The sequence below is a fragment of the Cotesia typhae genome, unplaced genomic scaffold (assembly GCF_013202065.1).
Source record: "Cotesia typhae breed Kobodo isofemale line unplaced genomic scaffold, CoteBio_Ctyphae contig_59, whole genome shotgun sequence".
NCBI classification, from domain to species: Eukaryota; Metazoa; Arthropoda; class Insecta; order Hymenoptera; family Braconidae; genus Cotesia; species Cotesia typhae.
Window position 1 is genome coordinate 311,710 of NW_027423761.1, and position 288,358 is coordinate 600,067.

General features: G+C 32.6%; 23 protein-coding genes, 3 long non-coding RNA genes and 3 other non-coding genes across 46 annotated transcripts; 17 read left to right on the top strand and 12 right to left on the bottom strand.

The window, feature by feature from the left end:
- The first annotated feature begins 2,131 nt into the window (after nucleotides 1-2,131).
- LOC141532241 (uncharacterized) lies at nucleotides 2,132-2,856 on the top strand. Its single transcript, XR_012480062.1, has 2 exons — nucleotides 2,132-2,431; nucleotides 2,588-2,856. It is a non-coding gene; the product is annotated as an uncharacterized LOC141532241 (long non-coding RNA).
- A 769-nt stretch (nucleotides 2,857-3,625) lies between these two features.
- On the top strand, nucleotides 3,626-4,934 carry Surf6 (Surfeit locus protein 6). The gene is made up of 4 exons (XM_074250401.1): nucleotides 3,626-3,774; nucleotides 3,837-3,968; nucleotides 4,138-4,430; nucleotides 4,676-4,934. The coding sequence occupies exons 2-4, from the start codon at nucleotides 3,854-3,856 to the stop codon at nucleotides 4,895-4,897; spliced, it is 630 nt and encodes a 209-aa protein (XP_074106502.1). The 5' UTR covers nucleotides 3,626-3,774; nucleotides 3,837-3,853; the 3' UTR covers nucleotides 4,898-4,934.
- Nucleotides 4,935-9,042: 4,108 nt separating this feature from the next.
- LOC141532181 (nose resistant to fluoxetine protein 6) lies at nucleotides 9,043-30,448 on the bottom strand. The gene is made up of 14 exons (XM_074250406.1): nucleotides 29,568-30,448; nucleotides 28,359-28,573; nucleotides 27,571-27,779; nucleotides 25,584-25,846; nucleotides 25,043-25,213; nucleotides 24,785-24,878; nucleotides 24,582-24,701; nucleotides 24,203-24,368; nucleotides 23,210-23,385; nucleotides 22,587-22,716; nucleotides 22,204-22,521; nucleotides 21,432-21,547; nucleotides 10,191-10,278; nucleotides 9,043-9,180 (listed from the first exon to the last, which is right to left on the bottom strand). The coding sequence occupies exons 1-13, from the start codon at nucleotides 30,019-30,021 to the stop codon at nucleotides 10,257-10,259; spliced, it is 2,454 nt and encodes an 817-aa protein (XP_074106507.1). The 5' UTR covers nucleotides 30,022-30,448; the 3' UTR covers nucleotides 9,043-9,180; nucleotides 10,191-10,256.
- A 1,216-nt stretch (nucleotides 30,449-31,664) lies between these two features.
- On the top strand, nucleotides 31,665-31,747 carry Trnal-cag (transfer RNA leucine (anticodon CAG)). The gene has a single exon. It is a non-coding gene; the product is annotated as a tRNA-Leu (tRNA).
- Nucleotides 31,748-31,774: 27 nt separating this feature from the next.
- Nucleotides 31,775-56,182, bottom strand: LOC141532185 (uncharacterized). Of its 2 annotated transcripts, XR_012480054.1 has the most exons (5): nucleotides 55,934-56,182; nucleotides 48,763-48,845; nucleotides 32,846-33,047; nucleotides 32,481-32,673; nucleotides 31,775-32,183 (listed from the first exon to the last, which is right to left on the bottom strand). It is a non-coding gene; the product is annotated as an uncharacterized LOC141532185 (long non-coding RNA). The 2 variants fall into 2 exon arrangements; XR_012480055.1 differs by lacking the exons at nucleotides 48,763-48,845; nucleotides 55,934-56,182 and adding an exon at nucleotides 34,554-34,746.
- On the top strand, nucleotides 49,631-54,203 carry Tyn (trynity). The gene is made up of 9 exons (XM_074250478.1): nucleotides 49,631-49,791; nucleotides 49,879-50,151; nucleotides 51,073-51,786; nucleotides 51,867-52,042; nucleotides 52,210-52,483; nucleotides 52,560-52,641; nucleotides 52,716-52,860; nucleotides 52,935-53,115; nucleotides 53,684-54,203. Exons 1-9 carry the CDS (start codon nucleotides 49,650-49,652, stop codon nucleotides 53,833-53,835), a joined length of 2,139 nt encoding a protein of 712 aa, XP_074106579.1. The 5' UTR covers nucleotides 49,631-49,649; the 3' UTR covers nucleotides 53,836-54,203.
- Nucleotides 54,831-71,880, top strand: LOC141532183 (uncharacterized). 4 transcript variants are annotated; one of them, XM_074250408.1, is made up of 4 exons: nucleotides 54,831-55,117; nucleotides 66,664-66,786; nucleotides 66,864-67,014; nucleotides 67,273-71,880. In XM_074250408.1, the coding sequence occupies exons 2-4, from the start codon at nucleotides 66,691-66,693 to the stop codon at nucleotides 67,404-67,406; spliced, it is 381 nt and encodes a 126-aa protein (XP_074106509.1). In that variant the 5' UTR covers nucleotides 54,831-55,117; nucleotides 66,664-66,690; the 3' UTR covers nucleotides 67,407-71,880. The 4 variants fall into 4 exon arrangements, with proteins under 4 accessions (XP_074106509.1, XP_074106510.1, XP_074106511.1 ...); XM_074250409.1 differs by lacking the exon at nucleotides 54,831-55,117 and adding an exon at nucleotides 63,473-63,527; XM_074250410.1 differs by lacking the exon at nucleotides 54,831-55,117 and adding an exon at nucleotides 63,997-64,121.
- LOC141532182 (uncharacterized) lies at nucleotides 63,462-66,271 on the top strand. The gene has a single exon (XM_074250407.1). The coding sequence runs from the start codon at nucleotides 63,666-63,668 to the stop codon at nucleotides 65,328-65,330; it is 1,665 nt and encodes a 554-aa protein (XP_074106508.1). The 5' UTR covers nucleotides 63,462-63,665; the 3' UTR covers nucleotides 65,331-66,271.
- A 624-nt stretch (nucleotides 71,881-72,504) lies between the features above and the next one.
- On the top strand, nucleotides 72,505-74,101 carry Atg5 (autophagy protein 5). Its single transcript, XM_074250415.1, has 3 exons — nucleotides 72,505-72,759; nucleotides 72,832-73,034; nucleotides 73,441-74,101. Exons 1-3 carry the CDS (start codon nucleotides 72,604-72,606, stop codon nucleotides 73,874-73,876), a joined length of 795 nt encoding a protein of 264 aa, XP_074106516.1. The 5' UTR covers nucleotides 72,505-72,603; the 3' UTR covers nucleotides 73,877-74,101.
- Nucleotides 74,102-75,067: 966 nt separating this feature from the next.
- LOC141532384 (uncharacterized) lies at nucleotides 75,068-76,956 on the top strand. Its single transcript, XM_074250713.1, has 6 exons — nucleotides 75,068-75,175; nucleotides 75,235-75,562; nucleotides 75,616-75,864; nucleotides 75,941-76,186; nucleotides 76,246-76,491; nucleotides 76,549-76,956. Exons 1-6 carry the CDS (start codon nucleotides 75,068-75,070, stop codon nucleotides 76,827-76,829), a joined length of 1,458 nt encoding a protein of 485 aa, XP_074106814.1. The 3' UTR covers nucleotides 76,830-76,956.
- Nucleotides 76,841-79,507, top strand: LOC141532385 (uncharacterized; the record flags this gene model as incomplete). Its single annotated transcript, XM_074250714.1, has 5 exons — nucleotides 76,841-77,093; nucleotides 77,218-77,463; nucleotides 77,525-77,770; nucleotides 77,889-78,134; nucleotides 78,201-79,507. Coding segments are annotated over 5 exons (1,260 nt in total), but the record flags the coding sequence as incomplete, so codon positions are not given.
- Nucleotides 79,385-80,870, top strand: LOC141532351 (uncharacterized). Of its 2 annotated transcripts, XM_074250662.1 has the most exons (5): nucleotides 79,385-79,735; nucleotides 79,812-80,075; nucleotides 80,177-80,269; nucleotides 80,366-80,431; nucleotides 80,516-80,870. In XM_074250662.1, the coding sequence occupies exons 1-5, from the start codon at nucleotides 79,531-79,533 to the stop codon at nucleotides 80,767-80,769; spliced, it is 882 nt and encodes a 293-aa protein (XP_074106763.1). In that variant the 5' UTR covers nucleotides 79,385-79,530; the 3' UTR covers nucleotides 80,770-80,870. The 2 variants fall into 2 exon arrangements, with proteins under 2 accessions (XP_074106763.1, XP_074106762.1); XM_074250661.1 differs by having other exon boundaries at nucleotides 80,177-80,431.
- Nucleotides 80,857-82,871, bottom strand: LOC141532353 (uncharacterized). The gene is made up of 5 exons (XM_074250665.1): nucleotides 82,728-82,871; nucleotides 81,948-82,192; nucleotides 81,608-81,871; nucleotides 81,280-81,534; nucleotides 80,857-81,204 (listed from the first exon to the last, which is right to left on the bottom strand). The coding sequence occupies exons 2-5, from the start codon at nucleotides 82,159-82,161 to the stop codon at nucleotides 80,963-80,965; spliced, it is 975 nt and encodes a 324-aa protein (XP_074106766.1). The 5' UTR covers nucleotides 82,162-82,192; nucleotides 82,728-82,871; the 3' UTR covers nucleotides 80,857-80,962.
- A 158-nt stretch (nucleotides 82,872-83,029) lies between these two features.
- LOC141532352 (uncharacterized) lies at nucleotides 83,030-85,026 on the bottom strand. The gene is made up of 5 exons (XM_074250663.1): nucleotides 85,009-85,026; nucleotides 84,231-84,466; nucleotides 83,888-84,154; nucleotides 83,520-83,786; nucleotides 83,030-83,405 (listed from the first exon to the last, which is right to left on the bottom strand). The coding sequence occupies exons 2-5, from the start codon at nucleotides 84,433-84,435 to the stop codon at nucleotides 83,170-83,172; spliced, it is 975 nt and encodes a 324-aa protein (XP_074106764.1). The 5' UTR covers nucleotides 84,436-84,466; nucleotides 85,009-85,026; the 3' UTR covers nucleotides 83,030-83,169.
- Nucleotides 85,027-85,166: 140 nt separating this feature from the next.
- Dgo (ankyrin repeat domain containing protein 6 diego) lies at nucleotides 85,167-104,216 on the bottom strand. 3 transcript variants are annotated; one of them, XM_074250659.1, is made up of 7 exons: nucleotides 103,867-104,216; nucleotides 97,679-97,784; nucleotides 97,493-97,591; nucleotides 92,920-93,021; nucleotides 87,217-87,426; nucleotides 85,725-87,159; nucleotides 85,167-85,649 (listed from the first exon to the last, which is right to left on the bottom strand). In XM_074250659.1, the coding sequence occupies exons 2-7, from the start codon at nucleotides 97,769-97,771 to the stop codon at nucleotides 85,495-85,497; spliced, it is 2,094 nt and encodes a 697-aa protein (XP_074106760.1). In that variant the 5' UTR covers nucleotides 97,772-97,784; nucleotides 103,867-104,216; the 3' UTR covers nucleotides 85,167-85,494. The 3 variants fall into 3 exon arrangements, with proteins under 3 accessions (XP_074106760.1, XP_074106759.1, XP_074106761.1); XM_074250658.1 differs by lacking the exon at nucleotides 103,867-104,216 and adding an exon at nucleotides 99,493-99,584; XM_074250660.1 differs by lacking the exons at nucleotides 97,493-97,591; nucleotides 97,679-97,784; nucleotides 103,867-104,216 and adding an exon at nucleotides 94,560-94,634.
- LOC141532354 (CLIP domain-containing serine protease B9-like) lies at nucleotides 90,736-94,206 on the top strand. Of its 2 annotated transcripts, none has more exons than XM_074250667.1 (3): nucleotides 90,736-90,910; nucleotides 93,674-93,772; nucleotides 93,834-94,206. In XM_074250667.1, the coding sequence occupies exons 2-3, from the start codon at nucleotides 93,700-93,702 to the stop codon at nucleotides 94,031-94,033; spliced, it is 273 nt and encodes a 90-aa protein (XP_074106768.1). In that variant the 5' UTR covers nucleotides 90,736-90,910; nucleotides 93,674-93,699; the 3' UTR covers nucleotides 94,034-94,206. The 2 variants fall into 2 exon arrangements, with proteins under 2 accessions (XP_074106768.1, XP_074106767.1); XM_074250666.1 differs by having other exon boundaries at nucleotides 90,738-90,910; nucleotides 92,946-93,772; nucleotides 93,834-94,202.
- On the bottom strand, nucleotides 91,883-91,998 carry Trnal-caa (transfer RNA leucine (anticodon CAA)). Its single transcript has 2 exons — nucleotides 91,961-91,998; nucleotides 91,883-91,927 (listed from the first exon to the last, which is right to left on the bottom strand). It is a non-coding gene; the product is annotated as a tRNA-Leu (tRNA).
- On the top strand, nucleotides 95,153-98,939 carry LOC141532355 (uncharacterized). The gene is made up of 3 exons (XR_012480078.1): nucleotides 95,153-95,293; nucleotides 95,370-95,439; nucleotides 98,923-98,939. It is a non-coding gene; the product is annotated as an uncharacterized LOC141532355 (long non-coding RNA).
- Trnar-ucg (transfer RNA arginine (anticodon UCG)) lies at nucleotides 96,971-97,043 on the bottom strand. Its single transcript has one exon. It is a non-coding gene; the product is annotated as a tRNA-Arg (tRNA).
- A 734-nt stretch (nucleotides 104,217-104,950) lies between the features above and the next one.
- On the top strand, nucleotides 104,951-111,371 carry LOC141532369 (nucleolar pre-ribosomal-associated protein 1). The gene is made up of 5 exons (XM_074250688.1): nucleotides 104,951-105,045; nucleotides 105,105-105,334; nucleotides 106,005-106,333; nucleotides 106,410-110,964; nucleotides 111,048-111,371. The coding sequence occupies exons 2-5, from the start codon at nucleotides 105,119-105,121 to the stop codon at nucleotides 111,297-111,299; spliced, it is 5,352 nt and encodes a 1,783-aa protein (XP_074106789.1). The 5' UTR covers nucleotides 104,951-105,045; nucleotides 105,105-105,118; the 3' UTR covers nucleotides 111,300-111,371.
- Nucleotides 111,372-115,074: 3,703 nt separating this feature from the next.
- LOC141532386 (uncharacterized) lies at nucleotides 115,075-116,496 on the bottom strand. The gene is made up of 2 exons (XM_074250716.1): nucleotides 115,265-116,496; nucleotides 115,075-115,168 (listed from the first exon to the last, which is right to left on the bottom strand). The coding sequence occupies exons 1-2, from the start codon at nucleotides 116,494-116,496 to the stop codon at nucleotides 115,075-115,077; spliced, it is 1,326 nt and encodes a 441-aa protein (XP_074106817.1).
- A 146-nt stretch (nucleotides 116,497-116,642) lies between these two features.
- On the bottom strand, nucleotides 116,643-118,765 carry LOC141532429 (uncharacterized). The gene has a single exon (XM_074250768.1). The coding sequence runs from the start codon at nucleotides 118,757-118,759 to the stop codon at nucleotides 116,951-116,953; it is 1,809 nt and encodes a 602-aa protein (XP_074106869.1). The 5' UTR covers nucleotides 118,760-118,765; the 3' UTR covers nucleotides 116,643-116,950.
- Nucleotides 118,766-118,813: 48 nt separating this feature from the next.
- Nucleotides 118,814-120,674, top strand: LOC141532430 (uncharacterized). Its single transcript, XM_074250769.1, has one exon. The coding sequence runs from the start codon at nucleotides 118,863-118,865 to the stop codon at nucleotides 120,633-120,635; it is 1,773 nt and encodes a 590-aa protein (XP_074106870.1). The 5' UTR covers nucleotides 118,814-118,862; the 3' UTR covers nucleotides 120,636-120,674.
- Nucleotides 120,675-120,685: 11 nt separating this feature from the next.
- Nucleotides 120,686-122,479, top strand: LOC141532431 (uncharacterized). Its single transcript, XM_074250770.1, has one exon. The coding sequence runs from the start codon at nucleotides 120,701-120,703 to the stop codon at nucleotides 122,435-122,437; it is 1,737 nt and encodes a 578-aa protein (XP_074106871.1). The 5' UTR covers nucleotides 120,686-120,700; the 3' UTR covers nucleotides 122,438-122,479.
- On the top strand, nucleotides 122,461-124,377 carry LOC141532428 (uncharacterized). Its single transcript, XM_074250767.1, has one exon. The coding sequence runs from the start codon at nucleotides 122,461-122,463 to the stop codon at nucleotides 124,357-124,359; it is 1,899 nt and encodes a 632-aa protein (XP_074106868.1). The 3' UTR covers nucleotides 124,360-124,377.
- Nucleotides 124,378-124,433: 56 nt separating this feature from the next.
- On the bottom strand, nucleotides 124,434-126,335 carry LOC141532387 (uncharacterized). Its single transcript, XM_074250717.1, has one exon. It carries the CDS (start codon nucleotides 126,333-126,335, stop codon nucleotides 124,434-124,436), a length of 1,902 nt encoding a protein of 633 aa, XP_074106818.1.
- A 43-nt stretch (nucleotides 126,336-126,378) lies between these two features.
- On the bottom strand, nucleotides 126,379-128,122 carry LOC141532432 (uncharacterized). Its single transcript, XM_074250771.1, has one exon. The coding sequence runs from the start codon at nucleotides 127,974-127,976 to the stop codon at nucleotides 127,029-127,031; it is 948 nt and encodes a 315-aa protein (XP_074106872.1). The 5' UTR covers nucleotides 127,977-128,122; the 3' UTR covers nucleotides 126,379-127,028.
- Nucleotides 128,123-132,017: 3,895 nt separating this feature from the next.
- Cut (homeobox protein, cut) lies at nucleotides 132,018-194,411 on the bottom strand. 9 transcript variants are annotated; one of them, XM_074250698.1, is made up of 9 exons: nucleotides 194,317-194,411; nucleotides 188,922-190,101; nucleotides 163,885-164,070; nucleotides 140,484-140,799; nucleotides 138,603-139,340; nucleotides 134,918-135,269; nucleotides 134,172-134,826; nucleotides 133,837-134,110; nucleotides 132,018-133,764 (listed from the first exon to the last, which is right to left on the bottom strand). In XM_074250698.1, the coding sequence occupies exons 2-9, from the start codon at nucleotides 189,030-189,032 to the stop codon at nucleotides 132,158-132,160; spliced, it is 4,239 nt and encodes a 1,412-aa protein (XP_074106799.1). In that variant the 5' UTR covers nucleotides 189,033-190,101; nucleotides 194,317-194,411; the 3' UTR covers nucleotides 132,018-132,157. The 9 variants fall into 9 exon arrangements, with proteins under 9 accessions (XP_074106799.1, XP_074106794.1, XP_074106798.1 ...); XM_074250693.1 differs by having other exon boundaries at nucleotides 134,918-135,257; nucleotides 138,603-139,724; XM_074250697.1 differs by having other exon boundaries at nucleotides 133,852-134,110; nucleotides 134,184-134,802; nucleotides 138,603-139,724.
- Nucleotides 194,412-209,344: 14,933 nt separating this feature from the next.
- Nucleotides 209,345-218,129, top strand: LOC141532372 (protein max-like). Of its 2 annotated transcripts, XM_074250700.1 has the most exons (5): nucleotides 209,345-209,538; nucleotides 209,600-209,755; nucleotides 217,465-217,539; nucleotides 217,623-217,860; nucleotides 217,949-218,129. In XM_074250700.1, the coding sequence occupies exons 3-5, from the start codon at nucleotides 217,474-217,476 to the stop codon at nucleotides 218,062-218,064; spliced, it is 420 nt and encodes a 139-aa protein (XP_074106801.1). In that variant the 5' UTR covers nucleotides 209,345-209,538; nucleotides 209,600-209,755; nucleotides 217,465-217,473; the 3' UTR covers nucleotides 218,065-218,129. The 2 variants fall into 2 exon arrangements, with proteins under 2 accessions (XP_074106801.1, XP_074106800.1); XM_074250699.1 differs by lacking the exons at nucleotides 209,345-209,538; nucleotides 209,600-209,755 and adding an exon at nucleotides 216,337-216,983.
- Nucleotides 218,130-288,358: the final 70,229 nt, after the last annotated feature.

The following is a 288,358-nucleotide window of genomic DNA, read 5'->3' on the forward strand; positions in this document are numbered from 1 at the left end:
TAAATTGCATGTAAGGCCCAATTTTTACATAGGATTTTCCACATCAGTCACTATTATTTTAACAACACATACAAATTTATATAGGGCCCAAAACCCATAAGTCCCCAACTTAGGCCTAAAATGACAAATAAGGCCCAAAAATAAAAATAAAATTATTTTATGTTAATATGAAGTATTAAAAATAAAAAAATATATATTATTAAAAAATTGACCCCATAAAGCCCAACTTGAAGGTCCATAATTTTAATCTCAGTTTATTAAAAATATTTAAGTTAACTTGACGATTACTGTCCGAGTGTACTTGACTCGGAACACGCATATTCACAACTCGTATCCCCTAGAGCTAAAAATCATCATCATCCACATCCTCATCCTCATCCTTGTACATCTCAAGCTTAAGGATAAAAAAAAGGTAGCGGGGAATGGAGACGATTGGGTTTAAAAAGCATAGCACTGGCCAGCAGCCCGCCCTCAACTCATGGGAAATAACCTCCGGCTAGAACTGTACGCTGTATGGATTATAGTTTATTTATTATTACACAGGAATCCCAAATGCTCTTTCGTATCAAAATCTGTGAGCTAAAGCTAAACACCAGTGTGTAAGGCCCAATATATTTTACGATCGAGGAATGTTGATCGCTACTGATAAATTTTTACTATTATATCGTTTGCCTCTAGAAAGACTTAAAAAAAAAAAAATTGGGCCTTATTTTAAATTATACTAAAATTTTGGGCCTTACTAAAAATTCAAAATATTTCAAAATTCTAAAATCTTAAATTTCGTAAATAATTTTGGGTCTTACCCCCTCTCTACCCTTAAGTCCCAAATCATCGATTGCAAAACTCAAAGTAGCAGGGACTTGCCACTGAGGCCCAGGGCGAATTGAACTTCCGAGCGTGGGAAGCTGCCATTTTTCCTACCCCCTCTCTACCTTCAACATAATCACTAGACTCGACTACTTCCTTACCTAGTAATTTCTCAAGACACGAACACTCCGCAATTTTTACAGTAGTCCCAAAATAACCCCCCCCCCCCGCCCTTCCACTAAAATTCTAAGGCTCAATTTTTATTTATATTTTTATTTTTCTAAAGAATAAAAATTTTTTCACGTGACGCTGGCGTGTGTCCGCGGGGGCGTTCGTGTCTGATTGCGTGTTGAATTAGCAGGTGGATGCAAAGAAATAAGAACGAGGATGAGGAAGATGCCCCCGGCGAATCAAACGCTCAGATTCTGGGTTACGGAGTTTTAAATGTAGGCGTGATCGCGGTAGCGGCCTCGAGCTGTTTCTCACCCGCATACCAGACAACATTTCTTACCATAATCATACAATTTTTTTTATTTTATTTATTTACTTTTTTTTTTTTTAGAATTATCGGAGGTCCGTTTTTGGTGCAAAGGGTCGGTTTTTCGGACGTAGAGCATCAGAAAAAATTTTTAAGACAATTTTATTGTAGAGGATGAAATTTCATGAAGTTTAAGTACCCACAAGACCGAGTTAAAAAAATTTTTACCAGTTTTGCGAAATTCGCGTTTTTTCGCGGAAATTTCAAACTTTGATAATTTTTAATCATTTAACTATCGGCGTTAGAAAAAAATGTTTCAGACAAAAATTGTACCTACAAGTGTCCTCTGTAAAATGAAATTAGTCCAGTTGCTTCATTTAGATTAGGATAGAAGTTATGAATTTTTAAAGATGGAGGAATTTGTGAAATAGAAGAATTTTCGGGAAAAATGGGTTTTTTTTTTTTTTTGGGTTGGGGGCGCTGAAAACTTTGAGAAAAAATGGCGGAATTGGAAAAATTGGTAATGTATTTTAAAGCTGAGACTTTGAGGATTATAAAAATGCCGGCGAAGATATAAAATGATAAGTGTACTTTTAGTAATCTTCTAAGAAAGTGTTAAAAAATTTTTTTCTCAAAAATCTTGAATTTTTCTTAAAAAATTTTTTATTATTTATTTTAATTAAATTTTATTATTGTATCAGTAAAGTAAATAAAAATATTAGATAATTAATAAATAAAATTATTTATTTATTAAAAAAACAAATTATATTCTAAATAAATTTTTTTATAACTAAAAAACATAATTTTGAATTTTTCCCGCGGAACATTTGATTTCTTTCTTAGGGATTGAGAAAGATGACCTTGACGCCACCTGCCGGGAAAAATGTAAAGCAAAGTGGTGGCAAGTGCTATACAAAACAATAACAAATTTATTAAATAAATTTTTTTTTTAATCTAATTGAAATAAATTTTGATAATGTCTTCGTCAAAAGTTTCTTGCTGTATCCGTGGTTGTTCCAATATGCCATATAAAAACAAAAATCAAAATACAAGTGTTAAATTTTATCGTTTCCCTGCAAGTACTCTGAACTCAGCGTGGATAACCCTTAAACGTCAACAATGGATAAATGCAGTGAAAAACTATGTGTAAGTAAATTATTTTAATGAAAAAATTAAATTAATCACGATCAAATTTAAAAGGCCAAGTAATATGAAATAGAATATTAAATTATACAATGATTATTTTGTAAAGTAAATAAAAATGTACTAAGGAAAAATGAAATTTAAAATAATTTTTTTCAGGAAATATCCAAATGATTGGGAACCAACTCAAAATACTCGGATTTGTAGTGCTCATTTTGTTAATAATCAAAAGTCAGAACATCCTCGGCATCCTTCATACATACCAACAATTTTTCCTGGTAAAGTAAATATCAAAAAATCTACTCAAGCATTTGAACGTTTCGAACGATTGCGACAACGAAATTTACGAAGTGAAATGAATATCATTAATAATAAAATTAATAATACTAGTAATAATATTATAAGTAATAATATAAATAATCTGTCAAGTTTTTTTATTTCATTAAAAACTGGAATAAAATTTACTTCTATACTTCGAAACTTTTATGAAAATTAATTTAGCAGATATCTTATAATTTTAAGAATTTTGTGAATAAATAAATTAAATCAAAGAACATGAGAAAAAAATTGACGTTTAGAAAATTAAAAAAATAAAAAATCAAATTTTTTAGAAATAATTTTTGGAACAAATTTATTTATTAAAAAAATTAAAAAATGGTTAAGTGACTGCTAACTTTAATGTCATAAACTTTTTACTAGGTTTATATTTAATTATAAATTTTGTAAATTTATGAACATTAAAAATAATTTTAAATAAGCTTCGATGTAGCCAGATTTGTCATATTTTTAATATTGTATAAAATAATTGTTAGAATAATTAGTAACTAACATGAATTTTTATATTGTACACCTCGGAAACTTTGGTTTGAGCGACAACTGAGCAGGTTATGGTTGAGTGTTTATTTAAATCTTCTGTTTCCACAACGTTTAAAACGTGTCCTGACTCAAATAATTTTTTACCCTTGATGTCATTTTGACCCCTAATAAGGGTATTTTTGACCGGCAAGAACCCGAATTTAATTATTTTTTGCATTCTTAATGTCAACTAATACTGATTATTACATTGTGTACATCACTAAGCTTTATATTTATAACACCAGGGCGCTCCACTTTCAGCAGTAGTGCTGCCTCTACAGTTCTCTCTCAATCCCTTTACCAGACGCAAGTTTTATAAATGACAGCCAGCGCCTCTGTAGGTTAGAAATAGTAGAAATAAATAATTTCTACCAGTCGACAAAAAGGTAGAGGAAACTTGAAAAGAAAACGATACGGTCACCGCATGCTCGTGTATTGACTGAAATAAATAAGTCCTTAATTCTAACCTAAATTATTAAAAATATTAAGAGGTGAGTAAAAAATTTGTTATTGATATATATTTTATAATTAATTATTAATTAATTTTTTTAAGATATTTATTTTGACAAAATGAAGGAAGTAAAGAATAAAAATTTAGAAGGAAAATTAAAATCATCTATTAAAGAAGAGGACGAGTTTATTCAAAATATTTTTGATAAAATGCCCTTGACATCACAAAAACTCGGTAATTATTATTATTATATTTTTTATGGATTATTTTAAATTAATAATTTTTAGATTTTTTTTTTATAAAATAAATTACAGTTCCTGTTTAAAAATATTGATTGAAAAGAATTAAAAATGATGAAATTCGAATTATCATTTTAATTTAATTAATTCTAAAATTCTTCCAGCAACAAACGTAAAATCAGAACCTGAAAAAAAAATAATTTACTCAAAAATCAAGCCAGTATTTAACGCAGAAGGTCACATGATATTTTCAAAATTTGATTTCTCCGAAATTGGCACTAAGAAGCACCCAAAAAAATTCCTGGGCTCAAAGGACCCGAAGAAGCGCCTGGAAGAGCTCAAGGCCAAAAATCAAAAATTGAAGGAACTGAAGGCAGCTGGTGAGACGAAAAAAGCTAAACAACTCGAGCAGAAAGATTCCTGGCGCGCGATCCTGGCCCGAGCGGCCGGCGAGAGGGTGAGTTTCTTAATAAATCTTTTAATATCTCGAGAGTCGTTGGTGCGAGGACGACGGGAGTGGGCTCAGGGGAAAGGGGATTAAATTCCCCAGAGAATGAGTACCCACAACCTTAGGTGCTCCTGGAGGTAGTGCTGGAAAATCACCTGGAGAACCAGGGTGGAAAAAAAAATTTTTTTTTTTCTCATTTTCTTTCTTTTGAAGAGGAACAAAATTTATTATAATTTTTTTTTTTTTTTTTTCAGGTCCTGGATGACCCGGAGCTCCTGAAGAAGACGATCAAGCACAAGGAGAATTTGAAGAAGCACAGCGCGAAAAAATGGGAAGCCAGGACCACTAAAGTGCAGAAGGACATCGAGACCAGGCAGAAGAAGCGCCAGGAGAATATTTTGAAGCGCAAGAAGGATAAGAAGACTCATAAATTGAAGAGGGCGTCGAAGAAGGGGAGGATCATCCCTGGGTATTGATGTATTTTTTAATAAATAATGTTTTTATATAAGTTAATTAAGTTTTTTTATTATTATCAATATTAATTGATTAAAAATTAATTTTAAGTGATAACATTAAAATTACGATTTTTTGACTTTGACTATTTTTATTAAATAAACATTCAGTCCTAGAAAAAAATTTTTTAGTCAAAAGTTGTAGCCAAAAGTATATTCTTTAAAATAAAATTAGACCGGTTCCTTAATTTTAATTACAAACAAAGTTATGAATTTTTTTACGCATCAAATACATGATAAAATCTAAAAATATCGTGATTTTTGAAATGGGGGCGCTGAAAATTTTGACAAAAAATGGCGGAATTTAAAAAACTAATAGTGGATCTCAAAGCTAAGACTCTTATAAGGATTCTAAAAATGCCGACCAAAACATAAAAATAATTATTTACATATTTTTAATTTCATTGAAATTAAAAAATAATCTACTTGACAAAATTACATAATTAGTTGCATAAATAATAAAATAAAAAATATATCCGCGATATTTTTATTGGCTACAGTCATAAATGATGATGTTATTAATCTCAATAAATATGTTTTACGATTTATTTTGACACAGCACAATAATTAAATAATTGATAACGAATAACAAAAGCGCCGTATTGAAAAGTAAGTGGTATTAACCATTGAAATGAATCAGTTTTTTTATCAGCTTAAATAATTGATCAATTAAAATTGATTGATCGACTATAAATGTATGAAATCATTCAAATGATCGGCTTATTTCCTAACTGTCGTTATAGAAGTTCCTTTTTTTAATAATTATTTTAAAAATGTCAATCATCGAGTCAATTGGTGTTTTTATCATTTTTACGCAACTTCACTCAAGTTTGGTAAGATTATTATTTTTTTAAGATTAATTTTTATCAAAAAAAAAAAAAAAAAAAAAAAAAAAAAAACATTATTTTCCATTACTTAAACATTTTAAACATTTTCATCATTTGGATTTCATTTTCCATCATTTTGACATCATGATAGAAAAATCAAAAATTTTATATAAAATAGTGAATTTTTCCATCACATTTACATCACTTTTCCATCACGCTGACATCACTTTTCCATCACACTGACATCATTTTCATCACTTTGACATCATTAGAATTTTTTTTTTTTTTTGAGAATCATGCTGCTATACATACCAAACATTTATAATTAAAAACAGTGCCAGATCTACGTAGAGCCTACACAACACGAATGGTCAGAACCAATTAAGACATCACAATGCGATTGCAGCAATGCTCCCAAGGAAAAAGAATACGGTTACAATTTTAGTTTTGAAAATTGTCCCGGCGGACAATACACCCCCGGATGTCAACCAACAGTGACCAAAATCCCACTAAACCGACGTCAAAGTTTGAATCACAGAAACTCAAACGTCAATGTCAACACCAACACCTTCTTTGCGCGTCGATTCCTTGATGACGATGGAAGGGGCAATATTAACATAAACACCAATGGCGACGATGCCGACCTTGATGCCGCCATTTTGTTGAAGAAACTCGGATTTATTTTTCCGAGACCTGGCTTTAGACATCATCAGAATCACAAGAGAACTCACCGTGGGAATCATGCTGCTTCCAGCATTCACGGACAGAGGAATAGAAACGTCATTGTTCGGACCAACGGCCAGGATGTCGGAGTTTTTGGAGATGTTAATGATAATGATGATGATTTTGTGTATTTTATTGATGACGATGCAGTAAAGTCTCTAGATAATGATGCGGATATCGTTGCTCCTTCACGGAGAAGCCCGTTTCGATCCTCACAGTCATTATTAGAATCCAAATCTTGAAAATTTGATGATTTATTTAATAGGAGAGTCATTTTTTTTTTAAGAGTCAAGCTGCGAACTTTTTTTCAATTGGCAATTTCGTGGAAACTATAAGAGATAGAAAAAAATTTTTTCAAACATTTTTCGTAGGAAATTTTGTCCTCTACAACTTTGTAATAATACATTTTTCTTGTATTTTCATTATTTTAGCTGTTATCTTCCTGGAATCTCCTAAGCTCAAAAAAAATTTTGACACATCTTTTGTAGAAAGTTAAAATATTCAATTAAAAATAGAAAACTTATCATTTTTTTATATCTTCGCCGGTATTTTTATCATCCTTAAAGTCTAACCTTTAAAATCCACTAAAAAATTTTTTTGATTCCGACAATTTTTCTCAAAGTTTTCAGCGCCCCCAACCTAAAACTCCCGTTTTTTTTTTTTTTTTTTTGGCAATTTTCTATGATTTTTATATTTAAACCTCTATAACTTTTTTTCTAATTGAAATTTTGGAACCGGACAAAATTCATCCGAAAGAAGACACTTGAAGCTGCAACTTTTGTATGAAAAATTTTTTTCTAACCTCAATAGTTAATTTAATAAAAATTTTCAAAGTTAAAACTTGCGATAAATTGATAAAATAAATCAAAAAAGGGTTTAAAACAATTTTTTAATATATTTATTGACTTTTATTACAATTTTTACATTATTGACACGTATATACACTCCTAGAGACCTATATATATATTAGAATGGCGGCAGCTTTAAAGCTTTGATCAGTTAAAATCTTAAAATTATCTAGAGTGCTCTTACGAAAATTTACAAAAATTTAAATATATAAAGCGTCTGTGATTTTTATAAGTGATATGCCATCAAATGATCTTCTCAAGACTTCCTTATCAGTATCAGAGGGCTAGGGGGTGGGAGGAATCACCTGGACCTCCAAATCAGCCGTGTGTCAGTAAATTATCGGAAGTTCCAGGACGAGGACGCCGATAAAGCTTCCGGCGTCCTCGTTCGCCTCCTGCTAGGTGTCCTCGTTATCGACGCTGGTCATCGAGTTCCCGTGGGTAAGCGCTGTCCACAGCGGGCTTTGGTCCAACGCAGGTGGCGCTGCCAGAGTTTTTGAGCCCCGAGGTGACCTTGAAAAGGTAAGAAGTTTTTTAAAAATTTATAACTTGATTCTTAATTAAAATTAAGGAACCGGACAAATTTTGGATGAAAGAGAAGACTTATAGCTACAACTTTTGTATCAAAAAAATTTTTTTTTAGGACCAATTGGTTTTTTTATAAAAATTATCAAAGTTAAAAACTCAGAATTTTAGCGAAAAATTGGTTTTTTACCGTTAATAGAAGATTAAAAATAGACAACTTATTATTTTTGTCTTTGCCGGTATTTTTAGAATCCTTTAAGATTCACTACAATTTTTTGAAATTAAAAATTTTTCCGGCCACGTTTTCAGCGCCCCCAACTCAAAAAACTTGGTTTTTTTTTAAGAATTGGTTCATGTTTTTGGTACTTAAAAAATTCACAACTTGGTTTTTAATCAAAATTAAGGAACCGGACGAATTTTGACTTAAAGAAGAGACTTACAGCTACAACTTTTGTAGGAAAAATTTTTTTTTAGGAAAATTAGGTTTTTTTATAAAAATGATCAAAGTTAAAAAATGATTAAAATTTTTGAACTCACTTTGAAGCCACCGGGGCTAAATGTTAGTCGGGACTGCTGATCTCTACGGCAGAGGTCGTTGGCTCGGCATCTGACCGCTCCTCAAGGACGGTGTCGAGGTCCAGGTTCGGGATCGTCCTGATAGGTCGCTCGCTTTTTAAAGAAACCGCTCGCAGAGGCTTTTCCACTCCGACTGTAAAAATCAAAGAAATGAAAAGAAACTTTGTATTTATTTTTCGCTTTTTTCTGTTTTTTTATTTTCACATACTGCATACGTGGCCTGTATATTTTATTTCAAAGGCTTTCCAAGCGAATAAACATAAAAAAAAAAAAAAAAAAAAAAAGTAAAAAGAAAATTGTAGTTCGCGTTTTTCCGCGCCGTTTATCTGCGAGATTGAAAACTTTCTATTTATTTATTTATTTATTTATTTATTTATTTATTTATTTATTTTTTTTTTTTTCAAGCTGACGGCTTTAAAGATAGAGAAATAACAATCATTAATTCATGAAAATAATTTTAAAGATATTAAACTTCATTTTTTCCATCAATCGAACTTGATTTTCCATCAAAAAATTGTAATACTTGTCAGACAAAAAAATTTTTTATAAATTTAATACTAACCTAGCCTATGAATCGGACTAAATCGGACAAGATTAAGCGCTCCATGGTCCAGGTCGCAGTTTCTCCTTCTTGCCCGTTCGCGGGCCATTTTAGCGCGTTTTCTTAGGCAGCAGATTACCAAAAGAGCTAGCAAAGGAAATCCCAGGATGCATGACACTATTGGCACGATAATACTTTCAGGTGAGACTGAAAATAAAAATACAATAAATAATTTAGCATCGTCAAATAAATTTTTCAAAGGAAACAAAAAAAAAAAAAAAAATTGAAGGTGTCTAATGAGTAAAGAGTCATGAGTAGACTAGTGAGAGCACCAATGTTCCGGTGGATAAATTTATTACGAGTCAGATGAGTGGAAGTTTTAAGTGTAATGGAGAGCGGAAAGTAGAGCTTGGAGCTTTCACGTGAATAGATGTCGGATAAAGAGAAAATTTTGTACTTTACTACCCTTCTTATAAGAGTCATAAAGAGTCATACTGGCTATTTTAAATTTACTAGTGTATGTACCTAGTGAGTGTCTGCCTGAATAACTGGCTTTTTATATTTGCTTAATAAAATTCTAGACTTTTGATTCTATTATTTATTCAACAGTAATTGGGTCAACCAATTACCTTCTTTTTCAAGTATCTTGTATCTAGACGGTATTAAGAATCTAATTAAATAGCATCGGGGCTTAATTAATTTTATACCACAAGATTTTCAAGTGGTTTATCAATGACTAAAAAAAAAAAAAAGGGAATTTTCCATCAAATGAACGTTAATTACTATCAATTAGAACCTCATTTTGTAAATTTTGAATATTATTTTCCATCAAATAGACATCAAATTCCATCCAATGAAATTTTTTTTGCCATCAAATTTACATCAATTCCCATCACTTGGACATCAAATGCCATCATTTGGACATTAAATTTCATCCAATGAAATTTGTTAGTCATTAAATTGACATCAATTTCCATCACTTAGACATCAAATTCCATCATTTGGAAATCGAATTCCATCAAATCAAATTTATTATCCATCTTCTAGACTTTATTAATTATAAATCTTAATTTCCATCAAATGGACATCAATTTCCATCAAATAAACTTCATTATTGGATTATAAAACTTCAATTTCTAAGCTTTAAACGTCATTTTCCATCTAATTATTCTTACCTCCCCCCTCTCTATGTTAAAATGATAATAAAAAATTCTCACCTGGTGGATAAATAATGATTGGTCGTTTTGATTGTGAAATAGGTGGCCCAGTTGGACGTGAAGTTCTCACTTGAGACATTTTACACCCCTGAAAAATAAAGTAACATTATGAAAAAATATTACTGACTCCCTTGAGAGAACGAATTTTATTCCAAGAAACTTTTCGTACATCCGCGTTAAAACTTTAGTTTTAAATTTCTACAGATTTCAAGGAATAATAATAATAACAAAAATTACAGAGGGACATTAAAAATCAATAAATTCAAATTTATCTATCTCGAATTTCAATTCACAATATCAAATGAGACGATATTCAGGTCATCCACATTATTATTATTATTATTATTATTATTATTATAAGTATTATTATTATTATGTTCTGTTTGAATTAAATTTAAAAATATTATTTTTCAATCAAGTTCACCAATAAATTTAATCTCTCATCATAAAATTCCCTCCCGGTATCTTACCTTGAAAATTAAATTATATTTTTTTTTTTTCTGTCAAACTTTCATTAGAGACCATCGTACTAGTGCGCTAAAAGAGTCACGCGATTGTAATAACGGTAATTAAATGAAAGTAACGATTGAGACCGTGAACTCGACCTTTGCTTTTAATTTAGAATCAGAATTTTTAGCAAAAAAAAAAAAAAAAAAAAAAAAAAAAAAAAAGAAAAAAAAATAAATTTTACTAACGAGTGTAATTAAAGCGTGTATATAGTGTGTTAGGAGAATTGTTAATAGTAATGATCAAGGATTACCCTGAAAACGAGTATAAATCTAAATAAACTCCAATCAGATAAATTGCCGTTCATGACCTAGATTTGATAAGCTTGTACCCAGGGTTAATCATTTTTGATTGATGTAACTTTAAATTTATTTAAATGACGATTTAGAAAAAAATTTTTGTTCAAAATTAATTTTTTTTTCCATCAATCGAACTTTATTTTCAATCAACTAAAATCCATGATCAACCAACGTGAAATAACTCTCGTATTTTTACAGCAAACAAATGAAAGAAAAAAAAAAATCCAATATTTTCTCCATCAATTTATTCATATTTTATAAAGCGTTCCACATGCAAACATAAATAAACAAACATAATATTTTATTTATAGGTATTGATGAGACGATAGAATTAATAAGTTGAGGGAATATATTCAGGAATAGTATAGGAATTCACAAAGGGTGAGGAAGCTTTATAAGTGTCACTGAGTGATATATTTATACATATATACACATATATAAACAAAAAGATACTGTATGTTATATGTAATATGTATAGAGTTATGCTTACGAGTGAGTGAATAAAGGGATGGTGGAAGTGGAGTATATAAGGAGCTGGAAATTAATTGCTAAGGTGCCGAGAACAGCCGCGCACTTAGTAGAATGAGCTTGGAATCTTGGATGAGAAATGATGTTACATTATATACATTATATTATATATTATACTATCTTATATATTTGTCTGGATATGAATATATTGTAGATCATATTTCACTTTACATTATTACATTACGTCATATTAGTTGCTTTTTAGTTAATTTAATTGAAATAAAATGAATTACTTTATTGATTTTATGGATCATTACAGTGCAGACGAGAATGCAGGTTAGTTGATGGAAAATAAAAATGTTTTGATGGAAATTGAAGTTTTATGATTTTTTTTTTTTTTTTTTATTGAAAATGAAGTTCACTTGATGGAAAATGAAGATGGTTTGATGGAAAATCACAGTTTATTAATTGTAAAATTTTTTTTTAATTACAACAAAATAAACAAACTGTTTTATAAAATTTTAATCAATTTATTTTCATTCGCCACTTGACATCAACAAAATAAAACGATATAAAAAAAAATGGAAAAAAAAAAAAAAAAAAGAAAATAACACCCGAGAAGAAAATAAAGATTATTTATCACAACGAGAAAAACAAAGCCCTGTCATTTGACTTTGTATTTACACCCGCGGTTTCAATAAATAGAATTTCTTGTTTTACTCTGTTAAAAAACGAGCAAGAGTAAATAAACAGGGCAAAGGTAAATAATAAATACAAACCCTCGAAAAAAATATATATATATATATATATATATATATATATATATATATATATATATATATATATATATATATATATATATATATATATATATATATATATATATATATATATATATATATATATATATATATATATACAAATGAACAAAGGAGCACAGAGTGAATAATATATATTATTGGAATTCAAAATCAAAGAGCTTCTATTTTCGTAATCGATATCGAAACTCGAACAATAAAAATGTAAAAAATAAGTTGATTTTAAATCGACACCGATATCTTGTCTCACTTCTCAGTATTTAATTCAATTTTTTTATTTTTTTCAAAGCTATTTACATTTTTTCAGCTGTTTAAACATCTCGAAAAATAATATTGAAGGAAGCGCCTGATATTTATATATACATAGCTGCACCATCTTTATGACGCAAAGGGTGAATACCAATACAGGTAACGCAGTTAAATAAAACGGGGTCGAAAAATATCATATTAATCCTATAAATCTGCGGTAGATTAAATAACCCATTTTTGGGTTGCTTGTTTAAACTTTTATTTTTATTGCTGAAATTAATTATTATGAATAAACATAACCTTTTTATTAGATGGGGCTTTGAGTTCTTTAAATTTACATATTCAGATTTTACAAGGATTTGTTACGAGAATAATTTATTTTGTAGAAGAAAAATTAAAATATTTTATTAAAGTTTATTTTTAATACATTGATCTTCATTTTCCATCAATTTTCCATCATTTTACATCAAAAGATCTTTATTTTCCATCAAATTAAATTTTTCCGCCTAAAAATCTAATAAAATTTATTTTCCATCCCACAAACTTTATTTTCCATCACTCATAATTTATTTTCATAACATTAATTGCAATTTTCCATCACATAAACTTCACTTTCCATCACATGAACTTCATTTTCCATCAAATGAGCTTAATTTTGTAAATATAACTAAACTCAATTTTTTTTTTTTTTTTAAATAAACTTAATTTTTAATACATTAACGTCAAAAAAATATCCAAAAATTCATCCCCAATAAAATTAAAATAAAAAAAATTCTTATCATTAATAACAATTACTCTTAATACGCATATAATACCGAGATTTGTACCAAAAATAGCATTTTCCCCTAAACATTATCGTCTTCTGACGTCATTAGCAGCATTGAAGTAGAGTGTTGAAAACTCCTCAACTTTTATCTCCCCATCCTCGTGCCCTTCCCCAACCCTTATCCCAATAAATTTTACTTTCGCTCAGTCATCAAAAAAATAAACTAGATAAAATTTATCACCCGACTTTATTTCATTTATTAAATCTATCAATAAAATATATGTATTACGTCAACATATCGTGAATATACAGACTACATGTAACTTTTGATACTTTGAAGCTCGGTAAAAATAACAATAATAGTATTGCTGGAGGAAATAAAAAGTATGGAGATTCTTTTTTACTTTTCCGAGCGAGTTACACAACTAAACGTTTTTCCGAGCTATTTTCCCGGTCACTGCTACCGATTTTTAGTCATGACAAGGTTCCTCCTCCCTCCCACTCCTCCTTCCACTTATTGTTCCTCCCACTCAGTTGGCAATGGGCGACTTCATTCACCCTGACGTTAAAACACTTGTCTGTATATGTGTTTTGAATTTCAATTTGTTGGGTATTGTTGTCACGGCGCCTATCATTTTGCGATAACAAAACGGAAACTTTTCTTTTTATTCATTGTATCGATAAAATCACTGATGCATTCAATTTCACAGTGCGGTACAACAATAGGTGTTTTTTTTTAAGAAATTTGATAAAATGGTTGTGAGACTTGTTGAGCCAATGATGCACTTTTAAGGATGGAAAATAATGTTTTAATAATATTTAATGGAGAATGATTTTTAAATAAAATATCAAAAAAGATTGATAGAAGTTAAAGTTTATAAGATGGAAAATGATGTCTATGTGATGGAAATGATGTCAATATGATGGAAACTAAAATTCCAATTACTTTTTTTTTTATTAAATTAAGTTTGATGGAAAATAAAGTTAAATTGATGGAAAATGATGTCTAATTGGTGGAAAATGATGTCCATTTGATGGAAAATACGATTGATCACTTTTTTTTTAAAATTAAATTAAGTTTGATGGAACGTGATGTCTAATTGATGGAAATTGATGTCCATTTGATGGAAATGATGCCTAATTGATGGAAAGTGATGTCCATTTATTGGAAAATAATTAAAATTTATTTGATGGAAATTGAAATTTTTGTGATGGAAAATGATGTCAATTTGATGGAAAATTCTAAAAAATTTTATCCAATATTAAATTTTTTCCTTTAAAAATATTCTCTTAAACTTTCTTACAATAAAGATAAAAATATTAAATTCCTTGAATACATAATACAGATTTAAGGTCTGTAGACTATTTAAATGGTATTTGCAGTACCTGGAGGTTAAGGCTCCAACTACATCACGACGCTAGTACTTTAACGCCGACACGAATATTTGCTGCTAAGCTCGAGATAACCAAATGGAGAGGTCACACCGACAACTTCATACATTCATACATTCATACACACACCACATATATATAAATATATATATATATATATATATATATATATATATATATATATATATATATATATATATATATATATATATATATATATAGCACTACTTGCATTACGAATTTCATTATTGAGATGCATTGCCAACCGCACCATCAAGTTTGACCACTTTCACGTCTAACTTCTCGGCAAGGGAGAGGAAAATTGGGTTGGAGGGGGAGAGGGTGCTTAACGATAAGTTGTCTAGTCAAACAGCGGTTGAGTTCTGGAGCACCGGCAGTGACAAGCAAAGCCGAAAACCAGAGAGCATAACAATGTTGGATATCCTTGGGGATCCATAGGTTATCTTGTGAGCGTCTTTTGCGTTAATATTTCGATGATATCTTGGTATCTTACTTTCTTGTAACCATTTTCGAAGTTACCGAGAAACTCACTGACCATTTGTTACCTTACCTGACAAATTTATGTCGCACGGGCTTTTGCTCTCGAGAAAACATTTGGATCAAACCAACAATTTTATTACCTTTTTTTTTTTTTTCAGCCAACTACTTTTAACATTGAATTTTTTTATTGGAATACAAATAATTTAGGGTGACAGGTATATGGTACGTTAAATCATTTTTAACGATTGTAATAACCATTTAACTTATTATAGTCTTAGCTATCATCATTTCTCGAATATTTATATTTTTTTTTTTTTACTTTGTCTTGAAAAAAAAATTTTTTTTCATGTGTAGAAAATATTTTAGGACTCCTAGAATTATTTCTAGGACTCCTAAAATTTTTTAAGACTCCTAGAATTTTTTCTATGACTCCTAGAATTTTTTCTGTGGCTCTTAGAAATTTTATGACTCTACAATTTTGAAATTTTAATTACTGCTTCACCTCCATCCTATAAATTTTAGTTTTTTTACATTCATCTATTTTTCTTTATTTTCGTCAACTAGCCGTCTCTGCGCTTGCATTGTGGAAAAAGTAACAACAAAAAAACTCACGTAATTAATTTACACTCTTTTATCTCTGACAATAGAAGAGACAGTTGATACTCTGGTGCATTATTTACAAATTTAAAACACACTACCCACAATGAAAAAAAAAAAAAAAATCATTATTTATTGTTGTAAAAAAAGATTTAGATTTTCTCTTTGCGAGTTGATACAATAGACCGATATTTTTTTTATTTTTTAGTATAAAGGACCATTAGAAAAAACAAAAATGAAGTTTAATTGATGGAAAATGACATCCAAGTGATGGAAAAAAATTTTTTTTTCCCCAACAAACTTGACTTGATGGAAAAAACAACCTCATTTTTCTGTGATGTAAAAATTAATTGATGGAAAATGACATCCAGGTGATGGAAAAGAAAGTGAAATTTTTTTTTCCAACGAACTTAATTTGATGGAAAACCAACTTTATTTTTTTTACGATATAAAGTTTGATTGATGTAAAATGAGATCAAACAGTATCGATTGTGTAGTTTACGTAGTACCAAAAGGTAAAACTTAAATTCCACATATATGTGAGCGTGTTTTAAGTAAGAAAAAAAAAGCGGCGTCTGACGTGACGTTTACCTTTACCTTGACTCGTGGCTGTTTCACCGATTTCTCGAGTGTACTTGTAGTCGAGTATGAAGGTATAATGCTGACAGAGGGCTGAAAAGAAGTGAGAGAGGATAAGAAGGGAGGGGATAAGAAGGGCAGAAAATTCTTTAACATATTATTTATAATATATCTGGATCTGGTTGTGGTACTTGATATTCTAACTTACTAGTCACGTCAATTTTTAATGATACTTGATTCTAGTAGATTGTCCGCGTGAAACAGACTGATTTTATTTTTAGTTCTTATTATCTGGAGCAGGTGGATCGACTCTCAACTATTCAATTATTTTTAAATTCAATTTACTTTATTTATAGAAAAGAATAAGTGGAAGAGGCTGACGGTATCGGGGGATTTAAAGTTTCTTTTTCGACTAATAAGAATTTTATTTATTCATCGAGGCGTATTGCTTTAGCAATAAGTTGTTTTAGTTACTTTAAATTTAATTAAATTGAAAAAATTCATTAACTTCTAGACAATTCAGTTTTAAAAAGTTTGTTCAGATTAAAAAATTTTTTTTTGACTTCTAGAAAGTTTAATAAAAGTTCCAGAAAATTTTTTTAACTTCTAGAAAATTTAATTGGTCTTAGATTATTAATTCTAGAAAATTAAACTAGTTATAGAAAATTTTTTCAGTCCTATAAGTCCTAGAAAATAGCTAGAGGTTGTAGAAAATGTCTAGATGTTAAAGAAAAATTTTAGGAGTCCTAGAAATTTTCTAGAAGTCATAGAAAATTTTTAGGAGTCATAGAAAAATTTTTAAGAGTCTTAGAGAAATTTTTTAAGAGTTATAGAAATCTTCTAGGAGTCATAGGAAAATTTTAGAAGTCCTATAAACGTTCTAGGAGTCATAGAAAAATTTTGAGGAGTCCTAGAAACTTTATAGAAAATTTAATTGGTCGTAAATTATTAATTCTAGAAAATTAAACTACTTTTAAAAATTTTTCCAGTTTTAGAAAATTGACCTATTTCCTAAAAAAAAAAAAAAATACTCACCCTTTGTATTTAATCCTATTAATAAAAATTATCTGTACATAACACAAAAATCGACACACAGTCACTTGGTAAAATTAATTACTTAAAACTTCAATTAAACAACTAAATTCAATAGTCCAGATTTTCCAGCACGGCAAACTTGAAAAAGATGACGAAGAAGAATAAAAATAAAATTAAAAAAAAAAAAAAAAGAATCTAATAACTCACGTTCGGAAGTACTGAAAACATTTCAGCCGAAACAAGACGGATATGACCAAGAAAAAATTACATTCCGTGCACTATTGCATCCAATCTGGCGCGAAGCCAACAAATGTCACAAAACTTCCAGCTATATCTTTTTTATATTATCAATTTGTCAAATTTTTTCGGAAAATTAATAAAAGGAAAAAAAATTCATTTTTTTGTTTTTTTGGTTTAATTGAAAATTTAGGGAAACAAATTTTCCGAGTCACCGCATGTGAGATACTGCCGACAAAAGAAACGGTGGCGTGACGTTTGCCCTGGCGGCACTCGGCCGACTAAACTTCAGAAAATCTGATGAGACAAAGGAGCAATAGTCGCTGAAAATGCGCATACGCAGACTCCACCATAAGATCAGATGGTTTTTCTAAGGAAAAATCAGGTGAATTTTTTTTTCTAGTTGACCTTATGAAATTTTGGGAATTAGAAAAAAAAATTTTTTCCAGGACTCCTAGGAACTGTTCTAGGAGTCATAGAATTTTTTCTAGAAGTCCTAGAAACTTTTATGACTCCTAGAAACTTCTTAGAAGTCATAGAGACATTTTTAGGAGTTCTAGAAACTTTTTAGGAGCCATAGAAAAATTTTTAGGAGTCCTAGAAACTTTTTAAGAGTCGTAGGGTAATTTTTAAAAGTTCTAGGAACTTTCTAGGAGTCACAAAAAATTTTTAAAGTCCTAGAAAGTTGATAGGAGTTATAGAAACTTTGGTGTGACTCCTAAAAACTGCTTAGAAGTCATAGAGAAATTTTTAGGAGTTCTAGACATTTTCTAGGAATCATAGGGAAATTTTATGAGTCCTATAAACTTTCTAGGAGTCATAGAAAAATTTTAGGACTCATAGAAACTTCATTGCAGTCATAGAAACTTTTTTATGACTTCTAGAAACTACTCGGAAGGCATAAAAAATTTTTAGGTGCCCTAGAAACTTTCTAGGAGTCATAAAAATTATTTTATAAGTCCTAAAAACTATTCTAGGAATTCTAGGAATTGTTCTAGGAGTCCTAATAACAAGTCTGAAAATTTTTTTTAATAATTTTTGGAGTAAACAATTAATTAAATGGTTTTTTAAGTCATTTTGAGTCCTAGGAATTATTCTAGGACTCCTAGAAAATTTTTTCTTACATCATCACACACTACTAATTAAAGACACACCAAAAAACAACTCTAGCAATTAAATCATCATTAAAATTTAATTATCGCTGCATAATTACTTCAATAGAATATCAATCTAATTAAAAACCAATTGATAAAAAAAAAAAATTCACTAATTAAATCCCAAACTTCCGAACATTAATAGACTCCCCGAATAATTTGAATCAAAATATTAATTAAATAGCTAACAGATCAACGCATAATAATGTTTGCCTGAAAGGATACATCATTACACATATATGACTGAAATCAGCGACCAGATGGTAGCAAGTAACAATGTGCACCCCTTCCGCTTACTCTCTCACCCCACCACAACTAAATTACAGTGATGCTAATGCTACCACTGAACAATAGTGAAGCTAAATATTGCTCGTTTCTACAGAGACTGAGCTTACAGAGGGGGTGAATTTAAGGAGCGGAGGTGTAGACTTACGCTCGAATTAACAAACACCAAACATCCTCGTAATCCCATTGTAATTATTATCAATTATTTACGACTTCACCAAGCTTTGTTTGTGTTATTTTACATGTCAATTACTATTACTATTATTATTCTGTTTGTTATTTAATGATTAAAAATTTAAGTATAGCAAACAGTAACTTTGCTTTTGTAGTTTCTGAATTTTAAAGCTTCATAACTTTTGAACTAATTGAAATTTTGCGACCGGACTTAGTTGGTTCGCTCAATCAGACTCTGAGGTATCGATTTCATTCCTAATTTTTTGATCTAGGATCTATAGATCTCGAGATATGCGCGATAAATCACCAAAATCAATGATTTAGGTCAAATTTTTAGATTTTTGAGCTTTAAAGCCCTATAACTTTTAAACTAATCAAAATTTAGGAACCGGACCTACCTGGTTCGCTCAGTCAGACTCTGGCGTATAGATTTCATCCCCCATTCGTTGATCTACGATCTATAGATCATGAGATAATCGATTCAAAGCGGAGTAATTTAGTTTTTGGGACATGATTGCTGACAATCGACTTAAGAGGTGGCGAAAATCGATCAGGTTGTTGACACACTTTATTCAAATCCCTCGTCTGTAAATTGGCTAAAAAAGTAAGCTCTTATCGATCTGCACCTACCCTCACCCTTTACTCTGTCCTCGTGCTGACGTTGACCGTCTAGGATAAACTTTGCTAAGTGATGAAGCAAGTACGTCGGGAGTTTTTAAATTTTAATCTTCGCCAAAAAAAATATCCAATAGATATTAAAAGAGTCAATAGTGCAAGGGCGGGGGTAGGGGGTAGGGGGGGGGGAGGTCAAAGAGCTTAGTTTGTTAAAAAGAGGAAAAATTTCGAAAAGTTTGATAATATAAAGCGACAAAGTTCTGGTAGTAGCGTCAGTTTAATTTAGCGGTCAAAGGGATTTTAATTTTATTAATAACCTACGTAATTTTAATAGAGTATGGTACAGACAAGTTGCTATTTAATTTGGAGAATTTTGCTGGGATTTATTAAATTTCAATGGAATTTCGATTGTTGAGGTAAAGTTGTTGGAAAAACAGATTTTTTACGGATTTTTTGTACAGAACAAGGTTCTAGGAGTCCCAAGAACTTTCTAGGAGGGCTAGGAAATTTTCTAGAGTTCTAGAAGATAGCTATAAGTCATAGAAATTGTCTAAATATCCCAGAAAAATTTTTAGGAGTCATAGGACAATTTTAGGAGTCATAAGAAAAATTTTAGGAGTCCTAGAATCTTTCTAGGAGCCATAGATATTTTCTAGGAGTCATAGAAACTTGTATGACCCCCTAGAAACTGTCTAGAAGTTTTAGAAATATTTTTAGGAGTCCTAGAAATTTTTTGGGAGTCATAGAAACTTTCTAGGAGTTATAGATACTTTCTAAAAGTCATAGAAAATTTTATATGACTCGTAAAAATTGCCTAGGAGTTTTAGAAATTTTTTAGGAGTCCTAGAAACTTTTTCTGAGTCATAGAAAAATTTTTAGGAGTCCTAGAATCTTCCTAGGAGTCATAGAAAAATTAAAAGTGTCTTAGAAAATTTTTTTAGGACTATTTAAAAAATCTTTAGAGCTCCTAAACGATTTTTAGGAGTCAAAGAGAAATTTTAGGAGTCCTAGAATTTTCCTAGGAGTCCTAGACTCACTCTTTTCAACAAAAAAATATTTTAAAATTAAATTTTCATGTTCTTTAGATTAAAATTAATATTATCGAAACATTTTCACAAATTAAATTAAATTGACAAGACCTCATTATTGATCCATAGAATAAATACTTCCACAATAACAATAATAATAATTATTGTGATTATTATTATTATTATTATTATTATTATTATTATTATTATTATTATTATTATTATTATTATTATTATTATTACGGGCTATACAACTTTAATTTCCGGTAACTTAATATAAATTCATGTTTCATTTAATATCAAATATAGACAGAATGAGAAGAATAAAAAATACATAATAAATAAACCGAGTGTCCGGGTAAACAAATATTGACTCATATTGATTTTTTTATTTTTATTAAAAAATTTATTACAGGTACATAAATTGTATAAAATTAATAATATTAATAATAATAAAAATTAAATAAAAAATAAAAAAAAAAAAATTGTTATTTTTTGTAAAATTAATTTCTCACCGTATCTTATCGATTCACCGACCTTTTGTTTGAAGCGAACGCTATTTTTAGTAAATTTACAACCGGCGCTTCCAGGGCCAAGGATATGCAGAAGGACATCAGATAAGATGCCACTAAGTTACCGAAGTATACTGTCAGCTGAAACAAAACCGATTTCCGGAATTAGGAATCAAAATTTCATTTTTATCTCGATAATTATTGGGCCTAGAAAACATATTATCACATTTTTGGTTTTTTGAACTGGGTTTTTTTAATTGGGGGCGCTGAAAACTTTGTGAAAAAATAGCGGAATTGGAAAAATTAATAGTGAATTTTAAAGCGAAGACTGTGAGGATGATAAGAATGCCGGCGAAGACATAGAAATAATTTGTTGAATATTTTTAATCTAACCATGAAGATTTTTTAATTTTTTTTCCACGATAATTATGAGTTTCAAACTTTGATAATTTTTACTAAGAAAAAAATTGGTTCTATAAAAAAATGTTTCAAACAAAAGTTTTAGCTAAAAGTGTCTTCTTTAAGATAAAATTAGTCCGGTTACTTAATTTTGAATACAAAAAAAGTTATGATTTTTTTAAGTGTCAAAAATGTGATAAAATCTTAAAAAACTCGATTTTTTGGGTTGGGGGCGCTGAAAACTTTGAAAAAAAAAAAAAATGGCGGAATAAAAAAAATGAATAGGATATCTTAAAGGAAAGATTCTGAGGATTCTAAAAGTGCCGGCGAAGGCATAAAAATAATTAGACTAATTGCTTTAATCCAATGACAAACTTAAAAATAATAAAAAAACTTACAACAAGTCCATTGTGTATATGCAAAGGCCCGTCCATTTGCATGCTGGTAATCATCATGATAACAGGATGAACTAGATAAGCGCAGTAGGTGAGGCGTGACATTGGGTAAATAAGCCTTAATGACAAAAAACTGTTAACAATAGCTGCTGATCCGGTGCAACATTGGACGACGATGAATGAAACAGCGAGTGCCCATGCGGTGTGACCCAGCGCCGCGTAGAGGGAGCTCACGGCAACAGTCATGTTACCGGGGTAGAGACCGTAAACAACAGCGAGCATTATCCCGCTTGAAATTATCCACCCGATAATTTTCGCCCACTGTAATTAGATACGTTAATTATCTTGTAATCATCGCACCTGGTATTTATTTAGCGCGTACTCACCCCAGGGGTGTGGAGCTTGCAGTTTGTTTTGAATAACATCCACCCGGTCATCGTTCCGATAAAGTAGGGGCCTGCTCTTAGCCATGGCTTGTCGTATAATTCGTCGAACAGTGCAAAGGGTTCTTGTATCCTGGAAGGAGTTAAAAATAGAACAGCTCAGCCGGTAAGTTGGAATTATTATCAGCGGTCGGTAATTGCCGGCTGATGGTAAGATGATGATTAGTCCGAGATTTTACATGCCGAATTTGTAAAAATTGGTTGAGAAAAGTGTGGAAAAAAATTTAAAAATTTTTTTAGGAGTCCTAGTATTTTTCTAGGAGTCCTAAAATATCACTAGGAGTCCTAGAATTATTATAGGAAGTTTTAGGACCTGTTGAAAGTTCAAAAAGACTTGAAACTATTTTTTTTTTCGACTTTAGAAATTTTTTAGGCATCCTGGAATTTTTTTAGGAGTCCTAAAATATCTCTAGGAGTCCTAGAATCTTCCTAAGAGTCCTAGTAAGAGTTTAGGGATAACTAAGCCTTAGTATAAATTTAAATGCAATTTTCTTCTCATCTTTTTGGTTAATAATATTTTTTTTACAACTTTTAAAGTAATAAAAAAACCACAAAATAATCTTTACCTGGCAATATAGTCATTGGAGTAAGCGACACTAAAAGTAGTAAACCAAGACGAGACAATCAATAGCACAACCGCTACAGAGACAGCTTTGAAATATTTAACGCTCAGTAGCAGAAGCAGAATCCCGAGGACGTAAAATTGAGTGTCATTGGCCATGTACCAGCTCCAGAGCATGCACTGCAATTACCAATTACCAACAACATTTATTATTATTATTATTATTATTATTATTTTTATTGGTGTTGTTGTTTTATCAAAGTATAAACGTTGAAACGTGACCTTCAAATGCACTAACCGCTAATATTCGTAAGTGTGTGTGTGTGTGTGTGTGTGTGTGTGTGTGTGTGTGTGTGTGTGTGTGTGTGTGTGTGTGTGTGTGTGTCTTTTTACTAGAGTGATTCCTCATCGCTTACAATCTGCTGCAGTGGTTTCTGTATTCGCGTATACCTAGTCAGAATTAATTATTGTAAATCAATTTCTTGCTGTCGACTCTCTTTCTAAATAGATATATAAATGTATGAATATGTAGGTTTGTACTGGATATAAATTTTCGTTATGTCCAAACTTGTCATATTTTAGTATCAAGTAAAAAAAAATCAGATTTAAAATTGATTGGGTAGATAAAAAATAAATTTTAAGTATTTTTAGAAAATTAAAAAATTTTCTAGAAGAAGTCCTAGAATGATTATAGGAGTCCTAGAAACTATATGGAACTTTCTAGGAGTCATAAAATAATTTTAGGAGTCATTGAATATTGTATTAGGAGTTAAAATTTTTTTTTTTTTTTTTTTTTTCAATTAATAGAAGTATATAAGTATCGATTAGAGAAATTTAATTAAATTTTACCAATATATTTTATTTCCACCGACTGAGTAACAAGAAAGGGGAGTGCTTGAAAGTAACGAAGGATTCAGGGTGGAAATAAAGGGTAAATGTATAGTAATATAGTAATACTACTGAAAGTTAACTCCTAAAATTAGTAATTGATTCTTACCATTTCAGAGCGTGGAAAGAGGGAGTTGAGGTAGAGAGCATTGCGCCACCAGAATTTTTCGCAAGTCACTTGGTCTATTATCACTGGGGAGAATACTGTTGTTGCTTGAGCTTGTTTTATCGCCAGCTCGTTTATTCCCAATACAAATAAGTACGCTGGTGTTAACCTAATACATAAATTTATCGGCAAGTTATTTAGGATAGTCAAATCATTGAATTAAAAACCAATAATTCTTTAACATTTGACATCATTACATCATTTATTTCATCACTTGACATTATGATGTCAACTTTTCCATCACTTGACATCAGGATGTCAAAATTGTAATTACTGTAGTTTATTTGGTAGTTTTAAGATAAAAATACTAAAACATTATTACCTGACAAATCTGTAGAGTACCATGATAAGAAATTTTGTAGTACTTGATTGTAAAAAATTATTGCTATCACTCTTGATAGCCCCCATTGATCGGTAAAACAGAATTGTCACTAAAAGTCCACTGAAATAAAGTAAGAAAAATTTATTTAAGGTGAGTTTATTGTCAAAAATAGTTATTCACAAAGTTAAATAAAAATAAATTACCTAATAAAGAAAAAAGTGTCAACGGAAAAGGTAGCGTTGCTAATAGTCTGGAACATAAAATTCCTTTCAGTGACCGTGCGTAAGGTCTTGTTCTCTGAAATAACATGGTGAAAGGCGGAATTTAGACTTTCTAACGTTAAAACTCTGATAAATATTCTCATATATTATATCTTGGTTATTTTGATTTTGAGAATATGAAAATTACCGACTGATGGTATAAATAATTGAATGAATGAATTAATTAATTAATAAACTTACCGGCAATTGAGAATACTTGTAGGTAAGTATGGACCAGGATGACCCATCCTAGAGAAAGGACTCGTAGTCCGTGGAGACAAGTCAAATTGTCGCGGGCTGCGGGGTCAGTGGACAAAATTTTTGAACCATTTTCTATTGGGCTGAATGATAAGAGGCATTTCATCCAAAATCCTAAGAAATTATCAATATTAAGTTCATTTTTCCGAAAAAAATTCTATAATAATATCGTGTATGACATCATGACATCACGAAATTGCCCATATTATCGAATATTACGCAATGGTATGGAGAATGACATTATGATGTCATAATTTGCATCTTGACATCACACATAGATCCATGACATCACCTTCTCAATCAAACATTACATCATGATGTAAACTTTTCCATCAAATGTTCGATCATGATGTCAAAAATGACATCACGAGACATTGACATCATGATGTCAAAAAAATGACATCATTACACATTGACATCACGATGTCAAAAATGGCATCACATAATTTTTTTTAGTAAAAAAATTAAAATAAAATTAAATTACCTTTTGTTTTACGATTTTTCTTATTAATATTATCATCAAGATGAAAATCCTTATGATTTTTAATTTTCCCAATATAATTTCTATTATCCTGTATAACAGTAACTTGCTGTTCGTCTGAAAAGTTTTTGTTTACATATGTTGAAGCACGTTCATTATTATTACTCCCCGGAGCTGTTGATTCAATGTCTGGGTCTTCCGTTAGCCGACGATAATCATATACTGTTGCTATTAGCATTAGTAGTGCTATTACTCCGCCCACTCCTCTGAAAAGGACAAACAAACAATTACTATCAATAATTTTTATAATGGGATATCAATTTCTCTAAAATAATTTTTTTTTTTATCAAGTAATTTTTGGTTTTGCCGCTAGGTGGCGATTTGGTGTTTTTTTATTTTCTCGCTTGCAGAAACTTTGAATGAAAATTATGTAATAAAATTTAATTTTTTATAAAATGAGTTCTTACTTAATCGGCGATGTCGACTTCCCGATTTCGTGATTTTATAACATAATTTAATCGATTTTTTTGGGCATCAAATGAAAGTTAACACTAAAATAATAAATAATGCACTTATTGCATAACATATAGAAAAAATTCATCTGTAAAGACTCGTGCGCGTGAAAGTTCACTTATTGCATTCCACAATCCAAATAGTCGAAAAAAAAATTTGTAAAATTCCTCAATTGCATGCACTTTAATTAAAAAAAAAAAAAAAAAAGTTACTTTATAATTTTATTCAAGTTTATCCGTGCGTAAAAAATCGATTCATGATAACGCCTCGTGAATCTTTTTTTTTTCGGTGTTTACGCTAAAGGGTGGGAAACGAGACGGGGGATGGTGCGGGTGAATAGAGACGTATGACAAGTATCATCTACAAAATAGGGATTGAGACAGAAATTCAGTCAGATCCTATTATGAAGAATTGTTTCACTAAAATATTCTATCGTATTAACATAAAAAGGATATGAAATTTTTATAACAAAAAAATTTTTATAGTCAGGATAATTTTTTTCGCTGAAAGCTTGTGAAAATTTATTCTATCTGGATTTATTGTAAAAGCTCATGAAATATTCGTAACACTCAATTTTTTGAGTTTATCAAGTGTTTTTATTCATGAATAAAAAAAAAAAAAAAAAAAAAACAATTTTTTTCATTATATACAAGCTTCGACTCAAGCTTCTGCAGGCGAGAAAAAAATCTACTCTTCGCCACCTAGTGGTGAAACTAAGGACTATTTAATCATTAATCGCCAAAAAAAAGTTTCTTTTAATTAATACTAACATAAATAATAAAATACAACTTTTTAACATTTTTGGGCCTTATATTTGATTTTGGTCCTTATTTTCTATTTGGGCCTTATAATCGATTTTGGGTCTTATATTAAGTCGATTTTTTATTTTTTATTTATTTATTTTTTTTTTAAATAAGATTGACGACTAAAAAATGTAATAAAATTTTTTTTTGGGCCTTACGTCTTATTTTTAGGCTTTATGGGATAAATGGGCCTTAAACTGTCACATCTATTGCCCATTAACCCCTACTTCAATTTTCAAATAAATACATCCTGGTTCAAAGTCTCTGCTAGCGAGAAAAAAATCCCTCAAATCGCCACCTAGCGGTAAAACCAAGCACTAAATAATTAAATTATAAAATTACATCAGTACAACATTCAAACACTGAAAGAAGATTACTTAACCTCTCTGCGACTTCATAACAAATTAAATAACTCTTAAACTAATTAAACAAGTCCGACTTTCGTAATGAAATTAAAATTAAAATCATTTCCCCTTAACAAATTAAATTTACAGTGGGTATAATTTATTGCAACTAATTCATCTCCGTACAAAAAATTGCGCAATAAATATTGTCTCCACATGCAACAAAATTGCAACATACTCTTAAGAAATAAGTTAACTTGCACTTACTAGGTCATATTTCACATACAATCATTAATAAATAATAATTATTATTGCAAGTCAATCACTTACCCAAGAATATATAATTTCGAATCATTCCAGACTGAATAGTCGCTAGAGGGCACTGGTTTCACAGTAACAATTGTGATTTTTGGGCCATGGGGCCCGTGAGTCCCATTTCCAAGCCTTTCAACCCGTTCCACGCTTGTCCTTAACATCGAGCTTAAGGAAATTCGGTCGCAGGTTGCAGGTAAACATAGTCCTAAGAATATTTGACGAGTCTAAAAGTAACTGATGGTTAAATTTTTGATTTTGCGGAAGAGAATTTGAGTCAAAAATGGATTTTGGCAACGGTTGGGAATTTTGATATGGTCAAAAGGACCTTTTTTGTAGGAAATGTGATTTCCTATTAATTTTATTTGAAATTTTTTTTTTCTAAAATGCATACTTTACGAGATACAGCCATTTAAAAATGGTTTTTTTTCAACGAAAACCCCCATGAGGAAATTGCATATATATCGATATCTCATAAACGGTCCATTTTTTTGGTATGGTCATAAGGACCTTTTTTGTAGAGAATCAAAAATAAAATAGACAATACCTAAGACTTTTTTTTTTATAAAACCAATCGTTTACGACTTAAAACAATTAAAAAAATTTTTTTGCATTTTTTTAAGAATTCTATCATTAATATGATTATACATGTAATTATCTCTTAAACGATTCATTTTTTTTTGGTATGGTCATAAGGACTTTTTTTTTTTAAAGAAGATCAAATTTTCTAAAGATTTTATTTCAAAAGTTTTTTTTGTAAAACCAACCGTTGAGTCAAAAAATGTAAAAAAAAAGATATTTCTTACGGAAGGTTCAATATTGCGTGGAAATGACAACCCCATTCGTACAACATGAAACTTAATTAAATATGGCGGTAACTCGTCATTAGAAATAATTGGATTTATTGGACTGATACCATCCTCGTCAGTGGTATTTAATTCTTTGCAGAGGGAGCTGGAGCCGAGCCAGAATCCATTTCCAAAGTGAAATTGTGAATTGTATCGGCCGCTTGCATCTAACACTGGAAACAATAATTAATAATTAAATTCAGGTCAACATTTTAGAGGACGTTGATGAATAAAATATAATATGGAGACAATTCTTCAGGACAATTGTTAGACCGTTAATAACTTTTCGTAATAAGAGAAAATGCTGTTTCACTTGCTGGGCAACAATAATACTTATATATTGGCAATACACATCCGAGGATTTTAATAAATAACTAACGCTCGCGAATGTAACTCGACCACCGTGTCAGCCGGTGCATATATACACTTAGTATACACTTTCTACTTCGTTATGCACTTTACATAACTGGCAATGAACCTTCGATCGAACTCTCATCTTCCATTTCGCTTTTTTCACAATTTCTTTTTACTTTTACATGGTTATTACTTTGGGCCTTATCATTAAATATTCAATCTTTTGAGTAGGTAGTTGTTATTTCACCGTCTGGGTCAAGAGATTTCATTATGAGGAAAATTTTTATATCTTGGGCCTTATTGCGAAATTGGGACTTACTTCAATGATGGGCCTTATTTTTTCTTTTTTTTTAAACAAATTAGTTATATTTTTATTAAATACCGAGTATATCGAAATGGAGACTTAACTTAAAATTGGGCCCTATTAAAATGGGCCTTAATGAAAAATTCGGTCTCGTATTAAAGTTGGGACTTTTTTTTGTAATTTTCAAATAAAATCTACTTCGATTTTGGGCCTTATATAAAATTGGGCCTTATTTCAAAATTTGGGATTTATTTATAACTTTCAACTCAAAATTGGTAATTTTTTGTTTTGGGCCTTATATGAGGGAGTTTTTAATGTAAATTTTGATTTTAGTCTTTAAAATTGGGCCCTATAAAATTTTTCTCCCAGTTTCAATACAAATACCACATTAATGAAAACCTGATTACTAATTACTCTTACAAAACCTCCATCTGATTGAATACGCAATTAAAATGTCGCAATCTTACTTATCCCCACCACCGCAAAAAAATAAAAAAAATCTCACTAACTCTTAGCAGCCCAAAGTTTTCCATCCTTCAGCGAAGTGATGAACAATTCCATGTCTCTGAGACATTGGGGTGTCAATTTTCCGGGAATTCGGTGCCATCTCAACGGATCGTATATATCATTCAACCATTGAATACTGTTAGCGTTAAGCTCGAATTTGTCTTTAGAAAACTCAAGATCCAGATCACTGACACCATCAGTCTCATTTTTGTCATTGCCAATCTTCAAATAACTCTTCCAGTCGGACTCTGGATTATTTTTACTGAATGCCAGCAGCCGATCTCTCAGAACTTCAGTTTTTTCATTATCACTTTTATCATCAACCTTAAGATCACTTGTAGATTTAAGTGTCGTAGATTTGGGCCTGCTGAGCCTTAGAATATTCGACTTTGGATCGTCAGACCCGGAAAAATTAACGAAAATTAAAACTAACAGGAACTTCAGTTTATGGGCCATGGTCACGAAGAATTGAAATATTTCGGAAAAACACTTTTTGTACTCGCGAGTCACATTTTTTTTTTAAATTCTCGAGAGTTTAAGTTAACGGTTATTCACGCACTGAATCCAGCGAAACCGGCAAGATTTGTGGTGGTTACTCGTGAGTGGATATCCCTTTCTCCAAGTTATAAGTTACAAGTGAGTATAAATTGTTAATGCAATGGCATTTCCTTCTTGCAAGAGGCTAATGTCTGTTTAAATGGATTGTCGCAATAAGATTAACGAGTAGTTTATAAAATTATCATTTTTATTATAAGTTTCATAAGATTTTAATTATGATGTGTAAAAAAAAATTGTCTGATAAATTTTCGGCCATACGGTTGACATCATGACATCACTTTCTCCATCACATGAAATGAATATTTTTACCCAATTTACTTTGACATTACTAATATCATTTAATTTTTATTAACATCATTATTGCCATCATGACATCATTGTAATATCATATAACATCACTTATGATATCATGATGGCATATGATTTTACTTTTACATCATGATGTCATATGACATCACTTTGACATTATGATGTCATATGACATCACTTTTTTCCATCACATATCATGACATCACTAATGTCTTAATTTTATTTTTTATTGACATTATTAATGCCATCATGACATCATTGATATCATTGTGATGTCGTTTGACATCATGATGGCATATGACATCATTTGACATCACTTATTCCATCATTTCCATCTCTATAATAACATAAAAATAAAATTCTTTTCAGAACTCATCTATTTAAAACGATATGGAATATATGTCAGAGTATGTGTCGTGAGTACAGATAAGAGACATCATCAGATTATCCGACGCACCTCAACAATACATTTGATATATATTAAACCCATGACATCGGACACGTTGACGCAAGGTAATCTACTCGAGAGAAGAGAAGGACATCTAACCAGTAAACCACTTTAAACCGGTAAAAGCTTCTAGCTCCTTCATCCACTATCTGCTAAAAATGACATTCTTTATCCATCTATTCATATTTCTGTACCCAGTTTCCAATACAGCTAAAAAAAAACACACTCTTGCCGGTTGTTATTACGCAACAAAGCTTTCTATCCGCCACGGAAATCATTGATCTTGTAAATATATATTTTATATATAAACACGGAAGTAAACGATGTAATTAAAAAAAAAAAAAAAAAAAAAAAAGGCAAAAGTTCAAAAAATTTAATTTTTCCCAGACTTATTAATTTATTTATTTTTTAAATCACCGGAATGTTATGCTCGCTTTTATCACGGAAGGGAAAGTTGATTTATCGATGACCAACTTTTTGTACTTGTCTAATCACGTGTGTGCTAACCAAGTGGGAAATTTCTTACGTTTAATATATATATATTTAAACCTTTTTTTAGCGGGAGCACTACTAAATTTTCTTACCGACAGTCGAGTGATCGTTGACGGTCGGTAAAAATTGCAAAAATTTTAAGAAATATGGGGTATTTTGGAAAAGTTTTTGACGGTAAAGTGTATTTTGAGGTATCAGGAATGATTTTTTCCGAAAAAATCCGGAAATTGGGCAAATTTTGAGGAAAATTTACGTGGACTTGAAGTATGATTTTTCATTTTTTCATGAAAAAGTCAGGATGGCCGAGCGGTCTAAGGCGCTGCGTTCAGGTCGCAGTCCACGTTGTGGGCGTGGGTTCGAATCCCACTTCTGACAAGTTTATTTTTGAAAAAAAAAAAAAAATTATTTTGTATAAACATCGATATTTATTTTTTTTTTCCTTATAAGTACTAAATGACTTTTATGACTTAATTATTTTCCCTTTCTTTTATACATGTAATATTTTTGTCAACGCTTTTTCTCAAGAATATTTCTCAGAATCTTTTCCACTTATTTATAATTTTATAAAAGAAACATGCAAAACAATAAGACCTGTTGGATTTGATTGTCAACTAATTTAGAGAGTGTCTATATGGTGTAATATGCTCATCACATTTTAAATTGAAAATGAACCTAATTGCATTGTTCATTAGACTTTGTAATTTATAATCCAATTTTTTAGACGAATCAATCAGTGATAAAAAATTTTCTTGTTGGAAGAAATCCACTCTCTTCAAGAACCTTCAACTTCTGTTTTAGAGATTTTTTCACCCTAAAAAAAAAAAAAAAAGCGAATTAAAAATAGCTTTCTTTAGCATTGACTCGTTTTTCATAAATTGATTTATTATTCAAGCAAAAAAATTTTTTTTCGTTTCAAAATTAATTTTGCTGGCAGCTTAACAAAGCTGTTAAAAATTAGACAAAATAAAATTTGAATTATTTTAAATAATTGTGAATATATTAAGAAAATTTTTTAATTTTTTTACGATGACGTAATAAATCTACTGATTAAATTATTTTTATTAATAAAAATATATCACGTGCATTATTTTAAATATTATTTACTTACCTTTATAAAATAGTAAAAAAAAATTTTTCTTGGTAAAATTTATGAAAATTCTGAAATCATAAAAAAAAAAATTAATTATATTATTTAATAGATTATTAATGATAAAGATAATTATTTTTAATACTTATCTTGTAATTAAAAAAAATTGATCACTGCATTCAGGAATAATTAACCAATCTTAATTTTGTCCAACCTGAAAATTATAAAAATTAGTTAAGAATAATATAAAAAAAATTATTTAAATTACTTCTTAATTTTTTTTTTAATTAATTAAAAAAAAGTTATTTAATAACAAAAGTATAAAAATAATTTCAATAATTAATTATTAATTAATTTTGTTAATAAATAAAAGTGTTCATCAATACCTTGTAAATAACAGTTGACGCTTTATTTTCTTTAGTTTCTGCTTGTTGTGATGTGCGCTTTGACTGAATACCGCTAGAGACGCTTGCGTCTTGATTAAATTAAGTAGTTTAAATTCCCAGCACTAGTGGCGTCGAGGCGCGGTTTATTATTATTATTTCACTTTTCCGTTACCGCTTGACAACAGCTGACAAAAATGCGCGTCTAGCATTACGAAAAAATATATTTAATATTATTGAAAAATAAAATTGATGGAAAAGTATTTATTTTTGGTAATTAATGAAGAAATTGAATGAAAAAAAAAAAAAAAAATTATGAAATTTACAGCTGTTAGATAAAGGTAATAATTATTTATGAAGTAATAATTTAATTTTTTAATTAAAATAAGAAAATATTAAATTTGTTATTAAAATTAAAATATAAATTTTTTATAAAATATTTTTTATTTCAGTTAAAAAAAATTAATATTCTAAAACTCTCTTCAGTAGTATATAAATATATAAATTTCTAAATATATATCTATGTAGATGTGTGATTAGAAGGGAAGACCTAGATATAATATAATAATGTAAGCAATAACTAGGCACGCGAGAGTAGAATCACGCGTCTTCAAGCTCATAATAATATTAAGCGCACGAATTCAACTATAACAAGTAATTCACCATTACTTGAAGCTTTACTTACAGATAAGATATTAACTTTAACGTTAATGATAATATTAATATTGTTACTTGGATTTTTATTACAAGTACCAACGCAATTCGCAATCCATAATATGCATCGGTAATATTATGTTCATTCAATTATCCTTTTTTATTATTTTTTATTTTATAGAGTATCCTTTGCACTGTATATATTAAAGATTGTTAGTAAAAAATATTTATTATTTAATTGAGGATATTTCAAATAATTTCAACTAGGGAGAAATTTAATTATACTTGATAGATCACTTTTTTGCTTAAGGGAAAATTTTATTAAATTGAAAAATGATTAAACGGATGTATTTAATTTTTTTTTTTAACTATTTTGTTTGGATCATTAAATTTTACAATCAAATTTTTATTAAAAAAAAAATTATATTAATTAAAAAAAAAAAAAAAACAAGGTATGCTAACCATTACACTATATCGGAATTCACTCACTATTATTTAATTATGACAGTGAGTGGCTAATTAATAATTTTTAGTTCATTATTTCGCCGCTAGATGGCCCCCGTAATTTTTTTTCTCGCAAACTATCGGGTTCAGAGTAAATTTTTAGATTTTTGCCTATTAAAATTGACAAAATAAATTAATTTTCGTGTTTTTTTTTTTCTTTAGGCTACAAATTAAAAGTCCATAAAATTAAAACGACGGGAGAATCTTAATTTAAATTCTTAGAAAGGGAACTCGGGGCATAAATTCCCGTAATGTAAAAGTAATGACTGGATTCATGAGCACGTATCGGTTAAAATTGAATAAAAGATATTTTCATGGATCACAACAACAATAACAGCAAATAGAGACCCAGAGAGACACAACAATAAAAAGACAATTGACGTTACAAAGACCCAGTGGTTAGATTTGCGTTATGTGGGAGTAGACTTAGCGTATAAGTTTGCTGCATAACCTCATTTCGGGCCCAATTCAATTGAACTGAACGGTATTCCTCAACTGTTTAATGTATTTTATCATTTCTTACATCTTATAAATGCATTTCTTACGAACTTACTTCGAATGTATACCCTCAGGTAATTGCACTCTCTCCTATTGGAATATGCTGATGCTCGGGCATCACTCTATAAATTTACTGATAAATTATCTTGTGCATTACGTTTTAGTTTATAACTGACGGATGTATACTTATATTTATATGAGCGCATGTCAGTGTTAACTTGCTAGAGCCAAACGATAGTAATTCTACAGCCGCAATAATCATTGACTGTCATTTTATGGCAATCAAATGGAATTACTGATGAATAAATCTACGGTAGTGTGAATTGTTATTTCCAGAATTGGTTATTTTTGATAATTTTATGAGACTCGAGTTTATTGATTAATTTTTTTTATCACATTTTATAAATTTTTAGAATTTTATCAAATTTCAAGATATAATAAAAAAAAAGTTACTTTGGGCCTTATTTTTAAAATGGGCCTTATATGTCATTTTTGGCCTTGTTTTTAAAAATGGGCCTTATTTTTATTTTTTTTTTATCTTATGCTATCGATACGATTTATTGCAATTTTTTATAAAAAAATTTTTAATTCCTTTTTCTTATCAATGGGCCCTATAAAATTTTATTTCAGCATAAATCTATCAACTTATCAATGAATCGATATCCTAAACCGGAAAAATGGAGGCAGTAATACTAATAAACCGGAAGCAATAAAAAAGAGGTTAGTAGCGCTAACTGTACTAATTGCATCCATCCTCGAATAAATGATTTAATTAATGCAACTACAAATAGTAATAGTAACAAAGTTAATTATTTTATCGCAATAGCAAACGATTCGTGAACAAAAGTAACAAAAACATTAATAGTGTATGTTGATGTTTAAGATGATAAAGATGGCCAAGATGAAAATGGCGATGACGCAAAGACACGGAACCGTTCCACCGAATGACTATGATGAATGCCGTGTATGCTGTGTGTCGTTTTAGATTATGTCTATATCTTGTGTTCCGATAGAGGATATACGGTTTATTCTATTTTATCGGCAATAACACTCAACTTATTTAATTCACAGTATACCTGTTTAACTCCACTCTCCTAACCTACATACTTCAGTTCGATTTTATTTTTATTTACCGAGACCATTAAATTTATTGATTTATTGCGTTACGGCATTAATGGGTTACGTCATTATTTTTATGGGAATGATCGAGTCAGAGAGTAATAAAATTATTCAAATATTTTGCAATGTAATTTTTCATTTTAAAAAGAAAATTTTAACGGATTTTTATCGGTCCCAATAGCTAAGAAACATGAAATTATTCATAAGTTCCAAATAAATTATAAATAGTGAGTAATAAGTCCCATTCATGAAATTTAAGGCCCAAAGTTAATCATAAGGCCTAAAAATTTTAAAGTAAAATTTTTAACGATGCAAACCTTAAATAAATATAAAGCCCAATTATAACACACAAGGTTCAAAATAATTTATAAGGCCCACAATAGCCATAAAGCCCAAAATGCAAAAAATCAACTTTAAGAAATTCCAGTTACTCTTGATCACGAACAAATGTTATCTTAAACTAAAAAATAATGAAACTACCAGAGTAATTTAGTAATTTATCTTAACGATCTGTTATGTTAATTAAAAATGAAAAAATTTACCTTCTTTATATATATGTATATAGAAGTTTTAGAGCATAATAGTAATTATCTAAGTGATTCGAACTCTGACATAACAGTATGTGGAAAAGATTAAACAACAATATTATTATTCCATACCCGTGAGATTTTTTCTTGCAATTATTTATTTATAAATAAAGTCCTAAGGAATTTCTTTTCTTTATAAACAAATTAATTCGTCTTTAATCTCTCGATCGATTTTATTATATACAATAATTAATATTATTAAATTTATATATTAACTACCGACCGTAAAGGCCCATTGTTTACTGGGCATTTAATTAACCAATTAATTGAACAATAAAAATACCGTACTCTATATATTTAATTATTTTTATAAAAAGTTGTTGCTTTTTTCGAAAGAGATATAAATAATTTTGTTTATAATTGAATACGCGATGCCGTGTGAAAGACTTACAAATTATCCAAGTAATCTGACCTTCTGTTTTGCTATTGCAACAAATATGTTACCGTATGTTACGTTGTATAAACGTTAAGTTAACGAGTAACCAGTGTAAGTTGTACAGTTATTCTTCATCACTTTTAAATAGTCTCACGTCACTTTTAGAATTGTTTTTTTTTTTTTTTTTTTTTTTCTTTTCGTTGGATTTTACTTTACTCAGACTCTCAACTCCTGACTTACCATTTCTCAAAGATAAATTACTTTTGTTGAATAAATAAACCCGGTTGTTTTGTTAACATCTATACGTGTTAATAAACACGTGTAATTATAGTTATCATGATGTTTTTGTGATTAATGATGTGATTTTTTGTTAACGAGACTTGTTACATGTTTTGTTTGTTTAGAAATTAAAATGAGAGAAAAAATTTTTTTTGGGCCTTATTTTTCAAAATGGACCTTATTCTTCACAATGGGCCTCATTTTAAAAAAGGGGGCTTATTTTGTCATTTAATAATTTTTTAAAATTAATTAAAAAAATTCAAACAAATATTTTGGGCCTTACATTAATTTGTGGGTCTTATAATAATTCTGGGCCTTATATTACAATTTTTATTCCTTATGCAAAAAATTCTCTGTTGTATATTTGACCAAAGTTACATTTTAGGCCTTATAATAATTTTTGGGCCTTACATCCAATTTTATGGTCCTTATGTAAAAAAAATTTATTTTCTTATTTTCGGGTGCTTAATAAGATTGTGTTTTATATTTTGGGCCTTAGAAAAAATAAATTCCATTGCTATTGATAGTAAATGCAAACATCTAGCGGAAATAACTCGTTGGGTAGCTAATAATAAAATAAAACCTGAAAGGATAAGAAGAAGCATCTGTACAAGCCAACGCACTCTCAGTGGCAGTACTCAGTACTCAATACTCTCAATCCAGAGCTTAGGTCTACTCACTCAGAATTTACATACGCAGATAAATTACTAGTAAACCTTAACTGGAGCTCGTGATTGCTCCCTTACTTGTCTGGTCACTATTTTTAAAATCCTTAAGCGTGTTCTCGGTCATGTACTTGTACTTGTACTTGTACTTACTATATACACTTCTCATTCCATCCGCTCATGAACGTGACCAACGAGCAGCTATGCATAGTATACCGGGAGAAGAATCTACCTCTGTATATCCTCTCGACCGCAAAACCGGAGAAATATTCACTACACTACACTAGTAAAGTCTAAAGAATTAAAATAAAATTCCTATCCAATGGAAAGAAGGGGACAAGAGATGCTGCCGAGATTTTACCTCCATTGTTTCTTCTGTCATTGATTAAATTCATTATCATTATTTATTAGTATAGTGTACAACCTTTTTTGTTTTATTACAGAGGGTTCAACGGACCATACTACTTTTTTATTGGCCTCCTTACGTTTTTTGAGCAACGGTTTTTGTTTGTTGGGAAATACCATTACGGTTGATACGAACTAGGAACCATAATGCCTCAATTTTGGGCCTAAGTGTGACATAAGGCCCCGTAGTAATTAAATTCTTCATAAAAACACGCAAATTTTGATATTAATAGAAATTTTTTTTGGGGGCGTAGGAAATTTAGGAAAATTCTTAGGAGATTCGGAAAATTACCACGTAATTTCTTAGTTTGGAGTGTCTAGATGATAATCCTAGTGCTGAAGACATAAAAAATTAATTTTTTTTGGGCCTTAAACCTTTAAAAAACACTGTAAGGCTTAGGAGTGATTTTTGGAATTTTTTTAAAAAACCATAATTTAGGAACAAAATTTTTTTTTTTAGGGGTTTGATTAATGATTTTGATAAAAAATTTTCTCCTCTATAAAAAAGGTCTCTTACGATTTTTTGATAAATTTGATAGTTTTGAAGATAGAGAGGTTAAAGTTCAGTTTTAAGGAAATTTCGAATTTTTGACTGGGGGCGTAGGAATTTTAGGAAAATTCTTAGGAAATTTGGAAAAGCAGAACGTAGTTTTTTAGTTTAAGGTGTCTTGATGATAATCCCAGTGGCGAAGACATAAAAAGTTCGGGGTAAGACGGTCAGCAGAAAGTGTAAAAAAAGGAAAAAATTGAGATATCGAGATTGAAAGCCGTGATCTGAGAAAAAATTCGTATAAGTGTATATATTTTATTCATATATATATATATATATATATATATATATATATATATATATATATATATATATATAATAATAATAACGAGGAATAATAAAATAATAAAAATAGGCAAGTAGCCGGGAATAAACACAAAAAGCAGGAGTATTGTATGCCCAAGCGAAACGGATCGAGAATGAAGATAGAAGAAGAATAATCGGTATGAATTTACCGTGAAAATTTCTACAGCCACTAACTCTCGATCCTTCTTTTTTCTTATATTTTACCTTTATACTTTGTATTTTATATTACTTTTATTTAACTCGCCCGGCCTTTTCATTCTCTTTGATACTTGATAAAAAAAAAAAAAAACTAACTGAGAAAACAAAACAGTTTCATCTTGGCTGTTTACTTTTTTTTCTGTAAATAATCTCGGTAAAATATTTATTCTGTCCTTGGTAATAATAAATGATAAATTTATTATTTCAAGGGTAATATTAATAAATTTTTATTCTCATGTTACATTCTTTTTTTCTTACCTATGAGGGAAAATTATTTTATAAGGCCCAAAAATTTTTAACTGATTAACTTGAAATAATTTTGACGTAAAGTTAAAAATAAAAACTTTTTTCTACAAGGCTAAAATTTATTTTTAAGGCCCAAAATAATTTTATTTCTAAAAAAATTTATAAATTTCTTCTACCGAAGATCGTTCCCATCTAAATTAAACCCTGGAATTTTATAATTAATAATTACAATAGTAATTATTTTTTCTCCGTGAGCTCTTTTAATATCTAATTACACGAGCAAATAAATTTGCATTGTGCGTGTTTATTCATTTGAGTACCACCTACGATTGCGTGCTCCTATATATTTATAGATATTATTTAAATATAAACTCTCATTCTCATTCTCATTCTTATTCTCAATTCTAATTATCGCGATCGTACCCATCTTATTTTTTTTCCCCTTTAAATTCTTCAATTTTCATTACCATCTTATCGAGTTAATACACACTTATTATTATTATTTCTATTCAAACACGAGATTTATTTATTTATTTTTTTTTTTCAAAGGTAATTTAACCGACAAATTTTCTTTTGATAAAATATATTTTATTAACTCTGACACGAGTAAATTAACACCCCGCGTATCACCGTATCCATTTCATCTCTCATCGCTCAAGTTCATCGTCCCGAGGTGATAAAATTCTTCGAGGAAAACCTTTTATTTATTGTATGGATAAGAATATGACTGATGAGTAAAAGTATTTTGTAACTCCGCCTGATAACTAGAGAAATTTATTATTATCATCGCTATCGCCTCTTAGAATTTTTAATTAAAAAATCAATTACTTTTAACTGATCGACTCTGTCAAAATTTGTCTATAATAGTTTTCTATTTCCCGTACAGTCGATAATATTATGATTTTTATTGGGACAGTAAGCCAGATAAATTTTATTAGGTATATAAAAAAATGAATTATAATTTTTTTTTTTTTTTTCAGAAATAAATTATTTTTGATAAATAAATAAATAAATAAATTTTTGACCATTTTGCCCCGAACTTTTTATGTCTTCGCCACTGGGATTATCATCTAGACACCTTAAACTAAAAAACTACGTGGTAATTTTCCGAATCTCCTAAGAATTTTCCTAAATTTTCTACGCCCCCAGTGAAAAAAGTCCTATTTGAAACTCTCAATACAAATAGTTCGGAATTTTGTCAGTCAAGGACGGGCAAGGTCTCTGTAATTAAAGTTCAACGACCGAGAGTACTCTAAGTGTGTGCTAGCAAACAGGTCTCAGCCATATGTCGATCAGAATCTCGTATATTAAGACTTGTCCATGCTAATAATAAACGATGATTCTAGTTGACCGTTCACGCATCACAGCACTCGCTTAGATTACACCGCGCATTAAAAAACTACGGAATCCGGTCTCTGGTCTCTACTCCGGCCTCGCTACACTAGATCGATCAACAAAATGGCGGGCTGTGATTAAATTTTTATTTTGGCGCGACAGCGCCATCTATTGGCAAAAAAAAATTTAACCCGAAAAATAGCCGAGAAATTACGGAATAAAAAACGGTTTTGCAATTAAACCTCTATACGGAAGCGTATTAAGGTTCTGAAGATTAAAAGCAATAATATAAAAAGTCTAGGTGGAATAGAAGTTAATCAGAGGACACTGGTCACGCTTCATGCCAATTTAACTCTGCACGCGCGGGCAACTCGGCTCTTTTTATTTAACTTCCGAGTCGATGAGAAAAAAATATAATAATAAGAAATTAGTCACCGTATTAATATACATGTTATATTACGGTACTGCTACTTCTGAGTTTAACGGATTTTAATTCGAGTATTTAAAAGTTTTTGTGGGGGCGTAGGAATTTTAGGAAAATTCTCAGGAGATTTGGCAAAGAAGCTTATAGTTTTTTAGTTTGAGGTGTCGAGATGATATTCCCAGTGCCCAAGACATAAAAAGTTAATTTTAATTAATTTTTTTTTTTGGCCTCAAACCTCAAAAATAGCTATGAGGCTTGAAAGTAATTTTTGGAATTTTTTGAAAAGCCATAATTTAGGAACAAAATATTTTTTTCGAGGTTTGATTAATGATTTTGATAAGAAATTTTCTCCTCTATAAAAAAGGTCTCTTACAATTTTTTGATAAGGAAATTTTGAGTTTTTGACTGGGGGCGTAGGAATTTTAGGCAAATTCTTAGGAGATTTGCAAAAGTAGCACGTAGTTTTTTAGTTTACAGTATCCAGATAATAATCCCAGTGCCGAAGACATAAAAAGTTAATTATAATTAATTTTTTTTGGGCCTTAAACCTTAAAAAAAGCTCCAAGGTTTAAAAGTATAATTAAAATTTTGTTTGTTTATTTTTGATATTATTTTTTATTATAATATTTTCAGTTGAAGAATTTTAGGACTAATTGAATAAAAATAAACGAAACCAGGGGGTTTATTTACAGAATACAAAAACAATCATTATTTTCTTTGTCCGTGGTTATTTCAAGCGTTACGTCGTAAATTATTTTATTTCGTAGCTTCTCATAAAAAATAACGACACGAATTTTCCATTTCCGTCTGCTCAACGCTGTAAAGACATTGTTATTTTTTTATAAGTTGTTATTATGTATTATGCCACTAGTAATAGTAATATCTGTAATCAGAAGTCAGAGAAGTTGCCGTAGAGTTGCGTGCCGACACCAATCAACTGGAGAATCACGAGCGCTCTTTAAGTTCACGGTCGGTCAAGGACTCAACAGTTTTAAAGATTTTTAAATCTAGCCCGTTATCTAAGATCGAAAAATTTCGTTGATTTTTGAGCTTTTCAAAATTTGAAACCTTTTTTTTTTATTGCATGGAGAAAAATCAAAAAAATTCGCCCTGTTAAGCACAGACATTGAAAATTATCAATAATGACAGAAGGAGAGTCCTCCTTTCCCCCGCTCCTGCAGTTCATCCAACTTGGATTCTCAATCACAAAACCCTCGTTTCCTCCAGAACCTCATTGGATAAAGAAATCAGCTTAGCGACCGTGGATAGTTGGGTAATTTGCGATAATTATTGTTATTACCCGTCTGGAGCGATCATCTGGTGCAATGACACGATCGAGTGTCCTTGAAGCCGCATCAATCTTATATTCGCGGGAAATATATTTCCCACACGATATTAAAGGAGCTTACACTTAACCCGCGTAGAGGTCACTTGAAACCGTTTAATTTGTCCGATCGTTGGGGAAGGGTCTTGGACTTAACTGTGGTTTATTAAAAACGGAGATAAAGATTGCCGTTACGGCATATGTGCCCCTTGCGCCGGAGAACAAAGGTACCTAACCTAAGCCAATGTCTCCATAGGCTCCAGAGCGTGTCGTAATTTTTATCCCGTTGTCAAAAACTCCTCTCTCTGGCGATGTGGACCTCATCTTCTGCTTCCGCATTCCGATGGCGCCAAATTTGACCTTGATCGATCGGAAAACCTCGGAAATCACCCCGAAACTCGACAAGTCGTTGCTCTCAAGTCGTGCCTTGGTAAATTGAAAATTACGTATATTGTTAACGTGCCTCGGTGTGTTAACCCTAGCTTAACGTCACCCATTATATTATTTTTATCACAAGCTACTCGATCATTAGTGGCGAGTTCTTTGTCTGCCTCCAGGCAAACAACTCTTATTCCTCTTTTTTTGCTTTTCCATTACCATCATAGATTTTTTATAACTTTTTAATCCTTTTAAACAGCGACTCAGTGACCTTGGAAGGTTGCCAACGCACACTTTCATACACATACCCACTGATAACTATCTGAGCGTTATTACTCAGAATCATCACGGTAGCGTCACGGTATTTAAACAAATTGCATCATATTCTCGTGGAACTATATGCACTCCTTGGTGATCCTAATCACCTTTTTTTTGAGGCCAATATCTCTTTTTGGCGCCAGGTCTCATTAGCTCTAATAGCTCCGTAGTTTGGAAAATTAGGGTCTGGTTTGCCAACCAAAAATTTTACCAACAGCAGGTTGTCTTCCGGTTAGAATGACAACTATCAAATTTATTAAGAAATCTTGAGACCTTTTTTACAGAGGAGGTAATTTCCTATTAAAATCATTAATCAAACCTTTAAAAAAAATATTTTGTTCCTAAATTATGGTTTTTCAAAAAAATTCCAAAAATCACTTCTAAGCTTTATAAGCTATTTTTGAGGTTTAAAGCCAAAAAAAAAAAAAAAAAAAATAATTACAATTAACTTTTTATGTCTTCGGCACTGGGATTATCGTCTAGATACTGTAAACTAAAAAACTACCAGCTACTTTTCAAAATCTCCTAAGAATTTTCATAAAATTCCTACGCCCCCAGTCAAAAACTCGAAATTTCCTTAAAACTAAACTTTAACTTCTCCATCTTCAAAATTATCAAATTTATCAAAAAATCGTAAGGAACCTTTTTTATAGAGGAGGAAATTTCCTATCAAAATCATTAATCAAACTTTTAAAAAAAAAATTTTGTTCCCAAATTATGGCTTTTCAAATAATTCCAAAAATTACTTCTAAGCCTTATAGCTATTTTTGAGGTTTAAGGACCAAAAAAAATTAATTAAGGGTCTGTTTTGCGAACCAAAAATTATACCAACAGCAGACTGTCTTCCGGTTAGAATGACACCTAGATCAACTTCTTGGGGTAATCAAAACCAGAATTATGAATTTTAAAGAAAAATTCCTTGAACTAGTTCTTCAATTCTAAAATATTGTTTTATAACGGCACTTATCGATATCACGATTTTCGGATTCTAGGTTACCGATATCCCACATAAAGAGGTTTTATATTAAAATGCTCTAGAAAGGCCCCCACCCCTACGGAGATCAGAGCTAGCTCACGATTTTATTTACTATTCAATAATCTAACAACAGCAATTGCAGTCCAGGCTGAGGCTAAACTCGTTGTCGGCGTAGGATGATCAGAGAGCAGGCTCGGTGGTTTAAATCCTAAGGGTTTTAGTGCAAGGCGAGGGTCTTAAGGCCCAACGGACAGTGTTGTTATTATGGGCATCATCCCAGCGCCTCTTTTGTCCTGACCAACGAGTACGTGCCTCACGGTCTATTACATCAAGTTAGCCAATCACGTATCTTGTTGTTTGCCGATCCTCTGACCTAGGTGTAATTAAGCCGGGTTTTGATTATTGATAACTTAGAGTGAGGCTTGAACAGAATTGAACAAGTTTCTGCAGAAATATTGGAAATTAAAGGTGAAAACGGAAACACTTTTTTCCTGATCAAAATTTTGGAGCCGGACTAATTTTTTTTTGGCTTTTATTGGTACTTAGGAGCCTAATTGTTCCAAATTGAACTTTCAAAAAATTTTCCAACCCCGATAATTTCCTCTTTTCTCAAACTTTTCCCTGAAGAACGCTCAGAAAAACTTTCTTAGAGCAACTTTCTTGATCCTTAAGATTCCTAGATAATAGCATTGGAATTAATAAAATAGTTACCAGCTATTAGACGCTGTTTGAGTCCTCGGCTGAAGAAGCCTCCGCTGGGGATTAACCAGAGCAACAAGAGGGAGAGAGACATAGAATAAACAAGTACCGCTATGTTGCCCGTCCAATGACTGGTTCTTCCATAAGAATCAACGAATCCCTAGTATTCTTTAGGTTAAAACACCTCCTGCCTCGCGGACACCTGGTTTATAAATTCAACCCACAATCTCGGGATCTACAGAGCCGTCCCGACCGCCGTCCACGTTGGAGGACACCATCTAGTTGCTTCGATAATTATTTCTGGTTTTATTTGGGTCCTTTGAGGCCCCAGTGTGAATTTATTTATTTATAACAAGTTTTTGTGTTGTGTCACTGTGAGCAAGGTACGTGCTGTGTTTTTATATATTTTGAATTTTTTTTTTTTTACAAATTTTGGGGTGTTTTGGGCCCTATAAAATTCACCCGGTAAAGATATTTCAATTTGGGCCCGAGTTATGAGGTTTTGAAATTGGGCCAGTTTACACCCCCCGCAAAGGTCGGTTCAAAATTTATTTTTCACGGGAAAGATATTGGTTTTTTTGAAAAATTTTTCGAATAAAAGTTGTAGTGAAATGTCTCTAAAATCTGAAAAAAAATATTCGGGGCCTGAATTTTTTATAGGGCCCAAATTATGCAACCTTAAAATCGATCTAGTCTAAAATCTCGATGAGGTTGGTTAAAAATAATTTTTTTTGGAAAATTTTTGGGACGAAAGTTTGAGTGTAAAGTCTTTAGAATTTAGAAAAAAATATTTGGGACTTAAATTTTTTATAGGGCCCAAGTTATGCAACTTTTAAATTGGACTAGTGTAAAATCTTGATGGAGCTGGTTCAAATTAATTTTTTTTGGAAAAAGTATTAATTTTTTTGAAAATTTTTTGGAATAAAATTTGTAGAATAAAGTCACAAGAATCTAAAAAAAATTAATTGGCTCCTTAATTTTCCATAGGGCCCAAGTTATGTAACTATTAAATTGGACTAGTGTAAAATCTTGATGGAGCTGGTTCAAATTAATTTTTTTTTGGAAAAAGTATCAATATTTTTGAAAAGTTTTTCCAATAATATTTGTAGAGTAAAGTCACAAGAATCTAAAAAAAATTAATTGGGCCGTTAATTTTCCATAGGGCCCAAGTTATGAATTTAAAAAATTAGCCCAAAAAAATTTCTATAAGCCAATTTTCTTTACATACAAAGGCAACATATAAAACTGCCCGACCTGCCTTAAAGTATCAGGTTGCAAAAGGATCTTAGGCGCCATTAGGCCGTTGAACCCTTCCCCCACCGTTGACATCTTACCCGTAACCCCCCTCCCTCGAGATCATCTCACACTCTTCCCACTCCGTAAGTCCCAAGTTCTTAGCTTCCCCCCCCCCACTCTCTACAAATATTCTACTGGACATCACCGACATCGGACCCTGACCGAGAACTTGTAGTGGATTGAGTAACGTATTATATTATATTAAGGCATTTAATTCAAATATCTCACGGTGAACAATATAGCTGGGATGTGAATTTTCACAGGGTTCTTTAAATACAGGAAGTTTTAGATAATCTAGAGGTTTTATAGCCTTTAAACTCGATTATCTCTCTGATGGTGGATGGTTAATGGGCAATGTTTGCATTAAACCTCCTGAGGTTTAATGGGCCCCTATGCGCTGGCAAATTACGTGGATATTTTATTGCTACTGGATATATATATTTTTATTAGTCATTTATTTTTTACGGGGTGGAATAAAATTATAGACTCAAAAATGAATCTTTTGGTCAAAAATTGCCATGGTTTATTTTTGGAAACTTTTTATCTTAAAAATTATTGACTTTAAAAAAAATTTTTTGAAACAAAAATTGTAGCTACAAGTTTCTTCTTTTTAAAAAAAATTATTTGCTTTCTTAATTTTTGGTAATTTAAAAGGTATGAATTTTTTAAAATAGAAAGAATTTTTAAAATTGGATAACAACCGGCTGTTTAAAAATCGTAAACATTTAAGTGAAAACTACAACCGAGATAAAAGTTTGTAAATACACGGGTAATTGAAATGCGGAAGTTGTTACAGTGTGTAATATTTAGTCATTTATCGTTAACCACCGTTATAGTAAATTTAAAATTTAAAATTTAAAATAAATCGATAATATATTACGAATTCATTATTGAAATATTTATACAAATAAATGATGTGTAAAGTTAATGTAATGTTAAGGTATTCCGTTTTACGGTATTTAATAATAATAAACGTTGTGTGAGATGATGATTTGCTATTTCAGCGATGACACAAAAACCAACGGTTTAGTGGTTAAACTTACCTCGTAGTGGGTTCCGGTTTAAACAAGAAAAGAGTTATACACTAGTATATGACACCGTTACGCAGAAAAACACATTGTCTTCACATAATAACAATATTTACCCGCAAATACCATAACCACCGTCCCAGCCTACCTCCATTTTATCGGTCCATTTTACCCCTTGACTAACGCCATCTGTCTTATAAGGCTTTTAAAATCACTTTGAATGATTTTTGCATCTCAATTTGCCGAGAAGATATCTTAAAAAAAGGTACTCTATTTTTAACTAATCGTAACTTGGGTTTGCGCATGCGCAAAAAATAAAATTAGGGGTGTAAATTGTAGCTTGAAAACCGTCTTAACGAATGAAGTTAGACCCGAGTGTCTAAAAAATTTATCTTTGGAGATACAGCGTTCTCCGAAGAGGACTCTCCAATTCGTTCGAATGGAAAATTTGGAAAATTCCGATTTATATTGAAAATAATCGATTGTTTCAAAATCGGCCAAATAGGCTGCTAAACTACCCCTCAAGAGGTTTTGCGATCCGTATTGCAATTGATTTTGCGATAATTAGAAAATTAGTTCCAACGCATTTCAAAATTGTAACCTTGACAACTCTGGTCTAGATTTTGATCGCTGATATCTAAGGTTTTGATTAGCGTAAAAAATAAACTAAGGAGTGTAAATTGTAGCCAAAACTCTGCTCTTTAAAAAAAAAAAAAAAATGCCGTAATATTTATTATTTAAATGATTAAATATGAACTATTTCATAAAAGATAGATCTGGTCATAAGTGTAACGGTGTTGGAACGCAATATCCAGTTACCGTTGCGCGGTCCACAAACTCTCTGATACACAGAGTAGAGAAATCTTTCTCTTTACTATAACCATTCTATCTTGAACCTATTCGTCCATTAAAAATCCTGCTCTGGATACCTACAGAGTTAAAAAACATTAAAAATATAACTAATGTAATAAAATATTTTAAAAGCAAGCTTGCATTCTTCTCACGTATCTTTTTATGCTTCATTGTTACGCTAACACATAATGACTGGCATTTATACACGATAAAAAACAATTGTATATTATGTTAACCGTTAAAATTTGATTTCATTGTTTCATTTTTAGAGGCCAAATTCATCAACTGGTCACCGGGTCACTAAATTCCGTTAAAAAAAAAAATAGTTTTTTTCAAGACAAAAATTGAAAGATTAAAAAATAATTTTTTTTCAACTTGCTATAGCTTCGAAACTATTTATTTGATTTATGACTTTAGGTAGTGTTTTGGATCGGAAATCAGCTGGGCTAGAAGATAAGCTTGTTTAAAAAAAAAAATTTTTTTTTGTTTTTAGTATTGATGCAAAAAATTTTTTTTGAACTCTCTGTAGCTCCAAAACTAATTATCCGATTTGACGTTTTGAGTAGTGTTTTGGAATGGAAATCGGCTGGGCTATAAGATAAACCAATAATAATTTCGATAAAAAATTTTTTATAGGGGTAAAATGGACAGAGTAATAATTCACACCTTTGAATAAAATATCCCATAAAAATGAGTGTATTATTATTCCCGATAAGAATTCACGTTCATAACTCGGAAAATCGTTTGAGAATTCTTTGAGTGAATATAAATAAATAGAGGTTATTTTCCATTTTTATTATGTAAAATGTATTATGTTATGTTATATTACTCTTACGAGGAACGAAATTATTTCGAACGATTGAGATAGAGGTGAAGGTACAGTACCTGCTAGGGGCCACTTACCTCTTGGCCTTGAAACGATCCAGTCACTGTACCCCTAGCGCCACCCCATGGTGAAAGTGCCACGTAACACTTAAACACTGAAACTAAAGCAAAAAAAAATAATATTAATTAATTTTAAAACTCTAAAACAAATTTACGGTCTTTTATTTTTGTAAGCTTTGGGAAATTCTCGAGCCGAAACCCCCCCGAGATTGTTTTTCCTTAATTAGGAGCTGAGCTACCGTGAGATAGTGAGATTGTTAGGAGACAAAAAGAGGCGAAACAAGGAAATGACGAGACTGTTAAGTTAAAAATGTCTCAAGAATGTTGTATTTGCATGAGTGAGTTCTCTTCCTGTGGATTCAAGGGCCCGGGTCATTGAACCCTAGGCTAGTACCTGCTCAGTAAGAAGTAATCATTAATTACTTAGATTTATGACTGACTCAACGTGGCTCGATTTATATTATAATTTATTTATTATGATAAAAAATTTTTCTTTTTTTATATAAAAAAGGTCATATGAGCTTTATAGGGGACCGTTAGGTATCCAATCGCTAGATCCGGGAGATGATGAGCTCCAACGGGATCGTAATTGCTCACTGGATCGTAAAAATATTAATACAAGTATAGATTTATATAAGTGCTTTAATTATGGTTCTTAAAGTTTTCTTTCCTACCATAACCATTCATATTTTTTTGCGAGATTTTGTGGAAAAGGGGACCTGTGTTATCGGTAGTGGGTATATAGACTGCCAGAGGTAACAGCTGATCGTCGGTAACATAGTTAGAGTAGATAGTAAGGGAATTTTCAATATATTTTTTTCCGTTTTTCGTATTTCCGATTTTAAAGTACCATAACTTTTTTACTAATTAAAATTTTTGAACCAGTCAAATTTTTTTGGATTTGTATGGTGAAATCCTACAAATTTTATTTAAAAAATTTTCCTCTCAGATCAAAAATTTTAAAAATAATTTTTTTTTTTTTTCAGATGGACCGATTGAGCGTAATTTCATTCCTAGCCCTCTTCAGTTTGGCAATAGCAGGCCCAGGTAAGAAATTATAATCATTATTATTAATTTTAATAAAAAAAAAAAAAAAAAAAAGGGAATTTTTAATAAATATTGTTATTATTTCAGCCGTAAAAACGACGTTCGAGAAATCAACGAACTACGACTATCGAGGGACAACATTCTACACTGCGCGTAACTTATCTCTGTACGAATGTCAGGAGCGATGCAGAAATCGTGTAGATTGCCAGGCAGTTGCATTTTCCTTTGTTGTGAACCCTCTGGCGCCGATCCAGAACACGATGTGCGAACTTCACAATGAGACTTCGGCGACCAATCCAGAAGCTCAGCCTCAACGAGCTGTTAATAAATATTACATGACTAAGCTTCAACTGAGATCTGGTGAGTAAATTTTCTCTAAAATATTTAAAAAATAGTCAAAAATTTCCGGGAAAAAAATTCTATCATTTTCAAACATTCCGTTGGTCCGTAAAAAATAATCGTTGAATTTTTTACCACCCTGTGAGGGCTCAAGGGTTTGAGGAGGGTAAAATTTTCATCGGAAGTAGAGAATAGGGAGTGAATTACGAATGAGAAGTCAGGCACCAGCAAAGCTGTCACAACCTGTTTCAAAATTATCTACGCGGCTAGAAAAGGGACTCACTTAACGCCTTTAAAAAGGCCCACGTAGGGTCTGCCTTTCGAATTCTCAGAGCCCGGACCTGCAGGTACCAGTCGTCTTTTGTTTGCCCTTCCGAGATTTCTATCAATAGACCAGAAGATTTAAATTACTACCTAAAAAAATCTTTGAAAATATTTAACTATTATATTTTATTCTTTCTTTTTTTTTTTTTTTTACCTCTGTTAATTTTTCTATAAAATTCTTCGATTTGCAAATTAGTGACTTTCAAAAATTATTTTTTCATATCCGATGAATTTTCTAAATATTAATATTTTCCAAATTTTAGCTCAAGAACAACTAAAAAAATTTTTTTTGTTTTTTATTATGAGCTCATCTTATAGCCCAATCAATTTCCGTTCCAAAATACTACTCAAAGTCGTAAATCGGATCAGAAGTTTTGAAGCTACAGCGAGTTGAAAAAAATTTTTTTGATTTTATACGAAAAACCAAAAAAAATTTTTTTTTTAATTTTGAGCTCATTTTATAGCCCAGCCCATTTCCGTTCCAAAACACTACTCAAAGTCATAAATCTGATTATTAGTTTCGGAGCTACAGCGAGTTGAAAAAAATTTTTTTGCATCACAAAAAAAAATTTTTTTTTTTTTTAATTTTTATTCAACCTGCTTTTTTTTTTTTTTTAGACAACGTCTGCCGACGATTATGGTCGTTCGAGCGAGTGCCAAACAAGATGATCCGAGGCCTGGACAACACAGTGATCTACTCATCATCAAAGGACGCATGTCTTGCCTCGTGCTTAAGCGAAAGAAGGTTCACCTGCAGATCAGTAGAGTACAACTACATGTCCCTCCAGTGCGCGATGTCAGACGCAGACCGTCGGTCTACTGGGCAGTTCGTACAGTTCGTGGATGCTCAGGGCGTGGATTACTTCGAGAACCTGTGCCTGAAGCCAAAGGACGCTTGCAAATCTTTAAAGATCTACCAGCTTCCGAGAATCGGGGTCGCAGACGACAAGATCGCCCAATATGTTGGACTCCAGTACTATGTCGACAAGGACTTAGCGGTCCCTACTGAGGCTTCCTGCAAGCTCGCCTGCGAGAACGAGTCCAGTTTCCTCTGCAGGTCCTTCCTCTACCGCGGGCCTCCGACAGGTGACAGTAACAACTGCCAGTTGTTCCACTTGGACCACTACTCTCTTCCAGATGGACCTTCGACTTACTTGAACTACGAGCGGCCTCTGATTGATAACGGAGAGAGAATTGGAGCTTACTATGAGAATTTCTGCGAAAAAGGCACTGATCTTCCGCTTTATGTTGAAGCTACTGAGGATCCGATATCTTATTCTCTCAGAAATGGGTCCAATGCCAATTGTGATAAGACTGGAACCTGCTACAACGGTAAGTTAAATGGTCCAAGTTTCCAATCGCTCAATTTAGCAAATCCGTGGCAGGATTTGATGAATTTATGTCAATTTCAGTGACCGTGGACTGCAAGGACACCAAGATTGCTGTTCAAGTAAGGACCAACAAGCCCTTCAATGGAAGAATCTACGCTCTGGGAAGGTCAGAGACTTGTAACATTGATGTTGCCAACAGCGACCTCTTCAGACTGGATTTGACAATGTCAGGGCAGGATTGTAATACTCAGAGTGTTGTAAGTTGATAATTTAGTTGGTTCTTTTTTTGGAACAATTGAGAAAAAAATTTTGGCTTACAACCGTGTTAATATTTACATTGATATTAAGTAAATATATATATATGTAAATACTGTAATTAACGAGGAATTGTTTCATGTATGAAATAAAGCGTGACGGATTTCAGACCGGTGTCTACTCCAATACCGTGGTCCTCCAACACCACTCGGTGGTAATGACCAAAGCCGACAAAATTTACCGGGTGAAGTGCACCTACGATATGTCTTCCAAGAACATTACATTCGGGATGATGCCGATCAAGGACCCAGATATGATCAGCATCACCAGCGCTCCTGAGGCCCCGGCGCCGAAGATCAGAATTCTGGACTCGAGGGCCCGAGAGGTCGAGACTGTCAGGATTGGAGACAAGTTGACCTTCCGTATTGAAATTCCGGAAGACAGTAAGTTTTCCGAAATATTCTATGAGGCCCAAAAAATCTTCATAAGGCCCAAAATTAATTTTTATTTTCCTTCCAGCGCCTTACGGAATTTTCGCGAGGAGTTGTGTAGCCATGGCCAAGGACTCAAAAAGTACTTTCCAAATAATCGACGACGAAGGGTAAGGCCCAAAATAATTTTTTTTAGATATTTTCTCAAATTTCAATTGGATGCTCACTAGAATTTTCCCTGCAGATGTCCTGTAGACACTTCAATTTTCCCCGCATTCACCTCCGACCGCAATGCCCTCCAGTCAGTATACGAGGCCTTCAGGTTCACCGAGTCCTACGGAGTCATTTTCCAGTGCAACGTCAAGTACTGTCTGGGACCTTGTGAGCCTGTAAGTTTTTTTTTTTCCGAGAAAATCTGTAAGGCCAAGGTTAGACGGAATTTTATAAAAGTTTGATTTTCCAGGCAATTTGCGAATGGGACCACGAATCCTTGGAGTCCTGGGGCAAGAGAAAGAGGAGGAGTGTCTCTAATTCTACTGAAGAGGACATGACTTTATCGCAGGAAATTTTGGTCCTTGATTTCGGGGATGAAAAACAGTCCGAGTTCCTCAGGAGTGACGCCAGTGTTGATTTCAATGATGCTGGTAAGTATTTTTATTTAAAAAATTGGTAAGGTCTCAATTAGACAATTGGTATCATCTCAATGGGGTCTAATTGGGGTTTATAGAAGGTCCAAATGTCTGGATTAAGGTCTTTAAGACCATTTAACGTCAATTGTAACCAATTAGACGTTAAAATTGTTCAAATCAACATAGAAATTGGCCAATTTGACAGTAAAAGGTCCGAATTGTCCAATTGGAAGGTCAAACGGTCAATTTGAGCTCATTAAAAAGGTCAATTTTATATTAAATTTGATTATTTAAAGGTTCCAATTGGCCAATTTTACAGTATAAGGTTCCAATTTTCCAATTGGAAAGTCAAAAGGCCAATTTGAACTCGTAAAATACCTTTGAAGGTCAATTTTGATCAATTTTTTCATCGAATTTGATTATTTAAAGGTTCCAATTGTTCAATATAAGGTCAATTGGATAGTACAAGCTTCCAATTGTCCAATTTGAATGTCAAAAAATTGTCTTGACCTTAAAATCAAGCTAAAATTTTCAATTTTTTTGCTAAATCACCCCAAAAATGACGATTTATCAACCGTTTCAGATAAAACCGTGACAATAATTGAGCCATGCCCCACAAAGACATCGGTCCTAGCCTTGGGAGTGACTTGCGCCCTTTTGGTCCTCCTCTACATTTCGACGGTCTTCTGCTACTACATGAAAAAGTGGTTGTCACCGCGCAAGATGATGCATTAGATATTAAGTCCAATTTTTCCCCCACCCTCCCGTGATCTTCATCCCTATTTTCTGCCCTTGTGCCCCCACCCTTATTTCAAGAAAATCAATAAACTAATGACTGAGCCGCTACTTCTGATTGGGTTGCAATGCCTCGATTAATTTTAGAAATTTATTTTTTTTTAACAAAAAAAATGACCTTTTAAAATTAATTATTTTTTTTTTTTTATACAATTGTAACCCGTATCAAGACTAGCGTCCAATTTATAATTATAATTTTAATTAATTAATTATTTAAATAATAATCATTATCATGCTTTACTAACTATTTTTTTTTTTTTTTTAATATTAGACTCATATAAGATTTTTCATTAGTCGAAAAAATTAAAATAAATTAAAAATGTTTTTTTTTTTTTTTAATTTTTTTAGACACTTCATTCTTTTTTTAATGTAATAATTTTAAGCGATTTTTTATTTAAGATTTATTATAATAATTATGATGCAATGACACATTTTTAAACAATAAAATGGTGGTAATATAGAAAATTTTTATTTTCATTCCTAATAAAATTTCCTAAAATTCACAAAATTTATAAGAATTTGAAAATTCCTAAAATTTCCTATGAAATTCTTGAAATTTCCTATAAAAAAAAATTTTTATGCAATCCCTCAAAAATTTTTTAAATTTCGAATTCTTTATAAGTTTTTTAATTCCTATAAAATTCCTAAAATTCTATGTGAAATTCCTAAAATTCCCTATAAAAAAATAAAATTCTGAAAATTCCTAAAAAATTCTAAAATTTTTCTAATAGTTTTCTTAATTCTCCGTGAAATTCCCCGAAATTCTCGCTAAAAAAAATGTCCTATTAAAAATTGAAAAAAATTTGAATTTCCCGCGGAAAAGGGGTTGAGTTATCAACCGCGGCTTTATTGATCCCTCTAATTTCGTTCATAAGTTTTATATTCACGTAAAATAATCTATATCCCGTACAATAGTAACAGAATAATACCCTAACCCTAATCTTAACCCTCAACTACGCATACATAAAAAAATTCCTATTTATCGAAGTAAAATTTCTTAACAAAATTTTCTTATAGTAAAATTTAAAAATTCCCGCGGTTTATTTAAATTTAAATTTAAATTAAAAGGTCAATTAAAAATAAATAATGTATACTTGTGATTCGTAACAATAGAGTTAACCGAAAAACAAGTCACAAGGTAAAAATAAAATTAATTCTTACTGAGAAGAATATGTAAGCGGAAAACAAAGAGTGCGTCAGTTATTAGTCGATAAGATAAAAGGTGAGTAAATATTATTTTTTTTATTATTATTATTATTAATATTGTTATTCGTATATCATCTGATTGTTCGTCATCAAACGCGTAACAATTGATATTAAATTTTAACTTGTCTATATTATTATTCTTATCGTGTAAGCTTTTCTTATTGTTAGAAAAGAGGGCTAGGAGGTGTTAGGGAGGAGGAGGAGGAAGAAGAGGAAAAATTGGCTAGGCTGGCCATGAAAGTTGGAATTTAGCCAGGGTTTTAAATAAATTACTTGTTTGCGCGGCATTATTTTCAATTAGGAGCTTTTAAATATAAGCGACAAGATTTTTAATTTGTTTTTTGTTGATGAAAATTTTATGGGGCATTTTAAAATTTCAAAAATTTTTGTGGGGCATTTTATCAAATAATTCTGTACATTTTGAGGTAGAAATAATTTTTTGAGTAAAAAAAAAAATTATTATGGGGCATTTTAAGACTTTATTTGGATTATTTTGAGAATTTTTATGGGTCATTTTGAGAATTTAAAAGTAATAACAATTAGTTGAGTTGAAATAAATTTTATAAAGCATGTTTTAAAATTCTTATGAGTCATTTTGAAATTTTTATGGGGCATTTTAAGACTTTATTCGGATAATTTTGTAATTATGGATTATTTTGAGGAATTTTATGGGCCATTTTAAAAGAATTCTCATGACTTGAGCTGAAAATTGTAATTTTAAAAATTTCCTAAAACATTATGTTGCTCCTAAAAAATTTTCTAAAATTCCCCAGGCACACGTTCCCCCTCCCAGGGCCCTAAAACCTCAAAACCTCGACAAAGAAGAACATACCTGACAATATGGGCGCCAACAAGTCTGCTATTCCATTTACCAACACTAAAAAGGTTCGGTTACTAGCACACAGGCGCCTACGTCCGGGTGCCCCTTCCCCCCTCGCCGCCACTCCACACACACAATACACCCTCGAACGACATTCCAGAGTAGGCTGATATCACACACATATACACACTCGCCTTCAATGTAGGTCTCTCTCTCGCCCCTGAGTTACATTCACTTGCCCCCACTCTCACTCACACTGGCTCCTCATTTGTATTCAACATAACACAATCCGCACCATGTGTTTATTTCCCCTCCTCTTTATCCCCCTCCCCCCGCGGAGCTGAACGCAAGTTGCCAGCTCTTGCTTGGCGACACCCTGTCTGGCAAAACCGGCTCTCTCTCTCTCTCTCTCTCTCTCTCGCTCTCGCTCTTATGAGCAAACGGAACTCGCCAGTCACCAGTCGCGATATGTGCGAGAGGGGAAAGTGGGGGAGGGCAGGCGCCGTTGCCAGATCGAGTGTAATATCACGGCAACTATGTGAGTGTGATAGCCTACCTTCGGTCCAAGGACAAATCTCGGAACGCTAGCCACTAAGGCGACGGATTTTATACAAACACGCACGCACACACGCACACACACGCACACACACGTGCGTGTGTGTGTGTGTGTGTGTGTGTGTGTGTGTGTGTGTTTTGCGGGTCATTTAGATGGAAGAAAATTTTTTTTCAAGTATTTCAGATCAGAGGTTAATGATAATTATTGTTATTTTTTGTTATGTAATAAACGGACAATTGTTTAATTGACATTTGTTTATTTAGACCTTTGGGGATTATGTTGTCGAACAAGATTATTTGACCCGGTTCGTTTTTTATCTGGAAAATGATAAGATTATTTGCTCAGAGGGATTTTGGGGATCGTGGAGAGAAAAGTTAATTATAATAATTAGTATTTTTGGTAGCTTATAGAAGTTTTACGTAATTTTTAATTAACTATGATCTTTAAGGAATTTTAATAATTTTTCTGAATTGTGAATATTTTTTTAATTATGAGTTACTTTGCTAAACTATAAAGAATTTTTATGAACTAAGCTGTAGGAAAATTTTTTATAAAATATGATTTATTTTTTTGACTTACCAGAAATTTTTATGATCAATTTTTATCAACTACGAGCTATTTCTATGAACTATGAACTATGAGTTATTTTTTTGATTTACTAAAAATTTTTATGACCAATTTCGATCAACTATGAGCTATTTTTTATGATCTATGAACTATGAGTATTTTTCTGAACTTTAATTTATATTTATAAACTATGATTTATTTTTATGAACTATGAACTATGAACTATGATTTGATTTTCTGAACTATGAAATATTTTTTATGAGCTATGATTTATTTTTACAAACTATTAAAATTAATTTAAAAAATTCCCAACATAAAATTCCAAGAGGGATATCTATAAATAGAAATAAAATTACAAATTAAAATTCGATTATAATTATAATTATTTAGTAGTATGGCCAGGAATATTAAAATTGTTTATAGATTAGGCGCTAATATTACGGATATATACATATATATTTAAGCGAATAGAAGTTGATACTTTATAAAACAGAATAAATAATATTGTGTATAGTAGAACGTAAGAGAATATTAAAACTCTAGTCTTAGACAGAGAGCCAAAAATAAAGATAGAGATAGAACGAGTGTGGGTATATCGTGTCTATTTTTACGAGTATGTGTGCGAGTAAGTGTTGGCTGTTGGCAAGAGAAAAAACATGACGCAAGATACTACGCATCGTTTTTAGTTCGAGATACCCTGTATCCGCTAGATATTTTTTTCTTACTTTAATATTAGTAACATCTTTTATCTAAAAATATATATATATATATATATATATATATATATATATATATATATATTAGGGTGGGTCAAAAAAATCGAATAATTTATTTTTGACTTTATACTCTGAAAAATAGGTTCGTAGACACCTAAAAAGAATTCTCTCCAAGTATAAGCTCTTAATTATAACGGGAAGGTCCTCCGCTTTGCGGGTTTCTAATTTTTCGAATAATCAGATAAAAAATTTATATCTCGCTTCCAACTGCTTGGAAAAATATTCCGTGGCATAGATTTTGTGAGAAATTGAATGCTTTACAAAAAAGGTCTCTTATGACTTTTTCAAAAACTCAACCGATTAAAAGATATTCATAGTTGAAGTTTGGCTATTTTAAGGAAAATATTCGTTTTTATTATGAATTTTATAAGTCGATGAAAAAAATTATTTCGGATTGCGGAACTCATGATTTTGTAGGAAATTTACTGCTCTACAAAAATGGTCTCTTATGATTTTTGATTAAGTGAAGCCGTTACGAGATATTCATCGTCAAACATTAACGAATATCAATATTTCCAGTTTTTGATCAATAATTCGATAAATTTTAATTTAAACTATGAGTTTCAGGAAAATTTACATAAATTTGAGTTTCGATCGATAAAGAAATGTTATAAACAATTTTTTTAATATTGTTTTCAGTCTTGAGCTTGTTTGATTGCATTAAAACAAGAAATTAGAGCATTTTTTCGACATATAGCCAATGATTAGTTTAATTTGAAGTGAATGACATATTTCTTTGTCAAATTTAATATGAAAAGTATTGAATCAAGTAAGAAACAACCAGTATTTAACTTTTTTATAGATAAATTTTTTATTGAATTATCAATTGCAATATAATTGTCTATATTTTTAACATAACAGTACGCTATTACTATAAATAATTTCTTTTATTACAATTTGGGAATGTTTTTGATGTTCTTTGACAACTTGCAATAAGTACTGGAATTGTCCTTCATTTTTGTCAAGCATTGATTATATTCACTGACTAATGCAACAGCTCGCTCTGCTGAATCATTGACAACTTTTAGTTGTTGAAAGTATTCTTTATTTTCGAGATAACTCTCATTAGTAGGCCATAATTCAACATCGACATCAAGAAAGTCATACGGTAGATCGAAGATTTTGAAAAGATTTAATGACTTTTTAGACACAAAGTCACTCAGAGTTCTCTGCGCCAATGAATTCAAATCTTTTTAGCAATTACAAATCATTTAGCTTTAGAATCTGTACCTTCACGAGTATTAACAGCTTCAACAATACTTTTTTACTTCTAATGGAACGCCATCGTCAAACAGTGATAAAATGGCAAGTTCATCGCTCAAATACCATAAGTGCGAAATCATTTTTTCACACGTAGCTGAAGAAATCAAAGGATTAATATGTTTGTACTCCAATAAATTTTTCATAAACTGCAAGTCATGATAAGCAGCAGTTGTTGCAGAAGTTGATGAAAACCAAGCTTTTAAATACAATGTGACTATAAAAATACAGAAATGACGAAGACCATGCAATTCTTTCTGAGAGAGTTTGAATTCATCTCTGAATAGATACATTTTCAAACTATAAATGGCCTTAGCCATCCATCTAGCATGATGAACAGCACCAGGACGTTTGAAAGAAATCTTTTCTTGAGGCATTTCTCCAAGGAAAATCAATGATAATTCCAATAATTCTTTATCTAACTTATTATAACATTTCTTTATCGATCGAAACTCAAATTTATGTAAATTTTCCTGAAACTCATAGTTTAAATTAAAATTTATCGAATTATTGATCAAAAACTGGAAATATTGATATTCGTTAATGTTTGACGATGAATATCTCGTAACGGCTTCACTTAATCAAAAAATCATAAGAGACCATTTTTGTAGAGCAGTAAATTTCCTACAAAATCATGAGTTCCGCAATCCGAAATAATTTTTTTCATCGACTTATAAAATTCATAATAAAAACGAATATTTTCCTTAAAATAGCCAAACTTCAACTATGAATATCTTTTAATCGGTTGAGTTTTTGAAAAAGTCATAAGAGACCTTTTTTGTAAAGCATTCAATTTATCACAAAATCTATGCCACGGAATATTTTTCCAAGCAGTTGGAAGCGAGATATAAATTTTTTTATCTGATTATTCGAAAAAAATAGAAACCCGCAAAGCGGAGGACCTTCCCGTTATAATTAAGAGCTTATACTTGGAGAGAATTCTTTTTAGGTGTCTACGAACCTATTTTTCAGAGTATAAAATCAAAAATATATTATTCGATTTTTTTGACCCACCCTAATATATATATATATATTATTATTCTCTCTCAGTATCTAATCACTGATTATGGTTAATAATTTTTAAAACTTGTTTTTTATTCGCTATAAAATTGGGCAATTTTATCGTTATCACAAGATAGCATTTTTAATTCGAAGAAAAATTATTTTTATTATTATAAATAAATTTAAAAACTATTTTATTCATTTTAAATTTTAAATAAAAATTACAGATCAAATATTAAAGATACGGAAAAATTGTAAAAATTTTTTCTAAGAATTTAATGTATATATTGTATTTTCGTAGTAAAATCAATTTAAAAAAAAAAAAAAAAAAAAAAATAAAATAAAATAAAAAAACATTTCTCTGGAAAAGTATAACTAAACAGTGACATGTCATGGATAGTTGTATTAGCTATGAAATAGTCTTATAAAATCTTGAAATTCGACACAGGAAATCCGTTGAAGAATTCTTCGAAATATTTATTAAAAGTATTTTGTTTTTTTCTTAATAAATAGAATTTGATTGTTACTTTTTAAATTTAGTTAATTTTGTATGGCTTAAAAGAATAAAACTGTTGTATTATTTGTAACAGATATCGTGAAGAGGGAAAAATAAATTTGTGAAACGTTGCGTAAAATAATAATGAATATTAAATGGGTACATTATCAGCTGATCGAGTTATATCAGCCATATTCTTCAAAATATGATGAATAATTTATATTTATAGATAGTTGTTCTGTGATAGAAAAATAATTCAGAGTTAAATTAAATTTTCTATAATTAATAAATAATTCTAACTTGTTAATTATCCTCAAAACAATTCAGCAAATCATAAAGAAAATTCTAAACATTAATAAAATATATATAAAGTGTTCATTTTATTGATATCTTGAAGAATTGTAGTCACTTTTAAAACATTACCACGTGTTTTTATTTCCTAAGTTAAATGCCCATTTGTAGTCACTTTTAAAATACTTGTATATTTACAGTGGATCGATTAAAAATCTTGCTAATGTTTAAACTCCAAGATCAGATAAAATTCATTTACTCAAAAAATGAATGAACTCATCAACAGTTCATTAACTAATTGGAAATTTTTATCATAAGTACTTGTAAAATAGCAATCTCATCACCAGGAAACCTTCCGCCGATCGTCAATTTGACAACCTTGCACCGGCCGCCTGCATAGGCCCAATTTAGCACCGGAAAAACAACCTGACGTTTTATCCTCTACACGGGGCCCATCCTATTTGAATGATAAAGGATCCAAACTGTTGCCCATCGTACCCCTCAGAATCTTTTGCGATCCTCAGAAAAATATTCGGCGTTCGCCAACCCCTGTTGTAAGTCCCAAAACTTAAAATCCGGATTTGGGATGCTGGTACCATAAACTTTGGATTATTATTTACGATTTGGAATTAAAAATTAGAAATTCAAATTTTGACTTACAAAAGTAAACCTGCAGCCATTGGATCTGTCAGTGGGCCGGAAAAATTGCTGATTTTTTTCCGGGCCTTAACCTTTCAGGCGAATAATAACGATTTATTTCTAATTTTCCATCCTCAAGCAGTTTATGGTGCCTCTTTTTTAAAGTAAGCTTCTGATATTGTTTGGGCATTACCTGGTAACTATTTATGTGTACTTACCGGTTTCAATTCTATTAGAAGGAGCAATGGCTACCTCACCAGTCCACCTCCTAGGGTAATGCGGGTCTATTTTCTGTTTTGAGTATCCTAAATCCTAAATAGCAATAAAGGACTTTACATTTTATTTTTACAAGCCAAGTTATTGTATTAAACAATCCCTTTTATAGGACTTAGTTTGGTGGGAAATTTTTTTTCTCTGGGAATTTTTCTACTGGTTTTTAATTGCGAGCTTTGTTTTTGGATAATCAGTAATTATTTGTTTTGTTTGGCGAGGTTTATTGGGTCAAGGTCGGCTTGTAAGAACAGAAGACGTTTATCGGAGATATTGTTGTGTATTTAGAGACTTTGGCTGAAGATAATATTTTTTTGGGGACATTTGTGGAGTCATTTAGACTATTGAGATACTGATTTAAGAGTAATGGAAAATTTTTTTATAATTTATTATTATGTTGGATTTAATTAATTTAATTTTTCAATAATATTATCTGGTTAAATTATTATTGATAAGATTTAGTTTGTTTTTAATAATTGTTATTAATTTCGAAATGATATGATGTTAAATAAATACTTACTTATTGGCGATTAATATATACGGACAAAAAATAAGAATAAAATTTAAGACATAAAAAAAGTTATCACAATAATTGCTTAATTAATTTATTAAATACACACGTGTATTTATAAAGAATTATTTTATCAATCAATAAAAATTAATTATTATAAAAATATTTATTTTTAAATTTATCGTTAATCTTCGTCGCATTCGTCTTTGGGAAGAGTTGCCAGAGGATCTAGTCAAAGCGCCTAGTATTGATATTTTCAAGAATAAGATCTTTCATTATCTCTTCGAATTTGATATTTAAAAAATTGTCTGTTAAATTCAGTTAAATCATCAAACAAAAATGTTACTTAATTTTAAGTTATCATTTAATCTGTATTGTTAAATTATACTCTTCTTTTACTCTGTCAAAACATACTTTAAGTTAAGTATTTAGTAAGTTATTAAATATTGTTAAATTAAGCATCAAATTTGTAAAATATATTAATTTAATGTAAATTTTTCTTTTGCCATCTGGCCAGTAGTTAATTTTATGGAAAAATATACCCAGTAAAATTGAAATAAAATAAATAATAACGAATTAATAATAAATACCATTTAAAATATTTAAAATAGTAAAATTATTTATCAAAATTCTCTATAAAAATTGTAATTTAAAATCCGGTAAAATTACAAGTAATTAGAAAATTTTTTGTCCAAAATAAACTGTAATTTAAAAAAATTCTCCATAAAATGATTTATCAAAATGCTCAATAATTTTTTAATTTTTTTTAAAACTTAAAATTCTATAAAAATTCTTCCCCCCCCCCCCCCCCCCCTCCCCTCCCCTTCCCACCACTCAAAACTAAACAAAATAAAATCCCCCAGCAACTGTGACTACAGAACGACATAAAAAAATCCGGCTCCAAGCAGTCTCGAGTTATCCGTTGGAAATATTCTCCCAGACACAGCGTCGCCCCTTAATTCCCAGTAAAAAACACGCTCGCGATTCAAGATGGCCACTGGCGTTAGTTTCCCCACTACTAATCGCGCGTCAGTTGATTCGCGGAGAGGGAGAGCGCCTACCAGTCTGGCATCTTTTAGTCATGCGCTCAGACCCTCTTTAGCTGTAGTAGGGAATGTACGTAGTCAAGTTTGTGCGAGTCTCATTCAACTGTTCGAGGTGGGGGGGGGGGGGGAGGGTAATTATTTTGTTAAAAGTTCAGTTACGGCATCTAAAAGGAACTCAGTGCAATGTTACGTGTTAGTATCGGCTTGAATAATATTTTGTTCCATTAAAAATTTTTTTCTTAATTCCGTTATTTAAAAAATTCTGAAAAAAAAAAATTTCTTTTTCTAATTCCATTAAAATTCTTTTAAAATTCTATAAGCGGCTTAAAAATGGCGCACGGTGTAATAAAAAGTGCAACAATTCAAAATTCTCAACCCGAAAAAGTGGTACAAAAAAAAACAGTAGTAACCGGTAGTAGAAGAATATTCCCGGCAGCATTTAAAATAAAAGTATTAGATTCATATCGGCACGACAAAGATTGTCTCGGTAATCAACGAGCTACGGCACGAAAATACGGAATTCATCGACGGCAAATCCAAAAATGGTTGCAGTGCGAACAAGATTTACGCAACAGTTGTGCTAACTCCAATACTAACTCTAATTCCAATACTAATGGGAGTATTAATGTCAATAAAAGTGGAAATAAATCTGGAATTGATCTAACGGTAAGAATCCAAGAAATTCCAAGAATTCTTCCTCAAATTGACGAACAAAAGTATTGGAATTGCGAAATCTATCGGAGTGAACTGAGTATATACAACGGATACTCTGGAGACAATGAGAGGGTAAGTTCAGATTCTACTAGTCCTATTGCATCTGAAAGAGAAGATTGTAGTTTCAGTGAGTGCAAAAAAAATGCAACGGATAATATTTTTGGGTCTATAAGAATTCTGATCGGATCGGATGATAGCAATGAAAACAGTGGAATTTTACCCAAACCTGTGGATTGTTTCCTTAGAAGTAAATCCAATGGAAGTTCTGGATATCATACAGATAATTCGAGGAGTCCAGTAAAATCTAATGAAAGTTCTGGATATTATACAGATAATTCGAGGAGTCCAGTGAAGTCTAATGAAAGTTCCAATGAATCAAATAATGGAAGTGGAAGTGAATTTGAATCGAGAATTTTTACAAAATCTAATGATTATTCAATTGGATCGATTGATAATAGAATATCCATGAATGGATTTGGATTGAGCCAAGAATATCCAATGATTCAATCAGAAACTGTAATCAGAAATCCTTTAATTTTTAATAGAATTGGACCAATAAATAATGGACTAATTACACACGGAATGACTCCAAATTATTACAGATTTCCAACAAGCTTACCAGATTATAATTACAATATACTCAGACCAGAAGTAACTCCAATGATTTCTAATTCCGTTCAAAAAATTATAGACCTAGATTCGAGTCTAACCGGTAAAATAGGATCAGAATCGGATTCCAATTCAGACTCAGGTACGCAAAGTCTATCAGACAGCGACGATCAAATGGACTCCTCATTGGAAGCTCCAAGCAATGATGTCACAAGACGAAGATCCTTTCCTCTAGCATTCAAGCTGCAGGTCCTGGACAGTTTTCACAAGAACGAAGAGAACCAGAGGGCGACTGCGAGGAAGTTCAGGATAAACAGGAGGCAGGTTCAGAAGTGGCTGGCGCAGGAGAGGGAGCTCAGGCAAGAGGTGGAACTACGTCGGGGAGAATCAAGACAGAGATTGACTTCTGTGGAACCGAGTCCTGGACCGGTTGATCTGAGGACTTTCGGGCTCGCTTACCAAGATCGGCCGCTTTGTCTGGTTATGCCGAAGAACTGCCCGAAGCCTAAAAAGGACTACATTACCTTTAAGCCTTATCTGGACAATCCCGTTGTCAAGCCTGACGAGCAACGGAACCACAACACCTGCTGCTGCGTTCAAGTTCCTCCATGGCAGCTCTACCGGCCGGATCCCAATGCCTTTATTAGTAGCTACTCGGTGCCCAATTTTTAAGTTAAATAGAAAATTCTTTAGTGCTGTAAGTTTTTTTCGACGAAAGAGTGGGATAGTTGAGTCAGAAATTCCGAGAGCTTTCCAACGAGTACCCACAAGGTGGTATTTCGGGTGTAAGAGGCCATATATGTGATCATAACTGGCTGTATGCGATCATTTGTGATGCGGGGTGTCATATGTGTCATATGTATGAACAGATATGATCACATATGGCCTCTTACGCCCGAAATACCACTTGTGGGTACTCGTTTTAAAGCTCTTGAAATTTCTGAGTAAGCTAGATACTTTGTAAAGCCATAACGCCAATAGAGCGAATTTTATTCAGAAAATAATTACAAAGTGATTTAATTTCCTTTGCTCTTTTCAAATTAACTTGTTTTGTAATTATTTTTTGCTACTCAAATTCTGCTTCCATTAACGTTAGAATTTTAATGTACATGTTGTAAATGTTTTGTTAATTTATATTATTATTTTAATGTGCCTTTATTGGTAATTACATACTAATTGACAACAGCTGATAAACAATGCCTCAGGACACAAAATAGATAAAATGAAAAAAAAAAAAAATATATATTCGTGCCTTTTAAGCGTCAAAAGACATTTTTGTATTACATTGTTATTTATTAAAATTCGTTCTTACTTGTGGTCATTGATCCCAAATGAATTTTTTTTTTAACAATGTTGACGTTGTTAGAGTTTTTCAAACATTTTGAATAAAATTTTTTTTCTTTGGAAAAATTGGCTGGCTTTCCAATTTTTTGAGAAAAATTTTTTATGAACAAAAAAGAACAAATTTTACCATTTAGAGTCTAATTCGGTTATATGTATTTTATAAATTTATATTGAATTATAATAACAATCATTACGCGTGCCTTAAAATATATATAATTATAAACTTATAAACTATATCAAGAAAATAAATTATAATTATTATTAATATTAAATATTTACATATGTATTATGCATCTATATAGAAAGTATATATTTTATGATGTAAAAAGAAAAAAATAATTTCTTATTAAATTTTTGAAAAAAATTTATCCAAGTTTTTTTCTTTCAGTATAATTAATTTATTTATTAATTTATAAGATATCAAAATTGTAATGAAGGTGAGTAATTTTTTAATTAATTTTTTGTGGGATTATTAATTATAGATTTTTTTTTTTTTTATTAGAAAATTTTTTCAGGATTTTTGGTAAAAAAAAATTTTTATTTTTTTAATAAAAAATATTTAATTTTAATTTTTATTTATTTTTTTGATTGAAAATTTTTATTAAAAAAATTTTTGCACTTCAAGATAAATAAAAAAAAAAAATTAATTTTTATGTTTCAGACTAAAAATAATAAAAATTAAAAATAAATGCAACAAAATTACCTTCCTCCGGATCACGATGATTTTTTGACAACTGAGCAAATTAAATTGCGGTATCAAGATACTTCATTAATTATTTTTAAAGTAAGTATAATAAAATAAAATTCAACGATAAATTTTTTAAATTATTTAAAAAAAATTTTTTTTTTTTCATGTTTCAGGAACAGAAGAACAGGAGCAATAATTTTCTCAGTTTTGGTACCAGTCGCCGGACGATTGAGTACAGTAATTTTGGAAATGATCCTGTAATTATCAAGCCAAAGATAATTAATACAGAAAAAGATGATAATTTACGGAATCGAACGAAACAAAGTAATATTTGTTCGATTAATTAATTATTTTGCAATTATTTTGTAAATATTAAATATAAAAATGAATTATTAATATTAATTTTAATTATATAAAATTTTAAAATTCAAATTGCGCGCGCATGCGCGCGCTTCAATTCTGGACCGATAAGATTTTAAAAGAGCTGGTTAGAGCGCATGCTTACTCACTCTGTTTTTGACGCGGCAATTCAAAAGTTTCGGGCAATCTTAATAATCACACTCACATATACACTGTTTACAGATATAAAAAGTGCTAAAAAAAGATGGAGGATATTGAAAAATGCGCACAAAAAATTTTCAACTATTAAAAGTGGTAAAAAAAAATTAAGGGTCTCTTTTTCGGTAAATATCGATATAATTTTGATACTAAACTGAGTCATGAATTTTATATTGTAAGATTAGTAATTTTTTAATATTTAATTTTATATAATAATTAATTTAAAAATTTGTATTGAATAAAAGATAAAATTTAAGTTTGTTAAAAAAAAAAAAAATCTGCAAGCGAGAAGAAAAAGTGCCACTGCGCCACCTGGCGGTAACTTTATAAAGTTAGTAAAAATTAATTTTTTTAATTCTTGGTAGAGATAATAATAATAATAATAATAATAATAATAATAATAATAATAATAATAATAATAATAATAATAATAATAATAATAATAATATAATAATAATATTTATTTAGCCCTTGGCTATCTTACAACATTTACAATATTTACATTCAATTCTGTTTACAATTCTTAGTTATAATTTTATAAGTCAATTTCATCCTTTACATATTCTTTTAATGCTATTCTAAAATATTTTATCCTATTTTCGTTTCTTATAAAATCTGGCAAGTTATTGTACCAGTTATAACCAATATAAGTAATACATTTCTCAGCAGTGTAAGTCTTGGTTTTTTTTATATATTTATTTTTGAGCTAGATCTATTGTAATAATTGTGAGTATTTTCCATTCTTGTAATTTTTTCGGCTATTATTTTCGGTTTCTCATTTAAAACCAATTTATGTATAAAAATAGAGGTATTAAATAGCAACCTTTGCGTTATGCTCATCCATCCTAATGTTTCTAACATGTCGCTTATTCTAGTGTATTTACTAACTCCTAAAGCTAGTCTCATAGCTCTATTTTGAGTTTTTTGGCGCTTGTCCAGATCTCCCGCCGAGTAATTTATAATAACAGTACTACAATAATCAACATAAGGAGCAATTAATGTTTTATATATTAAATTTTTTGAATAACTACTAACAGAATTACCAAGACGATACATAATATTAATTTTTTTTGCCCTTTTATTTATCATTTCTGTTGCATTATCCTTAAAGGTTAAATTGTCATCAATATAATAATACTTAAGTACTTCGTTTTTTTAACTTCCGTGATTATATGATTTTTTAATTTAATATTACAGCTACCTCTAACATAGTTTTTCTTATTATCATATATTAACATATATACAGTTTTTTTAACATTAATTTTCATTTTGTTTTTTAATAACCAATCACATAATACAGATAAACTTAAATTCAGTTTGGTTTCAATTTCCTCCAAATTTTTATTTGTAAAATAAATTTTCGTATCGTCTGCAAAAAGGCGACATGTGACACTTAAAGGTGTTCCTTTCTAATTAAAGGAATTATGTCATTTACATATATCAGAAAGAGAATGGGGCCGAGTTTAAAACCCTGTGGCACACACCATTTTCATTTCTGATTTCGTCAGAAAATATATTATCTAATTAAACTCTTTGTTCAGAGTTAAATTAAACATTAAACGTGATTTATGTTTATTTTTATCAATTTTATTTTCATAGAATTTTTTTTTTTTTTTTTATTTATTCTAATGCTGTTAACTATTTTATTTCTTAGTTTTCTGTAATTTTCTAAGTCATCTATACACTTGGAATTTTTAGCTCTATAATAAGCTTGATCTCGATTTTTTATTTTTTTAATTATATCATTACTTATCCATGGTCTACTATTCCAATTAGGCTTTATTGTTTTCTCAATTTTAGGTGCAGTTATTTCTATTGAGTCGTAAACAGCTAAGTTTATATTTCTAACATAAGTATCAAAATTATAATCCTCAGTTTTACTCTCATTATTCATTAAAAATTTAATTTTATCTATTAAAATATTTTGAAAAATATAACTATCAAAGTTTTCGTAATCTCTACTTATAATTTTTTGAGGTTTCAATTGATTATTATTCTTTGATTTCATATGTATAATAATGTTATTATGATCTGAAATTTTTGGCGTATTTAAAACTTCAGATTCACATTTGATCTAATTGGTAATTTAATTTTTTACTTAAGACCTAACGATGCAAGATTGTTTAACAATTTTATGCCATAATAATTTAATTTAGAAATATCAAAATATTAAAGTCTCCGACAATCATTAACTTATTTTTATTTTTATCTAATATATTATTTACAAAACTTATAATATTTACACAAAATTCATTAACTCTACTGTTTGGAGAACGATATATATTACAAATTGTAATTTTCTCCTTTATTTTTATTTAAAAAACATGTAACCAAGTATTTTCATTAATCAGTTCATTATTCACTATAACATCGAATTGCATAGATTTTTTAATATAACTTATAACACCTCCGGTTCGATTATTGCATGTATTAGTTCTAATTATATTATAATTTTTAATTAAAATTTCATGGTCTTGTATATCGTCCTTAACATGAGTTTCATTTAAAGAAATAATATCTGGTTTTATATTTTCAATCCATTTAATTAAAATATCCTTCTTATTTATTAGTCCATTTATATTAAGCGAAACTATTTTTAACTGTTAATTTTCACAATTTATTATTTTTTTTGATTCATTATTTAAAACTTTCAAATAAAACTTACAGTTTAGATCCGTGGCTTCATGATTTATATATCACAATCTGTTGCGTTAAATTTATTTGACTAATTTACACAGTTTGCGCATTTTCTTTCATTATTTTTACAATCTACCTCTTTATGTTGTCCTGCACATTTACGGCAAACCACAGGCCTTTTACATCTATTTGCCTTATGATTATAGCCCCAACAATTAAAGCAACGATTTATATCGATAAAATTGTAAATCTTATAGCTCATTCAACCTATTTTTATTCTATCATTCTTTAGTAACAATTTATGAATATCAGGATACAACTCCAATATCATCGTACCAGAATCTTGGTTTTTCAAATATTTTTTAATAATTTTAATTTCATTTCCATCTTGTAGATTAATCAATTTATTTTGCTTAACAATATTATCAGTAAGGACTTTATCGTTCGTTTCAATTATATCCTTATATATAGGAATAGTTACCTTTACCGAATTTTCCCATCTTCTCAGTTATTTCATTAGCCAAGACTGACATTGTCGATTTCTTTATCCAATTCAACAATTACGTTTCCATTCGATCCATTTCTAATTTTATTTATTCCAATACCAAGATTCCCAACATTGATATTTCTTTTAATATTTTTCACTGTTTATTTTTCGGCATGATGACAATGCATTCTTTTGACTTATCCATAGGTTGTTGACATTGTTGAATTTTCTGAGAAGATTTATTATTATTATTATCATCAGATTTTTCAATGTTACTACTTCTAATCACTAATTTATTACTTGTCATTAATTCCTTTTTAAGTATGTTTATCTCTTCTTTGACCATTTCATGTAATTTACTCATTTCCTGTTCAATAATGTCCTTCACAACAAGTTTTGCAATGTCATTAATACTTTGAGTTATTTCATTGTGTATGACTTCTTGTATTTGGCTTATAAGCCCCTCCAATTTGCTAACCATGTTTGCTTTCCGTGTCATCTTTAACTGTTCCAGTAGATCTTCTTGCAAGCATTCCTGGACTGTTATTATTTTTATTTTTATTAGCGATTTGTAAATTTATTTTCTCAAATGGTCCTTTACATGATATGCTTTTGTTATTTTCATCAAAACTCTTATGAAATTTTATACAGCATGGATGGAAATCCAAATTACATGATAAACATCTTTCAACTGTAAATTTTAAAACGGTATTACATCGTCCACATGAATACTTTTTATTTTCATTCATCTTGTCTGAATATTTTATAAATATTTTCTTTATTTAAAAAAAAAAAAAAAATTATTCCACTTAAATATGCTTGACACTTATTAGAAAATGTGCACAACACTTCACTTTACAAACAAATTTCTATATTTATATACTTTTAATTTCAACTTTTTAGTATTTTTTTTTTTTAAATAATGAGTTTCATTTATAATAAATGAATCTCACAAATAAAAAAATCATTTTATTAATTTTAAAATCAATTTATGATCAATGATATCAAACGTATACAAGTCACGAGGCGTACGTGTCGGAGGCGACACGCAATAATAATAATAATAATAATAATAATAATAATAATAATAATAATAATAGAAAAAATCAATTAAAATTAAAAATATTAACTTTATTAATAAAAATAATAAAATTAAAAATTTTAACTCTATTAATAAAAACAATAAAATTAAAAATAAAAACTCATTAAACTCTTACTTAAATAAATTTCTAATGAATAAATTGGGAAATTTTCAATCTTAAATTTAATGAACTAAAATAAATTTTTAAATACCCGAGGAATTCATCAAGAAAAATTTATAAATATAAATTCTATTGTTCCGGTTAGTCTCGACATATGAAATTAAGACTCATTATTTTTCTTAGTATCAGTTTCCTGTTGAAAGATCATAAATCATAAATAACAATACTAATTAATATAGAACAGATTAGGCAGAATTTATAACTTTTAATGTCATCACTTGTTTCACATAAAGGCACTTAAGAAGCTTATCGTCCGAGAGTTCCTCTGTCAAGTAAGGAAGTATTCCTGACTAATAAGGGTCAATTATTGCAGGCGTTTAAATTATTCCTTACTACTTCTTGAAATTTTTTCCTAAATGAATCGAAAAAATTTAAACAAAAATTTTTTACTTTATTTTATTGAAATTAATTTTTTTTTTATTTAATTTAATTAATATAAATCAAATTCAATGTAAAATAAAATAATTACATTTTTTTCTAGGCTCATAAATTTAATTCAAAAAACAAAAATTTCTTAATTACTTTTTTTTTTTTTTTTTTTTTTTTTAGATACTGGAAAAATTGTCGGTAAAAATTCAAAATCCGAAAAATTAAAGTTTGAAATAAAAATTTTAATTTAAGTATAATTATTTTACAATATAATAATTAAAAAATTAAATAAATTAATTTATTTAAGCTAAAACTGTACGCGCAAGCGTGAAAATTTTATAAACAAGAGTTTAGAGCCGCCATCTTGATTCTAACTCGCGAACTGCCATTTTGTCGGAGTAGAGAGTGAGCTTACCAGCGGCTGTAACTTGAAAGTATATAAAAATAATTTATTTGAAAGCACTTGAATCGATACTAACCAACTATGGCAGCGCTAGATGAGCTGTAGTATTAACCCCGAGTAAAAATAAACAAAAATAATTAAAAGTGAAGAGCAAAAATTCAAAAAAAAAAAAAAAAAAAAAAAAAAAAAAAAAAAAAATGGCGGACGACCGGGAAGTGTTGAAGGAAATTTGGAAAGGAAAAATTCCGGTGTGTTTCCAATTGGACCGTGAAGAAGTTTGCGAACTTCAAGCTCCTGACCCATTTTACCTCATGGTGCCTAGATTGAGTTATTTTCCACTGTGCACTGACAAAGTTAGTAATTTTATTATTTTTTTTTGGTTAGAATTTTTATTTTTGTGTTATCGGATTAATTTTGGGTTTCAGGTTAGGAAGCACTTTATAAAACACATCCAGGAGGACCACCAGGAAAATGAAATGTGGCTGGAGTTTAACGGCACTCCGCTTAAATGGCACTTTCCAATTGGCGTGTTATTGGATATTTATTCGAATGATATCGAGCTGCCTTGGAATATTGTCGTACATTTTGATAAGTTTCCTGAAAATGATATTATGCATTGTCCTAATAAGTAAGTTTAATTTTTTTTTTTTTTTTTTTTTTTTTAGTGTATAGCTTGCTGGAGTTTGCCAGCTAGGAGAGGAGAAAATGAAGAAGAGCTTCCGGAGGAAGCTCATAGATGGCGGGAGTTGTTAAAAATTAGCGGGAGATTTTAATTTTAAATTTTAGCGGAAAATTTTTTAAATTTAAAATTATGAAAAAATTTATCTTTTTAAAATTAAAAATTAATTAACCATTTTCCGATAAATTATTAATTTTTTGAAAAATTGATAAGTTAAAAAAATTTTAAATGGTATTTATTATAAATCAATTATTTTTTTTTTTTTTTATTTTCATATTTTTTCTTAAAATTTTGATTGTCTTAATTTTATTAAATTTGAATATTATTAATAAAATTAATTTTATAATAATTTCAGAGAAGTCGTAGAAGCTTACTTCTTGTCTTGCATAAAAGAAGCGGACGTATTGAAGCACCGAGGAACAGTAGTGTCGTCAATGCAAAAAAAGGACCACAATCAATTGTGGTTAGGATTGCTCAACGACAAGTTCGACCAATTCTGGGCAGTGAACCGTCGGCTGATGGAGACCTCCAGCGAGGAGGGCTTCAAGTTCATCCCGTTCCGCTGCTACATCTCGGAAGAAAAGTACGTCCAGAAGCTTGTCAAGCCAGTGACTGAAGATGGCGTCCGGAAGACGCTCCGCCATCTTCTCGAGGAGCTTTTTTCGGAAGACGCCAAAGAAGAGAGGACAGTCCGCACTCACGGGATCGCCCCGCCCTTGGACACTCCTCTCCAGTGGCTCTCTGAGCACATGAGCTACCCCGACAACTTCCTCCACCTCTCTCTCACCTAAATATTTTATTTCAAAAAATCAAAATAGAAGTCCACTCGGATTAATTGTGATTTAACTTTAATGTTTTTATTTTTATACGCTTTTCCGTTCCGTCTATTTATTTAAGGTTTCTATTTTTAAGATATATTGTTATTTTTTTTCTTTCTAAGAGTCCTTTTAAGTTACACTGATTATGTATTTAATGTGTAAATATTAACAATAAATTATCACTTTAATTAATTACAACTTTGATCGCTGGTCAAGTTTATTTAACTAAATATTTTTATGTCTTCGCCAGCATTTTTAGAATCTTCAGTGTCTCAGCTTCAAGGCTTACTATAAGTTTTTTTTAAAAAAAAATTTTTTTTCGCAAAGTTTTCAGCACCCCCTAACTCAAAAAACTCGGATTTTTAGAAATTTGCCACGTTTTTCGGATTTAAAAAATTCATAACTCCTTTTAAAATAAAAATTAAGAAATCGGTTGAAGTTTATCGTAAAGAAGAGATTCAAAGCTACAAAATTTTGTCTGAAACTTTTTATTCTAGCACCAACCAATCATTTGATAATAATTGTCATAGTTCAAAAACCGCAAATTTTCGGATAAATGACATTTTTTTTTTTTTTTTTTTTTGGAAAAATGGAAAATTTATTGACTTTTCTTTTGAAAATTCAGAAAATTAACATCAGATCTGATAGAAAATTTCCTGGGCTACAATTTTGGTCCTGAGATTAATCATCGTAGGACCCATAGTTTCTGAGAAACAGCCGGATTAATCACGATCGGGTAAAATTCATACTTTTTTTGATTAATCACCGATATCTCTGAAACTAATAGAGCTATAAAAATTTTTAGCGATAGCAAAAATGTTCCTCGGAAAAATTCCTGCCAGATTCAGCCAAAATTTGTACGAGTATCGTCTAAATTATCATCAAAAAAGTAAAACCCGGTTAAAAAAAAATTTTTCTCAAAAAATTTTTGAAAAATTAAAAAAAAAAAAAAGTTTTAAATAAACATAAGTGGCATTAATTTTATTTATAACTTTTTTTATGACTGACAACAAAAAAAGCTATAAAAATGTTATTTTTACCCGAGGTTAGTGACAGTAGTAATATTTATTTAAAAGCATTTAATTATAGCTTCTTCTAAAATTTTGAATTAGTTATCTTACATACTGCTTCAACTAAAGATCCAGGTAACATTTTATTCAAAAAATGCCACGTCAGTTTACTGTCATCGTCTTAGCAGGGGTCGCATTGATTTTGGGCGCCAATGCAGCGCAAGCCAATCTACCAACGGCCTGCGTAGAATTAGGCGGAACGGTAAGTATAACTTACCGTAAGTATCACTTTGATCGTCAAAGCGCTGATTTATTTTTCAGTGTGACCAGCATCGTCGCTGCTGCGGTGAAAACCTCAAGTGCGACCTATCGATAACGTTAGGCGAATACGAGTGCAAAGAAAAAGCAAAACTGGGCGACCCGTGCCGAGAAGTAATCCACTGCATTGACATTGTGCACTCCGTATGTTCGAAAAATAAGTGCGTATGTCGTCAAAGCAACGTCCGAGTTAGCGACTACGCCTGCGCGCCAATTTTGAACGGCTATTGTTGGAAAAACGAGACCTGCATGACGGAGAATTCACTGTGCATTGATAACGAGTGTCAATGCACCGACGGATTTTTAGCGGAGGACAACAAGTGTCTGCCAGGTGAGTCATACTTAACTTTGCGAGGCACTGGAGTCATTAATCTGTCCTTGCAGTTGTAATTGGGTCGAAATGCAGTGACGATGCAGCGTGCGCAAGTGTACAATTCGCAGAGTGCTCTTCAAACAAAGTTTGTGTCTGCTCAAATAACACGATTAGAATCAATGGAAGGTTGTGCTTGGTACGCTTGGGAGAAACTTGTCATTTTGACAAAGACTGCGCCGTCGCTAATTCTTGGTGCGTCGACAATAAATGTCAATGCAAAGCTCAATATTTTGTCTACTCTGAGGTGGAATGCAGACTCGGTGAGTTTGCCAGCTTCATTGACCTTGAGAGACAATTCAGTGCGACAATTATTGCTTATGGCTTTTTCTTCCGCAGTTTTTGTAGGAATGCCTTGCAATTACACAACGAACTGCCAAATCCATATCGACAACTCATACTGCTTTGACAGAATCTGTCAATGTAAACAAAATTTCTTGACGAGGAACGGAAATGTTTGCGAACCAGTAATAATCTCGTATTGTGCGACAAACAAAGATTGCTTGGACCTTGAATCTACCTGCATCAACAATCGGTGTCAATGCAATACCAACTATGTGATGCGGGAGTCAAAATGTCTGCCAAGTAAGAACTTTAAGACTATTTTCAAAATGTTATAAAATTTTAAAACATTGTCAATGCAGAACTGTTACTGGGACGATGCACTGAACATTCAGATTGCTCCGAAATCAAGTTTACGATGTGTTTAAATGGACAATGCCACTGTATTGATAAATTCTTCCCTGTCAATGCAACAGCTTGCAAAAGAGGTATTGGTGGAAGCTGCAGTACCGACAAAGATTGTACTGTCGAATTCTCTATGTGTTTTGAAAAAACCTGTCGATGCAATCGAGGCTACATACAATATTCCGAGAGTCAATGCGTATCACGTGAGTAACAATTATTTTATCTGATTAACAAGATTATAAGCTTTAGAATAATTTTAGTGGAACTAGGGACGGCTTGTATTAACAACAGCTATTGCAATCTGATAAAAAACTCGCATTGCTTTGACAGTCAATGCATTTGCAAGGACGACCATGTTGAATTAGATGCGTACACATGCGCACCGTTGCTCAACGCAATCTGCTCCGATGACCTGAAGTGCGCTCCCCGGAACTCGGTCTGCGTTGATCATAGATGTCAATGCGAGTACACTTACTCCCCGAAGTCTAACTTCGAGTGTGTCTTAAGTAAGTCTCAGCCGTCAGTTGAGATTTTTTTCTAATTTGGTTGGTTTTAGCGTACCTGCAACGGCGATGCAGAATTGACAAGGATTGCATTGACTTGCCCTTCGCAAAGTGTTCTGACGCTAGAAAATGCATCTGCCATCAGAACTTTGTGCCAACTGGCCCAACAACTTGTTCGCCAACTTTGGGAGGTTTCTGCACAAGCAACAGTAACTGCATCACTGTCAATTCAGAGTGTTCCAGGAACCGATGTCACTGTACCGCAGAATACATACAGCGCTCTGATGACCTCTGCTTACCCGGTAAGTTCCTGAGAGTGTTGTGTGCACATCAAGGTTGTGCATTGATATTTGAAGCACCAGCTGCATTGACTTTGAATGACGATGTAGTAGAATTCTCGTTTGGAACTTGATAATTTCCTTGCAGTGTTCTTGGGCCAAGTGTGCGTCACGAACGACGATTGTAATAAAATATCACACGCTGAGTGTTTCAACCAAAGGTGTCAATGCAGGGGAGGGTACACTAAGTTCGACCACCAGAAGTGCTTGCCCCTGATTGGTACAAACTGCATGGAACACAAAGAGTGCGCTGTCTATAATTCTAACTGTCTTGATAATAAGTGTCAATGCTTGGAGACTTATGTTCCGCATACTCAGTCCAAGTGTATGTCGAGTAAGTACTCAAACTTGTCAGCTACATTTACTGCATCGTCACTTTATATTTAAATTTTCAGCTAGTGTTAACGTCGTTTGCTACAGCGACGATGACTGTAATATTCCTAATACACACTGTTCAAGGTTTCAATTTTGCGTTTGTAATAAAAATTTCATCACCACGGACAATAAAGGATGTGTTAATATCCTCGGAGCGTATTGCAATATAGACGCAACCTGCAGCACGGAAAATTCCGGCTGCATTGACAATAAATGTCAATGCAGAGAAGGTTTTTCCCTGGGGTCGTACAATGACTGCATATCAAGTAAGAATAAGATTAACTCCGACAATTTTAGGTCAACTGTCAATTTTATTTGCATTGACACTCCTTGTCAATGCAGTCTCATTTTTAGTCGCAGTACTCCTAAAAATTGTGTTTTCAGTCACGTTAGGCGGTGCCTGTGTCATAAACTTTGATTGTAGGAACATACCAAATGCAATTTGCATTGACAAGAAATGCGCGTGCAAACCCGACACATTTGCATTGACCCCGACAGCCTGTACCCAATTGTTGAACACCACTTGTTCGTCGTCCGCCGATTGCGGCATCGAAGCGTCTCACTGCGTACAAAATAAGTGTCAATGCAGGCCTCATTGGGTGGAAATGACTGATATCTTGTGTGCAAGACGTAAGTACAGGATATTTTAATTCTGTGAAATATTTGTGAAAAAGGCTTCATAAAATCGTTCTGCAGGTTCTTTGTTGTATCATTGTGATAATGCACTTGATTGTGGCGAGCCCTGGAATTCTAAGTGTTTCAAGAACAGATGTGTCTGCAAGAAAAATCATGCGGCTGTCAATCAACTGACTTGCTTGCCAACTTTGGGCGGATCTTGCTGGAGAGATCATCAATGTATGACAGATAACTCACACTGCCTTGACTTTCAATGTCAATGCAAGCCCAATTTTGTTTCTGTGGCTGTAAATATGTGTGTTGAGAAAATGGTTTTGGATATTAATTAATTTATTTAAAATTGCAAAATATTTTTTTTTTTTAATTTTATGCTTGACTGAATAAAAAAATATAACAAGTAGATTGTAAAATTTTTAAATTGAAAGCCTGAAAATAATTTTTTTTTAATAAATAATGTTTAAGATAAAATTAGCCCGGTTCCTTTTAATTCTAATGCTTGGATTATCAGTAGCCACAGCGACGTTTATGAATTCTCTTATCTGCAAAGGATTTTGGTTTTTTCCAGGTGATAGAATAGAAATCAATTGCCCACGAAGCAATGATAATTCTAAGAAATATAAAAGTAGTTATTTTTATGCAAACATATTTGAATTGATTTCTGAAATACGTGCGTCACAATAAGTGACATTGAGAGATAGTGCAAGCGCACCCGTGCCTGGTACCTATTATTACAGCTTCCTAGTTCTTTAGAAAATTTTTTCTATATAAACAATCAATTTTTAACCTTATTTATCCAGTATTTTGAGGAAAATCATCCAGGTAAGTTGATAAAAATTATTTACAATAAAAACATATTTTTTTTTTTTTACGAGAAAAAAATTCCTTGAAATACTGAATGATTTTATTTTTTATTTGAGAAAGTTTATTGATTGTAAGGCTAAGAAAAGTTTTTAATTTTGAGCAATAAATATTGAAAAAAGGAGATTTTTATTTTACAACGCTAAAACGCGGTAAATTCTTGGGAAAAAAAAAAAAAAAAAAAAGGATTTTTTTACTTGGGGACGCTGAAAAGTTTATTAAAAAACGTCGAAATAAAAAAAAATCACAGTAAATTTTAAAGCTGAGACTTTAAGGATTATAAAAATCCCGGCGAAGACATGAAAATAATTAGTTGTCTAATTTTAATCCACCGGTGAAGTTTTTAAGTCATTATTTTCACATAAATTCAAACTTAATAACTCTGTCAATAAAATTAATCTTGAAAAAAATGTACGGGACAATTAACAAGTTATTCTTATCTTCAATCAGCAGAGAAATTATCTTTATACTAAATTAAATTAAAAACTTTATTTTTTCCAGTTAATTATCTCACCGTCCACTCAATAGAACCATGTACACTTACGTATTAATTTTACAACTTGTAGCGGTCTTTTCAGTTCTAGCGGTTGAGCGTGCAATATCTACAACCTATCTCTTGGGATATCCTTGCCTTATACATTCAGATTGTCCTGATCACGCTGGATGTTATTCATCACAATGCTCCTGCTATTCTGGTTACCGGGCTGACAACGGTCTCTGTGTGAAATACGCTACAAGTAATAACCCGTTTACCAATTAGACGAATTGTCCGTTTTGAAAAGTTGATAAAATAAACACTTTTTCGTGTTTCAGAAGTCGGAGATTCTTGTTCCGAATCATTTCTCGTGTGTAAAGGCGTCCAGAATACTTATTGCTCTGATAATATATGTAAGTGCCGTTGGGGATACACAAAAGTCGGCGACAACTGTCGTCCGACCTTAAACGGTACCTGTGTGTTCAACAGTCATGTTACAGACCAACAGTGTTACGGAGACGGTGTAACATGTTCGAAATCCAACAAGTGCATTTGTCAACCCGATTATGTTCAGCACATACGTGAATGCGTGAAAAGAGTAGGTAATGTATTCGCACCTAAAATTACCCTCGTTAAAAAATAATTTTGATAAATCAGGAAATTACCTCCAGCTAAATGAATTTATTAATTTATTTTTTTTTAGCCCTCGACGCACCTTGCTCTTCAGACCTTCAATGTACGTTGATCTCAAATACTTTTTGTCATTCGACATGTCAGTGTAGACCGACTTATACTCGTAGGTATATTGGTATTGGATATGAATGTGTGAAGAGCTTAGATGCTCCGTGCAACGTTAAAACTGATTGTGGAATTAATTACTTGGATTGCATAGATGGTAGTTGTCAATGCGATTCCGTTCACTACGAATACAATAATGATTGCAGTGTTAAACAATCTAGTAAGATGATTATTTATAAAATCAGTCTTATTACTCAGGAAAAAATTTATTCCGTCTCCTGATGATCATTTTTTTTTATTTCAGGTCTGAATCTGCCCTGTAATCATTACAATGCTTGTAGAGTTTCAAATTCGATTTGTTACGATAGGAAATGTCAGTGTGACTGGAATTACTTTGAGAAAGATGGAAGTTGCCTTAAGGGTTTACATTCCCCTTGCGAGTCCCAAGATGAATGTAAAAGAGAAAAGTCAGATTGTATTGATAAGAAATGTGCATGCAAGCCAAATTTCAAAGAGTACTTAGGCGAATGCAGGAGTGTAACTTCCGTCGAAGAATAAATATGCCGTGGATTTGCTTTAATGAAAAATATTTTTTTTTTTTACGACTTTGTAGGTAAGATTCAAAAGAATTATAGACAATAAAACTTTTTAATTGACAATATTGATTTATTTAATCAATCACTTATGAAAAATAAAATAATTATTTCTACAGAAATAAATGAAAACTCCTGACGGCGTATTTATTTTCAGATTAGATTTTCCTCATGCATACGCCTGAGTACTCTTCGAATTTTGACTTGCACGTGCATTTTTTATTAATACAATATGAATGTCTCTTTCGACATTCACTTTTCAACGTGCAAGGGGCATGTAAGCCCTTGATACAATTTCCATCTTTTTCAAAATAATTCCAGTCACACTGACATTTGTTATTGTTACAAATCGAATTTTGTGGCCAACAAGCTTTGTAATGATCACAGGGCTTAGTAAGGGCTGAAATCAAATTACAATTAGTGCATTAGTATTTTTTCCGAGCTATGGAACTAATTAAATAAGCGTTCATCTTACAGGTAGTTTTAACGTTGCAAATATTATTGTTTTCATAGTAATGTTCATGACATTGGCATGTTCCACCTAAGCATTTCATATTAGCAAGTCCGCAATCTTCATCTTTTTTGCACGGAGCATCGAAGCTCTTCACGCATTTACGTTGACCTTTATCAACCATCATAGTATAAGTCGGTTCGCACTGACATGTCGAGTTACAAAAAGAGTTTGGGATCCACGCACATTGAATGTCTGAAGAGCAAACTTCGCTAAAGTCTTAAAAAAATAAATTAATAAATTTATCAAAATTATTTTTTAGCGAGGGTAATTTTAGGTGCGAATAAATTACCTGCTTGTTTCTCGCATTTACGCATATACTGAACATAATCGTCTTTACAAATGCACTTGTTGTCTTTTGAACATGTTAAACCGTCTCCGTAACACTGTTCGTCTGTGACACGACTGTTGAACACACAGGTACCGTCTAAGGTCGGACGACACTTGCCGCCGACTTCTGTGTATCTCCAACGGCACTGACATTTATTATCAGAGCAATAAGAATTTTTAACGCTTTTACACACGAGGAATGATGAGGCACAAAAGTCTCCGGCTTCTGAAACACGAAAAAGTGTTTATTTTATCAACTTTTCAAAACGGACAATTCGTCTAATTGGTAAACGGATTATTACGTGTAGCGTATTTCACACAGAGACCGTTGTCAGCCAGGTAATTTTCATTGCATTCGCATTGGTGTGAAATGGGAGAACATGCAGCGTTTTCAACATCACAAGGTAACATTTCTGAGCAAGGATATCCTAAGTTTCTAGTTGTAGAGACTGTATCTCGAACTGCTAGAACTGAAGGGATAGCCACAAGTTGCAAAATTAATACGTAAGCGTACATGGTTCTATTGAGTGGAAGGTGAGATAATCAACTGGAAAAAATAAAGTTTTTAATTTAATTCAGTATAAAGATAATTTATCTGCTGATTGATGATAAGAATAACTTGTTAATTGTCCCGTACATTTTTTTCAAGATTAATTTTATTGACAGAGTTATCAAGTTTGAATTTACGTAAAAATAATGGCTTAAAAACTTCACCGGTGGATTAAAATTAGACAACTAATTATTTTCATGTCTTTGCCGGGATTTTTATAATCCTTAAAGTCTCAGCTTTAAAATTTACTGTGATTTTTTTTTTATTTCGACGTTTTTTAATAAACTTTTCAGCGTCCCCATATAAAAAAATCATTTTTTTTTTTTTTTCCCAAGAATTTACCGCGTTTTAGCGTTGTAAAATAAAAATCTCCTTTTTTCAATATTTATTGCTCAAAATTAAAAACTTTTCTTAGCCTTACAATCAATAAACTTTCTCAAATAAAAAATAAAATCATTCAGTATTTCAAGGAATTTTTTTCTCGTAAATAAAAAAAATATGTTTTTATTGTAAATAATTTTTATCAACTTACCTGGATAATTTTCCTCAAAATACTGGATAAATAAGGTTAAAAATTGATTGTTTATATAGAAAAAATTTTTTAACGACGTAAGAAGCTACAATAATAGGTACTAGGCACTGTTGCGCTTGCGCTATCTCTCAATATCACTTATTGTGACGCACGCTTTTCAGAAGATAACTCAAAAACGTTTGCATAAAAATGATTACTTTAATATTTTTTAGAATTATCATTGCTTCGTGGGCAATTGATTTCTATTCTATCACCCGGAAAAAAAAACAAAAGCTTTTGCAGTTAAGAGAATCCATAAATGTCGCTGTAGGTACTGATAATCTAAGCATCAGATAATTTATAAAAAAAATATCAACCAAATCGAAAATTTTTTTAAAATTAATTTTCGTAAAATCTTTAAATTTTATTAATTAATTTTTTTAATATTAAAATATCTCAGTAATTAATTTCTGCATTCGCCAGCAAGCTCTTCAAAATTTTCCATGCATGCACATTTCCCATTAATACAATTTGAATTGTCTTTTTTACATTCATCTTGCGACCTGCAAGGGGCATGTAAATTCTTGAGACAACTTCCATCTTTCTCAAAGTAATTCCAGTCACACCGACATTTGCCATTGTAACAACTTGAATGTGATGGCAAACAAGCATTGTAATGATTACAGTCTTCATTCAGCCCTGAAATAAAATGAAATAATAATTAGAAGACGGAATAAAGTAATCTTAAGAAATAATATATATCAATTAATTTTTTCCAAGCTATAAAACTAATTTAATAAATATTTATTTTACTAAATATTTTTATGTAGCAAGTATTTTCGGTTTCGTAGTAGTACTCATGACATTGGCATATACTATTCAAGCATGTCAAATTATTAAATACGCAATCTTGATTTTGTTTGCACGAAGCACCTAAGCTCTTCACACATTCATGTCGATCATTTCTACCATTAATTAGTTTAGGTGCATAAGTCAGCTTGCAAATACATATCGATCTACATTCGGAATTTGGCAAGTGCTCACATTGAATGTCTGATGAACAGAATCCATTAAAGAGGCCTGAAGAAAAAAAAAATAAATGAATTTTATCCAGAGGTAAGTTACTTATTTATAAAAATTATTTTTTTTTTAGAGAGTAATTTTGGGTGCAAATACATTACCTTCAGCTTTCTTCCAGCATTGACGCATATACCGAACATAATCGTCTTTACAAATGCACTTGTTGTCTTTTGAACATGTTAAACCGTCTCCGTAACACTGTTCGGCTGTGACACGACTGTTGAACACACAGGTACCGTCTAAGGTCGGACGACACTTGCCGCTGACTTCTGTGTATCCCCAACGGCACTTACATGTATAATAAGAGCAATAAGAATTCTTGACGCCTCTACACATGAGAAATGATTCGGAACAAGAATCTCCGACTTCTGAAACACGAAAAAGTGTTTATTTTATCAACTTTTCAAAACGGACAATTCGTCTCATTGGTAAACGGGTTATTACTTGTAGCGTATTTCACACAGAGACCGTTGTCAGCCCGGTAACCAGAATAGCAGGAGCATTGTGATGAATAACATCCAGCGTGATCAGGACAATCTGAATGTATAAGGCAAGGATATCCCAAGAGATAGGTTGTAGATATTGCACGCTCAACCGCTAGAACTGAAAAGACCGCCACAAGTTGCAAAATTAATACGTAAGTGTACATGGTTCTATTGAGTGGACGTTGAGATAATCAACTGGAAAAAATAAAGTTTTTAATTTAATTTAGTATAAAGATAATTTATCTGCTGATTGATGATAAGAATAACTTGTTAATTGTCCCGTACATTTTTTTCAAGATTAATTTTATTGACAGAGTTATTAAGTTTGAATTTACGTGAAAATAATGGCTTAAAAACTTCACTGGTGGATTAAAATTAGACAACTAATTATTTTCATGTCTTCGCCGGGATTTTTATAATCCTTAAAGTCTCAGCTTTAAAATTTACTGTGATTTTTTTTTATTTCGACGTTTTTTAATAAACTTTTCAGCGTCCCCAAGTAAAAAAATCCTTTTTTTTTTTTTTTTTTTTTTTTCCCAAGAATTTACCGCGTTTTAGCGTTGTAAAATAAAAATCTCCTTTTTTCAATATTTATTGCTCAAAATTAAAAACTTTTCTTAGCCTTACAATCAATAAACTTTCTCAAATAAAAAATAAAATCATTCAGTATTTCAAGTAATTTTTTTTTCGTAAAAAAAAAAATATGTTTTTATTGTAAATAATTTTTATCAACTTACCTGGATAATTTTCCTCAAAATACTGGATAAATAAGGTTAAAAATTTATTGTTTATATAGAAAAAATTTTCTAAAGAACTAGGAAGCCGTAATAATAGGTACTAGGCACTGGTGCGCTTGCACTATCTCTCAATGTCACTTATTGTGACGCACGTATTTCAGAAGATAACTCAAAAACGTTTGCATAAAAATAATTACTTTTATATTTCTTAGAATTATCATTGCTTCGTGGACAATTGATTTCTGTTCTATCACCCGGAAACAAAACAAAAATCTTTGCAGATAAGAGAATTCATAAACGTCGCTGTGGCTACTGACAATCTAAGCAACAGACAATTCATAACAAAATATAAACCAAATGGAAAAATTTTTTTTTAAGTTTGCCCCCCTCCCTCTAAAATTTTTTCAAAATCATTAAATTTATTTTCAACTATACAAATTTATTTATAAATTTATAAATCATCTTACAAAATAAATTACAAAAAACCTAAACAAGACTAGCAGCGCCGATATTCACAACCATATCCGCACTACGTTCAAACCCGGTGATGTCATGGCTTCCCCCACTCCTCGGCTGCTCTATCAACGCAGCGAGGTGTTCTCTGCTGGAGAACCTAGCCTGAAGGTCACAGTCCAATTGTCCTGAAAAAATTCCTTAAATTACTCCGACTCGTCCTCTATTCCCCTTCCCTTCCCTCTCCCCTCATTTAGCCTTACCTGATAAAGAAGGTGAGGCCCCCTTGCTGGAGCCGTACATCCTGGTGCTGTACCCAGAGTCATTATGGGCATCATGCTGCCCCTGAAAGGGCGTGGGGCTGTAAACAGCACTCCGGCTCCTGTAGGGCATGCGCGCAATGCTTTCATAGTTCCCCCTCCCTAATCCATTGGTAGCCGCACACTTATCCTGCTCCTCCTCGCTGCTCTCGCTCCTGTTTTTCCTCGGGACTTGCTGGAACCTCTTGATCATCTCATGGACACTCCTGCGGCTGAGTTCTTGATCATCCTCTCCAGGGTTAACCTCCTCGGGCCTGTTCCTGCCTATGACCCCATCAAAGGTCTCATTTAACCTTGGAGCGACTTCCAGGACCCTTAGAACAGTCTCATTGGGCAGCTCCTTTAAGCTCTTGCTCAGCCTGGGAATCGCAGGAATGTCCAGGTTGTCCAGGCTGCCCAGCCGCTGCCCGGAGGTTTCTCCAGGGATTTCAAAGCTGCGGTCATTCTGGCGGTCATCCAGCAGATCTTCAACTGACTTAGCCCTGATAATTCCCTCTGGGCCTTTGGAAACTGGCCCAGGCCGCTCGGAGTGTCTTCCAGCGGCGTTCCGGGTCAGCCACCTGGTATGGGCATGCTTTTCTTCGCACCTGTGCTTCTCCAGGACAAAGTGCCTGGTCAACTCAGAAATCTGGCCCCTGGTTTTCTTCTCAAGGTGCGCGACCTTGAGGTCCAGTCGCTCGTGGGCCTGATCAATGTGGGCCTTCAGCTCGGCCTTGTCCCGCTTCATCTTGGCCTCCATGTGCCTGAAGAACGGGGCGCAGTAGCAGGTGTAGCCGACCCCTACGGGCCCTTTCCTGATGTTCCCTGCCAGGTCCAGGTAGTACTGCTCCCCGCGAGCCAGAGGGTCAGCGGGCAGAGAATCCAGCTTGGGACTAGGAAAAGATTCAGGGTCTGGGTAGTAGTGGCAGCCATAGGGTGACCATTTCCTCTGCGGCTCAAAGTGGACCTTTGCCTTGTCCTTGGGCTTGTCCTTGGTCTTGTCCTTGAGACTGGACTTGGACTTTTCCTGATCCTTGACCTGGTCCTTGGTCTTCCTTTTCGAACTGGGACTAGGAGCCTTGGCGTCAACGTCATCCAGGGTCTTGGATCGAGACCTGGGCCTGCTCTTGGCCTTGTTGATGATCTCCAGAATCTCTGCCAGGTTCTTCCTCCTGGCGATGTCCTTGGCAGTTTCTCCCTGCTTATTTCTCAGGTGACGGTCGCAGTTCGCCTCCAGCAGGATTCGGGTTAGCTTCCGTCTGCCCATTGCTGAAGCAATGTGTAGGGCTGTGTCTCCATTCTTGTTTTGGTCAGAGACCCGGCAGAGCGCTGAGATCAGAATCCGGGTGACTCCTGCGTGCCCATAGCGCGCTGCTGTGTGCAAAGCGGTGTCTCCACACTGAATACAGAGGAAGATCAGCACGTTGATGATTTAGGGGATTTGCTGAATACTTACGTTGTTTTGAAGGTCAGGGTTGCAGCCTGCGAGCAGAAGCTCTCGGCAGCTTTGGTTGTGCCCGTTTTGGCACGCCAGGTGCAGAGGAGCGAAGCCCGAGAAGTTCCGGGTGTGCAGGGGCCCTCTAGATGTCCCCAACGCCTTTGATAGGGTTGACACTGTTCGGCTGTAGCCACGCCAGCACGTTTCGTGCAATGCTGAGTTTCCGTGCTGGAAAATTTGAAAAAGTCAGAATTAGGGGCGGTTAAATTTTGCGTTAATATTGAAATAAAAAAATATATTAGGGGTGTTTTGGAAATCTTAGAGTTCAAGGAACAAGGATCTGCAGCTAAATATGAAGAAAAAAAATTCCTTAAGCTTCATTTGCGGTTCAGAAAATGAAAAATCTAACATTTTTTAGCTCAATCGAAAAAATAGGATTATTATCAAAGTTTCTGGAGTTTTAGAATAAAATTTAAGTGTGACTAATTTCTTAGAATTAATTTAAATAGTTTTGAATTTTTAGAATGTATTTATAGTAGAAATAAAATAATAAAATAAAGTAATTAAATAAATGACAACTTTAATGGTTTTATGTCTTTACTGGAGACTGCTAATAAAACTTTAAATTTATTATTTTATTTAGAATTGCGCACGGTTAAATGTGACTTTAACAACTTGGTTATATATACAGATATAAAACAACCGATCTAAATGATGTATATCACGCGATGTCTCCTCTTATTGCGATAATAAACGCTCAAGAAAATTGATATTTAATTTAAATAAATGAGCAAAAAATTTTTCACTTTCAAGGCCTTGACTAATCAAGGAAGTTTAATCATTCTTATCTCTTTGCCGGTATTTCTACATGCTTCAGAGTCTTGGGTTTAAAATTTAATGGTCAAATTTTTTATTTTTAAGATTTTTAACCAAGTTTTCAGCGCCTCCATTTTTAAAATTTATTGAGCATTGCTTCGAGGTCGGATATCTTCCGATCCGTTAAATTTATTGAAAAATCGTAAGAGACCATTTTTGTAGAGCGGAAAATTTTTTATCGATATAATTCCAAGGTTATTTTGAAAAAAAATTATTTTACGACTTAGAGCGCTTTGAAAATGACCCCTAGACTCTAAAGCTACTTTTTGAGTTTTGGAACTCCAAAAAAATATTTAAGACTCAACTTTGTATGTCTTCGGCATTGAAATTATTATTTAGGGACTATAAACTAAAGATTCAAGAGCTATTTTCTCAAATCTTCTGAGAATTTTCCTAAATTTCCTACAATAAAAAACCCCCGCGAAAAACTTACGATTTTCCCAAAAATCAACTTTGACCTCGGATATCTTTTGAACGGTTAATTTTATCAAAAAATCATAAGAAACCTTTTTTGTAGAGGGGTAAATTTCCTATCAATCTAGTAATTTAAAATTAAAAAAAAAATTCAGCTGACGAGTTACAGTAAAAAATTCAAAATTTACAGTTGATTTTTTTTTGCGCTAAAAAAATAAAAAGAAATTAAAGATAACTCGCGAATTGCTCGACCGCAGACTAACTGCAGGTAAAGGCGTGGCCTCCTACTGCGTGCGGTTTCTTGTAGTAAGCATTTTTTGCACACAACACATCATTTAACCGCTTGGAGCATTCGAAGCTGTTTTTTTTTTTGCTGAAAAATCTTAATGCTTGAGGGCACTGAAAACTACCAAAAAAAATATCAGAATTGCAAAAACTTAAAGTGTATTTCAAAGCTAAGACTCTGAGGATTCCAAAAATACCGGCGAAGAGATAAAAATAATTAATTGTCTATTTTTAATCGGCTGTTGAAAAAAAAAAAAAATGTTTTAATGGCAGGAGTAAATTACACAGCAGGTAGATGTCATTATTATTAATCATTGTCTCGGTTATAATCATTAATAATGTTTTACGAAAATGAAATTATTAAGAAATAATTATTGCCTTTAATGGTGGAATATAGCCGATGCTGTGTTTGAGGTAATTGGAGATATTCACTCGAGAATTAAACAAAAACTACTTAAGTATGCGAGTGAGCAACAATCGCCATTTTGATAAGGTGGTTTTATGTATATAAACACTTACGTAAATGTACTATGCATGACTAAGAGTAAGGATAAAGAAAAGGGGGATAGGTACGTTTGTCCATGTTTATCTGGTGATCCCATAAACGCAACTTGGAATAAATTTATAAATCTTATTGTGGAGTTGGGAAGTTTTTTGTCAGAAATTGATTTGTAATTTTTTGCATTGGGATGATTTAAATGCAAGATTTAAAAGTTTTAAGAAAAATTCCTTAGATTAATTTTACTAGAAAAATTATTCTTATTAAAAATTTATAGAAAAAAAATTACTTGAGAAATTCTTTGTTGGATTCTCTGAGCAAAAATAAATTTTAGTAACAAACTTTTAGTTTTATATTTTAGATATTTGGTTCTTAGAAATATTTATTTTAGAAAAATAATGTATTTTTCTTTTATTCGTTTTTAAATGTGAAAAACACATTTAAAGGCACATTTGTGCAGCTAGAATAGGAAAGCCTGTATAGACTTGATTTTACGACCTTATGTACTTGAGTTGTACAAAGAACTCTCTATTTTACACTGTAAAGTACAACCAAATATTACGGTCTTAGTTAAGAAGGAAAACATGTGTTTTACTAAGGACAATACAGAGGGTTAGACCTCACAATAAAATAGTTTTTAACAATATAGTAAGTCTGCGATTAAACTCTGTTAAGTAACGACACTTCTCTCGATATGATTCTTTTCTTTAAAAATAAAGATTCTATTTGAATCACTCTATGTGGATAATAATATTGTTTTTTTTTTACTTTATTTATTATTAATTCTATCCATAATTTCCAAAATTCTTTTTATAAATCACTAGACAAAAATCACTCGAAAAATTCCCTAGACGAAAATAACTAAAAGTCACTAGAAAAATTCCCTAGATAATAATCATTAGAAAAAACTAGGGACAAAAGTTACTAGAAAAATTTTTCAAAGTAAAAAGTCACCAGAAAAATCTCTAGATTTAAAAATTCACTAGAAATGTCCTAAAACAAAAGTCACTAGAAAAATTTCTAAAAAAAATATTTTTTTCTAACATCTAAAATTAAAAATTTTATATTTTTATTATTAATACGTGTACTTTATTTTACTATTTTTCTTGTATACTGTTGGAATAATTCAAGACACACGTTCTTAATTTATTTAAATATTGATTTTGTTTAGTTGTTTAAAAATTTCAATTAAATAATAAATAACTAAATAAATTTAAACATTAATCTGGTGCATGAAAATTTCTTAAAAACATTTCGAGGAAGTATTTTAGATCCACCGGCTACGAAACATGACACCAGTTCTCAGTAACATAAACAAACTAAACTCACAATAGCTTCCTTTCTTTTACTCTCTATTCCATCCTTCGTATCCCTTCCACTCAAATTCTCCCTAGCCCCTCTCCCTCACCGCTACCTTGCGCAGTACCTTCTCTCGTTTGTTACATTATTTACGCCTGACAATTTCGACAAAAAATTCAAGTTCAGTTAGCTTGATATTATTTTAACAACCAGAATCGGACGAATTTAGTGTCATTTAGTGTTTCTTAACCTCTCAACCGTATCTCATATGTGTGTTAATGGTTTTATAACGAGACAAAAAATTTTTATATATTATAAAATCTATTAGCGAATAAAAATGTAATGATCATTTTTTTATTTTTATTTTAGAAGATTAAAAACTCATCAATAATTTTTTTTTTTTTTTTTTTTTTTAAGACAAGTTAATCGAGATGTTAGATTATTATATATATATATATATATATATATATATATATATATATATATATATATTTTGTGAATTTTATTATTATGAGATAAAGTAGCTTGTTAATAAAACCGTCAGCACGTGTGAAGGATAAAATAAAATTACAGATGAAACAGGAATTAAAAAAAAAAATAGTAAATAAAATATGCTGAGAATTTAATTTTAAATATGTTATAGTGACGCGGATTATTTTATTACACCTACGCTGTATGCTAATTTATTTTCGAAGATATTGTTGAATTTTCTTAACAAAAATCAATCTAATTTTTTTTTTTTTTTGACAAGCGTTGGTTTGTGACCCATTTATCTCTGTTCTTGCGTGACGTCAGAGCTAGCAGTTCGAATGTTTTTTTTTATATCTAACTATTCGTGATTAAATTTAAACAAATTTTTCAAATTATTATTGTTGATAATTAATTAACTAATAATTTTATCCCGAGGATTTAAATGGTTTGATAAATTAGACAAGGATATAGTTAATGAAAGCCGGACAAAAATTTCAAAAATCAAACTTAAAGTTTTGAAATGTGAAAAACACATTTAAAACACATTTGTGCAGCTAGAATAAGAAAACTTGAATAGATTTGGTTTTATGACCTCAGGTACTTGAGTTGTACAAAGGACTCTTTATTTTACTATGCACAGTACAACCAAATGTTACGGTCTTAGTTGAGAAGAAAAACATGTGTTTTACTAAGGACAATAGAGGGTTAGATCTCACAATAAAATAGTTTTAACATTATAGTCAGTCTGCGACTAAACTCTGTCAAATAAAACGACACTTTAGATATCTTTCAGTGTGTTTCAATAATATACTATCAATTGAAGATCGAGAAAAAAAAATTTGTCAGAAGTGGGATTTGAACCCACGCCCTCATAGAGGACCAGAAGCCTCAGCTCCACCTAGTGGAGAAGGTTTGAACCTTGAGTCTGGCGCCTTAGACCGCTCGGCCATCCTGACATTAAAAATTTTTCAGTTAGATTACATTATTCAACTTACGGACAGCCTTTTCTTGCTTTTCTGCGATTTTTGCATGGCAAAATTCAACTTTAAAAGGATTTTGACCATAAATTTGATTCTCTACAAGTTTGCTGTCTCTAAAGTTTTGCATAGGGCGCTTAGTTTTAGAGATAATCGCAGTTTTTAGATTATTCGATGCTCTAAATTGTCGAATTGGAATCATATCAATGGAAAATGATCCATATCTTCTGAACAATGCGATTTATCGCGATGATTTTAAGGACTTTTGTAGGAAATTTGATTTTTGACAGAATTTGACGAAAAAGATTTTATGTAATTTGGATTGTTGAGAGAATATAGAGCATTTTAGAAATTAATGGTCGTAAAAAAGTATAAAATGTTTTATTGATAAGCCACCCTAGAGAAAATAAATCATAAAATAATAAATATTTAAAATAAACCGAGGATACGACCACCGGTGAGTGTAATTTATATAAGGTGTGTTATAACGATAAATATACTTGACGACGTGTGTTTGCTCGGAAATCGCACCTTTAACAACTTTAACACACTCAAGCGGCTAAAGGGAGAGAACTTGCATGAGAAAAGTTGAACTATATAACAAAATTATCATAAAAACAAGTGGTTAAATGTAATTTTATATATTATTATATTAATTATATTATATATCGCGTGTATTTGTTTAATGCGACACGCGATGCGACCATTCATGTTGGACTACTCGGGTCTTATTCGTAATAACAGTCTCTGAAATAATTCTCTACTTGTTAATTTTTTAATAAAATTATCTTGTAGTTTAATGATCTAGAAAATTATTTCTGGTAATTTTTTGTTGAGGAAATTTTTTTAGTATTTTTTCTAGTGACTTTTTGATCTAGGAAAAAATTTCCAAATACTTACAACATTATCCTGCTTTGAAATATCAGCTCCATGCTTCAGCAGAAGCTCAACGACTTCAAGATATCCTTCAGTGGCGGCTTTTTGCAAGGGAGTAACTCCAGTCTGTAAAATAAGGAATGAGAATAATATAATGAAAAAAGCAGTGATCGACTTTTCCTACTTAATTAAAAGGGATTTATTTAGTTGCTGGGAACTGGGATAGCTATTAATTAGGGCTTGTAGCTTCAATAAATAAGGAATTATTTGATAAAAGAAACCGAACTTAAGACATTTATTACGAGTGTAAATCGAGTTTTGTTTGTCGTTTGTTTATATAGTGGACACGTGGCCTTAAATGGTACTTGCGACAACGATTGTACTGACATCATTATCTGCGACGTTTCGTTGCAATTAAATGATAAATTAACAGTGAAGCAGTGACTCAAATAGTTAATTTCACGATTTCACTATGATCATATCTATGTTGATTAAATTTAAAATTTTCAGCATCAGAACAATATTGTAAACACTTAATAAAAACTTGTTTGAATTTACAGATAATTAATTCACGTGGATTTTAAAATTCAATTTACTAGACCCAGTCGTCATAATAACATTAATAATATTACACATTTAACCTTGGGAATCTCCAGCTTCTTTTCTCTTAAAATTCCGTATATTTTTTGCGACAATTTTAAATAATATTATTATTATTATTATTATTATTATTATTATAATTATCACTCACTATTTATTTTGTCGCTGTCACGGGAAGTCCTCAGTTTTTAGTAAGCTGCCGTCATGGACAGATTAAAATTGCCAATTATAATTACTCTCACAATAATTATAGTTACTAGTGTTACAATTTTTGCACGTAAGTAAATTATAATAATTTTAATTAAGCAGGTATTTTTATAATTATTTTCGAATTATAGAAAACGAGAGAAATTTTGACTGTACAAGTCCGACTGGACTTCAAGGACTATGCATAAATATTGCAGATTGCCCGCCGTTGCTGAGATTAATTAAAATGGTGCCACTTTATCAAAAGGATGTCGCTTATCTTCGTGGCTCACAGTGTGGTATAACTTTTGATAATATGCCGAAAGTTTGTTGTGTACCAGATGATTTTTAATAAAGAAATTATTGAGACTAGAAAAAAATGTTTCAGACAAAACTTGTAGCTGTGAGTCTCTTTGCACCCGAACTATTATTTCTAATTAATTAATAACCCCCAGGAAAACCAGATAATAATAATAAAAAATTTATAATCCCAGATAAAAATATATAATCTCGAGTGTCCGGTAAGTGTCCTGGTGATAAATGTCCACCATATCCTGGTAACAAAAAAAAATAAAAATAAAGCTCCCCAAGCAATTGTCTAAAATAAAAGTTTAAGAGGGGGGTGATTTAGTTTCCAGCCCGGGGGTAAATTTATTTAAATTAACGGGTGATAATAAAAATAGCCGTCGGTCAAAGTCTTGAGCTTGATTTTTAAAATAACGGGATCGGTCAAATAAACCGGCAATTAATATTTTAACTGCGAAAAATTATTGATTATAAACGCGCTGAAAATTAAGTTCCATAATCAAGGCTACCTTTGGGAACTGTTTAAACTTCTGTGAAAAATTACACAGAGGCCATGATATAATAATACTTACAAGGAAACATAAAACGCACATGGAAATACCCGATGTATGCTTCTCTACCGCTCTCCCCATTCCTTCACTCTTCCGAGCTACTCCCTCCCTACCGCTGTTTACTCACGAATATACTGCAGAGTGTATTATATTCCACGCAAGGTTGTATATGTTGTTGTCTGTATGCGTATCGTTTACTGAACTGTTGTGACTCCCAGCTCTTAAACTCTTCTCTTTTAACAGACTACAACGTTTCTACACTATACAATACCGCTACACTAGCCAGATAAAGATGGAGGCTACCAGTCAAACTGGTATCATTGTTCCGAGCACGTATGCGTTTTCAGTCTCGTACAATCGATGTCGAAAGTCAATCCGTTGATTCAACAAATCTTATTTTATTCTTCAAGTTCTTCAGACACTTGAGATAAAAAAAAATTATTTTATTTTATTCATATATTTTTTAAATTAATTTATTGATCGGAAAAAATTTTTTCTACCCCTTTTCTATCCAGGACCAAATTAAAAAAAAATATATATAATTTTTTTAGCAAATAAGCTTGTAGCGAATTTAATTATCATTATTATTTACTATCATAAGCCGAATAATTGAAGGTGAGTGGACGATGATAGCCTAGAATTTATTTAGCTAAATAACGATGGAGGTTGGATCGAGATTCTAGTAATTACGACAAATTACACGTGTCCAATTGATAGTGGAGAGTAGGAGAATTATAAGAGATCCTGCAAAAAAGGTTGTTATTTATTGGCTAGGTGTAAATTAATTGTGGGCTACTCTGTAAAAGGCACGTGGGCAATTTTTTTTTTCAGCAAAAGCTGTATTTAATTGACTCCCAGCGAGATTTCGAAGAGAGAATGCAGGGGATACTTTATATTAAAGGTAATTATGGAGAGGATCAGAGCAAAAAGTTTATTAAAATCTATTTTAATAACTTTTTTAAACTTTGCCGAAGGATTATAATAATTAGCCGAAGGATTTTTATGTCTTTGCTGGGATTTTTAGAATATTTAAAGTCTCAGCTTCAAAACCTACTATGACTTTTTCCGATTACGACAGTTTTTCGTGATGTTTTCAACGCCTCCGCGTTGAAAAACCGATTTTTTTCGTAAATTTATCGTGTTTTGTTACTTAAAAAATCCATAACTTTCATCCTAATCATAATTACTGAACCGGACGAATTTTACATCAAAGAGGACACTTAGAGGTACAATTTTCATTGTTATAGTACCCAGTTCCGACAATTAGTTTCTAAGATATTTAATTTAGAAGGTAAGTGTCCTTGAACTTGGGCGCGATTTGTAGCTCGGAGGGTCAATTTTAAAAATTCGTAACTTTTTTTCTAATTATAATTAAGGAACCAGGCAAATTTTGTTGCAAAGAGGCTTCCAGTATCTATAATTTCTGTCCCAAAAATTTTCTTCCAAACTCATTAAGTTCCAAGATATTAATTATTGAAAATTTCCAACGAGTCACTAATTCAACCTTCTGGTTCATTATTAAATCACTCATAACTTTTTTCCTAATGAAAATTTTTTTATCGGCTAAGTCTCAATAGTTTCTTTATTAAAAATCTTCAAATTTAAAAACTTACATTAAATCTCGAATTCTTGAATTATCAACTCGCACAAAGTTATAAATAATAATTGCATCGAAGAAGTATCTCGGGAACGGAAATGGGCGACAGGTGCTTTTGCAGATGTTTCCTCAATTATTCTCATGGTTTTCGCAAAAAGCAAGTTAAGACCGTTAGTACAGGATTTATCCTAATCAATAGATGAATTATTTTCACTTGTCAAGAAGTCAAGAGTTATTATTATTAATTATATTAGTACTATTGATTTATAATTATATATATATATATATATATATATATATTATATTTAAGTGGTTAATGGAAAACATTTTTATCGGATCAGCAAAGGCATTGCCGCAAAAACTGGAACTTCTTTTTCAGACTCGTCTCTAAGACGAGGATCAACCTCAGGTTATGGAGAGTATAAATAACGAGGACAAGTATCATACGACCACTTTTAAAATGATAGACTAGTTTTTCAATTTAGTATCTTTTTTTCATAAAATCCGTTCACTTCTCCGATTATTTTTATTTTTCTTCGAATTTATCTCCAGTTTTATTTTTAATAATTCACTGCCCTAAATCTATGAATACATGCATGGAATGTGATGCCAGACAATAAGCATGGGTGTTTCTCTCCCATGAAATCGCCGGTTTATGGTGTCGGAATAAAATCCCCGACCGTGACCCTTTATTTGCGCTCCTACGCTCAAGCATTTTAATAAATTAATAATAATAATAAAATTTAAATGAAGAGTGTGGAAGAAAATTAATATCGAAAGTGAGGTGAGTTAAGAATTTAAGAAAATTCTAAAAAAAAAAAAAATAATTTGTGGCCGACCGTGACAGGATTCGAACCTGCAATCTTCGGATCCGAAGTCCGACGCCTTATCCGTTAGGCCACACGGCCTTGTTGGGGCAGGAGCTATCCCTCAGGCTGATAGCTGCTGCAGAGGGTTGCTATTGATTATTTTATATACTAATTTTTTACTTTTGTTTATTTTCTTTAACTACAAAAAAAAAAAAAAGAAATTCTATCTCAACCATCCAATAAATCTTTCTCTGTAAATTCCCCCCACTCCTTCAACTCACCTTCAATATCTCAAATTTCAAGCCTCGTGCCTCAAATAAAAAATTGCTATTTATAGCAATAAATATTCATATAAAATTACCATAAATAAATTAGTAGTTTTTTTATATTAATCACCGAGATTAGAATCTCAATAAATTTAATCGCTCGGTTATTTATTGACTCAAGCTTTATTAAGATTAACCCGTAATCAATTAGCAGGATTATCATAGCTCATTTTTAAATCACAATTCAGAATTTTTAATATTAAATAATAAATGTTTACTTACGTTGTCCGGAGTATTGACATCTTGACCATGTTTTATGAGAATTTCGCAGGCTGGAACCTGCCCAGAGGCCGCGGCAATGAAGAGCGCCGATCGACCATGCTAAAAAAAAATGAATTTTAGATTAGAATTTTGAATAATAAACTAGCAACCTTTAAATCAAATTTTGGATTGTTTTCGAATGCTTACCTCGTCGGGTAATGGCTTGATACCATCATCTAGGAGTCTTGTAAGCCGTAAAATTTCTCCGCGTGCAGCCGCCTCTCGTATTTTTTCTGCCATTCCTACGATGCATCTAAAAAAAAAATTTTTTTATGAAGCTTAATAAAAAAAACTGCAAACAAAGAATGAATTGCTAACAACCGATTTACGCACTATTATACATCTATATCGAACAGGAGTTCCGCCTGGTTGGCAGTCCTCCCTCCATTATATAAATAAATATATATATATATATATATATATATATATATATATATATATATATATATATATATATATATATATATATATATATATATATATAGCGGTTCAGTTTCTTCAACGCAACAACTTGTCCGTAGAATTGACTTTACAACCATCCAACCGTACTAATAATAAGATCGGATATATTGCTGCACAACAATATCCCTACAAAGTAACAACAGTTGCATTACCGTTAAATAAACACTAATTTAATGGATCATTAAATTTTTACAATTAATTATCTTCCTCTTTTTCTTATCCCGCATGCTTGCGTCCGAAATTAACCACTAATTAATTAAAATTTTAATAATTAAAATTATTGACAAAATTTAAAAGTTAAAATTTTTGTGAAAATTAATTTTTTAAACTTCATTAGTGAATTAAAAATAGACAGATAATTATTTTTGTCTTCGCCAGCATTTTTGTAATCCTTCAGGTCTCTTATTTAAGATACACTATTAATTTTTTTAATTCTGACATTTTTTAATAAAGTTTTCAGCGCCCCCAACTTAAAAAACTGTGTTTTACTGATTTTTCCTCGTTTTTTATACTTTAAAAATTGATAATTTTTTTTCTAATCAAAATTAAGGAACCAACTAAATTTTTTTTTAAAAAGGACCCTTACAGCTACAATTTTTGTTCCAAAAATTTTGCTCTAAAGTCCATAATTAATTTAATATAAATTATCAAAGTTCAAAACTTATTATTTTCTAAAAAAAAAAAAAATTGATGAGCCTTAATGATTTAATTAAAAATAATAAATTAATTATTTTTATATCTTCGTCGGCATTTTTATAATCCTCAGAGTCTTAGCTTTGCAACCCACTATAATTTAGTCCTTAAAAAAATTTTTTTCTCAAACTTTTCAGCGCCCTCTTGTCACAAAACTGTAATTCAAAGAAAAGCTCGAAATTATTTTTAAATTTAAGACGGTTCAGGCAATTATTTATCCTCCAGATTTTTTCCAGAGATCCTGGTGGTCTAGTCGGACTGGAACTTAATATTTCTCTTCTTCTCAAAGCAAAGCATTGAGTTTAGCAGCCACCAAGAGAAGAAAAAGAATAAAACAGTGACGTTTAATGCATTGGCACCGTACAACAAGGAACTGCTATGAGTTGAGAGCATTGCAGGTGCATATAAGTCTGTAAGTATATATAAGCATCCTCGGGGTATATGTACAAGTCTACTGGTGAGTGTTGGAGATATGTTGCCTTCCATTACAACACACACGTTTGTTGTAAATGTGTTGAGCGCCAAAACGAGAAAAATAAGCGTACAAAGCCAGTAAAGGATCGCTTATATGTACTGTAGGATGGTGTAGAGTATACAGTAACGCTGGTAATAAGACCCGAGGGTTAGTTACATCGAACACGATGTCTGAGAGTAAATGAAGATTATCGTCCAGTCAATCGTGTTCAATAAATACCTCTATTAATTATTTTTATCCGAAATATTATTTTCCTTCCTGGGAGCTTTCAGGTATTATAATTTGTGTGGGGAATATAGATGTACTGAGATGGGGAATTTAATATACTTACAAGAGGTAAGAGTATGTTATGCCATTATCTTCGTCACCGTACATGTCTAATAACACTTCGGAACGTGGTACCGGCATTTTTTTTTTTGTTTTTTTTTTTGGAGAATTAGGTGGCGAAGCTCTGAGAAAAAAAAATTTTCTTAGGGGAAATTTTCGGGAGGAATTTTAGGAAAGTTGGAGGTTGTAGGAATTTTTGGAGGGATTGTTAGGAAATATAGAAAAACTGGAGGTAGATGAAAATTTTTGAAAGGAATTTTAGAAACAAAAAAATTTCAGAATTTTTGGGAGGGAATTCAGGAAAATTAGAGAAATTTTTTATATTGAAAAAATTTTGTAGAAATTTTCCTTTAAAAGTGAATTTTTCCCGCACTGATCAATATTGTATGTAATAACTATAATCAACATTTGAAAAGGAAATTAAACTTGAGTAATCCCACCGTTTTGTTTTATTTTTTCAACAATTTCCCGCGAAAACCGATTATGACTTTATTTTACCTTAAAAAAATTCACTTAATAGCATAAAAACAAGAATAAGGCCAAAGAAAAAGGTAAAACTGTTAAATAAGCTAAATAATAAGGCCGTAAAGGCGTCTAAAGTACGACCGAGGACTGAAGACAAACCCGTGGCGATCTGTAATATATAAAAGATAGACGCACCCGATATCCGGTAGTTATACGATGCATAAACCATGGGTATATCAACAACGTCCATACTTATATATATATGAGCACTCGGGCACGACTATTAGATTACACGGGAAATGGGATACAGTTTGCATACTCCTCTACATTCAATAAAAAAATAACCGCAGTTTGCAACGTGTCATTTGTCGAAGTAAAGATTGCTGCTCTCTTCTCCTCTATTTCAATATTTTTTTCCTTTTTGAGGCTTGTATTATTACCGGGTTTATTTGCAGATAGAAATTCAATGAGCAAATGTGAAAATTTATTACCTTGCTTTAATGACGAGGCAATTGATATGTACGGGCAAAAAATTTTTAATCACTCATGGAGATTAAAATCTCGACTAGTAAATTATTATAAGAGTGATATGTTGGATCGTTTTCATGTTTTTATGGGTTGAAAGGGAAAGGGCTGGAATTTTTGGGGAGAATTTTATATGGGTGAAAAGAAAATTTTATGGGCTAAAAAAAAAGATTTGATAGGTTTTTTTCGTAAACTGAACGGGGAAGAAGTTATCGAGCTTTGAAGATTGAAAAATTGTAAACTTTGGGACATGGTCTGAAAAAAACATGGGTCAAAATTGAGAATTGTGGAAAAAATCTCGAAATTTGGGACATGGTCCGAAATGGGACACATTTAATAATGGCCAAAATTGGGACGGATTTCAAAGGCCCGAAATTAAAAGGAAACCAATAGTTGATGATTCATGGCTGATGACTGATGATAAATCAATTAGAACCTTGATAGTAAACATTGATTACAAGTTTATCACCAATTAATATCGTTGAATGTAACTGGGCAGTCGTTAAGATAATCCGAAGGCTTTTAATGTTTTAATTACCGACACAACAGAGGATATAATACCAGATGGTTAAGATGTACACCAACACATTTATATATTTAATCACACACGCACACACAAGAGGATAATGATAAAAGACGCCGGGGTATCGTCTGGGCAGTCTTTATGGTATATAACATTCTGAATGAGGTAAATCACGAATGAGGTAGCTAAACGTTAATCGTATAACAGCCGAGAAGAGAACCACGTAAATTCACATTTGCTGAACTTTTCTTATCTTCATTCGTTCCGTATTAACAATCCTCGTTAATAACCTTCAACTATTACAGCATTACCGTCACCTCTTTAACCCATTCATATTATTTTTATTGTTATTATTGCAAATGTTCATTTCAGATCATGTCCCAAATTTTAATAATTATTTATCTGTCTCAATTTTGGACCATGTCCCAATTTTTTATACTGTCCCAATTTCAGATTCTATTCCAATCAATAAATCTATACAAATTTTTTTATTTAACTATCCATGTCTTATTTTTGGGACATGTCCCAATTTTAGGCCATTTTCCAAATTTTGAAAATTTTTATAATCGCGTTAATTTTGGTCCATGTTAGAAAACGACTAAAATTTTCAACTGTCCCAATTTTGGACCACGTCCCAAATTTTGAAAAATTTTTAAACAATTCCCAATTTCGACCACGGTCTTCTGAATTTAATCCGGAAAAAAAATTTTCTCAAAATTCCCAAAAATATCAACATCCAGTAAATAAAAATTGAGGACATTTTATTACATACTCGACTTTGAATAATTTATAGCATCCGGATCAAAGGCCCGAGTGGCTAGTTGCAGAACGGTTGAAATACCCAACAATTATCGACTCATCCCTTCTTAACCTCTCTCTCGCCATCTTCGCGATCTCCATCTTACTCTCCCCTTCTCTCTCCATCTCCCTCTTATCACTCCAAACTCTTTCTCGTTCTAGCACATTCCTTCACATTCCCGACGTCGTCGCCATATGCCGGGCTGTCCATTCCCATAATGGTCAACACATTTTTGTTATTTACTTTTATTTATTTTATACATACATTTTTTCTTTTATTATTGATCGTTATTAACATTTTTTTATCCACTAGCAACACTTACGAGTCTATAAATTGTCACGGCTAATTTTTAGTGTCTAAAAATCACGAACAGAATCTCGTATCGTCCATCGTAAATATTCACCCACCTACGCTTTTTTTATTCAATTTTAAATTGTAGATAAATCTAACTTTCATCTTTAAAAAATAGCTCAAAGTATTATTATATAATGGCATCTGTGTAATTTTTCATAGAAGTTTAAACAGTTCCCAAAGGTAGCCCTGATTATGGAACTTAATTTTCAGCGCGTTTATAATCAATAATTTTTCGCAGTTAAAATATTAATTGCCGGTTTATTTGACCGATCCCGTTATTTTAAAAATCAAGCTCAAGACTTTGACCGACGACTATTTTTATTATCACCCGTTAATTTAAGTAAATTTATCCCCGGGCTGGAAACTAAATCACCCCCCTCTTAAACTTTTATTTTAGACAATTGCTTATCTAAAGACTCGAATAAATAAAATGAGGGGAAATGATAATAAGTCGGTTTATTTGTTGATAAATAAATTAGTGTTGATGAGGGAGCTTTATTTTTATTTTTTTTGCTACCAGGATATGGTGGACATTTATCACCAGGACACGTACCGGACACTCGAGATTATATATTTTTATCTGGGATTATAAATTTTTTATTATTATTATCTGGTTTTCCTGGGGGTTATCAATTAATTATACTGACAAATTTTAATAACTTTTCTAAACTTTGCCGAAGAATTATAATAATTAGCCGAAGGATTTTTATATCTTTGCCAGGATTTTTAGAATCTTTAAAGTCTCAGCTTCAAAACCCACTATGACTTTTTCCGATTACGATAGTTTTTCGTGAAGTTTTCAACGCCCCCGCGTTGAGAAACCGATTTTTTTCGTAAATTTATCGTGTTTTGTTACTTAAAAAATCCATAACTTTCATCCTAATTATAATTACTGAACCGGACGAATTTTACCTCAAAGAGGACACTTAAAGGTACAATTTTTATCTTTATAGTACCCAGTTCCGACAATTAGTTTCTGAGGTATTTAATTTAGAAGGTAAGTGTCCTTGAACTTGGGCGCGATTTGCAGCTCGGAGGGTCAATTTTAAAAATTTGTAACTTTTTTCCTAATTATAATTAAGAAACCGGGCAAATTTTGTTGCAAAGAAGCCACCAGTATCTAAAATTTCTATCTTAAAAATTTTTTTCCAAACTCATTAAGTTCCAAGATATTAATTATTGAAAATTTGTAACGAGTCACTAATTCAAACTTCTAGCTCATTACTAAATCACTCATAACTTTTTTCCTAATTAAAATTTTTTTACCGGCTAAAATTTTTCTTATAGAAGGGAATCCTAGCTACAATTTTTATCTGAAACATTTTTTTCTATTCTCAATAGTTTCTTTATTAAAAATCTTCAAATTTAAAGTTAATCAAAAATTCGAGAAATTAAGACGGTTTTTTTTTTCCGGGCCATTAAATATCTTATTGAGTCATCAAACTCATCAGGACAATAATTGCCGCTAATTACAACATTCTCCTCCAATTAACAAAAAAAAAAAAAAAAGCGTGATTTTTTACAAAAATGGGCCTTAGTATTTTTTATCCACCTGAACGGTTGCAAAAAAAGACCGTTTGGTCACACAGGGCGCGACGAGGAGCCAAGCTGAGTTCCCTTACCCGTCTGGGCTCTTTCCGGGTCCAGACACCAAAAAAGCGGTTTAAGAATTAATTTTGAAAGTTTTCCAAGGAAAATTTCGTTTAACCTACCGATCAATGTCTAAATCCGGGGTCCAGCGTTCACAAATTAAAGAGACACCAAACCAGCACCACAAATCACTAAAAATTCTCGGCTTATCAGAACATGATCTCTTCGTCAGACACTCATACTGAACATATCAATTAAAAACAATTTTATCCCAGGCTTGAGTTCCGATATTAAGGCCCATTTTTCCACTTTTTTGATACACTTTGCACGGCACTGAGGAATTTTTGACTTATGGACTTCAAGGTATTACCAAGTAGGTCGATTTCCAATGCATCGGCGTCTAGTTCTCAGAATTAATTATTTTTGTTTTGTTTTGGTCGGTTTTAGGTTCGTGGAAAGGCTGCGAGCGAGCGGTGAAAGTTCTCGATGCCGAGGATACACTGAAGTTGACTCTAAGGCCCCGCTGATCGATCCTCTTTCTATTTACCCCCACTACTGTTGGGCCTTTCACTCCCACTTGCACTCCCACTGGGATTTATATAATTTTGGGACTTATAATTTTGAATTGAATTTTATATTGAATTTATAAAATATAATTTCGAGAGTGTAATAAAAAATAATATAATTTTACATTGTTTTTTATAATTTTATACAAATATTTAGATAATTGTAACTTTAGATAATTAGTATTTTATATATAATTATATACAAAAATAAATTTATTGTATAAAATTATATAGAATAAGATAGCGCAGGAAAAAATTTTATTTTTATTTATAATTCTTTAATTTTTTTTATTAATTTTACATTTTTTCATATAATTTTATACTGAAGTATTTAATTCGACATATTAATAAAAAATTATATTATAAATGTATTATTGTTGACAAATTTTAGTTTTATATTATTTTAAAAAATATAAAAAAAAATTTTTAGCTATTAAATTAATAATAATGTTAATCACACTTTATTTTATTAATTCAAAAACTTTTGAATTTGAATGAATTTCCCGCGAAAATTTAAAAAAGCGCGCGCATTGAATTTTAATACAGCGTTTAACCAGTTACCGGTAAGATAACATCCGTTATTACTCTTATCATTCTAATTATCGACCTTATTATAATAATTCTAACCAATAAATAAAATAAAAAATCTCACGTGGAAAGTGTTTACATTTTGTGCATCTTTGGCCGACTTTTAGATTGAATTTTTTAAAATTATTTTTTTATATAAATATTAAGGTAATTATTCAATTTTTTTTCATGGAAATAAATTTAATAACATAATTGTTTTTTTACAGATAGAAAATACAAGATGACAAAGATTGTAGAGGAGAATAAAGTAAATAAATCGCAGGAGAAAACTTTTGATAATCAAGATGATTGTGATAAAAAAAGGAAAAAATTGAAGAATAAGAAAAATGAAGGGAGTAAGAAAAAAAAGAGAAAATTGGAAAATGGGGAAAATGAGGATAATTTTGAAAATCAACCGGAGGTTAAAAAATTGAAGGAAAATTTCGAGGTTAACCACGTGAGTTATCAAACTAATAATAATAACTTTTTATTTAATAATAATTATTTATATTTAAATAATTTTAATTGTTTTTCTTTAAAAAATAATAATAAGAATTTTAATTTGATAATAATAATAAATTTTAATTAAAATTAAGAAAGACAGTATTTAAAAATTTTTAGAATTTTTTCAACTCTAAAAATTGTTACAAAAATTAAAAAAAAACCTTTTTTATAATAAAAACTTGAGAAATTGTAAGTGCAATTTTAAAAAAATATTTTAAGTTCTAATTTAATTGAAAAAATATTATTTTTTATATTTTTATCGCTAATTAAGAAATAAAAACAAAATTTTAATGTTTTTTAATACTTTTTAATTTAAAAAAAAAAAAAAAAATTAATTATAATAAAAAAAAAAATTCAATAAAATCGTTGATTATAATTTAGAATTTTTTCGGCAGTTATTTAAAAAAAAAAAATACTAATTTAAAATATTTTTTTTTAATTTAAAAAAAAATTTTATTAATTCTACTTTTTTATCATTTTCATATTTAATCTTTATAAAAAAAAAAAATTTATTTCATTTTATTGTTACAAAAAAAAAAAATTAAATAATTATTGTGTCAAAATCAAACTCAAAAAATTTTTTTAAATTTATTTAAAAAAAAATTTTATTAATTTATAACCAGGAAACCTCCGAGCCAAGTCCTTTAAAGGACCCTACTACCTCAGAAGTCCTCAGCGAGCCAGAAGACCAGGAAGAAACCTTAGCAATAACTTCCGAAGACCAGCAGCTAACAGTAAAATACTTCCGGAATAGTTTCACAAGCACGAATGCCTTCGGCGCCCTTCGAAAGTTCGTAGCGCTCGGCTCAATTTCCCCGGGACAAATCCTAGCCGACTACCTGGACTCCGGAGGGAATGTGATGGAGATCCTGCGGCTGCTGGACGGACTGGACAAGAAGCGGCTGAACGACGTAGCGCTGGTCTTCAACGCCGCAGCTTTGGTCATTATGCGGTAAGTGACTTTATCCTTAAACCTGTAAGCTTCTCCAAGTTATACAAAATGATCTAGAACCGTCTGCCTTCCTCAGCACGATAGCAACCCACCCGCAACAGCAGCCCTCAACGATCCAAGCCTGCCGGTTCATACTAAACACCCACATTTCCCTGCTGCGCTCGCTGATGTCCAAGTCAGTCTTCCCTCGCCAGCGAAAATCCGCCCTGAAGCTTCTGACGTCAATGGTGATGTTAGGGGACTCGCTCCCGCGTGACATTCTGACCCACTTAACCTTCGACCGCGAAACAACCACCCTGCTAGCCAAGCAAACGAAGCCCTCAGACCCCGAAAGCGTGCGCGTGTGCTTCATAAACTTCCTCCTTGCGTTCCTGATAGACACCGAACCCTGGACAGTCCGCTGCTTGATCGACAAGCCCGAGCTGCTGGTCTCAATCTTCCCGGAACTGACGTTCGACCGCGCGAACCTGGTCCACCTGGTCCTGAACGTCCTGAAGAAGTACGTGCTGGAGAACCCCGCGGTATCCAAGACCCAGAAGCACCACCTGTTCGGGGTCCAGGTCATCGAATCAATCGTCCAGCTCTACAACTACCGCGGCCCCAGGTCCTGGTCTGACTCCCGCCGCAAGAACCAAGGCCCCACCGACCCTCCGGTTGAGGATAAAGAGACAGTAGTCTCAGCAACCCACGAGTTCCTGATCACGCTCTTGACCTCCGCGAAGCACGGGATCATCTTCCGTGACCAGAACCTTGGAACTCGCAAGGATCACAACTCTCGTGTGGCCAGGGTCATTCAGAACCTGGACAAGCCTTGGAACCACCCCCGGCCGCGCGAACTGGTTACCCGGATCCTCGGTTCCTGCCCTGACCTGATAAAACTGATCCTCGGAACCTGCGAGCCCTTCTTCGAACCTAGACCCAACAGGAACTGGATCAACCTTGTGTCCTTCTACCGCGACGTCCTGGGTCTTAGCTTGGACTCTATCCAAAACACTTTGATAACCTTGAGCGTCCCGCAGTGCATTAATGTAACTCTGACCCTTGCTGCGCCGGCCAGTGTCTTGAGGGCGATTGGGCCTTCGGTTACGTCAGAACACCTGGTGGTTAGGTTCCAAGGGCTCCTGACCCTCGGGGCGATGTTGACGAAGGTCAGGAAATTCTTCGCGGTCATAGATGATCATTTCTCTGAGCAGAATGCTGAAAGTTACAGGGTGTCTATCCAGAACTACCTTGCCAAACATCTTCCTAAGGTAGCGGACGTCCTCCGGGCCTGGAACGAGCTCAGAGACTCTGTTGGCGAGTCGCAGGATCAAGAGTTCCTGCCTGAAGAACCTAGTCAGTACTTGGACGCGGTTCTGACCTTGTTGGAGAACTACCGCGAATGTAATCAGGAACCTGGGGGGCGCGTTGACTTTGACTTTGATGGAGTTGAGCTTGGAGTCAAGGTCAGGGTCATTGAAGTAAACTACTGGCTGGATCCGAAAGCTTACGAGGTAAAGGAGAAACTATTCAGCAACTCTTTGACGTTCTTGGTTAAATCCTTGGGAGAGGGTTCAGAACACTTGGTTGGAACCTTGAAGACAGTTCTGGGGCCCTTGAAGCCGTTTCAAGAATGTAGGGAGCATCTGGACATCTGGATCCAAGCGCTTGAGTGGTTCTCTAAGGACCAGAGAGCTGGACTAGCCAAGTGGGTGGTGAATCTTTTGCGCAAGATGTCCAAGTGTCCGGAGAAGTTTGCGAATGTTCTCAAGGACACGGAGAAGGCTTTGAAGAAGCAGGAGAAGGATTTGGAGCTTGGCTTGGTTCCGATGGTTTTTATAGCGGCTGTAAGCTCCCTCAAGGAGAGCTTTGATGAAACTGTCAATGTATTCTTGGGCTACGTGACGATTCTAACCCTGCATTCGTTGAGGGATCCGAGAATCTTGGTAAAGCTGGTGGAGAACACGGATTTGATGACGAAGTACCTCAAAGGGTGGCTGGATGGTGAGGTGCAGAAGCTTAAGGAATTTCCATGTGAGTTGATGAGCAGCGTTAGCAAGTATCTGCTGTCCAAGAAGGATATTAACCTGGAAACTTTGGAGAGCTTGGAAGTCAGCACGGAAATTGAAAAGGAGAATCTGTTCCGTATGATTCTGTTCTACTTTACTAACTTGGTAAAGGCGAACCAGGAAACTAGAGCTAGGAAGTGTAAGATAGCGCTGCTTTGGATCCTCAAGTTGATGAAGAGCTCTGAGGAGCTTCCTGAAAACAGCACTAGGGTTCAAAATAGGTTCCGAGAATTTGCCAAGCTTTTCGCGGAGCACCCAGTAGTCTTGAAGAACTTTTCGTTTATTGCTACGAAAAACTTTGGCGAGACTTTTATCAGCAAGGAATGCTTTGATATCTTCGCGCTGATTCCAGTCCTTGATGCTTACAAGAACAAAATGTTGAGTGACTTGTCAAGAGCAATTGACAGCAAATTCAATGACGAGATTATTGATAAGATAGAGTACTTTGATATCTTTGAGTTCTCTGCCTCAGAAATTCGCGAGTTACTTTTAAGAATCCTGGAATTGAAGAGCAACAAGTTTTATCAAAAAGAACTGACGACTCTAGGAAGACTGGTGAGCAAGCTGCTGGAGATTCTGGCTAGCAAGTCGCTAGGTTCTGAGTGCGCTGACCTTGTGATGAAATTCTGGCGGCATCTTGGAAAGCTCAAGGCCAGGAAAATCAACACCAGCGCCTGGGAATCAGCGATCTTGATGTTCCTGGGCAAGAACCACGTGGACCTTGATAAACAACAGTTCAAGGCAGTCCTGACGGACCTTAGAAACCCTACAATTGCTCTGATCAATCTTCTGGTGAAGCAGAATCACGCTTTGGTAGCACCACTGTCCCAATTCTTGCTAACCGAGCTTAAAAAACCTGAGATCTTGTTCCCGCTGATGGAACCCAACCTGGAAAAGTTGAAGCCTCAATTACTGACGATTATTTTTGAAAACTACGCACCTGAAATCTTAGCGTACTTTGACGAAGTTGCGACTCCTTGGATTGACCAGTTCCCCTCCGCGGCCCAGTTCCTGATCAGTAAGAAGTTCACTAAAGAACAGTGTCAGCAGGTTGCAGACAAGTTGCTGGAGAGTCGAGAGAAGCTGGAAAGGATCAACAGCAGTTACTTCGCGTTAGTGAGCGTAGTTTGGGAAAAGCGTGCGGAATTTGAATCCCCAATTGACACAGAAGAGGAGTACTTGCAGATCTTGTTACCGATTGCAGTCAGCGCCTTGAAAAAAGCTAAGAAAGATGTCGAGAGATTGGACGCTGTCACTCGCTGCATGTCAAAGGCCTTGGACAAACTGGAAAGGTTGAAAGCTGAGGATTACTTGTTTCAGAAGATCGTTAGGAACAATGCATTCAAGCAGCTGGTCAACTATTCTCTGAAACATGGTTTGAAAGTTGAGGTTTCCATGCCTAAAGAAAAACCGATGCCTGCTGGTCCGTTGTACTCTCTGAACATCCTGCTGAATCTGGATGAAGAGGAGGACACTCCAGTGGTTTCGATAATAGATGTTCTGAGCAAGCTTTTCAGTGTAGCGTATTCCGATAGCACCAGCGACAACTACGCGGAGCAAACCTACGATATGATGCGCACGAATTCTAACTTCGAAGAAGTGCTTTTGAGCAAATCAACGACTAAAGTTTCCCTCCTGCGACTGTTTTTGACGATGACTCGCAAGGTTCCTGGTAAAATCCAATCAGAAGACTTGAAACTGCTGATGAGAGCGTATGAAGCAACCCTAAACACCGCGGACCAGTTGATCCTGATGATCCTCCAGTTCTACGAATCCCGCGGGTTGTACCTAGAAACTGGGCTTCTTTGGGGCCGGGGGGCGACGAACCACACGGGTGGTGACGTAGACACTAACCTCTGGCGTCAGGTGCCTGCGAGCCAGACTTTAGAGCTTCTGGATTCAGAAATCGTCGCCCGAACTGTAAAATTCTATCCAATAGATCGCGGACTAAGGGCTACTGAAGTTCTGGAATTTGAAAACGAAATTTACGACCCAGCGTTCTACCTACCGTTGATGGTGACCTTGTCAACCGCTGACAAGCTTCTGCCTACTAACAAGTTGGTGAAGAGCGGAGCAATGGCTCTGGTGCTGAGCTCCTGCGCTAGCAACCACTCAGACATTAGACTCGCGGCGTTCACCGCGCTGAGCCAGTTCTACTACCACTTTGATGCCGCTAAAAACAAGGACAAGATGATCTGGCTCCGATGCATTGACGCGTTACGTAACGGAGTCGCGCAATTAATGGGCCCAGAAGCTAAATTAGAGACCCTGAGACTCAGTAGCCTTATCACTACCTTCCTTGCGCGTACCTCCCTCATTTCCGCCAAAGATGGCAACGTCATGTTCGCGCCCATCCAAGGGTACTTTATGGCCAAGCAGGCGCTGGATCTTAAAGTTGTCCCCGAGTTCCTGACCCTGTTTCACAACTCGGATATCAACCACAAGAGCTACCGCCATTGGATGCTGGAGTGCGTTAGGGATGGAATCAAGAGTTACCATGACGTTAAACTGGCTTTCAAGATGAGCATCTACAAGATGATCATGGATTTCTATGGATCTGTGCTAGCTGACAACGACACCAAGGTAAGTTTAGGTTCCAGTCATCAGGTCCGGCTGGATTCTGTCCAAACCTGATGACCATAACTGAATCATTTACTCTGTTCCAGACTCTCATCCTCCAGATCATTGAAGCAACAGTGAAGATTCCCAGGGCCAACATCATCCTGATCAAGGAGTACAGTCTGTTCAACTGGCTGCATGAGCTAGCACCCAAGATTGATCAGCGGACGTACCAAGTTGTTAACACTCTTTCCAATATTCTTAAGCACTTATCTAGATCTATGTTAGGAACCAGCGACAAACCTCTGAAAGATCACGCAGAATTTATGATTTGTATGATTCTAAAAGCTAGCAATTAAGAAACTTGTAAATTTATACTTTATTAAATACAATGTAAAATAAACAATTTATAATAAAAACTTAGTCTCAAACTTTTGGGTAAAAACTGTGAATAAACACTTCATATTCCGGGTCCTGGTAATGCTCAGCATGGTGCTGGAGCACGAGGACCAGGTCCTTGATGTCCTTGATGGGTCCAGCGACTCCGTCAGCGAAGTCAGCAGCCTGGGGAAGGTCGCCGTCGACCACGGAAGCTGGGACGTTGATGGCGACTCGGGTGCAGCCGGCGTTAAGCGCCATCATGGCGTGCTTGGCAGCATTCGTATTGAGAACAAGATTAGCAGCGTGGTTCTGGTCCTCGACGCTGAGGAAACCTGCCTTCACATCGCTGATGGAGTAGTTCTCGACGCTCTCCCTCATCCCTTTAGCTTTGGGGTTCGACGCGTGGCCTCTGGGGTGTCCTGGTAAATAAGAAGGATGTCCTTTCCCGTACTGAGATGCGTGTAGGAGGCGACCAGCGTCTTCAGGAGTTTTTCCTTCGTATTTTGCGCCGCCTACCATTAGGACAATCCTATTGCAGGACTCTTGACGCGCTAGGTCCTGAATCCTGCGTGCCACGCTCCGGATGTTGGTTTTCATGCGCGCTACGGTCGCTTCCCTCAATTCTGTGGGTCTCAGACCAGTCTGGGCTGCTATGGCGTTGAAAAGGCAGTCGTTGAGACCGCTAGAAGCTTCTTGAGGATCCAAATTTCCCAGGAGACTCCAGTGGCCCACTATATCCTCAGGCTGGGAATAGAATTGAACGTTGAGCGGCGCTCCGGGTCTTGAGGCGCCAACCTCATGCCTCAGCGACATTCCAGAGGACCAAACGCAGATCTTACGATTTATTTCTCGGCTCAGAGCACTCACCGAAGTCAGATCCGCGGGGCCAGAAGCTTCCAGCTGAGCGACCTGCTCTTCTGCGGCCTTCAACGCCGTCGATGAAGCTGACGAGTCATTTCTTGACCCAATGGACGCTATAGAGGCTTCATCCTGGGACTTTTTAGTGAATAGCTTAGACCAAAAGCTCCTCTTAGGTGATACCGAGTTGCTTTCGACAATCTGATGTGCCGACAAGCTAGAGCTCGACTCCTGGATTATTGTCTCCAGCAAATCGGTTGCTGGGTCTTCAGTTGCTGATGCAGAAACCTGAGAACTAACTTCTGTGATGACGTGCGCCAAGTCGTTGGTTTCTCCAGTCGATTTTATGTATTGCGGGTGGTCCAGCGCGTGATGGACATGATTGATGGCGATCTCAATCGATTCGTCACTCATGTTCTGCTCCATTTCTAACACTGAAAAATAATCCGTCAGTAATGCTGTAATTTGAATTTTATTTCAGGACTTACCAATAAATTTTGAGTCAATTTTGCAGCTGCCAAATGTCAGTTTGTTTACAAAACTGTTTTGTTTACTCAATTGTTTTCGTTTTTCAGCCCAGCAATATTTGGATTGATTATAAAATTTATTTAACCTAACTTCAATTGACTCAAAAACAATCATCATTTTTTAATTTTATATATTTTCAAAATACACTGTAAAAATTTTCAAATAAAGAATATAAAAAGCTACATGAGAATTTTTTTATTGTTGATATCCTCTTCCCCGAAACCCTCGACCTCTTGGATCATGCCCAGATCCATAAGACCCGCGCCAACTCTGCTGCGAGCCTTGATGACTCCTTGGAACAAACTCCTGACTATCTGGTCTCAATGGCTGACCAGGACCTTGTTGGGATGCTCTTCAGTTCTGCTGCGAGCCTGGACGACTCTGAGGAGCAAACTCTTAAGTGTCGGGTCTGAGTCGTTGACCAGGTACGGGTCCTTGGGAACCTTGCCAATTCTGCTGGTCATAAGAGCCACAACTGGAATAAGACTGACAACCTCTTTCCTCTCTTTCTGAAACCTCAGAACCCTAAGATTCTTGAACTGAAGACTTACCCTGTTCAGCTTTCTGATACGCTGCTTCTAGATATTCTCCCAATTTAGTACGCTCATCCATCCGCGAACGAGGCTTCCCGTGCCTAAAAATAAAATAAAGTCAATCTCAAGGTCAACCAACAACAAAGCGCAGAACTTACGTTTTCTTCAACCGTGGGTAGAAAGTAAAAACAAAGACATCGTGATTAGGATCATTCGTCTTGTTTAAATGGTGCTTCAAGATTATAATCAGCTCAGAAATAGGATTAGGTTTTCCCATGGATCCTTTATTGAAATGAGCTCCCATGGGAAACTCGCAAGGCAACGATCCGGGCTTGAACCTGACCAGCTCAGAACCCGTCCCTTCGTTCAACCTCTTCATAGCTTCCTGGGCCTCGGGAGAACTCAGCACAATATGGGCTAAATTGTCTTGATCCTGGATGGAAAGAAATCCAGCCTTCCAGTACTTGCGCGGGTCGTCGTTTGCTGGCTTCTTATCTGCTGATTCTGCTGATCCGGAGCCTACATCAGGGTTTTCTGGAACAGGAAGACGATTTTCAGCAGGGACAGCTGAGCTACCCGCGCCCTGGGTATCTAAGGCGTAGCTGATATCATCTGGAGTCTTATTATTATTAACAGCGTCTGGGTTTAATGAATAGTTCTCCGCACTGTTCAACCGTCCTATAGCTCCAGGATTCGACGCATGACCCCTGGGGTGTCCAGAATACCTGTTAGGGTGAGACAGCCCACGTTGGGAGTTATCCAAGATCCTAGCAGCGTCTTCAGGACTTCGTCCAACGTACCTGGCACCTCCAACCATCAGGACAATCCTGTCACAAGCTTCCTGACGTGCTATTTCTTGAATCCTGCGTGCTACGCTCCTGATGTTGGTCTTCATTCGTGCTACAGTTGCTTCCCTCAATTCTGAAGGTCTGATTCCAGTCTGAGCTGCTATGGCGTTGAAGAGACAATTATTTAGTCCGCTTTCGGCTTCCTGTGGGTCTGAATCTCCAAGGAGACTCCAGTGGCCTATTACATCTTCCGGCTGAGAGTGGAATTGGACATTTAATGCCTCTCCAGATCTTTCTGCTCCACTCTCGTGTCTCAAGGACATCCCAGATGACCAAACACAGATCTTGCGGTTGAGTTCCCGACTCAGCGCGCTCAAACACGTCAAATCCGCTGGGCCAGAAGCTTCTAATGATTCAACCTCCGCCTCAGCAGCCTTCAACGCTGCGTCCGAAGCTGATGAATCATTGCCAGAGCCAACTGATGGCAGTAACACGCCATCATGGGACTTTTTGGAGAATAATCGTGACCAGAAGCTCCTCTTGGGTGAAACTGGGCTGCTTTCAACACTTTGACGCTCTGACACCACCGGATAAGCCGAGGATTCTTGGATAATTGACTCCAACAAGTCTACAAAAGAGTCTTCTGGTTGAGGAGACAGCAACGGACCGAATTCTGTGATCAGGTGCGAAAGGTCGTAAGTGTCACCGATGGAAGACACGTGCTGCGGATGCTCCAGTGCGCTCAGCACGTCGTTGATCACCGTGTCTATAGTCTCGTCCATTGCGTTGTTGGTCTCCATTTTTTTTAATCCTGATATAAAAAGGGATTAATAAAATACTAGAGGTTTGGTTTTTTAAATTTACTCACCGAAAAATAAATTTTGAGGTAATTTTGTCGCTGCCGAAAGATTTTTAGATGTTTGTGTCTAAATTGTTTTATTTTTGTACGATCGTCATTTCTTAACCAAAAAAACTGAAGTTTGAACTGAAAGATTATCAATCGTCAGCTAACTTCAGCAGATGATTATAAATAAGTATTAGTAATCCTAATCTAACGAGTCTGATGATTCCGATGACCAAGACATATCTTCATCATCAGATTCGCTAGAATCGTCATCGCTAGTATCCATTTTATTGATCCTGTAGGAAGCAAAAAAGACGAAGAATAGGGTTCCAAAAATGTATACAAATACAAATTACATGATTTAGAAAAAATGGTAGACACATGGAATTTACCCTAAACGGGGATAAAAAGTGTGGACAAATACGTCATAGTCGGGGTCAGACTGATGCCCGGCATGATGTTGAAGCACAAGGACTAGGTCCCTGATCTCCTGGATTGCTCCTCGCTGGCCATCATTGAAATGTGCGCCCTGGGGAAGCGATCCAGGTATTTGCGAAGCGTCGATTGTGACAACTTGCCGGGTACCACCAGCGTTAAGGACTTCCATGGCGCGTCTTGCAGGTTCGGTGTGGAGGGCCCGGTTCCCAACGTCATCTTGATCATCTACAGACAGAAAGGCGGTTTTCCAACCACCACGGGAGTAGTTCTCTGCGCTGGACGTTGGGCCAGTTGCTGATGGATTGGACGCGTGGCCTCTGGGGTGTCCATGAGCGTGACTGGGGTGTCCTCTTCCCTCCTGAGACTTGTCTAGGACGCGTCCAGCATCTTTAGCAGTGGACCCATGGTACCTTGCGCCGCCTACCATCAGGACAATTCGATCACAGGACTCCCGACGGGCCAGTTCCTGGATCCTGCGTGCCACGCTCCGAATGTTGGTTTTCATGCGTGCTACAGTCACTTCCCTCAATTCTACGGGTTTCAGACCAGTCTGGGCTGCTATTGCGTTGAAAAGGCAGTCGTTGAGACCGCTAGAAGCTTCTTGGGGGTCCAAATTTCCCAGTAGACTCCAGTGGCCCATTATATCCTCAGGCTGGGAGTGGAATTGAACGTTGAGCGGCGCTCCGGGTCTTGAGGCGCCAACCTCATGCCTCAGCGACATTCCGGAGGACCAGACGCAGATCTTACGATTTATTTCTCGGCTCAGAGCACTCACCGAAGTCAGATCTGTGGGGCCAGAAGCTTCCAGCTGAGCGACCTGCTCTTCTGCGGCCTTCAACGCCGTCGATGAAGCTGATGAGTCATTTTCTGACCCAATGGACGCAATCGAGGCTCCATCCTGGGACTTTTTAGCGAATAGCTTAGACCAGAAGCTCCTTTTAGATGATACCGAGTTGCTTTCGACAATCTTATGGGCTGACAAGCTAGAGCTTGACTCCTGGATTATTGTCTCTAGCAAATCGATCGCTGGATCTTCAGCTGGTAATGGAGGTAAAAGGGGACTGAACTCCTGGATGATATGGGACAGGTCGTTTGATTCTCCAGTCGATGATATACGTCTCGGGCGATCTAGGGCGCGCAGGACATGATTGATCACTGCGTCCACTGAACTTTCTTGTACGTCCATTGGGATCTTTAAAAAAATAGTTAGCTTAGAGTTAGCTAAGGAATTTTTCCGGAAAATTTACTTATAGAAACAGGAAATTTTGAAAAACTCAAACTTAAAAATTTTGACGTCTTGCCAGAAAAGTTAAGACTGAAATTTACTAAAGATTTTCATTTGTTATTTTTATTAAACAACTTAGATGCGACATTTTAAAGAACTTTTGCGATTATCAATCTAACTGCTGGGGTTTTACTAATCAAGGTCTCAAATTTGATTATAATTTCATGTATCATTAAATAATTATTGCATTATCTTTTTGAAGACTTTTCAATAGTCACTACAATATAATTAATCACTTCGAACGTGATTTTTCTCTGTTTCTAAGTGTTATTTATAAAACCTCTGTGTCACCATAAAAAATGTCACTCGCTAATCGATAATCAAAAAATATATCTCAATCTTAATCTTTTAAATTCTACAACCGATACATAAAATTCTTAGGATCCCGACGATATTTCTTCTTTTCATACAGAACATACTCATCAAGCACGCTGCTGTTAGTCCCAATAAGAACCGGCTTGTCTCCTTTCAGGACTACGAATTTCTCATTTTTTTTCAACACCTTTACCGTGTAAACACCCCCGCTCTCAAAGGTCAAGTTCCCTTGGTCAATCTTAATCTTGCTGTCAACACCCTCGCTGATAAGCATGCGCCAATTGAACGCTATGGTCTTTCCAGAAGGTATGAGCACGAAATTACCTTGATGATCAACGGAGATATCATTGACAGCGAGTTTATTCTCATTATCCTGCCAAATGAACTTGAGATCCTTGCCAGAGTTATTTTCTATCTCGTAGTAGGCCTCTAGGCCATGAGAGGTGACAACAGCAGCCTCCTTGACCAAGCAATCGCCGCTGTACGCGGACCTAAAGTTGTACTCGTTCTTCCAGAAGAGCAGCTCCGAATCAACCAGTCTTCCAACGAAGGAATTGATTGAGTTCGGTTGACATTGGTAACTCATAGTTGTCTGATATTTTCCTCCAACTAACAGCAGAAACCTACCGTCAGCTGGAATTATCAGCCCTGGTTCATTCTTCAGGACATCCCAATTCAGTTTGCGTGGGTAATTAACGCCCTTGATGTAAATCCTGCGCAATTGGACCCACCCGAGAGCAAATTCACCCTGTGCGCTCTTGTCTGTCTCGTAGGTAGTGAACCCAGGCCGTTGGACCCGAACACAGATCATCGACTGGGGAGTCTTGAATACCGCGACTCCAGAAAACGGCATCAGCTCAATCCCTTCTTTAGAGCAGGTGACGTTCCACCAGTGCTTGTAGCGATACCTGTCGCCAGTCCGACCAAAGAGCCCTAAGGGAAGCCAAGGGATGTCGGGATGAAGGACCTTGTTTAGCATGTAGCTTGCTATGTCTCTGACGTTCGAAGGGAGACCTAGTGCGTGGTACACAGACTCGTAAAATCCGTTCAATGTCACGAAGTAAGAGAAGGTCGCAACGTTCTTATGCTCAATACAGGTCCCGTCCTCGTAGACGCCATCGAATATTGCAGGACTTCTGTTGAAGTTCAAGTAGAACTGTTCCTTCAGCTTGATGAAAGGATTCTCGTTCTTTTGGATGTCTTGGTTAAAGATTCTCTTGTCGAAGTAGTAAGTTGCGCAGAGACGCGGAATTCCTAGGTACGCAACGTTGATCCCTTTCCGGTTGACGCTAAGAGACCTGTCTAACCTGGTAACTACCTTCATCATCAGTCTGTAGCATTTGTTCTTCAACTCTTCGTTGTCGCCCAGGTAGATGTACATCGACAGCAGCTTGGGCAATATCACGCTGAACGCGTACCAGTTCTCCCCCCAGGGATTTGGAAGCAGGTACTCGAACTTGCTCATAGCTATCAGCGATCGTCGAACTATGTCCTCTGCGATTGAAAGATTCTCATGTGATCCAGACCTGGCCCAGAGCACTAGTAGCTTGGCGCCAAAGTCGCAAAATTTCTTGAAGATCTCATCATCAAAACGCCAGGCTTCGAACGCTGAAACTGGAACTCCTTCAGCGTCATCGTTGTCGGTCATGAAGACCCAGGCTTTGGTCATTGCAATCTCTTCGGTCCAAAGTCTCAAATCGTCGGGGTAGGATGACACCATTGCAGCCCGGACCAGTGGAATGCGATTTGTTCTATCTATGGTGTAGTCATAATTAAGCAGCAGAAAGCTTGCTATTGTAATCACGTAAATGTAGATAATAAAGACTAATCTTAATTTTCTGAAAATCATATTTGGTTTCTAATAAAAGTAAATTTTATTTTTTTTTTCGCTTATTATAGTAAAGCGAAAGCTCTGAAAATTTATATAATCGACTGTATTAAATCAATTAAAAATGAGAGCTAAGAAGCAAAATTGGACACTCTTTGCCCTAGCAGCTGTGTTGATAGCTTGCCTGGTGGTAGGAGTATTTATGCTCCTTAAAGTAAAAGCCAGAGAAGACGAAACCACCGCTAAAATTCGCAAAGCGATGAATGTACCTCAGACATCAGTACATAATAAAAATCACGACCTAGCAGAACAGTACGTGAATAACATCAACGATCTATTGACTACTGTATTCGCCAAATGGAACAGTGATTCTGAAGCTTTAACCGAGCTCTCTCTCTTTGCGATCAATCTGATGGAATTTGTCATAGCCAACGGTGAGCAGGAGATTCCGAGCTACATGTCAGTCGTCAGGAAAATCGTCGAAAGTTTGAAAAACGAGCTCAAGAATAAGCCTTTCACCAAGACAAGAATTCCTTGGGGAGAGAACTGGTTCCCGTTTTCAGTCCACGTCACCCGGTTGTTCATTTTGTTCCAGTATTACGGAAATGATACGGCCCTTGGGTACGAGTGCCATAAGCAGATCATCAGAATAATCCCTGAAATAGGAATATCATTGAGGCCATTGTCCAGACCGCATAAGAAGCTCAACCTGTTCTACATGACGGTCTCGCGACTCTGCTCGAACTACATGTATGATATTGCGCAATACGAAAAAGATATTCAAACAACGAGATTTCAGGAACTTAAAGAGTACTTGCTGTTTAAACCTATGAACACCTACGTTGTCAACGAAGGATTCTACAAGGACGATTCCTGCATTTACAGCGAAAACGTCGCTTCATACGCGCTCCTAAAACTCTATGACAACTTCCACGACCGCGTGTACCGCGCCCTTGGGTTCACAACTGGGTTAAGCGAGGCTGCGACAAGATTACTACCAAAAATCCTGCATCCTAAGATCAAAGCTGTACCACTTGGGCTCTTTGGACGCACTGGGGACCTTATCAGCTATCGTCAGTACCCTTTGATCTTCCAAAGCACTGGAATATTCATCGCTCCCTTCATTGGTTTTGGGGTCTTTAAGACTAACGACATTCTCTTCTACGTCAGGGTCCAGCGGCCTAACATCGTGGCTTACCAAATCAAGAAAGGCGAAGGCTCTAAGGATTTGGCTCTAGGTTGGGTTCAGATGCGAAAGATTTACCATCTAAGGGACACTCATCTCGAGACTTACAAGAAAGAAATGACCTGGAACACACTCAAAGAGCAACCTGGGCTGCTGACCTTCAAAGACCATCAACAAGATAACAATGATCCTAATATCTTCAAGGAGGACGAAGTTGAAGAGTTTCAAGGTTTCTGGTCCGAGAATGTCAACTCCTTCATCGGGCAGGTCAATGAAAATGAGACTGAGATGGATAAGAAGCTCCTCTTTTGGAGAAACAGCTACAAGTTTTATAAAGCTTATAAAAATAAAGAAGTTGCGATCACAGAGGTCGCGGTTGTCACTTCTAAAGGGATCCAGGCTCATTACGAGATTAACAATCAATCAAAAGAAGATCTGAGGTTTAATTACAAGGATCTGAAGTACGATTGGCAAATTATGTCAGTAAATGATAGTAATACAGAGCCCTTTCATACGGTGCCTAAAGACACCTCGAAATTTAAATGGAAAATGCTCACCGAAAAGCAGGATTACAAGGTCAATTTTGAGAGTGATACCATGTCCTTTAAGTTCCTTGAAAAGAATTACACGGTAAAGGTTAAAGACAAAAATGAGAGATATGAGCTTAACGATGGCACTAACTCAAAGATATTTTACGCAAAGCCTACATGAAAGTAATTGATAAATTAATAAATTGAAAATTTTTTTTTTTCGAGTCTTATTATAGTAACTAAAGAATGTATTTACTGAGCTTCATTTTGTTGATTGTGATACTAGTAGGCATTTGGTTTGCCTACACCTCGTTTAGAAAGAATAAAATCGGAACAACCAAAGAGCTAACAGTTCAGGAGCGGATTGACAAAATAAGGACGGCAATAAAAGATCCCAAAACGAAGCTATCGTCTAATCAGCAGAGCAAGATTACGACGTATAAGAACTCGGAGCTGGACATAGAAAAGGAATATAAAGATTGGAACAACACATCTAAAATGCTGAGCGTTATGTGTCTTGATGGGTGTAAGTTCTTGGAGTATCACTTGATAAAGAATGAGCCAGTGGCATTGAAAATAGCAGACGTGATGGTCACTAAACTATTGGAGAAGTTGGGTCCAATCGAGGGCGAAGTGATTGAAGTGAACCCTTGGAAAGCTAACTGGTACGAAACTTCAATCATCCTGACTTATTTCTTGGCTCTTTATGTTTACATCGGGACCAATAAAGATTTAATAGAAGGGTCCAAAAAGCAGATTCTAAGGATAGTGCCTAGCGTGGGCGTTACTCTGAAAAAAACGCTCTCGGAGTTAAATCTCTTAAAAGCGTCGGTCTCTAGATTGTGCGTGACCTACTTGACCCCGGAGAAGTTCAGAAAGGACATCACCAGTGCAAAATTTATAGAGCTCAAGAATTTCATGAATTTGAAGCATATTAAAGATGATACAGTTCAGTATGGATACTACGATGATGGATCGGTGATCCTGAACGGGTTCGCTACTTACGAGAGATTGGAAACTACTCTTGGATTCTACGAGAGCGCATACCGTGGTATGGATCTACCAACAAACATTAAGGATCTGGCGATCAAAATATTCCCGAAATTGACTCACCCAAACATTAAGTATTACCCTCTGGGCCTGTTACGAAACAATAAAGATAGAATTGCTCGCTCGTGGCCTTGGACCTCTTCTAACACAGAGATCAACCTGATACCCTTCATAGGTCTCGGAGTATTCAAGTGTCCGGAGTTCATGTTCTTCGTCAGGGTCCAGAAATCTTACATTCATCCGCATAACACAGGAATTCTCGAATTGACAGCAGGATGTATTCAGATCCGGAGAATTTTCCGCAAGGATAAGACCTATCCAAGATATTTGACGACAGATAATCTGAAAGATGAGCCAGGTGTGCTGTCCAAGGCCAACAAGACCGTGTGTACGTTAACAGGCCAAGGCGACTTCTACTGCTCTGACGTCAGCTCTTTCATCGGGTGTATTGACGATCTGATGTTCTGGAAAAACTCCTACAAGTTTAACGAGTTGTTTGGTGATGTTACTATCACCGAAGCAGGCGTTATCTCTGCTAGTGGCTTCCAAGCACGCTATGAAATTAAGAATAAGACAAATGACGCTTTTAAGTTTTGTTACACGGACTCTGAGATGAAACATTGCTCTACTGCTCCTGGAAGTTCTCAAGGCTTCGTTGATGTTCCAAAGGGAACCAAGGAATTCACCTGGACCATGGCAGATCAACTGATTGATTATAAGATTACGCTAATTGCTAAGGGTATGACGTTTAATATGACATCGAAAAATAAAAAGTATAAAGTTGAGACAATTGATGGCGACAACGAGCCATATGTCGTCACATGTGACTCAACGATAGTGCTAGGTTCGTCTAGCAGCAAAATTTCAAATAAGATTAATTATAAAGGAATACCGTATAACCGTAACTCTAAAACGATGATGTACGAAAATTAACAAATACTTATTGAGAATTTCGAATGAAATTCATTAATTTTTTGCGCTATTTATTAGATGAAACAATGAAATTTCAAAAGTTCTTCCTAATTGGCCTAGCAACTGGTATTTTGGTGGGAGCGATAACCTGGGCCATTCTCTCGAAGCGTAAAATTCCAGATGATCCTAGAATAATCCCGATAAAGCAGGCGTTGATCCTCTCACGTGTCGTGCTGAGTTCTGAATTGATAAGCCGGATAGACGCCAACAGCAGCCGCTTGAAGAATTTTGCGGATCAGGCGTATCCAGGATGGGACCAGAGCACGGACCAGCTCAAGAAGTTAGCTTTGTTCGCAATAAAGCTTCTGGACTTCTGGGCGACGTACGGACGAAAAAAATCGCGGAATTACCCGGAGATAGTCGAGTCAGTGGTAACTCAGGTGGTCAAGAAGCTGAAGCAATCTAACATGTCGAAGGTGCCGTGGGGAGACAACTGGTACCCTTTTTCCTCGTTGGTCACGCGGATGTTGGTGATGTACGAATACGTTGGAGATGACCCACAGTTGAAACGAGCATGTCATGACCAGGTGATCAGAATCATCCCGAGTGTCGGAACCACGCACGAGTTTCCGGATTCGGACGACTTTAACACGATGAACATCTTCTTCACGGCTGTTCCACGACTGTGCTCCAACTACATGTTTAACCTCAATGCCTACAATGTTGACATCAAGACTTCTGCCTTCATCAAAATCCAGAAGTTCCTTAGCTTTGAGGAAGTAAAGGTCGACCAGCCACAGACCGGCGTCTACCGAGACCTTTCTTGGATCCACTTCACGAACGTAGCGACCTACGAACTCCTGTTTGGACTCTACAACTTCCACTGGCGAGCATACACTGCTCTAGGTCACACCAACCGGATCCGTAAGCTAGCGGAGGAAATAATTCCCAAAATTCTGCACCCGCAGATCCCTTACCGGCCGTTCGGGCTCTCTGGGCGAAATGGCGACATCTACAACAGGGTCACTTACTGGGACCTAGTCCCCAACAGCTTTGGAGTCCACATCATGCCTTACATTGGTTTCGGAGTCTTCAAAACCCCCGATTTCCTTTTCTATGTCCGCGTTCAAAGACCTGGCATCGCAGCCTACGTCACAAATTCCTTTGAAACTGAGAAGATATTCGCGCTGGCTTGGATGCAGCTACCCAAGCTGTACTTCAGGAACTACAAAAGCTTCCTGGACTATGACGCTACACTCACTGGTAAGTCGTTGATGGACTCTCCAGGACTCTTGCTGATCAAAGATGAGGATTACTCATCAAACATTCTGTCGCCCAGCAACGAAAACCTGAAAGCCTATCACGTTGATGATGGGTCCATTGACTCCTTTATTGGAACTGTAAGGAGTTCCAAAGAACGAGATGCTATCTTTTGGAAAAACAAGTACAAGTTCAGCTTAATCTACGGCAACTGCACTATTACTGAAATTGGCATGGTCTGGGACACTACCGTTTCGGTTCGGCTGGAATTCGATAACCAGAGCAATAATAAATTGGTCTACAGGTATACAAAACCAGGGCATTGTTTTGCTACAAAGGTCGATTTGCTAAATTATGATGAGATAAAGAGTTATTTAGATAACGGCGTTGTTAATATTCCTGCGAGAAAAAATATAGTATTGGAGTTGGCTGTCGGGATCAAGGCTGAACATAGGGGTAAATTTACATGCTATGACAGGAGCGTTAAATATGACACAGATTGCATTTCCTTCTCCGTAGAGACTGTTAAACTTAACGAGACCTTCGTGGTTAAAGATGAGAACGGTCTCATCATCGCTGGTGGAAGTTCCAGCAGCGACCCGGAGCATTCTTTTAAGCACGAAAATGTTACATTCGTCAGAAACAAAGGCAACTTTATGTACTATCCTAATGAGACTCATTGATAACAATTGACTAATAGATATTTTTTCAACTGCAACTAGTTTTTTTGAAAAAAATAATTAATTCCAATAGAATCTCAATTTTTACTAATAAATTTGGCTTTGTACATCATTGTTTTTGGATCTCTCGTAAATTCATATTTACCAGCAACAGAATTTTCTGTAAGTTGACTCGTAAAAGAGTCATTAGGGTCACTGCTCGATGACCCACCCAGAATGACAGTCTCTCCTTTTTGAACATAGTACCTACCTTTTTCAAGGAAAATCACAGCGTAGTCATCATTATTGTACTTAAAGAAAAATTGTGGTTTTAATTTAACCGCGTACTCATCAGAACTATTAGAGAGCATCATTTTCCACTGTATTACCGTTTTTTTGTTCATTTCGCACTTGATAAACTCATCACCATGCTCAACTTTAACTTTCGTTCCAACGAGATCATTTTCAAGTTGGTTGAAAACTTTAGTTTGACAAGAAAGCCGAACCTCGTTATCCTTCCAAGCAAACTGCAGATCGGTTCTCGAGGTGTTATAAATTTCTAAGTAAATCTGAACGCCTTTGCTGGTGACTACTCCAACTTCGGTAACAAACACAAGATAGGGTATAAACATGTAATAGTTATACCAGAATATCAACTTGTCCTCCAGGCGTCCAATACAAGAAGTTATGTCCCCCTGCCGAGTGAAGATAGCCTTGACTCCGTAATTCTTGTCAAGCACCAGCTCCTTATGATCATCCATCATGGTTTCATCAGCGCAGCTCATCATACCAGGTTGACGTTTCATATCATTCCACTTCAAAATCTTATTGTATTTCCCGTTAGCTAGGTAGATCTTCCTCATCTGAAGCGCGCCGATACCCAATTTAACATCAACATATTCTTCAATTTCAAAAGCAGCCAGCTGGGGTCGCTGAACCCTGATATGAAACAGGAACTCGTCAGTCTTGAAGACAGCTAGACCTATGAAAGGCATGATGTTCACCCCATTAGTTGACGGGACAATGTCCCAGTAGTTTCTATCATTAAAAACTTCCCCATGATTGTTAACCAATCCCAGAGGCTGGTACTTGATCGTCGGATGCATCAGTTTCTCCAGCACCGTCTTAGCAATCTCCCTGATTGGGGTCTTGAATCCTAAAGCCTGCCACACTCGTTCATGGTAGTTGTAAAACCTAAGCAGCGCACTATAGCTCGGAACGTTGCCATTGACCACCCAAGAATCATCCCGGTAGATTCCATCAGTAGGAGGACTTTCTTGCAACTGCCGTTCGAAGCTCATGAACTTCTGCAACTTAATGAAGTTTGGATTAGCAACGTCCCGCTGGAACTCTTCTCGATCGAACATGAAGTTGGAGCAGAGTCTAGGAACCGCTTGATAGAGCAGATTCATCCCTTCATCGTTCACAAATTCAATAGGACGCAGCGCTCGTCCAATTGTTGGGACCATCAGCATCAGCTGGTCATGGCACGTCCACTTGAGATAGTCCTCTTCTCCAATGTACTCGTACATCGCCAAGAACCGGGTCACATGCGCAAAGAAGGCGAATCGGTTCTCTCCCCAGGGCGCTCTTTCAAACTCCAGCTTCTTGGGATTCACCTGCTCCAACCGGGCAATCAAGTGCTTCACCATGTTGGTAACAATCTTCTGGTAGTTGTCCCAGTAGGACGAATTGTAGGTCGCGCAGTAGTCCAGGAGCTTCACTCCAAACAGTACGAACTCACTCAGCTTGTCAGAGTCGTTATCCCACCCGGAGAACTGTTCCTTGGAGAACAGCTCCTCGCGGTTCTTGTAAGCAACGCATTTGTCCAATTGTCCGATACTTAAATTCGTTGAGCCTAGGTTCAAAGCCGCTTGGACTGTTTTTATCTTTTCGTCAATTGGTATTGACCATCTCCTGAGCCAGGCCATTACAGCAGTTATCATGCTTGCTGTGAAGATCAGCAAGATGATGAAGTATTTTGAATTAGATTTTGACATTATCGTTTTCTTTACTACAATAAGTGAAACTTTTTAAAGAATCTTTAAAAAATTGGTAATTGTATCAATTGAATCTATCGATGGTCGCTGCCGAGGAAATTCACGCAAACATTAGAGGCTTCTTTTAAATGCTTTTCTATCGCGGTTAATTTCTGCTCATACGAGCTTAGGTACGACTTCATTGATTCACCAAGCTTCACGATGTCAGATAGTCCTGTACCAATGTCAGTGATGTGCGATGACAGGTTCTGTGTAACGCAGTAAAAGATTAACATAATTAGCAGGGTGACTACCAGCATGGACCCTACGATCCACACGGTTTTGTATTGCGTAAATATTTCGTCCATGTTCCGGTCTAATAAATAGCGTAATTTTTTACGTAAATCTCGGAGTGATCATCTTCTCGTAACAATCGATGATGGTTGAGTAGTGTTGTCCAATATTACGCACGCGGTTGCTGATAGATAACAGGCACTGCTTTATTTCCGAGCTATTGGTCTCTATTTGGTCCAAGCATTTATTTATCTCAAGAATATTAGCGGAGAAGATTTTATGCAAGATGAAGCATGGGACGTACATCGAAACAATGATAATCAATATCAGAATGATTATTGGCGCTAATTTGCGTAAGTATGCCATTGTTCTAATAAATAGCAGAAAAAAAATGCAAATTCGTGAAATGATTCTCTAATATTAAACGTAGCTGTTAAAAGTGTTGAAGAGGTTCTTGTAGAATCCTTCAAAGCCCATCAGATCATCGGAAGGATCTTCTGGCTCAGTGTCTATGTACCGCTCCAAGGATTTGAATTTGTAGCTGCTGATCTCTGTGAGGAACATCAAGTTCTTGGAGTACAGAAGGTTCAGCACCCGCGGAATGGCAATGAAGACAGTCTCAGAGCCCTGGAGCTTCCAGCCCATGGCCTGGTCGATTCCAGAAACCAGCTTAGAGACCAACTTGACGCAGATGTCTTTGATGATCTTGTCGTTACCGATGAACTGGTACATGGTCAGCAACCTGGTTAAGTAGACGACGAACCTGAACCAGTACTTCTTTGAACTATCATCCAGGACCCAGGGTTCCGAGGCAGAGATGTTTTCCAGCAATTTGGAGAACCCTTTGATGATCCCTGCGACCTGAACCAAGCTGTTCAAGCCGTAACCGTAGGTGATGTAGCCTTCTAGTCTGCGGATCCCATCGACGCAGAGCTTCTCCAGTTCACTGCGGTTGTCCAGCATCATGTCGAACAGCTCCGTCGGTGATTTCTTGGTTCGGAAAATGTACTTACGAGGGATTGACAGGTTGTAGGAGGCGTTGAGGACTGTTCCTTCCTGTCTGCTGCGGTTCTGCATAGATTTCTTGACGTCGATTATCAACGACTCGGTTGATGAGTCATCCAGGTTGATTGTTTGGTTGGATTGGGTGGATTGGACAAGTTCGCTGGGTCGACTAGGCTGGTTGATGCTTCGCATGTGGATCGCGTGGACTGTGATTGGCAGAAGGGTGTCATGGGCCTGGTCGATTAGATACTGCTGGGATGATATGTATTTGTATTGACGCACTAGGTCGAGGATCAAGTTAATGATTAAAGCTAGCACCAGTACCAGCAGGATTATTTGAAAGACTTTTTTGTAGGGAAACATTGCTTTCTTCTAATATATAGAGGAAAATTAAATTTTTTAGAGCTTTGATGGTAATTAATGGAATGTTAAGCATGGTCAGATATCGATAGCGGATTTTGATGGACCAATTGGGTTTCATTCTTACTTTAGTTGGTCATCGAGGAACCTTTGGAAGCTAGAGTAGATAATAAAGGAAACTTCGATGAGTAACGATGGTAAGCTAGTGAATGATGTTAACATCAATGGTTATCAAACCTGTCGCCGGTGTGTTACCATCAATATCCATGATTATCTACTGAAAGTCGATGATGTCAGAAAGGTAAAGCGGATTTGTATATTTTGATGATAAGATAGTATTTCATAGAGGGAGTATCATCACAGGACAGTGTTACGATATTTGACACCAGTTGGAAAGAGTTGTAGAGAGTATTCTTGATTTTTATGATTTGAAGCATGTATTTTAGAGGTAAGACCAATAAATTACATCTAATTAAAATGAAAAAAAAAATTTGTATTTTTTTATAAGAACTTCTAAAAGGATGAAGTTTAAATAGGATTGATAATTGGACCATGGTCCATAATTGGGACATGGTAAAAAAATGGGACATTTTTAATATAAAAACGGTGTTAATAATTGGGACAAGGTCGATGATTGGTGCTTAGTTACTATTTGGGACATATTACTAAAACTAATGAAAAAAAAAAAAGATTAAATTATTTTTTAAATTTATTTATTACGCATAAATTTTTCTTCCATCATTAAATATACTATATAATACAGTTATATTGAAGAAATAATAAATTATAAATTATAAATTAATATATCCATTAATTAATACTATTAATAGTTTCGTAAATTACTTAATAAATTAATATCTAGTAGTATAACCATAGTTTATTAATTATTACATATAATTATATTAATATCCACTACTGACAGAGTCCGTATTTTGATCTTTAATTACTTATTAATTATCATCACTAATCATTAATCATTTAATGCAAGGGCGTGATTAATTATTTATATTTATTACGAGAATTATTAATAATATTGTTAATTTTAGATAAATGATAATCTTGATAATTACTTTTTTTTTTAATGATAATTTTTTTTTCTTTCATACTATCTACAATTAATGTTCGTACAATTTTTTTTTTATTTTTTTTTTTTAATGTAAAATATGTTTAATTTACTAATTACGATATGATTTCATCACTCCGTCCCTTTGAAAACAAAAAACCAAAAATAAATTAATTCAATAAAAAAAAAATTTTTTTTTTTTTTCGATGTTTAAAACCTTGATAGAGTTTTTTTTATTGTAAATATAAGCAATTATTTACATTTTTTTAATTTCGAATAAAAAATTACAAAAAAAAAATTTTTTTTTATTTTTATAAATTGATATATTTACAATTCATTAATCATTAATTAATTGTTAATTATTAATAATTTATTTACTTAATGTTAATTATTTTGATTCACGCATCGGGAGATACTTTCATACATATTTTATTTCAAGTCATACATTTTATATCACACATTCACATTATCGCTGATGATATAATTATTAAATAAATAATTAATAGAAAAATAATAATTATTAATATATTTTCACAATAATTGTTAAACTATTCGTAGATATTTTTTTTAATTAGACGTATATTTGAAAATTTGTGCCATTTTCGCGCTATCTGATTGGTTAATGGATTAATGGACTATTGATTGGTCCATTAGTAGCGCTATTTAGTAGATTACATCACTATGTTGTTTCTAATGGATATTTTTTGTGATGTTGGATGATAATGATGATACTGAGGGAAGTAATGGAATCCATTACTGGACCAATTAATGGAATTTATTGGACTATTGTAATTATTGGGTGAGCTTTATAGGTTATGGGTATCGAGAGAGTCGTAAATGGATTCCATTAATTGAATTTTTAATGGATTCTATTGATTATTTAATGGATTCCATTAATTAAATTTTTAATAAATTCTATTGATTATTTAATGGATTCCATTAATTAGACATTTAATGGATTTTAAGAATTAGATATTTAATGGAATCTATTAATTGGATTCTTAATTAATTTTATTAATTGGATTTTTAATGGATTCCATTAATTAGATTTTCAATGGATTCTATTAATTATTTAATGGATTTCATTAATTGGACATTTAATAGATTCTACGAATTATATATTTAATAGAATCTATCAATTAGATTCTAATGGATTCCATTGAATAAATAAATAATGGATTTCATGAAATAAATAATTAATGGATTCCATTAAATTAATAATATATTCTACTAATTGGAAGAATAATGGACACCATTAATTAGATAATGGATTATATCCATTCAACAATTAATGGATCATTAAATAGATGTTCAATAGAACGTATTAAAAAGTTCCGTTAAATGGATTAATAAATTCTAATGAATCAGATATCTAATAGGTCTTACAAATGGATTCCATTGAAGGGTTAATGGATTCTATTAATTTGATCGTTAATAGACAAAGTTTAATGGATAGTTAATCAATTCCATTAATTAGATTTTTTATCTATTAGCGGACCATTAAATATATAATTAATCGATTCCATTTATTAGATTATTAATAATAGAATGTTAATGGATTTTAATTAAAAACCCTATCACAATTTATTAACCTATTAAAATATGTATACTTTTATTAATTTACTAATGAAAAAATAATAAAAATTAACTTATTAATCTATTAAATTAATAGAAGTGTTAACATAGTTTCAAAAATTAATTTAAACAATAAATTTTAATACGAAAATATTACATTAAATATTTTTTTTAAATCTTTATTAATATTATATTAATGCCATTGGAAATTCAGGTTTAATTAATTAATTAATTAATCAATAGATAGTTTTAATAATAACAATAACAATTATCAAAATTAATATAATTAACAATAACATTAACAGTGATTATCTAATTTTTTTTTAAATGAAACTATTGTTAACTGATTCTATTAATTAAATTTTTTTTTCAACAAAAATTAAATTAATAAAATTAAAACTAAGGAAATCACAAAAAATAATTATTTTTAATATTTTTTTATTTTTTCTACTCATGAAATTGATAGTGTATAATATAATCATAAAGATAATAATAATAATGATAATAATTAATAATAATAATAATAATCATAATAATTGATAATAATGATGAAAATAAAATAGAATAATAATAACATTGGTAACGGTCTTAAGTAATTTTCCTAATTAATTGTTTATTTAGCGTCTCTTACTTTTTAAAAATAATTTTATCATTTTTATTAATTTTTTCATTTTTCGGCAAGAAGACGACGTTGGACCATTTTTTAAAATTAATAATAATAATAATAATAATAATAATAATAATAATAATGATAATTAATAATGATAATAATAATTAATAATGATAAGAACAAAAATATAAATCGAAATTGATAATGATTAATAATAATAATTTTAATAATAATAATATTAATGATAATAATAATAACATATCCAAAATCAATAATAATAATAATAATTATAATATTTAAAATCGGCGGATTGACAAATATATAACATCAACATTAATAACTAATAAATACCCTACACAACTAATTAATCAATAACTCAATAACATTTCAATACTACTATCATTTATACAAAAAGAAAATCAAATTTTCTATATGTACACAATAAACCTAACAAACCCCCACTAAAAAAAAAAAAAAAAAAAAAAAAATTACATTGCACTGGTATCGAACCCTGTTCTGGTGGGTCCGCCAAAAATTCCTTTTGATTCGGATATAAATAACCGTAATTCGAACGGGTTAGCGTCCGGAAGACATTAAATACTACTCGAGTTTGATTAAGCTCTGTAACCTAACCCCTATCAATAATAATAACCACAATGATAATCATAACCATAAAAAAACATTTATACCATCAGTCGATTATGCAATTCTCACTTAAATCTTGATAATGCCCAATAAGTCAGTAGGCAGGACTCGTGTATTAAATAATACGCTTAGGGACCTAGCAGGCTTAGTCATGAAAAAATCCTATATATATATATATATATATATATATATATATATATATATATATATATATATCCATATATATACACGATAAATCTTTGCAACTATATTAAAACATCACTTTGGAGACATTATTTGGCAAGAAGGCCCTCAGTAGTCCCAGGTCTCATCGGGCTCGTGTTTAACCTCTTTGGGCGATTCGTTTTCCTCGGGCCTGGGGGAGGGAGGGGGGGAGTTCTGGCCCTGGGACTTGAGACTGGGACTGGGAGTGGGGACGTCTCGCTCAGGCGCATTGGAGACAGAAGAGGCTTCGGAGGCAGCATCATCATCGTATCTGTCCGAAACAGGGGTAGGTTCGACCCTGACAGTCTCCTCGGCCTCGCGCTTCACGCCGTAATCATCGGTCTTCATAACACAGACACCATTGATGATGACCTCATCCCCAGTCCTGGCAGGTTCCTGCCACTCAGGATTGACCCATTGAGGAGCAGCAGGTTTGCGTCTGCTGGATCTTCCAGCAGGAGCACTGGTTTGTTGATTGAGATCAGGTTCGCGCTTGATGCTTCCACCAGAAGCGTCGGAATCTTCACTGCCTACGTTGCTCATGTCGTCTCCATCATCATCCTCGTACTCCGGATTGGGTTCGCGCTTCAGCGATCCCATGGACAGGTCCAGGCCCGAGCACTGTTCCTTCAAGGCGTTGGTCATCAAGGTAGCCAGGTTCGGGTTGAAGTACGGCGAGTAGGGGATAGGCATGTTACCGAGTCCTAGCCGCTCTTTCTGGATCTCCAGGAGTCTTTGGTTCAGAAGCAGCCGGAACTGGACTGGGTCGAAAGGCTGACCAGGCTCACGTGGTGATTGCGGCTCAGGCTGACCATGGGGAGTCTGCTGCTTCAACCGCATCCTGTGATTGTGGAACCAGTTCGTGATTGTCCTGGACGACAGCGCTAGCTCGCTTGCCAGGAACTCGATGGTCGCTACGTTGGGGTACGGATCCAACGCAAAGGCCAGTCTGAGAGCTTCCTTCTGCTCTTCGGAGAACAGGACGCGCTGCTTCTTAGCTGAAGGAGGACCTGGACCAGGAGATGCCGCATGGTAGAACTCGGCAGTGTCATTACTGCTGGTGTCTGAACTGTTGTCGTGACCTGGACCAGAAGAACGTCTTCTCTTGTTGGCCTCGCGCCGTTCGTTCTTCAAAGCTTGGAGTCTGTCGACGTTGTGGGCGTCTGAGAGCCACAGTTGCATTCTAATGAAGGGTTCGCGGCCTTTAATGCTCAGCATGTGCCATGGCTTGGGTTTGCTCAGCAACTCACTGACGGATCCTTGGCTCAAGCCTAGAACGGCCTCGCCGAAGATTTTCTGGCCAATGTTGTTTGCCAACAAGGCCTCTTTGATCTTGGTGGTAATGGTCTGGGTGTCCAGGTCCTGAGTCAGCGCGGCCATTTCGTAGACACTGGGGGAGATGTGGGGATGCAGGCTTCGGAGTGGTGATGTCATTTGATGGGGGGAGTGGAGACCCATTTGCTGCTGTGCTTGTTTCTTTTGGAGCTCCATGGTAAGCTGGACGTGAGGGTGATGTGATGATGCCATCATCATCGGTGGAGGTGGTTGAGGTGTCTGGGTTGGTGGAGGCCCTAGTTGTAGCTCGTGCTGGGCTTGAGCTGCAGCTTGAGCCGCTGCCTGGGCTTTTGCTGCATTCTGGAGCTGCTCCTGCACCAGTTTCGTTGGTGGCATTGGTTTCATTGGTGTTCCGCAAGCTGTAACATTAAAAGAGAGTTAGATAAAGCTGCTAGGAAGTTCGGGAGCAAAGGGGGAAAAAAAAAGACGACCTGGGCTAAACTTACGAGGCAGGCCGCCGTAGCCTCCGGTCCGCATCAGCTTCTCAGGCGCTATTTTGTACTGGCTAGCAACCAGCTTGTGGACCGCTTGCTCGTCCTCCAGGAACATCTTCATTCGGATGAAAGGCTCGCGGCCTTTCTGGGTCAGCATGTGCCAGGGCTTCGGCCTGGCCAGAAGGTCGGAAACTGACCCCTGGCTTAGTCCTAAAACGGACTCGCCAAACAGTCTCTGGGATATGGAATACTGGGACAGCTGCTCCTTGACCTGTAAGACAAACATCAGTTTAGAATAGTGAATCAACACCAGAAGAAAAACACAAACTTACGTATTTCCTTACCCTCTTAACAATATCCTCGGTATTAAGATTATTGTAAAGATCAAACTGCTGCTGGGTGATTGGAGGAAGAACCGCCTTGAGTGGTCGCTGGTTCGCTGAGTGGTGGGTCTGGGTGGACGGTTGGCTGATCAAGCTGTTGGTAATCGATGCCATGCGCTGAAGAGGACTCGCAGCTGCTGTACCAGCGAATTCTTCGCTGGGTGTCATCGCTGGAGGGAGAATAGAGTTGCCGAGGGGAGAGCTAGCACTGGAACCACCAGGAGTTGACTGGGTACCAGGTTCCTGCTTGGGCCTCACTAAGCTAAACGCGCTTCCAGCATGGCGCATTGCTTCTTCCATCTTTTCCTTGTCCTCCTCAGAGACTCCGTTCATCAGCTTGCCTCTGGCATCGACCTTACTCAGACTAAGGTCCTGGACTCCTGCTCCGTTAGCAGACAAGTGGTTCTGATGCAGCGCTTGTTGATGCAACGCCAGGAGGCCTGGAAGGGACGGCAGGCCTGGGATTCCTGTCAAAGCAGGATTCTGACCAGGAGCGTTTAGTTTCTGGAGCTCCCGGTGGTACGCGTCTAGAGCCATTCTGATGTCGTCCTGGCTCCGCTCCATCCCAAGGTTCTGAGCGCTGAAAAAGTGAGAGAACATCACACTATTAATCGCGTTACAGCTGTCCTCATTGAAGGTTAACCTTAGCAGACCTTCAAGACAAGATGAAGCTTCTTAACTCTAAGATATCTTACCTTGGTGGGAAATCTCGTGGCCGGATGTCGTCCACTCGTCGGCCCATTAACTTAGCAAGCTCTTCTTGGTAAATCCTCACGACTTTTTCTTGGGGAATGTCATCGTTCTCATACTTCTTGATCCTCCGATTTTGGGAGTCGTACCTGTCCTTGCCGAAGGGACTTGGACATCCCAGTCGGCTTGGACTCTTGCTGTCAGCGTCATTGGAGGTCTCAGGCTCTCGGGATAGTTGTTGCAAATGCTGACTGGATTCGTTGAACATGTGAGCGATCCTGTCGTCACTGATGTCTGGACCTTCTGTTGTCGCTCGAGCAAACGGAGGGATGCCTTGCTCTTTGCCTGAAACATAATCTGTAAGTAAGGAACGACTTAAGGCGGTGTCATAAGTTTTTTGGCAACTATCCTAAGATGAGCGACTGGGTGATGAGTGACTTGGTTCGTCCTAAAGAGGTAGATTTGCCCGGGTGTCGTAAATTGTGAAAGTTTGTTAATTATCAGTGATTTATGACGCGTAAAGAGTAAGTTGACTCTCAATAGCTACTATGCTGGAGGAGGGGAGCTACTAAAGAGGTGTCATCAGTCATTCAAGGTCTTCATCGAATCAAACTTCAGGACCTGGTATTGAGATATGAGCTAATTACTTTCGAATTAGTTAAATAAATGAAATCTTCGAGAACAATTGGTTATAAAATATAAAATTTCTCTGACAAATTAGTCCAAGTCACAAATACAGTTGAGTTAATTAGCTAAGAGATTTTATCGAGGTTTTACGACTCGAGGTTTTTTTTCTTAGACGTTATTGTGTTTGTAAATGTTATTGTGCTGAATGATTGAAACGAGTTAGACGAAAACGAACAGAAGTTGATGATGATAATGATGATGATGATGATGTGTGCAACAATGCGCGGCGAACCGACTACTCGCACGGATACTATACACTAGTCTTGTATTACTGTATTTACGTCCCGATAGACAATCTCTTTAAGCTTGCTAACAATTGTATTTCTCAATAAATAATTCTTATTATTCACTTAACATAAATATATATATATATATATATATATATATATATATATATATATATATATATATATATATATATATATATATATATATATATATATATATAGAATATTCTCACGGTAACAATTTGTCGTTTTGTAATAATCTTTTCTTTTACTTTCTCACCTCTATTTGGACTAGAAAAAAATATATTTCGTTACTTAGTTTTACAACAGTGAATTATAAAATTTTTAGTAGCTAGATTTTGATAAATTTCATTGATAAAAGAGGTATTCTGAGGATTACTTTCAAACTATTGTTCAGATTAATGTAAAATTTATCTGAGTTCTTGAGATTGATAAGCGAAGCTAACTATTGGCCAGTAAAACAAAGTCAGTCTATTTGGTCAAAAGATACGGAGGTCCAAAAATTTTGGAAAAAGTGTTTTTCTAAAAATTAGCAATGAATTTGTTTTTTTATTGATTTTTTTAAATAATATTCTGATTGTGCTTGAAAAACTGCGTCGAATGACGCCAAGATCAAAGAAATCTGTTGGTTGGATTAAAAGATATGACAATTCAAAATTTTCAAAAAGAGAGTGTTCCAGGAATAACTTTTGAACCGTAAATTCGATTAATTTGAAATTACCGTCAGTTTTTTAAATCATGAAACAGCGCCGATTATTTCAATCCGGACCAAAATCGGTCGGTTTGTTCAAAAGATACAGAAGTTCAAAAATTTTGAAAAAAGTGTTTTTTTGGAAATTAAGTATGGATTTATTCCAGAATTGTTTTTTTGACTGGGCCCTGATTGAGCTCAAAAACGGCGTCGATTGCCGCAAACCAGATGAAAATCGGTCTATTCGTTCCCGAGATATCGCAGTTCAAAATTTTGAAAAAAAAAGCTAGATGGTCTTAAAATCGATTTTTGTTAAAAAATATAAGTAAAAAATGATTGTCCGTAATTTAATTAATTGTCTAGGCGTTGCCTATCAAAGGAAACAAAACTATTAATAAAAATAATTTATAAAAAAAAATAGAAAGCCGTTCAATCGCGATAAAGGGGCTCGTTAGCGCGTAAACAAACCACAAACGATAAAAGGAAACCGAGCAGAGTAAAAAAGTAACAATAATAATAAAAATAAATAAAAAAAGAAATGATTCGATATTGTGATTTATATATTCGAGTCTTTGTCTCATTGTCTTGTGCTCGATTACACATTTAAAAGTTATTTTATTGTGATATTTTTAATTCGAGTGTTGTATTAATATTTCAATTATTGCTTTCGAGGGTTTAAAGACAAAAGTTATTGAGTTTTGTCACTCGAGGATAATAGAAAACCACGAGCGGCTGCCTCTTATTCCCAATTCAGTGGCTCCTTGACTTCTGAGGGACTTCTTGAACTTGCGGTACTCGGGAAACTTTGGGGTTAAAATCACTCAAAATCGATTGCCCAATCAGTTAAATGACAAATAATTATAACATGTTTAAGTATAGGCTGATATCTTTTCCCTTTTTTTTTTATTTTAATGACTGACACGAAAAATTATCAGTTTGCCCAACGGAAACCGACAATCCATTGACGCACGACGATATATACTCATTAGCCGTCCGGATTAATATTCGCTTCATATTTAACCATTCCACCGGATATCAACAAGGACACCATTGTACCCAAGAATGTTGATTAATCGTCGAAAAATATGGGTTGCATAAGTATTTTTAGCTTAAACAATCATTCTTTAGTCTTTAGACACCCAAAGTCGTAATTTGCTCTTAAATCGTGGATTATCTCAGAAACGGTCAGTCTTCGGATAAAATTTGTAACGACTAAAATTATAGAGCGGAAAAAATCCTAACCATTCTACTTTTCAAATAATTTTTATTTTAATTACAACCCAAGTTATGATCTTTTAAAATTTAAAACCTGCACTGGGAGCAAAAATGATGGTGATGGTGATGATGGTTCAACTAAATCATGAATTATCTCAGAAACGGTTGGTCCTAGGACAAAATCTGTAAGGACTAAACTTGTAGAGCGCAAAAATCCTGACGAAAAAGTCCTAAAAGTCACTTTTCCGTTGATTAGAATTAAAATTAATTGCAAAAATGTAAAGTCTGTCAGTAGCAAGAAGTATTGTCACATTAAATCGATTTATTCAGGCAAATATGATTCTGTAATACGTCCTTGGAATAGTAGGGAATAGTAAACCCTAATTTAAATGGTGAGAGGGTAAGAATATATCGAGAGATAGAAATAGAAACCCTCAAACCCGTCAAACCCTCAACTACGTTCATCTCTTCCTCACACCCTTCAGCCTATTCCCAGGAGCTATTAGTCTAAACAATATGGCTGCCAAAAGCAGAACAATCAATAGCGACCAGGTACCCAACTGGTTTCGTATTAATTAATCTCATCTACAATTATATTTATAATAACAATCTTATGTATCTGATTAAATGATGAGCGAGTGCTAGTCATTGGCAAAGGTTGGATTAGTAAGCGTGTTAATTTTATTATTATCTAAATGATTCATGATCAGGATCAGTAACATGCTGCCCAATTCCAATAAGGGTGCTCCCATCCCCTTGCAGCTCCAAGCTAGGCTAACACACACCAGAATCCAACTTCTGCCAAGGACTTGGTTCAGGATAAAGGTAAGGTAACAAATAACCACTCACCTTTTTTGGGTATCAAGGACTTGAGAAGCAGCACGGCATTTTCATCACAGGCCCATCCGTGCATTTTTCTGTACGAGTCTCTGCCTTTTTCCGTTAGCTTGTCCCAGGGCTTGGGTTTGCTTAGCAGCTCACTGACAGTTCCTTGACTGAGACCCAGCACATACTTGGCAAACAGTCTCTGGCCAATATTGTGAATGGACAGGAGTTCACGAACACGCCTGGCAATGTGAAGAGTGTCCAGGTTCTGGCTAGCATACTTGTCCATATTGTAGCGAAGCATCTCCTGAAGCCTAGCCTCCATCGGATCGCCTTTTGGGATCAAGGACTCACCAAGACGACCAGCCATTCCAGCTGCTCCAAACTCATCACCAAACCGGAACGGGTGGTTCCTGTCATCGAACCTGAACGGGGACTTGAGACTGTCCAGAACACTGAGTCCAATGTTGTTGTTGGTGAGGTGATGGCTATTATTGTTGTTGTGGCACTCATCAGGACTCTTAGGCCCAATAATGGAGCCATTGACGCTGAAGTTGATAGAGTTAGGAGCCTCCTGGCTGGTTGGCGCAGCACTGGGTGACGTCAACGCCCCAGTTGACGTCGGCGTTGGAGGTGCTGGTGTCTCATGACCAGGAATCGGTGTTGGGGCTTTTTCTGACGCGTCAACGCAGCTGGATATCGGCGTGACTGACTTAGCGGGTGGTGGATTTGGAGCTGACGTCGTCGACGCTGATACTAGATCTGTTGACGGAGATGGGTGATTTGATGATTGAATTGCTGCGTTAGCTTGTGGGGTTGCTATTGCCCCAGTGGCGGAATTCTGCTGGATACCCAGGGACTGAACAGCTACTGATTGGGCAGTCGAGCTCTGTTGGCTCATTATCGAGCGTTCTAAAGACCGCCGCCAATTGGCGACTATCTCCTCGCCCAGAAATGACCCAAAGGTCTCGACATTCTGGAGGGGAGGTGGGAACAGGAGGTTCTGGGCCCCTGTTGGAGTTGGGGTCAGGCGGGAGGCTGATGGGTGGGCGGGGGTTGAGCTTCTTCCACCACCGACGCTAATAACAACACCTCCGATGTGGGGTGACGCGGTTGAGGCGCGGTGCAGGGGCGAAGCTAGTCCACCTGCAACCACCAAATAGTTTTTCATTCGAGCCTGATTTCACCCACGAACACCTCGAGCTTTTTGGAAGGGGAGTCTTTGAATCCAGACTCTCTTTTTTGTTTGGGGCGCTGGTTTGACCTTTGAGTGAAAACAAAGAGGATTGCAAGTCTAAGGAAGAGGATTGGAAGGATTGGGGGAAAAATGGCGGAAAAAGGATCAAACCCCTTTGAAAATTTATGGACAGAAAATTTGCGGGCTGAGTTAGTGCATAGCGTCATTACAGTGGCTTCTCATTTATGAGGCAACATGTTGTTATATTGAAGCAAATGATTGGGTACTGTAAATACATTATTTAAGTGTGGAATGAGAATGGATAAGCGATCAAGTGAGAATGACGTGGAGACAAAAATAGAGTTATTAAGTGACACAACAGCAAGCAAGCCGAGTTATTTTTACGATATTCATTGTGTATGCGTAATTTTAAAACAAATAAATAAAATTCAGGCCTTTTACCAGGAGAAAGAGAGTCAGGATTAAAATTAGTCTTAAAATTAATTTAGTCTTGTTTTATATAAAATATGGTCATAATACCAGTACCAACTAAATTGTCCGAGTCGGGTAGGTCATTGAACTACTAGTCTAGCTTAAATAATGATATTTGCTTGGGTAAATTGTAAATCCATCATCATAATGATCGTGTTATTACGCTGGGAGTCATGAATTGTTAGCTCGAAAGTGAATCGTAGGCGATTAGAGACCAATTTAGTGACAAAACTTACCGACGGTGTCAGGCGTTGAGGATTTAAGAGACTCGGCCTGCTGAAGAGCTTTGTTCCGCTCCATCAGCAGGTGCTCCAAACTCTTTCCAGGTTCTCCGGTTGGAATCTGGGACAGATCCACTGATCTAAGAACGCTGATTTCACGTTTGAGGTCATCGTAGTCCCGTTGCCGCTCTAGTTTGGCTTCGAGCCGGTTGATATGCTGGCGCCTGGATTCTAGCTCTTCCTCTAGTCTGGCAGTTGCCGCTGCAGTGGTCTCTTGGAGTCGCTGGAGGTTCTGCTGTAGCCTCGTTACCTCCTCCACTAGCTGGTTGATCTGTAAAGTAAAACAGTTAATCAAGCTGGTGTTCCTTAGGCTCTAGAGATTATATAATCAACAATCAGAAAGATTGAGACCAATATCTGATGTTAAAGTATCGAAGAAAGATTGAATATTGAAAAGCAAACCAAATATTGCTGCTATCCCGTTCAGAAATAGGTTAAAGTGTAATAAAGAAAATTGGATTTAAATGGTATCAATACGCAATATATTTGCACGAGTAATCACGAATGCGTTAATCGTCCCGTGTGCGAATTCTACTACGGGAGGTGGAGGAGCATCAGGAGTCAACAGTAAACGGTGAGGTAAACGATCGCGGGAATTGTTTTCTCCTATTATTCCCATTTCCGCGTTTGGTTTGGTTCGATGAGTTAATCGCGAAGCTCAATTTTACAGGCAACATGTTGATAAATTAACGGAATGGATTAATGTTGCAGATATTGGATTTTATTTAGTTATTGTTATTGTTGTTGTTATTATTAGTTGGCGCTAAGATACTGAGATCGATGAACCTTGACGCACGAACTAGTGTTTGTATAGGCTTATTTATCCAAGCCGTACATCAGAAATGAGCATAGACAAAGAGGGTATATTACGTGTCGATTGTCCTTAGTTGTGGGAATCAATAATTTAACATTGCATGTTCGTTTGTTTTTTTACTAAAACGTAATTGTCGTTGTCAACATCACAAATTAACGGGTTGGAATCAATAAAGGTATTGGGTTGCGTTTTTAAACAACTCCTGGGCTTTTTTTTAGAGGGGGAGTTGTAAGAAGGGTTAGAGAAGCTTTGGAACCTGAAAAAAAAATTAGAATAGTCCTAATAAAAAGGCCAGGAGTCAAGAAATCGAGTGATTGAGTAATCAGGAGCTTATTTGAGATCATAATCCTGCGAATTAAAAAAAATTTGGTGTTCCTTAGTCGCCAGAATCTACAGAATCAATAATCAGAAGGATTGGAACCAATTTTTGCTGACTAGGGTTCGAAAATAACTTGGTCCAGCTTATTTACACCTTATTCATGATCAAAGTTCGGCCAATTAGCAAGAAGCTGGTATTTCTTAGCCTCTAGAAGCTACTAATTCAACAATTATAAGAATTGAGACCAAGATCTGATGATTAGAGATCAAAAATAACTTGGTCCAGCTTATTTACACCTTATTCATGATCAAAGTTCGGCCAATTAGCAAGAAGCTGGTATTTCTTAGCCTCTAGAAGCTACTAATTCAACAATTATAAGAATTGAGACCAAGATCTGATGATTAGAGATCAAAAATAACTTGGTCCAGGTTATTTAGACCTTTCTTGAGGTCAAAATCCGACTAATTGACAGAAAGCTGGTGTTCTTTAGCCTTTTAAAGCTACCAATTCAACAATTGTAAGGATTTAGACCAAAATCTGATGATTAGAGGTCAGAAATATCTTGGTTCAGCTTAGTTGGTCCTAATTAAACCTCTAATTCCTGTTAATTACGCAAAAGTCGGTGTTCCTCAGTCTCTTAGGGATCTTAGGACTCACTAGTGAGAACTAGGGTGACCTTAGGAACCTAAAAAAAATATAAAGTTCAAAGTTAAAGGCCTGGAAGTAATTATTCTCGTGCATGAAACAAATCTGAGAAAAACGAAATAATTACCAACTGATATTGATAATGAAAATAGTTTGGTAGATGGAGTGGATCGATCGTCTGGAGTGTTAATTTTCCACCTGTCCTTCCCTGAGGGTTTGAAGCCTCAATAACGCTTACTAATGACGAAGACTATTAACGTGCGATCATAAGTGGCAAGTTTGTTAGTATAACTCTAGTTGGACAACTCCTTCGATTACTATCCTCACGGAGAAGAAGAAGAAGAAGATGTTGATGAGGAAAAGATTGAAGGATTTGAACAGAAGTAAAATAAGTTGACGCGGTTTTCGGATGACGAATATCGAAGCAGGACATCCCCCTGGGTTAATCCCCAAGCGAAAATTTTTCATATCTGCATCGTGACCGGGCTTTTGTTTGCCCGTCCCTATTGATCACATTTTCTCTACTCTAGTATAATCAATCTCCGTTGCGCGCACACGCGTAACCCGAGAACGGCATCCCCTTACGATAGTCCCTTACGAACCCACGCAACGTTTGTATTTTATTCTCTACATGTATTCATAACAACGCTGAGAATATCCTTCGTCTTTGTCTTACTCCCAAGTGCTATCAGAATCACGTCAGAACTCATTTATGCTTATATGATTCAAGATGGCGAGGTTTATTATTTTTTTAACTTACGGCTGATGGGGATGAATAATCACCTCGGGGGCTTTAAATCGACCCATTCGTTATTTACTGAGCATTAATTTTTTTTTAAGTTCTTAAATAGGCATCTTTTTCAAAATTGGAACATTTTTTACCTATATTGTCCAAAATCTGTCCTAAATGAGCCCAAAATTCCTAATTGGGCATACAACTCCTATATGGACATAATTAGTTCCTAAAATGGGCATATAATAACCTTGAAACTCTAAAATGGGCACAAAACTCCTAAATCGGCCCAAGTAAGCTCCAACACAGCACGAAATCGTTTCAAGGTCACTCAATAGTCCTAATTTGGTCTTCAGGCCCATTTGGGACCATAATGGGCCCATGTGACCCAAATGGGCCTTATAAAAAATTAACATAACTATTTTTTCTTAACTAGTCTCAAAGTGACTCCAAGCTGTTTTAAAACAGGCCCAATTTTCCAATACTCCAAAACGGGCCTAAAAATCAATTTCCTTAAAAAATAATAATTAAAAAGTGTTCTATGATTCATCCTATCATTCCACGAAATATTTCACTCCCCTATCATGATAAAAAACACAATTGTCCTCCCTTCTAATCCCCTCTCTCTCTCTCTCTCTCTCTCTCTCTCTCTCTCTCTCTATATATATATATATATATATATATATATATATATATATATATATATATATATATATATATATATATATATATATATATGTATATATATATATATTAAAACATTTATATACATTATTCCATCTCATTCATGCAGCGCGTTATCTTTAGTATCGTATCTTTGTCATTCTCTTATTCAGTGTTGTGCGGAGTAGATCCGGGTGGTAGCTTTTGAGGGTGATAGAGGTTCCCCCTTACCTCAGGAAAGAGGCGAAGGGTTGCCCGAAACTGGAAGTGGGAATTATGGGCAGGATTAATATGCAAGGACTGGATACGTTCTGCGTCGGGGGTGGCTGAAGGGGTGGAAGGGTGATTTAATGTAGAGAAGAGGAGGTAGGGGGTTGAAGGATGCTGCGATACGAAGTACGAAGCATCAGTAGGTTGCGAGCCACCACTCGGAAGATGAGCTACGACAATAGTAAGAATGAGCGGGGATGAAGAGAGACAGAAAACTCCCTTATGGATACGGGTAACGGACACCCCTATCGATTTTACAACTCGATATATGTGAATACCCACTTGTCTAATGACTGATCGGGCTTCCAACCCTGGTGCCTTAGCTTTCCCCTTCTGGGCACCGGGCAACTTGCTACCCCTTTTCTGATCAAAACACCTAGTCTCTCTTTCCTTTTGAGGCCTACAGGCTCATTAACGGTGAAAATACATTCAATTCGAGTCTGATTGTGAATTTTTAGGCTTTTTTATTTTAGAAACAAGTCCACTTTATTCAAACTTATCAGGAGGGGGTGGACGGTCTAGTCTCTGGGGAGGCATGAGAAAAAATGACCAGAGCGGTAAAGGGTTCGATAGGGTGAGGGCGAGTCTAAGGGCTGTGATATTTTATTTTAGCGGGCTAGATAAGCCCGCTGAGGATTTATGCTTATTACGAAGCACCTTGCCGATGGGGGTTGTTACAAGTCCGAGGCTAACTTATCGTTATGTTTAAACTTAATAAAAAATATGGATGTGAGTAATAACCGAGGTATAATGGAACGAGGATATTACATTGTTTGCAGTTTTTTATTTTTGATAAGGAATACAATGTAGGAGGTTATTTTAACTGGGATTGGAACTTGGGACGGGTTAGTTGGACCTTTTTTAACATCAAAGTCTTGCTTATTACTTAGAAGCTGGTGTTCCTTAGCCTCTAGAAGCTGTAGAATCAACAATCAGAAGGATTGGAACATATTCCTGCTGGCTAGGGTTCGAAAATAACTTGGTCCAGTTTATTTAGACCTTATTTGTCATCAAAGTCCTGCTAATTAGTAAGAAGCTGGTGTTCCTTAGCCTCTAGAAGTTATAGATTCAACAATCAGAAGAATTGAAACCAGGATTTGATGACTAAGCATCGAAGAAAGCTTAGTCTAACCTAGTTGCTCCTTATTTAACATCAAAATTCTGATAATTAGCAAAAAGCTGGTGTTCCTTAGGCTTCTTAAGCTACGTGGTGCACAATTTTCAGAATTGGACTGATCAGAGGTAAAATCCAATGTGATTAAACACGTCGCAGTCAAGGATTAGAGATTGGTATAGAAAGAAGGACGTCCGAAAGGTCAGTAAGTTATAAAATATGATAAGATAAAATGAATATCGAACCACAAAGTCTCTGATTTGCATTATGGTTGCGGGGCGTTTATGAATACGTATCCCCGTGTGTGTATGGATGTATATATATATGCAATACATGGTTCGGTGAGTGCGTAGCACGGTAGAAACCATATATTAGCTTGGGATATTCACCAGAGAGAAATATTGAACGGGTAAAGAGTACCCGGGTATGAGAAGACGTGGCAGAGGTAGAGGTGGAGGAGCCGTAGATGGAGGTTGAGGAGAACCCAGAACCGTAGTTGGAGATGGAGATCGAGCCAGAGGAGAGGATTTAGGAGGGAGAACGAACGGTAGAATACGACGATGTAAAAGAGGTTGGTGGATAGTGGAACGAGGTAAAAAGGCATATATGAGTGGTTGGTATGAGCAGTGGTAGCTTTCGACGTCAGGGGAGAAGACACCGGAGATGTCTGTTCTACCATACGTAATGCTCTATGAAATTCGCAATGTCCGCAACGTCCGATATAGAAAAAAAGGATAAGGATAGAAGGAAAGGGGCAAAAAGGATTGATAAAAAGAAAGGGTAGAAATGAAATAATAATAAAAATAATAATGATAATAATAATTTTTGGAGTTAAAAAGAGGATAAGAGTCGAAATGAGTGGAAGGTATTATTGAGGAAAGAATATTCCGGACGTGAGTTTTTAAATTTATTGGCACATTCGACTAGTTGAGGAAAAGTATTTTATTATTCTATATATGAATTATATAACGTTTGCGAGCTTTTATTTATATTCTTATTACTCATTTATTTTAATGCCGTGGAATCTCATTACGTATTATCATTTTTTTTATTTTATTAATACCTGGTATTAATTATGGATTACGAATATTTTTGAATTAATTGGGATGGTTGGAGATGGATTAAGAATCGTTGGATTTAGTTTGAATGGTTTGATGTAGAAAAAATTCCGATTCAGAGAAGCGTCATGGAACCCGGGGTCCGGAAGTGGCTGTGGGATTTTTTGTGGCTTCGGGTAGGCTAGTGATAGCTTATGGCTGACTCGGGGGGTGCTAAATTCCTAGAAAAAAATTATAAAAGTCTGAAATGACCTGATAGAAGTGAGGGATCCAAGTGATGCTGAATGACAACTAGAAAGCTTGGTTCGAAAAGTGGTGTTGGAATTTTTTTATGCTTTCGATGAAGATGAATGTCATTTGGTAGTGACCTGGAGGGATCCAAGACATGATAAAAAATTTGAAAAGTCCTAAATTGGACCAATGGTAGCTAAAAATCAAAGTAGTCTTAAATGACACTTTGGAGACTTTTATTAAAAAGGTTATAGGAATTTTTTTATGGTTTCGATAGATATTAATTTGACTTAGGATCAATTAGGAGGCTCCTAGGAATCTGGAAAAAAATTAAAAATTCTAGGAATAGAAGCCAGAATTCGAAATAGACGATAATAGAAGCATTAGGAGAGACAAGATAAATATTGGGTAATTATTTAAAAACTAAGGGAATAATTGTATGAGTATGTGCATTATATAGGGGTATGAAACAATGAGAATCAGACACAGGAGATCAGAGTGTATGTGAAAACGTCTCGCGTATATAAGCGCAAGAAGCGCGCATTAAATGTCAGAGATTAGCGGCTGAGCGTTTCGTATCGAGCTATTCTGTCAATAAGCGACTGGCAACAATGCCAACGATTCGAGAGCTGCTGATTGTGAAATAAATGCTACTGCTGGTACAGCTTCTCTGGTTCAACTACTCAAACTCTCGGTGGTAGTGCTGTTGCGTCTCTTCTCTTTTCTATATCGTCTCCTCATTCACTTGATGGCCTTTTTGCGCGACCCTTTCCACCATTTTACCTATCACGCTCCTTCACAAACTTGCTGCCACTTTTATACCAGCTAAACTTTCAGTACCATCAACAATACATCATTTTCACGCTGGCTATTCATTGTTACTAATTAATTTCCACCAGATTTTTTTAATTTTTCGATTTCTGGCTTCCATCCCTAGAATTTTAGAGTTTTTAATTTTTTTCCAAGTTCCTAGGAGCCTTCTAATTGATCCTAAGTCAAACTAACATCCATAGAAACCATAAAAAAATTCCTACAACCTTTTAAACAGAAGTCCCCAAGTGCCATTTAAGACTACTTTGATTTTTAGCTACCATTGGTCCAATTTAGGACTTTTAAAATTTTAATGCGCGCTTCTTGCGCTTATATACGCGAGACGTTTTCACATACACTCTGATCTCCTGTGTCTGATTCTCATTGTTTCATACCCCTATATAATGCACATACTCATACAATTATTCTCTTAGTTTTTAAATAATTACCCAATATTTATCTTGTCTCTCCTAATGCTTCTATTATCGTCTATTTCGAATTCTGGCTTCTATTCCTAGAATTTTTAATTTTTTTCCAGATTCCTAGGAGCCTCCTAATTGGTCCTAAGTCAAATTAATATCTATCGAAACCATAAAAAAATTCCTATAACCTTTTTAATAAAAGTCTCCAAAGTGTCATTTAAGACTACTTTGATTTTTAGCTACCATTGGTCCAATTTAGGACTTTTCAAATTTTTTATCATGTCTTGGATCCCTCCAGGTCACTACCAAATGACATTCATCTTCATCGAAAGCATAAAAAAATTCCAACACCACTTTTCGAACAAGGCTTTCTAGTTGTCATTCAGCATCACTTGGATCCCTCACTTCTATCAGGTTATTTCAGACTTCTATAATTTTTTTCTAGGAATTTAGCACCCCCCGAGTCAGCCATAAGCTATCACTAGCCTACCCGAAGCCACAAAAAATCCCACAGCCACTTCCGGACCCCGGGTTCCATGATGCTTCTCTGAATCGCAATTTTTCCTTCATTTTATTATTTTCCTCGTGTCTTTGTTGCAGATCTCCCCCGAAAATCCATCCCTCGGCCGAAAAAAAGTATCCTTTTAATAAAATTAAAAAATTTTAGCATGACTAATTTTTTATCTTCACCCTTTTGACTTGGTGATTTAATATATATTCAAAGGACCTTCCTTTAGTTTCGCCGCGAGAAACTCGAGACAAATGACAGTACAATAAAAATGTTAAAAATAAAATAAAAAAAAGGTTTGCATACGTGAGAATAACGTCCCCTTACGGTTGCTCGAGTTTGTTGCTCGTAGCGTCGTGGTTGCTCGTACGAAGGGTAGCTGATAGGGGTTTTTAAAAAAAGGGTAAGAGCTGGATCACCACCGAGGTTCGGCAACCCAGTGAAAGGAGATGGGGGAGGCCAGGGAGCCATCAAGGCGAAGGAGGAGGAGGTGAAGGATATGGCAGTCATATATGAGGCTAGGGCTAACGAGAGATGAGAAAGGAGGTGGAACCCTCGCAGAGAATACCAATAATAAAGGGTGGACGGGTGGAAGGGTGCTTTAAACTCTCGATGTCGTAGTTAGTGTCCCGGCCGTAGTTATACTATCCTCCGACCCCCTCCCCTCCCCTCTCGTCTCCTGACGTCATGCTACGACGTTTTTTTTAATGCCGCTATTAAAAGTAAAATGGAGGAATATACTGATGTGAAAACAAGATAAACCGTATAGGGCACTCACGCACAACCTCATTAAATATTTATATTTATTTGTTCGTTATCATTTTTTAATCATCGGCTGATGCCTGATCACCCGTCGGCTTCAATCAATAATTTACAATAAAATCGACACGCGACCGATTATAATCAACCCCAGGCTGACGGCTGACTAAGAAGCTAAAAAAACATTGAGGGTTGGGACTAATGAATGATTAACTTTAGACATTGATTGGCCGGGACGTCGTTACCTGACGTGGCGTGATAAAAATTAGTTTAAAAATTGTCCTACTGGTCTCGGAGATTTGAGTTGAGAATTTTCGATATTTTTTTTTATTTGAAGCCGATTTTTGGATAAACTATCAGCGGCAACATGGGTCACCAAAAGGCTTTTTTGTAGGCTATAGAATAAGGAACAAAAAAATCTTTAGAAATTTTTTGATGTGAGGAATATTTCTCAAACTTTTCACTTCCCGAAAAAAAATAATAAAATTGTGAGAATTTAAAATTGCGTATTCTCTTATTTTTCCTGCTTTTTCTGTAGGAATGTTTATAATTTTAATATTCCGCTTTGAGGCGCTCGTTACCGTAAAAAAGGTACGTGTGTTGCCGGTTGCCGCGGTTGCATTACTTGTCCCTTTGGGTGTCCAGCCGCTGTATAATGAGCGGATAACTTTGATAGGTGGGTTTTTCATCCAGACCGAGCTAGCTGGAGGCGGTGATATTTAAATAATTAATGAATTTGTCTTGAGGATGAGAGGGACACATTCGTGATGGAGCTGAATTCGTAGAGAATGGATGAAAGGGTGCCATTCAGAGGTAATTTACCGATTATCGATGCAAAGATTTGGTGACGTTGCCGCCAATTTAGAGGAAAGTCCTTTCATGTTCAGCACAATCCACAGGAAACGGATATAAAATCAATTTGAGATCGGTGAGCCGAATTGATTTGGTTGAGGTTGAGGTATGTTGCTGCATTTTCGATTAGATTCATGTCTGATTTGGGAGGTGCTAAATTCTTGAGAAATAATCCAAAAAGTGAACTGATAGAAGCCAAAGATTCGATTGTTTATCCAAAAATCGCAAGTTTATGAAAATCATAAAATTTGCATTTTTTCTGGCACTTTTCCGGGGATGAGAAGTCCAAGAAAAATCATCTCTATCAAAAAGTGTCTCAGGACTTTTTTGTTCCTTACTTCAGCCCCTATAAAAAAGCCTTTTGGCGACCCATGCCGCCATTAATATTTTCGCCGTAATTTTCAAAATAAAAAATCTGCATTTTTCGACCAAAAAAACTTTCCTCAAAAAAGCTTCTAAAATTTTTTTCTCTACTTTTAAACACTGAAAACTCTACCTGTGGTCAATTATAAGCCTCCTAGACCTCCAAAAAAATTCCCCTGCTGTATATCCGACAGTCCGAGTATCGGGACGATGTTTGATCCCTTTCTCATCCGGTCTTTATTTTCACATAATTATTGATTATTGGACTGTGGAAGGGCAGGAACTCTTGCATCAGGCATGGCAAGAAGGGCGTTAGAGTACGGGGATGTAAAAGTGAGATACTCGCTCACTCATTCACTCGGTTTATCGGTTCCTCGCTTCTCCGTTGTAGGATCGAGCTTCAGAACTGAGTAGGTACCAATACGGGTGGATTTTGCTTGGTCTAGAGACAGTGGGGGCTTGTGGGGCCGAGTGTAAAGGGTGAAGAACTTGCGGGGGTCGGGAAGGGGGTGATTAAGCTATACCGGTATAGATTTATACCGGGCTACTCATCCTACTCATTCTCAAAAGCTTCTCATTCTGGTTCCCTCTGCTAACCTCATACTACCCCTTTGGTTGGGTGTCCGCGCACCCTTCGATATATTTCCCACTTCCACCCTCGCCTTATTCCTATCACTCCCCCTTCTGCATCGGCCTGTTTCTCTACTGACAATTAGACTGATAGGTATATCTTAGTCTGCTATCGATTTGATTCTATCCACCCTTCACTCCCCCTCTCCATCCTCCCCTTCGAGAAACAACTAACGGCTGATTTAAATCAAAACTAAACAGAGCTTTCGATGCTTTTTATCGTTTAAGTCAATAGATTTTAGGATTTCACCTTGATAATCCTGCTTACCCTCGACCGCTGCTCATTACTAACCACCTGCGACTCCCCACTCACCTGCAACACAAAATTTTTTTTTTATTAGACACTTTTTTCGAATTTTAGAAGATGCTTTAGGATTTTTAGTTCTAACTTCTAAAATATTGATTCTATAATAAAATGTCATAGAACCTTTTTTGTAGCTCAGAAAATTTCCTATAAAAAAATTCTTAAGCACTTTTTCATACAAGCAATATTTCTATGAGTTTTCGCTGCTATAAAGTCATTAGAAAATTAAGAATGCTTAATGTGTGATAAAATTGCGATTTCCGGTTAAACTATCAGTGGCGGCATGGGTCACCCAAAGGCTTTTTTGTCGCTCGAAAAATTTCCTACAAAAAAGTCCTTTAAGAAAATTGTCTATAACCAATAGATTGTGAGTTTTTAGGGTGGAAAGTTTTTCCATAGTGGTGCTACAATTATCGAATTGCCCGGCATTAAACCAGACCCGAAACCGTGGGAAGACGATTAGTGTCATTTGTAGAATGTCGGCGGCACTTTTTTAGCTAACAACCAAAGAATACTCGTTACGAGGTCACTGAAATAGTTAATTTATAACAAATCTTAGCAAGTATGGTATTTTTAACTTTATTGTTAGAATTTATTTATTTAGTCTTTCCGGTAGTTTGAAAAAATAAAAAAAAACTTCACTTTTTACTTTTTACGATACATAATATAAATCTGAGCAATACACTCTTGAGGGACCCCCGGGCGTTTGTCTCCTGCCGAGCAAACGACGGCCTGATAAAAACTCCAGAGCTTATACTCTTTTTTATTTATTATTAAATTTCTTTATGGGTTTACAACTGGCTTTCAGTGCACACACACACACACACACATACATACTTATATTTATATTACTTATTTTTATTGCCATTACTTTGATAAGAAATTCCGCTAAGTTTTTAAATTCTATGTTGCGGCTTAAATTTTTAGAATTTTCAAACACTTGGGTAGTGTTTTGGATAGGAAATTTTCTGATCTATAAAAAAGTATAAGTAAAAGGGTGACCCATGCCGCCGCTAATATTTCCTTCATAAATCAAAAATCTGAATATAGGGGAACGATAATAATTGTAAATATATTATTTTTCGTATGCGGGCGTTAATTACAATGACCTGAGAGATTACAGAACCTCATGAATCTCTTTTTCGTGGGTGTCCGTAGCAGTACAGTAGCTGTTGTAGTTGTCAATCAAATGAGTCCATTGACCTCGATCGACAACTGCCGGCTGCTTCCTCTTATTCTTCACTCGCCCATCGACTAAAATATTATTTTCAACCCACCGTGTTCACACCAGCTTATATGTATGTGAATAAATAACGAGTTTTAAAAAGAATTACTAGTTTTTTTTTTTTTTTTATTTCCACCTAAAAAATTACTCACAAGTCGTTACCTCGTTATTTATTCATCGACAGTAAACCCTTTTTTTAGCTACCACCAGTTCGTTTTTAACCTCTTAATTTTGTTATTGATTTATTAAATTATTATTTCTAATAAAAAACATTTTTATTTACCATTTTAGAGCTGTGGCGATCGATGAGATATCAATTACCCGAAATTTTTTTATAAAACATCGAATATCTTTTTTCCTGTAGGTGGCGGCATAGGTTACCAAAAGGCTTTTTTTTAGGCCATGAAATAAAGATCAAAAAAGTCTATAGACACTTTTTTATATGACGAATATTTCTTCAACTTTTCACTCCCGGAAAATTGAAATCCGAATTTTCTCATTTTTTTTATTTTAAGTCTCGAATAAATAATTATAAATAGATATTCTAACCAATTTAAATTTAATCAGCGAGAATGAGGTTGAAGCCCATGCTCGGAGACAGAATGATATTTTATTGCCCCATCGTGGACACTGGAAACGATTATTGAAGATTAGATTTTAAAATTGCTGGTGGTAAGACTCCCCCGTAATTATTTTTTCCCTCATCGACTTTCAGAGCTCTCTTACTCTAGAATTAGCATATCTCGGCAAGTGATCCCCAGTACCTAATTGAATTATTCTTAAATTCCCATAAAATCGTAAAATTACCGAGAACGATCCCAATCCCTAAAACCACCTTTATACCACTGTCTCCAACCCCGCGGGCTTCGAGGAATATTGGACACCATTTTCCGCTACGTTGCCCAAAGATATTTTCAGTCTAAATTATTACTCATCTTTATTTGCCTATAACTCAGCGGCATCTGGATTTGGAACAAAATTGTCTAATACTTTTTTTTTAGCTTATTAAATTTCCTACAAAAAAGTCCTTTAACATTTTTTGAACCGACCAACAGTTCAGCCTACTAAGGTGTTCCACCAATGACTCATCAGCATTTTTTCTGATTTTTTCATTTTAGCAGGAATTGTGAGCAAACTATCAATCAGATCGGAAAACTCTTGAGCACTTTTTGTAGCTCGGAAAAATTCTTAACCAAAACATAGGTCAAGTGATAAATTCCAACTAATAATTCATCCGCTACAGGTAATAATAAATTTATAAATATAAATTTCTTATCGACCAGGTGAACTGGATGTGAAAAAAATGACATTAATTTTTAATTGAACTGACAAGAGTATGCAATTCATTTATCCAATAATATTGACACTAACTTCGTATTATAAATTAGTAATTCGTGAATTTTATTTCATTTTTATTTGAGTTACAACCTGTCAAACCCGATAATTTTTTTTTTTTATTAATAGCTTTGTTAAACGACAATATTTCAATGTAAAAATTAATGAAGTAATCAATTCATAAAATAATATCTTTATTTATCACAATTTTATAAAATGGTGACAGTTTTTATTCTTGGTTAAATATTAATTATATCCTTTTAAAAAGTGTTACAGTCTTTCAATTAAAATTATTTATCAATTATAATACAAAAAAAATGTATTAATTTTTATGATCTAGAAATAAAGTACTAAAAAAGACTCAAGACGAACAAAAATCTTATTGGGTTTCACCCTCGAGGGTAAGTGAGACCTTACACCCCAGTACACTCTTAACTACTTTTTTTTCTCAGCCCTAACCTGCCCGATGCCAAGATAAATTACCGGCAAATTAATTCCGATTTAAATCGGTTTATTTAAACGTTTTTTTCGGGCAATCACTGCTGAGGTTTAATACCATTATTATTTTCCGGGGGTGAAAAGTCTGAGAAATATTCGTCGTATCAAAAAGTATCTAAGGACTTTTTTGTTCGTTATTTTATGGCCTACAATTAAGCCTTTTGGTGACCTATGCCGCCGCTGATAGTTTAACCGTAAATCGCGATTTAATGTGAAAAATAACTGAAATCACGTAAGGAATGTTGTTTTTCCTGAGTAAAAGGTATCTAATGATGGTTTTAATAATAGTGAATCAATTTTAATGTCAAACAAATCATAGAAAATTAGTTTGATCTGAGATTATCGCCTATTGAGGAGCGACACGTTCAGAGTATAGGTATGTAAAGAGATTAGCCCCTCGGGGTATAACACGAGTACCGGGCACACATTCGCTTGTAGTTACACTGCCTACTATCACTATCTCTATCACGGTTTGCGCTCCCCGAGGTACTCTTATAGCGGTGTTTATCGATTATCGATACTGAGCTATCTCTAGTCAAGGGGATGGATTAGCAGGATGGTAAGAGTAAAAATCTCCGGTTCTCTGCATGCCACCAGCAAGGGTGTTAGGGTGTGAGAACGACCACACTAAAAAAATATAATTTAACTCTACGAGCATAATAATAATCCAAGCACAAGCTTCAGCTTGAGGACTCTCAGGATGATACCGATGCAATGGAATATCGATGTGGGATAAAAACACTCAAGTAGCTTTCCGATCGTACTGTCCCATCATTTTTTATCACGTATCGGATATTTATACTGTGATTAAACAGAACAATTTTAAGGATCCGATATTTTTTGCTACTTTGTATTTATAAATCGGTTATCTTCCGTGTTATAATATTTCCTGCTTTTTTTGGCTAAACTATCGATGAGAAAGAAAAATTATTGAGGACTTTTTTGAAGCCAGAAAAATTTTCTATAAAAAAGTTTTCAGGTACTTTTTGATTCGACCAATTTTTCTTGGATTTTCTGGCCTTGGAAAATTGGCAGAAGGTAAATTTATAAATTTTGTTATAAATTTGCAATTTCTGGCTAAACTATCAGCGGCGGCATGGGTCACCAAAAGGCTTTTTTGTAGGCTATAAAATAAGGATCAAAAAAGTCCTTAGACATTTTTTGATACGACGAATATTTCTTAAACTTTTCACCCCGAGAAAAGATCAAAGAGCAGCAAATTTGTTAATTCTCATAAAAAAAAATCAATAAAAACAATTTTTAATTGTCTTAAAAAAAATAAATCAAGTATATTAGGTCGCGTGACTAGAGTCTCGCCGTGACAGAGAGAGAAATGACCGGAGGGTTATTTACATAGTCGAACGCAATCAACTCTAGCCGACCTATAAATGTCCGTTGGCCGTGAGCCGAACTTAAATCGCTATTTTACTTAAAATCTATCAGGCTTCTCGATTTCCTTACTAATAATTTTTAGGTTACTATTCAGCGCTCGGAGAAATAGACAATAGCTTATCGGGTTCGAACACGTGGTACGTGTACGTGTACGTGTCACCACTAACTCTGTAAGAGGGGAGGGAGTAGTTTATTAACAGTGTGATCGAATAAGTTCGAACGAAGAAGTAGCTTCAGACCTTACGTATCAAATGCTATAACCTATAACTCGCTTAAATAAACATGAACTAACGCGATCGGGCCACGTAAGCCGCTAAATAACGAACTCGATGACATCAATGCGTCAATGCCACCTTTCAGAAATCGATACTAGCTTACTACCTTCTTACTTATTTTATTACGCGTAAAATATTATCTGGGTTTACTGTTGACGTGGGTCCCAGCCTTTATGGATTGATTGTCGCCGAACTATCGAGATAAAGTAGGCTTTATAGGATCTTTTTGGTTAGGAAATTTTCCGGGCTACAAAAAAGTTTAATACAATTTTCCGATCTGACGAATAATTTAGCTAAAAATGATGTTCAAACATGAAACATTAAAAAATATCTTTTTCTTGGAATTTATTGGTAAATAATCATGCCACAACCAATAGACCGAAAAGATGACCCCTCTAAGACGATCGAATAACATCAATAGCGATAATAAGCGCCCAATTGACTAGTAAATAATCCCGAGCTATTTTAATCATCGGTCATTGGCACCAGTTTTATTCACTGAGCTAGTCATCAAATAAAATAATAATTTTTATTTTAATTTTATTCCACTGTACGATATCTGATGAAGTAGATGTAAAGGGTTGAAATTTGCGGAAGGATAAGACAACCGGAAGTCACCGCAATCTGTCTGACCAATGTCCTTAGGCCAACAATCTTGAGCAAATAGGAATTTCGGAAGATGAAGATAGAGATAGGGACATTTAAGGGAGACTAAGACTACAAATGGATTTAAAGGTTTGCGGGGATGGTTCTGGCATTTGCGATTCCGTTTGCGGATCCATATTGAGGTATCGGTGGTAGAATACGGTTTGGTTTTAGTAAATGGTTAGTGGTCCTTTGGTGTTTAGTCAAGCCAAAACCTTCGTCCGTTATCGGTTTTCTCGGACAGGACGTTTTCCTTTTTGTTTTTCGTTTATTATTATAGAAGCAGTGAAAATAATTTTATTGTTAGGGATGTTTCTGGTTAGAAAATTTTCCGGGAAATAAAAAAGTTCCTGTGAAAAAATCTGCTCAGACTTGTAGTTTTCCCGGAAAATGCAAATTTGTAGAAAAACTAGATTTTTTTCGCCCAATTTGGAGTTTTCAATTTTCAAAATGCTGTAATTTTAGAATTAATGAAGAAAATTTATTTCTTGGGGACATTTCTGGTTAGGAAATTTTCCGGGGAACAAAAAAGAATTCTTATAAAATTTTCCTAAACTCAATACTTCAGGAGCTAGACCCCTTTAAAGTGTCTAATAGCAAAAATTAAGGATAAAATTGATTTTAAAATCATAAGCTATATATATGGTTGATATAATATAATATAATATATATATATATATATATATATATATATATATATATATATATATATATATATATATATATATATGAGGTGGAATAAAGACAATGCGACGTCTCACACTCGGAGTCTCTTTTTCACCCTTTAGCAGCCTTTTCTTCACCGCGACTGCTACCGCCGTTATATTTAATATAATAGACTAAAATTTATACCGCCCGTAATAATAATAATAATAATAATAATAATAACAATAATAATGATAATAATAAAAAAGACAGACAGTAAATGATAGAAGGATAGAAGGACGTGGGTTCGGGTATGAGTGAGGTACAAAGGAAGGATTAATTTTAAATATCATATACTTGCGCTGGCCAAAAGCTCAGCGAGACGTCCAAGAGGCTTAAAAAAGTTATACCTATTTAATATATATATTTTATATTTAATATTATATTTAATACGGATAAAATAATAAATTCCTTTATTTCAGACAATTCATTATAATCATAATAATACTTCATTTATTTAAGCTCGTTTTTCTACACTATTCACTCTTTTTATTTTTTGGTATATCTTACAAACTAGGGGAGGAAACTTGATAGTTGAGGACACGTTTGGTTAGGAAATTTTCCGGAGAAGGAAAATGTTTCAGTGGAAAAATCAACTCAGAGTGATAGTTTTTCAGGAAAATGCAAATTTGTGGAAAAACTAGGTTTTAGAGCTTTTTTGGGTTTTTGAATTTTCTCAAGGCTATAACTTAGGAACTATTTGAGAAAACTTGATAGTTAAGAATAGTTTTGGTTAGGAAATTTTCTGGAGAACAGAAAAGTCTGATAAAGTTTTCCGATCCGACACCTGGTTTTCCCGGAAAATGGCTTAAAGTAACAAAAAGTAGGGATGCATACAGAAATAAGAGAAATGTATTCAGTATATAAATAAAATAAATATATATAGTGATAGATATGGATATAAATGTAACTATCAAAGTTAGGAATCGGAGAGTAGAGGGATTTTCGCTGTAGCGGGATATCATCAGAGGAATATCAACCCATGCCCATTTCATCTGATCCACCTTTTCAGACAGTCTCAATGCTGTTACTGCCAACGCTTGGTTCATCCTTCTCGGTCTTCATCTCTCCTCTCTTTGGTCCCTCTCACAATTTATATTACCAGCCAACCAGGACCGAGCGTAGCCCAGCTATGCTATAAGGTGCGCGCATATAATTAATTTAATTAAACGCTCGCCGTGAAAATCGTCCTATTAGTTTTCCCCGGTACTAGCTACCTAACTTTATACATTTCATTTTCATTTTCATTTTCATTTATATCTCTATTTCCATCGCTTTTCTTCCACAGGCGATATATCGATTTTTAAACTCACATTTCAGGCGAAGTTATGATGATAATTAGGCAAAATAGGATACTTTTGGTTAGGAAATTTTCCGGAAAACAAAAAAGCTTGAGTGGAAAAATTACGTCAGACTGATAGTTTTCCCGGAAAATGTGGATTTATCCAGAGAATGATTTTTTTGTACAACTTTGCATTTTCCGGAAAAACTATCAGGCTGAAGTGATTTTTCCACTGGAGCTTTTTTGTTCTCCGGAAAATTTTCTAACTAAAACTATCCTTAAGTGTCAATTTTCCTCCAGTAGTTTCGGAGTTCCAGGTCTTTGAAGTTTAGGAAAATTTACTGGAACAGTTTTTCAACTTTTCTTCAGACTTTAAAGAGTTCTAACTTTGGAACTACTGGAGGAAAATTTTAAGTTGAAGATACCTTTGGTTAGGAAATTTTCTGGAGAACAAAAAAGCTCCAGTAAAAAAATCACCTCAGACTGATTGTTTCCCGGAAAATCGATATCTTATGAAAAAAACCGATTGATTTTCCGGAAAAAACGTCTTGAAAGTTAAAAATTGACCCAAAAAAATTGAGGGAATTTATAAGCAGAGTTTGTGGTGCAACAGACAAAAGCCGGAGTTTTAGTGGGCAAAAGTTTGGTTGACAAAAAAAGGCGCTTGCGCGAGTATATTGCTACTAGACAGAGTAAATAAATTTTTAAATAAGAGTTTTTTGGCCTCGCAGATTCCGGTGGTGTATATCGGAAAGGGGGAATTATTCTTTGGTTTGTGCATTATCCTCCGACCGAAGGATGGGATAGAAAAAAAAAGTTAAAACTGGAAAAGGGGATGAAGGACGTCGTCCCTCAAAAATGAAAAGCATCAAAAGCTCCACGACAAAGACAGAAGACACCAGACCAGACAAATTCGTCAGACTTTTCGGCAATTGCAAGTTAATACTGACAATCAAAGGCATTTTCCTGCTCCCATTTACCCTTATTTTGTTATTATTCGTTTTTCCGAGGACGGAATTTTTTTTTTTTTTTTTATGATTTAATCCTCAATTTTATCTTTTTTACTAATTTTGAAAAAAATGTACAAATACCTTTGGAAATTGCCTATCAAAAAAGTCCTTTAAAGATTTTCAATTGGAGTGATATTTCAGGAGCTACAGCTGTTCAAAAACCAGCTCTAGGAATTAGAAATTCGCTAATCTGCAGTCCTTTGTAAAATTGCGATTTTCTTAGGAACTATCAATTTTAGGAGGAAATTTATAGAGAACTTTTCTGTAAGAAATATAATTTCCTATAAGAAAGCTCTCAGGTAATTTTCAAATAGGAGTGATATTTTAGGAATTACAGCTGTTTGAAAATTATTCTAATGAATGACCTTGAAAAAATTAAAAATCTGGTAGCATCAATAAATTAGAGATTATCTCGGAAACTATTGATTTAATCAAATAGAACCTCAGGACTTTTTTTGTAGGTGATAAAATTTCTTATTCAATAAAGTACTTAGAAAATAATTTTGACGTTTTTAACCGTGAGTTATCGAGGCTTGAAAATAGGCGTGTACACTAGAGCGTAATAAATGAAAACATTCTTGATAAAAGAAATAATTATTGCGTAAAGATATGAATTATCTTTATTATTATTATCATAAAATGATATCAGTGTAAATATAATAAATTCTATTAAAAATTGATACAAGATGGCCGACGATAATTATGAGTTTAAACTTTGAATAGCAATAAAACAATTAATACGGTGTAATAACAAATTATAAATATCGTATATCAACAATATGGATGTATGTTAGTATGTACTGAGTACATTAACATGTTTAAACCCGTATTTTAAAGGAACGTTTGATGTTTTATTTACATTGGCATCAACTCGCCATCGTCTATCGTCATTTAAAGTGTGTGTAATGATAGTTTAATACCCGTACATTATTCTCAGATGTCTTTAGATCTACAAACTTAACTGCGAGGTTTCTGTTCAAGCTAAAATCAAACCTGTGGAGTCTACTTTATCGGAAATTTACTGCTCTACTGAATTTTTCGATAGGAGTTGTATTTTAGGAGTTAGGAGTCAAAATACCGATTAGTCTTATAGGAATGTCAAGGATGATTTTAGGAAGCTCTTAGGATTTAAACTATGAGTCCTATAAAAAAACTTTCAAATTATTTTTTGTAGTTTAGAATATTTCCTATCAAAAAGTCCTTTGGCACTATTTGATCCGACTGATAGTTTAGCCTACTAAGGCGTTCCACTAATGACTTATCAGGATTTTCCATGTTTTTTCATTCAAATGAATTTTCCGGTTAAACTATCAGTCGGAGAGGAAAACTTTCAAATAGTTTTTTGTAGCTTGGAAAATTTTCTATCAAAAAGTCCTTGAGCACTTTTTAATCCGACTGATAGTTTAGCCTACTAAGGCGTCCCAACAATCAGCAGTCCCTGATCCATCAAGCTATTCAAAGGATTTTGATTGAGAAAAAAATTTTCCAGCATAGAATCAAAACTGGACATTATATCTCGAACGGTATGAGGAAAAAGCTCATTAAATGTTGATAAAAAAATGAGAAGGTAATAATTACTCGGTTTTCTGGATGTTTTTTCTACTTGAAACTTACGAAATGAATATCTAACGATATTGGCTCTCTTTTTTTGTTCTGTGATTATCTCTCTCTCTATCTAAACCTCAATCTGTATTTCATCTGTGGTAAGTACTCGTCCATATTCCGTCTACTATAAACAGATCCAGAGGCACATTACCCGCGTAATTTTCACTCGAGTGCAAATATTTCCAGGTTTTTTTCGAGCCAGACAGACCAAACCCTTATGCTCTATCTCTCAACCGCTGAATCCTTTCGATTTATCTCAGCGAATATATGTTGCTATTTAACTCTATGTAATTAACTATTTTATTAAAAAATATTCCAATCTAAAGAATTTTTTTTTTGGTAAGAATTTTACGCTCTATAAAATTCTTCTTTAAAAATGTCTTTCTGAGTCTTTAAGTTTTCCTTCTGGAGCCGTTTTAAAGCGAACTAGCTTCCTAAGGCCTTGAAGTTACATTTTAGCTCCTAACTCCTAAAATATGACTCCTATCAAAAAATACAAAGAGACCTTTCTTACAGATCTCAACTTTTTCTACAACTTTGGTTTCAAGAAATTTTTTCATAGGATCCATTGTTTAGGTCCTAGGAGCTCCTAAAAACTACCCTGGAGCATCCTATGAGACTGACCTAGGATTTTGGCTTCTAACTCCTAAAATATCACTCCTATTGAAAAACTTTTTGAAACCTTTTTTATAGAGCACAATATTTCATACAACTTTTACTCGAAAAATTTTTCAGTAGGACCCATAGTTCAAGTCCTAGGAGCCTCCTAAAATCATCTTTGACATTCCTACAAGACTTGTCCTGTATTTTTCCTTCTAAGTCCTAGAATATAACTCCTATCGAAAAGCACGATTGGTAAAAATAGTCCTATGCACTTTTTGCCCAAGATGGATAGTTTCCGAGTAATAAAAGCTAAAAAAAATTTGTTTTTGATAACAGAGTTAACGATTATTATTTTTTGTGCAATATCCTGAAAGCTTTTTAAGAAAAGTTGAGCCGGGTATTGCCAGATGCGTATCTGGTCACGGCCTGTTGATTATATCGTAATTACTGTTTTAAATGTATTTCAAGAAACACGCGAGGTCTATGTCGCGTACCACCTACTGAGACGGGGTCGGGCCTGTTCTGTTGTACAGCCCAACTTTATACATTCATCGATATAGTAGGCAATCTTTTCTTATCGGGTCACAGGAGATTTATAGAAACCGCCGGCGATGGCGTATCGTCATGACTTTTGTTCGTGGCCACAGCCTACACACGCTATTGCGGTACTTTTTTTTATTATCATTATTATTACTATTTTTCATATATTCTCATAATTTATAGTCTAAATACCAACTAATAATCTGCAATAGTCATCAAACATCACTTTTACTCTTCAATACGAGGTAATTTTTTTTTCAACGCCCTCTATCTCAGTAATTATCAACGGCGGCATGGGTCACCAAAAGGCTTTTTTGTAGGGCCTTTAATGTTCTTCAAAAAAGTTCTTTGACATTTTTTGATACGATCAATATTTCTTCAACTTTTCACTCCCGGAAAAGTGCCGAAAAAAAACACACAATTTTATCTTGCTCTAAACTTGCGATTTTTGGCTAGACTATAAGTTGGAGAGAAAAACTTTCAAATACTTTTTTGTAGCTCAAAGAATTTCCTAAAAAAAAGTCTACTTGCACATTTTGATCCGACTGATAGTTTAGTCTACTAAGGCGTCCCACTGATGATTCATCAGGATTTTACGCGTTTGGCTAGTCTCAATTTTAAAAATTCATCATCTTGGATCAATTTGGAATATTGAATCATATTAGGGCTCAAATGAAAGCTTGAATCTTCAAGATTTTTTTCTCTCTTGAAGTACCAGTGGTCCGACAATCAGTAGCTGAGATATTCAGCTCTTTATTTCAAAGCAATATTTTTTACTGGTTAATAAATAGCAAAATAAAAATGACACTTAGCTACTTATCTTTGATTTATCCGGCAGTAAAAACCAATAACATAATAGACAATCGGTTCGAAGAGTCCTTGAAGCAATTGTCATTCCATCAAAGAGACTCTCGTTCAACTTAAATTTCTCTTTTTTTTTAATTCCACGCCGATAATCGTCGATTCTTCTTCAAGAGGGTTTATTTTTTTCTCCGTTATCATTGTCGCGGAAAAAGCTCTATTTTTTTTCCCCATAATCGGTCGTCGATCCAGCTTTTATTTTATTTTTATTCTCCACTTAAGGCCGCCTGTTAAATATTATATTAATAATTGATACACATAAAGGCGTTAAAAAAATTTTCAACCCTTTTTTAAGTGCTCGGACACTGGCTCTTCCGCTAGCGAACAATCGCGTGTCGAGTGCTATTTACTCTTTTTTTACCCTACCGCATTTAATTGATTTTTTTTATTGTAAAACAGACTGATACTTGTCTCTTTTAAATTGCTCAAATTTGAGGGAAATTTTAAAGATAATTTGACAGCTAGGGACACTTTTGGTTAGGAAATTTCCCGAATTAGAAAAAAAGTCTTTAAGAGTTTTCCAATAGACCTGATATTTCAGCCGTAAAGGCCTTAGTAGGCTAAACTATGAGTCGGATCAAAAAGTGCAAAAGAACTTTTTTATAGGAAATTTTCCGAGCTAAAAAAAAGTATTAAAAAGTTTTTCTCTGTGATGAACCGTTTAGCCACAAATCTCACTTAACAAACTCAACTTCTATTAATTGCAACTTTTGTATTGGTCAGGGGTAAATGACCTCTGAATAATTCTAAAAAAAATTTGTTTTCGTTTATACATTTTTGAAAATCTACTGCTCATAAAATATGAGCGGAAACTGATGAAAAATTAAAAAAGGATGTCAATCTAAATAATCAATCGATCTAAATTTAGTTTAAAAAAATGCTTACCTCTTTATCTTTGGCCTGTAGCTCCTGGTCCAAGTTGCTGGGTGACCTCCTTGGATTGCTCTCTGTGGAATTATGCTCAGTACTGGTTAGTGCATTTTGGGGCAACTGTCCCTCAGTCTTTGAATTATCACTCGCTGCGTATTTTTCCTTCAGTGCCGACAGCTCTTTTTCTGCTAGCGTTGCCCTCTGTAACAAAAATCAAGAAAAAAATTATTAACTCTTGAACTATTAATTGTAGAGAAAAGTGGCAGAAGACTTTTTTGTAGAGCATTAAATTTTCTTTAAAAAAGTCTTTGGGCGACCTAAACCGCCTGTTATAGTTTAGCAGGAAATTGCATTTAAATGATAAATATAGGGAAAATTTTCGATAGAATCTTACTGGGACGCCTTAGTAAGCTAAACTATCAGTCGGTTCAAAAAATACACTCAGACTTTTTTGGAAAAAAAATTCCGGGCAACAAAAAAGTATCTGAAAGTTTTTCTCTCCGACTTATAGTTTAGCCAAAAATCGCAAGCTTAAAACAGTTTAAAATTATGGGCTATTTTCTAGCACTTTTCCGGGGGTGAAAAGTTTAAGAAATATTGTTCGTATCAAAAAGTGCCAAAGGACTTTTTTGTAGAGCATCAAAGGCCCTACAAAAAAGCCTTTTAGTGACCTATACCGCTGCTGACAGTTTCCGAGATAGAGATTGTTAAAATAAAAAAATTCTTAAATTCGCAAGAAAACTGACTTTTTGATATAAAATTAACGTTATAGAAAAGTTTATAGCGAAAAAACGACGGATTTAAATATAAAGAATCTCGATTAAAGGAATGTTGAGCTTGACAAGGCGAGATAGTTGGCGATCCTCGCCAGCTGTTGCGTGTGTACACAACTAAAGACTGAGAGAGCGAGTGAGTAACCGAGCGTCGAGAGTTTAGAAAGAGACAACTTGTATGTTTGATACCTAAATACCCTCTTGAGAGTAGGGTATCCCGTGTGAACTGAAGATACATGTATATATACACATTTATATGTATATATATATATATATATATATATATATATATATATATATATATATATATATATATATATATAAATATATATATATATACTTACACAACCAACATTAAGCACCTAACGACTTACAAGTACTAACGCACTTTTAATACACACTAGCAGATCTTGAGCTATAGAAACACATGATCAACACAGGATCAATGTTACTGATGAGCATCTGTAGAAATAGTTTGTCTGGCTCTTATTATCCGTCTTTTTCTCCTTTTACGATTTCTTAAACTCCATCCGTTCTTTTTGTTCTCATATCAGCTTCAGGTTTTTTTTATTTTTATTTTATTTTGTTTTAATAGAGCTAAAAACTATCTTTATGGTGGGAAAGTTGCTCCAAGGCTGTAATTTTAGAATTGTTTCTTAATTATTTTATAAAACTATTCTGCTAATGATAACTCAAAATCGACTTTACTACGACTATTACTGCTCAAACGCCTGTAACTCTAAAGCTATATGACCTAGAAAAAAAAGTTTGGTACATTTTTAATAGCCTTTCTTATGCCAAAGACAATAAGCTCAAACGGGGGTAAATCGGATAATTAAGTCTTGAGATATGGCTATTTTTGCAATGAAAAATCGGAGATTTTTCTAGTTTCCAAGGCTAGATTTCAGAGGGCCGTATCTTGAGACTGGGAAGACTTGGATCAAAAATGCAGCTGACTCGACCTAGAGCCATCTTTGCAGAAGATATTGAGCCCAAGCGCAACTGAATCAGTCCAGTAGTTTCCGAGTGGTAGCCATTTCAAAAAAGACATTTTTCAAGGTCATTGATAAGACAATTTTTGGCTCCCGCTCTGTTACGCGATAACTTGAAAACTATTGGTCAGATTAAAAAAACTCAGAGGCCCTTTTCTGTAGTCTTAGGATCAAGGAAGAACATTGTGAGCCAATTGTGAGCCAATCAGAGGACTAAATCTGGAGATATGAAGTTAAAAAGTGAAAAATCAATATCTAAATTTCCATATCCCGGGTCCCAATTAATCTCGGTAATAAAAACCGAAACAAATAAACGCAAGCAATACAATAAACCGTACAATAGCCGTTGAAGAAAATGCAAATGAGTTTCCAGTTTGCGTAGCCTCACTCCCGAGTAAAAAATCGCTACCTGAGTAGCCGTACAATGCCGGTATATTTTTATGGCCCGCCGCGGGGATCTAATGGCACCCCATGGACAAAAAAGACTCGAGCCCAAAACAAAAGAATAGATTCCGAGTAGACGTCATTGTTTTCGGTATATTCCGCACCCTTCATACATTTATTTTCCTCCCTTCTTTCCCCTTCCCGTTACCCTTACTTGGGAGTCTTACCCGCGAACTTATAACATTATTTAAAAATAAAAATATCTAAATGCAACATTTTTCAAGTTGGGCCATATTTGACGCCCTTATATAGTGAATATCTATGGGGTGGCGACTCCCTGCAGATTCCACCCTCATGTTCATGGATCACTTTCCCGTGTCAGGGTATGTTTATTTATAAACATAAATTTTAATGATACTGATGAAAATATAAGACACTCGTTATTTATAACCTTGTCATTTTTTACGCTTTTGTACCTCGTAGATTTTAATATTGAGTATCAAGGGGAAGATTTTTAAGCGGCTTAATTTTTCATTACAAGATCAAAGCTTGGATTAATCCCAAAATTTTATTCTCAGCCCTCTAATTCTCTAACTATTGATCGAATTGAAAAATAATAGAAGACTAAAAATGATAGTTTGTATTAAAATCAATTTTCTGACTAAACTATCAATCGGAGAAAAAAACTTCCAAATCATTTTTTGTAGCTTGAAAAATTTCCTATCAAAAAGTATTTAAACACTTTTCGATCCGACTGATAGTTTAGCCTACTAAGGCGTTCCACTAATGACTTATCAAGATTTTTTCGATCAAATGCAATTTACAGCAATAATATCAACTATTGTGGAAAACTCTCGCATATATTTTTATAGCCTGGAAAATTTCCTGACCCACAATGTCCCTAAGCGTAAAATTTTCTTCAATAGCAAAGTCAGGATAACAAATTGAAAAAAAAAAAAAAGAATCCTTTGATTTTAGACTAGCGGTTTAATGTCATTGACATCTTTAGCGTTTACTGCGTTAGTTTCGCGTGGCGGTGAAAGCAAAAAGGGCTGAAGCACAAGAGAAAGGGTTTCTTCCGATTTTCTCTGGGGGACTAAGCCTACTGATTGGGGACGATAAAGCGGGGGTGAGAATGGGTTAGGGGGAGGATAAGAGAGAAAAGGAAGGGGTAAAACACTAATTAGTTATCAAAGGGCGAAGAAGGGTTTGGTCACAAAATAGTATAGAAGTCTCTTTGGATCTCGCCCTACTAAAATTTTCCCTCATTTCAACGGGATCCTTACCCTCCTGGCACCCCTTTCCCCTCTCAATATTCCACCGGCTCTTTGTAGGCTCATTCGGTCTCTTATTCACTCGCTCCTTTATCTCGAGTGTCTTAATACCGCTGGGAACACCGTGTATTGATTTTCGAATCATTAATTCTACGTCTAATCAGAACTTACAACCAATATTTTGCGAGGGTGATGATAGGGCGTTGAATTAAAATGAAAAAAAAATATACCTTTTTTTATTTATTACTATCATTTTTTTTCGGTGTAATCTCTTTTGTTTAACGGGAAATTGAATTTTTTATCAGCTGGCAATTTTCCGGGGCTGATAACTCGGAAACTATAAGACTTAGGAAAAAAAAATTCCCGACTTTTTTTTAGCCCTTTTTACGTCAAAGACAGTGAGTCCAATCGGGGGTAAATTGGACAATTAGGTCCCGAGATATTACCATTTATTTAACGAGATATCGGAGATTTTCCACTCTCAGAAAGTGTACTTCAGAGGGCCGCATCTTGGAACTGGTAAGACTTGGATTAAAAATGCAGCTGACTCGACCTAGGGTCATCTTTACAGAAGAGATTGAGCCCAAGCGCGACCAAATTGGTCCAATAGTTTCCGAGTGGTAGCCATTTAAAAATGGTCATTTTTCAAGGTCATTGATAAGATAATTTTCCGCTACAACTTTGTCACGCGATAACGGGAATACTATTGGTAGGAGGAAAATTACTCATAGAATCTTTTCTGTAGTCCGTGAATCAAGGAAGAGCATAAGTCTAAATTTGAGCCAATCGGATAATTAGAAAAAAAGTTACGGGCTTAAGAGGGAGGAGTTGACAAAATGAAAGCTGTGAAAGTATTTTTTTGAAAAAAACTCGTAATAGGAAACGTCTTTCGGTTGAATGAATTTAACAGAACTGCGTGTAATTATCATTGTAAGGTAATTTGATGACGGGTGATGGTTTGATCCTAAAAGCTACTGCGGCAGAGTAGAGACGGCAGGATTTAGACAATGGAAAATGGATAAAAGTTGATAATGCGATGAAACAATAGAAGATTCGATGTGTCGGATCGCCAGACCGCCCGAGGACCATATGAAATTCTGGGGGAATATGATGTGTAGGACAGAATGAGAACGCATTGTCACAATTTACATTGAATCGACGGCAATACCACATGCTAAGTGGAAGGCTATGGAAGCGGGGGTCGAATTGGGGAGGGAGAGAGAGTGAGGGCTGCAGAATGGTTTCGTTGTTGGCAATATGTTCAAAACGGGATATTTAATTTACGATTTTCGCTTGCTCTGCTGACTTTCAATGCTTTGATCTTTCACGATGAATTTTGAATTATAAATATTTTTGCATTGTTTCAATCCTAAGTCGCAAAAGCGCCTGTAGCTTTGTAAATCTTGATTTTTTTTTAAATTTTTATTTTCAAAGTCAAAAATTAGCCTTAATTTTTTGGATTTTTAGTGTGTTACAAAAATTGGCTGTAATTTTGAAAATATTTATCTTATGAAAATTTATTAGCAATAAAAGTTGTAGCTGAGAAGAAGCGCTGATCAGAATAGCTATAAAAGTTTCAAAAAAGTAAAACCATAGCGGAGATATTGATGCGGACGCTAGTGGGTTGTTTACACCCTCGATAGAAAAATGAATTTAATTCTAGAATTACTGGGTAAGAGTGTATTGTTGGGCGGTATATTATTGAAATAACGGCAACAATATAATAGCAAGTACTGAGAATGAGAATATATATAAAAAATAAGTAAAAAAGAGTGAATAAGCGGTAACAATAGAGTTGCGGCTATTTTTTATTGTATTATTTCATATTATTTGATATCTTTGTTATTATTCGGATCTAAATTTAGAATGGACGTTTGATTTTAAAATAAAAGGGTGAATAATCTGAGGGTGGCAAAGACACCGGAGAAACAGGAAATGGATAGAGAAAAAAGTTACGCTGTCAGAAAAAGATACTTGATTGACAAAAAACTTCCATTTTTATTAATTCCATTTCAAAGCTCCTGTAATTTAAAAGCTATAAGACCTAGAAAAAAAAAGCTTGGTATCTTTTTAGTAGCCCTTTTTATGCCAAAGACAATGAGCCCAAACGGGGGTAAGTTGGATAATTAGGTCTGGAGATACGACCATTTTTGCAATGAAAATTCGGGGATTTTTCTAGTCTCAAAGGCTGGACTTCAAAGGTCCGTATCTTGAGACAGGGAAGATTTGGATCAAAAATGCAGCTGACTCGACCTAGGACCATCCTTACAGAAGAGATTGAGCCCAAGCGCGACCAAATCGGTCCGATAGTCTCCGAGTGGTAGCCATTTAAAAAAGATCATTTTTCAAAGTCATTGATAAGATCATTTTTGGCTCCTCCTTTGTTACGCGATAACTTGAAAACTATTGTTCATAAGAAAAAGATTCACAGTATCTTTTCTATAGTTCTTGGATCGAGAAAAAATATGGGTCCAAGTGGGAGCTAATTAAAGCAATAGATCTCGAGATATGAATTTTTGAAAATAAACCTTAAAATTCTAGCTATTTAATTCTAAAAAAGAATAAAGAGATTGGAAATTAATTAAATTCCGCGGATTTTGAGCCTTTAATTCTCACCCTGAACCTCGCAGATTTTGTTCTAAAACACCATTTTTAATCTCAATTTCATCCTCCACCTTGCTGGGGTTTTTATTCATATTTCCAGCCCCTCTATTTTCTTTCAAACCCGTCAATGAATCAGAACGTCAAAGTGACATAAAAAAAACATGAAAAAGTAACAGAGAATAAAGAAAAAAAAAAAGCTTGGAAAAGCATAGAATCTGAAACACGACTCGGAAACACGGGGATTAACACTCAACACATTCAAATTGGCTCCGACCTTTTTATTTATTTTTCACACACGCTTCTAAAAGAAAGGAAGAAATTTATCCACATAAAAACACTGTTTTGCATTAAATGCAGCGCATCTATACGCATTTTCTTTCTTTTTCTTTTTTTTTAATGCATTAGGCTAATTAAATTTACTTAAAACGACATCCATCAATTTTATACAATTTTGTCGCGATCTTTATCAATAATTTTTTTTATTAATTGATTTTTTATGGTATCGCATGATCATATATCATCATATATGACCATTTGTGATCATATGTGACCATTTTTATCACATATGATCAACATCATGGACCATATGTGGTCATAAATGGTCACATATAACCATATCATGCCATATATGACCACATATTGCCATATATGGTCATATATGGTCACTTATGGTTATATATGACCACTTATGATCACATATGATCACTTATGACCAACTTTCATCGTATATCAAAGACTAAATCTGTTCATTAATGGTCACATGATCATATATGATCACATGTGATCATATATGATCACAATGAATTTTTTTTTTTCAATTAAAAAAATTTTTTTTAAACTCAGATTATAATTGTTAATATTAAACACTTACGTCGACTGGTAGACGTCGGAAAAAAAAATAAAAAGCATTCGGAAAAAGCAGATGGATAGAAACTCGAATGATAAAGTTAGGAAAAGGGGTTTGAAAATGAGTGATAATGCCACGGCTTTACTTAGCTAATTAGGACTCTCTACCAAATACGTTCCGCTTTCTGATCCTCTTCTCGATCCTCCATCTTCCATCCTTCATTCTCCCTCAACCTAATCGGCATCTCTCTCAATATTTCTTTCATTTGCTTTTCATTCCCAACCATCTCCAAATGTCTACATCCCTCTCTTATTTCTCCCCAGTTCTCCTCCTACACCCCTCACCCGCACTCTATGGACAAAACTACGTCCTTGTATCAATCGCACAATTTTAACTCTTCCAGTCTCATTCTCATTCTCATTCGTTTAACTTTTATCTCATCTAGTTTCTCTTCTCTTTCATCCGTACGCTTTTCCTTTGCCACCCCCTCGCCCTCGCCCCTCCATCCTTTGGACCTTACTCAGCTTTAACTATTCTATCATCTCATTATTATTATATTAAATTCATTTAATATGTTATTATTATTATTATTTTCCTATTACGGAGATAAATTAAAATTTTCAATCATAATTATTAAATTTTCCCATTTAATGTCCTCGAATTCAGACCTTGAAATTCTATAGTGCAACTTTGAATAATTATTCCTGCGAGGCAAAATTTTTTTTCGACTTGTTGGTAAGCTACGAGTCTAGATCAGATCTTTGGCAATCCAAAAAGGTCCTATTTGATATACTTTTGACCAATAGGAGCCGAGATACCGACGACTGAAGCCGGACACTCAAAATCTAGTAGTTTCGTTTTTAGACTGCTGTAACTTAGAAACTATCAGTCCTATCGGAAAACTTTTAAATAATTTTTTGTAGCTCGGAATATTTCCTATCAAAAAGTCTCACGGCACATTTTGATCCGACTAATAGTTTAGCCTACTAAGGCGTTCCACTAATGACTCATCAAGATTTTCCCGTTTTTTCATTCAAATGTAGTTTTCGGAAAAACTATTAGTCAAATCGGAAAACTCTATGGGAATTTTTTGTAGCCCGGAAAATTTCCTAACCAAAACTATCCCTAAAAGTTACAATTCGACTTTTTCTTCCCGCGAAACAGCCTGTAATAATTGAGACCCGGTACCAAGATAATGAATAGGTAAAATTTTAATGAAAGATTCAATAAATAATTGAGTATTTTGCATTGAATATTGAATGGCGAATGCAGACGATCAATTAGCGACTCATTACTCAGTACTCAGAAATTCAATGGAAGCATGTATCAATTTAACCGAGGTAGGACTACGTTAGGAACATGACTACTCAATACCGATACGTATCGTCGTCAAGTGGCCACTTGACTGAGTCTCATCTCGCCCCCACCTCTCTCTTTTGCTCTCCCCCCTCTTGCTTCTACTCGACTCTAGTATCTATACTCTTTATATTCTGTTGCATATTTATTACCATGATATTGTGGTATCGAGGTGATAAAAGAGATAAAAAAATATTGAAAGTAATATTCGTTAACGATTTCTCAACCCTCAATATACTCAGATACTTGACTAGTAGACTAAAGAGGATGCAACACACTCCGACCTTTCATATCCTCTATCGATTATTCAACATGCTATGTAATTTAATCATATACTTTTTTATTTTTTAAAGAATTATTTTAATAAAATATAAGGGGGAATTTGTATGACGCTCTAATTTCAAGAGAAATTGAAAAAAGTATGCATAATAGGATGTTGTTAGTTAGGAAATTTTCCAGGCTACAAAAAATTCCTTTCACATTTTCCGATCTGACCGATAGTTTTTCCGGAAAATGCATTTAAATTCAAACTATCGTTTTTTTAGAAGAACTACATTTTAAAAATTCCCTAATTTTGGATTTTGAAAACCAAAATAGACACTTGGGAAGGTTTTTGGTTAGGAAATTTTCCGAGCTACAAAAAAGTCTCAAAGAATTTTCCGATCTGACTGATGGTTTTTCCGGAAAATGCATTTAAGTTCCAACTATCGTTTTTCTGGATGAACTAAATTTTCAAAATTCCCTAATTTTGGATTTTGAAAACCAAAATGGTTACTTAGGGACATTTTTGGTTAGGAAATTTTCCGGACTACAAAAAAGATCTCTTAAGAATTTTCAAAAAAATCGATATTTTCCAAGCTAGAGGGCTCTAAAAGGAAAAATAAAAAATAATGTGTATTTTTAAATGAGTTTTCCGACTGAGAAAATAAGAGGAAGTAATTAAAAGGTAGACAAAAGGATCCCAGTGGACCTTAAGGCCAGTAAAAAACTAAACAGACACAAGTAAGCATAAAAGAGGGTTTTGAAGATAAAAAGATGGAAGAAGGAAAACTCGGGGCTGATAGCCGATCCAAAGAAAAACAAAGAGTTGATCAAAGTGAACGTATTGCAGGCATGTGGGTAATTATCCACGACCTTTAACCCCTTCATTTCCCCTCCTTGTTCTTCATCGGGTTTCTTCTGACAGATTAGAGACTTTATAAATAATAAATAATTAAATAATTACGGACAAATTCATTTTTCGAAGGATTTTTTCGAATTTTTGAGTTTTTGCTTCTTTAAGGGCCAATATCTCGGCTCCTAATTGTCGGACCCAGTGACCAGTCAAACAAAAGTTGTAGAGCAGACTCTGGGCTACAAAAAACACTACTCGTTTGACCCTCTAGCTCAATTAGGAAAGAAGTTATAGAGGTTCAAAAAAATAAAAATAAAATTCTCTTTCTTAGTGAAATTATTTCGTATGATTTATTGTATGCAAATGACATGTGTAGTAAATTGTAGAGGCATCAACCGAGAAACAAAGCTAGCCATTTGACATTTAATTAACGAATTAATCCGAGGCCGTTGATAATTAAACAAATTTTTCGTCTATTGTTTAAAAATTCAATCGAATAGATTTTTTTATATTCAAATTTAAACCCAATAATTCTTTACAATTTTTTTCTATAATTCGCGCTCTATGTGCGCACGTTCGCGCGCTTTTGTTCTTTGGCGATCATTATCTTATTATGTTTGAGTACTGAGGACCGGAAGTGCTTGAATAACGCTTGTTAAATAAAAAAAAAAAAATTTATTATCGAAATTTTTAGTTTGATAAATATTTTGAAGTTTTTTTTTAATTTTTCTGTTGTTTATAAATTGATCTGTAACTCGAAAATTATTGATTTTTTTGAAAAATTATATCAGAACTTTTTTGTAGCCCGGAAAATTTCCTAACCAAAAATCTCCTATTTGCTATAATTTCATGCATTTTCCAATGACTTATAGAGTTTTCAAAAACAAAATTTAGTAAATTTTCCAAAAATTTGACTTTTTGATCTTTCAAGGTCAATAACTCGGAAAATATTAATTTTAGGAAAATTTTTAAAGAACCAAAAATTATTGCCTGGAAAATTTCCTAACTCATAATGTCCCCAGGTGTTTATTTATTTCAATTAGAACCTTGTAAATTATAAAAATCAGATCGTGTGAATTTTGTAGTGAGAATTTAAACGAAATAATTATCACCAAAAAAAAAAAAAATTGTATGAAGAATTAAGATCAACAAGACGTATGTTCACAGGTTTCGAATTACACTTAAAATTCCTCGATTTTGTTAGCATTATTTGCCCGGAATTGTTCATTATAATTCGATGAATAGCCACTGGGACTATTATAATTATTATTATTAAAATGTGCTAGTGATTTGAATAGTACTATAATTACATCCTACTTGTAAAATAAAACCTTTACATCACACGTCAACGTCTGAGCTCTAGTCTGACTTGTCATCCTATAAAACAATTCTTTTTTTTTTTTTCAATTATTTATTATTATTATTATTTTGTCGCAAAGGAAGGAAATATTGATAAAATTATCAACGGAAGCGATAAACGCCTACAAAAATGATTTTTTAGTTTCAAAAATTCATAACTTTTGAAACAAATTTTTTTTAGGAGCTTTTTTCAGCTCATAAACTAAATCAGAGTTTGGCGTTTGTAAAACAGTCCCCAAAAGTTCATTTTGGACCCATAGGTCCCAAGATATAGCTGATTTAAAATTGGGCCCAAAAATAAAAATATGAATTTTTTTTATTTTTTTAGTTTTAAAAATTCATAACTTTTGAATTTATGGAAACTTTGGGACTTTTATGAACTCATATCAAAGATCAGATCTTGGCGTTTCCAAAAAGGTCCCTAAACGTCAACTTTCGACCAATAGAAGCCTCAGAAAATCAAACTAAAATGTTTTTTTTTTAAATCTAGAGTATCAATTTTCAATGAGTTGTTACTTGTAATATATTTATTAAATTAAATGTGTTATACATAAATATATATGTTTATCGAAATTGTAATAGTGGCTTGTATGTTTACGAATATCAAACCGATAATAAATAACGTGGTATATATGTTTAAACCGGAAGAACAATCACGATTGATTACTCGGAATGAGATAATCGTTATTGAGGACAATCAACACTATGGAAGTTTAGAAAAAAAATTCATTATTATTATTATGTTTAATTATTTAATTTGGGTAGAACCGAGAATCGAGAAGCCTCCAAATTAGTATTTTTTGTTATCTAGTATTATTATTATTATTGTTATTATGATGAATGTTTGAGGAAGGATTTATGAATGTGTTAACGTTATATTACATGATTCAATAATTATTTTTTTTGATGATACAAGAAATCAAATTTCAAATAACGGAGATAAAGAAAGTGGGTTTATGGTTAGCTCTTGTCACTTTTATTTACAGCTGGTATGTTTGTTTATTGAATTTATATATCATTGTCATATTTTTTTAATTATTATCATTTTTATTTTATTATTATCATTATTAATAGTATTAAAAACAAGTTTCGTTCAATAGAAAACTATTTAAAATTTTTAAAAATATTTTCATTTTTTTCAGAATTTTCCGAAGGTTTTCACCACTTTTCACAGTGACATATTCATTTTTCACCCCAACAAAATACCAATAAAAAAGCAATTTTTCAGAATTTTCATCATTTTCCACGTCTAAAAAAATTTTCCGCCTCACAGTTTTCAATATTACTAAAAAAAATCCATTTTTTTCCTAGAAAATTTCCACTAATTTTCCCAATTTTCTTACGCATCAATTATCTGAATTTTCACACTTTTCCTGAATTTTCCAGCCAATAATTAAGATTTTCCGAGTCTTTTAAAAATTTTTCTATATTGTCATCTACCTTGTTAAGTTTTTCACCCAATTTTCATTCAATTTTCCGGGAGATTTCCCGAATTTTTCCAATAAATTTTCCGACCTTTTTCCACTTTTTTAAAATTTTTTCTTTTTTCAAAAGTTCTCAATTTTTTTTATTAAAAATTTTCCGAAATTTTCTGACCATTTAAATTACCTTAAAAAAAGTTCTCTCATTGTCATAAATAATTACTTCCTTAAAATTGTCCCAGTCCAATTTACCAAAAGTAAAATCAATTAAATAACTTATTTAAAATAATTTTAAAAAATACTATGAGGGTCTCCACATACGGGCACACATAAAATTATTATTTTTTTATTTTTCAATATAGATATATAGATATATACGTCTACATATATTTATATATAGACATATAGGATGAGACATCCAGATGTTTGAGATCCCTGTTTGTCAAGGCGTGACTCGGCACTTGCGCTTATATGTTATATGTTACACCAACTCCAATACTGTCTTTATTTCCACTCTAGTCTCAATACACATTATACGTCTCTTTATATATTTATAACTTAAATTATACACAAAAAAAAAAATATATATATATATATATATATATATATATATATATATATATATATATATATATATATATATATATATATATATATAACATACATTTATTTTCATTGGATTAAAGAAAATTATTCTTCATATTTTTTTATTGGGACATCGTATATATCAATTACGATCGATTGACCATGAGATTTTCTAACTTCTTCCAATTGATAATAATTTATAAATTAAGGAGATTAGTAATTTACTGCTGTGACTAATCTAATTGTTTGTTTTTCATATCATACCATAGTATTGGTTAGGAAATTTTCTGGGCTATAATTTTTAATTCTTTAAAAATTTTTATAAAATTGATATTTTCGGAGTTATTGACCTTAAAAGATTGAAAAGTCAAATTTTAGGAAATTAAATGATTTTTGTTTTTTAAAAGATGATAACTCGGTGGAAAATCAATGAAAATAAATAAAGTGGGAGTGTTTGGGTTAGGAAATTTTCCGGGTTACAATTTTTAATTCTTTAAAAATTTTCTTAAAATTGATATTTTCCGAGATAAAAAGCTTTAAAGTTTGAAAAAGCAAAATTAAATAAAAAAAAACTCAGAAAATGATTTTAAAAATCAATAATATTATTTAAAAAAATAAATACGGTAGATATTGATAATAAAATTTAACATATGAGGATTGTAGTATCGAGTGTGTGTCAAAACACATGATGTGATGCCTGTGGGTATGAAAGAGGAAATCGCAGCGGGGGCGCCATAAAAATATTTTTAGACGTGAGAAGAAGATCTTTGGAGTCTGTCGGAGTTGTGGAAAGGATAGGATGAGAATTAAAAAAAAATATATATATATGTATTTCGAAAAAATAAAGAAAAAGATTAAGACGAAATAATAAAAGTAAAAAGGTCACAAGAAAAAGAGGAAACGGCTTAGACGAATGATCGGATGACTTAAAGCCACGTGCAACCGATACAGCTGCATTTTTTAGCTTTTTTTAACTTTATTTTACGTCTATACGTTTTTTGCCCCTGTCTTCTTTACTTACTAAATACTTACCCTCCTTTTAATTATTATTTACTAGTTATTCATTTATTTTTTAACATTTTCAAGTTTTTGTTCTTTAAAGCTCGATATCTCAAAAACTATCAATCTTAGGAAAATTTTTAATTAGATGTAAATTGTAACCCGGAAAATTTCTTAACTCATGATAATATAATTTTTCAATTTTCATCAATTTTTCACCGAGTAATTAATTTTTTATAAACGCGAAGAAAAATGTTATTGTTCAAAAATTTGACTTTTTATCTTTTAACCTCAATAAATCGGAAAATATCAAATTTAGGAAAATTTTTAAGGAATTGAAAATTATAGCCCGAAAAATTTCCTAACCAAAAACCTCCTACTTTCAATAATTTTATGCATTTTCCAATGACTTATTATGTTTTTGATAAAAAATTTTATAAATTTTCCGAAATTTTGACTTCTTGATGTTTTAAGCTCAATATCTCGGAAAATATCAATTTTAAGAAAATTTTCAATCAAACTAAAATTGTAGCCCGGAAAATTTCCTAACTTACGACAGTATAATTTGCAAGTTTTTATTGATTTTCCGCTGAGAAATTAATCAAAAATGTTAAACAACAAAATTTTCCGAAAATTCTTATATTCCGATATTTAATCGTGAAAATCTTTAAAATTATCAACTGAAACTAATTTCCCGGGATAAAAACTGATAGCTGTTGAAATCCTTAACCGGAAATGTAGTTAAATGACATATTAGCTACAATAGAATAATAGATACGTAAGTTTTAATACGAGCAAGTAGCAGATCACGGTAAAAAATAGGCAATTAACGTAAAATTACCAATAATTACGTTACAACGATACATTATTTATTGTTATCGTGTGTTTAACGTTACATTGTGATACAATAGATTGTAATAAAGTGTGTGGGCGTGGTTGAGACCAAGTGGGCGGAGTTTTTTGTTAAAGATTCGAGTGTCATCGCGCATGTCTTTTTTTACAATTCGATGTCCATTATCTCAATGACTTTATTTTAGAAACTAAATGTTTTATTGCATTGTCTGATATGAAATTAAATGAGCTACTAAATATACTATTTACTGAAAAAGTTCAAGGCTTCATTTTCCGATGAGATATCAACGTCTTTTCTCTGTTAAATACAACACAAAACCATCCTAATAGATAGAAAATTTTCCGGGCTACAATTTAGGTCTGAACAAAAATTTTCCTAAAATTGATATTTTCCGAGTTATTGACCTTAAAAGATCAGAAAATCAAATTTTTTGAAAATTTAGTAAATTTTGTTTTTAAAAACTCTATAACTCATCGGAAAATTCAGATAATTATATAAAATAGAAGGTTTTTGGTTAGGAAATTTTCTGGGCTACAATTTTGGTTTCATCAAAAATTTTCCTAAAATTGATATTTTCCGAGATATTGACCTTAAAAGATCAAAAAGTCAAATTTTCGGAAAATTTACAAAATTTTCCATAAAAAACTTACTATGTCATTGGAAAATGTATAAAATTATAACAAATAGAAGGTTTCTGGTTAGGAAATTTTCCGGGTTATAATTTTTAATTCTTTCAAAATTTTCCTAAAATCAATAATTTTCCAGATATCGAGCTTCTAAGATTGAAAAATGGAATTTTCGGAAAATTTCATAATTTTTGTTTCTAAAAAGATGATTGCTCGCCGGAAAATGATTGAAAATTAAACACTAAGGATACCATTGGTTAGGAAATTTTCCGAGTAACAATTTTTCTCTGATCAAAAATTTTCCTCAAATCAATATTTTCCAAGATATCGTATCTTTTATACTCCGCGTGATTTCAAAAGAAATTTCTTTTCAAGGTCATTTTAAATTTCCCAAGCTTCTATCGAAAAAATCAAACTCCTTCAAAGTCAATTCGATCGTAAATTTTCCGCCCGATAATTTTTGTTCTCATGACTTTTTTAATATCTTTTACCGTTTAGAAGCTAAACCGAAAAAAGCAAAAAGTAACACATGAGTCATTACATTATTGTTTTAAACGACTTGAAAAATAAAAAAAAAAAAACTTCAAGACTGCAGTAATGGCGGGTGTGCAGTGAAGCGTATATCCTTTAATGCAATAATCACACGTCAGCGAGGCACTTAATGATTTATAAGTAAAAGAAAAAAACATTAGATGAGTGATTTTTTTTGTTTTCGATGTCTGGACGCGTCCCACGGTTCCGAGGGGTGAATATTGATGGATAAATTACCTATAAAAAAAATTCTCTGCCTTAGTTTTCACTATCTGAAGCTTTAAGTACGAGATAATGACTCGCACGTGCTCAAACTACCAAATTATCACCCGATCTGACACAATAATCGCATATATCTCGTAAGCTACTGGTTCGATCGGAACTGGACAGAGTTTATTCGACTCCTTATCTCAAGGACTACCCAAAAGGTCCTTATAATTTTTCCGATCCGACCGATAGATCCCGAGATATCTGCGGTCAAAGTTTAAAAGTAAGATCGCAACTTAATACAGAGTTTTTAATAAGATCGTGGATAGTTCCGGAACTAATAGTTTGATCTGAACCGGTTTAGGTTCTTTGGATTCCTTGACTCAAGGACTACCTAAGAGGTCCTTATGACCTTTTCAATCCGAGCCATAGGTTCCGAGTTATCGTCAATTTAGTAAAATTCAATTTCCTGTTTTCTCAATTTTGATAAAAATAATAACTTTTTTGGCTCTCTTTTGAAAACTTACGCTCCGATTTGAAGCCAAAAAATTTTTTTGGATTCTTTGGGTCATATTCTATGAAATAGGTCTCTTTAAGCTTTGCGATAGGACCAATAGATTCCGAGTTATCAGGCCCGATAAATAATAGTCAGTAAAATGAAAAATAATATCGGTAAGAGTTTAAAAATAAAAACTATGAAAGAATAATAAAGAGGAGGGAAACGTAAAAGGGCGCCCTCGAACCGTCGGCTATAATAGACAGCGATTGGTACAGATGGCCTGTGTGCCCGTACTTGTCACGTCACGTCCGGACGAATTTACATGCGTAAAATGATAGCATGTAAGCATACCAGCTCTCACATCCACTCAACACACGTTATGTTTATTATACAAACGTCATACGTTACTTCCGAGTTCTATCGATTTTCGTTAACAACCTAAATTCGTTATCTTTCTCGCCTTCCCGACGAAATTTATTCCGAAACTCGTCAGAGGATTTTTTTTTCTATTTAAAAAAAGAATTTGATACCTTTAAATATTAGATCCAAAAAAAGTCCAAAACCTCTGTACATAAAACAAGTGATATCTCGGATTCTAACTGCCCTATCGAGTCCTAATAAGTCTCATTCGATTCCTTGTTTCAAATACTAAAAATTTTGTAATCAACATTTTTTTCATAGGACCGATAGTTTAAAAGTTATCCTAATTAAAAAATCAAAATAATTAAATCCTCAAATCACCCTATCGAACATAATTAATTACAAAAATAACGATAACTCCTAATCTAATCATCCGATCAACTCCTACCAAGTATCATTTAATTCCTAGTCCTAAATACTACAACTTTCCTTATAAATACTTTTTTCTTAGGAGCGATAGTTTAAAAGTTATCCTGATCCAAAAATCAAGAGTTGATGCATGCAACTCGTTATCATGCATCCTGCTTGCTACATAAATGACGATAACTCCTAATCTAATTATCCGATCGACTCCTCAAAGGTCTCATTCGATTTGTTATTTCAAACACTACAAACAATTATTCATTGACTTTTTCTCTAGGATCGATAGTTTCAAAGTTACACTCATTTTTTTTCAAGAGTCCCCCCGCAAAGCCCGGGGCCCATAACCTGTAGGACGCAAGTAAGGAACAATAACCCGAAATATCGTTAATATAAATCGTTAAATACGTATCTCGGGGATTTATAAATTATATCTATTGGTCCGTCGCGATTGAAAGTAATTGAATGAAGCGGACGGTTATTTACGAATGGAATGGAATAACGTTTTATAAGCAGGAGCACATCAGCATTACCGTTTTAAGCCAGCCACACTATCTGTCCATTCATTCTATTCGTCTGTCCCTTCATTCATTCATCATTCATTTGTCGACATATAATATATCTATACATATTAAATGAAGGCTGATGCGTGTATAGCCAGTATAGTAGTAGCCCATTCAATTGATCGGTGATTGTCTAAATTATAAGATTGCTATACAATGGCTCTCATCTCGACCTATTGGGGTCCCGTTTAAGGTTACGTCATCACTTAGAAGCTTTCCATCACACACACGCACACACACACACACACACTAATATGTCATCATCAGATCACCGTCTACTACCGCCATTTTTTATTTTATTCATTTATCTCGATATAATTATAATTAATTACTCTTGTCACTTATCACCCCGAATTCCAGCTGAGGATGAGCTCGAATCAAAAAATCCTTCAGACATTTTTTGTAGTGCTTGGAATAACAAATCGAATGAGTCCAATCCGATCAAGATCGGATAATTAACTTCCGAGTAATTGGCGATTGAATTTTTACTCCTTGTTAAGTTGCCATATTCGCACTCGACTTTTATAGCGATATCTTGGAAAATATGCGAGATATCGAAAAATTGATAAGGACCTTCTTTGTAGATTAGAGATCGAGGATTCAGATAAGATACATAAAAGTCGGGAAAGTTGGACCAGTTCCCCGAAAATTTGATTTTAAATTTATCTTGAGGGTGAAAATGAGAAAATTAATGATATTAAGGATTTCTAGAGCTAGATAATGGTTTGTAGTCTCACGAAATAGACTTAGCAAGAGTTAAAGAGTTTATAATAAACTCGGTAATTAATCTAGTATTACAATTACAGAGACAAACATCCTGCAAAAGCAGAAACTCTGACTCAGATCCGTTTTGTGGGACTCCATTTCTCCATTAGTGAGTCCATTAGCCTGATGTACGTGTCCAGATACAATTCTCAGTATTTAGCGTTAGTTTTAAATTGGCTTACTGGATTTTCTTTAACTGGATTCAAGGATTTTCGTCAAGAAAACAATTAATCCTATTTTTTAAACTAAAAATTGGTCTAGCTCAAAAATTAACCATTCAATTTTATTCAACTAATTTTTTTTAGAATCTTGAGGCCCTATACTACCAAAAAGGTCCTTGTGACCTAATCGATCCGACCAGTAGTTTTCAAGTTATCGTCAACTTTGAACTTCAATCTCCGCTAAATTCCAATTTTCATGAAAATAATTATATTTTTGGCTATATTTCAAAAACTAGTGGTCCAATTTGAACCGGACCAAATTTTTTGGATTCATTGACTCAAGGATCATAAAAAAGGTTCTAATCAATTTCTTGATATCTCGCATAGTTTCCAAGATATTGCTATCAAAGTCGAGTGCGAACATGGCAACTTAACAAAGAGTAAAAATTCAATCGCCGATTACTCGGAAGCTGCTGATTCGATTGCGACTGGATTGAACTCATTGGATTCGTTGTCTCAAGGGCTGAAAAAAATATTTCGAGCGTTTTTCGATAGGACCGATAGCTCCCGAGCTATCAGGCGTCAATTGAGCCACTGTTGCAGAAATCACCGAAAAAGATATCGGAATAGATTTAAAGGCACTGGAGATACTTAAGGCCTTAACGGAGATGCATATGCGTAAAAAAAATCTAAAATCGATAGTCTGTACTCGAAAAATGGGACTGTATCGGCGATAGACCGGAACACCGTTAGTAACGCTTGGTCGCGGTTACCATCCGGTTGCTTATCAACGTGCGTTCTTTTTCCCATATTTTTATATTTTATAATAATAATAACAATAGAGGCAGTGTGGCTTTTGTGATATAGTTTTTTGGTACTTTAATTACCGACAATTCCAATACAAACGAATTTGTTTATTCACGAAGATTTTATCGGGCATTTTTTTTATTATTTTATCGTTAAATCATTATCAGTGTTTGAGTGGCTATAAATCTGAGCTACACTAGTCTCTTTCTGAGGTTTATTACTCTTCTCAGAATATTCAATAATTTTTTTTTTTTTTTTTTTTTTTTTTTTTTAACGTCAAAAGTATATATAGATATACTATATAAATCCCCGAGATACGTATTTAACGATATTTCGGGTTATTGTTCCTTACTTGCGTCCTACAGGTTATGGGCCCCGGGCTTTGCGGGGGGACTCTTGAAAAAAAATGAGTGTAACTTTGAAACTATCGATCCTAGAGAAAAAGTCAATGAATAATTGTTTGTAGTGTTTGAAATAACGAATCGAATGAGACCATTGAGGAGTCGATCGGATAATTAGATTAGGAGTTATCGTCATTTATGTAGCAAGCAGGATGCATGATAACGAGTTGCATGCATCAACTCTTGATTTTTGGATCAGGATAACTTTTAAACTATCGCTCCTAAGAAAAAAGTATTTATAAGGAAAGTTGTAGTATTTAGGACTAGGAATTAAATGATACTTGGTAGGAGTTGATCGGATGATTAGATTAGGAGTTATCGTTATTTTTGTAATTAATTATGTTCGATAGGGTGATTTGAGGATTTAATTATTTTGATTTTTTAATCAGGATAACTTTTAAACTATCGGTCCTATGAAAAAAATGTTGATTACAAAATTTTTAGTATTTGAAACAAGGAATCGAATGAGACTTATTAGGACTCGATAGGGCAGTTAGAACCTGAGATATCGGTCATTTTCCATGTAACAACTCGATATAATAATTTAGAAACGGTTACAAGGGGGTTTTTATGCTGCCATAACCTGACAGCTGTTCACCGGGGCTCCTCCTCTTCCCTCCACCATCCTACCACACACTTACATTGTTCCAGTGACTGTCCAAGTGACATAAATTACATTTTTGGTTGCTCAACCGAGTGAATTTTTTCTTTTTTTCCCCTCAGGCGCTCCAGGTTAGCTCCAATCGGCTCGCTAAGTCAACCAATCGCTTGTCCAGGTTCCGGCATTTCGAAAAGACCCCCTATTCGATGAGATCGGAAAATCTTGAGGCCGTTTGGACGAGGTCCAAGAATTTAAAAACAGCGCATAGTTTAACAGAGAGTAAGCCGTTAATTCTTGAGCTAAATAAACTTATAGTTAAGTCCTAGTCTGGGATATCTATAGTGTCTATAGTGAGTGCTCAAACGCACTTAAGGTGATTTAGGAGGAAAAACCCGAAGACGTTCATCGAACATGGCTACTTGTCCTCATCACCTTAAATCCACTCTGACACTCTAATAGATCTCGAATTCACTCGGTTAAGTATCTATAACCATTAACCATTTCCATTAGGTTACTTTGCAGCTATTATTTTGACAATCGGCATTTATTTATGTACTTACAAGACACTTAGATCATTTATTTTGTAATTTTTAAATGCCCGCGCTTAATTTAGAAATTTAAAATCGAAATTTTAACAAAAATTCAAGATTTGAAAAAATTAACTTTTTTTAAATTGACGAGAACTCGGAACCTATGGCTCAGATCAAAAAGTTGTCTGTATTTTTTATAGCCCTTGAGACAACGAATCCAACAAAATTTAACCGATGATGATCGAATAATCACTTCCGGAGATATAGAGGTTTAAATTTAAACTCTCTAATAAGTTGCTGTGTTAATTCATAACTTTGATTGCCGATATCTTGGAAGCTATTGGTAGGATTGATTAGGTCATAAGGACCTTTTAGGTCGAGTAGAACCCAAAGAACCTAAAAAAAAATTATTAGGTTCAATTCGAACGGTTAGGTTTTGAATTAAAGCCAAAAAAGTAATTATTTTGATGGAAAATTGGAAATTTGAGGATGTTGAACTAAATTGATGATATCTCGGTAACGATTGGTCGGATCGAAAAGGTCATAAGGATCTTTTAGATAGTATTGGATCTGAAGATTGTAAAAAAAATTAGTGGGTTAAAATTGAATGGTTAGTTTTTGAATTACAGCCTTTTTAGTAACTCGAGGTCCCGGAAAACTTGAAAAAATTGTAATCGGTAATTATTTGTGTAATCTAATTAAAAAAAAAAAAAATGTATTTACAAGATTAAACACATTAATAAAGTTGATTTGTAGCGTTTATCGAAGGCAAATTGGCACTGACCACACGCACGTTAAATACTTGGCGTCCCCTCTCTTCTCCCCTTAGAAAACACTATGAAAGCCCAAAGTGAGACACACAAATAGATGTGTGTGCGTGTGTGTTGCGTGTGCGCAACAGATGCGGCAAACACGCGAACCCGTGGCTTCTATGGGACATTAGGGTCGCGAACTTCGGACCTTCCGGCTCGTAGTTCGTCTAATACTCCTCGAAGTTTATATACATTTGCTTGCTTGTTATATCACATATGTTACACATGCTAATTGTTGCAAATAATAACTAATTTTTATTTTTATTTTATTCTAATTATCCTCCTCATTTTCCGATGGAATTTTTAGAACATTTGTACTTGTCGCTGCGCTATGCGTCTGGTAATTAGATTATTTATGACAAAAGTCGCCGAGAAAATTCCTATTTTCTTATTTTTAGATGTAAAATTTTTTGGAAAACTTTGAAAGGCTCTAGCTTAAAGACTTCTCAATTAAAAGTATCGATATAGGATACTTTTTCGATGGAGAATTTTCCGGGGAACAAAATGAGACCAAGAAAATTCTTTTAGAAAAATTACAGGAAAAGTTATCGCATTCGAGGTTTAAAGAGTGGAAAACTTAATTTAGGAAAATTTTTAGGTTTAAAATGGCATTTTTTGGAAAAATTATTGAGTTTAGAGGAAAATGCAAGGAAAGCTTTTTTGTAGAGAATTTTCCAAAGAAGAAAATGATATAAAGAAAAAATTTTTAAGAAAATTAGGAAAAGAGTTATCAAGGTTGGAAAAGTGAAAGAGAAAATTTAGGAAAATTGATGGAAATAAAATGGAAATTTTTGGGAAAATTATTGAGTTTAAAGGAAAATACAAAGAAAGCTTTATTGTAGAGAATTTTCCGACGAAGAAAATTATGTATAGTTGTGTTGAAAAATATGAATAGAAAGGATTGATATTAACGATAAATACACGTGTTGTGAGATTGTTATTTATAAACAAGATTTGTTTAATTGCCAAATAGAAAATCGAAGTATGAAATGTTATGTGTGATGTAGTTATTCGGTATAAAAGTAATGTTAATGTAAAAATAATTTATATTTAAGAGGGAGCGAGTAAGTAAATGTAATAAATAAAATTTGAAATAAACGTTGGCCCTAGTCAGTAGCTGTGAAATTTAACTGTGAGATTATTAATTTAAAAGCGTTATTTCTGATATGAGTGATTTAATGTAGTCGAGGGAGTTATACTCTGTGTGTTTGGCTCTCACTGTCGGCCAATGATTCATCCTAATTCCAAAAATATACTCAAAGATCGAGACACATTCCATAACTACTTCACATTTAACACAAAAAAATAAAAATTGATTTTTAATAATCATCTTTCTTAAACTTTCTCTTTCACTTTTCCAACCTTGATAACTCTTTTCCTAATTTTCCTAAAAAATTTTTCTTCAGCTCATTTTCTTCTTTGGAAAATCCTCTATAAAAAACGTCTCCTAACATTTTCTCCTAAATTGAATAATTTCAAAGTAAATCATATTCAAAAATAATCACTCGTAATTTTTTATTGAAATAAAAACTAAAACTTGAATTCTTTGTTCTCATTGTCAGCTGGGAGAATAAGAGATGGAAGGAGACGAAACAAAAAATAAAATATAATAGAAACGAATGAGAGAAAGACCAAGTTGGAGATGAGTCATCTTTAAACATGAGATTCATTAGTTTCTTAGGAAGTACATTTATAACAATCGTATCAGCTAATAATCGTGTCAATACGGGCTATTAATAACAATAATAATAATAATAATAATAATAATAATAATGATAGATATCAATAATAAGCGAAATTCTCAAAGATACGGGAGTATTGTGTTAATTTTTAACTCCCAAATCATTAAGTTACGATTTAATTCATTCTGGTGATTATTTGACGTTTATTTTCAGGAGAACTATTGGATTTAAGATAGCAATATATACCACTTTTTTGATAGAGAATTTTCCGGGGAATCGAATAAGCTAATCAAAATTTTTCTAGGAAAATTACAGGAAAAGTTATTCAAGTTTAAAACTTGACTTGAAGGAAAATTGCTAGTTACAAAAATGCAATTTTCGGAAAAATTAAAATTTACGAGAAAATTCAAAGAGACATTATTTGTGCAGAATTTTCCGCTGAAAGGAATAATATCTTGAAATTTTGAAAAATATTAATTCTAAGGGGTCAAATATGAAAAAAACAACAAATGAAAGAGTATGACTCATCAACAGGATTCTTTGTAATACTCTCTCCTTATTTAGCATACATAATCCATTGAGTCTTTCTCAATTACCCTAGCCTATGACTGTAACTTGTATTCGGTGTGATCCGCGATCTTGCTCTGCCGGGAGTCTTATACGCACAAACGCTCCAGCTTGTAAGGTGTCGCCACCAGATGGGAATTTCTCGAACTCCTGGCATTTACTCTCTCCCTAAAAGTGGGGGCAGACAAGATGAAAGGGGTCGGGAGCGGGTTTGACCTGAGAAGGGGAAATTTACAATTTAAACTTTTAAAATTCATGTCTCAACTTATTACAATACATCATTTTTTTATTACTCTCGTTAAATATATTTTTCCAACAAAATCCATTTTATTCAATTGCGAAATTATAATTTAACTTTCAATCCAAAATTACTCGGCTTGTATTAACAATTTAAAATTTCCGACGACGGTAATCGACAAATCGGTAAATTTTCTAACCAAAACCCTCTCTAGGTCTTTAATTATTCGGATATTTTCTTCGGAAAATGCTCGGAAAACTCCCACTGGTTTCCAATAAGAATAAAAACAAAACCCGAAAGGCGCAGTGCACTTTTTAGCGGGCCAATCACTGCCGAATGATAATAATCTTAACGTTTTATTTATTTTACCTTCGCGCACTCGCAGTTTTCTTGCAACCTCCCACTTTTCCACCCGGTGTCCTGATCGCAAAACTCCAAGACTTTTTCCAACTCCCAATAGATTGTGCGGAAGTTTTCCACGATAATTTCCCGAAAATTTTTCCACTTTTTAAGAATTTTCATCAAATCTGGAAAAATTTGATGTTTCACCGGGGAAAACGGTCACCGGTATCTTAAAGCCCGGAAAATTTCCGGCTGAAAAACCACCCTAACATTGAAATTTGGCCGGTAACTTCTGGAGATATAAGCGTTTGAACTAGCCTGAGGACGCTTTTTTCACTAATCTAATCTAATCAAAGTAAATTATCAAAAAATTTCTTACCTGTTGCCAGAATTGAGCTAGCAGGAAAATTCTCTCCTTCTTAAACAGCCAATCCATAGACTGCATAGCTTGGAGATCCAGAGTATTGGCCTCTGCAGCCGAGGCCTGCATCGTATTTGGCTTAAATCCCGGCGGATTTACAACCGATTTAAAATTATTATTACCACTAGAACTATTATTATTAGCAAGTGTTGCTACAAATGTGCTATTAACACCAGTCAATAAATTCCCGTGATAAGGTAAAATATTATCATGATCGTTCTTTGAGGCCGCGGACGCAGATGATGCCAATAATTGGGCACCGATAGGCGCTGACGGCCCCTGTAGACCCAGTGACGAAGCCACTTTGACGTTTTTATAACGCCTTTACCATTAAATTTATCATCTAACAACAACAGCAGCAACAACAACAACAAACAACAACAAACAACTAATCAAACGAAAATCAACAAAACTAAATAAGTACTATCAACCTCGACAAAACCACTTATCACACTTTAAAACGGCGACGTACTCGATGACGTAGCATTTTACCACTGTCTTATCACTTCACTCACTGTTTGTACACCATCACTTTAAATCCTTGACACCTTGGTGCTAATCATCTATTTAAAAGGTTTATCACCAGTTTAATGGCTTCGTAGCACAGGCAATGCTTCAAATCTAGGATTTTCCAGTTGGAGAACCTTCAGGATACTTTGTTCCAGGTGTAGGTTCAAAAAAGATGTCCAACTTGTTGATACACTTCCAGGGATCCAACGTTTTTTTTTTTTTTTAAACTAGGATTTCTAGGTGTCTGGTGCATGGAACCTTGGACTTATTGGTATCTATCACTTTGTTAGCACCACCCGAAACTTTTATAAAGGTAACCGAGTTCACCCGAAGTACCAGACGATCAGGAATCCTGAAAATAGTTGATGACTCCAGATGATTTAAGCTTCTATAAACTGGTACCGGGTTCGGATAACTGTCTGCTGGTGATAATCAACCAGAATATTGATGACCAATCAGCTGGGTTAATGTAAACTCGAACAATCAACGTTAAAATCACTTTCAATCAAAAAACACAGACACTAATATCATCAGAATCGGTTCGACCGTTGATTGTAAACTGATTAGTATTGATACTAATAAACTGGAACGGCTGGATGACCCGCTCGGACAGGCTTCTAACCTGAAACTAAGAGCCAGTCAACGGTTTGATGCAGATCAAGTAGGCGGTGCTTATCGGTGGTGGGGAGGAGGCGTGACTTTGAGAGGTAGGGGCTGTCCCCGCTAATCAGAGCACCATTCAGCGCCCCACTACCGGCAAACTCCGCCTCGGAGACGTGCCAAGCAACAGGGGGCGCAACGGAGTCTCCGATCGAGTGGGGAGGGATCAACGGGTAACGGGTTGGAGTTATAAAGGATCGGGGTAAAGACGTTATGTTACATTGGGACGGAATCGGAGGCTGGTTCCTTTTCTGTATCTCGATATATTTCCCTCCCCCACAGAGGACTTATTGCTTCCCTCTCCTTTTTTTGTAACCCCTTTTTTCATTATTATTCGAGAGGGGACCAGGAGAGGCCAAGGGAGCCCTGAGAAGGAGAGGGGGCTATACAAGAGGCAAAAACTCTAATAAAGATCTACCCGCCTCCGACCTTCTCCTTCTTACAATCGACTATTTTATTTATTAGATAAGATTTTTTTAAGGAAAATTTGCATTGAAAATATTTTCAATTTTCCTGGAATTTTTTTGGAAAATTTCATTTTTCCGAAAAAAAATTTTTTTTTTGTGAAAATTTAAGACACTTTTCATTTCGGAAAATTTTGACATTTTTCCAGCCGGAAAAATTTTCCTGGAATTCTCCAGAAAAATTAATTTTTCCACAAATAAACTTTTTTTTGATGGAAATTTAAGACACTTTCCATTCCAGATAACTTTAACATTTTTCTAGCTGGAAAAATTCTCCAGAAAAATTTCACTTTTCCTGGAAAAAATTTTTTTGTAGAAATTTAAAACACTTAATTCCGGAAAATTTTAACATTTTTCCAGCTGGAAAAATTTTCTAGAAAAAATTTACTTTTTCCAGAAAAAAATTTGTAATACTGTCAAAAAATTATTTTTCCGAAATTTATGACACTTTTCCATTAAAAATGTATTTTTCCGGAAAATTTATAAGATACTCGTCTGGAGAAAAATAAAAATTGTCGATTGACAAAAGGAAAAACTTATAATTTAAATTAAGACTATATGTGACGGTTGTGAAAATATTATTATCAAAAAAAATAATAATCTAATATATCTTTCCGTATTATTGTTATTTTTTATTTATTTTATTTAATTTTTTTTTTTTTTTTACGTAACAGACATAAATTGGCACGCACTTTCAATGTTTCGATACGTTTATTTTGTAAATTAAACGAATAATGATAATATTGTGCAATCGCTCGCAATAATAATGTGCGATGTATTGAGAAACATTTAGATTGGATGCAAAGATATTTTTAACGACACACTATTTAAACACACGTACACTTAAACAATTCATCTTTACGTGGTTTGAAAATAATTTTGAAGAATTTTTATTGTACCGGAAAATTCATGGAAAATTGCGTACAGCTTCCGAAAGTGTACTATGACGGCGGAATTTTGTTACGAGTCGAAGTAATTGCAGGGAAATTTTCTGGAAGAAAATTCGTGGAATTTTTCTGGAAGAAAATTTACGGAAAATTTTTGTTTAATATTTTAGAATTTTCGACACAAAAAATTTTTTTGCGATAAAATTGTTTCGAAGAAAATTTAAAGAATTTTTGTGAGAAAATTGGAAAATTAAAGAAAATTGTGTTATTTTTATGAAGCATTTTTAAATTAGTCAAAGAGTTCAATAGACGTCCCGTAAATGGAAAAGTAAAAACAGGAAAATAATTTAATTAAAATTTCGGAAAAATTTTAGAATTTCTTTCGTAAAATTAAATTTTCAATTGAAAATTATTTCTTAACACTTTTCACAAAATTTGTACACGCTTTATATTAGCTTCAATCTGACGAAATTCGTTCGATTTTAATTACAATTTTTTACGATAAAAGTAAATTAAATTTAATAAAACTTCGAGAAAATTTTAGGAAAATTGAACACCAATATTTGAATTTCACCGGAAAATAATTATAATTTCCTTTTTATTTTTCATTAAAGTCATTGTATACTTATTATAACTTTCACACGCTTTTGTTCATTTTATTTTTTAATGTTTTCTTTAGATATTTTTTATAACTACAAGTACAATTATTATTTTTAAAAAATCACTCGTAAAAATTTTTCACTATTTCGACAGTATAATTTTTTACCGAAAAATTTTTCATGAAAAATCACGTAATTTTTCTTTCGGAAATGCTTCATAGAGAGTTAAGAAATATTTTCTAAAAGGGAATTTAAATTTGCCTCGGAAAAATCAAGAAAAGTTTTAAATTTTTAGAAAATTTGTAAGATTAAATATTTTTAAACTAATACAATTTTACAGTAAAATTTCCTGGATATTTTTTAGATCCACAATTATGAAATAAATTTTTGTATCGAGACACTTTAAATTCAATTGTTTTCTCGAGAAAATTGTCAATGAAAACTTATCGAGGAATATTCTCTAATTTTTGCAGATAATAACTCTTAATCCGCCGAAAATTTTCAAAATAATCTAAGTTAATCTTTAAACTTTCAATTATTCTCAATTAATTTTCCGAAATTTCTAATTATTTTCAGAATTTTCCACGAAAATAAAAAACTTTCTTTCTCAAAAAAATCTTCAATAAATTCCAGTATTTATTTCTATAAATTTTCCATTAATTTTATTCACATATTTTATTATTTTTCTTCACAAACTCAGAAAATCATTGGTTAAATTTTCCGGAAAATTTAAACTAAAAATTTCCACTTTTCATCTGTCAAAAATTAAAAATAATTTTTCTCAAAAATTAATAAATTTTTCTAATTTTTAACTCATAATTTTCCTACTAAAATTTTCCACTATTTTTTCAATCATTTTCCTATCAAAAATATATTTTCTTATATTTTCCATGAAATTTTAAAATTTTCCATAAAAATTTAAAAACTGAAAATTTTTATCATAAAAAATAAAATTTTTCCTTTTTCCGAAATTTCCGCCAAAAAAATATAAATTTCCTAAAAAATGTCACTTTTCTTAAAAATTTCCAAATTTTCCGAATTTTCACAAAATTTTCTCACTCAGCAAAAAAAACATTCACTAAAAAAAAAAAAAAATTCCTAATCAAAATAAAATAAAAAAAAAAACGCTGAAGTATGTATCTCATAAATTACGCGGAATAAATACTCTATACTCATCATTTCTTCGGTCACACGGTACTCAATAGCGAGTTCTCTAACATTGCTTCTACCTATCCTTTATCTCTATCTCCGTGTCTCCATATCCATATACCCCGATAAAAAAATATTAAATGCCACTAACAACATCACAATAATACAAAAAAAAAAAAAAAAAAAAAAAAAAAAAAATTAATATATCATCTTTGTATTAAATATTTAAAACAACTTCATTTAAAATAACAACTCATGACAATCCGAGCCGACGATTGTAATAATAAACCTCTGCAACTCTAAAAACTATCGCGTTTATCAGATTAAAAATTCTACTTTGCGGTCAAGATCCTCCTGTCTCGTATTTAAGTCTCTATTATCACTAACTCGGAATGATAAACACTCAATTCGCTGATTCGCGACTTATTTTTTATCTTAAAATTCTTCGCCACATAATTCGGCAATGAATCAAAATTTTTACAACATTGACCCACTTTTTGGAAACGTCACGATCCGGGCTACAATTTTAGTCCTTCATGATATTTTCCTCCGAGCAATAGATCGCGAGATAATCGCGGAAGAACAAATTCCGCGGTTTTAACTCGCGGATTAATTCGCGGATTGGTTTTTCCAAGTTTTCCGGGATTAGGAAAAGTCAAATTTGAAACCTGAGGAGTGCTTTAGAAAGCTGAGAAGAAGAGCTACAAGCTTTGTAGAAAATAATTTTGCCATCCGAGTGATAGATTCCGAGAAAATCGCGGTTAAAAGTCAATTCGCGGATTTTTAAGCCGCGACATGCTTTTTTGGGCCTTAGGGGCCTCAGGAAAATTTTTTTCGGGAAACCTAGGGATATTTTTGGAAAGCTTAGAAAATTTTCCAGAAATTTTGTATGATTAAGTTTTTTGATTCGAGTGATAGTTTCCGAGAAAATCGCGATTGAAAGTAAATTCGCGGGAATTTCAAAGAAAAACAGAATTTTCCGAAAATTTTCCGGAAATTCTTTTCGGAAAATTCTTAAAATTTTTTTTTGATAAAATTCACAACACGTCACATCACAAAAAAATGAAATAAATAAAAAATTCACCTTCACTCAAAAATATCGCGACCGTTTTTGGAAAAATTAATTAAAAAAAATTTTCCAAAAAAATTTTCACAGCACGAGCTTGAGTACAAGCTCTCACACGGCCTGCGTTCTGGCCAAGACTAACCGCGAGGTGTGTTGTCAGCCCCCTCGCGGGTCATCCCTCTTACGCACGAAATTCCCTGGAAAAATTTTGTCCCAACTGGAGAAAAGTTTTCCCAAAAATTTTCCGTAAAATTTAATTTTTCCTCGAAAATTCTTCCAGAAAAATTTTCCAAATTTTAGGAATAAAATTTTCGTCTGGAGTGGGGGAAATTCTTCCGATATCGACCGAAGTTCTGCCGGCTGGAACGCAGAGAGCTGGACAATAATTTATCCACCGGTGTTTGCCGAGTGAGAGCTCGATTTCACGAAGCCCGTGTAGTGGTGCCGTCTGCCGGAAAAAATAGGAACTAGGAGATTTTATAGGGCGATGTCCTGGAGAATTATTTCCAGCGAAATTGATCGGAAATTTTTTTTAATAAAATTCTTTCGGAAAATTTTTCTAAAAATTTTTTCTCCACTAGAATTTTCGGGTTTTTCCGGGGGAATTTTTTTAGAGTAGGGGTACGCATGCGTCGATGGGTGATTGGAGACTTGAAGGGTATTGGAGACGAGTTATCGGCGATATTGGTGAGTTCAATAGGTGATTGGAAAGGTGCAAAGCCGCGGAGTCGCGGATTTTTAAATTTACAATTCCATTTTTGGGGTCTTGGTTTGATTTTTGGAGTTTATCTTGAAAAATATTGAGTTTAGGAAAATTTTTAATGAATACAAAATTATAGCCCGGGAAATTTCCTAACCTACGTGGTTCTAATTTGTTCAAAAATTTTCATTCATTCCCAAAAAATTCACGATTTCTATCTAAAATTTTCAAAAATTCATAAAAAATTCCAGTTTTTCCTTAAAACCTTCCATAACTCGGAAAATATTGATTTTAGGGAAATTTTTAAAGAATACAAAATTATAGCCCGGAAAATTTCCTACTGAAAATTGCTCCAAAGTTTTCCAAAAATTTCTATTTATCCCTCAAAATTTCTATTTTAAAATTAAAAATTCTCAAAATATGACTTTTTTGTTTAAAATCGCTCATAACTGGAAAAATATCAATTTCTGGAAAAATTTTACTGATTCCAAAAATGCAGTCCGGAAAATTTTGTAACTCAAATACTCGTCAGTCGTTAGAAAATAACTTTTCGTTTTTCGTGAAATAAAAAAATTAATTCCAATAACTTTCACCGAGTTTAAAACGAATTTTCAGAAATTGAAAATGGAGCGTAAAAATATTTTTATGACAGATAAATTTATCTTGTCTCTGCGGCTACCGGCCATAAATAATATTTTAAAATTTGGGTAACTGTAACGTTTAATGGTCAGTTAAGTGTCATGTGGTGAGGTGAAGCAAGTCCTAGACTTTACTTTTAAAAATCCACAATATCCTTTTCTTTTATTTTCTCTCCCTCTGGAGGGTCTCGGGTCGAGCCTTACTCACCCTCTCTCTCTTTCTCTCTCTGACTGCTATTGAAAAATCTAAAACTTGAGTTTACGTCACTCTTTCTTCCCTTATTTAAACTCAACACGTTTCCAAATACTAACCGTTTAAATTTCAATCCAGACAAAACCAAGTTCAAGTCGCTCTATGGCTCTTCTTACCGTTTCCCTAAAGCCCTTGGAACTTATGTGGACGAGGTTATTATGTAACCTTTATGTTGTTCCCTTTTTCCTTTTTTTTTTTTTTTATTTGCTTCGGAAAAAGGAAAATGAAAAGTTTTACACTAATTTTTTTAATTTTTACGAGCTAGACGCCGCTGGATAAAATTACCAAGCTTCTGACTGGATTTCTTGAAATTTTTCTAACATTTTCGCTAGAGAATTTTCCGACCTGCAATTTTTGGAATCAGTAAAATTTTCTAGAAATTGATATTTTTCCAGTTATGAGCGATTTTAAACAAAAAAGTCATATTTTGAGAATTTTTAATTTTAAAATAGAAATTTTGAGGGATAAATAGGAATTTTTGGAAAACTTTGGAGCAATTTTCAGTAGGAAATTTTCCGGGCTATAATTTTGTATTCTTTAAAATTTTCCCTAAAATCAATATTTTCCGAGTTACAGCCAATTTTACAAAAAGAAACTTTCCTGTAATCCTAAAAATTCCTAAAATTAACTTTTTAAATTCAAAAATTCTTTTTATCTCCTACTATTTTTCCAGACCTAACCCTATTAAAAAATAGAAAATTTTCCGAGTTAAAATTTCTTATTCTTTAAAAATTTTCCTAAAATCAATATTTTCCTAGTTACAGCCATTTAAAAGAGAAAATTCTCATTAATTCGCCTGATTTCTAAAATTCGGTTTTTAAAATTCAAAATTTCAATTAATTTTCCAAAATTTTTCCAGACTTGAGTAGTGTTTGAAATCGGAAATTTTCCGAGCTAAAATTTTCTATTCTTTAAAAATTTTCCTAAAATTAGTATTTTCTGAGCTAGAGCCATTTTTATATAAAAATTTTCGGAAAATTCTATTAAAAACTCTTAAATTTTCTATAAAAGTAGTAGTAAATTATTAAATATATACATAGTTAATAAGTAAAATAGCTCCGGTAAGTGAAATTTCAAGATATGGAAGAATAGAAGGAGGAATAATAAAAAAAGAAAGAAAGAATAAAAGAGTAATAAGATTTAGCAAAGATGGATGTTTGTTAAATATTAAATCGTGCTGTGACTTGAAACCGTTGTTTATAATTATTATTAACAGCATCAGCAGATCTTTTAAGTCATACTCTCAGATCGGTTGTGTATATATATATATATATATATATATATATATATATATATATATATATATATATATATATATATATATATATATATATAGAGTAAAAGAGCGGAATTCTTTAGCAGCAATTATTTTGTTGGGCATTACAAAACAATTGGGTTGTGTTAGATTATTCGATGCAATGTAGACGCTACTGCAAATGAAACGTGAGGAAACGCCACTGTAATGGATGAATAAATTACTTTTGTTATGTAACTTCTATTAAATACTTTTTTATAAATGTTATTATTACCTTTTATTACATATTTTATTCTGTCAAACTAAAATTGAGTTTCGCTTTCCTAACTTCGAGATTTTAATTGGCTGTAACTTGGAAAATATTGAGTTTAAGAAAATTTTTTAAGAATAAAAAATTCTAGCTAAGAAAATTTCCGATTCCAAACACTACTCAAGTCTGGAAAAATTTTGGAAAATTAGTGAGATTTTAAAAATTTTTTTAATTTAATTTAGAAATTTGGAAAATTTTTAAGAATTTTTTCTTTTAAATTACTGTAAGTCGGAAAATTATCAATTTAGGAAAATTTTTATTGATTACGAAATTGTAGCCCGGAAAATTTACTATCTCTTAACAAGCTCAGGTTTAGGAAAATTTTGAAAACTGTAAGGAATTTTTGAATTTGAAAATTAAATTTTAGAAATTTGGAAAATGATTCAGAATTTTTCTTACATTTAATTGACTGTAACTTGGAAAATATTGAGTTTAGGAAAATTATTAAAGAATAAAAAATTTTAGCCCGGAAAATTATCGATTTCAAACACTACTCAGGTCTGGAAAAATTTTGGAAAATTAGTTTGAATTTTCAATTTTAAAAACCGAATTTTCGAAATTAGACGAATTAATGAGAATTTTTTCTTTTTAAATGGCTCTAATTCGGAAAATATTGATTTTAGGAAAATTTTTAGAGAATACAAAAATCTACCTCGGAAAATTTCCTATCCAAAGCTTTCCAAATTTTCTTAAAAATTTTAATTTAACCTCCAAAATTTTGAGTTTTAAATTCTGAATCCTCAAAATTACCTCAAAAAAAATTAATCTCCTTCTTAAAAACGGCTCATAACTCCGAAACTACCAATTTTTCAAAAATTTTCACTGATTCCAAAATGACTCCCCAGAAAATTTCCTAACTCACGCACTCCCAATTTTTTCACTTCCCCCCACCCGTTCCCCGTATTTCTGCATTTAAATCCAGGAGAAAAAAATTCTCACCAGCGTCCGTTAAAATTCAAAAATTAATTATCATTAAATAAATATAATAAATAAATTATCTTACCCTTTAGTGTACAGAGAGGCCCTAAAATAGGGCCCTAAATTAAATAATTAATTTATGTCCAATAAACGTGAGAAAAAAAGGCAGCTCCGATAAATAAATTCAAATAAAATCGCTACGGTTTTATTTTAATTGTAATTTATTATTTCTGGTCCAGGATTTAAAACGCGTTTTTAAAGGGGAAGTGGGGGGGGGGGGGGTAGGAAATTTAAGTATTTAAAATTCGGCATAAATATTAATTTGGTATTAATTTAACTGGAGAATAATGTTGAGTATGTTTTAGCATATCGAGAATAATTTAATAATTTAATAATTTAATAATGATGGGTGTATAAATATCAGAAAGTACCCTTGAGTTTATTTGGTGGATGTAATATCGGGTGCAGCGTCACATTTTAATAAAGGCGCTGCTCGTTGAGTCTCACAGAGAACATTGAGCCGCTTTGTTTGCTAATGGAACAAGATAAAAGAACAAACTGGTTCGTTTTGGTACGTCCTATGATATATATAATATTGTTCGGATCCGAGGAGCCTTCTGAAGGTATCTAAGGGCTGCTTTGCATACCAGCTACCGGTGTCGGTTTTTATTGTTTAGTCATTTCTATGTGAATTACAATTCAAATTGCGAGACGTTCAGTGATCGATGTTGGAATATTTTTTTTTTTTTTTTTTTTTTAGTTTGTTCGGATTGAAGTTATTCGCGCAAACGTGGGAAAGTTTTAAGGGGTGGAAATTATCTTAATGAATTTTAATTAAGAAAATTTATTAATAAATAATCATAAAAGTTGTTTTAGAAATAATTAAAAATTTTCCAAAAATTATCCATGAAAATTTTCTCAAAATAATCATTAAAATTTGTGGAAAAAAATTTTTACAAGTAAAAAAAATATTTTATATTATTAATCATAAAAATTTCCTTTAAATTATTAATAAAGATTTTAAAATTACTCATAAAAATTTAAAAATAACAAATCATAATCCCTTTAAAATGGCCCATAAAAATTTACTCAAAATCTGTTAAAAATGACCCGTAAAAATTAATTTAAAATGACCCATAAAATTTTCTTAAAAATTTAATTTTTAATGTCTTTTTGAGCTTACTATAGATGGTATAAAATAAAATCCGTTCAATCAAAGCCCTTAAAATAGCTTACAGAATTTAAAAAAAAAAAAAAAAAAAAAAATAAAATAATCGAAGAAAAAAAAAGAGAAGGATCGTTCTTCGAAGTTTAAAGTTCATATGGAAAGTAGTAATGCGCATTAGTTCACTATTTTAACCCACAGAATAATGATATTAAATATATATAGAAAGGAAATATATGAAAGGATAAAAGTGCCCGACACCCTTCATAAAGAAAATAAAAAAAAAAAACTAAATAAAATAAAAATAAAAATAATAAAATGATTGAAATTGATAAAAGTTGCGGATGAGGATGCAAATTTGTTGTTCCGATCGTAAAAGAAATATTCAAATAAGGGAGCATGTGCTCGAACCCTTTCTTATATATTTTTATTGTCAATGTAAGAATAAGTTGGGAAGAGTTTTTTGTGCCCGATCTGGCCGGTCAATAACAATGATAATAGTTATAATAGTCGAATAAGGGGAAAGTGGGGGGGAAATATAAGCGTCCCTATTAAACCGTACGATCGAATATTTGCATACAGCGCGTTTATTTCCTGTCATTTTATTTATACAGGGGTTAGTCCTTTTCTCTCTTTCCTCTCTTTACTTCTGAATCAAAGGATCTGATTTAAGAGAAGAAAGAGAGAGAGAGAGAGAGTACTAAATATCTTATAGACCTTGAGGTGGCTATTGAGTTTGAGTTTGGTCCAGATGCTGATCCATTAATCCATCCGTGTCACAGTAATAATATTATATTATAAGAGTAAGAGATTCTTCATACATATATGTACAGTTTACACGTATAGTTCCCATGACGGGGACCTAGTTTTTTGGTTTTTTCGGACCAGTTCGACGGGTGATAGCATTTTAAAATCTAACTGTGGTTTTGATTCAAGAAATTTTTATTTTTTTTTTTATTTTTTATTAGAAAATTTTATGGGTTATTTTGAGAAAAATTTTAAGAAAATTTTTTTTATGGGTAATTTTTTAATTTTTATAAAATATTCCAATGGAATTGTATGATTTAATTCAATAAATTTTTTATAGGTCATTTTGAAGAAACTTAGATGAGTAATTTTGAAATTTTTCTGAACATTTAGTAAAACTAAAAATAAATTCTAGAAAATAAATAAACCAACTAATGAATAATTCAAAAAATTCGATACTACAATCAGAATAATTATTCACAAATAATCTCAAAAATTAATTATTAAGTTATGCCACGACATTGATTAGCATTAACTCCAAATAAAGAGCACAAAAAAAAAAAAAAAAAAAAAGAATAAAACTAAACAAAGACAATTTGTGTTCGATATCGCAACTATAACTTTAAAAAACTCGCTCCAATTCATTATTTCACTTCCCCTTTGCCTGATAAAAAATATATACAAATATATCAGACGCCTAAATGTCTCGTACTATTTTTCTCATGTGTTGCGTCGGTTGGGGGAGGAGAAGGAGGAGGAGGGGTGAAGGGTGTGGGGGGGGGGGTATGGTAATCGGTGGCGGGTATCAGCAGACAGCCCACGTAGGCAAAAAAAGCTTTGATAGTTTGCCGAACTGGTTTCGTGCTCACGTAAACAAATTACCATTTACTTTTAAGCCGTTTTCAGTCTATTTCTATCGGTACTTGCTTTTTCGGCGATTAAAGTACCGGCTGGAGTGGGAGGGGGCCAGCCTTGATTGGGAACATGTGGGGAACAATCTTTTTATTTTTTTATTCTATATCTTGCGAATGGTAAAGCCGATTGTCGTGTTATAGGGGTGATTTTGGACGGAAATTTTTTGGGAATAATTGAATAATAATTAAAAATCAATTTTTTTGCTTTTATTTTATTGTTTCCAAAATGACCCATAAAAATTTTTACAAATTTTGACTCATAGAGATTCGTTAAATTGGCATTAATTTTTTAAAAAAAATTTCTAAAACTAATCTGTTTAATTCTCTGAAAATAACTCATAGAATTTTCATTAAAATGACCCATATAATTTCAAAATAATTTATTAAATTTCCTTAAAAATTACTCTTAAAAATTAATTTCAAATTCCCCACAAAAATTTTCTCAAAATTATCCAAAAAATTTTCTTCAAAATGACCCATAAAAATTTGCTTGAAATTTATTAAAAATTACTCATAAAAATTAATTTAAAATTCTCTCAAAATTCCCCATAAAAAATTCCAATTTTTTAAAAATGACCTATAAAAATTTCAAAATAACAAAATAAATTTTTTTTTTTTCGATAAATCTTTAAAAATTCGATATTAAAAAACCTGTAATTATAATTTGAATGAAAATTTGTTTACTCTAAACTTCTAATGATTGATTCTTTGGAAGATTTTGACATGGATAGTTGAGCTGGTGACGTAAAAAAACAAGCAAAGTCAAAAATTCCTCCAATCACTTAGGAATAAAAACTGACTGAGAGTAATAAAAAAAAGTTAAAACCGATGCTCGCCGGTGCATTATTGAAGCTCAGAGAACGTATCCATGTTAATCTAAAAAAAGTGTAAACAGTGCTGACAAAGACTTGAACAAACTGAAGTAAACTCTAAGCAAAAGGTATTGAGTGTAAGCGTAACTGGAATAGTACCTGGGATTGATTATTTTGAGGGTGCGGGTGCGTTGATACCGAGATCAAGATCCTCAGGGCCACAGAATAATGTATAATATATAATACTGCATAACAAGAGACACCGAAGCTGAGTGATGCAAGAGTGGAAGAAAGAGAAAAATGTCAGGTAAGAGCTTATTGTATTACTCACCAATGGGATAAGAATATAGAAGGTGGGTTATGGCTTAGTTATATATCCTCAAGCACAAAAGGACGATAGCCAACAATGGGACCAGGTAAAAACACTTTTACAGATGACGCAACTCGAATTATTTATTAAAATTAATATCATCTGATCGGCATTCACTCGGCTCCCGATTCTCGAGTATTTGGGTCACCCTTCGCATACTTAACTATGAGAAAATCAAACACCGTGAATTATTTCACGACTAATTTTATTTACTTTCAACCCTTTTTATTATTCCTTTTTATCAGTTATTATAAATCGTCATTTTGGAAAATTTTTCGAGAAAATTGATGAAAATTGATTGAAATTATGAGAAAATTTTTATGGGTCATTTTGAGGGAATTTTGAAAAAAAAATTTATGGGTCATTTTGAAAGAATTCTATGAGGAATTTTCAATAAATTTTAAGGAAATTTTTATGAGTCATTTTAAGAGAATTTTTGTCGATGATTTTAAATTAATTTTTATGGGTCATTTTGAGGGAATATTAAATTTTTATAGGAAATTTTGAATTAATTTTTATGGGTCATTTTTAAGATACTCTAAGCAATTTTTAATCGGTCATTTTGGAGAAAAAAATATTTTTTTTTATCCAACTATTTTCAAAAAATTTACCTCAAAATATCTTCTTCTCCTCACCACTAACACCCCTTTATCCCTAAAAGTGGCATCCATTGCTCTTATCACCCAAACAAACACTAAATCCTCTGGATAATTTTTCGAACATTCCTCATAAACTCACAGCGGCGCATTTGATCCAAAAAAACAGGTTCAAAAGTATATTTTTCGGGACAGGTGTGTTTACCAGGTAAGATCAAATTTATCCGGTATCTCTCGTAAACATTTCCTCGATTTTCCGAGTTTTTATCTAAACCAAATATTGTACCAATCCCGGCAATAAAAGTTCTTACAATTGAACATGCAGATGATTGTTAAGTAAAAAAAAAAAAAAAAAAAAACGTCGGCACCACTCGAAACTTCAAACCGGGCCCGATAAGGCCCCGGGCCTTACAAGTTTGGGATAATAAAATGTACCAATAGATATTTTAAGTAATAAATCTCGGGAGTTCCCATATTGGGCCCATAAGGCCCAATCCCAAGTTTGGGCCTTATTTCCATATCGGGGGCCTAATTATCATATTCGAGATACTCGTCTGTGATCTGTGTGTTATCTTGTTTGTTGTTGTTGATATTAAGGTACACATTGGGCCCATTTGTATTTTATTGAGCCAGGTGGATGCATAGGGCTCCGGGGGAAGGGGGTTGAATGAAAGAGAAGAGTTTTAGTGATCGCGGTGACACTATTGCTTTAATATTGAGTTTTAGGGTCGAAATCCGTCATTAGGATTAGCAACCACTTGAGAGATTCTTCGGCTGTTCGGCACCGTGAGAGTCTCGGGGACTTATAATTATTTATGGCCTCTAATTATTCTTGTGCTCGTGAGTTTCTTTGTGATTAATTGCAAGTTTTCAGCTGGAGATTTAAACCATTTTTGGGGTGATGGGAGTTAAATTCGTTTGATTGAATGGAGAATTTTGGTTTTTTTTGGATTATTGGAGTCGATTTTTAGGAAGAAAATTTATTTTTATCAGTCAAGGTGATTAGGAAAAATTTTTGGGTTACTTGTTTCAAAATAAAAGTGAAATTTTTGAGAAATTTTTTGAGTTATTTGGAGAAAATTTTATGAAACATTTTGAAGAATTTTTTGAAATTATTTTTGAATTTTTATGGGAAATTTTAAGAAAATTTTTATGGGTCATTTTGAAATTTTTATGAGTAATTTTGAAGAATTTTTTTAGGAACTATTTTGAAATTTTTAGGAATAATTTTGAGGAAAATTTAATCATTTATTTTCAGAAAATTTTTATGGGTCATTTTGAGGGAAATTTAATAAGTTGTTTTAAAAATTTTTATGGATTATTTTGGAATAATTTTTGAATTTTTATGGGTTATTTTAAGGAAATTTTTATGGGTTATTTTTAAATTTTTATAGACCAATTTTAATATAATTACATGGTATATTTTTAAAACTTCTTTTATGATTCTCCGTCCTGCGGAATTTCATTACAATTCATCAAATATTCCTACCAGATAGCGCCAGCAACCGCACAGCTCAACCTTTCACCGATTAAACCAACTACTACCCGAAAAAATAAATAAAATTTCGTTCATCTTAGATTATTAAAATAAAACAGACATCAAACATTTCGAAATTTTTTATTAAAAATTCTCCCTAATGTCATAATTACCCGAAAAACACGCCCGTAATGAACGGAACTAAAATTACAGTCAGCTGCCGCAACACATCGGGTGCCAGAGTCGCGATAAAATCTCCAGCATGCTTGTATAAGTGTATGTGTAGTATATATACATACATATTGATCTTGATATCGATTGATAGATGTTCGACGCGATTAAGCCTAGAACGGTTTGTTATTTGGATCACCTGGCGCTGTCTGTTGCCATTCCTGACGATCATCGACCTTATTTCGTGCGTCGACACACATATACACACATAAACACACACATGCGCATAAAAAGCGCACATTAATGTAAAAACTATAAAAAAAAACGCAATTTTTCTGAGAAATTTTACTTCAATTCAAAATATCTTCGAAATTAAGGAATTTATAGAAAAATCATAAGATACTTTTTTTGTAGAGCGGAAAATTTTCGATGAAAATAACGAAAAAATTTTCGAAAAATTTTGTTGTTTTCCAAGAAAATTGGAAAAATTCCCAGAACTGAAAACTTCATTTTTGGAAAAGTTTCACTTTGACTCCAGATATCTTGGAAATTAAAGGACTTATGGAAAAATCGTAGGATACCTTTTTTGTAGAGCGGAAAATTTTAAATGAATAAGCTTGATGATTTTCCGGAAAAGTTTTTTTATTTTCCAAGAAAAAATAAATAAAATTTGTAAATTCTATTTTTCCGGCTTTTTTATTAGTTCAACTTTGACCTTGGATATCTAAGCAACTAGTCAATTTACAGAACATTCGTAAGACACCTTTTTTGTAGCTCGGAAAATTTCTGAATAAAATTTATGTTAACTTTTCCAAAAAAGCTTTTCAATTTCCAGAAAAAAGAAAAACTTCCCGAAAACTACAAAAATTTTTCTAATTTTCCAGATTTGTTGTACTTTGACTCTAGATATCTGGAAAATGAAGCAATTTATAAAAAATTCATCAAAATAACTTTTTTTAAAGCGGAAAATTTCCTTAAAAATTTCATCACAACTTTTGGAAAAATTCCATTAGTTTCCAGAAAAATGAAGAAAGTTTCCAGAAAAATTGAAAATAGCAATTAGTAAGGGTACAAATTGAATTTCCTTCTAATTTTAGTGTAAATATATCACATATGTGCTTCATATATATAATGTGTAGTAGTGTAGAGAATATAGACATGATATATAGAAACATATAATATATATATATATATATATATATATATATATATATATATATATATATATATATATAATACGAGGAGTTAATACGTCGTCACGCGTCTCTGAACAATGGCATTAATAGGCCCCGGCGAGTTATTAATTGCCGGTACCCGCCGGATATGACTGTCTATAGCTCTATATAGCTATATATCTATATATACACACATACATAGATATATAGATACATAAAGAGTCTCTTTACTTGTAAATATCAGCCTTTACTCGGCTATAGACTCTACATTGTAGACTGTATTGGTATGGATACATATATATCAACGTATGTGAGAAAGAGAGAAAAAGAGTCTCGATTTATTCGTTGACGAGCGATTGTTCCACCTGCCAACTGGTTCAATGTCAAACAGTCCAACAATCGGACATTTTTATTTCGCTTCTTCGATAAAACGATGATTTTAGTCGCTACTATTTTAAATTTTTATATATATCAGGGCTACTAAGATGATTTTTAGGACTACTAGGATAGTTTTTAAGACTACTATGGTACTATTAGTAACTACTATTGCGAATTTTTATTTATTAGGACATCTATGATGATTTTTAGGACTACTAGGATATATTTTAGACTACTAGGATAGTTTTTAGGGCTACTATGATAGTTTTCGAAAATATATGATAGTTTCAGTAACTACTATTACAAATTTCAGTGTATTAAGACTACTAGGAAAATTTTATAGGACCACAACGATAGTTTTAGGGCAAGAATTGCGATTATTAGAGTCATAATTGCTACTATTAAAGACATAGTTGTTACTATTAGGCTCATAATTGTCATATTAAAATTATAGTTGCCATTAGGAAAGTGATAATTGCTACTATAATTAAAGTATCAATAGTTGCGATAAAACTTGCCATAGTAGCACTAATAAATGTCATAGTAGCCCTAATACTTTCTCTAGTAGCAATAGTAAATCCAAAACTAGTCATAGTAGTTGAAATACTATGATATGCATAGTAGTCATAAAATCATCCTAATATTTATTAAAAAATCAATTTACGCTAAAAAATATCAATTTTGAAAGCTACAATCTTTCTCAAGAAATCCTCTGTTCTTAATTACGATGAAGTCATTGATTAATAGAGAAGATAATCAGAGGAAGTAAAAAAAAGTCCCCTCTATTCCCTCTCCCCTTCTCCGCCTACAGGCGGCCTCGGTCTTGATCTTTGTCTGGTCTTTGTATATTAGCAAAAAATGTATTTAATAATATCAAAGTGTTCATATCAATTGTTCGTAGAATAAAGACCAATTTTAATGAATTTATTGCGAAATAAATTTTTATAGAGAGGAGGAAGGTAGAGAATTTTTTTTTATATATAATAATAATATAAATGTCATATTTTTTATAAAATGTACTGTGATCTAGATCCATTTTTTGAGTGGTTGAAAGGTTTTTTTGATTGTTGTATAGTTCAAAGCCGAGGATCTATCAGTGATGATATGAAGAGGGGGAAAGAGGAGTAGTAGTGTGTAGGCAGTATTCCTGTCATTAGTCGAGTATTTCAGAGTGGAAGAATGTAATGATAGTGGCGATGCCGTTTCTGGGTGATCGCTGGTGTGTGAGAGGGTGAGAAGTGATGGAAGATAAAATAGATATAGTTTAAGAAGTCGGGAGTGAGGTCACTGACTTTTTATTAATGAGTTAAAAATTATAACTATGCATAGTAATCATTAAATCGTACATAGTAGTCCTAATAATTAAAAATTTGCAGTAGTAGTTACTAATAGTACCATAGTAGTCTTCAAAACTATCCTAGTAGTCCTAAAAATCATTCTATTAGTTCAATGAATAAAAATCCGCAATAGTAATTACTAATAGTATCATAGTAGTCTTAAAAACTATCCTAGTAGTCCTAAAAATCATCCTAGTAGTCCTGAAAATCATCATAGTAGTTTTAATAATTAAAAATTCGCAGTAATAGTTACTAATAGTACCATAGTGGTCCTAAAAACTATCCTAGTAGTCCTAAAAATCATCCTAGTAGTCCTGAAAATAATAAATTGGCAATAGTAGTTACTAAAGCTAGTATAGTAGTCCTAATAAATCAAATGTATACAATAGTAACTACTAAAACTACCACAGCAATCCAAAAATCTTGTTTATAACCAATAAAACCTCAAATACAAGTCCTTAAACGCCCCAATGACCTCCATAGTAGCATCATTCCTTCCATTGTCCCCAGATAATTAATAATTAATCGTCATAAAAAAAAAATTTAAATGGGAATTTTTGAGGGATATTCCCACCGGAGAAGATACAAAGAAATCCATATGTTACTCTTTTCAATTACAACGACAACAATTAACAACGTCTCTTTCATTTCGTTTATTTTTTTTTTGTTCTCTTTCATCCTCTTCGCCAACATTGGACGTTATTTTTACATCGAGCTCACAACTTAAACTCTTTTATGTATCCATCATCGGAATTCCTTTATTTGCGAGAAATAATAAACAGTAATATCCCTTCCACTTATTATTATCATTATCATTATTTCTAAATTTTTTTATCAATTTTTTTTTTTGGAATATTTCACAAGAATAAATCATAATTCTTGCTTAAATATTAAAGATACGAAAAAATCACAAGAGACCTTTTTTGTAAAAAATTAAATTTTCTATAAAAAATAGAAATTTTTAAAATTTTTAGTTTCTAAAGTTGCCGCTAGGCGGCGCCGTGGCGATTTTTCTTCTCGCTTGTAGAATTTTTTTTCGAAGCTTTTTTTTTTTCTTCTTTTTATTATTTTTTTTTTTTATATATTAGTTCACTCAATAAAGCCATCGGCACTTAAAGTAACTCCGATCCCTCCAACTTACTTACTCAACATCTTTAATTGTAATCAGTCGGTATAATCCATATACATATATATTAAATATAACACATATGGAAAACAAGAAGAACATATATATATATGGTGGTAGCGTCACGCGTGGACGCATATGTCTGACCAGCGATCCGCGACAACAAACCAACCAACAACCAACGATGATTGTAATCGGGCGTCGTGAGTTTCTTCGCGCTAAAACTGATCCGCTCCACAGCTCACGCCTCCCACCCCCTGGCCCCCTCCTCAACCCCGCGGGCACCCGCTAAGGAGTCATACTTTATTTATATAAATTATAAAACTTGTGATTTTAAACCGATAAATATATTTACATTTAACGGTGGAATAAATTTAATACGGATTATTTTAGTAGTAATAGTAATAATACTACTACTGTGGATGGTTTTGTTATTATTAATGATACAAATTTTTTTTTTAGGGCTACTATATTGATATTTACAGTTACTTTTGTAACTATCATGCATGATTTAGTAACTACTATGTTTAATCATGCATTTATGCATAATTGAATGATTACCATGCATGGTTACCATGATGGTAACCATGATTACCATATTTTTTTTTAACTATCATGCATGATTTTCTTTAACTATCATGCTTGATTTTTTAACTATCATGCATAATTTTTTTTAACTATCGTGCATGATTTTTTTAAATTATCATGCATGATTGTATGATCATCATGCATGATGATAAGACTATTGTATTTAATGACTGCTGTGTATGATTTTGAAACTGCCATGAATAATAGTGCAGTTAAAAAAATTTTTCCTTACAATTAAAATGATTCAAATCTGAAATTTTTTGGGCTACATCAATACACCTTCAAAAAATATAAAAAAAAATTTTCCGAGGTACTTAATTGGAGTTTTTCCGGAAAAAGAATAACAATAACTGAGGATATTATTATTGCAGGAGTTAAATAATAAGGAAAAGGCCGGGAAAGTGCCGGAGGTCAAGCGGGTTCCATTTTGTGGTGGAAGTTGTCGACTTGGAATGAAGGAATAGCAGCGAAAAGGGTGGGGGAAGTACTCGACTGACCAAATCAACAACTTCTCAGTCGACGTCTCGGTAAGTAAAACCCCGTGTTTATCTTATGAATACCTAAATCTACCTACTCTAGGTAATTCACAAATTCTATATCATATTATATATTATAATTTACTTACCAATGTTATAATTACAATTTACCGAGAACGTAAAACAGAACTGGAGTTCACTTCCCGGTTATGCTTCTGTCGAATGAGTAATAACTGACCCAACTTTGCTATACAATATTACAATACTGTTACGATTATTATTATTACTATTGCTATTACCGCGGGCAAGTAATACAACAGGAGCCACTGAATAAGATTAATTTCATTCCAGAACTCATGCTCGTTCTCACATCGCGTATACTCAAGTGTTTTGCCGCCCTGGACATAATTTACGAGTATTTTTTTTTTTCATTTTACGAAATTTTCTTTTGATTTTTCCGGCTTCTGTTTTCCTTTAAGGAGCTGTAACTCGGAAAATTTTAATTTCTGGAAAATTTTTATTAATTACAAATTTATAGCCCGGAAAATTTCCGATCCCAAACACTCCCCATGCCTTAAAAAATTTTCATAAATTTTCTCGAAATTCAAATTCAAATCCTAAAATTCCTAGAATTTTTCTAAAATTTCGACATTTTTCTTTCAATCGATCATAACTCGGAAAATTTGAATTTCTGCAAAATTTTTATTGATTACAAAATTATAGCCCGGAAAATTTCCGATCCCAAACACTCCCACTTTTCCAAAAAATTTCCCTAAATTCGTACAAAATTCTAATTTAAAATTTTAACACCCGAATTTCCTCAACATTTCCACCTTTTTGATTTCTAAAGCCTATAACTTCTAAACCAATTAAGTTAGAAGGTCGCTGAAGGGCTCATTCGACAGGTGAGACTTCGACGTTTGAGTTTCACTCGTTAAACGTCTCCTTTTGACCAGTAGCTTCGGAGATATCGGGACACAAAAAAGGCGACTTTCACCAAAATTTCTCACACTTTATAGACTCAGGATAATTACAGTAATAACAATAATAATCAATTATCTAAGATAATTATCGTTAAAAACTTATAACAGTAGTGTCTTATAAAATAACAATGACAAATAAGAGGTTAACAGTTATTGCGCGTGACTCCGTGACTAAAAATTCTTACGAAGAAACAAAAAGATTTAACCTGATTGTTCGTACTCTCGATTATTATATATTATATTTATTATTGTCCTCTTCTGTTCACTCACCGGGCACTAAACAAGAAAAAAATAACCTCCAGTTAGCACGTAATAATTTCCATTCGAAAGATTTCTCGTTGAATAGAAAAATAAAACAGACAATGAGCGGACGGGAGTATTGAATTATCATGACTTCGAAGAATACATTAAATACTAAATAATTATTTTATTAACTTTACTTACGCATACACTTTTTTTTTTATTCTCCAATAACCAGTCACGACTATTGTTTTCTTTACTCGGGTGATTCCGGGGCTGATATCTCAAAAACAAGACGTCGGAAGTAGGGAACTTACAAACAAAAGTTCGAGAGAAATGTCTTACCTTTCCAATGAGTCCTCAAAGGATCAATTATTTTGATTAGTTCAGAAGTTATGGCCATTTTTCAATTCGAAAATTGGAAATCCAAATTTTGCATTTTCCGTAAGAGGTCATTTTAATAATTTTTATTTTGAAAAATATCGATTTTAGAAAAAAAAGTTCGATACAAAAATTGTAGCTTCAGGTCTTAGCTTTCCAATGAGTCCTCAAATGAAAAATTATTTTGATTATTTCAAAAGTTATGGGCATTTTTTAATCCAAAAATTGGAAAAGCAAGTTATCAATTTTCGGTCTGCAAAAAGTAACTTAAATTTTAAATATCTCGACAACTACCGACTTTAGAAAAAAACTTTTGAAACAAAATTTGTAGCTTGAGATCTTAGCTTTAAAACAAGACCTACTGCGACTCATTACGCGAATCATACCCTAAGAATAATTGAAAAAAGTTATTGAACCCGAGTAGAGCAACAACGATGAGTCTCTCGGTTCCACATTCTCCATAAAACTATTATTCCAGAGGTCAATTCTGACGTGACTGCTCATTTTCTTGTTTCTTGGGGATTCAAGGCTGGCTCCGAGCGTCTCTCGCATCACAAGTAAAAAATAGTTTAGACTGTTGCGAATAACCCAAGCTAAGAAATAAAAAAAGTAAAAGAGAAATACACAAGAAACGATAAAACTAAAGGGATTCCCTTATAACCCTATCGCAGATGTAATGACAATCTACCGCAAAGTAATTTTACCGGAAAGCGCATACTCAAACAACTCTTGATATATTATTATTATTTTCCATTAAATTTTTCTTTAGTTTTTAATGAGAATTTTTTATTAATTTATTGAGAAAAAAAATTTTATCCTTCAATTATTTTTAAAAGTTTGTCTAAAGTCATGGAAGTTATAAATTATTGCATGGCAGTCTTAAAATCATGCATGGTAGTCACAAAATCATGAAAAGTATTTTTGAGCCATGCATGGATACAATATCATGCACGATAGTCATGAAATCATGCATGATAATCATGCAATCATGCATGATAATTATAAAATCATGCATAATAGTCATGAAATAATGCCTGGTAGTCATTCACTATGCTTGGTAGTCACAAAATCATGCATAACATTTAAAAATCATGCATGATAGTTACAAAATCATGCATAGTATTAATAAATTCATGGAATGTATTCTTCAAATCATGCATTTTCCGGAAAATTCTGACATGAAACTTGGAAAATTTCTATGCAATTTTTATGCTAAAAATTCCCCAATTTTACTCATTACCTCAAAAATCCCTCCTAACTCTTAAAATATCAACTCTTGTAAAAATTTCACTCTTTCTAAAATAATTCCCCGGAAAATTTCCTCCCTTACCTCCTCTGAATTTCCCCCAAAAACCTCCTCCAAATTCCCAAAAAACTCACTTCCAAAATTTCCCGACAAATTTCCATTTTCTTTGTAAGCTCCTCCGACTTTCCTCCTAATTTTCATGAAAATTTTTCTAAAACTTAAAATTTTCCAATTTATTACAAAAACTCTCGTAAAAACACTGACAAGATTCAGGTGCAAAAGCCTGCCGTTAAAAAAAAATTCACCTGCCTGACCCGGTGCACTCTTACCACTATTATTATTATTACCAATACCCAATATCGCAATCAATTAACCATCTACACTCTGCATTCCCGTCCCCATTTTTCCGTCTCTTTCCCCTCCAACAAGGTCTTCGTGTCGCTCTAAGCCGCTCTAATGCCTCAAATAATAAGAATTGTAACGACATACCTAAACAGCTGGCATAATCTTCACTACTCACTACTCATACTACCCATAATTCCCATAACTGAACAGGTGGATGACTACCTGTTTCTTTTATCCCCCTCCCCCTGCCCCGACCTTTTACTGATCATTATTCGACTCTCTGACTCTGACGGTGGATATTTGTTATTTTTATTATTCTTATTATATTTCTTAGGCTATTTTTCATCTTAAATATTAAACTATCATTAAGTAAATAAAATACTTTTAATCCGTTTCCGGTGGGTGGTATTCAATCAATTTGTATAGAAAAAAAAATATATATATATATATATATATATATATATATATATATATATATATATATATATATATATATATATATATATATATATATATATATATATATATATATATAGCTACTGGAATTTTCTTTTTAATGCTCGAAGGAAATCGATAGAAAATTATGGGAATTATTGTAATTATAAAGCTTACGTAGCAGAAATTTTTTTTTTATGTCAATCTTTTTTAATTTTTTTTTGTGATAAAAATTTATAAAAAAAATTTTAATTTATAAATTTTCAATGTAATTTAGGCAATAGTAATTAAAAAAAAAAAAAAAAAAAAAATAGTTCCGAAAATTACCGCTAGACGGCGCCGTGGCGCTTTTTCTTCTCGCTTGCAGAAACTTCAAACTAAGTTTTTATAATCCATTAAAATTTTTTTAAATTTGCAAAGTTTCTTTTTTGTACTTAAAAATTTTTTAATTCTTTATAATTGTTAGAAAATAAATTGCAATATTCTTGATTTACTTGAATTTTAATTAAGATTCCATTTTTTTTTTGAAGTTGGAATCAAAAGAAAAATTAAATTTGATTTCTTTTCACCTTTTAAAAAAATTAAAAATTACTGATTTCAAGTTTATTATTATTTAAAGACATTAAAAAGAAGAATTTGAAAAAATTATAGTTTTTTTCTAAAATTTCTTTCAAAGGTTTCATTAAGAGCCGAAAATAATTTATTTAACATTATAACCAAGTGAGATACAATTTTTATTGGCCAATAATTTTTGGCCTTAAAATTATTCATCGTTTTTTCCATATTTTATAATATACTTTAGAAAGTGTTTAATTGCTTTTAAATTTATTTATGAAAAATTTAACTCTATACACGAGATCTTAGTCTCCCTGTTCGAGCGCCAATTGAAAATTTAACAACATTTTTACTCTTTCAAGCTCTCGAATAAAGAACTTTAATAAATTATTCTCATAAACAAATAATAATTTCATTAATTGGAGACGTTTTTTCATAAAATCCTTCTGATTTATGTCATCTTTCGATTTTGTAAACGCGACAATTTAAGTAATTTTTTAATTACTTAAATTTTAATTAAAATATAATTTTTCTGTCGTTGAAATAAAAAGAAAAATAATATTAAGAAATTTTTATATTTGTGGAAATAAAATATTTTCTATGCTTAGATAATAAATTTGTGAAAAGAATTATTAAACCAGCATAGAGGTATCTGTGAATTTCTCACTATACTCTTTATGTCCCTTAGAAATATTGAGACAATATATTTTCAAAAATTGAATTTTTTTTCGCTATTTTGTCACAGAATTCTTAAAAAGCCGAAAAGAATTCACTTAAAAATTTTTGAAGCTTTTTCGAATATATTGAGAAGAGGTAAAATAGATCGTAAATTTACGGATAAACAAGTTGATCCTTTACAAGAGAGCTTAGTCCCTGTTCGAGCGCCAAAATGAAAGAAATTAATAAAATTTCACTGTTTTAAGCTGTTTAAAATATTTTTTCAACAGAATAATTTTTTATTAAAAAAAAAACTATTTTATTTATCAGGCACATTTTGTTTAGAAAAAAATTCGAGATGTGTTCTATTGTCGCACGCTGTTACTATTAACGCCTGTAGAATAAAAAAAATTAAAAATTAATAAAACTTATGAAGTTTATTTTTGAAGATAAATTGCTTTTTATATTTAATTTTTGGAAATAACAGTCTTACCTCATGAAAAATCAAGTAATGTCGCTATTCCGTAAACTGCGGTCATCCGTAAGGCCCTTAGGGAGCTAAAGCTTCAGGGTCGAAAAATTTTGATAAATAAATAAGAAAAAATTAGGAAAACGGGTGACCCTGAAGGCCATCCCTGCAACTTCCCACGACTTTCGTAATAAAGCCCTCGAAATTGCACTTAATGTAACTTTATACAGAAAATTTCCTGGAGAACAATTTAGTGTGGTCAGAATTGCTCTTAACGCCATTATTTTAGGAGTTATAGCGACTTTTATGGTCCAAAGTCGAAATTAGGAATTTCCGATTTTCCGAATTTTCTTCAAGTCCCGATATCTCGTAAAAAAATTTTTTTTAGACTTATAAAACACCAAGTTTCTTGTAGGAAATTTCCCGAGGAACAATTTAGAGTGGTCAGAATTGCATTTAGAGCAATTGTCTGAGCCAAAAATATTTTTAGATTATTTTGTAGAGAATATGTTTTTCTATATCTACCAGCAAAAAGTTAAGCCTAATAGAAAAAAGTGTAAAAATATAAAAATTATGTTTTTTATAAATTTCAAGTATTTGACCGGAATTATTTTAAGTCAACTATTTTTTTTTTTTTTTTTTTTTTTATCTACTGTTGTCTACCACACAAGTATTAAAATCCGCTTCTAAAACTTTGCTCCTCTTTCGTCTAGCCTTAATCTATACGCGGAGACTTTTGCTAAAAATTATCTGAAATTTCATGAAACATTTGTAAATATTTCACATTATCCTGTACTTGTGATTTTTATTCTATAGTTTTGTCGTTGATGTCAGATTGTATTGTTCAAGCCCACATGTTTTGATGCCAACCTCACTTTTATTTTGACATTTTATGCTTAAAATATAGTATAGTATTTAAGCGCTTGAACTTGCTCGCGATCGTCATTTCGCTTGTGATTATTAATTTAAATTTGCTCTATTTTTAAGTTTAATTGTTGGCCCCAACTTCCAGGCCCTGTTAATTATTATATTATATTATTCATTCAATTTAATAATAAATATTAAAAGTTAGTCTTTAAATTCGATGTTCGATTCTACTTTTTACCACAAATTTTTCACTTGATGTTTTATTAAATTCAAAATAAGTTTTAATAAATTAAAATTAAGAATAGTGTTAAAAATTTCAATAAATGTAATTAATAATAGTGTAAATGAAAAAAAAAAAAAAATGTATTTTATTTACACTATTATTTATTTTAAATATTATATTCTCTAAAATAATTTAAAAATAGAAATTATTTTTAATTATTCTCGTCTGAGCTCTAAAAAATATCCATTACATTCTCATTATGCATAAATATGACCATCGATAATGCTTTAGATTTTCGAGGGACAGCTACCTGAGCATTTATTTCAGTAACACTACGGCTGAAGATTTCGTGCAATTTCGACATGCGGGTAATTAAGAATATGCACCTATAATACCTATAGAGTACAGGGCTTAAGCTATTGACCGAACCTTTGACCCTCATACACACAAATGTAATATATTACTATTAAATACAATTAACGAAATTTAAGAATTTACAATTTCGCCGAAAAATTTCCCGTCCATTATTCCTACTCATGACATCGTCTTCGACGTGACAGTACGTGACAGAACTTAAGTACGTAAAATCGCATTTACCTGGAAGAAATTATAAGTACGATTGTCAAAAATTTTCTAACGGTTCTTTTGCTAATTACTCTTGTGCAGTCTTTGATTTTTGGGGTATATAAACCCAATCGCTTATGTAGATAGCTCAGTTTCATTTTTGCGCCTGTCGAGAAGACAATTTTCTCAAATCGTTGACTATTTTTTAGTGATTTTTATTTTTGAAAATTTTTATTTTGCTTTTTACTATGGGCGAAAAAAATTTCGAACTTGTGGAGAAGTATTACAAGTTTACCGAAGAATTAGAAATCGAAGTGAGTACTTATTTCATTATTTTTTATTTTTAAATAATTTAAATTATTTTATTTATTTAATTTTAATAAATATTTTTTAACGTTCAATGAATATTTATTTTTTTGATAATAAAAATGAAGGATTTTTTTTATTTTGTTAAGGGTATATTAAAGATTATTACCCTAAATTTTTATTAAAAAATATTTAATTATTACAAAGTTTTTAACACTAAGTGTTTTTTTTTGTAGAGAATTAAATTTTCAAAAAAAAAAAAAAAATTCTGAAGTAATTATTTTGTATCTCCAAAATTTGACCGAGAATTAAAATTTCAAATTATTTAGAATTATAAACAAACATGTTATTATGATATAATAAAAAAATTAAATTTTTTAAATAAGAATTAAAAAAATTATTTTTATTTAAAATTTTTAAATATTTAAAAAAATAATTCAAGGTGATTTTTTTTTTAGAAAGAATTAACAAAATTATTTATCATTCCAGCCTGAAGAGATGGAGTCCGAAGAATCCCTCCATAACTACCCGTCGACGTCCGGGGGAAAAGTAGGATCAATCGAGGTAAGACAATTATTTTTAAAATATAATGTTTAGAAATAATAATAAACTCTATAAGTTTTATTTATTTATTTTTTATTTTACAGGAACGAAAACAGATCCACAACTTTCTTGAGAGAAAGCGCCGAGACGGCATAAAGTTAAATTTCGGGATCCTTCAAGAAACGGTGAACGAACTGGACGAACCGACTCATCCAGCGAAGGGCAGGCTGAAAGTTTTAAGAAAAACGATCGACTTCATCCATAGGACAAAGGATAGCATTCTCTCACTAAAACATGAAGTACAGACGATAGAATATGAAAATCGAATTCTGCAAGCTGAATGTAAGCTTTTGAAAATTTTTATTTTGCTTAAAAATATTTTTTAATTATATTTTTTAGTTCAGGGTATTTAATATTTATTTTTTTGCAGTGATGAGCCTTGGAGGGGACGATAGTGATTCCTCGGATGACAATGAAGAAACACTCGATTCTCAAGTGTTGACAGAGTCGCCAGAGTCTTCGGAATCAACAACAACATCATGTTGACCCGAGTCATCGGAGTCCGACGATTTAAATATGTAAAAAATAATAAAAATTAAATTTGTAAATCTGTAAATTATGTAATTATATATAATAATTAAGAATAATGATTTAATATATGACTTTGAGAATAAAATAAAAAAATCAAATAAACAAAAAAATTTCTAGTCAAAATTAATTTCTCTTCCTTAATTATAATTTAATTTTTTTAAGACTTATTATTTTAAATTTTATTTAAATAATTTATAATTTGAAATTTTTGTACATTATTTAACACTTTTTTTTTGTTATTTTAAGAGAATTTAAAAAAAAAATTAAAACAATTTTTACTTCAATTAAAAAAAAAATTTTTTTATCTTAAAAAAAAAATTTTTACGAATTTTTTATGAATAAAATTCAATATTTTATACTCTGCGTCTTATTAAAACTCAATTTTTTAGTTACTGTATCAATTTAAAGCCAAAAAAAGTTTAGTTCTAAAAATGACCGCTAGGCGGCGCAATGGCGCTTTTCTTCTCGCTTGCAGAAATTTTTAACCAAGTTTTTTTATTCTATTTTTTAATAGTGGTACTATGTGATAAATGATTTTAGCTACTTACTTAAAAAGAATTCGTAAAAATGATATTTAATTTAGTTTTTATAAAAAATATTTACTACCAAAAAAAATAATATCGGGAGTAAAAATACGATCGTAAGAATGACAAATAAAATAATTAACGAGCGTCACCGTTGGTTGATTTTCTTGAGGACGAGGGTCCGTACTATCACTCCTGTTATAAACAACAAATACATCAGATGGATAAAAAGGGGCCATGTAAGTTCTGTCCAAGAGGAAGCGGAGGAGACGCAGATGTCGGAATAAAATAACAAATTCCGTTCGAAAACTCACTCGAGCGATACCACCGCATAAGTGGACATCCCAACTCACTTATGTGCCCTCCTTATTCTTCCTGCTGTGCATTTCACTACTAAAAACTTATTACTTGCACTTAAACTTACACTTAAAGACACTCAATAATTCCCACCAAGTACGCCTTTGCTTTAACCCGCTGAATCTCAGGAACCATATGTCCAAAATCGGTCGATAGGGTGCTTTAGGAATCGCCAAAAGTCCCAGCTATCGATTGTGACCTACAAAAATTCTAAATTTTGATTACTTTGGTGGTTCAAAATTTTTAAAGTCAAAAAAGTCACTTTTTTTAAGCTTGTGAATTTGAAAATCCGTAAAGGACGACTTTGAGGATCGATATCTCGGAATCTATTGGTCGTAAGTAGACATAATACGAACAAAAATTGATCATTGAGGTTCTACCTTTCCAATGAGCCCTCAAACGACCTTTTATGTTGACCAGGTCAAAAGTTACGCCCATTTTTGAATCCGAAAATTGGAAATGACCTTGAAAATTTTTTGGTCTGCAGTAGCTGGATTCAAACTGCGATATCTCAGAAACTACTCATCGGAAGTGGAAGGTCCAAAGAGATAAGTTGTAGAGCAAGGTCTTGACTGCACAAAAAATCTTGATTCAAAGCTTTATCTTAATTTGCGTCCAGTCTGGGAATTTTTTAAGTTTTGACAGTGAAAAAGGAAAAAGAACAATTAATCCGCGGCTTAATATCTGGAAACCCGCGGATTGGACGATGTGTAGTGACTCTGGTAACTGGATCGCTCAGATCGATTCGATTGGCCGGACAATATACAATCCCATTCTCTTATGGACCGCTTCCCTCTCTTTTGCTCTGTTTACTCTGTTTGCTCTGTTTGCTCTTCTCTTTGCTCGCGCTGTTACCGCGAGGTCATGTCACTACACAATTACTCTTCTCACCACCTACCTGTCTTTGGTAATTAATTATGATAATAAATTTATCGAATAATTAATTTTAATTTTATTTCTCTCTTTTCAAATTTTTGAATTAAAATTGCGATAAATTTAAAATGATTGATTTTGGAAAAAAAAATTTTTTTACGAAAATTGTAGCTTCATTCTTACAAAAAAATTATTATTATTATTATTATTATTATTATTATTATTATTATTATTATTATTATTATTATTATTATTTAAGAAGATATGAATATTTTTATACTCCAAAAATTAAAAATTTACGCTATTTCCGTAAAGATTCACTTTGCGAGTCGATATCTCGAAAACTATAGATTTTAGACAAAAAAATTTTAAACAAAAAATGTGCATTAAAGCCTTAACTTTAATTTATGTCCTTATGTCTGAGTCATTATTTTGATTATTTTAGAAATTACAGCCATTTTTATCCTCCGAAAATTTAAAATGTCAAAATTTGACATTTTCCGCAAAAGTTCACTTTGCTGATCGATATCTTGAAAACTATCGAGCTTAGACAAAAATTTTTCAAACAAAAATTGTAGCTTTAGGTCTTAGCTTCAAAACAAGCCCTTGAACGATCAATTATTCCCATTGGTTCAAAAGTAACAACCACTTTTATGTCCCGAAAATAAAAAATTCGTATTTTGCAAAAAAAATCCGCAAGAGGTGACTTTGAGCTTCGATATTTCCAAAACTATCAGTCGGATTACAAATATTGTCTGAACAAAAATTGTAGCCTTGAATCCAATCTTTCAGTCAAGCTGTAGCAGGATTTTTTATTTTAATTATTTTGAAAGTTATTTTAAAAAATAAAAATTGTAAAATTCAGCGACTCAAAAAAAGTAAAATTAAAAAAACAAATTTATTGTAAGAAGACTGGTGTTCTATCTTAAGTAACAGAAGGAAAATAAAACAAAATAAAGTAACAAACTGTGGCCATTAACCGGTAATTAGAAACAGATGCCACCGAATCTTTTAACATAAAACAGCTTTAATTTATTAAGTACTATTATTTAATACCTCTAAATTAAAAACTATATATTTTCGGTTATTTATTTCATAACTTTTTATTTATTAAAATTCAGAAAAAAATTTTTTTTCACTTCGCCCGCCTTAGGTGGGCTCGATTTCAATTATCCGTGATAAAAATCCCATAGGTGGCATTAGGTATAAAATATCGATAATTAATACCCTTAGTAACGAGCAGTGGTTTTTAATCGACAAGTGCAATTAGTCACGGGTCATATATTTTCGATTTTTTTAACCCCAGCTGTAAATTTCCGAATTCGTGTTCCTGAAATTGAGCAATAGATCAATGGCGCCCATTGCAAGTTCATTAGAGCTCCCTAAAATTTAATCTCCCTCCCCTCCCCGCCCTCGCTCCGCGAACTACAAGTAACCCATTACCCGGCGTCTTTGCGCGTAACCTCACCCCCACTTCGACCCATTCCCCCACCCCCTCTGCAGTCCTGACTCGAAATTGCGACATTCCGCGCGAAAACGCTGAAACTATTTGACTCTGTAATTTGTGATTGTAGTTTATTGCGCGGATGGACCTGATGCACGCGTTAACTCTTCTACCTCCTCTCCTCACCCGAAGCATTGTCTCCCTCTATTTCTATTTGTCGTAACTTTCCTCGCTCTAATTTTCAAGCGTGCTTGTGTTTAATTTCAAAAGAGATTTAAATTGTATTTCGGATTTTTCGAATTATTTTTTTTTATTTCACCGTAACTTTTTTACCAATTGAGATAGAAGGCCGTGCGAGGGCTTGTTTTGAAGCTAAGACTTTGAACTACAATTTTTATTTTTATTGTGACCACTTCCGACCAATAGTTTCCAAGATATCGAAGCTTAAAGTCACTTCTTTTGGATTTCAAGGTCATTACTTGCATTTTCAATTTTCGGATTCAAAAATGGTCATAACTTTTGAACTAATCAAAATAATTTTTCGTTTGGGGACTCATTGGAAAGCTAATACCTCAAGCTACAACTTTTGTTTGAAAAATTTTCCTCTAATGTCAATATTTTCCAAAATAAAAATTATCAAAGTCACCTCTTGCGGATCTGAAGAGATAACTTGCTTTTTCAATTTTCGGGGTACTATAATGGCTGTAATTTTTTAACTAAGCGAGATAATTGCTTGCGTTTGGGCTCAATTTGAAGCTAAGATCTCAAGCTACAACTTTTGATCGAAACTTTTTTGTCTAAAGTCGATATTTTTGAAAATATCGAAGTTTAAAAGAAAAAATGAGAGAGAAAAATGCAAAAAGCATAAAACCAACTTACCTTGAGTTTCTAAAATATGAGTTATAGTTTTATCACTTACAAACTCCCTTAAAACGTACTAATAGACTTTTGTTGTATGTTGGGGGCGTTGGGGTAAAACAGCGAAGACAGGGTGTTTTAAAAAGGGTAACCCGATGGATACAAGAACATAAACATAAATTATCAGCTGGTAATTACCATAATACTTAGTCGGTTGGTTGGTACTTTTCCTTAGCTTTCTGAGGACCGAGGATGTAAGAGGGTTTTCTGATGTGAGGGGGCTCCACGTGCAATGAAGGTCGCGGGACAATGGAATACTACCCACTTTATAATTGTTATATACATTCCATTAGCTTAATTGCTGAATTAAGACCCGGACTAAGAATTTCACCTTAAAACTCTGTCCATCCTGCCTAATAATAACCGCCTTTATTTCCCTGCTCTTGTACAGACTTACACACTTTCTATTTATTGCTTCTGTAATCATGGGTTTCTCAAAGTATCTTTTTTTTTTTTTTACAAAAAAGCTCTCAAGAGACTCATTATTTCCAAATTTACCAAAATTTGAGTTTTGAACTTCGATATTTCCAAAAATTTCGATTTTAGACAAAAAAATTTCCAACAAAAATTCTAGCTCAAGACATCAGCTTCAAATTATATCCTTGGAAAAAATTTATTATCTCGCTTAGTTCAAAAGTTACAGCCATTATAGTACCCCGAAAATTGGAAATGCAAATTATGCCTTCTCTGCAAAGGTTAACTTTGACAATCGATATCTCAGAAACTATCGACTTTAGAAAAAAAAGTTTCTTACAAAAATTGTAGCTTAGGGTCTTAGCTTTCCAATGAGTCCTCAAACGTACAATTATTTTAATTATTTCGAATGTTATGGCCATTTTTTAATCCGAAAATTGAAAAAAGAAAGTAATGACCTTAAGATCCGCAAGAGATGACTTTGAACTCTGATATCTCGAAAACTATTGGTTGGATCATCACTTAACATAAACAAAAGTTGTAGCCTAGTGTCTGCAGTACAAAATAAGCCCTCAAATGATTCTCTATCTCTAATAGCGTAAAAGTTACAGGCCCTTAAATAAATTTTCCAATTCCACCCTGTATCTTAATCTCGATAACTAAAGTTATAAATTTTTAAAAGCTTCGAAATATTTTCTCTCCATAATTCACCCGGACATTTTAATTTACACGATACATTAGCTTGTAAAAATTTTCAATCAGTTAAATGCTTGATATTTATATTTCCGTATCCGTAAACAAAATAAATAAAATTACCGTTGGGTAGAAAATAGGGCGGGGGAGGGGGAGAGGCTTGAGGAGCTGGGGCGAGATAAGTCTTAAGTAAGTGAGGGGAAAAATAATAAAATGAAATAGTAAAATAGTGGAAAGTGGTAGTTAAAAGTTACAAGACGATTCGTTGAGTAATCCCAGAGCGTTTGTAGAGCCTCAGAAATGGGAATCGTGAACGGTGTGATAATTGTCGTGCAGTTGTCGTAATGACAATTTTCATTGTCGTGTCACATCAACAGCTAAGACGACTTAGACAGAGACGGAGAAAAGGGGGTGGGGAGGGGGGGGGTTAACGCGACTATGATGGAGACGAGGATTCAGATCAAGATGCAGACGATTCTGACGATCTGCTAACGGGAGAGAGCGTTTAAGGGTGACGGTAATTACCCAATTGCATCGCCTGAGTCTTCGGAGATGCAGATTGCGTTAGTGTCATTCAATAAACGAGGTTTGGAATTTTTTAAAAATCAAAATTCTCATTTTAAAGTCTTTAAATGGTCATAACTTTTGAGCAAATAAAAAAAAAAGAATTTTTGGAGGAATTTTCTTGAAGCCAGAAACATTTTCTACAACTTTTGTTTAAGAATTTTTCCTCTAATGTCAATAGTTTCCAAAATAAAAATTATCAAAGTCACCTCTTGCGAAAAATGCAAAATTTGAATTTCCAATTTTTGAAGTACAAAACAGCAATAACTTTTGAACTAATCGGAATAATTAATCGTTTGAGGACTCATTGGAAAGCTAATACCTTAAGCTACAACTTTTATTGAGGACATTTTCCTAATATCAATATTTTCCGAAATAATAATTATCAAAGTCACCTCTTGCGGATCTGAGAGTCATAACTTGCTTTTTCAATTTTTGGAGTGTTCTCTATCCGATAGAATATTCAGGCCTGAAATTTACTTTACTCAGCAGCTAGCGTCGATTAAAGAAACCGAAAAAAGGTAAAAAATGAAACCAAAATCCTGTAGAAAATACAAAGACACATGTACTTACCGGCGTTCTCATCCTCTCCTCACATTGTCGGTTACTGCAAAGCTTTTCCATAAGCTTAATCCCTTCTCAGCAATTCTTTTCTACAAAGCTCGGTCTCACCAAGAAACGACGCCGGGTTTTATTTCGCAGAACAGTATTTCAACATTTCTGAAATATTTCTCGCTACAGAGATGTGGTGAATTAGATGCATACAACTCTAGATAGTTGACAATGTAAATTTTTATTTTTTATTTTTTTGTAAGAAGCTTTCCGCTTCGCAAAAGCACTCGCCTAGTGTAGACTAGTGAGAAATAGGATGACAGAAAATTAGCATCAATAAATTTGAAGATTCGCGGTTATATTTATTGTAGGTTTTAAGTATTTTGTTTAAAATACATCACACAATATGACGTTATATTTATTACTCCGTATATTTGCTTCGAAGAATTATTTCGAAGAATAAATTGGATTTTTCCGTAAATAAGAAATTATTTTGATGATATCTTGGAAGTTATTGGCCGGAAGTTGGTATGAAAATTGTAGCTTAAGCTTTCAGCTTTCCAATGAGTCCTTACACGAACGATTATTTTAATTGGTTCAAAAGTTATAAACATTTAAGTACTCCAAAAATTGGAAATATGAATTTTGCATTTTCCGCAAGAGGTGACTTTGATAATTTTTATTTTGGAAAATATTGACATTAGAGGAAAAATTCTTAAATAAAAATTGTAGCTTTGGGTCTCAGCTTCAAAATGAGCCCTCAAACGATCAATTATTCTAATTGGTTCAAAAGTTACATGCTTTTAAAAAATATGTACTAAAATTTGAGTTTTTTTTTTCAGAAATTGAAGTTAGTTCTAAAACTTCGATATCTCGAAATTTACTTGTCGGAAGTATGTATCGCTTAAAGAAAAGTTGAAGCTAAAGTTCGGAAGCTTAAATTGAGCCCTTGCAGGAGCTTTTACCTCAATTAGATCAAAAGTTATGATCTCGGAAAGTTTAAGACTCGGAAATAAAAATAGATGGGTAAGCCTGAGATTAATTAATAAGTAATAGTATAGGGACAAGTATTGTCAGCGTTAAATTAACAGGTGCCTTGGAAACTCGATAATCGTTAGAGGCGTTAAACACTACCAGTCTCTTAACTTATAGATGGATAGTACGATATGTAAGAGGGAGGAAAGTGGTAAGAGATGCTTTTGGATAAACTTTGACTAAATGCTTGTGCTTCTCGGTTCCTTAACCACCCATTAATCAATATATTACCTAGTCATTATGTCCTTTGTTTATCGGCGACTAACTACCGTTAATTGATTTTCTTCCTCCATTTAAACTTGTCAACGCTTCAATATCTCAAGATTAACAACTTTTAGAGAAATTTTTTTTTCTTGATTAATTTTCGGATTCAAAAATTGCCATAATTTTTGAACTAATTAAAATAATTCATCTTTTGAGGACTCATTAAAAAGCTAATACCTTAAGCTACAAATTTTGTTTCAAAATTTTTCCTCTAATATCAATATTTTCCAAAATAAAAATGATCAAAGTCACCTCTTGCGGATCTGAAGGTCATAACTTGCTTTTTCAATTTTCGGATTAAAAAATGGCCATAACTTTTGAACTAATCAAAATAATTGTAAGCTTAAGGAGTTATTAGAAAGCTAATATCTTCAGCTACAACTTTTGTTTTAGAATTTTTCCTCTAATGTCAATATTTTCCGAAATAAAAATTATCAAAGTCACCTCTTGCGGAAAATGCAAAATTTGAATTTCCAATTTTCGAAGTAAAAAACGACAATAACTTTTGAACTAATCGGAATAATTAATCGTTTGAGGACTCATTTTAAAGCTTAGACCTCAAGCTATAATTTTTGTACCATACTTTTTTTCTTTAAACTCAATAGTTTTCGAGATATCGAGCTTTGAACACTCAATCAAAAAATTTTCAATTTGAAACAATCTAAGACATATTAAATAAGATTGTTGAGGAGCGGCAGGGGGTGAAGAGGAGGGGAGAGGGAGCAGAGGACTGGAATTATCACTCAGTAGGAGAATGCGGATAATATTATAACCGAGTGTCTGGCAGCGGCATTAAATGCAAATGAAATATTGCTAAATTCAGAGCAATTATGTGTATTATTAAATAATTTTATAAATGCCGTTCATTTCGTCGTATTTAATTACATTTAAATTTAAAGAACCCAGATAATAAATTACAAGATATATATTTCTTATTTAGCGGTTACATTATTGCCAGCTAATGACAGTGTAAGAATGAGCAATAATAAAATATGGGGTAACAATTGTTATTTCACAAAAAAAAAAAAAAAAAAAAAATACAAAACTAAAATGGTAAATCCTTTTAAATTTAAATAGACATTTTTATCAACCGCTCACGATATTTCTATAGATATTTCTAAAGACCGAGTGCACTTTTGTATTAAGATTGCTCCACGTGCAAATGCGGTTCTTAATTGTGCAATTTAAAGAGCTATTTATAATTTGTAACTGCTATTACACTTAAATTACCAATTTATTCTTTCGCTTCTTTGTTTTACTTAATATCCCTATTTTCGCAAGAATTTACTTTAATAATCAATATCTCGAAAATTATTTGCGTTAGAAAAAAAATTTTCCTACAAAAGTTATAGCTAAGGGTCTTAACTTCAAACTAAGTCCTTAGACGTGACTCATTATTTTGATTATTTTAGAAATTATGACCATTTTTGTACTCGAAAAATTAAAAATGTCAAAATTTGACATTTTCCGCAAAACTTCACTTTGTTGATCGATATCTCGAGAACTATCGACTTTAGAAAAAAAAAGTTTGATACAAAAATTGTAGCTTAGGGTCTTAGCTTTCCAATGAGTCCTCAAACGAATGGTTATTTAAATTAGTTAAAAAGTTACAGCCATTTTTAAGCCGATATTTGAAAAAAATAAAAATAGCGCCTGAGGTAACACGACAGACGGAATGAGTAATGATGAAAAAAATTCAGTCTAATTGAAGTTAGAGATGAGGAGACGCTGGAAGAAAAAGAGGGTGGACAGAAGGAGTAGATAAGAAAAAATAGAAAAGTTCTTGTGCTATCTGATACTATAACAGCAGAAGTGCAAGAAGAAGAAGATAAAGATGAAGAAATGTTTGAGTTTGAGCACGTCGCATTGGTCGAGTATGTACTACCCGAGTGTGCATCTTCAGATGGAAGCATAGTTGGTACACTTGGTACTCGCTACTTACAAGTGCGGATCAAAGTCTTTTTTTTCGATTTACAGACCATTTCTTAGGTTTTATCTTTTTAAAATTATAACTTTAAAACTAGCCAGAATTTTCTGTCGCTAGAGGGCTCTTACGATAGATAAGATCTCGGGCTATAATTTTCGAGTATAGTTTGTTGAATTTTGATCGATAGATCCAAAAATATCGAAGCTCAAACTCACTTCTTGCGGATTTCAAGGTCATTACTTGGATTTCCAATTTTCGGAGTATTACAATGGCTGTAACTTTGAAACTAAGCGAGATAATAAAATTTTTGTAGGGACATAATTTAAAGCTAAGGTCTTGAGCTACAATTTTTGTTAGAAACTTTTTTTTTTTAAGCTGATAGTTTAAGAGATATCGAAGGTCAAAGTTAAGAAACTAAAAAAATTACAGAAATTTTTGTTTTCCTTCAAGTTTTTTTTTTTTAAAAGCTTTGAAAATGAGTAATGACAGTCAAACAAGCGTTTTCCCGCCAAATATTAGCCTGCCGGAGGTCAACGAGCCGACAATTAGCGATTCCTTAACAATTACAGGAAGCCTGGCTTCTAAAGAGCATATATTTGCCGGGAAAACAGTCTTTTGTATCAAAAAAGTAAAAAAAGCTAGCCGCCAAACAAAGCGAGGGTATTATACATATTTTTTGATCCCTAATTGCGCGGCAATAGCCCAGTAAATACGTAATCTTTTAGTTGTTTCCGGTAATAATACCCGAGCAGAGGCTAATGAAGAACAAACTAACCCTAGTGCCCGGTTGATTAAAACCCGGATTTATTCTTACCGTCTTGAGTCAAGTCTGGATTCACGTTCTTGGTAGAAGGGGGAGGGGGTGATTTTTTTGTTGAGGTGTCACATGTAGAGTGCTCGATTGTTAACAAGCTTTGTCAGTATTATTGTCTAGTTATTTTATTGTTGGGCTCATGTTCATGCTTAAAAGGAATCCAAAAATGGGACAAGTATTTTTGAGGATATGACTAACCTGGGGCAAGATGACGTGGGGTTGATGATTCTCAAGTGCCCACTAGTAACTGTGTGTGACAATAGACTAATGCTAATGAGACTTTTTTAGACAGTGACGATTTTTTTTTCTTATTATTTTTATTTTCAAAAAATTTTAGTAATAGTACAAATTTTAATTTTTGAATTTTTTAATTTAGTTCTTGGTTTTGCCGATAGGTGGCGCATAATCGATAAATATTCTCGCTATCAGAGAGTTCGCTAGAAGCTTATGAATTCAAAATTATAAAGAAAATGAGAATTTTAAATTTTAGTACCGAAAATTTCCGACAGGTGGCGCATTGTAGCTAAAAATTCTCACTGCAAGAAATTTAAATTGAAGATTATAGGTTTTAACAAAAAAAATTTTTTGTGGCTTATAAAGCTTGTTACAATTCTCAAGTTTTGGATTTTTTTATTTAGTTCTTGGTTTTGCCGCTAGGTGGCGCATGGTCGATGAATATTTTCGCTAGCAGAGAGTTCTTTAGAAGCTCACGAATTCAAAATTTTTGTAATTTTTTTTTGTGCAAACTTCAATTATAAATTTTGTTAAAATAAAACAAAAATTCTTATAATTTTCATCTTTATCTATTAATATTAAATTCCACGAACTTTCCATTGTAATGGCTCAACTTCCGACCTGTCATTTTCCTTCTATCGATCGTGAAACTTTTCCCATGATTGTTAAACTTCATCGGACAATATGGACTCCGTCCAAGTTGGTATCAGCGATGAGTTATAAATAAATAAATAAATAAATAAATAATGATAGCAAAACCAAAAAAAAAACGGACAAAAAAAAGAAGTCAATAGCAAATGAGCGAGGGTAGAATATAAGAGGTAACAAGTGTAGAATCTTAAGTAGAGTTTGAGCAATAGGGTGCAGCGAAACTAATGAGACATTGCTAAAGGGCATACGCGTAAGGACTTCACCTGAGACTATGACCCAGTCTGAGAGTAAAAGAGAACAAGTGAGCGGGGGTGGAGGGGGCGGAGGAGAAGAGGAGCCAGATAAGAGGAAGCACAATTAAAACTGACGCTCCTAATGGCAAGTCAAACGCGACGACGCTCTAGTGGATTCACTTGACTTTCCAATGAAGCGATTGTTTCATATTCTACGTGACTTTCCTCCCCCCCTGGCCTTCCACCCCGCATGTGTGCGTCTAACTCTTGGATTTAAGCTCTAGGGGCTGGCTGCCCTGGGGGTGGGGGCTCCTGAGTATTCGAGGGCTGATCCTGTCTGTCACGAGCAGACGGAGAGACTTTTTGTATCTAGTCATTGTCTTTCATTAGAAACTTTCTTTTTTTTAAGAATTGTGGGGGTGGGAGGGGAGGGCAAAAAGGAGTGAGACCTGTAAGAGATTCTACGGCCTTTCCAATGAGCCCAAGGACGATAGATTTGTATTTCAAAGCTGTCGAAATAATGAGAATTGAAAAATCCGCGAAAAACCGCCAAAGATTGATATTAGTTTTTTTTTTTAATTTTAACTTGGAAAGTTTTGATCAAATCAAAAAAGTATTCGAACAAAAGTTGTAGCAAATGAAAAGAGCTTTAAAATGAGTCCAATCATTAAGGAATCGGATGTAAGGTCTTCGAGATATAGCTACTTGAAAAAAGCGCGGGAAACTGCGGAGACCCGCGAATTAGATAACTGTTATTTTAATTATTTTTAACTTGGAAAGTATTGGGCGAATTGAAAAAGCTTTGATACAAAAGTTGTAGAAAATTTTACAAGCTTTATGATAGAGTTATCATGTGTAGAGTTTTGTTGAAAATTCTAGGAAATCTAGGCAAAATACGAAAAAGCGAAAAACCGCGAATTGAAAAATGGTAACTTTTTCATGGAATTTAATTTATTTTCATAATAATATTAATTAATACAGAATAAGTAAATAGTGGGAAGATAAATAAAGGGGTTGGGAGGAAAATAGAGGGGGAAGAAAGTTAAATGCACATGAGATGGCTCCAGGCGGAGCTTGATTATTTTCCGCTTCATTCAGGTACAGGTCTAGGAGGACGCATCCCGAGATTGAGGATGGAGGCAAGGGGTTCAATTGGAAACAGCAATCACAGCTCGCCTCTATTTTCTTCTCGTAACAGCAAACTCCAATAATAAGCTTTCTCCTATATTGCCTCTTCAACTTTTCCTCCCTCATCCTTGCTACCACTTCTTGTCTTCTCTCCACGGCACATGTCCTTGATGTCTTCGTATGAATACATCTGAAATTAGATATTGATTTTCAAAATTATTACTTTTTTTCATATTTTTCAACTATTACTCCAAAATTTCACGAGTGATCTTATTATTACTCATAACTCGTGTCCTAATTGTCCAATCAAAAAATGTTTAGGACAAAAGTTGTAGGGAATTTCATAAGCTTTAAAATGAACATAAACATAATAGGGTTATCTTCAAAATTGAAGAAGATATGGATAAAAAAGTAGTTCGCAAAAATCCGCGAAAAACCGCAAATTAAAAAAGGTATTTTTCAACTGCTTTGCATTTGTGCCCTAACTGTCGGATTAAAAAATGCTTGCGATAAAAGTAGTAGTAAATTTAATAACCTTTCTAATTAATATTAATATCGTGTACTTATTTTTAAAATTAGGGGGTATTATGGGCCAAAAACAAAACTGGGAATAAAAAAATTAATTTTTTGTGACAGAAGATTTTCAAAATTAGAAAAGTTTATAGCTTGCAACCCTTGGCAATCGAGAGCAGTAACGAGTTGGTGGACAATATCGTCTGAGGGCGAGTAAATGTTCATTAACCTGAAGCAATCCCATAAAAATAACAACAACGATAACTATTTGTCCGCATTTAAATACTCAGTTCTTCATCCAGTCCCGTTAATGCACAATTATTTGTCTCGGTGGCACAGCTCCGTATCGCCCTAACCAATTGGCGTCCGAACAGAGCATTAAATTACACATTAACGTTAACGCGGGCTAAACAATTTCCCAGTCGATAAATTTTTATAGAACCGTGTGTGCACGTGTGTGAATGCAGTTAACTAGTGCCCTAATAGAGCCCAGAATCCGGGACAGAAAGGGCTGCAGTAAAGAACCTGCCGGGTGTGATGTCGCTATTGGAATGGGTTTTAACTCGACACCCTTCCATACCCTCCCTCTTTGCCTCCCTCTGGGCGCAACTTTGCTCTGGACCGCATTCTCCGGTGGATTACAACCGCTGAAACGGAATTTAATCGATGTATTTATGTGTCGTTTTACCAATTCTCGCTCCTGTAATTGCTGCCACGGGGACACACTATTTGTTGGCTTTTAATTGATTTTTGAGAGACCCGGGAAATTTATTTTCCTCGTCGTTATGCCAGAACCTCTCTAGGAACTTTGTGAATTTTGATACTTAGGATTATTTTGAGACTTTACAAAATTATGTTCTAAAAGGGAGAATTCAATTTTGGTCATATTGCCCCGAAATTTAGGAATAAAATATTTAATTTTTTTTTATACTGAAATTCAATACAATTTTCGAGAAAAAATTAATTATTTTATTATTTAGAATTTTTAAATTCTTCTATTATTAAATAAAATTGTAAATTATAACTTTAATGACAATTTTGGAGAAAAGCTTATCAGAATTGCATGCTTTAAGCGCTCTACTGCACAGAAAAAAATAAACTAGTAAATACTAGTCGATTTATAATAAATAATTATCAAATTATAAAAATTACTATTTTAAACTGTAAAATCGTGAGTTTAATAGTCGTCACTAGGCGCGCAGTACCCTATCGGATCCGGCGCTTGCTTACCGAAGCATTAGACCGGGTTCGAGTCCGGCTTACACCAATTAATGTTTTCAAAATTTTTTTATTATTTTTCTTAGCCTAAAAAATAAATAAATAATCATTATTTAATATTTATCATTTAAATGCTACAATTCATTATTTACATGGAAGAATAATTTTTTTTCTTAGTTATTTTTTTTTTTGCAACAAAATTTTTGTTTTTTTTTTTTTGCGTGTTTTATTTATTAATATTATGTATTTATTTTTTTTTTTTAATTTTATTTATATTACCGCATTTGTGCAAATATATTTAAGCATAATTTATTTTTAATCTAAAAACAATTTAATTTTATTTTTTTTTACCGATAAAATTTGGTATAAATAATCATCAAATTATCTAAATTAAAAAAAATATTGTCTTTCTGTCGTAAATAATTTAATTAATGAAAAAATTAAAAAAGGTTAAATATTTGAAACTTTGCTAAAATTCTAACAATTTTTTTATTTTTTTCAAAATTTTTTTTGTTCAAAAAAAAAAGATGTTTAAATTGTTGTTGATCGCTTTAATTCTTGCATTTGTGGCTGTTGTCATGGCAAGTGACGATGACAATTGGTGCACTCCAGAAGGGGGAAATGTAAGTAGCATTACGAATTAATTTTTCTATTAAAATAAATTTTATTGATTAATTAAATTAATTAAAGCTAAACTATTAATTGTGATTCATTTATACAGTGTTCGCCGTACAATCCATGCTGTAGGCCGTTAACGTGCAAAGGACAGGGTGATGTAAAGAAATGCTCGACATAGTAACGATTGTAATAATCAAATTTTAAAAATTGTAAAAAAAAATTTTGTTTTAATAAAAAATAGTAAATTTTTATTATAATCGAAAAAATTTAATTTTTGTAATTTCGCGGCTTACAATTTTATCCAAAATTTCCAAAATAAAATTTTTTATTTGTAATTGCAGTAAAAATTATGAAATTTGCTATAATTTTTGTCTGAAAAATTTTTTTGTAAAAAAAATTAGGATAAAAGTTATCACTAGTGAGAAAAAAGCTATTTTTCTAATTCACGATTTGCTTTTTTGCTTATATCTTCTTAAATTTTCAAGATAACCCTATGATATTTATACTTATTTGAAAGGTGATAAAATTTGCTACAACTTTTGTTTAAAACATTTTTTGATCAAGTAATTAGGTGATGAGTTATGACAAGTATAACAAATTGATAGAAAATTTAATTTTTATAATTCGCGGTTTTTCGCGGTTTTCTTTTTAGCCAATATTTTCCTAAATTTTAGGAAGAATATTGAGATGTTGGGGTTCATTTGAAAGCTTATAAAATTTGCTACAACTTTTGTTTGAAGCAATTTTTGATGAGACTGTATGGTATGACTTTATGACCTGAAATATGTAATAAGTAATTAAGAACTGAAGTTGGGAAGAGAAAATTATTGAGAAGGTGTGAGTGAGTAAATAAATGTATAAATTTCGAAAAGGTAAATTTAAGTGACTTGAGTGTGTATTGAATTGTAATTAGACGCGAAACGAGTTGTCACATCTGACACATGAGTAATTAGATTTAGTGGATTAACTACTGTCAGATAATATTGAGCAGTGTGTAAATGACGTCGATTGATTTAATTCCTTGAAATTTAACTGGTGGTATTTTATCGTCAGAGTCTGAGGTTGGCATTCACAATTCGACATTTGGGATTCGGTTGTTGGCATTTGGCATTCGTAGATAAACTTTGGATAGATGGATAGATATAGCGAGTCGATATAACGTTAAATGACATGTCTAATAGCGAGTTTGGTTGGATATATATATAGAATATTTCCGAGGGTGAGAACAAGACAGAGAGTGAAAACAAGACCAAGACCAGGAGAGACTAAGTGTCTGAGACTGGTGAGACTAGTGAGAGTGAGCAAGTGAGAGTAAGAGTGAGAATTTCCACCAAGTTGACGATACGGACTAAACTACTTGTTAAGTCCTCAAGATTCACTTGCTCCTCAAGGGGCAACTACCACCGGAAGTCGACCGGTTATGGCCCTGTTGATTGCCACCTCATCACAACAAGCTTATGTTTGGTTAGCTTTAAGTGGATTTTCTATCATTTAAGTTAAATAATTTGATTTTTTAATTTAAAAAATCATAATTATTACAACAATTATATTAATAATAATAAGAAAAATAACATGAGCTTAGAAAAAAATTTCTGCAAGCGAGAAGATAAAGCGCCACGACGCCACATAGCGGTGACTTTAGAAACTAATTAAAAAAAAAAAGTTCTATAGCTTTTTTATTATGTATTAAGTAAATTGTAAGCAATATTAAAGGATTTTTATTAAATTTTGACAGAATAAAATTATTTAAAAAAATTTTTTTTAAAGCTAACTTTAATTTTTTTGCTGCAAAGGGCAAAACGAAAAAAAAAAAATCCTTCTTTATAATTAATATCTTCCTATCAAAGCAAATGCCAAAAATACATAAATATAAATATAAATACAAGAATATATCCCCATATATTTATCCTCAGCTCATCAAAAACAACAAAAATCCAAAGATTAACTTGTCGGAAATAAATCTCGTTCCGTTAGATTACCGCGACGCATCAGTCGCATCCGTTGACTTTTGTCGCGTCAGTAAACTTTCTTTTTTCTTATTTTTTCCGTCTCTCCTTTCTCCCGATAACAGGAACCAAAAAAAAAAATTTTTTTTTCAATAAAACTGACGTCAGTTTTTTTTATATCGACACTTTGTTTAACTGCTTGATAATTAACGCAACGTTAAAAACCATTTTATTGTGACTTTTATATACAAATGATAAAAATTCCCGTTAGATATTTGATCGACCACCCCGGCAGTGCTGGCCATCAGGCATCTTTGGCTAAAGAGTTAAATGCCCTCGCGTTTAAAAGCCATAAAAAATATTTGGCTGTGAAGGAAATGGAAATTAGTCATTGGGTATTCAAGTTTTAGAAACGAATGAGTTAAAAGTTAAGACAAATCTATAAATAAGTTCGATATAAAGAAAAAGAGGCTTAATAATAAAAAAGTAATGAGAAAAATAAAAATTCAAGTCGTTCTGAGCTTCGGCTCGTTCCATTAATCTTGTTTCCCTGTACCGGGGTATTTATATTTTTATTGGGAATAAAAATATAAAGATTATTCTCAGAATAATCGATTTACAAGAATAGAAATGGTGTCTTTAACCTCAACCTCAAATGCTTTAATAAAATAAATTATTTGATTGCTGGACCCGTAATTTTATTGTAGTTTAAAATTTTTTAACTATTAACTTTACTTTTAAATTATTTAAATTTTTAACAATGATTTTTTTTCTGTTAAAATTTATCAAAAATCTATTAAAATTCATTCAATACTTAATTAACAAGCCACAGAATTTTTTCAAATTTAGTTCTCAAATTCCCCACTAGGTGGCGATGTGGCACTTTTTGCTCTCGCTTGCAGAAACTTTTTTCCAGCATATATGTATTGTTTTGACTAAATTTTATCATATATTTCAACTTTTTGTAATCATTTAATTATATTTAATCGAGAAATAATTTTTAAGATGAAAAAAAAAATTTTTTTAATCAATTTCTTTCAGTAGCAAATAATTTAATAAAAAATTTAGTCAATAAATCATCGGCAGTAAAAACAATAAATATTATTTATTCCATATTAAACAATAAGAAAAAAAATGAAAAATCCGGTGTAAAGCTTTCATCTCGTTCTCGAACGGTAGTTAATAAATCAAAAAAAGTAGCATCAGAATACGGTTATACTTACGAGTATAAGAGTAAAGGCTAAGGCGCAGAGTAGAAAAGTATAAAGAACTTGAAAAACGACTCGCGTTTAGACGATGAAAAATTTTTTGGCATTTCATATCTTAGGCATCCACGCGTATCCACTTTACTTGTACTCGAGTAAACTCCAGCACAGTATTTTTTTTTTTTTTTTTTTTTTAGGGATTTATGAAAGAGAAAAGACTGACTCAAGGATTTAACACTTTTCCCATTGTCGCTTCCTTTGGCACTACGGAAAATATAAATACTTTATGTCAAATGTTTCTGGATCGAGTCCAGAATATTGTTTCGTCCTAGACAATTTTTTTAACGTCCAAAAAAAAAATAAATTAACAAAATTATTATCAGTTAATAAAGAATAAATTATAACAAATTTTATTCATAATTCAATTTTAAATATTGTTTAAATTTTTCCGTGGATATTGTTTAGTTTTTAGTAGATTTCATAGAAATCTAACTATTGCATTTGTCCTCATGACGCAACTTTCGAAAAATTTTGCTATTTTCTGACTCAGTTCGTCAAGCTGATTCAGAAAATACCATTAGTTCAAAAGTTTATATATATACGATATAACGCGGCTTATCCGGACGATAGCGTCTCCAATTCATCATGGATCTTTTCCAAACTCAACATACTTATTTTTCAGACGAAAATTAAGGCCAAGTTCAAAGATGAGCTCAATCGGTCAAGTAGTTCAGAAATTACAGGGTTTTAAAATTTTCAAAATCATAAAAACTCATTTTCTGGCAGATTCTTTCGCGTATAACTTTTGAATGAAATAACTTATTTAATTTTTGTAAATTTTGTATTAAAGCCCATTTAATGAGCTTCAATTTCCATACCAATTCATTCTCCTCAACTCAAATTAACCTCTTCGTCTGTAGATTTTTAATGAAATTTTACTCTTGCAATCGTTTTTATTTTTTGATTAATAAGTATAACGCGTCCAAATTTCTTAACTTCCCACTAAGAAAATCGAAGATATTCAAAAATCGGGACGTTATTGTTCTTACCCCGTTTTTCAAAAATCGAGTTTTTATCAGATCTCGACGTTTTAAGGTGTCAGGAAGCTTCCCTGACTTCTCTAACGAGGGCGCCTGTATGGCTGTATGTGTGTGTGTGTGTGTGTGGGTGGATATATGTAAACCTCTTATAACTTTTGAACGGCTGGACCGATTTGATCTCGGTTGGTGCCATTCGAAGGGGCTTGACCAAACTTAGATTTCGAATATAAATTGGACCGATAGATTTCGAGAAATCTCAAAAAAAATGAAAAATACAATTTTTTTCAGTGGTTTTTTTTTAATAACTCCTAAACGGCTCCATCAATCATTTCCAAAAACTAATTAGCTCTTAACATCAAAAAACCACGTTGATCGTCGTCAGTCCGGTCATAATTGGTTGATTTGTTCGTGAGTTATCGTTGACGAATGAAAACCGAAAAAAGCGTTTTTTCGGAATAACTCCGAAATTTTTAGTTTTATGATTTTGAACTTAAAAATTCATTATGGAGCTTAAAAAACTACGACGAATGCCACCAACCGCGTAAAAATCGGTTCGTTCATTCAAAAGTTATTGGGATTTGAAAATTCCAAAAATAAAATTCCATAAAATAAATTCCAAAAATTCCAAAGTTTAATAAAACTATAATTATCGTTTTTTCTTTCAATTATTTTTTTTTGTCATTTAAAAAATGTTAGAAATGATATATTCAATATTATAAAATTTATTATTTTACAATTATTATTATCTACTGAAGTAAAAGCCATAATATATGATCACGTAAGGTAAGAGCCCTAGTATTTGATCACGTACCAGTAGATGATCACTCCATGTATTTGTATATCTATATTCACAAATATAAGTATATACAAATACATGGAGTGATCATATACTGGTACGTGATCATCTATTTGGGCTTACTTTACCTTACCTTACCTCACTTCATCTAACCTTACTCCACTTAATAAAAAAAAAATTTATTAAGTTTAATAAATTACGAATTATTGAGATTAAAAATGTTTAAAAATCGACAATTTATTTCATGATGTTACAATATAATGTTAAAAATTTGGATTAAAATATTGTTAATAAAAAATTCTTAAATGTAAAAAATTTTAAGTCGTTATGTATAATTAATAAATAAATAAATTGTTATTAATATATATATATATATATATATATTCGGCTGCCGAATGGCCTTTTTTTTTTTTTAGGTTTATATTTTTGACATCAACGATTACGTGATTGGTTCTACTATTATTTATGGAACCCAAACCAATCACACAATCTTACGTCGGCAAGTTATTGAGTACGTCGTCCCGCGATGGACCCAATTACAGAGTTCTTGTTTAGCCGAACTTCCCGACAACATCATACCATATACATCGGCCGAAAATTACGCCGACCGTATGTCAAAACTCTCAGAATTTGGCACATCCTTCGAGTTAAGTTTACTCGCAATGCTTCACAAGGTTGAATTTACACACCTACATATTTCTATATACTAATTAGAACATAACTTTTAGCAACCTCTAAGTACCAAAAATATCAAAAATTCCATATTTTTTTTTTTTCATTTTTCGCCAGAAACCATCCTAAAGCCATAATTTAATTAATTTTTAAGAATTTTATCTTAAAGCTGATGAAATAAGCTTCAATTTTATGTATAAATTTTTAAGGAAAAATTCAAAATAACCATTTTCTCCGTTGTTTAAAAAATTTTTTGATCAATTTTAATTACTCTTGAAATAAAAAACAGTAATTAAAATCTTCTGACGAACAGAAAATGAAAGACAATCGTAATTTTTATTTTTTCAAGAACACTTTCAAAAATTAAAAATATGTGACAAGGAAAACCGAATTGTTTTAAATCGTTTTGACGAACAGTCAAAATCAATTTCTCTTTACTAAAAATATTTATAAGGAGTCCTTCTAAATCTAATAACAAATTTTGAGTAATTATTCTGATTATGTATTATTGATAACTCTCCAAATCGAGTACAGCGATTTAAATTTTCTAACGGCTAGAATAATAAAACACAATCGTAATTTTTTTTTTTTTCAAAATTAGTAAATCTTGACATAGAAAAAATATGCACTTTCAAAGAGCACTTATAATTTGTTTATTACCAAGAAAACATCATAATCAGCCGGGTAATCTATAAGCCAACCACTCCATAAGTTGAAAGCTTGAAACTTAGATACAAATCTACACTTACATAAAAATGAGACCTTAATAAATTTTTTTTGGTCAAAAACAAATTTTATTACTAAACTGGAGTTTTTCTAATCGTTAGCAAAAGTTTACAAAAATAATTCTTTAACTTGAAACTCTAGCAATAAAAAATATCATTTTATTGAATATAAAACAAACTGTATAAGACAAGTAAATTCTTTGACAGTTAATTAATTTATTTGTCTACTTTATCAAAATTACTGTAAATTTTTTGTATTATTGACAATACAAAATTGAATTATCGATGTAATATAATATAATATAACTTAAAACACTAGTCAAAAAATGATTACAATAATTTCTTCGATGATTTGAAGTTATAAAATCTGAGTAAAGTACCTTGCAGCGAGAATTTAAGAAGACCATGCGCCACCTGTTGGCGATTTTTGGTACTAAATTCAAAAATTAGGTTAATACGTGGAAACTTGTGGTAATTAATGATTGATTAATTAATTTTGGTAAGAAAAATTTAAGTAGACCTTCTTTTAATATTTCTGTTCGATTTTTTACTGTCTAGGTATTGAAAGAAATTTATAAATAAACGCCAAAGTGGTAAAGATATTACTAAAATACATAAATAATGGTATATTCTTGTGAAACTTATGACTGACAAGTTCTTCACTGTAGAATGTTAATTTTTTTTTTTTTTTTTTTTTGTTGAATCATTTACGTCGTTTGTATTACAAATGATCCAAAATGATCCTGATGATTCTGTTCCATTTTTGGTTATTCATTTACAAATCGGAAAAAAAAGCAATAGATAAATAAATAATCGATTCCATAATTCAATTTTTTTATTTACCGATAAGATATTTAAAATTAAATTTTGACTTTTATTAATTACTTTTCGTAACAATTAGCTCTTAATATCTGACCAAACTCTGAGCATGTCAGTAGAACTTAACCAAAAGGATAATTGATACCAATTTGAAAACACAATTCAGAAACTTTATTCAAAAGTTTATTGAAGTTATAGAGAATGTATTTTCGGTTATTTTCACTTCGACAATAAATTACAAAATCTAAATAAAATTAGGAATTCAAGAAGAAAAATTATACGGAGAGAATATCACTGCCAGAAGACACAAATGTTTTTTTACATCAAATCATTGGTTTTTAAAATTTTTAATTTTAATAATATTTTAACGGATTGTAAACAAGTGAGTATTAAATCAAATCATCGGTCTGTGATGATACAAAAGCTTGTCACGCAACTGACTATTCAGTCCTATTATGAACCGAATACTGAAGGAGTCATTTTCAAAAAAACTTTCTTATTATACGGACAATTTAATTAATTTTAAAGAAAAAATTATATTTTTAACTTTAATGATCAATTAAAAATTACTAAAATGTAAAAATTTGTAAGATACATAAATTTTTTCCGTTGGAGATTATATAAGTATAATTCACGTCTCCTGCAGCGAGAATTTCTGACGACCCTGCGCCACCTATCGGATATATTAAGTACTGTGTTTTTTTAATTTATTAAAATACTTCAGAATTTAAAATGGTTGATAAATTAAAAAGTTAAATTAATTTAGAAGAAGAAATTTTAATTTAATTTAATATTTATTGCTATAGAGAAGAATTTGTGTTCATGATTTTTCAAAAAAAGAAATCTAAGCAATTATATTTTTTTTAACTGAAAATGATTTTTGATTTTAGACTCTCAAAGATAAAAATTTAAAGCTGTTAAAAATCAAACAATAAAAGAAGTCAAAATTTTTCGGCTTTTTTTTTTCTTTCATTAAAAAAATTTTTTTTATCACGCTGGAATAATTGATGTATTATTGCAATTCGATTTGAATTATCAGGTTGATGTGGAAAGATAAACTAAAATACTGAAAAAAAAAAAATAGATTTACAGAAAAATATTATGTGGATATTAAAGTACGTAAAAAAAATGTCCAACGGCACTACCCAATTTAACGTAATTGATATTGTCTTGACAAACCATCGTCTGGATGAATGATAATTTTTATGATTTATTACGTTTGAAAAGTAGATTGAATTTTAAGACATCGAAAAATTTTAAATTAATGTTTAAATTAATTCAAATGATAACTGATTTAATTATCTTGCAAATCAGGCAAAAATATAGAGATATAATTAAAAAAAAAAAAAAAAAAAAAAAAAAAAAAAAAAAAAAGACAAACTTTATAAGACACAAAAACAATTTTTTGTTAGAAGTTATAATATCTGAGTTAAGTTTCTTGCAGTGGAAATTTTAGACCACAATTTGCCACCTATCGGAATTTTTTAGAACTAAAAATAAAAAAATTATGAAAACTTGATTAAATTATCCAAAGATTGAATTTTAAGACATTGAAGCATTTAAAATTATTTTAAATAATAATTGATTTAATTATCTTGCAAATCAGGCAAAAATATAGTGATATAATTTTTACAAAAAAAAAAAAAAAAAAAAAAAAAAACTTTATAACACAAAAAAAATTTTTTTGTTAGAACTTATAATATTTGAGTTAAGTTTCTTGAAGTGGAAATTTTAGACCACAATTTGCCACCTATCGGAATTTTTCAGAACTAAAAATAAAAAAATTATGAAAACTTGATTAAATTATCCAAAGATTGAAGCATTAAAAATAAACACTTACTTAGATTATTGAAAATAATTAGCCAATTATCAATCTTAATATAAATTATTTCTTTAACTGTAAAAATGAGCGTATTTCCCTTAGTGCAGTTTATTACAAATTCAAACTGCTCGATAATCAACCAAAGCAAACGATGATTTACGAGGTCATTAATCTATTTTCATTACACGACTATTTTCTGAGAATGACTCGCTTTGATCTAAGATGAATCGTTCAAACAAAAATTATTAGTCGTTCGAAGTCGCGTTCTGACATTTTAAATAAAATAATTTGAGTTTGTTGTAAAAAGAAAAATAAGAATGAAATGTTGGATTGTGATTTTTACACGTAAACACAGTTGACAGACGGACTTGCACATATTGAAACAACATAAGCATCCGAAGTGTCAGTAGACTTAAAAATCGAGAAATGAGCGATAGCAACGCGCCGTTCGTTATTTTATACAACAGACACTCCCATCTCATCATCGTCATCTTCGTCTTTATCTTTATCTTCATCTTCGCCCTCGAAATCCAAACTAACGCTGCTTTCTGTCTTTAAGCTGCTTTTATTTTCTTTTTTATCACTTTATACTCATACGAGTAAGAATAAGCATGTCTCGTGACATTTTTTTATTGCTCGATATTATATTCTATACTTAAGTACGCGGGTCGCGGGTCAGAGGGTTAACTGTGTCGTAAACTATTATTATATTGGTATATTTAGATATAAATGAAATTTAGATTATCTGAAATTTGTAAATTAAATTTTTTAATTTTTATTTTTTTAAGAAAAATTATTTTTAATTTTTTACAATATTGAATAAAAATTTTATTTTGAATAATATTGAAGAAAAATTGAATAACAAAAAACCCTACTAAATTAAAAAAAATTAATTTTTAGTATTAAATATTATTTTTAATTGAAAATTAAAAAAAAACCATTGAACGATTTTTTAACAGAAAATTTAAGCTTGAAATATTAAAAATTTTTTGTATTTTCTATCGTCGAATAAAAAAAAATGATAAATCCAAAAACTACAAAAAAGTCTAATTTGGAAGATTTTTCCTGAATTCCAAATTAAAAAATTACGTATTTATACATTCACTTTAAATTAAATTTTCTTTAGAAAATCTAATTAAATTTAAATGAATTGATTTTATTGTATAACTTATAAATTCTATTTGTTAATATTATAATTAATTACAAATTTTTCATTATACTATTGACAGAAACTAAAAATGATTGAAAAAAATATCCGCAAAAAATTCTTTACCTTCCAAAATGGTCACACATTTTTAATCATTTTCAGAAAATAACCTTCGATTAAGGAAAATCAAAACGAAAATTTTGAAAACAGATTCATCAAACTCTGATAAAAGCTTCGATTGAACTTAATTATCAGCATAATGTAAACAACGAAAAAGGAGGAAAAAATTGAAATTATAATTTCGCATTGACATTCTCAAATATTTGAATATTTTGTTGATCTTTTTTACCATAAACCATGAAAATGAATTTATCGCGATTAAGTCATTAATTTTTTTAAATTCAATTATTTTTTAACAAATTATCTTCGAATTTTCGAAAAAATATGGATAAATACAGGAATTATATTCAAAATAAAAAATTTTGTAAGACATGTAAATTTTTTTCCTGGATAGAAGTTATAAAATATGAGTCAAGTCTCTTGTAGCGAGAATTTTTCGCTATAATGCGCCACCTATCGGATATTTTTGGTACTAATTTAAAAATTAAGTTTTCGCTTCGATCACGGGAGAAAAAAATTATTTTCTAATTCTAATTAAATTATTAAGTGAATATTTTTAATTTCTACTAAATTTTTTATTTTTTTGAACATTTTTTGAAAAATTTTTAATTTATATTTTATTTTTAATCCAAAAAATAACTTTAAAAATTTTTAAGTGTCTTTTAAAATTTATTAAAAATAATTTTTTATCTGTAAAAAATTCTAAATTTGTAGTTCAACCTTGACTGTGCAAAGAAAATATTTGAAGAGTACTCAAAAGTCGACCCAGTAATCATTACAACACTTGTTATTGCTGATGGTAATCAAGATTTATGAACAGCAACTATTGCAGAGCTATTTTAATATTACGTCCATCGTAAAGATACTTAATATGGACACGATTCAATTTGTAAAAAATCGCGATGATATTAAGAGTATTAAAAAAATTTCTGAATGAAATTCGTTTCGTAAATAATTTGGGAGTTCTTGATTAATTGCAATTTGTATGAAAAGAATTTTCAACACGATTTTCATGAAATTTCTGCTTCTGAAGTTGACGCACAATGTTTGATTTTCTACCAAATGACATTATTCAAATTTTTGAAGTGAATCATTAAAAGCAGCAAAATAAGACAAAATTATCAATTTTTTTTGCGAAAAATTCAAATCTTATGTTTCACATCTTTTATTACTTCTTTCTGTAAATGAAAATAAAAAAATAATGGAGGAAGGAAAAACTTGAAACTTTTTACTTCAAATTATTTTTTAAAAAATTACTAATCTTTTTATTTCTAAATAAAAATCTATTTAAAAAAACAATTTGATTTTTTCACTTGCAAAGTAAAATTTTGAACAATTAATTTTGTGTCAAAATAATCTTTAATTTTGTATTAATGTATATTGAATTTTTTTTTCATTAGAACTTATTAAATCTGAGTGAAGTTTACTGCAGCGAGAATTTTTAACGATCATGCGCCACCTGTTGGTGATTTTTTGGTACTATTTTTTCTAAATTATTTTTCAAACTCAAAAATAGCTATCGTTGATGTTAAAATTGATAATATAATTTCTAATAAAAAAATAAAAAATTAAAATAGAATTTTTCTGACGTTCCTTAAAATTAACGAGTAAAGAGAAGTAGATTTTTCTAATTAGCAGAACTTTAATTAATAGGAGCAATTTATATCTAAAATTCAGTGGTAGGCAAGAGGTCTATTATTAATATAATAAAGGAAATATTGTGAATGCACATTTAAAATATACATAAATATTCAAATGAGTCTGAGAGTTCTGAGAGGCGAATAAATAGACTAACCACGTGGCAGCTGTCTGCGCCCAGGGACCCTTTAAATCAAAGAAATCGTTCTCTTTGCTAATAACCTACTGAATCAGTCATCTTCGTTTTGTTTGTTTTAATTGCTTTCTTCTACCGGATAATTTCGTCCTTTGGCTTCGAAGATAACACAGCCTTACTAGTAGTTTCCATACAGCACATTCTATTGCAAAGTGATTAATAACCTTTTTAAAGTTTAATTCTACCAGTAACTGGCCAGTGTAATGTCGAGTTTCTGTCAAGTAACTGGTAAGTTTTACAAGAAATCTAACAAAACATGGCGGCCTTAGTGAAACTGTCAATTTAGAATTTTGAGGTTATCAGGGGTTATTAAAATTATCAGATAAAATAAAAATGATTTAAAAGTTTCATTTTTATTTATATATTATATAATAGATAACATCATTAGACTAATAGACTAATAATAATAAATCTAACAATGAAATAATAAAATAATTATTTTTAATTGGAGATAATTAAAAAAATATTCATTTAGTTTTTCGTTTTAATCAAATTTATTCCATCCATATTAATTTGTAAAAATATTAAGTTTTGTTTATGAACACTTGGATTAATAATTGCTGTAAGATGATCTTCTATCAACACCGAAGTAAACAAATTAACTCATTATAAGTTCATCAGCATTTGGAATTTTTTCAATTTTAAGAGATACACTACATTTATTTAAAAATGTTTTTCCAGTTATTGGTAACTCTGGAAAAACTCCAGCTTGTAAAATTTTTAACAACAACTCGTCTAAATAACAATCTGCAATATTTGTTTTTATTGCCGACATTCGCAATTCATTTATTGTGTCAACTTTTTTTACTGCATCTATTTTGTAATATATATTGAAAATTATTTACACGTTAATATACGCGAATTTTTATTTATTTAGACAGTTTTTTAACATTTTTTACAATAATAATGCGTACAGGTTAATAGAGAAAAATAAACAGACACACACACACACACTCGTAAAGGTACAGTGTCAGTGTGACCAATGTTTATGATTTAGTTGTAGATGGCGCGATTTCGAGTTTTTACGCGATATCACTGGCCAGTTACTGGTTTATATCGAGTGAAAACTCGACATTTTTGAATATATAAGCTCATCCTGGTGTTATACTTATCGAGACCTTTAATTTGAGTACCCACATTAATTTTTCATATATTTTATATATATTATATATATATATATATATATATATATATATATATATATATATATATATATATATATATATATATATATATATAAAAAAAATGCATGTGGGTACTTAAATGAAAGCTCTTGCTAAGTGTAACGTCGGGATGAGCTTATATTTTTAAAAACGTCAATATTTAAGAAAGTACAGTACAATTTAATGAAACTTATTATTTAATAAAGCAAAATTTTATTTATTTATATTTCACAAATCACGCAGTGACTGCAAGGTTACTAGAATTAATATTATTTTATAAATTAATTTTTTTTTAAATTACCAAGAAAAAAAATTTTTTTTTTTTTGTCTTTAAATTAAAAGCTGGGCATCAACTAAAGTGTTTAAATTCGCTGACAGTTAGTGTCAAAAACAATTACAGCTACGTATAATTATGAGTGATGTATCGTGATAATTATGACAAATAAATAAGAGTAATTGTCAGGAAGATAACATGGATGATATTGTAATAATTGTTTGTGTTTATAAATAGTGATAAATAAATAACGACAAAGGCGAGGCTCGTTTATTACCTCTGACGTTTTCACGTATCGGTCATATTTTCCCGGTGTGTATGTACGCCCTCTGGTACCCAACTGGATATAACTATCCAACTTGAGTTCAGTTAGACGTACAAGTATTTCGGTAGTCGGCGGCAGGAGGGGGAGGGGTATCAGTGGCTGGTTAAGTAGCAACAAGCAAGAGGAGGAAAGGCAGTAATAGCGTACTGTCATATTATGACTACGACACTTAGCTTAAGCATGTCATACACGCTAATCCTTGAAATGTTTCCTAAGTTTATTATTAGTTTGTAATTATTTTATATTTAATTAAAATTTTATGTCTATCGTGATAATTAACAAAAATTTATTTTTTCGGAATTTTTTTTTCGGCGTGGGTGAAAAAATTTTCGAATCAAATTTAAATTTGTAGTTAATCTTTGAATTTTGGGTGCATTAAAATTATTTTTGTATTTTTCCAATTGATTTTTCTAATTTTTATAATAACTTGAAAACTTATGAACCAAAGTAGCTTTTTGAGTAGTGAATTGATTAGGAAATTTTCTGCTCTACAAATTTATTTCAGTCAACTTTTCCAGGAAAATTGATAGTTTCCGAGAAAATCCCAAAAATGTAAAAGTAGTTGGAATTCCCTAATTTTCCGATTGATTTTTCTAATTTTCACGATAACTTAAAAACTTATAAACCAAAAGAGCTTTTTACGTAGTGAATTGGTTAGGAAATTTTCCGCTCTATAATTTTCTTGCAAAAATTTTCTTTTAAAATCAATAGTTTACGAGAAAATTTAAAAAAAGGAAAAAATTTCAAGGAAAAACTTCCACATTTTGGAAATATTAATGATTAATTAATTCAAAATTACAAACCATACGCTTGTCACAAAAGTAAAAATAATTAATGGGACGTAAATAGCATAATATAATTGAATACTGTAAAAATAACAAGTAAATTCCATTTTCCAGGTCATTAGTACCGAGCTTGAGACAAATGTATCGCAAACTCATCCTTTGACGATCTGAGCACCGCTTTAACAGAATAACTTTCGGGTTATTATTCTTATTCTTCGTCATCATCATCATCATCATCATCATCATCATCAGCATCAGCGTAGTCATCATCTTCTCATGTTCATTTACGATGTCTTGATGTGCTACCAACAACAACTCGCGTGTATATTAACAACAGGAACAAAAATCATCCGATTATTTTGGCATTTGTCCCAAATTATTCTCTCCCATCTTTCTTAAATTTATAAAAATTTTTTACTTTATTTGTGATGTATATTTTACATATAAAACAAACTCGGCTTTATTTATTTATGCATGTATTTTAAATTATGTCAATAATTAGTTAAATACTCAAAAAGCTGTTATTTGGTTTAATTTTATAATTTTGGGATTTTCTCGAAAACTATTAATTTTTTCGGAAAAATTTATGGAAATAAATTTATAGAGCGGAAAATTTCCTAACTAATTCATTACTCAGAAAGCTATTTTCGTGTCATATTTCAGAAATTATCGATAAAATTAAGAAAAAATTTTTGTTAGAAATTATAGATTTTGGATTAATTTTACACTTTTGGATTTTTCTCGGAAAATATCAGTTTTTCCAGGAAAATGTATTGAAATAAATTTGTAGAGCGAAAAATTTCCTAACCAATTCAATCCCTAAAAAGCTCTTTTGGTTGATAAATTTGGGAGTTATTGAGAAAATCGGAAAAATCAATTGGAAAATTAGGATATTTCAATTACTTTTACATTTTTGGGATTTTCTCGGAAACTATCAATTTTTTCGAGAAAATTTATTGAAATAAATTTGTAGAGCAGAAAATTTCCTAACCAAAACACACGCAAGATAGCTAATTTGATCCAATTATTTGTAAAAAATCGCCCTAATTAAAACAGAAGTTTCATAGCTGTAAAAAAATGTCCTTCCAATTAATTAAAAGCAAACAATGAATTATTTCTGGACATTTGTCTAGAGTTAAACCGATCCGTCAGTATTTTCCGTTGATAAATAGAGAGTAAGTGACCGAAAATGATAAAATTCCCCAACAGAGTCATCAGACCTCGACCAGTAGATTATTATTGGATCGAATGCATCATGTCCAACGATTCGTGAAATAAGTTATAGGTTAGTGGCTGCATTGGCAAGCTCGTGACAGCGGATTCCAGGAATAAACAATTTCTGTGTTTACTTTTGTCTCGAAGCCCGCTAGGTGTTATCCTAGGATTTCAATCACTTTTCCGGCCCGTTTCATCTCACACGCTTACAAGACCCAAAACATTCTTTGACAAGAAATAATTACTTTACTTAAATAATTAATTTCAATTTCCGTAATAATTATTTTTGAGCTGCGATAACTCGGAAAATTTTCGTTTAAAGTTATCAATATGGCAATGAAAAATATGCGGAAAAGTCTGATCTTTCAAATGAGTCTAATTACGGGTCATTATTTTTATTAGGGCGGAAGTTATCGTTGATTTAATCCAAGAAAGACGAAAAAAAAATATAAATTTTCCGTAATTTTCATTTTTAAATTGCGATAACTCGAAAAATAATGGATAAAAGTTGACGTATAAAACTGGAAACTGTGCGGAAAAGTGTCAACTTTCAAATGAGCCCAAACACAGATTATTATTTTGATTCAGTCAAGAGTTATCGCTGATTAAGTACAAAAATATCGGAAAAATCATCAATTTTCCGCAAATCTGAGTTTTAAATGACGATAATTCGGAATATTTATTGAAAGCTTACAAAGTAAGAGTGAAAATTATGCGGAAAAGTCTGATCTATCGATTGAATCTAAGTATGAGTCATTATTTTTATTAGGACGGAAGTTATTGCTGTTTAAATGAAAGAAAAACCAAAAAAAAATGTAAATTTTCCGCAATTTTACCTTTCAGATCGTGATAACTCGGAAAATATTGATCAAAATTGTACAAAATACTAATGAAAATTACTCGGAAAAGTCTGAACTTTCGATTGAGTCTAATTGCAAGTCAGTATTTTAATAACAACCAGAGTTATCATTGATTAAGTACAAAAAAATCGCAAAAATCATCAATTTTCCGTAAATTTGATGATAATAATGATGATAACTCGGAAAATATTCATTGAAAGTTTACAAAGGACTAGTAAAAATTGTGCGGAAAAGCCTCAGCTTTCAATTAAGTCCAATTAGAAGTCATTATTTTAATTAGGACAAGAGTTATCACTGATTTAGTACGGAAAAGTGTGAAATGATAACTTTTTTCGGAAAATTCTAACTTTTCTATTTTATTAGAAAATAACTCGGAAAATATCGCTCAGAAAGAAAAATTCAATGAATTAAAAATAGTCAGAAATAATCTGAGCTTTCGACTGAGTTTCAAAAGAATCAATTATTTTGATTGGTTCAAAAGTTGTGATCGATTAAAGTCAAGAAAGTTTGTAGCATAAATGACGGGAGTGAAAGTTATGCAAAAAACGGTACCGAGACAAATGTGGGTAATAAAATAATAATGATCAAAGCTGGCCATAGGGTTCTGTAACAGTGAGACATATGTTTAATTATTCTCGGTGAACTACCAGACAGAGGTGGTAATGCAAGCGCCTACACAAATGGATTTAGAGATTTATGATAACACGCTGCGTTTTCGCGTTGCAAAAAAAAAATAAAAACAAATCTTATGACTGTATTTTTGAAGTCTGCAAGCTTCTGAGCTAAGAAGTATGACGACGAAGTGAAGCAGGGGGAAGGGGGCTGAAGCGTTTGTGTTTATGAGTGAATTAATAGGAGTGAGAATGTCATCAAAATAACGATTCAAGTACGCGAGTGTTTGAGAGTCTTAATTTAAAGCACCGTCAGCGGCGTTGATGCAAAACATAAGACGTTAGTCGAATCGATTATTTCCGCTGTCTCTATTTCGCGCTTTATATTTTATTTATATATTTATATATTTATATATTTATATATACGCTCGCTGTCGCGGATCGCAGACGAAAAAATTCAGGCTTTTCATTTTTTTTCTCTTTTTAAATTCATAACTTTTTATCTAATTGAGACAAAGACTCCTTCTAGGCGTTATTTTGTAGCTGAGACCTTCAGCTACAATTTTTAATAACAAGACTTTGATGGCCGGAAGCTTGCTGCTGAGATATCGGACTTCAAACCTAGCCTTTACGGTTTTTCCGAAGATTTACGACATTCTTGTGCTTAATCAGCCATAAAAGCGGTAGGAATCAAAATAATGACTTGTAATTACACTTATATGATAGGTTATAGTTTTCCGTACAATTTTCACTAGTACTTTGTAAGCTTTCAATAAATATTTTCCGAGTTATCGTCATTTAAAAATCAAATTTACGTAAAAATTGATGATTTTTGCGATTTTTTTGTACTTAATCAATGATAACTCTGGTTGTTATCAAAATACTAACTTGCAATTGGACTCAATCGAAAGTTCAGACGTTCCCGAGTAATTTTTATTAGTATTTCGTACAATTTTGATCAATATTTTCCGAGTTATCACGATCTAAAAGGTAAAATTGCGGAAAATTTACATTTTTTTTGGGTTTTTCTTTCATTTAAACAGCAATAACTTCCGTCTTAATAAAAATAATGACTCATGCTTAGATTTATTCGATAGATCAGACTTTTCCGCACAATTTTCACTCCTACTTTGTAAGCTTTCAATAAATATTTTCCGAGTTATCGTCATTTAAAACTCAGATTTTCGGAAAATTGTTGATTTTTCCGATATTTTTGTACTTAATCAGCGATAACTCTTGACTGAATCAAAATAATAATCTGTGTTTGGGCTCATTTGAAAGTTGACACTTTTCCGCACATTTTCTAGTTTTATACGTCAACTTTTGACCATTATTTTCTGAGTTATCACAACCTAAAAGGTTAAAACTTAATACTTACCAGAAAATATTTATTCAGTACGAAGGGAAATAAATTAGTAGTATGAGATAAAGATAACAAATGAATGGAAGAATGAGAAAATTCGATTGTCTCTGCCCTTCCGACACTTGTACCTCTAGGCCTTCTCCTCCCGATTCGTCCCTTGAAACGCGACTTGTAATACGAGATTATAAATGTATTTTATAACACGGGTCATTGTGAATTATTTCCATTGTTATTCCATGCAATTAGTTATACGGTGATGAGATTTTAATAATTGATACTTGAATCAACGGGGTTTTATCTGATAAAAATATTTAATTGGGTCGGGTTTAAAAATTCATAATCTTGGCAAGTTATAGGGATTAAAGGTCATTTGGGGTCGCATTTCCGAGATTCATTAATGGAAGGGTTCCAATTGTTGGTATTTGAAAAATTTTATAAAATTCTCTTAAAAAATAAAAAAATAAAAAAATTAAGCTCGCCGCGTTTTAAATCTAAAGATAAACTATCGGAAAAGTTATGAAAATTATTAAAACGCGCAATTAGATTTAATGTATGTAACATCTTAGCATCCCCAACTCCGATGAGGCCTCCCCTTTCCCAGGGCGTATAGATTTATACCGACTCTCCATCGTAAGTTTTCCGATTTATTTAACGCTATCTCACGGTGTCTTAAATTACGGGCTTACTTATCACTTAGCAGATGCAAATAAGGTTTTAACTTTGTTGATTGGCAACGAATATAAATATATCTTGGCCCTTAAATTACTTAGACTTGAGTTTTATGGAAAAAACGTCCATTTGGAATTTAAATAATTTTTTTTGCCGCTTTTTACTTGAAAAATAAAAAGAGGAATTTTTTTACTAAATTTTAATATTAATTTTTTGGTCAAAAAAAATTCTTAAAATTTTTTTAATCAAAAAATAGGAAGAAAAAAAAATTGTGAATATTTCTTCTTAAATTTCTAGACCAGAAATTGTATCGCGGGGGGAAAGAGGGGGCTAGAAATGGAGAGGAAGGGAGAGTGGGGAGGAATAAGAGAGGGGATATAGTAAATAAAAAAGCGGAGGTTGTTTGGGTTTTGTTATCCAGACGTCGCATCGATCTCCGTCAACATCCCGGGATAAAGAAAACCCAGATACGCGGGGGGCAGTCGCTGCTCTCTACTCAGCCCTCTCTGCTCTTATCCGTCTCCCCCTCCCCCTCTTTCTGTTTCTCTTGCTCTTTCTTCTTTCCTCCTTCTTCTGGGCTTCTCGAAGCTTGCAGCTCACGGACTCGCTTACGGCCGTCGCGTCCCAGTCAACCGCTCTCTAGTCTGGGGACCACTTTCCGCTTCTACGGCGCTCGAGGGAAAGGGGGTGCCAATGGGAACGGGATGATAAGGGGTGGTACTACTGCCGTAGGTATTGATCTCAACTCTTGCTTTTTCTACTTTTATTCCAATGGTCATGGAGAGCTAAGACAACATTTTTTATCTTTTTGCGGTAAGGTCAGAGTTGGATTTTTTTTTTGCGGCTCGGGATGTCATATGATGCTAGGGTTAGAGATAAATTTCTGAGGAAGATTGGCTCGTTTTTTAATTTCGGTTGTTTTGGGGTTTGGTTATGAGCAAATTTAGATTTTTATGCTGCAAGTAGAAAAATTACGAGTTATTTTTTTTTTTTTAATTATTGTAAAAGTTTAAAATTCATTTTAAATACGCTTAATAGACGATAAGTTGTTCGAATTTCAAAGTCTTACAGAAATTTTCATTCTTACAAAAATTTAAAGTCTTACAAAATTTTTAACTCTTACAAATTTCAAATTTGAATTCATCAAAAAATATCGATTTAAAAAAATTATAATACTTGAAAAAATTTTAAGTCTACTAGAATTTTAAACTCTTACAGTAATCTAGGTATCAAAATTAAATTTTTCTAAATCTTTAAAGTCTTACAGATATCCCAATTCTTACAAACGTTTAAAATTTTTCAGAATTGAACTCTCACAAAAAATATGGATTGCTTCAAAAAATTTGAATTTTTCTTTAATAATAAAAAATTAAAATTCTTAGTAAAAAAGCAAAATTTTCAGGAAAATTAAAGTTTTCATTAGAATCTTACAGAGAAAACTCTTAATTTTTGTGAAAACTAAATTCATTACAAAAATCAAAATTCGTATTAATTCTCAAAATTGGGACCCAATTTTGAATTTTCATCCATCCTAAATTCCTAACAGTTTTAAATTTATACCAAAATTCTAGCTGGTACCAAATTGTGACCCTTCAAAAAAACCAATCAAGATCCAAACTGTCATTTCATACCAAGATTATACCCACCATTAAAATCATGGAAATGTTCAACATTTTCCTAAAAATCCGAATTTTCACTACTAAAATATTCCAATCTACTTGAAACTTCCCGAAGCAATATCCTTTTTCCAGTTTTCCGCTGGTGAAAGATCAAAAGCCAGAGCAGGAGAATGAGAATACCTCTGAGGAAAGTTGGTAGCTCGGTGGCGACATAACTTACAATAAAGTTCGATTTTTCCGTATAAAAGTCTTTAACTCGCAGGCGCGCCCCTCTTCTTAGCTAAGGCGCCAGCGAGTACCAGCATTGCGACTCTTTTTAGAAGGTGAGGGTGGGTGAGCGGGAAAATATAAAGAAGAAATCGTGAGGTGATAGATAAAATAAAAAACAATCGGTGACGTATCAGAATGAGTAAAAAGGGGTAACGCCCAGCGAGAGATGCTCCAATTCTGGTCAATACCCCGATACCTGACATATTCTTGCGCCCTGAGAGAGAGAGAGAGAGAGAGAGAGAGAGAGAGAGAGAGAGAGCATCGATGCCCTCCTCAATATCCCTCAACTCCAATCACACCCTCTCGATCCCGGGAGCTGGGGGATGCCCTCTCTGGATAATCGCGACGGGCGGTTCTAATCGGTTATATTGGAAATCTATTGCCAACCCTCTACTCTCAATTCTCGACCTATCGGAACGGAGAACTCCAGTATTGAGTCTGCGCTTTTTCATCACACCCCCCGACTATTTTCATCGCCAGCACTCTTTTACTCTCGACACTCTCTACAGCAGTGAGTTGAGTTAACTGCGAATTCTATCCCCATTTAGAATAAAGCGCAAGCCTCACCTTACTCACTACGCCCATTTTTATTTCCCGATACAATCGACGGGAATTCAGCTTGGGATGGGGTGGAACTGGTACTTGCTGCTTGGTACTTCACCGCCATGTTTTTCTAGTTCAAGGTTTTCAGGATTCCATTGCAGTGGTGCTAACTCAACCGTTTGTCAAGATTTCTGATAGGCATTTGATTGGTAGCTTTGGAATTGGTCCATGAATTCACGAATTCATGAATTGATGATGATGTAAGATCCTTCAACTTTGCTGACGCCAAAATAACTGGTCACATTTTTAACCTTTCATTTGAATGGATGAAAAAAGGTGATCTTAGCCCTAAATCATCATTAATGATGATAATGGTGATTATGGTTTGTATCTTATAGCTGCTTCTGTAATTCAAGGCTTTAACAATTGCATTGTAGCAGAGCTAACTCAACTGTTAATGAAGATTATTGATGGACAATTAATTAAAAACTTTGAAACTGGCTTCTGAATTCATAAATTCATGATAATGATGATGGTGGTGGTGATGATGATGGCAGAACCAAAAATGATCGCTGACCCCAAAATGACTAGTCAAATATTCAATCTTAAATTTGAACAGGTAAAAAAAGGTGAGTTTAGTCCTAAATCATCATTAATGATGATAATGGTGATGATGGTTTGTATCTTATTGCTCTTTCTGTACTTCAAGACTTTCATTGTACGTAAGAATTTCATTGTAGCAGAGCTAACTCAACTGTTAATGAAGATTATTGATGGACAATTGATTGGAAGCTTTAAAATTGGCTTGTGAATTCATAAATTGATGATGGTAATGGTGCTGAGTATCTCATCGCTGTTTTTCTGTTTCAAGGTTTAGAGCATACTATTGTAGTAATGTTTTAATGGTGTTGATGGCGATGTGATGGATTTTTCTAGAAATTTTCAAGACATAGTACCAAAATTTTAAATTGGGTCCAAAATTTATAGAAAATGTTAACTGATATTTTTGTAATCCTGATAAAGTTCTGGATAATGATCACTGATATTATTTCCATAGCGCTGTTTCTAACCAGAAGTCAATGACTCTGTCCACGGCGGATGGTTCCAAAATATCTCAACAATGATTCCTGACGAAGTACATGAGCCCTCGCGTAAAAATTTATTAAGCAATAACAATAAAATTATTGAACCACTTAACATAAACGTTGACGGTGACGCATTGGAGAGCAGACAACGGTCAGATGTATTTAAACAATAGGTTTCCAGTGGTGCTTTCATCTAACTTGAGTTGTCCGGGTGGTAAATGCCCGCTCAACACCACAATACCTTCATGCACCTACACCCTTTAAGCACAGGCACATTCACCATCACCATCTAACCATCTATCGTAAACTGCTACCGCATTTCTACTATTTTCGCTTAGCATTTTCCAGTCTTTCATTAACTCTCCAAGTACCAGGTTGTCTACTGTGCCCACCCTCCATCCTCCAGCAGCCAACAGCCAGCTACCCCTTACTGGAGCCAAGAGCCAACCGACCGTCTTCCTTTTATGAGGATCCTTTGAACGACGGCAAAAAAATAATCCATTTTACACTACGGTTATTTTCTCGTGTCCAATTGTTGTCACGTCTTCCATAATTTTCCCACATGCTTTCCTGGATTCTTATTATTATTATCATCAAGTACGCTCCTCTCTGAGGTACAAACGCTCTAATTGTCTCAGAATTCTGATGTGGATTTTGACTCGAATATTTTATTGTTAAAAATTATAGTATGTATGACTTTACTTCGGAAAATTTGAACCATTTCTAAAATTTCACAATTTTTTACTATATCTAGAAACTTTTTTAATTCTACTACTTCTAGAGGATTTTTTACTGTATCTAAAATATCAAACTTCTTGTATATTATATTAGATCTATAAACTATTCCTAGAATGTTAAAGATTAGGTACCATCTCTAGTAAATTATAATATTGTACTTCTAGAATGTTTAGGTTAGTTTAATTTGGTACCATCACTAGAAGATATAAGAACTCTGTTAATTCTAGAAAATTTGACCATTGCACCACCTCTAGAATCCTCCCTCCTCCTCTCTTTTCAATTCCAAACAGGGTTCAATACCCAGAAAATTTAAGTTTTTACGGTTCTAGACGATTTTGTCCCCACTATTTCCTCCAATTTTCCTAAAAATCCCCTCCATATTCTTCCGTGTCTTCTAGAGTATTCAAAATGAAAAATAAACTCCTATTAATGTCCTCCCGAAACATGACCTCTAGAAATGATCTATCATCTGATAAAATATAACGAAACACTCCTTCCTCTTTTCTCTCCCTCTCCCCCTCATTCATACCAGCGTGGATGCTCGAGTCTTATTGCAAAATATACGATTATTGCGATCTAGAAAATAATTTAGTAATTTTCGTTTAAATGATGTTGGTATCCCGACAGCGAGCTTCGAGAGGAGTAAGTGGGGGAGGGAGTAGAAGGCGTCGGTTAAATTTAATTTAAATTCCATATCGTTGGAATGGCTTGAATTTTTCTAAACCAAGAATAAGACGGAAGTAGACGCGAGAAAATGTCGTCTCCAGGTCCGCCATTTCTCCTTCCTTCGATAAAGCGTTATATTCGATGAAAAAAAAAATGAGGGGGAGAAAAGAGGCCGGAGGGTGAGGAGGGAAATGGAAGGAAAATAAATGAAGTAAAAAAGGAACACTTGGCTCGTGATAGTTTTCCACAGTGGGGGCGCCGGAGGGAGGAAGTGGGAGGGGTGGGAGGTAGTCTGTGAATGTGAGCGTTGGGGGTGGTGTGGAAGAAGCTATCGACGTTTTTACGTAACAAATCAGTCGTAACTGGGTGCGCGAGCTCGCGACGTGCGCGGTAGACTCACCAATGGGAGACGCTTTCGATACTCGATACCCGATCACTCAGGACGGCCCTATTGAGGAATGTCCAATCGGTTCTGGGTAAATGTCCAGTGAGGAGGTCAGAGGCCAATCTATACAGCGGAATTCGCTCAGCTGAGGAATTTATATATTTGCGGGGGTTCAATTTTTGGTGAGGGACTGGAGAGGGGGAAGGGGCTCGTCTAGGAGGGGGAGATAAGAATAAGAGTACTCAGGGAGGATTTATTGAGTGAGACGGGAAAGTTTATTTTCTGGGAGAGGAAAATTGTTTCAGGTCTTACAGATCGGGAGGGAGAGGAAAATTTTCTAGGTCTTGAGAAAAAAAAAGTTTCTGAGGCTGGGATAGAATTTTAGCATTATAGGGATAAACATTATTTTCTAGAAGTTATCTAAATTAGATAATTCATAATTTTTTCAATGTTTTAGGTTATAAAGTATTTAAAATTTGATTAGAAACATAATTTATTGAACTTATAGAAAGTTTCGAATTTCTAGAACTTCTAGAAAATTTTGAAACTTTATTTTTAAGGAAGTTGAAATTTTCTAGGAACAACAAAGTTGTAATTTTTCTAGAACCAGGAGCCTTAGAATTGTCTAGAAACAGCTAAAATTATTCTATAATTTTCCAAATAATTTTTTACGGAAAAATTGAAATTTCCTAGAGGTCAACCGAAAAAAAAAAATTACTTTGGAAAATTTAGAGTGTTTTAAAATTTTCCAAAACTCATTAGTTTCTAGAATTTTTACAACTTTTGAAAATGAAGTTAAATTATCTAGAAAATTCAAACTCTATGTAATCCGAAAGAATTCTAGGAAAATTTCTAGCAGTTCTAGGAACATTTCAAATTTTCCAGAACTTCTAGAAAATTAAAAAATTTTCCAAGCCTCTTAAAAAATTCTTAAACTTTTCAAATCTTCTAGAAACTCCCAAACTTCCATTACTTGACCAATTAAAAAATTCTCATAAAACAATAGAAGGAAAAAATGAATTTACCCCCACCAGAACCCTCTAGAACCAACAGATCATAAATTCCAGAGAAAAGCGTTCATTCTTTCCTCCCGCTGCCGTTGAGAATGCATCAAAAATAATTCCAGGCTCTTTGGGCGGTTAAAAAGCTCGCTAAAATAAATGAGTAGACATATATATATATATATATATATATATATATATATATATATATATATATATACATACATACATAAAATTAATTGAGAGAGATGGCCGAAGAATTGAGTGAGTGAGATAAGTAAATGAACTTGGTATCTCTTTTTCTATTTTCTCATCCTTTAAACCCGTGATCCTCACCCCCACCCCCACTCTTCTCTCCACCCCCTCCCGTTGGCTCTCAGCTGATATTTCCACTCACTCGCTCTCTTATACTCCATCCCGGATTATAATCAACCCTTTTATCCTAGGCTTTCCATGTCGCTAATTTCCATAATTACACAGACGCTAAAATCACAATATCCTCTGGTGCTCTGAAAGGAGAGAAAGGAGAGTAACCGACGTGAGTTTCCCATTGCACCACCCTTTTATACCCGCGCTATTTTACCCACCCCAACCCCAAGCAGCGACAACTTTCCTTGTCATGTAGGACTAGCCGTTCACCCGGGTACCAAAGGAACATTCGCTCCAAGGGTTGCACTCGGGGTGAGGGAAGATACTAAATACCGAGGGGAGGCGGAGGCTATTCGCGAGGGAGTGGGCTCAAGTGGTAGGCTACAGATAAAGGTGCCTCTTAAACTCGCTCCATGTTTATACTCGTATCCGCGTGGCCGGGCGTAGTACCACTTGGGTAACCAGCCAAGTGACAGCGCGGATCTTCCGCATAGATCTTTTGAACTTATGCCAATAAGCTTTCACTGATTGGAAATTTTTTTAAGGTAGCTTTTAGCTTTTAGTTTTGGTTATTCATGTTCTAGTGATGTCATATTTTTTAAACTGCTCAGAATTTAAGAAATTTTTTTCAGGAATTTTCAGATTTTCCGGAGATTTTCTTTAGCAATTTCATTGAGGAATTATTTGGAATTCTTTTTAGGAAATTTTTTAGGAATTCTTGGAAATTTTCCTCAGAAATTCTGAAAGATTTTCTTTAAGAATTTCGTAGAATTTATCTTACGAATTTTCTTTAGGAATTGTATGCGATTATTTTTTTGGGGTTTTTCCGTTAAGCTCTCAATATTTCAACGAAATATCTCAGAGATAAAATTATAGATCATTAAACTTTCCATCGAATTCATATTTTATCTGGAAAGATAAATGAAGTGGTTGGTGAAATCGGAGCGAAATAAAAGCGGGCTATTTCGATGAATTCACCGATGCATAAATAGTTAATCCTCGGAGGAGGTAACACCGATTTCAAGCAGAACCTTACCGCCCACAATAGGGAGGTGAGGCTGTGGCTGTGGCTGTATCGAGCGAGCATTTTTCTGAGGTAGTCCAGCGGTTCGGTAGTCTCAATCAGCGGGCAATGCACCCAACGTCAATGACATCGATGATGAGGTCACAGGGCAGAATAAATGGTTAAAGCTCGAAGCTCGGCTGCGGAATCTTAGCATCTTGCCTCGCTCAGTATTTGAGTATCTTGAAATAAGTTTTGTTGGATCAATAAGTTCTGGCATAAGAACACAGTGTCCTTGTATCAGACATTGTACATTTAAGCGACTGTCTGTGTAGGGTAGAGCGGGTTTGTTGTGCTGGTAAATACGAGTGTAGGGAACCGTCTAGGACTCATTCAGTTATTTAAATATATATCTATATCTCTATATATTTGTTGCTGCTACTGTTTCGACTCTGTAGTTGTTCATGTCGATCCAGTCTCTGTGTTGGGCTGAGTGAAACCATTTCCAAACCAGATCTACGAACTCAACGAACCATTTACCCTTCTATATTCAACGCTGTTATGTTTTCAATGTTCTCAAATGAGAGACAATGCTAACAATAGGATACAGACCTAGATGAAAGTCAATCCTCGCTTCTATCGCTACTCTCCTGTCCTATTTTCTATTTAGTCCTAAATTAGACTACCCACTGGATTTATAATTACAAAATCGATTGTTAAGCTCGAGTTATTGTTTAGATTATGTTTTAATGAGATTGAATTGTTAGGAAATTTACCGCTTTACAATTTTATCTCAGTATACTTTTTACCTAAAACCACTCCTTCATTAAAAAAATCCTAAAAAACGAAAAAAATATGGTTTTTTCGAAAAATCTGTAAGAAATTTCATATTTTTGGGATTTATTTACAAAATATTAGTCAAATTTACAAGTCTTTGTGTAAATTTGATCGGAAATTTACTGCCCTACAATTTTATTTCAGTACACTTTTTACCTAAGATTATTCCTTCATTGAAAAAATCCTAAAAAAAGGAGAAAAAATGCCGAAAATCGCAAAAATTGTAGATTATTGATGATATAATACCAAAAAAAATTGATTTTGATCTGAAATTTTTTTATAAATAATATATTTATTTAATTTCCATTGTGTCGAAATGTAACCTTTAATAAAAAAATAATAAAAAATTCCTCCTTCATTTCTAATTAATCCTCCATAACTTTCCTGAATGCCCCTCATAAATATTAATGTACTTGACTGTTAATTTATCACCTACATCTATACCGTCAGTATATATCAACATTAATAAGAAAATCAAAATGTCTGTTCGACGCTCGAATAACGAGTTTTCCCGGGCTGATTATCAAGGGCAGACTTTCCCCTTCTCTTTCCTCTTCTTACCTCCAACTTGCTCTTAATTTCGTTCGTCTGATTCGCGTACACACTTAAATACGCTAGTGTTAGTTTTGAACCGAGCGAGCCCTGTTTTCCAACCGGTATATTAATTTAATTCTTCGGATACCCGATAGAGAAGAAGTAGAAGACGAAGCTCACACCCTCTAGGTAAGGGGTTACACGGAACCGAGACGATGAGAAGAGGAAAAAGATACAGAGGTGGGGGAGGTCACACAGGTTTGAATATTCATAGGAAAGAGGAATAGAGATCGAGCGTAATAGAATTTAAATTAAGCTCAACTACGAGAACTTTCGTAATGTGATCATGCTTCAGCTCTATCGATATTTATCATTTTTTTTTTTTTTTTGGAAAATTTTACATTTTTTTCACACATTAATTGCTATTTGTTAGCTTTTTATTTTAAAGATCTAATACAATTTACTAATAACGTTTTCAGAATAAGCTAAAGTCTCCAAAATTCAACCGATCTTGGACAATTTTGCATTTTTCTCTTGAAAAATTTTAGTTTTTTAAGATTTTTTTGATGAAAGAGTGGTTTTACGTTAAAAACTCACTGAGATAAAATTGTAGAACGGTAAATTTTTGATGACAACTAGATATTTTTATAAAAATTTATTTTAAAGTTTGAAAAATACTAACAAAAATTCGAAATTTACCGTCGATTTCCTCGTAAAACGTATTTTTTTTCTTAATTTTAGGATTTTTTCGACAAAGGAGTGGTTTTAGGTAAAAAATCTACTGAGATAAAATTGTAGAGCGGTAAATTTCTGATGGAGCTATGATATTTTTGAAAAAAATTATTTACAATTTTGAAAAATAATCCCAAAAAATTAAAAATTTATTATCGATTTCTTCCAAACAGTATTTTTTTCATATTTTTTAGGATTTTTTCAACAAAGGAGTGGTTTTACGTTAAAAACTTACTGAGATAAAATTGTAGAGCGGTAAATTTCCAATCAAACAAGTAATTAAAAGTATCAAATTTCGTTCAGTAATTAAAAAAAAATCCCAAATTTTCGAAATCAAAGACGCGAAAAACAACTATTATATTTACTCTTGTCATTATTTCGATTTCTACATACTTAATAATGGTTCTTATGGTAAAATTAATAGAAAAGAATGATGTATTAGAAAAACCGGGCAAAATGGACCGTCTTATAGTTCAACATCAGAACTTATAAGGGCTCAGATTTAACATTACATGATCTTTCATTCTATCGCCACTTGTCAATGACATTTTAAACCCACCCTCCGCTCCTGTTCAAGACCCTTGAAGCCCAAAAACAAGAGTATCGTAGGGTGAAACAATAGCCACCCTAGTTGTGTATTTCGGTCGTCCTTACTCGTAACATTTCGGGAGTTGAATCCACTAAAATCCTTCAATCCGCGAGTATTTCACTTGTGTTCCTCGACAAAATACCTGAAATCAGCTATCTTTTTCGGGAATCATTATATGCAGAATGTAAAATGTATATGAATATGAATATACATATGCAGGGTGAATTATTAATCCAAGCACGTGGAATGACCCAACTGGATTCGAATCTCTACCGCGGAATATTTTTTTTCTAAAGGGTTTCTTTGTTTACTTGGAAGGCAATCTACACTGATAATCGGGATAACGCGACAACGACTCCAACAACTGACAAGAGGTTATGTATATTGTAAAAATGCATATAACCGTCACACACGACTATCATGTATATATACGATATCATATGTGATATGCGAGCATTTTATTACGAGGTAAATCATTTCGTGCATTCTCTTTCTTTGCTTCAGGTATATATGTACGTGCTTATTTATTTATGAGCTCATCTTTTTTTGTTCTCGTTGATAATTGGACGTAATTTTGTTTTCATTTTTCTTGTTATATATGTAAATTAACTGTCTTGACTGTAACTTAAACTTATTTCAGTGATTTATGGTTAATTTATCAAGATTTTAGCAAATATTTTGCGAAAATAAGCTTATTTTTTATCTTTTTTTAGGATTTTTTTGACAAAGGACTGAATTTTGACAAAAAATAATGCCAGGAAATTGTAGCCCAAGAAATTTCCTAACTGACAGTATCATTTTTTAAGTAATTCGATGATTATTAGATGAAAGCATTGTAAAAAGATTAATTTTTTGAGTTTTTCATCACAAAAATGCGAATTTTTTGAATTTTTAGGATTTTTTCAATAAAAGAGTGGTTTTAGCAAGAAAATGTACTGAGATAAATTTGTCAGGCGGGAAATTTCTGATCAATACCATGTTAATTCAAAAATATTTGATTGATATTTTCAATAATAATAACAAAAATATGAAATTAACTGTAGATTTTTTAGAAAAAACATGATTTTTATGATTTTTTAGGATTTTTTTGATAAAGGAATTGTTTTAGGTGAAAAATGTACTGAAATAAAATTGTCAGGCGGGAAATTTTTGGGTTAATTCTATATAAATTTAAAAATATTTGATTGATATTTTGGATAATAATAACAAAAATATAAAACAAATCATGGATTTTTTGGAAAAACAGTATTTTTTTTAATTTTTTAGGATTTTTTCAATAAAGGAGTGGTCGTAGATGAAAAATATAATGAGATAAAATTGTAGGGCATTCAATTTCCAATCCAATGGTGTATAATTTAATTAAATTAAAGCACTAATAAGGGCGATAAAATCATTAATTAAGGCATGTAAACACGAGGGGTTAAAATAACTTAAAAATATTGAAAAAAAAAAAAAAAAGTAAATTAAAAGTACAAATGTATTTTCCAATTACCTATATTACCTAATTGCGAGTAAACACTGCAGCCATATGATTAATAAATATATAAATAAACATCAGACTGATTAGCATTGGGTGTTATTTATCCATTGGGTAATTGCGGAGCCGCACGGCATCGGAAAATGATCTGAATAATAATAAATAAATAATAGTGAAGATAATGATAATGATATCGGTGTATAAGGTATGGCGTGATGCATCGCTGATGAATAACTACCTGGTGCGTGAGCGAGCCAGCGCGGGTGCATGATTTTAAACGCCGTAACCCTAATAACAACCAACGCCAACGCCAACCGGGTATGGGCTCGTACTCACAGCGACTACAAGTGTAACGATTAATACACGTGTAAAGTAAGGCTGCTCATTAACGCTTATCAATAATAACATTTCTATATTTATCACATAATAACCCGTGTCTATCTCGTCATTAACCGAGACCGAGACTAGCTCAAGAATTACCGAGGATGCCCGAGGCCGTGGAAGTCCAGGTTCAAGATGATGATGATCATCATCATCATCATCGTGAGTCGGTCATGTGTGTATTCTTTTGCTGCACTGACGATATGGTCTAGTTGGTTTACACACGAGCGTGTCTCTTGGTGCGTTATTGCGACGCCACCATGGGAACAAGATCATTAAATTTATTGTTTTATCATCCTTCTGCTGAAGAGACTTTTTTTACATGGCTTGGGTTCATGGGAAATTAAAACTCGTGTCATTCTAGCTGAGGATACTTTTGCGCTGGGGTGGATTGATTAAGTCAAGAATCTTACTATGCGTAATCTTATTCTTAATTATAGATTTTTTGTGTCACATTGTATATCGTTGAATCGGGAATTTACCGCTCTATATTATTAACTTCACATTTTTTCCCTCAAACTATTCCTTTATTAAAAAAATCCTGAAAAAACAACTTACATTATTTTTCGAAAAAACTATCGTAAATTCATTATTTTTATTATAATCATTATTTCACAGAATATCAGTCAAATTTTTCTATTGTTATACAGTTTTGATCGAAAATTTACCGCTCTACAATTTTATTTCTGTATATGTTTTACCTAAAGTCACTCTTTCATCAAAAAAATCCTAAAAAACGAAAAAAATGTGGTTTTTTTAAAAGTTCTACTATTAATTTTGAATTTTATGGAATAATTTGTAAAATATCAGATAAATTTTTCAAACTTTGCTTAAAATCGATTGGAAATTTACCGCTCTACAATTTTATTTCTGTGCATTTTCAACCTAAAACCACTCCTTCATAGAAAAAATCCTAAAAAACGAAAAAAATGTGGTTTTTTCAAAAAATTTGTAGTGAATTTAGTATTTTTGTTATTATTTTATAAAATATTGTCCAAATTTTTTGAATAACGTATTAATTTGATAGGAAATTGACCGCCCTACAATTTTATTTCAGTGAACTTTTTACATAAAATCACTTCTTCATTGAAAAAATCCTAAAAAACTCAAAAAAAATACAGTTTTTTGGACAATTCTATGATTTTTATCGAATTTTTGTGAGAATTCCTGAAATATTTATAAAAATTAATGAAATTAAGTATATTTTGAATCTATGATCACCTGAGAAGCAATTCTATCTAAGATTGTGTTTCTAAAATTATTCCTTCCCCCAAAAAATCCCCAAAATATAAATTTTTAACCATTAATTTCACAAAAAATTTTTTTTTCTACCCTAAAAACCCTACTTCAACTAAGCAAAAGCCCGTAAATATCAAATATCACTAATGTATGCAAACTCCCAATAGAAAATAAACTCATCCGAGGACAAAAATAAAAACATAATAATCTTGCTGTTTTCTCTTTCTCTTTAATGATTCTCGTCTGCGTTCGTCGAAGCCAGACTCGCGGAAACAACTTATTCCTATAAAATACATTGCGCTATACACTTTAGTGTCTAGTGTAGTGTATACTGAGTCTGACTGTTCAATGGCGCGTGAAAAAGCGTTCTGGGAAATTCCGGTATGTTCATTTTCCCTCTCCACACCCTCCTCTACATCCCTTTACCCTGTTCCCCCGCATTGCACGGCAATAATTCCTCGAGCCCGTAACCATAGACCATAGACGCATTGGCTTTTAAATAATTCGAGTTCAATTATAATTTAGGACCTTCCTCAGATTTATTTCTAATTACAAACTTATTGCTTATTAATTTCTCTAGAATTTATTTGGCTGTTACTTTAGTTTAATTTATATTGCAATTTATTTTGAACTTTTAAGTCACGGTTAATTTTTCTTCAGAGAGTATTGCAATGTCAGTATTGGAAAATTTCCGGGTGGAAACTGGGTGGGTAAAAATTCTACAATTGACTCTTACCCTCCGGGAAGCTTGTAAAAAAGTTGAGTAAGTTTTTTTACCGAGAGATGGCGGTAGTAACTTACTTTTACAACAATATCCGTGTACATTTCGAGAGAAAAATTACTATCAATTGTTAAACGTTAATTTGAGGCTACATTTTTTTCCTAATCAAAATATTTTTTTTTATTTTAGGAAAATCATCAAATATACTTGCAATTAAAATCATCGGTAAGTACTTTGAGTAAAATCAAAGTCCGCGAAAAATTTGAAAAAAAATTTTGAAATTAAAAAAAAAAATTTACTTATTCAATTTTTTATCATCTTCAATCGACAAACTAAAATTAACATTTGAATTTGATGAAAAATTATTCTGACTGAAAAAGTTGCGAAAAAAAAAAATGATCAATTTAAAAAATATTTTTAGAATTTAAAAATTTAATGGAAGCAGAAAATAATTTTATGGTGATTCAAACAAGCGGTGGAAAGAAATAAAAATTATAACTTCAATTTTTTGAGATCTAGAAATTTTAAGTAATCAATTCATATTTACTTTTGACAAAACAGATGGTACAGCAGGTATCGAAAGGCAAATATAATTACTTTGAACTAGGATATAATCCTGGTTTTCAACATTTCAAAAAAATTTGATTGAAAAAATTTTATTCTAAAATATTATTCTAACAATTTAAATTTCCAAGTCATTAATTTTAAATAAAATTCAAAAAAATCTTCTGAAAAATATTTCACAAATCGTGCTTGATTTTTTGCTTATATTATCTTGGAAAAAAATTTTTACTTGCGAGAAAAGTTTAGGGCTCTGCGCCACCTATCGGAATTTCTAAGAACTATTTTTTTTTTTTTTTTTTTTTTACCTCGTCAATTATTTTCATACATTTATTAATTCCTTAACAAACTTTTAGTCGTTAAAAATACATAGAGTAGAATTTCAAGTAAAAAATTCGTAGTTTACAAATTAAGAATTAATAATTTTGAAAACAAATTTTTCCGGTTCGGAAAATTATAAATTTTTCTCTAAACTTAAATTTATTGAAAGATTTAAACATCAAAAACCAATAATAAGAAAATATAAATAATAAAGAAATTGATGAAATATTTACTTGAGTTTTGTAAAATGAACCAACAAGCCTAGAAAAGAAAATGAAACCCGCCAGTATCGAAGAATTGAATAAATAGTCGAGAATATCGAACAGAACAGCTACATATCTTTTAATTTTTTTTTTTTTTTTTTTTTTTTTTTTTCGTTTTCTTAAAATAGGAGATACAATCGAGAAAATTGAAGCTACATTATTAAATTTAAATATTATGCTTCAAAGCAACTCTGGCGATTTTAAATTTTTTTTAGAAAAATGACGGCAAAATACAACAAAGAAATCTTCAATAATATATTCACAGACAATTTTGTAAGAATTCGTCAGAGCCAATACTAATTGATGTAAAATGAAATTACGACAACAAATTTTTAATTTAGTATTCAAGAAAAATGAGTTATATTGTAAATAAAAAATTCATAGTCTAAAAATTCGTCATACAAATTTGCTAAACAAAATTTTCAGCTGGAAAAAGTTTTAACAATAAAAATACAGCAGCATTGATGAATTTTTCTTCGAAGATAAATTTTTTAAAATATTTAATCATAAAAAATTATTAACAAAGAAACCCAGGAAATCGTTAGAGATATGTAAATTATACGATCAAATATGATATAACTAAATCTTCAGCGATCATCAAATAGGTGATCAATTAGACAGAATTTTAAACTTATAAAATTTTAGACTTTTATATAATTATCCGAAAATCAAAAGTGAATTTCTAAAAATATGTATTTTGATGGTCTTGAGGAAGCTAAGGCTCCAGAATAAAATAAATCTGTTTTTTTACTATCTAATTATGTATCTAATCACAAATTCTGATCTCAATAAAATTTATTCAAAAAGAAATTTACGCTGGACCAATATTTTGTCAAATAAAAAAATTTTGCCAAAATATCTGTTTCATTACAATTTAAGTGGTTCAAATTTAATACAATAAATTTTTTTTGATGAATAAGATGATAATATAAAATCTTGGAAAAAATTGAGTTTGTTTGAGTTTAAAATCAAAATTAAAAGAGAAAAATTTCAAAATTTTATCAAGTTTTTTTGTATTTTAATTTCTTGAAAATAATTTTGTATTATTTAGGCGACAAAAAACAAAAAGATAACAATTTAAAACACTGAATTATACATAATAGATTCGAATTAAGTGTCTTCTAGTGAGAATAAAGGAGGGCAATGCGCCTCCTAGCGGCGATTATAGAAACTAGTAGCTTTTTAAATTGGAATAAATGATTTTTGGTGAAAGGTACTGAAGGATTAGTGTGTGATAGTTTTTATAGAAAATTTTAGAAAATTAAATCTTTTATAGGTCATGGATACATAATTATTTAATTATTTCAAAACAATTAAAGAATTCTTACATAATTATTTTTTTTTTAATTCTAGAAAAATATAACTCTTAGCATTTATCGCAGCGTATATTATAATTTTAACAATTATAAAAAATATATTTAGGACTCAGAACAATAGAACTTGTAAAAATGATTGCCGTAATTTTTTTCCAATCGTCTCTTTCTAATAAGTAAATTTTATTATTGCAAAAAAAAAAAATATTTGGATCCAAATGTTCATTCATTCAATTAAATATTTCAATTTATTATATGTCAAGCCATTTCGATTTTTAAAAAGATGTTTTATTACGAATTGGAATTGGATTAGTTTATAAAATTTTTTAAATACAATGACAGTACTCGCAAAAGAAAACTGAACACCGACTGAAAAAATTTTGATTTTTCCACGAAGGCGGAGGAGACATTGACAGTTTCTACTTGTTGTGCGTAGATCTGCGTTTGAAAGTAATACTAATTACACCTTCGCAATTTTATCTAAGTCAATTGCAGAAATACAATACTTCAAGTCTGACGAAAGCTTTGGATAAATTAATAAATTTGTAATTTCACTAAATGACTTTTCAAATAATAAAAATTGTTAAGTGTTAATCAATATTTTGAGTGCCAAAAAATCTGTTCAGATAATAATTAAAAAAATATTACATTTATAATTATAAATATCTTGGAAACAAGTTTGTTACTACGAGAAAGTTTCTAGACCTGCGCTACCTGTCGGAATTTTTTCGAATTAATCATACTTTTTTTAAGTTACCCTTGCAACCTTCACCTCACTCTGGAATCACTCTGTATTCAGAGTCAGAGTGAAATCATATTGAAACCAGTGTGGATCCAGAGTGGTTTTGTGCCTTTTTTCCAGAGTCAAATCACAGTGAATCCAGAGTGATCCCAGAGTGAATTCAGAGTAATCTCAGAGTGAATTCAAAATGAAACTAGAGTGTTTTCAGAATGTCTTGAAAATGTTTTCAACGTGGGTTTAGCGCTTTTCAGAGTAAATTCGAATAATTCTCAATTTTGTCCTTAGTATATTTATGATAACTTTAACACGAGTGTAGTGCATTGAGTTTTCATAATTTACCTAATTATATTAACAGTTAGACGACAAATGGTTAATAAATTGATAATCATATAGCATTTTTCAACTACATAATTAACAATCATTTCATTCTACAAAATAAGAGATAACAAATTTTGTAATTAGAAAATACTTTAAATTAGTTAAAGGTCTATTTTTATCTTTATTATATTAAATTATGAAGTCAACAGGTGAATTTAGTATTATACATTATTAATTGGTTCCCTATTTAAAAATTTTTAAATGTTATGAATTTTTGTATGAGACTTAAAAAGATTTTATTTTGAAAATACTAGAAATTCACATAGGGATCCGTTTGATCCGGGAAAAAAATTATATATAATTCTATAGAACCATATATAATCTATATATAATTTCATATAATTTATATATAACTATATGTCTTTACATATGTTTGTTTTTAAGATTATATGTAATTATATAAAGCTATATATAATTGCAAATAATTTATATATAACTACTGTACGTCACTACATACATTCGTTTTTAAGATTATATATAATTTTTATATAACTACATATAATTACATATAATTTATATATAACTATATGTCATTACATGTATTTGTTTTTAATATTTGATCGAGCTAAATTTTAAATTATTTTAATTTTAAATTATTAAAATTTAACCAATTAAATAATTGTCTTCGAATAAATTAATTTATTAATAGTTAATAAATCTTTCTATCAGTGTATATTGATAATTAATAATTTACAAACGAAATAAAAAATTTTGTTCATTACGCATTGATTATGTATACGATTTACATTACTTGTAGTTGTTAAAAACCTTGATATTCAAGTAATTCTCATCGGTAAACTGGTAAAGAATTAGTCTTTCAAGCGTCAGGTCCCAGATTCGATTCCCGAGCGTAACGGTTGTTTTTTATTTGATTCCACTCTGACTTTAGTCTGGGTTCACTCTGGTTCCACTTTAATTTAATTCTGAGTTCACTTTGATTCCACTCTGGCTTTAGTCTGGGTTCACTCTGGTTTCATGCTGGAAAATAGGCACAAAACCACTCTGGAACCATCATGATTCCATAACGTTTCCAGAATTTTTTCAGACTGATTTCAGAATGATTTGAAAGTCGCAAGGGTATCAATGAATTTTTATATTTTTAATCACTTGCTACTTGGCTTTTAGTTGACAAATTTGTAAATAAAATTTCCAAACTCCAAAAATAATAAAAATAGTGATTAGACCCAATTTTTTAATGATTTAAAGTTCGAAGGAAAAATTATATTAAAAAAATTTGATAATTGTGCCGTGTTCAAATGAACAATAATTATTCAATGAAGAATTAGAAATGATTCTTAAAATTGAAGATCACATTTGAATTCACTTTGATAATTCACTTATTCAGTTGAAAAAAGAATAATATATATTTTATGTTTGGAAAAAATTAAAAACAGTTGTTAAATTATATTTTTTATGGAGTGAAATAAGAACAGTCAATTAAATTTTCATCTTCAAATTGACAAAGATTTAATTAAAAGCTAATACAACACCGAATTTCTGGAAATTAATGCGGTCTGTTGATGATTCAAAATAATTTTTTTTTTAAATTCAAGTAATGATTTCACAGAAATTCCGTAAATAGACATGTGAAGCTTTTAGTTTGTAATAATGAAATTTAAATTCATTTAAAGATATATTAAGCAATTATACAAAATTTTAATATACAATCGCTTGTAGAGAAAAGTTTGTTTATTTTACAATTTCTGATCGATTTTTGCAAAGAGACTTTTCTAATACGCTAAAATGTTCAATTGATAAATATTCCGGATTCATAAAATTTTGAAGTTATTGATATAATTTTGAGGAAGTGAAATCCAAAGTCTTCTACGAAAATGTTGCTACCGAACAACACGAGAATATACACATTTTTTGAAATTCTAAAAAATTTTAAATGTAGAAAAAAAATAGCCAAAATAATTTGATTATCGTTAATAATACGATAATTCACTAAGTTTCATTTTATAATTCTTGAACAGAATAATTTTTGAAGAAATTTAATATTTCTTTTATTTATAATTTTACGCAAAAAGTAAAATTCATTTTGGCTGTAATAACTCATTAGCTTTCACTATTTTTCTGCTTATAATATCTTGGAAACAAGTTTGTGCTAGCGAGAAAGTTTTTTGACCCTGCGCCACCTAGCGGAAAATTTTCAGAACTAAAAAAAATTTTTTTTTTTTAAATTTATGTTTCTAAGATTTCTCCATTTTTAGAGAACATTTTTTCATATTTTTGTTGAAAATTGTAAAGTTAAAAAAGACAATTCTTAATTTTAAGCTTGAATTAAATTTTTATAAAAGCTCAAATCACACGACAAAAAATCATTCTTCAGATTAGCAATTATATAAAAAAATTACGGAGTTAGTAAGCAAAACTATCAATATTAAAAAATTTGAAACAGTTTTACAAATGATAAATTATTTAAATATTAAAGTATTTGGAAATTGTAAAAAATCAAAGATTTCGACAATAATTATTCCGAAAAAAATTTTAGACATAACAAATTCTAACGAGAATATTTATCACCTCATTTCATGTTAAGATAGACCTCTGTGACTGGTGAATAAAAATGTTTTTTGATTTTAAACTCTGCTTAACAATTTAATTAAAATAATTGCTTGAGATCCTCAAAAAGACTGAAAAATTTTGACAATAATTAAATTAATGAAAAAATTCACATGCTTATTAAAGGATTCCGAGAATTCAAAGCATAATTTAATTTAAAATTTGCCAATGAATATTTGCTCCAAGTATTCAATGTTTGAAAAAAATAATCGTTTCAATCTTAAAAAATATATCCAATAATTTTCATAAATTTATAATTATTAAAAAAAAAAAAAAAAAAAAAAAAAAAAAAAAAAATTTATTATTTTTACAAAGAATTTTTACATGAAAAATTATGTAAATTCTACCTATTTTGTCTGATAAAAATAGGTAGAAGTTAATAAAAATTTTATTTCGACAGAAATGATTAAGAAATTGCTAAATAAAACTCAGTACAAAATTTGTATTATTTTTCTGGTAATAATAATTTAACAACAAATTTCTACTTGCGAACAAAATTTGCGACCGTGCGCCACCTAGTAGTAATTCATGAAACTATCGAATAATTTTAAATTCCGACAATTGCAAACTCTACACTTGATTATTTACGATCAATTGAATCCAATTTTATAAGTAGTTAATTTTTGAAAAATTTATCATAGCAAATAATTCTATTTAAATACAAGAAATAAAAATTTATAAAATTTTCTTCAGCTAATCTCTCCTCAAAAAATCTAATTAAAGGACAATGCTTATGTTGACGAAATAAATTACAGCTTTTATTACCGACAATTTTCATTTTCAATCAAAATTAGAAAAAATATTTTAAACGTAATGAAACCTATTTTTTTAAATGCAGAGAATTGTGAAAAAAAAATGATCCAATCATTAAAATTCGTCATGAATTTATATTTTCTTTTTATAAATTGTGGATAAGCGAAGATGAATCAGATTCTAACTGACAATTACGCTTTTATTTTCAGTACAATTTTAAATCAAACTAAATTTGATTTGACGTAAAATTAAATATTTTTAAATTTCTCCGTCAAAAAAAAAGATGAAACTTAATATTTAGTCATTAAATTCGATGCATTAAATTAATAATTACGATTATTGAAAATTAGACAGTTTCTGTTTGTTTTCTTTCTAAATTTATTTTTTTTTTTTTTTATTTCAGGATATTATAAAATATTCAATAAAAATTACATTTTTTAATACTTATAAAAAACAAGAAAATTCTGTGAAAATTCAATCCACAATGATGACTCTTCTGGTAATAATTAAATACTGCCAAAGAATTATTTTGACAGAAATTTCTATCTTTGACAAGAAAAAAAACATAAAGAATAATGCAAGTATTGTATACATCGTATACAAGTTTTGATCAAAATTATATTTACCACACTATGAAGAATTTTTGTAACAGAATTATTTTCGAAAAATTCTAAATTCTAAATTAGAAAAAAATTGAGAAAATTATCTCTGAAAAATAACCCACAAAAAAAAATTTTTTTGTCGTCTATATTATTTTAGACACAAGTTTGTACTTGTGAGAAATTTTTTGGCCATGCTCCACCTGTCGGAATTTTCAGGAACTTTTTTTTTTTTTTTTTTTTTTTTAAGCTTCTGATTGAGAAAAAAAATCATGCGGTACAATTTTGACTCTAAAATTCCTTTTTATAATATTTAATTAAAAAAATTAATTTTCGACTAAAAAAATCTTAAAATCGTCAGATTTTCCAACGGCATAGCGACGTCGGTTGGACGATACGTGTATTATTAATACAAGCACACCACACAATGTAAGACCGGCTCCTGTACTTAGACTTCACTACCAACAAACGGTGTGTACACTCAAGTGCAACGGAAGCGTTGAGTGTTCAGTCTAGCGTATTAAAATCAAGCATTCGACCTTTCGTTACACAACCCAGAATATATACACAATTTTAATTATTAATGTTAATTTTGCTAATTAATTAGAATAATTAACAAGTGTGAAAATGTCATTTTACATTTTAACATTTTTTCTCTAACTAACGGATTTTTTTGCTTGTATAAAGTAGCCATAGTGTGGGAAATATGTATTACTTTGTTTTATTTACCTTAAGCGTCGTGACCTCTCGATTTTTTTACTTTATACCTTTGGTATCCGAGAACTCAACAACTGGGCTGAGAACGCAGACATTCTTCAACGCTTCCTTATGTGTTTACACGCTTTTGATTGATTTTATAAGTTTTTGTTTGCTTACTGCTGTGAGAGAATTATTGGGAGCGGATTGTTTCAGTTAATTAGTGGGATAATCGAGAATTTTAGTTGGTTTTTATTCGTTTTTTAGGATTTTTTCGATGAAGGAGTGGGTTTAGGAAAAAAAAGTACTGAAATAAAATTGTAGAGCGGAAAATTTCCAATGTTTATAGAGCATAATATCTTTAATTTGATTATTTTTTAAAAAGTTATTGACGATAAAATGAAAAAATTGCTAATTTTTACGAATTTCGGGTATTTTTCCGATTTTTAGGATTTTTTTGATGAAGGAGTGGGTTTAGGAAGAAAATGTACTGAAATAAAATTGTAGAGCGAAAAATTTCCGATCAATTAATGTATAAAAAATTTCAATTATCAAGTTAAATATTAGAGTTATTGATAATTGAAAAGAAAAAACACGTCAAATTTTGTAATTTTGAGATTCTATTGGATTTTTGAGATTTTTTCGACAAAAAAATAAACTTAAGAACATTACACTGTACTAAAACGATTAAACGGTGAATGAGTTAATCAAAACACATGCATTAAAGTAATTTTGGTTGGACAGTTCCTAAGTTACGACCCGCGAAAGTGCTCGAGATACGTCATCTCAAATAAATGTTATAAAAATAATGAAAAATAATATTTCAATTTCCGGTGTCGTTAATAGACACTTAAAAGTACGTGTTTATGAATTTAAATGATAAATTTGTAGACGGGGTAATTTTAAATTGTAATTTAAGTGTAAGTGAGTAGTCAGCAGAGATGGCGCCAAATTGATTAGTTTGTAGGTGGACAAGTTATCTCTCTATACATATATATGAGTAATAATAAATATCTACAAGTGTGGATGTAAGCGTGTGGTAAATTAGTGAAAGAGTGTGGAACGGAAATTAGTAATGGAGACCTAACGCTTACTAAACTTGTTTAAATGTTTCCAGACGCGGAGACGCTAACTCAGATACGCAGGCAGAGGATGCTGCTCTTACTTATTAATTACAATTAATTACGATTGATGGTGTATCATTCTCTATTTAGTTTTATTTACTTACTTTCTTTTTGGTTCTAAGAATTGTTTGAAATTGCTTTCAAGTTTGCGAACTTTGCAAAAAAAATTTTTTTTAAGGATTTAATTTTTGCTGCTTTTAATTTTTTTAAGTCCTTTTAATTGAAAGAAAAAATATAAAATAAGTATACCATTTTATCGTAAATTTATCCTTCTATCTTTTTATCTCAGTGAATTTTTCTTTTAAATTCACTCTTTCATTGAAAAAATCCTAAAAAAACACAAAATATTCGCAAAAATCTATAAAAATAGTGGTTTTTTTGTTCTATTGTTGATTTTTCGTCAAGTTATCATAAAAGTTGAGGTTTGTAGTACAATTTTTCATTGCAAATTTTCCGCTCTACAATTTTATTTTAGTACATTTTCTTCCTAAACCCACTTTTTCATTGAAAAAATCCTAAAAAACCAAAGTTTCTTCGAAAAATAGGATTTTTTCGTCTCAATCATTCACAATTATTAAAATATACCCTACATGGCTCCAGAATTGACCAGTCTACCACTGAAGCTCACTATACCTATTCTAGAGCCGACCCTTTAGCTGAAAAATCCCGTATAGATCATAGATCTCTGAAAAATACTTGAAAATTCCGACTTTTTCGGTAAAAATGATTAAAAAACGGTGAACAAATGAGATAATGAGTAATAATAATTGAATTTGATATTATTTGTATCGTTGATAAGTGTCATAAATGTGTAATAAGATATCCGCGGATACTCTAAGCCCTCAATTGGTTAATTTACCGGCAGTTAAGCGGCTATACAAGCGATTAGATCATCCGAGCTTGTATATATGAGCATTTATATAGCATTCGGCCTGAATAATTTATAACTGGCTGTTTACGAGAATTGAGAATAATGAATTTTAACGGCCGACAACTCGACATTGATGATCTGTCTCTCATATTTATTATTTTTTTTTCATTCCCCAGACAACGGACGCAAGGAATTAATTCATTCTCACATTTATTGTTTCATAAAATCCATTAAAATTATTATTTTTTACTGTAAATATAGGATAAAAGATAAATAAATAAATGCTTACAATGTGTAATTACCGTTTTAAGTGGATATTAAAACGTTTTATTTAATAAATCAATGAGATATTGTTGAGTGTGGGTGTCATCCGGTCGGAGTTGACTCACTTTTTAAAGATTTTTTTTATTAACCGATCATTTTTTACGAAAAACCGAGTAATATAATTATAGAGCGGTGAATCCCATTGTAAATGACGTAGTTCAACTTGGATTTTTATTGCCCAATCGCTATTTATTGATCGTTGATGAGAAAATCAAGGATTTTATAGGATTTAGGTAGCTTTTCTTAGTTTTTTAGGATTTTTTCTATGAAGAAATGAATTTAGGACAAAAATCTACTGAAATAAAATTGTAGCCCAGTAAATTTCCTATCGACCTATGACTTTTTAAAAATATTTCAACCTATGATTCATAAATAACAGATAATAAACCAAAAAAAGTACGAAATTTCGGAATTTTTAGTAGTTTTTTTTTTTTATTTTTAGGATTTTTTCAATGAAGGAGTGGACTTAGGAAAAAAATTTACTAAAATAAAATTATAGTCCAGTAAATTTTCAATCAATTCAAGCTGTTGGAAAAAATTTCGAATCAACATTTGAGGAGTAATAGACAAAAATGCCAAAAATAACAAAAATTTCAGGATTTAGGGTGGTTTGTGTAGTTTTTTAGGATTTTTTCAATGAAAAAATGAATTTACAACATAAATGTACTGAAATAAAATTGTAGCCCAGTAAATTTTCTATCGATTTATGCCATTTGAAAAATATTTCATCGTATTTTTGAGAAGTAACAGACAAACAAATGAAAAAAAGTACAAAATTCCGGAATTTTCAGCAGTTTTCTTAGTTTTTTTAGGATTTTTTCAATTAAAGATCAATTTAATTTACTAATCCTTGAAAAAATAAGTAGAATGACTCCTTATGCAGAGACTAGCCAATAAAATTACTGAATCACTCATTAAAATCAAAAGAATAAATGTAAAGATGAAATAGGGCATTATTGGCGAAACTGGATCTAAATGTCACTTGGATACGTCTGTTAAAGTATCACACACAATGACATATAAATGACCATCAACGGCCCAAGGATGCATTTTATAGGTCCGATGCCTTTTATAGTCGGCACAGGCTCCGACTTTTGAGTAAAGCAGCCACCATCTCTTTTCTACTGGGCAACATTAAATCTGTTTGTCTTGCAGTAACAACAAAGCTAGCATAGTAGTCAATGGTCACGTGAAACGCCCTGAGCCGTCCAGACCGGACTCGACGATTATCAAATAATTAAAATTAAATGAAGAATCCTGAGCAATTAAAGGCTTATTGCTAGCATATCTTACGATCGATCAGTCGAACATGATAGGTTTTAAATGGGAGGTTATAAAACCGGGAATTCGCGTTTGATATTTTACAGTTTTACTTATTTTATTAATTATTAATCATTAATTATTATATTTTAGACTTTTACGGAAAATTTTAGGTACTTCCATTATAATGGTCCCTTTTGAATTTTTGGAAGTTTTAAAATTCACCGCTAGGCGGCGCAGTATCGTAAAACTTCTCGCAGTAAAGGACTGTACTTTCATTAGTATTAATTGTCAAATATTTTAGAAGAAAATTTACTATTTATTCATGAAATTTTCCAACCTACGATTAGAAAAAGTAAGATATTACTATTGTAAAAAGTGAGAGATTAAAATTGTCCAGTGCTGCCTCTGTATCTTTCCAAAAGAAGTATAACAAATTTTACAATAGTCGCATTGGAATGTTTTTCAATTAGTGTGAGTGATGGCCGCGCACAGCGCTAGACTCTGAGTTTATCTAAATGTTGAAGGACTTTGGTAGCAGTTTACTTCGGATAGCGTAGAGGGCGAGTCCCCGAGTTGCCAACCAAAGAGTACTGGGTTCGATTCCCGAATAGGACGAAAAATTTCGATTTCTTTTTTCGGTTACTGTAAAAGTAGCAATTAGTCCAACCTCCTATCTCTCTCTCTCTCTCTCTCTCCCTCCCTAAAACTTCTTTTAAAAAAACCGACTATCAATTTTTACATTAGTTGAATTGTAAAGTTCACAAACACATATTGTATAATTAGCTCTATAGTATAGGACTTTTTGAGTCTCCGCTGGTCTTGTTTGTTGGATAAAATTTACAATAGTAGCTCGTAAAAATTACTAAATGAGAAGTATAGTCTACTATTTTATAAAATAAAAATTACGATAGTAAAATAGTAAAAATTCCTTCAATTTTCTTCCCGAGTAGGATCTCCTTAAATAATATATTAAACTAATGATTTGGTAAACATCTTCGAAGCTCTGATATAATAATAACGTCAAAAAAAGCAAGTGTAAAAATAAAAATAAGTATCGATTTTTTAAAGCCGACAGACGAAAGGTGAAAACTTACTCAAGCACTCCGAGGCGTATTTAAACATCATAAAATATTATACTAGCATCAATATAAAACCTCTCGATTTTCGATACCTATATTCTCTATTTATATTTCTTAGGATATATAACTTGGGTTTACAGCGCGGGTCTGTCCTTAATAAACTGAAGAATCTCAACAATAAATAGAAGTAAAATAAAAATAAATAGTACTATCCTTTCTATTAGTTTTTATTGCACCTATGTTGATATTATCATTTTTTTTTAAGTTTATTGCTTTCAAATATTTTTTTTTTTTCATTATATTTTAATACAATATAATAATTATTATTATTTTAAAAAAATGAACTAATTAATTAGCCGCTAATTAACAATGTAAGTCCATTCGTGCCGATAAACAATAAATTAACCGTAAATACATGAGAATTTAAAAAAAAACTCTTAATTTATTATTTAAATAAATAATTAATAGATAACTAAATTTATCGCTTCCATGTTCTCTAATTTCAATAAAATATTTTACGCCCTATTATTTTTTATTCCAACGCGATAATATCTATCTAGAGCTCGTCTTCATGACCACTAGGATAATTAAATAAAATAATTAAAAATGACATTTGGAATAAATATTATTGCTCGTAATTCACTATATTATCTGATCTGACTTCCGAATGATATGATGCGTAATACTAATTATTAAGATAAATATATTTGTGTATATGAATAGAGTTATAAATTAGTTGTACTGCTGAGTCACAGTGATGAAGAAAATTAATTGTTATTTAAATAATTTAAAATTAAAGTTTATTTTTTTAAGTTATTTTAAATAAATCTAAAAATTAAAATCAAACAAATTTTTTTTTCAGTGGAGTCTAGTAACTTTGCCAACAAAAAATAATGACCTTAAAATAGGAAAAACCCGAAAGTACTCGAGTTATGACCGGCTAAAAAGTGATAAAATTACACGGACTAGAGCCCTTGGTTATTTTAATTCAAGTGCCCGGAGTTTAAGTGGCCAACAAAAAGGACTCGATAGGAGTGCCTTTGGTCACCCCGTCCGGGTCCTTGTACCACTCAGCTGAGTTAATCCGCGTTCGACTGGGTGCTACAAAAGCCCGCGATAATCGAAGCCCCTTTAATTCGCGGCTTCAAATAGCGTCCGATTGCTCTCCACTCCCTCGACTTACCCTCACCCCTCTTCGGTCCCTATTCTTATTCTTCTTAGAGAGGGTCGCGACCGGATCGTTTGTCAACCCTTTTCGTGGCTTTCACAAGTAATCCCTTAGTTTCTACTCGATTCCACCGCCCACAACCATTTGTCTCTTAATAGGCCAGCCAAGATAACGAGAATACATTTTACTTTAATGTTATCCGACTTTTTTCCTTTGAATAAAACATCACTCCGTTGTTTTGTATCGACCCCAATGGAAAAAGTTTCGATGCTTTGAGTTTTGACATTTTTTTGACTTTCCTGATTTTAATTTGAATTAAGAAAAAATTACTTACCATTATAACAAATCATTTTGTTAGGACAACAGATTAATTTAATGACGTACGATAAAATATCTCTTAAAGTAATCGATATGTAAATTTTTAGAATGAAACATTGCACTAAGCTGATTTATTAACAAAATTTTTAGTCATTTATTTGGAAGAAAAAAATATTTTTTATCCGTTGCCATACAGGGAAAGAAAATTATACGGAAAATTACGATGAAAACATCATAATTTTTAGTATAGGACATTGTTGTGCCGGACCAGAACTCAAATATCATAATTTATACGATGGAACATCGTAAATTTTTTTCAAAGAATTGTACTGTTCAACCTTACGCACCACTACAAGAAAAATTACGATGTTGCTATAATAATATTTTTTTGATCACTCAAATTAAAAAGAAGTTTAGGTCACCGAAAAAATAATTCTGAACCACCGAGGAATCGAACCCGGTCTCTCTCCGTCTCAAGCCCAAGGCTTATCCTCTTACGCTATCTGAGGAAATATTCAAATATTCTGTTCAGTCAGACAATAAGACCCTGCATACAGTAGTTAGTCATCTTTCGGTGGTGGCGTCGCAAATTACTGGACTCTGTTTCTCTTTTATTAAAACATATAGTATGCGTCCTTATTCACTTGCTATTACGGAAAAAAATTTACTAAATAACATCGTAATTTTCAATAATTCAACCATCGCAAAAATCCATGAGCAAATAGTAATTTTTGAAATATAAAATCATAGAAGTTATGATATTGAAATACTAGTCCTGGATAACGATGTTACTATTGTAATTTTTCATATAATTTTTTTTCCGTGTAGATATTGACATGAGTGTTACAATTGTTTGCAGTTGGTACAATAATCATTATTTATCCTACAATCCATGAACTCGAGTAATTACTAAAAAAATTCAGTATCAAAAAAAGACAAATGAAATAATGTATTTAAATTTTATCATTAAAATAAGAAAAAAAAATTTCTTGAACCAAGAAAATTATGAGGAAAACCGAAGTTATTTTGGAGCAAGAAGAAATTTTCTTTGCTTAAAAAAATTTAACTTCGTTTAAGAAATTTTAACTTCATTCAAAAAATTTTCAATCTTCCTTAAAATTTTTTTGACTTGAGAAAATTTACGTTTGACTCGAGAATTTTTTTATGATATTGAAATACTAGTTCTGGATTACGTGTATAATAGTTCCCAAAATTCCAATTATTTTCCAGGATATTTACCAAAAAGACCTACTGAATATCGATAACGATCGGCTTTGATCTGCCGTTTAATTTCCTTAAAGTTGAGAGCTCGGAGTTGTAAGTAGAGAGTGGTAGAGAGGTGGGGGGAGATAGCAGATGGGAAAAGGGTCGGTAATAGGGAGATTTAGCGCTGGGAATAAATAGCACTTGCCAAGAGAAATACAAACAGTAATTACGAGAAATATCTGGAGACTAGGATCGAAAAGACATCGCAAATCTTTAACTGGTTTCAGCTGTTTCCTTCAGCGCCCCATCCTCGCTTCTCTTGAACCCTCGTTTAATAACCCCTTCTCTCTTTCTCCAGCACCCGAGACAGACTTTGCCCGAATCCTTTGGTCGTACTTAAAGATTACCCTCGAGTCCCCTTACTTTCTGCACCTCATTTCGTGTTGAAAAGTTATTAGTAATTACGCCTGAGATCTGATTCTGGCAATAAAGAAGCCCGAACTTTTGTTGAGACAAGAGAATTCTCAACAAATCGAATCCTCGATCTTTTTTTACCCTTTAAGAATGTCCGATCTCTATTTATAACCCTTCGTCAAGATTCAAAGCGGCTTTATTACCCGCTGATTTAAAGACTTTATTTAATTTCTTTTTTTTTTTTTTTTTTGTATAATAAAAAGTTTGGTGGATCCGACTGGACGCGCCTTGAGCTTGTCATTCGTAAATTAATCAAAGTTGAGTTTAAATAAACAAAAATTCTAATAATATTTTTCATTTTTTAACATAAATTTACAAAATTATTTTTAAGCCGGTTTAAATTTTCCCGCGAGGATTTTTGTGGTACTAATTTAACGCCCTCTTTAGTTTAGAAGCGTGAATCGGAAAAAAAAGAATCAAAAACTGTATTACCAGCGGTCATCTAGCGAAACAATCGTGTATTATCAGATGTCCCAGGTGTAATTACAATTAAATTTTTATGTATGGCTGCGCAAAGGACAGAAAATTTCTCCACTGCTAACTTAAATAAATTATTATAATTATGAAAATTAATATTGACCTGGAATTTTTATTTAACAACTTGAATAATTTTGTTGGAATAATAAATTAATAGAATAATTTTGCTACCGTTACTCGGTTGGAAAAATTCTGCAAGTGAGATGAATAAGCGCCAATGCGCCACTCAGCGGTGACTTTAGAACCTAATAAAAAAATTTTTAGTGTTTTAATTAAGAATTTTTTTTAAATTTCAATATAAATAATTATAAAATTTTCGAAAAAAATTTCTACAAGCAAGAAAATAAATCGCCACGGCGCCGCCTAGCGGTGACTTTAGAAACTAATTGAAAAAATTTTTTATAAAGGTTTGCAATGAAATATTAAGTGAATTGTAAGCAATATTAATGGATTTTTTTTTTTTAATTTTGTTAGAATTGATAATAATAATAATATTCCGTAATTTTAATCAATAATTTTACTCGTCTGTTCTCTGACATAGTACTCAAAATAACTTTAAATAATAAACTAAATTGTGTCTGCCGAATAAATTTGATCGAAGCGAAAATAAAAAACAGAGAGGCTCATTAATATGACAAGTAATTGATAGCTCATAATACCGACGAAGTTAGTTGCTTGTAAAAAAAAGTTCAGGCTGTCATTCCCGAAAGGACTCGTTCGAAAAATATCGTGTAGTGTATTTGTATTAGTACTTATTGCCGGTGTTATTATTATTATTATTATTATTATTATTATTATTATTATTATTATTATTATTATTATTATTATTATTATTGTTGTTATTTAGCGGTGGGTGGTGCGGCTCTTACTAAAATGGCAATAGATTTAGGGACGAGTGTAATCGTAAATTTAGCGAGCCCTTCCTTGGTTGATTTAGCATTCAGCACTTAAATCAATTCTACAAGTTTGGTACTTAAGAGCTTCTGAGTTGGAAGGAACGTGGAAGGTTTACTCGGGGACCCAGATGGGCGAGAGAAATATCTAAACGTTCATTACAATTATCATAGCCACTCCAGAAAAATGTACTTTTTTTTATTGATACCTTCGAAGATGTAATAATTATTTCTAATCAAAATTTGAATTTATTTATTTTTTTTCAAAAAAAAAAAAAAATGGAATTTTTTGAAGCACAGAGCTTGATAAGCTTAATTTCTGCAAAAAAAGTCGAATTTTTAAAATAAAAAATAACTAGAAGTTAGTTCCAAAAATTTCCGACAGGTGGCGCATAGTTGCCAAAATTTCTCGCTAGAAAAAAGCTGACTTTTTTATTATAAAGTTTTAAATAATTAGAAAAATTTTTTTCTAGCGACTCAATTAGTTACCGAAGATAAATTACCAAAACAAATGACTTGCGAGAACCAATGAGCCGATAAAGAAGCTCCTGAAGGATACCAAGTGGCACTAATTCAATAATCGATAAAAAAAAGTCCTAAATCGACGTGTTGCTGCGGTTTCACGGGCTATTGATTTCCAATTTTGTCGGCACGGATACTGGGGCGTGTTGTTATCCCTCGGCTCCTTTCTTTCTACGCCCGTAACGTTAGTTTTTTACCGATTCACTTGTTGAGCGCGTGGCACGTACCGCGTGTGTAGGGTATAGGCTATAGGGGTTTTAATCTTTTATTTTTGGGCTCTTTTTACTCTTGTTTTCTATCGAGGGAGGAAGAATCCGCATTATAGGAAAATACTCGTGGTTTCTCGGTGAATAGACCTGGGGTTGATTTTATTATGTGTAAGGGTAAAACACCCACGCATGGGATCAATGACAGTATCTATGGGCTAAGGTAATAAAATAATAATGGGGTAATAAAAAAATAATTAACCGATTTTTTTTTTTTACATTTTTTACCTATTTTTTGTGATCTATTGGGACAACTTGAGTTACTTAAGATATTTTTTACAATAGCAGGCTCAGGAATTAGACAATTTTTTATTTAGGTAAAATAGTAAAAATTCCTTCAATTTTTTCACGTGTACTGAAGCGAACTGATAGATATTAGATGGCTCCAATGATTGATACTCCATCCAAAAAATATAATTTTTTCCCATAGCCGAAGACCGGAGACAAACAATAAGTGCGTTGTATCTAAAAAAGCTTAACGGCCGTAAATCCACTCAATAAACTCTCAGGTGTAAAAATGTAAGATAAAAAGCAAAATTATCATGTTTAAGTTAAACATCTCTCGCATCTCGAAAAAATTGTAACGACGGTACACTGTTGTGAGTTGTGAGGTAGAACTGTTAGCTTAGTATAATATCATTGTGTAAACAACGACAGGTTTGCGGGCAGTGTTGATACAAGAAAGGAAATTCGAACAAAAGATTGGATTTCTCTTTTTAACCTTTTTTAGAGCTCACTCGTCTTCCATTCGGATTTTGTTTACCGAGTCTTTATTATTTAAACTTACTCGACATCTACGACTCGCTGATGTTTTATTTAACTGTCCTGGTAATAAAACCTGGTAATAAAAAGGTAAATTGCAGACCTGAGGAACGGGGAAGGGAGTCAAGAAATTAGAGACTTATCAATTTCCGGAAACAGCTGCGGGCTTGAGCTGATCAGTCTACAATAACAATGACGCTTTTGTCTATGTGGTTTTTATTGTTGCTTTGTTATTCTTTTCTTGTTTTTTCATCTTTAATGTCTTTTAGTTTATGTAAGTGATATATATATATATATATATATATATATATATATATATATATATATATATATATTATTAGATATACTGTATCGTTATGCCAAAGGGCGGCGTTGTTTGTAAATTTCATCTTGGAAAATTAAACTATCCCTCGTAGGAATAATCGAGTTTGCACTCGATATAAACCAGTAACTGGCCAGTGATATCGCGTAAAAACTCGAAATCGCGCCATCTACAACTAAATCATAAACATTGGTCACACTGACACTGTACCTTTACGAGTGTGTGTGTGTGTCTGTTTATTTTTCTCTATTAACCTGTACGCATTATTATTGTAAAAAATGTTAAAAAACTGTCTAAATAAATAAAAATTCGCGTATATTAACGTGTAAATAATTTTCAATATATATTACAAAATAGATGCAGTAAAAAAAGTTGACACAATAAATGAATTGCGAATGTCGGCAATAAAAACAAATATTGCAGATTGTTATTTAGACGAGTTGTTGTTAAAAATTTTACAAGCTGGAGTTTTTCCAGAGTTACCAATAACTGGAAAAACATTTTTAAATAAATGTAGTGTATCTCTTAAAATTGAAAAAATTCCAAATGCTGATGAACTTATAATGAGTTAATTTGTTTACTTCGGTGTTGATAGAAGATCATCTTACAGCAATTATTAATCCAAGTGTTCATAAACAAAACTTAATATTTTTACAATTTAATATGGATGGAATAAATTTGATTATAACGAAAAACTAAATGAATATTTTTTTAATTATCTCCAATTAAAAATAATTATTTTATTATTTCATTGTTAGATTTATTATTATTAGTCTATTAGTCTAATGATGTTATCTATTATATAATATATAAATAAAAATGAAACTTTTAAATCATTTTTATTTTATCTGATAATTTTAATAACCCCTGATAACCTCAAAATTCTAAATTGACAGTTTCACTAAGCCCACCATGTTTTGTTAGATCTCTAGTAAAAGTGGCCAATTACTTGACAGAAACTCGACATTACTGGGATCGGATTGTTTGCAGATTATTTTGCGTCCTAATTTATTTAAACATGATATTTTCCGATTAACGTCAAATTAAAATTAAAAAATTCCTTAATCATTAAAAAATTCAAACTAAATTTTTTTTTAAAGACCAAGACGCATTTAATAAAGTTCGATAGCTTCAAAGGAGCAAGATTCTTTTAATGATTCGCTTGATTAAGAGGCGGTTAATAATCTTAGCGGTAATTGGAACTTTTTTTGATCGTTTGTGCAGTCTTGCAGCGCTGGTGGATGATCCGTCACCCCAGTGGAGTCGCCGAACCTGAGTTCGACCCTCGATATATGGTAATTCTTTGACTACGATCACCAGGAGACTCGTCAACGTGTGAGTACTCTTGGGAGCTCAAGGGAACAAACGACATCGACTTTCACCCTCGAAATAAGCAAACTTGTATACCTGTATATCTGTGCGATACATCCCTTGTAAATGAGTGTGTACAGAAACGAGTTGTTTACATGTTTGCCAAAGGAATTACAAATTTCGAAATACCTAGGGTTTTAACTCGATAAAGACTGTTTTAAAAAATAATACTTGGAAGACTTTTTCCAATAAATTATACATATTCAGAAAATCTTAATTTATCACCAACTGGAAACAATGTTTATTTTTTAAAATATTAAAAAATATTATTAAATCATGTGATGTCACACTTTCAACAATTCACCAATTCCAGAAAATTGATTGACTCAGAATTGAAAAAAATATTTTTGGTAATTTAAATAAAACAACAACGGATTCGTTATCTGAAGAGCATTATACTGGCAATAAATTTGAATCATTCATTTTAAAAGCAGAAAATTTAATGTACCATTTTTCGAAAGATTGAAATTTCAAAAAATTACAAAGTTTGGGAGATATATAAATTTTATACTTGTCGGAAAATATACCATCTAACTCAAGTGTCTGGCAGCGAAAATTTCTAACGACTCGACGCCACCTGTTGGTGCTTTTTGGTACTAAATTCCTAAATTTTGCTAATTACTTAAAAACTTACAAAAAATTACTAAAGTTTTGATAATAAAGATTATTAATAATAGAAATTATATTTTTTTCTAATTAAAAAAAAAATTCTGAATTTTTTAAGCTCTCAAAAAAATCAGGGTTGATAAATAAAGATGTAACAGAAATTTCTAATGCATTTATAGCTGGAACTGAAAGAGTTATTCTATAGATTTGTTATTATTCAGAGATATCTTTAAATTTTTGTTAGAATTACAGATCGACGGGACATTTAAAATTGTTTACCAACTATTCAAAAATGTGAAATTAAATTTTTGGACTCGAGTCAATTTTGAGAATATTTATCAAACATTCAGTTGTTACAATAAAGTAACGATCACATTTCCTACAAGACATTTAATTAAAAAGTATTATAATTTTATAGATCAAAAAAATTCGAACTACATAACGATGAGATAAAATTA

Excerpts from the sequence above, each read along its gene's own strand:
- LOC141532183 (XM_074250408.1), top strand. The coding sequence starts at position 66,691 with ATGCAACAAAATTACCTTCCTCCGGATCACGATGATTTTTTGACAACT. Across the intron at positions 66,787-66,863 it reads CTTCATTAATTATTTTTAAA|GAACAGAAGAACAGGAGCAA; the intron begins GTAAGTATAATA and ends TTCATGTTTCAG. Across the intron at positions 67,015-67,272 it reads ACGGAATCGAACGAAACAAA|ATATAAAAAGTGCTAAAAAA; the intron begins GTAATATTTGTT and ends CACTGTTTACAG.
- LOC141532387 (XM_074250717.1), bottom strand. The coding sequence starts at position 126,335 with ATGTCAAAATCTAATTCAAAATACTTCATCATCTTGCTGATCTTCACA.
- LOC141532384 (XM_074250713.1), top strand. The coding sequence starts at position 75,068 with ATGCCACGTCAGTTTACTGTCATCGTCTTAGCAGGGGTCGCATTGATT. Across the intron at positions 75,176-75,234 it reads GCGTAGAATTAGGCGGAACG|TGTGACCAGCATCGTCGCTG; the intron begins GTAAGTATAACT and ends TTTATTTTTCAG. Across the intron at positions 75,563-75,615 it reads GGACAACAAGTGTCTGCCAG|TTGTAATTGGGTCGAAATGC; the intron begins GTGAGTCATACT and ends CTGTCCTTGCAG.
- LOC141532353 (XM_074250665.1), bottom strand. The coding sequence starts at position 82,161 with ATGTACGCTTACGTATTAATTTTGCAACTTGTGGCTATCCCTTCAGTT. Across the intron at positions 81,535-81,607 it reads TAAATGCGAGAAACAAGCAG|ACTTTAGCGAAGTTTGCTCT; the intron begins GTAATTTATTCG and ends TATTTTTTTAAG. Across the intron at positions 81,205-81,279 it reads TTGCAACGTTAAAACTACCT|CCCTTACTAAGCCCTGTGAT; the intron begins GTAAGATGAACG and ends ATTTGATTTCAG.
- LOC141532432 (XM_074250771.1), bottom strand. The coding sequence starts at position 127,976 with ATGTTTCCCTACAAAAAAGTCTTTCAAATAATCCTGCTGGTACTGGTG.
- LOC141532428 (XM_074250767.1), top strand. The coding sequence starts at position 122,461 with ATGAAATTCATTAATTTTTTGCGCTATTTATTAGATGAAACAATGAAA.
- LOC141532351 (XM_074250661.1), top strand. The coding sequence starts at position 79,531 with ATGTACACTTACGTATTAATTTTACAACTTGTAGCGGTCTTTTCAGTT. Across the intron at positions 79,736-79,811 it reads CTGTGTGAAATACGCTACAA|AAGTCGGAGATTCTTGTTCC; the intron begins GTAATAACCCGT and ends TTCGTGTTTCAG. Across the intron at positions 80,432-80,515 it reads TTGCAGTGTTAAACAATCTA|GTCTGAATCTGCCCTGTAAT; the intron begins GTAAGATGATTA and ends TTTTTATTTCAG.
- LOC141532372 (XM_074250699.1), top strand. The coding sequence starts at position 216,918 with ATGGGCGAAAAAAATTTCGAACTTGTGGAGAAGTATTACAAGTTTACC. Across the intron at positions 217,540-217,622 it reads GAAAAGTAGGATCAATCGAG|GAACGAAAACAGATCCACAA; the intron begins GTAAGACAATTA and ends TTTATTTTACAG. Across the intron at positions 217,861-217,948 it reads TCGAATTCTGCAAGCTGAAT|TGATGAGCCTTGGAGGGGAC; the intron begins GTAAGCTTTTGA and ends ATTTTTTTGCAG.
- LOC141532431 (XM_074250770.1), top strand. The coding sequence starts at position 120,701 with ATGTATTTACTGAGCTTCATTTTGTTGATTGTGATACTAGTAGGCATT.
- Dgo (XM_074250658.1), bottom strand. The coding sequence starts at position 99,569 with ATGCCGGTACCACGTTCCGAAGTGTTATTAGACATGTACGGTGACGAA. Across the intron at positions 97,785-99,492 it reads ATAACATACTCTTACCTCTT|ATGCATCGTAGGAATGGCAG; the intron begins GTAAGTATATTA and ends TTTTTTTTTTAG. Across the intron at positions 93,022-97,492 it reads ATGTCAATACTCCGGACAAC|ACTGGAGTTACTCCCTTGCA; the intron begins GTAAGTAAACAT and ends CTTATTTTACAG.
- LOC141532352 (XM_074250663.1), bottom strand. The coding sequence starts at position 84,435 with ATGTACACTTACGTATTAATTTTGCAACTTGTGGCGGTCTTTTCAGTT. Across the intron at positions 83,787-83,887 it reads ATGCTGGAAGAAAGCTGAAG|GCCTCTTTAATGGATTCTGT; the intron begins GTAATGTATTTG and ends TTTTTTCTTCAG. Across the intron at positions 83,406-83,519 it reads TTGCTACATAAAAATATTTA|GGCTGAATGAAGACTGTAAT; the intron begins GTAAAATAAATA and ends ATTTTATTTCAG.
- LOC141532429 (XM_074250768.1), bottom strand. The coding sequence starts at position 118,759 with ATGATTTTCAGAAAATTAAGATTAGTCTTTATTATCTACATTTACGTG.
- LOC141532182 (XM_074250407.1), top strand. The coding sequence starts at position 63,666 with ATGGCGCACGGTGTAATAAAAAGTGCAACAATTCAAAATTCTCAACCC.
- LOC141532430 (XM_074250769.1), top strand. The coding sequence starts at position 118,863 with ATGAGAGCTAAGAAGCAAAATTGGACACTCTTTGCCCTAGCAGCTGTG.
- Surf6 (XM_074250401.1), top strand. The coding sequence starts at position 3,854 with ATGAAGGAAGTAAAGAATAAAAATTTAGAAGGAAAATTAAAATCATCT. Across the intron at positions 3,969-4,137 it reads CTTGACATCACAAAAACTCG|CAACAAACGTAAAATCAGAA; the intron begins GTAATTATTATT and ends AAATTCTTCCAG. Across the intron at positions 4,431-4,675 it reads CCCGAGCGGCCGGCGAGAGG|GTCCTGGATGACCCGGAGCT; the intron begins GTGAGTTTCTTA and ends TTTTTTTTTCAG.
- Tyn (XM_074250478.1), top strand. The coding sequence starts at position 49,650 with ATGGTGAAATCCTACAAATTTTATTTAAAAAATTTTCCTCTCAGATCA. Across the intron at positions 49,792-49,878 it reads TTTGGCAATAGCAGGCCCAG|CCGTAAAAACGACGTTCGAG; the intron begins GTAAGAAATTAT and ends TTATTATTTCAG. Across the intron at positions 52,484-52,559 it reads TATTGAAATTCCGGAAGACA|CGCCTTACGGAATTTTCGCG; the intron begins GTAAGTTTTCCG and ends TTTTCCTTCCAG.
- LOC141532386 (XM_074250716.1), bottom strand. The coding sequence starts at position 116,496 with ATGGACGTACAAGAAAGTTCAGTGGACGCAGTGATCAATCATGTCCTG. Across the intron at positions 115,169-115,264 it reads ACTTTTTATCCCCGTTTAGG|GATCAATAAAATGGATACTA; the intron begins GTAAATTCCATG and ends TGCTTCCTACAG.
- LOC141532354 (XM_074250667.1), top strand. The coding sequence starts at position 93,700 with ATGGACAGATTAAAATTGCCAATTATAATTACTCTCACAATAATTATA. Across the intron at positions 93,773-93,833 it reads TAGTGTTACAATTTTTGCAC|AAAACGAGAGAAATTTTGAC; the intron begins GTAAGTAAATTA and ends TTCGAATTATAG.
- LOC141532369 (XM_074250688.1), top strand. The coding sequence starts at position 105,119 with ATGACAAAGATTGTAGAGGAGAATAAAGTAAATAAATCGCAGGAGAAA. Across the intron at positions 105,335-106,004 it reads AAAATTTCGAGGTTAACCAC|GAAACCTCCGAGCCAAGTCC; the intron begins GTGAGTTATCAA and ends ATTTATAACCAG. Across the intron at positions 106,334-106,409 it reads GCAGCTTTGGTCATTATGCG|CACGATAGCAACCCACCCGC; the intron begins GTAAGTGACTTT and ends TGCCTTCCTCAG.
- LOC141532181 (XM_074250406.1), bottom strand. The coding sequence starts at position 30,021 with ATGGCCCATAAACTGAAGTTCCTGTTAGTTTTAATTTTCGTTAATTTT. Across the intron at positions 27,780-28,358 it reads CACGCAATATTGAACCTTCC|ACTCGTCAAATATTCTTAGG; the intron begins GTAAGAAATATC and ends AGTTACTTTTAG. Across the intron at positions 22,522-22,586 it reads GCAAGCTCCACACCCCTGGG|TGGGCGAAAATTATCGGGTG; the intron begins GTGAGTACGCGC and ends ATCTAATTACAG.
- Atg5 (XM_074250415.1), top strand. The coding sequence starts at position 72,604 with ATGGCGGACGACCGGGAAGTGTTGAAGGAAATTTGGAAAGGAAAAATT. Across the intron at positions 72,760-72,831 it reads TTCCACTGTGCACTGACAAA|GTTAGGAAGCACTTTATAAA; the intron begins GTTAGTAATTTT and ends TTTGGGTTTCAG. Across the intron at positions 73,035-73,440 it reads ATTATGCATTGTCCTAATAA|AGAAGTCGTAGAAGCTTACT; the intron begins GTAAGTTTAATT and ends TAATAATTTCAG.
- Cut (XM_074250689.1), bottom strand. The coding sequence starts at position 189,032 with ATGCAGGCCTCGGCTGCAGAGGCCAATACTCTGGATCTCCAAGCTATG. Across the intron at positions 164,071-188,921 it reads TAGCTCAATTCTGGCAACAG|AGGGCAACGCTAGCAGAAAA; the intron begins GTAAGAAATTTT and ends TTTTTGTTACAG. Across the intron at positions 139,725-140,483 it reads CTCAACGCCTGACACCGTCG|GTGGACTAGCTTCGCCCCTG; the intron begins GTAAGTTTTGTC and ends TGGTGGTTGCAG.